General features: G+C 37.7%; 9 protein-coding genes across 18 annotated transcripts in view; 3 read left to right on the top strand and 6 right to left on the bottom strand.

The window, feature by feature from the left end:
- LOC119778368 (dystrobrevin beta-like) overlaps positions 1 to 36,377 on the bottom strand; it is a 55,368-nt gene extending 18,991 nt beyond the window's left edge. For 3 of the 5 annotated variants that reach the window (XM_038277557.1, XM_038277559.1, XM_038277560.1), the window contains exons 1-11: positions 36,151 to 36,376; positions 21,574 to 21,629; positions 13,941 to 14,023; positions 13,711 to 13,791; positions 13,408 to 13,621; positions 13,255 to 13,340; positions 10,878 to 11,032; positions 10,615 to 10,714; positions 9,503 to 9,669; positions 8,688 to 8,812; positions 350 to 421 (exon numbers count right to left, since the gene is read on the bottom strand). In XM_038277557.1, the coding sequence (XP_038133485.1) occupies positions 350 to 421; positions 8,688 to 8,812; positions 9,503 to 9,669; positions 10,615 to 10,714; positions 10,878 to 11,032; positions 13,255 to 13,340; positions 13,408 to 13,621; positions 13,711 to 13,791; positions 13,941 to 14,022 (1,082 nt within the window). In that variant the 5' untranslated portion in view covers position 14,023; positions 21,574 to 21,629; positions 36,151 to 36,376. Of the gene's footprint in view, positions 1 to 349; positions 422 to 8,687; positions 8,813 to 9,502; positions 9,670 to 10,614; positions 10,715 to 10,877; positions 11,033 to 13,254; positions 13,341 to 13,407; positions 13,622 to 13,710; positions 13,792 to 13,940; positions 14,024 to 21,573; positions 21,630 to 36,150 lie in introns of all 5 variants that reach the window. The other 2 variants (XM_038277561.1, XM_038277558.1) reach the window with 2 other exon arrangements.
- A 3,050-nt stretch (positions 36,378 to 39,427) lies between these two features.
- On the top strand, positions 39,428 to 43,804 carry LOC119778367 (toll-like receptor 5). The gene is made up of 2 exons (XM_038277556.1): positions 39,428 to 39,671; positions 41,909 to 43,804. Exons 1-2 carry the CDS (start codon positions 39,591 to 39,593, stop codon positions 43,796 to 43,798), a joined length of 1,971 nt encoding a protein of 656 aa, XP_038133484.1. The 5' UTR covers positions 39,428 to 39,590; the 3' UTR covers positions 43,799 to 43,804.
- An 8,029-nt stretch (positions 43,805 to 51,833) lies between these two features.
- On the bottom strand, positions 51,834 to 77,116 carry LOC119778366 (kinesin-like protein KIF3C). Its single transcript, XM_038277555.1, has 8 exons — positions 75,198 to 77,116; positions 61,304 to 61,405; positions 61,055 to 61,177; positions 58,528 to 58,646; positions 57,226 to 57,342; positions 56,979 to 57,087; positions 55,700 to 55,836; positions 51,834 to 52,583 (listed from the first exon to the last, which is right to left on the bottom strand). The coding sequence occupies exons 1-8, from the start codon at positions 76,602 to 76,604 to the stop codon at positions 52,496 to 52,498; spliced, it is 2,202 nt and encodes a 733-aa protein (XP_038133483.1). The 5' UTR covers positions 76,605 to 77,116; the 3' UTR covers positions 51,834 to 52,495.
- An 8,296-nt stretch (positions 77,117 to 85,412) lies between these two features.
- Positions 85,413 to 105,148, top strand: rab10 (RAB10, member RAS oncogene family). The gene is made up of 6 exons (XM_038277554.1): positions 85,413 to 86,140; positions 94,021 to 94,081; positions 98,378 to 98,516; positions 99,783 to 99,872; positions 100,533 to 100,634; positions 104,055 to 105,148. The coding sequence occupies exons 1-6, from the start codon at positions 86,014 to 86,016 to the stop codon at positions 104,139 to 104,141; spliced, it is 606 nt and encodes a 201-aa protein (XP_038133482.1). The 5' UTR covers positions 85,413 to 86,013; the 3' UTR covers positions 104,142 to 105,148.
- A 4,131-nt stretch (positions 105,149 to 109,279) lies between these two features.
- On the bottom strand, positions 109,280 to 120,623 carry lats1 (large tumor suppressor kinase 1). Of its 2 annotated transcripts, none has more exons than XM_038277548.1 (8): positions 120,432 to 120,623; positions 119,403 to 119,870; positions 118,759 to 118,870; positions 115,695 to 117,100; positions 114,077 to 114,659; positions 110,342 to 110,524; positions 110,098 to 110,204; positions 109,280 to 110,016 (listed from the first exon to the last, which is right to left on the bottom strand). In XM_038277548.1, the coding sequence occupies exons 2-8, from the start codon at positions 119,760 to 119,762 to the stop codon at positions 109,534 to 109,536; spliced, it is 3,234 nt and encodes a 1,077-aa protein (XP_038133476.1). In that variant the 5' UTR covers positions 119,763 to 119,870; positions 120,432 to 120,623; the 3' UTR covers positions 109,280 to 109,533. The 2 variants fall into 2 exon arrangements, with proteins under 2 accessions (XP_038133476.1, XP_038133478.1); XM_038277550.1 differs by having other exon boundaries at positions 109,534 to 110,016; positions 119,403 to 119,864.
- A 1,191-nt stretch (positions 120,624 to 121,814) lies between these two features.
- On the bottom strand, positions 121,815 to 127,283 carry nup43 (nucleoporin 43). The gene is made up of 8 exons (XM_038277551.1): positions 127,056 to 127,283; positions 126,616 to 126,738; positions 125,542 to 125,619; positions 124,900 to 125,062; positions 124,657 to 124,792; positions 124,404 to 124,555; positions 124,198 to 124,314; positions 121,815 to 122,329 (listed from the first exon to the last, which is right to left on the bottom strand). The coding sequence occupies exons 1-8, from the start codon at positions 127,167 to 127,169 to the stop codon at positions 122,100 to 122,102; spliced, it is 1,113 nt and encodes a 370-aa protein (XP_038133479.1). The 5' UTR covers positions 127,170 to 127,283; the 3' UTR covers positions 121,815 to 122,099.
- Positions 127,284 to 127,487: 204 nt separating this feature from the next.
- Positions 127,488 to 135,053, top strand: pcmt (protein-L-isoaspartate (D-aspartate) O-methyltransferase). 2 transcript variants are annotated; one of them, XM_038277552.1, is made up of 8 exons: positions 127,488 to 127,780; positions 130,602 to 130,706; positions 130,790 to 130,821; positions 130,941 to 131,045; positions 131,228 to 131,348; positions 133,076 to 133,161; positions 133,531 to 133,700; positions 134,212 to 135,053. In XM_038277552.1, exons 1-8 carry the CDS (start codon positions 127,600 to 127,602, stop codon positions 134,222 to 134,224), a joined length of 813 nt encoding a protein of 270 aa, XP_038133480.1. In that variant the 5' UTR covers positions 127,488 to 127,599; the 3' UTR covers positions 134,225 to 135,053. The 2 variants fall into 2 exon arrangements, 1 of the variants encoding a protein (XP_038133480.1); XR_005280051.1 differs by having other exon boundaries at positions 127,622 to 127,780; positions 133,531 to 133,760.
- A 2,112-nt stretch (positions 135,054 to 137,165) lies between these two features.
- lrp11 (low density lipoprotein receptor-related protein 11) lies at positions 137,166 to 146,715 on the bottom strand. Of its 4 annotated transcripts, none has more exons than XM_038277543.1 (9): positions 145,946 to 146,715; positions 143,770 to 143,927; positions 142,483 to 142,624; positions 142,272 to 142,397; positions 141,995 to 142,186; positions 137,914 to 138,084; positions 137,778 to 137,834; positions 137,578 to 137,667; positions 137,166 to 137,499 (listed from the first exon to the last, which is right to left on the bottom strand). In XM_038277543.1, the coding sequence occupies exons 1-9, from the start codon at positions 146,499 to 146,501 to the stop codon at positions 137,345 to 137,347; spliced, it is 1,647 nt and encodes a 548-aa protein (XP_038133471.1). In that variant the 5' UTR covers positions 146,502 to 146,715; the 3' UTR covers positions 137,166 to 137,344. The 4 variants fall into 4 exon arrangements, with proteins under 4 accessions (XP_038133471.1, XP_038133473.1, XP_038133474.1 ...); XM_038277545.1 differs by having other exon boundaries at positions 137,914 to 138,081; XM_038277546.1 differs by having other exon boundaries at positions 142,019 to 142,186.
- Positions 146,716 to 150,193: 3,478 nt separating this feature from the next.
- On the bottom strand, positions 150,194 to 241,837 carry map3k5 (mitogen-activated protein kinase kinase kinase 5). The gene is made up of 30 exons (XM_038277542.1): positions 240,902 to 241,837; positions 209,587 to 209,726; positions 208,929 to 208,952; positions 202,676 to 202,869; positions 200,932 to 201,100; positions 199,303 to 199,409; positions 191,126 to 191,296; positions 188,470 to 188,582; positions 184,215 to 184,374; positions 182,250 to 182,403; positions 182,052 to 182,159; positions 180,354 to 180,406; positions 176,655 to 176,750; positions 173,828 to 173,909; positions 171,917 to 172,050; positions 169,820 to 169,947; positions 168,839 to 168,975; positions 167,829 to 167,934; positions 166,008 to 166,165; positions 162,630 to 162,807; positions 161,330 to 161,347; positions 160,720 to 160,897; positions 159,170 to 159,338; positions 158,889 to 159,074; positions 157,977 to 158,082; positions 154,664 to 154,907; positions 154,439 to 154,551; positions 153,026 to 153,147; positions 152,850 to 152,926; positions 150,194 to 150,500 (listed from the first exon to the last, which is right to left on the bottom strand). The coding sequence occupies exons 1-30, from the start codon at positions 241,323 to 241,325 to the stop codon at positions 150,440 to 150,442; spliced, it is 4,110 nt and encodes a 1,369-aa protein (XP_038133470.1). The 5' UTR covers positions 241,326 to 241,837; the 3' UTR covers positions 150,194 to 150,439.
- Positions 241,838 to 288,358: the final 46,521 nt, after the last annotated feature.

The following is a 288,358-nucleotide window of genomic DNA, read 5'->3' as shown; positions in this document are numbered from 1 at the left end:
GGTTTGGTGAATATTAAAAGAGAATACAAAACAGTGAATTCATTGGATTAGCTCTGTCCTGAATATTTACAACTAAGAATTATTACATCTCACATTTAAAACAAGAAATAAAAACTATATTCAGTTTGCCATTTAGTTAAAATAAAAATAAAAATCATTAAAACTTTTAGAGTATAAAAAAAAAAATTTGTGTTGATTAAATGAGAAAAACAAAACAAAAACGGGGTATAAAAATGATTGATTTCGTCAATGAAAGCCTAACTGAGTGTTTTAACTGTAACATTAACAAACGAAAACAGAAACTAAGCAGTAAAGTTAATATTTCTCTACTCTTTGTGTCAATCTTTACCTCTTTGAGGACTCTGGCACCGACGAAGACAGCAACATGGCCTCGTTGGTGTTCCCAATTGGTCTGGAGGGGCTAAAAACAAACATCTGTTAAAACCTTAGTGTGGTTAGTTTAAGCAGAGCAAGGATAAAAATCACTGAAACTTCGAAGAACAGAGAGCTCGCTTTCAGAAAACACACATTCTCACACTCTCATATCCACACAAGCTGTCATGTGATTCTGAGTGCATTCATGCAACAGTGAATTGTTATATAGTCTGAGCAAACACTGACCGGTCAAAGATCGACAGAGCGAAAGAAAAAAAAAAGAGGGAGGGAGAGAAAAGGCACAAGTTGGAAAAGAATGAATGTCACTTTAAAAAATAATTCTCCCCCAAAAGCAATAGTTTGTGGTTTTACTGAAACAAAGGGTGAATATGAATTCTGCCACCATTAGTCTCCTGCTTAAGCCAGGCAAAGATCCTATGTTTCCGACCAGCTATCGTCCCATATCCTTAATTAATGTGGATATTAAAATAATCTGTAAAGCTTTAGCAAAACGGTTAGATAAAGTCACTCCTCTCATAATCCACCCAGATCAAACTGGTTTCATTAAAGGGAGGCAGTCAGCTACTAACACACGCAGACTGCTGAATTTAATAGATTATTCCTACAGCAAAAATCTTAAATCCTATATATTGTCCTTAGATGCAGAAAAAGCATTCGATAGAGTAAACTGGAAATTTTTATTTGCTACTCTACATAAATTTGGCTTTGGCAATTCCTTTATAAATTGGTTAAAAATATTATACAGCTTCCCAACAGCCTGTGTCAGGACAAACAATCAAACATCTTCCAGTTTTTGTCTCCAGAGGGGCACCAGACAGGGATGCCCACTCTCCCCCTCACTTTTTGCTATTTTTAATCGAGCCTCTGGCTGCTACAATCAGACAAACAAATATGATTAAAGGTATAAAAGGAATGAAAATGGAGCATAAAATTAGTCTTTACGCAGATGATGTATTACTTTATCTCCAGCACTCAAACACTTGCCTCTCTCAAGTGATTAGTTTACTAGAATCTTTCTCAAAAGTCTCAGAATACTCTATAAATTGGTCTAAATCTGTAATACTACCAATTAATTGCTCTCTACAGAATCCCTCAGGTCTACAATTGCAATCAGGAAATATCAAATATTTGGGAATTACTGTGTCATCTAAACTAGCTGAGTTACCAAAACTCAACCACACCCCTCTTTTAATGAAAATAGAAGAGGACCTAGAAAGATGGAAATCGCTTCCGATCTCCCTTTTGGGTCGGGTAGCCTCAATTAAAATGATGGTCTTACCCAGAATTAACTACCTATTTTCAATGATCCCAAATAAACCATCAACCGAATGGTTTAAATCTCTAGATTCTTCCATCTCTAAATTTCTTTGGAAGGACAAACCCCCTCGTATCAGCTTAAAAACACTTCAGAAAACTAAAGACAGAGGGGGACTAGATTTACCTAACTTCCAACACTACTATTTAGCAAATAGATTACAATACATCTCTAAATGGATAAAACATAATCCCTTAGATGAGCCCTGGATAGACACAGAACAGGATATATGCAGTAATATAATAATCTCAGATTTGCCGTTTATTAGCTCTAAGATCAAACGGCACCCATGTTTCAAAAATATTAACATCAGCTCTTCCCTGACAGCATGGTGGGAATTTCTAAAAATAATGAACTCATCACTTATCCCGTGCAGTCGTACACCCATCTGGAATAACCCTGACATTCTACAAAACAATAATGTGATAAACTTTCCGTACTGGAAAAATAAAGGTATTACATATCTGGATCATTTGTTTGAAGGTACGGAGTTTATCACATTCGCTAGATTAAACTTGCAATATGGCATTAACAAAAATAAATTCTTAGAATATGAGCAAATCAAAGCTATAATTAGAAATAAATTTAAGCATATTGATGGAGGTTTAATAATTCCAACTAAAATATCAGAGTTTCTAGAGTTAACCCCCCCCAAACTACTGTCTAAGTTATACAGGACACTGACTAAACTGGATGATACAATATCTCTTCCTATTACTAAATGGGAGGAGGATTTATCAGTCAGCTTTGAACAAAACATCTGGGCTCAGATATGTCTAAGAACTTTTAACATGACCAGAAACCCCAATTTACAATTAATACAATACAAAATCCTCCACAGAGTGCACTATACAGGTCAAAGATTATTCAAGATGGGTTTTGCGCAATCTAACATCTGTCCACAGTGCACAGGCAATCAACTTGATAATTATTTTCACGCGTTATGGTTATGCACGCCGGTTCAGAGATTCTGGGTACAGGTATGTAAGGATCTATCACTGTGCCTGGGTTGTAAAATCCCAATTTCCCCTTCAGGTTGCTTGCTGGGTGACTTTGAGGGAAGCTCTATGGGAAAAAAATCGGTTTGCTTGGCATTCACTGCATTATGTATCGCAAAGAAAACTATCCTCATGAATTGGAAAAGTAAGGATAAACTCAACATCAATCAGTACAGAGATCTGTTGTTGGATCATATTAATCTTGAGACAGCATCTGCATCCCCATCAGACCGATCTCTCTGGGCTCCCTTGATCGGCTCCATCACTTAGTGTAGTGGGGGGCTATGGGGTGCGTCTTGTGGGGCGCGGGGGCTAGTTCGGGGGTCCTTGGGTCCTGGGGGCTCGGGGGGGGTGCTCGGAGCGGGGTGCCTGGCGGGTCTGGCCCGGGGGACTGTTGCCCCCGTCGGGGCGGGGTCTGGGGCGCCGCGGGGGGGGTCCTGCGGCGGCCGCGTGCGGTGCTCTTGGGGGGTTCCGTGGTGGCGGACGTGGGCTACTGGCCTGGTGGCTGTGCTGCTGCTGGGTGGGGCTGGGCGCCGGGCATCGGTTCTTTTGTGGTGCTGGCCGGGGTGCTTCTGCTTTGCGGGGCGTCGGGGCGTGCCTCGTCTTCCGGTGCCGGGTTTCGGTGGTTGGCCGTGGCGCTTGCAGTGGTTGCGTCATCCGGGGGGGGCGTGGGTGGTCGCGCCTGTGGCCTGGGTTCGTGTGTGTCTGTTGTGGGCTGGTTGCGGGCGTCGGGGGTCCCTTTGGAGTGCCCCTGGGTCGGGGTGTGGCTTCGCTCTGTTGGGGCGGGTGCCGGTGGCGCGTGGTGCGGTGCATCGTGCGCGGTTTGGGAGTGGAGGGTTGCTCGGTGTTTGGCGGCGGGGGGGGGGACGGGCCGTGGCCGGCGTGGCCGTCATCCTCTCGGCGGCCTGTGGGCGGTGCGGGGCCGGAGCGGGGTGGGTCGTGCTGCTTTCGCACCGGGCACGGCTGGAGTGGTGGGGTCGCGTCTGCTGCTTTCTTTTTGCTGCTTGTGCCGGCTTCTGGCGGCTGGGGCGGCCTTGCTGCTCTGGCTCTCTGGCGTGCGCCGGGTGGGGCTGCTCTGTCCTTTGCTTTGCCTTGCGGCTGTGTTTGCTGTGGTCGGTGGGGGCGGGGTGGTTTCGTTGTGTTTTTGGGTGGGGGAGTCCGCCTGGGGGCTAGGTTGGTGCCGTCGGTGCGTCCGTGTCGGCCTTCCGGTGTTGTTTCTGTTGGGGCTGCTCGGGCCCCCGTATCCCGGCGGTGCGCTGCCGGGGGGATTCCTGTTCGGCGGGCTTGCCTGTCTCCTGGGAGGGCATGCATGTTGACTTTTCTGGGGAGGAGCATCTGGGTGGAGGGGTCCTCGTGGTGTGGCGGTGGATGTTGGGCACTGGCTTGTTTGCGGCCGTTCTTCTCCAGTGAGGGGGAGAATATTATAATTTTTTTTTTTTTTGTGTGTGGGAGGGGGTGTGTGGGCGGGGGGATCGGGGCTTGGAGTGGGGCTCGGGATTTGCACTTTGCTGTGTTGTGTGGCTTTCTTCTTCTTCGGATTGGTGCTGTGGGACCGGTGTCGGGGGGGAGTCGTTCGGGGGCCGGGGTCGGGGTGGGGGCGCCGGGGGTTTTTGGGCATTGCCCGGCCCTACTGCGGGGTGGGTCTGGGGTGGGTCCTGGGGTCTGGGATCCCTGGGGCGCATTGCCCTTGGGCGGGGGCCCCGGTGGGGGTTCGGGGGTTCGGGTTCTGTGGGGAGTGCTGCTTGGGTTCTGGGCCGGTGTACGCCCGGCTGTCTGCCCCTGCTGCCACGGCCTCTGGTGTGCCGGGGTGCCTCGGGGCCTGCTGGGCTGGGGGGGCATGGACATTAACACCTATGGCAAGTGCTTACCCCCTCACGGGTTTGCACTCTGTAAGTGGGGGAAGGGGAGGGAGGGGGAGTAGGTATGATCTCGGCCTGGATGTCTTCTGTCGCTTGTGTGGTGAGTAGCTTGATTGTTATTGTAGGGGAGGGATTACATCTCCGGAGGGGGGGTGGGGGGTGGTGATAGAGGGAAGAAGATCTTGGAAGGGCTTCGGGTCTGGCTCCCTGTCTTGGTCCTGGTCCGTGCTGCCCCCTGGTGGGGCTTCGTCCGGGGTGGGGGCTCTGCGTGTTGCGCGTGGGCTGGCCGGCTGGGGTTGTCCCCCCCCTTATTAATTTATTTATTTATTATTATTATTTTTTTCTTTTCTCCCTTTTATATATATATATTTTTTTATTTATTTAATTTATTTATTTATTATTTATTTTTTTTTTCTCTTATTTATTTTCATTTTTTATTTATTTTTTATTTTTTTTGGATGGACAGGACGGGGGCAGGGTGGTGGTGTCGGCTCCGTGCCCGGCTGGCTGGTGGGTCCTGCTGCCGGTCCCGTGCCCCCGGGCTATGGTGGTGAAACTGGTGGGGCCCCCTTCTCTGGGGGGGCTCTCGGGGAACGGGGGTGCCTATTGGAGTCAGCGGGGGAGCTGGCTCCCTGGGAGTGCAGCAAGCTTCCCAGTCCTTTGCTCCCCATCCCCGAAATCCTCCCTCTGCCTGCTCCATCACTCTGCCACACATGTAGGTTTTTGGGGAGGGGGTCGTTACTGGAGGGCCACACCTTCTGATGACGTCCCCCACACCAATTTTATTTTGCATTTTAGACACTTCCATCTACATCATTTTCACAACACACATCTATGTAGGGCATTTTCGGGGGGTGGGGGTCAGGGCCACCGGGGGGGGGCTTATTTTATGGGCCTCACCACGGTCGGCCTCCTCCATCCCCTCTCGCATCTAGACATTGAGGGTTGAGGGTTGTCGAAGGGGGGGGGTGTGCTGGCGCCGTCTATCTCCTGGAGGGGGGGTGGAGTGTGCCGGACACCCCCTCTTGGTACTCCCAGTTTTAATTGCATCTGAGAGCAACACGCAACAACACCGCATTCGAGCGGGCGCAGTGAGGATCGGGGTCTTCTCACACCCCTGTTCTCCGGCTGCCGCCTGGAGTCTGGGGCCTGGAGGAAGGGCGGGCCACCTGGTCCGTGGTTTTGGCTGGGGCTGGCTGCGGGGCCTAGGTGGCCTGCCGGTGGCGGGGCTGTCACCTCTGCTCTCCCCAAAGAAGGTTGGATGGAGGGGCATGTGCCTGGTTGAAGTTTTTTTTCTTTTTTTTTTTTTTTTTCTTTCTTTCCTTGGGGGGGCGGTTCTGGTTGGGTGGCCGGCGTGGGATGGGTGGGCCCCAGTCCCGGGGGGGGCTCTTGCTGGGGGCGGTCCGGTCCGTGTGCGGGGTGGGGGGCCGGGCTTGAAGCAGGAAAGAGATGGGTTGGTGTGGCGGTGTCGCCGCTCCCCTCCCCTCACATCCGGATTTTAGGTTCACTTATGGGGTCATCCGATAGTCCCGGGACCAACCACCGGTGTCGCCGGGTTTTTGGTCCTGGTATTATTGGATGTGAGTGTTATGTGTGAATGTGTGTCCGCGTTGTGATTTTCTTTATTTATTATTATTATTATTTTATTCAATTATTTATTTATTTTTTTTTATTTATTTTTTTTTTTCCTTGTGGTACGAGTGGGGGCACTAGGGAGGGAAGGCATGATTGAGATGGTGTGTTTTTTTTTTTTTTTCCCAGGTTGGGGTCTCAACTGCACCCTCTCCCAAATACATCTCAAGTCTCCGCTAAGTGCGGAGCCCATTCCCCCCGTCCTGCTCTCCCTCCTCTGCTGGCGTCGGGGCTCACCGGTGCACTGGTGGAGCTGGGGGTGGATGCCCGGGGGACTGCTGGCTCATTCCCGGCGGCCTCTCCGCTGGCCCCGGCCGGCCGGGGCTTTGCTGGGGCTCCTGTCTGGGGATCGGGTGCCCTTGGGGCCTCGGATCCCTGGGGCCTGGGACTGGATCCGCTTCGGGGTGGGGCTGGGTGTTGTTCGGGGATTTTCGGGGTCGGTGCCGGTGCCTTCGCTACGATGCCGGTTCCTGGGCGGTGTTTCTTTCCTATGCCGGTTCTGTGGTACCGGTTCGGGGGGGGGGGGGGGGGGGGGGGGGGGGGGGGTAGCTGCACGGCATGGTGGGCTGCGGGTCTTGGGTCCTGTTTTGGGCTCCGGTTTTTCCGCTCGCACTTCTCCTCTTGCCTATTTATTTTAATTGTAATTATTAATTAATTTACCTATTTATTTATGTTTTTTTTTCTCTTCCTCGGTGGGGGGGAGCGGTTGCGGGCGGGTCGGTGTCTGGTGTCCGCTGTCGCATTGTGTTTTTTTTTTTTTTTTTCTTCTTCCTTTGGGGGGTTTGGCATGTCTGTTTTCTCGGGGGGCGGGCGGGCCTGCTGGGTGGGGGTCCTTCTGGCGGCGCGCCGCTGGTGTGTGGGGGTCCGGGCGGCGGGGGTAGTGTTGGGGGGCCGGTCTGGGCGGGCTGGCTGCGCTGGCTAGGTATTCGGGTGGGTTTTCCCTCCTGGAGGCATGGCGGGGCTGCTCTGTTCCCGCTGATCGCGGCGGGTGGGGCTGCGGGGCGGGTGGGGGCCTGGAGTGGCTATGGCCGGCGCGTGGTGGGGGGCCGGGGCGGCGGAGCTGCTCTGGCCGCGTGTCAGGGCCTGGTGCGGGCGGCGGGGGGGGGGGCGGCGGACGTGGCTGGGCTGCTTTGGCTTCGTCCGGTGGGGGGGCGGCGCGGTTCGCTCCGCTCTGGCTTTGTGCTGCCCCTCGGGCTGCTGGGGGGGGTGGTTGCGCCGGCTGCGGTCTGCTCTTCTTGCGGTTTTGCGCCGGGCGGCTTTTCTGCTCTCGGGCTGATTCTGTGCGCGGTGTGTTTCGTTGCGCGCTGTTGGCATCGGTCTTGGTGGGGTGAGGCTGCGCTTTTGGCCGGGGGGGCGTATTGGGGCCGGGGGCGGGGCCCATAGTTTCAAGGTGTTTGCTTTATTGTATATCTCGTACCATGTTTTTTGGTTGTGCTGTTCTTTTTTTTTTTTTTTTTTTTTTTTTTTTTCCATCTCATTACAGGTGTTGAAGCAGACTGAAAATGTTTTGTCATTGTCTCCTTCCTATCTCCTCTTTCTTTCATCTTTTGTCCTGTTTTTTTCTTTTTCTTTTTCCTTCTTCTTCTTCTGTTTTTCTGCTCTACTTACATTGCAGTGTCCATATGAACTGTAAAACTCCCTGCATAATTATAATAAAGCAATTTATATACATGAAACAAGTGGAGCAGTATGGCAATTGCCATACCGCTACACTTGTGAAAGTAAAATCTGTTGGGCTCCTTTTGGCATCAAGACAATTATTCTTATTGCCACCTTGCCAGACAGGACACTGTAAAAAAAAAAAAAAAAAGCAATAGTGACATACTCACATCTGTGCTTAGCTCTGTGCTTCCCTGAGTGTAATGCCTGCAGCTATGTAATGACCCAGTCTGCAACAGTTTGAACAATCGAACAGCTCTGATCCACCAGGAGGGGCGGAGCGACCAGAGTGTGTGTCTATTATTTAATAAAGCTTATCAGAATTTTCCAATAGCATTTGAATCAGTTTTAAAGTGCCAGCAGGTTACATGCTGAGACTAAACAGAAAGCAAAACGTCTTATTTAACGATGAAGACGCTGCAATATTTATTTGTTAGTCATGTCATTTCCCTACTATCTTGACTTCTGTAAAAAGCAATACTAATATTAAATATTTATTTCCAAAAGTTACTTTTAGTAAAATTACTGAAAAACATCAGAAGTGAATCAGATGTGAATCATTTGTTTAATACAAGTGTTTAACAGGAAATGTCCAAACTGAATAAAAATGGAATTAAATTAGAATATATTATGGTGAAGCTAGTTTTTTCAGTATTTAATCAAATATATTATTGAAGTTTAACCAAAATTTACTAATTTGCTTTTTGCAATAACCCTTCTGTTATTAAACAGTGATGATCATCTCCTGTTTATTCTTGAGGAAAAAAAAAAATAACAGTCTTTCATTTCAATCATTGTCATTTGTGTGTCGTTTTTGTGATGTCATACACTATGTTGGTGAGGTTAAGCGTCCGCTCAGGCTCCTCGGGGTAAATCGGGTGAGGCGGTTCCCTTGAAGATACACAGCCAAGAGTCCTGCTAAGGGCTCGACCAAGCTTCTTCGCTGGTGACTTCTGCAAACATAAATGTTGTACATGTACACATCATACAGTTTCATTCAATAATTATTAAGTAAGGGGAAAAAAAAACGTGTTTTTGAAGGTGTTTGTGCTTTTTAAAATTCACTGGTGGATGGGATAATCTAAATCAGATTCCTCTCACTCTTGAAAAACAAATTATTTTACATCAAGTAACAAAAGACAGACAAACAACACAAGGATAAAATCATTAAGAAGATTAAAACTCTACAAACTAAAACCTCATATTGGCTGGAAGCTATATGCTGCTGTTGGTCATTAAAATGAGTTTCTGGTGATAAGAATGTTTTGGAAAGACTTGAAGCTGCACTGGTGAAGGTTCCTTCAAGTAACTTGAGCACAAATCTGATCTTTCATAATGAATAATTAACAACCATGTCAGCATCTAATAATTTATTATTTCTCTGTTGAAATCATTTTACCCTCCAAGCTTCTAAAATGTGGTATTCTTCTGATAGAGATTTTAAAACATATTTATACCCATCAGGATAAACTGGAAATAAAAGCACCAGTTAATACCTTCCATTTTGAGATTTAAACAATTTTTTTGAGCTTCTTTTTTTTTTCTTAATATGATGGTCTTTGTTTTGCTGAAAGATCATCAACTCATAAAGGTCCAGAGAGTGCCCCCTGGTGTGATAGATAAGTAAGCACACAGGGACCCACCCAGGAGGAGTGCTCCTTCATTTGGTGCTGGTTGCTGTGGGAGCCGCTGGTGTTCCCACGCCAGAAGCAGTTCTGGCAGAGCTGATAACCCCGGCAGCGGAGGCAGCGATAGCGGAAACCAGTGATCCCATTACTGCGGCAGTAGGAGCAGGAAACTGGATGATAGACTGAAAAAAAACAAAACAGGAGATAATTAAGAACCATTTAAGTTGAGGCTCTAATCTAAATGCACACCTAAGACAATAAAACACAGCTAAAATAATGAAAAGAAACATAAAAATTTAATAAATATAATAATTCACATTTCCCACTGCTGTTTATATACACAAGACTGTTTAAATGTTTAAAAATTTGGTAATATAGAATTTTTTTTTGCTTTTTATCAAATAGTAAACTAATTAAAAAAAACTGTGTGGCTTGGGTGTAAAAAGAAAAGATTAAGATGTGAGGTTGAAGAGAAATGAAGACTTAAAATGCCCATTATTTGTGTTGAGCCAAAGACAATTGAGGTGATGCTTATAACATCAGGAATATTTCAAATTAAACCCTTCTGCTGCATTTTCATCCAACTAGTTGCTTGCTGCAACACAAAAAACTGAAATTTTTTTTTTTTAATCTTATTACTATTTTAAGGAGCTTAACAATCATTTCAGGCTATTTTTATATGAGCCAGTAACCACTAGGATGCTGGTTTGTACTTTTTTTTTAAACACCATCAAAAAAAAGCTACCATCCTTTAAACAAAATCAATATAGATGCTCTGTATCTTATTACAATCATTCGCTCTGGCCTGGGCCTTCTTCGTTTGAGTTAGAGTTAGACCAAGGCATCAGCCGGAGAAGATTTTCAGCCAATATGTATCGGCCGACATGTGCATCTGTTGGCCGATGCATTAGTGCATTCAGCAGCCATGCCTAGAGTCACATGATTGCAACTTCGCTCCCGCCATCATAAATGAGAAAAGCATGTTTTAACATTTAACCTCAGAAAAAATTAGTAAAACACTGGGTCAGGTCCAAATTGCGGAAGGATTCCCTGGATCTAACGTGGGTAAGTTTGCATGTGCATGAGTGCATACAGAGAAGTGTGTGGGACATTCTGCGTGTGCTTACCGTGCTCCACATTGGCCATGCGGTGCATCAGAGGAAGCCAGACGAGACATTCGGGAGGCTCAGCTACAATGTCTAAGAACATGTTGAGCATCACACGTTTCTACACATAAAAATAAAAAAATTATAAAAAAATTGCAAAGAAACATCACAACCAACATAATCAATAGCTATTTCTTCCATTGTTTTTATTTTTTATTTTTTACAAGGAAGATTTAAAGAGAAGCAGCAGGTGTGTTCAGATCAGATGAATAAAGCATACGTACCTGTTGTGGGAAACAGGAGCGTGCCACAGTGTGGGTGTATCCAAACGATGGTCCTTCATGTAGAGCAGTGGGCAACTGAAGAGCCTCTCTTAAAAAACTGTCAAACTTAGACAGAACTAAGACCCCCTTGGAGTCAGACACCTGAGAAAACACATCTATAAACAGAAATACTATTTTAATCAGAATCAGATCAGAATCAGAAATACTTTAATAATCCCAGAGGGAAATTACTTGACCATATTATACTTAATTATATAACCATGTATCTAAATATCTGAACAGAGAGCTTACACAGAGTAATATATACCTCTCTAAAGGTTTCTACTGCTGTAAGTTTTTCTTTTTTCACCCTTTTAATGTTTCAGATCAGAAAAAACTGGAATTAAAGCAAGAAGCACTTTTCCCCACGATGATTTCACTTACTAAGAGATAACAAAATCAATACGAACGCATGTGAAAACATTATCAATTTAATGCAGTTAGCCATTCCCTGTACCTCTGCCTAATTACTGGTAGATTTGTTGGATAAAAAAAGCAATCATTGAAATAGAACCAGACAGTACGAAGTAGGATAAACGTAACAATTTATATCACAATCTAATCTTAGAAAAGACTTGACTGATGCCTATTGGTCTGAAAGTGTTACAAAGCCGTTTCTAAAGCTTTGGGTCTCTGGCAAATTACAGTGAGAAACATTATCCACATATGGGGAAAACAGGAACATGTAATCCTTCCCAGGAGCTATCAACATAAAAAAAGAAAACATCCTGAGTGAATAAGTGGCTTGTCTAAAGGGTCACAACTGAACCAAGAACAGCATCTAAAGCCCTGCAGGTCTCATTTGCCGTATTTTCACGACTATAAGGCGCATATAAATGTCTTTTTTCCCTCAAAATGTGCGGTGCGCCCTATAGTGCGGTGCGTCCTATGTGTAATGTTACTGCGGACGTTGTTGAGACCACCATGAGAACGTTAAAGGGGGAAGTGTGGGTGTGGATTGTGTATAAAAGAACAGGTAGGTGCTATATGCAGAACATTGTTGTCTTAACAACCCTGAAAATGGCAAAGAGACACGCCTATAAAGCACAGTTTAAACTGAAGGCTACCAGCTACGCAGAGGAACATGGAAATCGAGCAGCCGCGAGAGAATTAAAGATTAATGAATCGATGGGTCGCAAGTGGAGGAAGATGGAAAACGTACTCCGACAGGTGAAGAAGACGCAGCTGAGTTTCCGCGGTGGCCCAAGTTGGAGGAAAGACTCCAGCGGTGGATCATCAAGCAAAGAACGAGTGGGGCCAGCGTTTCGACGGTCACTATTCGACTAAAAGCAGTAACGCTAGCGGAAGAAATGAAAATTGAACATTTTCAAGGAGGTCTGTCGTGGTGCTTTCGTTTTATGAAACAGTGCCGGAAAGTGACTCTGACAGCGAAGAAGGGGAAATTGGCATGTCTGATTTAGCGCAGCTGTTTAATTCAGAAACAGCGGATTATGATGACTTCAGTGGGTTTTAATAATACTTTATAATAAATACTTGAATAAAGCACAGACATACTCAGTTTTGCTCTTGCTCTATTTTTAAATACGCAGTAGAGGTATTTAAACGTAGTAGAGGACATGTACCGGTATATAAAACCCGCGCCCTATAATCAGTTGCGCCTTTTGTGTGTGTTAAAAAATACAGTAATGGCACACATAACTGAGACTGCACCTTTTAGTATGGTCGTGAAAATACGGTAACTAAATCTGTGGTTATGGTCAAACAACTGGGCAAGAAATGGCTTTGCTGGGATGTTTGAAAGACAAAACCTCTGATGATTAGAAAATGACACAAAGCAACACCCAAATAAAAAAAAATTAAATATTGAAGCTCTTTAAAACTTTTGTGAAATTCATTTGTGGACTTAAGAGACTTAAGAGTACATACATTTTTTTTAAATGTATGTAAATCTGGAACACACAACTTTTCCCCCTCACACTCAATGGTGCAGCTGGACAACAATAATAATAAAAGCACTTTCAAAAGACCAAAGGAAGGATTTTGGAGTGGCCTAGTCAAAGTCTGGTCTCAAATCCAACAGAGCGTATGAGGTATGGTAGGAAACCAGCTGTAATCTCAAAATCCAAGGCCTTCAGCTTCAGTTAAACTAATCTGGAAGATTTGCTTTGTGGTTGATTACTTTTTAACATAGAGCCATGTTGGTTTGATTGCTTTTATTTAATAAACTACTTTTTGTATATCTTTGTCAAATTTACTACCTTCAGACTTCTGTTACTGGAAGCTAATTTATTTATTCCTTTATATAAAAACATATTTCAGTGTTTTTAAAGTAATGTTTAAAGTATCTGAGCAAGCTAAAACAATGACTGTTACTCACAGCGCAGTTTATCTATCAGCTTCCCTCCGCAAAGTATAGAGAGCATCGCCTTCACAGAGAGAACCGTCAGACGGCTTTCTGGATCACTAGAAGAAGAGAAACAATTAATTTCCATGTCACTAAATAAATGTTCACTCTTTTTAAAAAGGTTACCAATCAACGGCGGCCAGAATAAATTCGACCAGGAGGACGGTGCACTCTTGCGGGTTGATGATGTGTGTGGTGGGAAGGCGTTTGCTGAGCTGGTTGAACAGGGAGGAAACCAGGTTCTCCAGTCGGGTAACTGAGATACCTGCGTTGAGCTCTACTGCGTTCAGCCCGGCGTCCCGAACCGCCTCGATCACGTTGTAAATGTCGATCAAATGCACTGGAAGGAGGACGACAGGAGATTAATCAGCTACCTCTCCCCTTCTATTTGATGGTATACCAGTTTAAACATGCAATGATGATACCCACAGTTGCATCTCTTCTGTATAAATCTGAGCTTGCAGGCAGTTCGATATGTGGAGAGACAAATAGAATCAAAGTCCTTTTCCCCTGTGGAAAAAGGAGACATCAACTAAAGTTTGGAAAATCATGATAGTCTTCTCCAAGTTATTTTCTTATAAACTCCTAAATCATATGAACCATGGTGGGAATGTTGGCTACGCGAGAGAAAAATATATACTGAAGGTTATTCATCTCACCGAGCTCAATGAAGATCTGTCTCCCCTCTGCTCTCGCAGGAACCCTCCCTCTTTCTCTCTGGGCTCCTTCCGCCATCACCATCCTACATAAAATGCACAATCATATGGAAAAATTTCAAACAACAATTCCCAATTAAACAATTGATTTTAACAGAGGACATTTTGAAAGCTAAACTCAAACCTTCAGTTTATTGTAACAAAGATGCGCTATTGCACAAAACTTAAAACAACTAATAACACTTTAAGAAGTTTCTCAGTTCCAGAAGAGACTATATTATCTCATTCAAACACTGTTTTGTTGTTTTTAGAAGACAAGCAGTAATGACTCTAAAAGTCCGGATTTGTCGTTTTATAATTTTTTTTTAGTTTTAGAAGTAGGTTTAGATTATTTAAGTCATTTGATCAAAGTAGTTTGTAACAGTTTGTCAATTTTTTTTTCTGAAATCTTGCAACATTTTTAAATCCACCAAGATCTTTCTCAAGAAGTGCCTCCCTCCCTGTCAAAAGTTCATACTGTACTTCTGTTTCTTTACTTGCACAGTTCTAACTGATTATAATCTGGCTGCTGAATAAATAAATGAACAAATGTAAAAAGGAAATAGAAAGATTAATGAATGCAGCAATGAACAAATAAATGAACTGAGGAATACATACATACATGGATAGATAAATAAATGAACAACTAAAAGGATAAAATAATAATAGAAAAGGAAAAATGAGTGAATGAATGGAGAAATAATACATTCAGATAGGGCTGAAACAATTAATGGTGATTAATCGATTATTGAAATAATAGTCAACTAATTTAGTAATCGATTTATACTTAATTGGAATATAGAGATGTGAAAACATGCCTTTAGTTGACAGAGTGACCCACTTAGAGCAGTAATTATATCAAAATTTTAAATTAAAAATATGTAAAAAATGTTGCATTTAAAATAAAAAAAAAAACGTTTTTTTTTGTGTCGTCATGCTCTATCCAATCTCCTAAAGTGGAAGAGTTTTTGTTTCACCTGGTTTATTTCTGCAAAAAAAATCTTCTTTAAGGAATCTTTGGCTATCGGATTATTAATCGAGTAATCGTAAAAATATTCTATAGATTAATTGATTTGCAAAATAATTGTTAGTTGCAGCCCTACATGGAATTTTTGAATGCACACAAGAATGAACACATATTTAAATGAATAAAATGATGATTTAATTGATAAATAAATATATTTATCAATATATGAATATACATTCATAGGATATATGAATGAATGCACAGATAAAGAAATGGACAGATGAAAAACGCAGAGAAGTTAAATAAATAAACAAAGGAACAAATTAATAAGATAATAAATGAAAGGATGAATAAATGTGTGCAGCTCAGAGAATGAATAGACAGACTGATTACATACAGACAGAATGTTCTTACCATGTAAAGCAAGTTCAATACCTTTCTAAACTTTTGCAGATTAAGCAGAAACACTGATAGGAGCTACTGGCAGATCCATCCTAGTCTTCGCTTGCTTACTGAGGCAGACTGGTCTGTGGATTGAATCAACATGATCTTTTTTCTCAAACTAAAGCCGATTACACAAAGAGGGTAAGTATATCTAAATATTACTATCCAACGAGTCACAACCTAAACAAGCCAAATTAATAGTACGCAAGAAAATAAAAAAAGACTCTAAGTACTTATCTACTTTCTATTTTTAGACACTGACTCGTGCTAATGTAATCAAAAACGGGCAGAGTTCTCATTAAACAGGCATAGTAGCAAGGGCAGCTGAGGAAATGTACTATGCAGGGTGTTAGTGTGACAATCTGACAGACAGAAGGGGGGGGGAAGGAATAGATAGAGGGAGAAAAAAGGAAAATGTGAGAAAAAGATACAAAAATATATAAAGATAAGCTGAACAAAGAAAATGAAAGTTAGTTACTCGAAGCATGTTACAGAAAAGACAAAGTTAGGCAGAAATATTCTTTGTACAAACGTGGTGACAAGTCAACCCCCCAGCTCACTGACGCACATTCCAGAGGATTTGAAGGCTTTCAAGGAGACTCTGTGCTTCATCCAGACAAAATGAGGATCCCTCATTTAACTTTCTCAGGATTAAACTTATTCCCATGCATTCAAACTGTTTCATTCTCTTTTAACAGAAGCGAGTAATGTGAATAAGCAATTTAAGAGAGACACTAAACGACCACAATCTACCGATTTACAGATTTTGTTCATTATTTCAACCTTTGCAGGGTGAAGTTGAAGTACCAGATCTGCAGTTATCCTCAGGAAAAGAGCAGGTTTTGTTATCTAGAGTGGTTCAATAAGATCTAGATCAATCTATGACACCAGTCCTGCCAATAAGAACAGCAAGCAATTTATTTCAACTCGTCAGAGTGCGTAACATTAAAAGCATTTTAATTTTAGAAACTAAATCTCTCAAAATGATTAAAGTTTAAATCATTATCTAGAGAGCCTAAAAATGGACCAACTACATTTCAAAACTTTTAGAAAGTTAAAGCAGAGGGATGTAATCACCCCTTTTTATGGTCGATTATAAACTGCCTTAAAAGTTTTACTCATGAAAACTAAACAGAACCATTCGATCGTTGACAGTGTATTAGCACTAGTTTGAGTTTTGAATGCAACTAAATTGATTTGGTTTGGCTTTCCTGCTAAAAAAAATTATTTTGTTTTTTTCATAAGACAGTCCTATAATTCGATTTATGTGAAGTGAAAATGAAATGACTGTCATTTGGGCTAAAAGATTTTGCTAAAACAAAAAAAAGAAAATTGAAGAAAAAAGTTGCATTTGTTTCATGGCCTTGAAACCTTTCTTATCCAGTTTAAAAGTCAATCAACTGAAGGACTGAGGTTTTGAGCACAACCAAATTTGTTGCCCTTACATGTAGTTCTGGCAGACTACATGTGGGTAATCCATCTCTCCTTGTTTCATGATGATAAACATGCATGCAGTTGACTTTTTGTATAAAATATTGTATAAAAATAAAACCTGTCACTTTAGTTAAGCTAACAGATCTAAAAGTTACTCTTAAAATAAGTTAGACGGGTAATAAGGATGCTGTTTGGGACATTAAGTGTCACATTGCAGTTTCTGAGGATTAGGAATAACTTGTAATGGCTGAAAATTAACCAGGGAGGAGCATAAATACTTGGAGAAACCAAAAACTATTTTCTCTGAGCATGTTTCTTGGGATTTTTTCCCCATCAAATACCAGTGGTTTGGTGCTATTAACAATAACTAAGCTTATCCCTCTAACTTATTTCAGTACATGGAGACAAAAAACAAATGTACCTACTGCTGTTATTGTAACTGTATTTTCCACTTTCCCCTGTTCAAGTAGAAATTAAACTATGACACATATCAAGCATATTTGTAGATTATGGAATGCCAAAGAAGCATCAGTGGCTTTGGAAAGCTTTTTGGAAAATAAACCTTCAGCTTCCGAGGCACTAAAGCAGCTAATTTACATAGAGTAAGCTGTTCTGACCAGAAGGCAGTTTGCTTTGTAAAAGAAAAATACAATTTCTAATTAGATTATTTAAAATTCAATGGTTTCAAGCTAAAAAAAAATGGGAAATAACAGTTTAACAATGCCTGAAATGTTGTATACGAGGAACCTTTTCAGGCTGGCTCTACACATCAACCAATACTTCCTACACCAGAGGCTCACTCTGCTCAGAGTGCCACTCTCCACCTGCCAGTGGACTGCAAGCTTCCTGACGTTGTTTGGAAGAAAGACGAGAAGAAACTGCATTTCCTACGGCAACTCAAGAAGAACATCCTTTGACAGGAGTTACCAGTTATCTTCTATTCTACCATTATTCAATCTGTTCTTTGTTCGTCCATTTCAATGTGTTTTGGCTTATCCAATAAACAGGACAGGTCCAAACTGCCATGAAAAAAACAGGTATGCAAAGTAGATCTTCAGGACATTCCTGAAAGGACTCTATCAAGGACAGATCTAAGGTCAACTAAACAACCAACCTGAGAGGCTCCTTCTGCGTGATATTTCTACAAGCATGTGGCTCAGACAATACATATATTGAAATTAAAATATGTGTAAAATAATTCAGCTATAGAATCAATCTACACGTATAATGTTTTATAACTGAAAGGTTGGTTAAACGGGTGGATGAATAACAAGCTTTATGACCTCTAATGGTCACATAGATGAGCCAGAAATAGCACTGTGACTGCTCCCAATAGCATTCTTACCAGTTACCACACTGGTTCCCCACAGTGAGCTTATTTCTATCCCAGCCTTGGTGATACCTACTCCCAGTCTGCCTGTCCATGTCTGTGAGGATGAGTAAAGCTGACATGGGAGAACATTTGGCCGGTGAGTCTGTTTCCTATTTTAGCTGTAAAAGCTTTCAATCCTTAAAGATACAATTACTCTCTCACAACTCTGTCAGAGGACTGGAAAGGGCTTGGCTGTCATTTTCCCATTCACTGAGTAGATCCTGGTTACAACTACTCAGAGATTTCAACAAACTTTACCTGATATAGAATAGTGCTACAATACAATCGTTGTTCACTGTTGGGTTTAGTGTTGCTACGATACCAATATCAGGCGGGGGCTCCGATCTAGCACTAAAATGTTGGTATCGGTATCGGCGAGTACCAACAAATAGGGCACCAATACCATTTTGAGAGACAAAAGTTTATTCAACTATTGTCATCCATTCCAGGTAGGCAATTAGCCATTTTAGTTGTTTTCCTGCTTCACAAAGGTATGCAGCAGCTTGACAAAGCCATAATGGCAATTATATTACATCCAAGTAGTATACAGTTCTTCATATATTTGTATATATATATTAGGGATGGGACGATTTATGAAAACTGTCCGAACCGTTTGGTTTGATTGTCTCGGTTCGATTCGCGTGTGTTTCGTTCGGTTCATGCGCTGCTCCTTTTTCTCACAGGCGAAGCGTTAACACTCCAGAGCAGAAGGTGGCGGTAATGAGACCAAAGCCAACCACCAGTAGTAAACAAGAAGAAGAAGAAGCGAAGCAGCGTAGCCGGGTGTAGCAGGGAAAAAAATCAGTTGTTGTGGAGAATTGTGTGGCTATGGCGAGTGGGAAAGAACAGGAGTTGGAAGACGCGCCAGCAGCACTTTATAGGTCTGCTGTATGGGAGCGCTTTGCATTTAGAGTGACCAACGATGACGGCGGAAAGAAAGTTGTGGATAAAAGTGCAACAGTGTGCAAGAATTGTGCAACACGTTTTGTTTATGCTAACAGCAACATGACCAACATGTCATGCTAACCCCGAAATCCCATATACTCCATCAGCGCTCCACTCCGCCCCGCTGCGCTCCAGACCGCCTACAGTCTCCACTGTGGCTCCCGTCCGCTCCCCTCTGAGTCCCTTGGAGATGGTAGAGGGCATGCGCGAGATGATTAAATTCAAAGCAGCATAACATACGGAAATGATCCAGGGTTTCCGCGCCTCATTTAAAATAATTACAATCCATTATTTTTTGGGGAATTTTTTCATTAATTTCATAAATTTTTATGGGATTTCGGTGTAACAATCAACATATACCGAATTGAACCGAACCGAAAACCGTGAATCGAACCGAACCGTAGATTTTGTGAACCGTTCCACCCCTAATATATATATATATATTAGGGACAAACAACCATTCACATACACATTCAGACCTAACGGGGAATCTAGAGAAGCCAATTAACCTAACAGTCATGTTTTTGGACTGTGAGAGGAAGCCGGAGTACCCGGGAAGAACCCACACATGCTCAGGGAGAACATGCAAACTCCATGCAGAAAGACCCTGGGCCGAGAATCGAACCCAGAACCTTCTTGCTGCAAGGTGGCAGTGCAACCCACTGCGCCACTGTTACAGGGTTACTGTAAAACTATGAGCTTTTTCTGAATTATTTTAACAATTAAAACATAAACCTTTAACATTGAAAGACTATTTCAGATCTTTCCATACAGAATTTTCTCTAAACCAGCTCTTAACAACTGCAGCATCATAATTGATAAAAATATATCCAGATATATTCACAGTTGCCATAACGCATTCGAAATCACTCAGATTATTTTACACAATAAAACCAGCAAAAACTAAACCATGCTCTATTAGGCTGCACTACAGCTGAGTTTGGGCACCAAGAACCAATTACAGCCGATTCTAACCTTTAAATTTTCTCAGAATTGTTTAAATTCTTAATTTGCCATTCCTTGTTTCGATGCCCAGTAGGTTGACCGGAGGAAGAAGCCATTGGATAGCAATGAAGAAGTATCTGCAGAAGTGCAGGGCCCTATCTTTGAAACACTGCACCCGTGTTGCGCGTCTGCAGGTTCCCAGAGGGAATTTGTTCCCCATGTATTCTGAGCACACCTTGTGCAGGGAGAGCAGATTCTTTGTTGTACTCGTCTCTTACATCATAGTCTAACACATACCCACTTCATTTCCAACAAGATCTTAATAGAATGAAAGTCAGTGTAGCTTTATTCTTTGTGTATTTTATCTGGGATCTGTTTCATAAAAAGTCCACTAACTGAAGACCAAAGTACAAATTAACGTAAAGTAAGTAAAATATCCCTACTTCCAGGCATAGTGTAGGTAGTGTGAACTATGCAGGGGTAATCAATTCTCTGGAGAAACTTTCTTTGGCAAAACATCTGTTGCACTATTTTTTCTTCTAAGCCTCCAGCCATCAGCATTGCATTGCGCCGCTGTCAGACTGGGTTAGAATACTAAAACTTAGCCTTATTCGGTATAAGAACCTGCAGCATCAGACACAGGATATACCTAAATTTGTTTTATCCATCTATCCATTTTCTGTCACACCTATCCCAAGTGGAGTCGCGTGGGGTGCTGGTGTCTACAGCTACAGTCGAGAGGCGGGGTACACCAGGTCGCCAGTCCATCGCAGGGCCACACATAGACACACAAAGACAAACAACCATTCACACACACACCCACACCTAAGGACAATTTAGAGAAATCAATTAACCTAACAGTCATGTTTTTGGACTGTGGAAGGAAGTCAGAGAAGCCGGGGTACCCGGAGAGAACCCACGCATGCTCAGGGAGAACATGCAAGCTCTATGCAGAAAGACCCCGGGCTGGGAATCGAACCCGGAACCTTCTTGCTGCAAGGTGGCAGTGCATTAAAAGGCTCAATAGCAGCCTTTTGATGGTGCTATTGAGCAGCATTAGAAAAACTAAATTCTTGATTAGCATTTTGGTATTTTTTTTAACCTGACTGGAGCCAAGAAGTGGCCTTATAAAAGAGTAGCACTGTGTTTGGCTTTAACATAGACCGCATAAATGCAGGGCATGATGCGGAGAGGGCAAGTGTTTACAGCACTGCAGACTGCATGTTTCCACTCGGTGCCTGTGTGGGAGCTGATTCACACCTGCGTTGCACCATGGTGTTTTATTATGGCTGACATTTGCTGAGCTTACAAAAAAAATAAAAATAACAGAGGTTCTAAGCAAACACATTAAACACAAGGTTTGCAGCTCAACAATGAACACATATGAGCTAAATCTGGACACAAAAAGAGAGCAGCATAATTCAGTTCTCCTAATTAACACTGTTTTCTGCATGCCTGTGTAGTTATTGTGCATAAGAGTGTGGTCATACCTCTCAGAGTCAGGAGGTCACGTAGGACTGGGGGGGGGGGGTTCAATAAAGGACAGCTATATAGGGCCACAGGGAGAGAGTGAAAAAAAAAATTGTTAGGATGTAGAAAATAATGTAAAAGGTTATATTGGGAAACAAACATAACTTATGTTTGTTTCTTTACACCAAAAAATCTAAATCAGGGATAAATCAGTCATTGACTTCAAAATAAAGACCTTCTGCTACATGTTGAAAGAAACAAAAATAGGAAAGTGTTTTTTCCCATTATCTAACGTGATGCTCTATAGGAAATAAGAAGAGGAAGTTAATACAGCACCAACAAAAACAAAGTCGACATAATCCATCTTACAGTGCGAACTACGACTACCCAAACAATCTAATTTTAACATCTTTATAATCAGTTATATTTCTATCACAGTTGATTTAGTGTTTGAGTTTTAACAGATTGGATATTTCATACATTTTAATCAAAAAAGGCTTGTTTAACCCATTTAGGCCGGGAAAGCATTACCGCATTTCTACCATTCAAGCCGGGGGTGCTGTTGCGTCATTCTACCATTGACGCCGGGAGAGCATATAAGTCAAGCAAGAAGAAAGAAGTTTTTTTCAAGCAAACATGGAGGAGTTTGACAGAGAAGAGTTGTCGGAAGGCAGTGATTTTGAGGAGTGTGTCGGCTTTGATGACGGTATAGATGAAATGATGACTTTGAACGCGCTGAACCAATCGAACCACCACCGCAATGCACGGAGTGTTTTCAACCGCACACCTGGAGTGAAAGTTGATTTGCCTGCAGACGCCACACCGCTGCAGGCATTTGAGCATATTTTTAATGAAGAACTTTGGATGCATCTAGTTACCGAGACGAATAGGTACAGTGACCAAACAAACCAAACTCCAACAAGAGCAAAGATGGCAAAGTGGTCACCCGTGACTGTGACGGAGATGAAGACATTTATTGGGCTGTGTATGTAAACCTCTCTTCAGGACGCAGTTCCCCCAAAATATGTCCCGGGACAGATTTGTGGCCATCTGGAGGTAGGTTGTATGCAATTTATAACACAGACATATGCATTATTATGCATAATAATACTGTTAATAAGTAATCATCAGATAGTTATTTATGTAATGTTTGTTCTTTATTTTGAAAACGTTTTATATTGCACATTCTCAATGAAGACATGATCACATATGGAAAAAATAAAAGGTTGAATTTTTTTTTTTTTTGATTACTGCTTTTCACATTTTTTTTTTGGAAGAATTTCAAAGATAAAATATATTTTGAGTTCTATCTGCTACAGAAGCTGAGATATCAATAATTAAGGCGTTGACACAGTTGCTGAATTTACAGAAAAACTTCAGGTTTTAGGGGTATTTTTTAAAATCGGCCATAGGTTTTTAAGGTGTTTTTTCCAGGCGTTTTAGGCCTAAATGGGTTAAAGAGATATAAAAAAACGTACCCTAATTAACCTGGCCCTGCGTGAAAAACCAAAAGCCACCTAGATCTAAAGATCTATTGTCCAGTTCATGTAACAACTCCATTTAAACATCTGTTTTAGCTGGTAATGAGTTTTCTGTAGTGTTGTTAATCATTTCTGGTACGCTCTTTGCTCTATAATTGCTTAATTGGAGCCTCACAGAACAGCTTTTAAGAACTATTAGTGGGTTTAAAGTCCCAGCATCTCCACTGGATACGGGCAGGGCCCTCTAAAACCTTGTTTTTCATATGTTTTGCTGTTCCATTTAAGGACAAAGATGTTGTTTAGATGCTGTTTAAAGCTAGCTTGTACATACGATCACAGACTTGTAGCTGGACATTTTTCTTCATCTAGTACCTGAAAAAGCAAACCATTTCCATCATGCTACCACTGTGTTAGACTGTGGGTATTATGTTCTCTTTCTAAATTGGTGTTAGCTTATGCCAGATGTGATGGAAGGCAAACCTCTTAAAATATAGTATTTGTCTTGGTATACCGAACATTTTTCCAGGAGTGTTACTTGAATGTCAAGTTAACAGACGGCTCAGAGGAAACCTAAGTTTAAACTTGTTGTGCATTGGTGGTCCGTGTAAATGACAGGCAAACTGCTCTCCTTTTGATAAAAAAATAAACTAAAGTGGGAAATAAGCAGTTTCCCAATAACCAATAAAAAACGAGAAACAGAAAAGGGAAATGTGTAGGAACTCCACCAATGAAGGTTAATTACAAATCAAACTTTGCCCTCGTTTTTCAATTCCAAGTTTTCATAAAATACTCTCAGAAGGTATAAGTTTTTTATTTAGATTCAGGAGAAAAATAAAACAAAACAAAAAATTGTTGTTGTCTTGTTTTCTTATTATTTATTGGAAAACTTGTTTACCTAGCAGACAATCATGTGTGCAGTACAGGTTTATAAATATATATTTTGTTTCACATATTTATTTAATTTCTTCTTTTTTTAGTTCATATTTGAATAATTTGGGCATGACGAGTAGCCTTTGGCTTTTTCTTTATGCCTACTTTATGTTGTCAGACATTTTGATTACAATTAAGTTGTCATTTACAATTTCCTTTTTGTATTTACTCAAGTTGTATTTGGCTAGAGGAAATAACATCTGTTCACAAAATAGTGCAAATAACTTAATAACTCAGAGTCCTTAAAGTTAACTTATGTTAATTATTAGTTCTGCTAACCTTTCAGCTCAGTTTGCTGTTACAAACTTTACTCATTAACAACCCCCACAACACTAATCAAGCTCTGAGTACTGCACTGATTAGCAACCTAAAAATAAGCTGCAATATTTTGTGATTAAATCCCAAACTAGGGGAAAAAAACAATTGAACCTGAAAATGTTGCAAACTCTTTTTATAACAGCCTCAATTATCATAATTTACCATTTCAAATCTGTCTAAATGCCCCAGCTGTGAGCTACTGAATCCAACTGTGTTTATCTCCCTGCCTAATCATCCTCAAATAGATCATTTGTGCTGAAATCTGTTTTAGTGTATCAACTAAAAGAATTATGCAACAATAAAAACATGCAACTGTAGTAGCTTTGAGGATATAAAAAGCGAGCATTACGTCAGAATGGACCACCCAACCAGTACACCTGTTTGATAACAGCCACCCCACAGACTCTCCTCAGTACTAATAGACCTGCATCGAAGCAAGACAAATGGATCTGAAAACAAACACAAACCCTGCTTACCGGAGGTTTCCTCTTTTTTTCCAAATAGTGAAGGTAATCCAAGCTACTTTTTGGTTCAAACACCCTGAAGCCTTGACTATTATCAAAAAGCCAGCCTCACTAGACTCACCTTGCTCCGAAGGTGAACCAAGTAGTTCAAATTGTCTTTTGTCAAAGTGAAGAAGCACCACAAAGCACAGAAAGGGTCGTCTATCAGACGAAGGGGTACTAAAGAGGGTGTGTACTTGACAACTTCAGAACCATGTGACCAAATTACAGCTAGCAGCTGTCCGTCGTTGTCAACCTCTACACCGACAGGGCCCTGACCACCGGTAGAGTGCGTGTTAAATTTACATTAACATGTGCAGCAACTTTAGACGGCAGCATAACTGAAGAGCCTCTGAGCGCCATCTATCCTCTAAATGTTTACTGTATCACACAAGCTATCATGTGCACCTTCACTGCAAAAATCTCTGGAAACCTTGATTAAATCCACCAAATTAGCTTGGAAGTACAGGAGAGTGAGGTTTGTGGGGCTGACGGCAAAACCAAGCACTAAACTCACTGACATATACAGTGTCACAAGTATTCACAGTGCTGCACTTATGCAGCATTTAGTTATGCGACAGTCATTTTTTTTCCGAATAGGATGAAATATATATGTTTCCTTAAAATTCTTAACATTGTGCCCCACTATGACAGTAAATTATTATTTTTTGAATAGCTGAAGAATGTTTTTATCATGTGTATAATAGGGCAGTGTATCAAGATTTGTAGTTTATTACCACTTTCTCTAAGCTTACTATAAGGAAACAATGTAAATATGACAAATAAGCAGTCACTCCCATATATAGCTGTTGTGTTGAGCTATTTATGCAGTTGGTCGTGAGCTTTTGTTAATCTCTAACATTTTCCCGGACTTATTTTTGGTTTAAGAAACATAATTAACTGTTCTAAGTGTTCCATCCTATAATACTTTGAGTCAGTTGCTGACGAGCATCTAGGATTGATTGATCAATTGTCTATAGACATACGTGATAGGACTGTTTCAACATGTAAACTAGCTATCTACCATCTACTGAAGGTCCTTATAAGCACAGTGGGCTCCTTTCTTAATAAATGGAAGATGTTTGCTATCTAAACTCAGCAACTCAATGGAGAAGGGCCTTAGTAAAGAAGGTGACCGAGAACCTCATGGTCAGAGTTCTAGTGTTCCTCTAGGAAGGGAGAATCTTTGCACCAATAAGGCCTGTAGGATAGATTGACCAGAGTTACTTTTATAAAAAGACAGCTCATCTAAAGTTATCCAAAAAGACACTAAAGAATTCTGCAACCATGAGAAACAAAAGCTTCTGCTCTGATGAGACACAGATTGAACACCGGTGTAAATAAAAGTTGTCATGTAGGAAGAAAGCCAGGCACCACTCGTTACCAGGCCCAATACCTTCCCTACGGTGAGGAATGGTGGTAGCAGCATCATGCTAAGGGTTTATCGGCAGCAAGAACTGGCGCTATAGTCCGGATAGAGGGAAAGTGTAATGCAGCAATGTAGATAGACGCTCAAAATGAAAAACTCCAGAATGCTCTAGACCTCAGGCTGGAGGGACCGTTCATGTTTAAAGACAACAACCCAAAGCACCAGGGATGGGAATCGAAAACCGGTTCCTGTTCAGAACCGGTTCAGTGTGTTACAGTTCCATGGCACCGTTTGGCAGCTCACTTAACGATTCTCTTAACGGTTCCGTACGACATGACCATGCAGAAACACCTGCGTACACAACATGGCATACATTTTAACGAATGCTGTGTTTTTGATGCTTCTGGACGGAAGAAAAAGTTACGATCAGCATGGAAGGCAACTCTGGTGGTAAGTAGCTAGTTTTCTATCACTGGCTGTGCTTAATGTGATTCCTAGTAAATCATATGTCATTTCTGGACATAAACCAATTTCCTTCCTCTCTTTGGGGTTATTAAACATGCTACAAAGTTGCTCTGCAGTTTAGGGAGAGAAAGGTGACGCTCGTTTATTTAAATCAGGGGGAGATGAGTTTATTTCGCGAAATTGTACAGTGATGCTTTTTCATTCAAAGGATGCGTTCTCAATTGGATTTAGATGACTGTGACAAGACGGGTAGCCTGGCTGGCTCAGAGGCTGGCAGCTCCCGTTCAATGCCTTCTGTTTTCGCCGAGGCAGGCAGAAATAGAATGTCCCAGGCGAAGGTAGATGAATGTCACCGTGCACTTACCAAGTTAACTGTTTCACAGAATCGATAATAGAATCAATAAGGAATCGAATAGTTTCACAGAATCGTTAAGGGAATCAGAATCGTGAAAATCTTATCAATTCCTTACCCTACAAAGCACACAGCCAAGATCTCAAAGTGGTGGCTTCAAAACCATACTGTTAATGTCCTGGAGTCCCCAAGCCAGAGTCAAGACTGAACATCAATGGAGAAATCTGGAAATGGCTAACCACAGCAGACTCCGATTAAACCTGATGAAGTTTAAATGACCAAATGATAGGTTGTGCTTAGCTTGTGGCATATTAAAAAACACTGAAGTTGCAATAGCAAGAAAAGGGGGTCAGTAGTGTATTAAGCAAAGGCTGTGAATAATAAAATTAAAGTTGTTTTTTTTATATTTAAATTTAAAAGGATATCAAAAACACTAACATTTTCACATTTTCAGAAAAAGGCACTGTCTGCAGTATCTCAAGTAAAGATATTTAAATTTCTTCTTTTGCCCCAAATTGTGACTTACACCTATACCTGAAACTAAAACATGAGCTGCTCCATTACCAAATGTAAATTAATTGTTCCTTAGCTTGAGGTGCACCTCTGGTAAAAAAAAAAAAAAAAATCCATAAAATCTGTATTACAGTTTTCAGTGATCCTGCTAACAAACCAGCAATGTTGCCTTTTCTTATATTTTGTGTCTTCTCTAAAATACTGCCGTTCATTTTGAGTGCAATGCTGAGGCTGCCAATACTCACTGCTGCTACCCTCTGGTTTAGTGGGGAACTGCTTGTTCTGCCAAATATCCCTCTCACAATCTTTTAAAATAATCCTGTATCCAATAATGATCTGCAGCAACGCCAAAATATAATGCATTGTTCCTTAGCATGAGGGACCACATTGTAATTAAAATCCATCCATAACTTTTCAAGTTTTCCTGTGCATAGAAGGGCAGGCAAACATACAAAGTATCCTAAAAACATAACCTCCTTGACGTAGGTAATAAGGCTGTACAGCTTCATGGGGGAAAAGAGCAGCACTGTGAATACAATTTGGATATTTATATTCTTTTATTGAAGCCTACTGCAAGAATGTGTTCGGATTTTTTTATTAGAGTAAGGTCAAAACTAATTTTATAAATGACAAGGACAAGGTAAAGTATAATGAATTTAGCGGCAGGGGTAAACATTTTATGCCAAGTTCACACCGCATACGATTTGAGCAGCAAAAAAGCGCCTGTTGCTTCAATTAAGGCATGCAAACATTATAGTTAGATGCACCTCAAGAGCTCCTTTGATGCCTCTGAAATGCATCTGTTGCTCAGACGACTTTGCGACACAAATGCAAACAAAGGTTCACATTTGCCTGCGACAAGATGATGGGTAGGGCTGGGCGATAAGACGATACATATCGTACGGACGATAGAAAAGTGTCTATCGTGCTAATTCTTTTCTATCGTTTCTAACACAATTGTATCTCGTATTCATGCAAATATTTTCCATGGTAGACTACGACAATCTTATTAGTGTAGCCACGTAGCCTACACACAGCTTATAAGTGATAAACAAGATTTATTTTTTTTTATCCACAAAGAAGCGGCGTCCTGTGGTTTTTGCAACATGACGCTTCTTTACGGGTTTTTGACTCACACGCGGGTTTGCGACATGCTTTACGTTACTTAACTCATGAGAGTTGGAGACGCAGGAGGCTGAAGTATTAAACCTGTGGTCGCAACAAACAGAGACAGCTACGCAGGCAACCCAAGATAAAGAAATTTTACCAAAAAGAGGGGGCACATCTGTGATTTGGTTACATTTTGGATTTAACAAGTCCAACAAGGAGCAGACAACATTTGCAAACTATGCTACAAGACTGTTCCCTTACCCGATGGCAACACGACAAACCTCTTCTAATACCTAAAGAACCACAGTAATTTAATTTAAATACCCGTAGGATTTGAAAAAATGTGAAGGATACTGTAGCCATACTTCTACCTCATCTTATATTGTTGCACCACAATTTATTTTTCTAATTTGTGACAGTTCTATAAATGTCACTTCAAAATAAAGTTGAAAAAGTAAGCAATTATATTATTTTGTCATATTTTTCAGAGATTTGCTGAAAATGTACTCAATTGGAGCATATTGCGATATATATAATTATTGTGATATAAAATAGTCCATATCATGATATATGATTTTTTCCATATCGCCCAGCACTAATGATGGGAATAACATTTAAAGCAAAATCGGAAAAGCATTGGTATTGGCAGATAGCAAAATGCTTCGATCGGAATTGGAAATGTAAACATATGCATCAGTGCATCTCTAATGCTAGGTGGGTTGTGTGCACGAGTTGCAGAATTATTAACAAAGATTAAATGAGTTCACTCTACACAGTTAAATGATTTAAATGTTTGATCTTTAGGTTTCTAGAAACGATCTGTGCTTATGATGGACGACCACACAGTGAATGAAGGGGGCATGGTCTGAATTCTCCAGAAGTAAATAGTATAAAATATGCATCAGATTGAGGAAAAGCATACACACTTGCATTTATATATACACCGCATATCTATATCTATATATATCTATATAGATATACCGTAAATTCTCTAATATAGGCCCGGGCCTTTATTTCACTCAAGTGCATCGCGGTCCAGGCCTTTATTGGATAGAGGCCAGAATTAGAGACAGGCCTCTATTGCTATTTGAGCAAAACAGACTACCAGTGGAATGAATAAAAATGAGATTTTGTGTCTATTTGAACCTATAAAACACTAGGTTCATTTATTGAAAAAGTACAGTTACCATGTCTCGCTTGGTTTGAAGTAAAAAAAAATAAAAAATCCTCCAATTCTGTTTAATTCTCCTCCTCAGTTTTTCTCCTCCTCTTCATCTCTCCCTTTAATCTCCTCATCACTCGCGCTCCTCCTGTTCTGCTGCGTGTCTGTTCTCTTCCTCGCGCAGACGGGCAGCAGTCAGGGCCTGTCGTCCAGCTGCGCAGGGCTGTGTTACTTGTATGTTACTTACTACCACAAGTATAATGTTGAGGTATGCCCATAAAAAACGTTTATAGCCCTGGCCTGTATTAGAGACCGGCCATTATTTACCTCCTCTGACAGCGAGACCGGCCAATGTTAGAGTCCCGGCCGCTATTGGAATACAGGCCAATATTAGAGAATTTACGGTATATATATATATCGTATATATATATCGTATATATCTATATTGTATATATCTATATATATATATCTATCTCTATCTATGTATATATATGTATATATATATATATATATATATGTATATATATATATATATATATAGATATATATATATATATATATTAGTGCTGTCAAAATTATCGCGTTATTAACGCGAGGCCATTTTAACGGCGATAATTTTTTTAACGTGAGATTAACGCTATGTGGTTTTATGGTACAATTTTCCAAGTACATCCCGCTGCAGCCTGCGAGAAGGCGGGGCTATTTTCCCCCAGTGTATGCATTTCTCATAGGCTTCGAGAGCGGAGCTCCTCAAGGGAAAAAGACGCTCATACACTGGGTGACGCTAGTGCCTTTTCTTTAAGCCCCACCACCAACAAACAAGTTGAGTGTCTGGTAACTAGTAGCAACCTGAAATACGCTGAGAACACAGATTACTGAGGTGAAATGGAATCTGCTACGGCACTCTTGCCGTCTGTGTACGCCACAGGTCAGTATCACGTATGTGGGTGTGTGTGTGTGTGTGTGGGTGGGTGGGTGTGTGTGTGTGTGTGTTCTCATTTTTGTTAAGAGGCTGAAAAGTAACTTTCTAGAGCATAGACTACCTCCATCTAGTAATGTCGGTCTATTGATTTTGATGTATTGATTGAAAATTGTTCATTATTATCTTGGTTAATTAACATCTAATGTTAACTCTACTGCATTTTATAGCAGTAGGGTAAAATGCTTGTCTTTGTTCAAAAGACTGTATTAACTGTAAAGACTGTCTTTTACATCAGCCTGTTTTCAGGGCCTTTTTTTGCCTACATATTTGTTATTTTTTGCTACATGCCTCCCCATCTTCTTGCCATATGTTTCTATGGCATAAATCAGCATCTGTGACCTGTTCTAATTTAAAAAAAAGAACATTGGCACAAACCTAGCCTGTATGTATTTTTTTGTATGTCATCGAGAGTATTTAAATGATTTTCAATCAGGAAAAAAATGTGCGATTAAAATGCGATTAATCGCGAGTTAACTTAGGCATTGATGCGATTAATCGCGATTAACAGCACTAATATATATATCTATATATCGTATATAAAGATATATACCATATATATATAAAGATATATACCGTATATATACCATATATATATATATATATATATATACCGTATATATACCATATATATATATATATATATATATATATATATATATATACACCGTATATATACCATATACCATATATATATACCATATACCATATATATATATATATATATATATATATATACCATATATATATATATATATATATATATACCATATATATATATATATATACCATATACCATATACCATATATATATACCATATACCATATACCATATATATATACCATATACCATATATATATATATACCATATACCATATATATATATATATATATATATATATATATATATATACATATATACATACACTCTGAACAAGACTATGCAAAATCTAACCGAAAAATTTTAACAAGCACAAAGGAAGTTATTTATAAAAAAACAAATTAATGATGAGGTTAATCTGCCTCCTCTAAAATAACTGGGAACCCTTCAGACTCTGCCACAGATCATATTTCATTGTCTCACTTGCACTAGAACTAACTTGCCCCACCAACATAGGCGCCTGCATTGTTTAAGCCAGAACATTCAATGCTTTATAACGGCAGCATCAAATTACAGCATGCATATCCTATTATTAGGCTCCACTCTTGCAAATTCACCTTTGCAGAGATCCAGATCAGATTTGATTCAAACCAGCTCTTCTATTTCCTTTATTCATGTATTTACAGAGGAAATCAAAGCAAGAATGATTTAAATGAAAAAGCAATAGAGAGAAAGAAATGGAGCAGGATGACGATGTAACAGAAAATGAGTTGATTTAAAGAAACCGGAAGGAAGCATGAAAGAGTAAAAAACCGAGTTGGTGAAAGGAAGAGGGTGAGCGTGCAAGACGTGCAGATAGGAAGTGAAAGTTGTGTCTTATGTTGTGTGGAGAGCAGACTGAATAGTGGTGCGAGGATGATGATGTGAACAAGATATAAAGCCTGAATTACTTGCATTCTTCAATTTCATTCCAAAAAAAGTAGCACAGGGAACATTTCCAAATTCACCTGACTTTTTGTGCAAACACACATCAGTTTCAATGACCTCAGAATAACCTGAACAGGAATTCAAACAAGCTCTTACGCAAATATACTCTCAAGCATCGCTGAAAGAAATGTCAATTCTATCATAGGAACAAGTCTGCTGTGACATTTTTCTTCCTCGTGGCAACGCTACAAGCTACGTTGTGCTCCAGCTCAGAGGATTCACTCATGTAAAACAGTAATTGGCTGAAGAGCTGTGAGGCTGCTGTGAACTTTGCAGCAATTACTCCAACATGCAAAACGAAGAGCGCTTTAATTTCACTATAATCTGATTCCTGTGGAATTATTTAAACCAGACTAATCATAGGTTTTATCCTCACTGCTATTATCTCCCCACACACAGAGAAGATAGTTGCAATGTTCGGCTGTGCAGCAAAACCAACAACTTCAGTCTTTCCATATGCATGGAAAGATAAAAGCTTTTGTAAAGATAGAACAGATTCTTTTGCAGATCTACTTCCTTTTTTTCGCTATAGGCTGGTGGATCCCAGAAAAAGAAAAAAAAAGCAGATGGCTAATTCTTGTTTGCCGTTTCATTTCGCCCTGTTTTAAGTGTAAACAAACCCTCCCTTGCCAGAAGCACACAGTACGTACCTAGCAGGCTGAAAAGTTGTCCGCACATGACCCAACTTATCAGATCTTTTTATCTGTTCTTTTCATGGTCAACTTTTTAGCTACTTTCTTTGGAAAGGAACATGAGATGAATAAATCTGCGTAAAGGTTTCAGTTGCAAGTTAAAGGAATGTGATTAACTAACAAAAAGATTGTGTGCTGTAAAAAGAGTCATTTATTAACAAATGGCTTTTTTATAAAATCTATTTGTTGGACAGAATGTTCATCTGTTTGATTCAATTTTCCTTTTTCATTTTATAAACAGGGTGCGTTTATATTATAAACTGTATTGCTGTATAATTAACAACAATTTTGATGCATTTATAAAAAAAAGAATAAAGTTTAGTAAAAATTAGATCGACTACGATCAGCGACCGGAAGATCATTATGAAGACCACAGATTTTTTTATGCTAGTTGTTGGTCGATGTTTTTTTTGGTCAGAGGGCCCAAAATAGGGGGACAAATCATCCAACAACAGGGGGAAGAGGAGAGAGCATTCTGAGCACAGATAGAAGCAGAGGGGAATCAGTGTAAGACCACAGAAAGAGTAATGAGATAAGGCGGCTCAAGAGGAGAGTGGAGGAGCAGAGTTGCAGATCAGGGACGCGCAACAAAAAGCTTGTCTCCGCCACCTCCTTGAATAAAACACTGGTCAATTCATGATACTTTCTCATCTCATGTAACTTTGATACCTAATAACACAATGTCAATGTACATTGAACAGGAGTTGAAGAATTTATGGATTTCATGCTGGTGCTTGTGTAGTGAAAATTACCAAAATCATTCTGATTCTTCAACCGGGAAGCACGTAACATTCCCTATAAAGCGTAGGTCCTCTCCATCAATAATTTTCTGTTTGCAATCCTAGAGGTAAGCTGTGGAACTACTTTGGTGCATCATTTAGCCCATGATTACTTCCTGGTTCCTAAGCCAATCATATAAGAGTTGACAAAGTTGCCAAAACCAAGCTCAGCGTTTGGCATTTCATGTGGACAAAATGAGCAGCAGCCTGCAAACATGGAAGTCAATAAGAGAAACTGACCAGGGATAGTCCAAAAAAGACCAAATGGGGGTTAAAAAAGGTTTAATACTGGTGACTTGTTTATAGATGGAGAAGTCTTAAAGATATTTAATAAAAAAAAAAAAAAGATGTAGAGATGATTAAGTTTCTCCAAGAAAGGCAAGCACCAGTTGTTGCTTTTTTTGCTTATTTCCTGAACAAATATGTTACCTAATTTTTGAAAGCAATGCAGTCTGATGTCATGTCCAACAGTAATGATCAAATGACTCTGCATCACTCTTTGCATGTCTATATCAGTTGAGCACATTGGAATTTTACCGTAAATATCTGACAACAGCATATACCATATAAACCTTGAATTCAGCTGCTTATTCCTCCTTTAAAGTTGGTCAGGAGGTGCCAGTGGTTTGATAACTGGGTCAAATAATGGTAAACTAACACTGTATTGTGCCTAGTTTAAGACTAACAGTGTATAGATTTTTTAAATGTATTATAAGTGAAAACAAAGGCAAAAAGGGATGGTTGAATTTTACAATAGGGGTATAGTATATCATTTAGAGTTCACCAACCAGGATTTTCTAGATATTTTATCATAAACAGACCCATCCTCAGCTATTTCATCAAGTTCTGAAAAAAACCTGCTAATGCGCTTTCACTGAAATATAGCTGTGCTGAAGCAAATTAAGAGGATAAAAGCCCCAGAAGACTTTGCTACCCTTGATTTACACTAAAATATGAAAGGTGTATCTATGACCATGAGAAAATAAATACACATTATTAATAATGCAATATTTCAGTAAGCTTCCAGCAAACTGTAGATGCAACAGTGCTTTGTTTTGGTATCAAAATAAGACCAAGTTTGAAAAGCACTTGTTTTTTATTTGTTTGTTTTTTTAAGAAAACATAAAAACACAATGATTAATTTCAGTATTTGGTTTAAAACAAACTCCACTAGTCCTAGAAAACAAAAACAATAAAAACTGCCATTGTAATTATTTAGATTAATAATATAAGGGTAATTAAGAACATGAATCTAAATGTTTATGATAAGAAAGTGTCAATCCTTCCTGCTTTGCAAGATCCAACCCAAAAACACTTTTTTTTTTAGAATGGGGGTTATTTCCTGAACAGTTTTTCTGGTATTTTTTTCTACTCATGCATTAAGCCCACATTGTTACTGTCTTCTGTAAAATAATATAAGTTGTCACATAACTGTTGCTTTTTTATTCTTTTAAATCAAAATTCCTCATCAAAAATCAGATTTTTATCCAAAAACACATATAATGAAAAGCGACAAAAGGGCATTTGATTACAGATAAATGTGCAGCAAATGTGGAAATTAAAATGTATTTTTGAATATATATCATATATAAATAAGGCAGTTGTGTATGGCTTGTACAACTAAGTTATCTACTGTTAATTTTCTTGCTTTTTTTTCTGAATAAGAGCTTATTTTTAAACACGATTGTAAGCGCGTCTGGACAGAGAAGATTCATCAACTTAAACATTGAGAATGAAATATAAATATACAAGTACTTATAATATACAAGGTACTTGCCCTTAGATAAGCAAGCCGAATTTATTTTTGAGCACTGTTATTTTCAATAAATGTTTTAAATGAAACTGCAGAGGTGGTATTTTGGACATAACGGAAGAGAATTTAACAATTGCCAGATTTTCGAATGGAATAACGTTCCTCCCTCTGAGGAGGACGTGAAAACCAATAGCCGTTTTGATTTAAAAAGTGGGCATGACTGTTCACAGCAGGGGAAGCCAGCCCTTTCGATTAAAGAAAAAAAAACTCTACTCCTCTAACGGTTTTTTGAGAACACCATCACTTCCAACGATTAACACCTGTAATTGAGAAGAAGAAGAAAGATGCGTACAGAATTTCTCTCAAGATGTGCCAGCTTTGGGGGAAGCTGAGTGACATCTGAGCGGCCATGTTGCTGGAAAGTTTAACTCCCTGTTCACCTTGTTCCCCCCGAATGAATGCGCTTTTTAGAGCCTCTCCCTCCCAAACTAAACTTTTAAGCAATAAAAAGTCAGGTTTAGTGTAATTAAAACGTCGAATTACGCTTGTTTAACCACACAGTGTTTAAATCCAACATGCTACACGAGACGAGCTTTACTCACCGGGACTATTTTCGGCAGGTATTATCGTACAAATACATGAACTCAGAAACCTTCTTGCGGTCAAATTTCTTCAGTCCCCCCTTCACTTTTTTTCTGTCTGAGTTAGGATGTTGTCTTTCACCAGTCCCGTTATTTATTTCCGCAAAGAGCCATGTCTGTCACCCTCCTCAGCCGCCCGCAGCAGCTACTGCACCGGTTGCTGCTGCGATGAAGTGAACTATTTTTGAAAGAAAGTCACTCCTCTGCTTGTTTCTGCTTCCACCCCTTTTACAGATCTGTTCATTCAGTATCAGACTACACGCCACTATAGGAGAAAGCTTTTATTGAAAATGAGAACAAAAACCGCATTGTCCTTTTTTTTTATTTTAACATTGTAAATAATAAAAAAAAAAAAAAAAGAAGAAGAAGAAACACAGGGCTGACCCAAAGTTTTCTAGGGCCCAAAAGGCAGGGGCGGAGCAAGATGGGGGGCCACTAGCAAAAAGGGTTCATATTATCAAAAAATAAAAATAAAAAAATTGCTGCTTTCAAGTGACAACAATTTTATAATTTCTCTGCATCTAACTTTGTTTTTTGGGGAAAACTTTTCATATTTGTTGTGTGGGATCCATTAATGTATTTGTTTCCTAAAATTAAGGGACAATGAGTTTAGACATCATTTAAACATCTGGTTTGATAATTTCTTAATAAAGATCATAACATAAAATGAGGTGTGCTTTGCAGGGGTGGAGCTAGATGGGGGGGCCAGGGTTGGCCATGGCCACCCTTAGCCAATCAATGGCCACCCCTGTGGCCACCCCTACCATTTTTCCCCTCTCATACAGATGGTGGCAGCAGTAATACTCTCAAGTGGAATATTCAAAACATTTATATTTTTTGGGGTGAATTATGCACATCAATATACTAACATCAAACATGATAATACATCTTTCATGCTCTTTTCAGAATTGGATTTTGTGTTATATGCGGTAAAGAGAAAATGTGTCTCTGCAAGTCATCTCTTCAGTGAAATCATAGATAAATACAAATTTTAATAAGAACTGATCAAATAATCAAATTATTTATTAGTGCTTGTAAATATCAGTTTTATGCAGAATGTTTATTGATACAAGAAGGTAAGTAATGACGATGGAAAAGATTTACGCCCCAGATATCAAAACTGAAAATTGTATCCACCATACCTTTTATTTAGAAAGCACGGATGTTTAAATATATGCATCTATTTGTTAGCAAAGGCTGTAAGAAAGTAAAGTTTGTCTTTATTTAGAAAATATGGATGTTTTGCACGTTAATTTTGGCTGAAAGTAGATAGGCACCAAAACCTCACGGTTAATCTACAATGTTCCAACAGGAAAATTAACGAGCAAAACATCAATATCTTCTTAATAAAGACAAATTATACTTTCCTACAGCCTTTGCTAACAAATAGACAACAATACTCAAACATCCGTGCTTTTTAAATAAAAGGTATAGTGGATACAATTCTTTCAGGTTTGAGTTTTGGGTGAACATCTTTTCAATTGGCATCAATTACCTACTTTTATCAGTAATCATTCTGCATAAAATTGATATTTAGAAGTACTTATATCTACATAAACAAATTATTTAATACATTTTTATTAAAATAGTTATTTATCGATGATTTCAGTAAAGACTCCTAGATGACTCCTAGAGACACATTTTCTTTTTACCCCATTTAACACAAACTCTATTTCTGCTTGAATTCTGTACTCATCAACTTTAATGTTAGTATATTGATGTGCATAATTAACCACTGTGTTTTTTTTTTGTCAAGTAGTTGTTAATATATGAAGAATTAAAATGTTTTGAATATTCCATTTGAGAGTATTACTGTTGCCACCATCTGTATTAGAGGGAAATAAATGTGAGGGTGACCAATGATTGGCTAAGGGTGGCCATGGCCAACCCTGGCCCCCCATCTAGCTCTGCCCCTGCAAAGCACACCTCATTTTATGTTATGATCTTTATTAAGAAATGATCAAACCAGATGTTTAAATGATGTCTAAACTCATTGTCCCTTAATTTTAGGAAAAAAATTAATTAATGGTTGCCAAACAACAAATATGAAAAGTTTTCCCCATAAAACAAAGTTAGATGTAGAGAAATTATGACATTAGTGTCACTTGAAAGCAGCATTTTTTATTTTATTTTTTTTAGAATATGAACCCTTTGTTTTGCTAGTATTAGCTTTAAAAACAAACAAAAAACTTTCTTAGCTATTTTCTTGTCACAATTTGTCATAATATTTCTAAAGTTAAAGAAGGTAATATGCAAAATTGTGTTGGTTCTCTGTAGACCCAGTAGAGGTGGAAAGCAAGAACCAGGATTAATTTTGTTGCAAAGTCCAACAGTATTTCTCCTTTTTCCCCCCCTCTATGTTTGAATAACCTTTATATGCAGTTGGTTGTGAAATTCAACAGGCCTGTGGTACAAACTTCACATAAACATGCATTCACACCACAAGACATTCAGTATTCCTTGACTATTGTACAAAACAATTATTTCCCCTAATCACTTTGATGTTTCCACTCTTTTGTAAAAGCTTAAAGTACATTTATTGTATTTCTAATGTCCTCTAACATATGGATGAATTAAAAAAAATCACAAAATTTGGTGTTACAGTACATAAAACAGGAAACTCCCCTCTGAATGAGAATCAGCCTGTTGGATAGAAATATAAATATGTGTCATAATGTATAAAATGCAAGGTGTGTGCCTAAATAGAGGTCACCAAAACAACAGATTTTGAGAATGTTTGTGCTCATAGGTTAGCATTTCGGAGCCCAGCAAATAAAAACATGAATGGACATCCAGAAAACAAGAATAACTTGTTATAATGACTATTTTAAGATTCAAATCATGTGGGTTTCTTTAGTTAAAAAAAAAGAAAAAGAAAAGAGATGACTGAAGATAGCTGAACAGCATTGCATGTCCAAACATATCCAGTATATTTCCAGATTCCCACTGGGAATCTGTTAAGAAAAAATAGACATCTGATAGAGCTTCTATACAGTTATTATTCAAATGTTTTAGATTGTTGCATAGAGCTACAAAATATAGAAAGTTAGTATTTCATCAAGGAACACATTTAAGTTCCCCTTCGGTCAAATACAGATGTTTTCCTCCATTTATTTATTTTTTTATCATCAAAATGTTTTCCGTTGAATTTCCCCATGATTTAGCAAGCTGAAAACTTTTTTTCAAGCCAGTTGTGCAATGCAGCATGTTACCCTAACCCTTACAGTGCAAACTATCATCAGAGGGCTGTAAACACGCAGATGTACTTCCCTGCCTCTTGTAAACCTGGGTAACAGGGGAAATACTGCATAACAGGAACAATGACATGAAACAACCACAAATAAAAAGCTTGAAACCATGAGCCTCTGCAGCAGATAGAGGGTTGCCTGGTTGAAGACAGGATGGTTGTTCAATTTAGAAGAAGCAGCAGAAAGATGTGGACCTTTGGCCTTCAGATGGTTGTGCTTGGTGTTTTCATACAGGTATGGAGAGTTACGTTGAATAATTTGAGTTTTTTGAGAACACGCTTACTGTTTGGTCCATCTAAAATATTTGGGATCAACTGTATATCGTTTTTTAACATTTTTTTGTTTATTCTTATTATGATTACGTATATAAACCTGTGTTATGTCTTTTGTTCATATATATTATTTTTACAGTGGTTTGAAAAAAATTGTATACAACAAAATATATGACAAAGATAACTAATCAGTTCAAATATTTGCTAAATGAAACAAAGTTAGAGCAGAATTACAGTACGGTATGTACCATGCATACTCATCGCAAAAGACTAAAAAGAGCATCCCAAATGTGCTGTGAAAGCAGCACATATAGAATACGTTAAATTGTATATTCTCTCACCTTTCCCATTTTGTGCTGCAGTTAAAAAAATACTTCTATTATTGCATCAAGGGGAAAGGAAGTTGTGGAGTTTAAAAGAATAAAAACAAAAGCAAACAGTAATATTTATTTACCAAAATAGAATTATGTAAAAATTGATAAAGGTGCCAAAAATGTGTTACAGTTGATTTGTTTTGAAATACTTTTGCTTAAGATGGACGGGTTTTTTTTTCACAATGGATTAACCTTCCAGAAGTAAAGTTGTCCCGCCTGTGATTAAGCTTTAATAGAAAAATGTGTTTATTTTAAGGCTTTTTTTTTTTTTTTTTTGTACATCCGAGTCAGTTTTAGCAGTAAAGATTGGATGCTTTTTAAAGCAAAGGAACTCTTTAATTAAGCACAAAAAAATTTCAAAATAGTGTATCTACAATTTTCTTTACAAAAGGAAAATGTATACATATTATGCATTCCTGGAACCTTATTGCGTTGCTTTTAACCTTTTCCTGTCTAATAAATAAAATTAATGAATGAGTAATGACTGCTGTACAAGACAGAGTGAAAGTTGTCATCAGGTTACATCATGTCAAACCAGATTCAATTGTTTTAGAAGCAGTGTTAATTTGAGACACAACATAAACCACAAATTAGGACAGATTTTTTTTAACCTCATGACTTACAAGAGTTAAGATGTATGATTGGAAAATTAGGTGGTGTCATGATTTAGTTAAAGATCTGACACAAATTCAGAAGACCAAACAGAGAGACCAGGGAAAAGTATAACAGGTTTATTTAGTATAATGAGATGAGTCCAGTGCTGCTGTGAACACTGTTAAACCGAAACTGGAAAGTGAGTGGAAGACACTGCGGTTAGTTCAGGCTCAGTTGGAAATTAGATTCTTTAACTTTAAGAGGAGGAATAGGTTGCAGACTTGCGTTTCCAGAAAAAGGTGTCTTTAATTGAATCCAGTCTGTGTTGGATGTTCCATGTCCCAGACTGCCGTTGTTCCTTGGTGAACGGAGAAGCTGACTGCCACTTAGATTTCCTGCGGTACTTGAACGGGTAATTGCGGAGATGAACCCCCTGCTCAGAGAGAAGCCCCAGACAATCCTCGGGGGAAAAGGTTGATCCAAACCACAAACTTGAATCCTCAGCTCAGTTTGGTTCTCAGAAGATCCTTCCAGGGTAGAGAAGGTCCGAAGCATCCAGTTTGCGGGATGACGTCCTGCCGAGAGGCGAAGAAAAAAACAGCGAGGTTAAAACTCAGGTAGACAACAACTCAGTTTGACTCAGCAAAACTCAGCTCGGCTAGAGTACCCAAAACTGGCTAAACAAAAACTCAGGTTAGACTCTGCTAAACTAAGCATGGCTAGAGTACCTCAAACTGGCGAACACGTCGAGGTAGTGGCAGTCAGCAGCTTAAGAGCACTCCACAGGTAATGAGGCAACGAGCTGCAGGTGTGCATGGAGGCCCAATGAGGACAGGGCTCCACCTGGTGGAGGAAAAAAGGAAACACAAAAACAGACCACACAAACTGGATTCCTGACAGGTGGAAGGAAAAACTGTGGTTAAAAAAACCTATTGGCCGTTTTTTAAAGTTAAAACACAGAAAACATCCCTGAGCTAAATTATTTAGATAATCAATCATTATTATCAAGATAAACTCTTCATTAAAAACTTGCTTTTAAAGATTTTATGTAATTTTCACATTTTCTAGAACAACTGAATCATTTTTTTTCACTGAGAGTGATGAACCTATATGAGTTTTACTGAAATCTTTTCAATGATACTCTAATTAATTTAGATGCACATGTCTGAATGATACCAGAAAATTTCAATAAAATCATCATTTCATATTTTTTCTCAACCTTTACTTACAGATGGAAGGTTGCTTCCCATCATGCCTCATTGCAGGCTCCATCGCCCTGTGTGCGTTTAAAAATCTCAACTCGGTTCCTCCTCTTCCCCCCCACATCACCCATTTGTTCCTGGGGAATAATAAGATCAGTGAGATCAACACCACCTCGCTGTCCGGTCTGGAGGAGCTGCAGGAGCTGGACCTCGGGCAGCAGACAGTGCAGCTCGTGATCCGGAATAATGCCTTCAGCAGACAGAGACGCCTCCGGAGGCTGGTCCTCGACTCCAACCCTGGTCTTCAGCTGGAACCGCTTGCCTTCGCTGGATTGTCCAGCATCCAGAGTCTACACTTGAATTACTGTTCACTTAATGAGTCCATCCTGTCAGGAAAATATCTGGAACCGCTTTTATCTTTGCAGACTTTGGATCTAAACTGGAACCAGGTAAAGAGACTCCAACCGTCTGGGTTCTTTGTAAACATGACCGATTTGGCTAACTTGAATCTGGAGCTTAACCAAATTAATGAAATCTGTGAGTCGGACCTTGTTGGTTTCAAAGGAAAACACTTCACACGTTTGAGCCTTAAGGGTATCTACCTGAGGAACATGTCAAAGGAGAGCTTTGATTGGATGAAATGTGGGAATCCTTTCAGGGGAATGTCTTTCCAGACTCTTGACTTGTCCAACAGTGGACTTAGTGTGGATCAATTAAGAATGTTTTTCAGAGCCATTAGTGGCACGAACATATCTCACCTTAAAATCTCTGGACACATAGGGAAAGGATTCTCATTCAGTAATCTCCCAGATCCAGACCTCCACACTTTTGAAGGCTTGAAAAACAGTTCAGTTCTCTCTCTGGATCTGTCCAAAAGCAGAATATTTGCATTAAGTCAGAGAGTTTTCAGTCCCCTGAAAGAAATCACTCAAATTAATCTTTCTCAAAACAAAGTTAATCAGATACACAGAAAAGCATTTGAAGGACTTCAGAACAATTTGAAAATACTCAACCTGTCACACAATCTGCTCGGAGAAATCTATGCTTACACCTTTTCCTCTCTCACAAACCTGGAAATTTTAGATTTATCTCACAATCATGTGGGTGTTTTGGGTTATGGCTCATTTACTGGACATCCAAACCTTAAATTCCTGGATCTTTCTGATAACTCTTTGAAGGAATTAGGTTTTCCTGCATCTTTACCAAATTTAGACATCCTTAATCTGAAAAACAATAGGCTCATATCCTCATCAGTGAATACTATCACTCAGTTTGCCCGTAACATCTCCTATCTGAGTGTTCAGAACAACAGATTAACTGACCTGGGGGGTGTTTACATATTCTTGAATCAGATGAAACGCCTGAAGCAGCTCTTTTACGGAGGTAACACTATCAAGTGGTGCACACTCAGTAGGCCCATTGCTCCATCTAATGTTGAAGTTCTGGATCTTCAGGACAGCTCTTTGCAGACCATCTGGGCTCAAGGTAAATGCCTGGAGCTGTTCCAGAACTTGGGAAATGTGACCAGTCTTAACTTAAGCTCTAACGGTCTGCAAGATCTTCCTCAAGGCATCTTTAAGGTTCTCACCTCAGTGCTAAAGATGGACCTCTCTTCCAATGCCCTGGTATATCTCCAGCCTGGTGTGTTACCAAAAAGTCTGGAAACCCTCTACCTCTCTGATAATTTCATAGCTTCCCCAAACCCAGCTGCTTTCCACGCTCTAAGCTTCCTAGATCTGTCCAGGAACAGATTTTATTGTAATGCTGGTCTGAAGAGCTTCCTGACGTGGATGAAACAGACCAAGGTGAAGTTTTTGACTCCTATTGAGGAGTTCAGGTGTGAATTCCCTGCTGGTTTCTATAAGATGCCGCTGTTAGATTATTCTGCTCGGCTAAAAGCAGATAGAAGCAATACCTGAGTGATTAAATGTTGACTTTATCTATTTTCATAAGTTTCTCAAGGTTTGCATTTGAACTCTTTTGTTATTATTTTTATTTTTCTTGAAACAAATCAAACAAACTTGATATAGAAAATGCTTCATAATCAGAACTTTTAGTAGTTCTGAAACTCCTCCACCATTTCATATTTATCTCCGCTGGCTGAATAAGTCTCTCACCTGCTTTTACATTTTTTGATATCTGATCATGAAATGACATTTTTTTCTGAAATGTTTAACCCTATTTTGTGTTGTCATTTAAATCCCATCGACAAGGTTTCATATAGTAATTTAATTATCCTTCCCCTAATAAATAATTTCTCTTTGATAAATGTGTTTGATGTAATAAGTGTAATTTTTAGAAGAGCTGTACTCTTTTTAATCCCATCTATGTTTAGATCCTATTCTTCTTTCACTGTTTGTATGGTTTTCAAGGTCCACCGGGTACAAACCAGTATACACTTTGGATAACTATAAAATATGCAGTGCAGATGGTTGGAACTCTACACTGCTCTGAATGCTTCTGAAAATAAACATTTGGAGCAACAAAGGTGTATTTAATTAAACGCCTGCTGCAACAGTTGCCATCATGCATGAAATCTATTAGCGTCACAATAAGGAACAATAGACTGAAAAACAACTTTGTTCCTGTAGCTGCCTGTGTCATAAATGCCAGCCTATTAAACACATTTTTTCCACACATCTAAGACCTTTTTATTTTTTTAAATTTTCACTGTACCTTTTTGGTTCTTTTCTAAATTATTTAAACGTGACAAAGAAAATTATTAACACAAACAAATGTTTTAGGAGGTGAATATTTGTCCAGCTTGAGAGGGTCTGTTTTACTTATGTGTGGATTCCCTCTGCGTGAAAGCCCCTTTAGGAGCACAGTGTTTGTACCCTCTACTGTAGTTAAATAGAAATTTGATAAAATAATATAGCAAAAAATACTGTGTTAAATGTGTTAATAATGATTTTATAAATGTATGCACGTTTTTGCCTCAAAAATATACACTCAAAGAAATAATACTGCACAGTACTTAATTAAATCAGTGCAGCATTTTTACACTTAAAAACATTGAGTAAATTTAAAAGCTGTAAAATTAAGTAAAATAACTTATGAATTTAGTTAATGCAAGTTAAAAAAAATTAAATAACATAAATTGAGTAAATCTAATAAAAATCTTCAGTCAATATAATAGTAACCCTTGGTGAAAACCAATAATAAAATTGTGTCGATATGACCAAAAATGTTAAGTAGATATAACTGGAAGAAAAAGTATAATTTAACAAAGAAAGGTGTTACATTTACTTAATGTTTTACCTGAATTTAATTTATATTTAACTATCAATTAGCAAAATTAATTGAGCAAAATGTTTAACATGCATGCACAATTTAATATTATTTAATTAAATCTACCCGGGTCTTTAGCAATACCAGTCCAGTACAGATAATTATAAATCTAAAGGTAAATAAAGTTTTAGTTTTCAGTTTTAGAATTGATTGACATTTGAAGTATGAGTAAATGTTGCATCTAGAGCAGAAACAGTAAAATGTATAAGAGGAAAATTACTATACACTTAACTATATATCCCACTTTAAACAAAATAAAATATCAATCAAATAAATAATATTCAAGACATCAAAATACTGAGTGAAGTTTAGAAATTATGCTACTTACTTAGTTAAAAGTGTTAGTATATAGAAATTGTTATTATGCAAGTACACCTTACCAAGACAGATAGCTTTTAACAGGGAACCAGCCTTTACAGCTCGTCTAATTTCAGGGAGCTTCCTGATTGAATCCCAAAATGCTCTTCAGAATTAGTTTTGACTGAATTATGGGTATTTTAATTTTAATAATTAAAAGCTATTTGTTTGAAAGTTTAAGAACCCAGTTGACTGGGATTCTTGATCTGTGATATTTGACATATCAACCACTCAGAAGAGAACAACTTACTTGGGATGCACGATATTGGGATTTTGGCCGATATCCGATATGCCGATATTTTAAAACTCATGTAGCCGATAACTGATATCGATACCGATGTTAAAGCTGGACAAAAATACATAGTCATTGAAAATAGCAGTTTTGTTATCCATTTCTGACACTTGGAAAAATAATATACTCATATATATTTTCATATGCTGATATCAAATTGATTTTTAAAAATGCGGTACTTTCAAAATCTTGTGAAATTTCATCGTTCTGTTACAAACTCTCATGATATTTTGCTAATTCTTGTGAGATTTTGTTAGTAAAACAGATCGATACCGCGTCAATATATCAACATATAAAAATATGGCAAAATTTCGTGAATTTTCGGGGGATTTCGTAGCATAACGATGACATATAGCAATATTTCATTAGTAAAAGAGATTGATATGGTGTTTTTGAATGGCAATATATCAGCATATGAAGATAGAAGTTTTTAAGTCTGTAAAAAAGAAGTTTTTGACGAAGAAGAAGAAGAAGCAGTATTTTTTTTATTTTTTTTTTAGACTTTAGAAACTCAGAAGCTGATCAAATATCGGGTTAAATATCAGTGGGGTGGCCGATGTCCAATATTCAGTTTTAAGGCCGATACAGGCCGATACCGATAGGGGGCCGATTATATCGTGCATACCTAAACTTACCCCCACCAAATCAGCCACATACACAGAACCATTGCAAAGATGCAACAACAGCATTACTCACGGTGTTGTCTGGCCACCTGGAGAGATCAAGTTGATCTACAAAAGTCCCAAGTACTTTAAACTACTTAATCTACTGTATTTGAGTTCTATTTAAAATATTTTAACAGCATTCTTTTATTCGACAGTTCACAGCACTAATTTAGTGTGAACATATCCGAGTTAGTGAGAACTGAGTTCTGATTACTTAACATATTTTAGTAAAACTGGGTGTTTTATTTTATAGTATACAGGATCATTTGTATATTTCTAAGATTTCCACTGTAGCTATTCTCTCTAGATTCTCTCTTTGGTTTGGTCTGTAGATGTTAGATATATTAGGTTTATGACTGTTATTTTCCTAAAGGGTGTCTAAAATGAAACCTAGGTATAATAAAATTAAATAGAGCTAATGTTTGAATGAACTTTAATACCATTTTTAGATCAGCAGAGGGAGCTCCAGGGACAGTTATTTATTGAGCATGGCTTGAATTAGTGAACCTTACTAAGATGCAGACAATTATGAGGTTTAAAAGGATTCTTCACATAGGTTTAATAAGTCTTTAAAGAACAAAATGTCACAATAGAAGAAAAAATACAAGGGAAAACTATTTAGAAAAGAAGGTCTGAAGGTCATCAGACCCTCAAGATGACAAATTGTTTGCAGTTTTTTTTATTTATTTATGTATTTATTAATTATTTTTTTACTTAATCAGTAGTCTATAAATAAACAAAGTCTAGGACACCTTATATTTAAGTTTCAGGTCTTGAATACATTTGAGCTTATGAAGCCATTTTAAAATATAATTTATCTAATATTGGTATTTTCCTTTTTTTGATTATAAAGAGCAAAATGAAAAAAGACACCTAAAAAGCAGGCAACATTTTTTTTTTTTAACAGAAACGGTTTTACACTAATAACATTAAATAATCGACTCTCAGCTTTCCTCAGCTCTTCCACAGTTTCATACAGAGTCATGCAGCATCTTTCTCACCTATTTTGGTCACAAGTGGAGATGTTTTAGCATAGACATTATTATGTTTACACAAGCTTGTTGGATGCTGCTTTTGGCTGTGTTCATGACACATTCGGACCTGAATTAATACATTTTGCATCAGTATTGGGGATGTTTTTAACTTGTGCCATTACAGGTTGCCTCATCTTACTAAAAGCAAACAAACAAAAAACAGTAATCTTTTTTACTGTGTATGTTACACCTCAGCCTTTTGGTTATTTAGAAAATATGCTTTAGGCCCCAATATCAGTACATCTTACAATATCACATCCATATAAAAGTATTTCACTCTTCCTGATTTGGTTTTATAGCAAAAAGTGACCTTTTTAAAATGAGTGAACCATTCAGTTTGTGGAAAACAAAAAAAAGGCTTTTGTTCCCTACAGCAACAAGATCTTATTAAAAAAAAGAGATTCTTCTGGCCAACATTTTGCTATTTCTTTTAACGGCTTGACAGACTCAGCATTTTGATTTATGCATGATACTGTACCTAACTAATTGTCCAACTTTGTTTACAATGCAGGCAGTTCTTTGTTATATGCTTTTTGTGTGCTGTGATGAAGATCAATTTGTATTATCCTGATTAACATATATTAAGATCATTCAAATGTCTATACCCTGAGTGATGAAAGGGATTAAATATGTAGAAATACTTCCAATAAGACATTTTTTGTTTTCTTCTCCTCTTGCAAGACAGGGCAGTTTTGGAAAACTTAACTAGTAAGTAATAAAAACACTGGATCCAATGATTTTTTTATTTTTGAAAATCTGAATATTTCTCAGTTTCTGGCTGTAATTATCGTAACTTGAAGGAAAACCACTAAACCTTTTTAAAGCATGAAATGCAAACCAGTTCTTGAAAAATACTTATAGAATGAACACAAGTTTATTCTAAGAACAAAAAGAAAACCAATAAAGAAATTAGAAAATGAATTCCCACCATTCTCAGATCTTTAGACTTCAAAAAAAACAGATACCCTAGAACGTCTGAAGAGGCACCTTTTGATTCCTTTTCTGCAGGAGTACTATAGAAGATGTAAATATTGTTATTTTTTTGGGATTGATTCCCTGAATGTTACCAGAAATATTTTATTTTTTTCCATCCTGGATACACCTCAAGTCTTCATATCAGTATCCAAGATGGGCTGAAAAATGTTTGCTTTCAAATGGTTGAAAAAAAGGACACAAAATGAGAGGAAGTCTATACAGAGGCAGCTGAAGGTTTTTATATTTGCGTCTCCATAAAAACACGAGCACCGGCGAACCACAAAACCCCCCATCAACCCTATCCACGTTCCAGCACCAGGTTGCCATGGAAACAAGCTCAGTATCCACCTCCTCTGCTTTTATTTCCCTCACTTCCTGATTGTCTTCGAATCCAAACATCTGTCAACCACCCCCTCCATCTTCCACCTCCACCCTCCCCCACCCTCACAACCAAAACAAATCACGTTTATATATTTTTCAACTGTCACCTTTTAAATGGACAAAGTGCTGTTTGTGTGGGAATAGATGGTCTTTTCATACATTTCATTTCTTACCAGCCTCAGTCCTCCTGGCGCTGTAGGCTACCCTAAAATGTGGATCATAATTTATGATTTACATTATGCTGAGGGAATACAAATGAGTAACGTTGCTGCATCACGCAGCACGTTCAACCTGCAAACAATCTTTCAGACAGCTTCTCCTTCAATGTTTTGTTTACTCTTTTTTCTTCCTTATTTGCACAAATCATGAATTCTTCTACTGGTGTAAAAAATATGTCAATTATCTCATTTTCAGCTAAATAGCTTTTGCTAATGTGCTTATGTTAAAACAAATGGGGTCAGCTTTGTACACATATTGATAAAATTCCAGATAGATGCAAAATTAGGTTAACAGATTTGAAGCTCCCTAGAAATGGCATGTGATGGAAAAGTACATTTTAAATTATTGTTTTAAAATCAATGTTTCCCATAGGACTGGTTTCCTTATTAGTGCAACTTCTAGTGCAAAAAACATCCAAATCTGCATTCTTCCCAATAATTATCAACATTTGGATCTCAGGTTTGGATCATGTGTCTGAGAATAGAAACAAAACTGCTCTTTCACTACGGCTACAGACTGATCAACTCATCCTGGGGGGTTAAGCTGCAACTAAACCTGCTGCATTAATAAAACAGAGGCATTTAGTCATCCTGATTCCCCTCGGTTTACCCCTTTAAGGGACGAACCTGGTGACCCTGTACACTGTAGACACCTGACTCCTGTCAGAACAGATTGCTTAATCTGGACCATATCAACGTCAGACTCAGAAGACAGATATTCACACTGTTAAAACTACTCTGAAATTAGGTCAATTTAACAGAAACCCTTTGATTTACTGCATGATTTGCAGGAGCTGAGAAGCTTACACAGTCACGTTTGAACTACAGCTGCGACTCCTTGCAGGTTTTTCCTCATGGAGAAAATTTCTGCCTCATGTCGAGATTATTGGTTTGGACATGGTTGGGCTGCATGTTGCCAGATGAGAAACATTCACCGAGGAAGCTGTCTGGTACTTGAAGGATAAAAATAAACCCTAATTTGATTCTTTTTCCTCATTTTAGAGGAATTCCTTTAATTTTTCACTGATTTGTTTTCGAATATTTGATTCTCTGATCCACAAAGAACAAAAAATTGGCAAATAAATGAAGGAAAAACTACTTTATTACAAAATTCAAAATCTGGAAAAAGTGTTTGTTTTTCTAATTGTTTAATTCAAAAAGAACATTTTAAACTATTTTTGTCAAAACATTACTTATATTAAACCAGTAGTTTGGTTGGATCTTGAAAAATGTGTTAAATTTAGTTTTTTTTTTTTTTTTTATATTATCTGTACATGATGAATAACTTATGTTTTGTGGAAATTAACAATAGAAAAACAGCCATAACATTTTTATCGTAAACAACATAGATCATAGGGATAGAGTGTTTTAATGCTCAGAGAATTGGTTTCTAAACATGTGTTAAGTTTTAATCTTCATTAAATATTTAAATCAAATCACAGCCTGATACCTTAAATTAGCTCTTTTCTTGTCAGAAGTAAAACCAGTATAACTGCACTTTAAAAGGACAACTTCATATACAAGGTCAATTAAATTTAAAAAGTAAACACTTAAAATATTTTAAAACAGATAAGTAAATTTAGAAAAAAGGTACTTGTTACTCTTGACAACTACTATACTTAGTTTTCTTATTGTAAAAGCCAAATGAAGAAGAGAGTATTTGCAGCTTGAATTTACTTAAATGCCCTAAATGACTTCCTGATGTGGATAAAGTGTAGGACTTAAATTTTGAGTAATTTTTTACAAACTGTGTCCTTGAAATGCCTTTCTGTTAGTAACCTGAGACTTGGATCTGCTTCCATTTTCTGCTGGGTTGATTGCAAACCAGTACATGCCCAAGGCAATATGGTGGCATGCTTGTGGTAACAATAGGAGTAATTAACACTCTTTGTAAAACAGAAGTTCAAAACTGGAACACCTGATTTAATTGTTCAAGAATGTAAAATTTGTAGAGTTCAATTTGTTTTACTTCCCACTGTGCAAAGTTACATGCAGTTTTAAATCTTTTGGTAATGTGCCAGTTTGTTAGGTCTCCAAGATACCAATCTCAGACATTAGTGTTGACTTAAATCATGCAAATTAATTTCAGTTGCATAATTGGTTGTCTGTTCCCATGGGTTTGGTTTTCTTTCTTTATTACTTTGGTTGTTGCTCAAGTTCATGTGGAATTTGAGTTTTGTAAGTTGAAAAAGAATATAGATGTATTTGTAGGTAAGTAGGGTGTTAATGTTTTGAGACTAAGCATCTTTGGTTTTCAGCTTCTGATGTTCATTATTTGTCTTCCTTCCTTCCTTCCTTCCTTCCTTCCTTCCTTCCTTCCTTCCTTCCTTCCTTCCTTCCTTCCTTCCTTCCTTCCTTCCTTCCTTCCTTCCTTCCTTCCTTCCTTCCTTCCTTCCTTCCTTCCTTCCTTCATGGATGGATGGATATTGAAACAAATCTTACACTCTAGCATCTTTTTCAAATGACTTCTCTGATCCGTCTAAAACAGGTAAATAAATGGTCACTTCTTGGCCACAAAACATAAAATTACGATTATTTGTCTGATCTTATACTATTTGATCCAGGCAATATCTTCAACCAGATCTATAAAAATAAGCAACTTCTGTTAACAGAAATTCTGGTTTTCGTTAACAATGAAATATTATCGTTTTTTTCTCACCATTGACACAATCGCAACACTGTTGTTACATGATCTCGGGATTTCATTTCTTATTTTAAAATAAATAATTACTGAGATCCGACAAGCATCACATTCTTTGTTTTATTGACAGTTTTTCAAGACATCCGAGTTGAATAAGACACAGAAAGACAGAGGAATGAACACGGATAAAGGTCATCATTCAGGTTTCGGTACCACATCTGACCAATAAGCAAATTTTTTTTTTTTTACTAATCTCATTTCCAAAAGCTAACACAGACAAAACTTTTCTAAATGTTTAAGTCTTTCTTTTACATAAAAATGGATCAAATCTACCCTGAAAAAACAAAAAAACAATAGATTGAATATATACAGATATCTTTTGATTTATTGAGATTTGAACTGGTCTCTATTGGAACCTATTTCTCTGTTAGACACTTACCACATTTAGCTCAGTGCAATAGCCTTTCTTTCAAAAACAATGACCCAAAGCATCTTTGATTCAAACATGCAAAAAAAAAGAGGAACGGTTTAATCCAAAAACACTCAGGGGGGGGAAGTTTCACAAAGTCTCTGAGGTTCGTCTGGTCTGTTAGCTTCCTGTTTTCTATGGTTATGCCTTCTTTAGAGGCAGCAGAGGTGATGATGTATGTTTGTGATGCGGCTGTACAGTAGGCCTTGCTTAAATATCTTTAATACGGCAAACAGACCAAAAGTGAAGCAATAAAATAAATAAAAATGTAAAAAACTATTTGTAATAAAGCTTTACATTGCCACTGCAGTCGTGGCAGTCTGACAACCTGCCAAGGAATTGTTAGAAGAAGAGGAAGCCATGGACTTTTGGCTCGGACACCTGTAAAAAAAAAAGCACAGAAAGATTAATAGATAAGGATAATAATAATCTGTTTTTATTTTCACTCAAAATTTACTGACAGGTTACAAAGATTATCCAGCAATAGTGAGATTAAATGGTAAATGACAGATAAAACCAAGAGATTAGGATGTCTGAGGGAGTGTGTGGTTAATCCTGAATAATCCCATTTAGAAATGTATTAACTCTAAACCGCTTAGGGCTCAGTTATCATACTGATGCAGGTTTCAAATTCAAAGCATAATTTTGAAGTAATAAAGTAAATACAAATCTTTGTAGCAAAAGGTGGATTTAAAACCCCAAGACAATTTTTCACATTTAGAAAAACTAATACAATTCAGCGTAATCTGTGAAAATGTATCCCGATACTTAATGTATTAAAGTTTAAAGGTAACCAATACATGCTACAAGGATCATGCTCATTTTATGGGATAAAATTTTTTGCGATTTAATTTTTTTTTATAAAGCTAAACGCCTCAAAGATTTCGAGAGATCTTGGTGATAAAAAGTCTTCTCTAAAGGTTGCATTAAAATACTAACCCTCTGCAAACCTGCTTCAGTTATTTCTCCTTAATCCTAAAAATCTAAAGATTCAGCTTGATCAACTGGTAAGTATTTAAATAAAAGCAAATGTGGGAGATATTTTGGGCAATTAAACCAGAAATTGAGGCCTGCATAAAGCCTCCTTTGTTGCTCTTTAGCCTTGTTGGATACTAACAGTTTTCTGCTTTCTATTTTAGGTTGTATGAATACATTGTTTTTTCTTTTAATGGAAACACTGATATTTGGAATCTCATTGCCAGGGAAAGCAGATATAATACAGTCATGATTTTTTAAATTCTTGTTAAACAGACATATTTTAGTATTTTTTTCGTTCTGTTTAAAAAAAACAAAAACACAAAAACAGAAATAAATGTTTTTAAGCACTAATAAATGCATCAAACATGATAAGCTCACATTAAAGAAAGCCTCATGTGGTTTATGTGCGAAAGGATACAGTATCAAACATTGGGTCATTGTTAGTTAATTTTCTAGATAAATCTTAACCTTCATATCCATCATACCGTAAATCCTCTAATATAGGACGGGGCCTTTATTTCACTCAGGTGCATCTTAGTCCAGGCCATTATTGGGAGGAGGCCAGAATTAGAGGTAGGCCTCTCTTTCTATTTCTATATCAAAACACACTACCAGTGGAATGAATAAAAACGTGATTTTGTGTCTCTTTGAACCTATAAAATACTAGGTTCATTTATTGAAAAAGTACAGTTATCATAACGGTATATAGAACATTATTCAGACATCTTCCAGCAGCTGCAATTTTTCTGCACGGCAATACGAAAAAATAAAAGAAACAGAATGGAATCTTGGCCAAAATGACTTGCGAAACAAAGTTAAAAAAAAAATGAATAGAAACTGTTCTGCCATCACAGCGAAATTTTATTTGAGGCAAGCTAAGTGGAAGTAGACTACCAGTATCATATATTTCAAGGGAAATTCAGAACAACGAAGGCCAACGAATTTCTGTCATTTTAACGCTGCCTAGTTACAACCAGACCTACCGGTAATCACATTTGTCTTACAGATCAGAACAATTGTGTAAGGCCACTGCGATCTCTGTGTGAGGATGGGACTTCCCATGCTAAAGGCTTGGATTCCTTAGCAAACATTGCCCCCTGTGGTACTTGTATGTTGCTATCACAAGTTGTTGAGGACTGCCCAGGAACATCATTGGTTCTAATTATAGCCCCGGCCTGTATAAGAGTCCGGCCTCTATTTACCTCCACCGACAGCGAGACAGGCCATTATTAGAGACCCGGCCGCTAATGGAATACGGGCCAATATTAGAGGATTTACGGTATTTATTTTTTAACAATATACAATTTAGATAAGTGTCAAATGCTGTTAATGGTTTATTTGGCCAGCACTAAACAGGAAGCAGTTTCACAGCTGTAACTAGGAGTTCAGATTTGTTGTATTTCACTTTTATACAGATGACTGTCAGATCTACATTCCTCTAAAGAAAACAGGCACACATGGTGTGCAGCCTTAACTTCAATGTCTTGATGACATTAAAGCTTGGATGGCACTTCACCTTCTAGCTTCTGTTGGCCCAGTATAAACCCATTTGTCGCAAACCTGAGGTTCAAAATGGACGCTGGTCTCACATTTTAAGTTAGATGAAGGGAGTTGTTAAATCTGGCTTTGTCAATCAGAGACAGCTGGCTGAAATGAAGTCAGGAGGCGCCTGGCTCTGGTCCGCCTCCTCACACACCTTCTGATGGTTTCCTTGTTAACGGAGAGTTCTTAAGCTGCTGACTGCCACTACCTCCAAGCCAGAGTGTTTGCAAGTTTGGGGTACTCTAGCCAAGCTGAGTTTTGCTGAGTCAAACTGAGTTTTGTCTACCTGAGTTTTAACATTGTTTTGTCTTTCGGACCTTCTCCCCCTGGAAGGATCAACTGAGCTACAAACTGAGCTGGGGTTCAAGCAGGAGATTTGGATCCACTTTCCCCAAGAGATCGTTTGAGCTTCGCACTGAGAAAGGGATTCATCTCCTCTACGACCGGTTCAAGTACCGCAGGAAATCTTACTGGAATTCAGTTTCTCTGTTGATCTACAAACAACCGCATACTGGGTAACCCTGTTCCACCCTCCACCGAATCAGACAAACACGGGAACTACAGCATACAGACTGGAGTCAAGGATTCAACAACTTCTCTGGAAACGTGAGTCGGCAACCAAATCGTCTTCTCCAAGTTCACGAGTCCAATTTCCCACTGAGCCTGAACTAACCGCTGTGTCTTCCCCTCAGTGTTCAGAGCAACACTTCTCTCTGAATTATCTCTTCAATAAAACTTGTTAAACCTTTTCCCTGGTCTCTCTGTTCGGTCTTCTGCATTTGGGTCTGAACCTTAGTTAAATCATGACAAATATATGGTTCCTTTTTTTCTATTGTGTTGATTAATTTTCATTTTATTCTTATTTCATGGAAAACTGACGTGTTTTAAAATGGATTTTAACTGTGAAGATTTAGTCACTTTAAAAAGAAAAAAAAAAGTATTGTTAACCTGTGATAAAAGGGAATATTAAGGCTCACCAGGACTGGGACTTGGAGACTCCTTTGTCCTTAGTGGGCGAGCTGTTCAGAGAGGGACTTTGGTTCTGCTCCCCGTCCGTCAGAGCTGAGGGGTTCGGAGGGGTCACATCCAGCTCTAGAAACATGATATTCTCAGCCTACACAAAAAAGGCCAGAGGGAGATCAACATAAGTGATGCTGCATTAGGATTTCACTTCATTCACGAAAAACGCTGCATTACATACATGGAAACTTCAGGTTTGGTTTAAGCAGAAAAAAATCTGCATAGATGTTCGCCTAACAGAATGAATCTAGTGGTAGAAGAACTAATCTTATATTTGCTGATTTTCTTATTACATTATTTTTAATGCAAAGTTTTATTTATTCATTCACTGTTTCAATACTTGAAATCAGAACTATGGGCCTTTGAGGTAACCTGTTTTAATGCTTTTAGACAGCTTTTGCAATGCAATCAAAGGAAAATAACCCTTACCATGATTCGCCATCACCATGCTTAAAAAGTCAGTTTATTTCACATTAAAGAGGCTGAACCTGACTTAGCTGAAGATAGCGCTTGTCCACTAATTCCACTAATTCAGAAGTTAGGGAGATTTAAGTCCCTGCTTTTATCTGTCTTCATGTGTGCAGCTGAGAACTTTTGGAACAGGGACATTTTAGGTCAGTACAAAAAAATGGATAGATCTTATTTTTGGTGGCTCCCCAGATTAATACATGGACACATCTCTATGTTTATTACGGCAATGATCCCAAACATGCATCAAAAATGGTTTTGGAGGTAATATAACAGGAAATGATAAACATTCTTACTACCAAGAAAAAATTCTGATATTTAGCCACAATAATGCCAATGAAGTGTTAATGGTAAAAAAAAAAAAAAAAAAAAAAAATTATGCCACATCTTTTGACAAACTATGAGTCTCTATGAATAACTTTAGGAAATAGTTTTGGGTGTTTATCTATACCAACATAATAAAATGATAATTAAAAATAATTTGACGGCCTGAAATTCATACAACTTTAATGCTCATGACTGTATGAAAAAAAACTTAACAAGGTGGTATCCCTGATTTCACTTCTTTAGCTTTTAGCAGACTGTCCCATGGGTTAAATATGATTATAAATGTGGGTTATTCTATTTTTATTTTATTTTTATCATTTATCTTTACATTTATTCCCCAAAAGTTAGATAAAAAGGAACCCCTCCCTCACAAGATGACTGTTTAAACAGCTTTTTGTCTTCAAAGCATAAGTAAAACAGGCCAAAAACACCCTCCTGTACCCTGTATCTGGAATGAGCTCCCATCGACAGGGCTACTCGCGCGTAATGACTGATGGGTCGTTTGTATCCAACTGCTGATGCCGGTCGTTTCTTCATCTGTGAAGATTTACTGTGAAAATGCATTATGACAATTAATGATACAAAAAAGCAACAATTGGAAATAAAAAAAACAGAATATTTAATCCTGAATTGTTGATTGAAATGATCAATTCCAGATTTAGAAGTGTTAAGGGTGAGAAGAACCAACCTGTCATCTGGAACAAGAGGCTTGAACTTCCATTGATCCTCCTCAGGGTCAAACATCAGCCTGTTCATGATCTTATTCTTTTCTTCTGGAGGGATGAAGTTTTCTATGATCAGATACCTGCGTGTTCATGACACATATCAGAGCAGGAGTCTAATTATACATCACAGAGTCTCTTAAAATCTGATATAATTATCCTGAAGCTGGAAATTTCATCTCACATTTTAGATTTTTTTTGTTTCGGCAAAGCTATTATTACAGATGTTGAAGTGACAGCAGTATAAATTGTAAAAATCATAAAGATGCTGGTGAAGATTCTCAGTCATCCAGGTCATAGTCATTCCAAAAAATAAAAATTAGAAAACAATTCTCTGGACTTTGTTTCCAAGTTTGAAGACATTTTGCTCCAATCCAGGAAGCGAAATGTCTTTAAAATTGAAAAACAAAGTCCAGTGGATTGTTTTTTTTTTTTTTACTTTTTTGGAAATCCAAAAGATAATTGAACATTTATAAAAAAACATAAGGATGCTTTCATCCTTATGTTTTTTATTTGCAGTTTTTGTTTGAGATGTTCTTATTCTCCCTCTGAGATCTAGATTCATAAAAATGAAATAAATTTAAAACTAATCAAGCTATTCGTTGTCCTGTTGTTCTAATAGTTGGAAAATGAAAATTCCAGTGTTTTAATTTAAGAAATATTTATGAGCTTTAATTTGAAAGAAACACAAAAAAAAAATCACTTCCAGAATACATTCAGAGTTAAAAAAAAAAACCTTACATATTACGTATTAGGGTTTTTCATAAAAATCCTAATACATTATATGTAAGGGTTATTAGGAGTAATCCTTTTTATTTTGAAAAGTTCCTGTAAGCCTTAATTTTAAAACTCCAAATTGTTTCATTTTACATTGTTCAGGAACATTAGGCATTTAAACAAATTGTATTGAGCTCTTATTTTGAACAGTGCTTTTTTTTTTAAAATGTATCTTCTAACTTTATGTTTAAATGTACCAAAACAATCTGAATCCTTATTTGTGGTAAACTCACCATAATAAGTGGGAGACTCTCTCTTTAAAAATGATATTTGAGCTTTACTTAGAAATTCCATTGATTGCACATTTCTTTAGCTATAAAATATAATGCTTTCATAGAATTATATCTTGCTTTATAAGCTTTAAGTCGTAGTAACTACGCATACATCTGAATTGTTGTACTTAAAAAAAGCCAATTTTGTTTATAAAATCTTATAAAATCCCAGATTTATTAAATAATTTAACTCCATTTTGTGGTGCTTGCTGGACTCACTTGAACTTGAGCTCTCTGGTGAGCTCGTTCTGCGTTTGCTCCAGCTCCTGTCGGCTCCTAACGTGTTCATCATTCACGTCCTTGATCTCTGCCTTGATGCACTGGAGCTTGGCGTACAGCTGGAAGGAAAAGGGCACAAATAACAACATGGAGGATGAGCAGGGCTAAGGAGTCCCATTACAGAAGAGTCACAGATGAGCTGGTTCCCAGTTTGCAGAAGCTTGGTTGCCATTAGCAACAGCACTGGGAGCACTGGCGTGTACAGAGATGGCCAACCAATGGGAGCCGACGGACTCTCAGCAGACTATTCTTTCCTCCTTCACTGCAGAGCTTTCATGCTGTTCACCATTTGACTACAGGTTCTGAGCTTGATGACTGATTTATAATGCTGCTGCACTTTAGCAGAGTGTTCCATTTGAGAAAAAATCCAATGAGACCGTATTTACAAAACACTAAAATATATGAAAAAGAAAAGTGTTAAAATCTATTCTTTCGATCAATCTATTGAATCAGTATAATAAGATATATAGTTTTTCTTTTCATTATTAACTTTGTTCTTATTTTCTGTCACCTCTGGTGTGACCCCTCCCCCAATTAGATTCTAGCTGTATCTATTGAAGCTGAATCACAATTTTTTCTGTTTTACACACAGTTTCTCCTGTTTTTCTACTTGATCTCCATCTTTATATGAGTCACCTTTTAAACCGAGACTCCTCTGGATCATTCGAATGGTCGTTGGCAAACTTAATAAGTTGACATGTGCTGGTTTAAGTAGGGGAAGCTTCCGTGCCATGCAGAATTTCAAACCACTGTTTTACTGTATTACCTACATTAACCTTGGAAACTGTGGTCCCAGCTCTTTTCAAGTCATTGAGCAACTCATCATGTGTAGTTCTGGGCTGATTTCTCACCTTTCTAAGGATCATTGAGACCCCATGAGGTGAGACCTTGCATGGAGCCCCAGTCTGATGGGGATGGAAAGTAATGTTAAGCTTCTTCCATTTTCTAATAATTGCTCCAACAGTGGACATTTTTCCCCGTCGCCCTTTCCAGCCTTATGGAGGTGTTCAATTTTGTCTGTAGAGTCTCTGGACAGCTCTTTGGTCTTGGCCATGTTAGTGGTTGGATTCTTACTGATTGTATGGCGTGGACAGGTGTCGTTATGCAGCTAACGACCTCTTCTTCTACTTGTAAGGTTTTATGGCGGTTGGTAAACTAGTTAAAGTGCATTACTGCCACTAACTGATAAGTAGTTAATCGAGGAAACAGGAAACAAGACTAACCCCAGAAAAAAATAATAGTTTTCCAAGCTGTATGTTTTAACCCAACATAATAAAATACATAATCTTTATGCTTAAGTCACTCTGCGTGTTTCTCATGGCCCTACTCATTTTCCCATTATACTTTCAACCATTTCCCAGTTTAAATCTTTCACTTAAAGAACTTTTCTGCAGCTTTCACTATTATTTTGATTTTTTTCAGTTTTCTTTGTCATCTGAGTGGAGCAATTGATTACTTCTACCATAAAAAGTACAAAATCCTTCTTCTTAAGAATCAATGAGTCTTTTGCAATGTCCAGAGGTTTTAAGCTTTTCATTTCTCTGTTGGTTTGGGTCTTTCTGACTGGAATGGGATTCTTTTTGCAGCTTCAGCATAACTTATTCCAAACTCTTAATTTGACTTTTCTGATCTCTTCACATTGTTTTCACTATTTCCTTCTCCCATCCCAAAAGAATCTCTTCATGTATCCTCGCTACTCACGACCCAGGACATTTCTCCACAAGTGAGTTAGAAACAAGTCCCATGCACATCCGATTCACCGTAGAACCGGTTTTCATGTCCATGAGTTAACGACCTTAAACAGGTGCATCTAATTTAGGATAATAAATGGTCTGTCTGTCTGTCTGTCTGTCTGTCTGTCTGTCTGTCTGTCTGTCTGTCTGTCTGTCTATCTATCTATCTATCTATCTATCTATCCATCCATCCATCCATCCATCCATCCTTTTCAACTATGATTCAACGTATTAATCAAGAACTTTAAGTAGACATATACTAAATGTAAATTTGTCTTAGAGTAAACGTGGCTGCTGCAATGAATATTATACCTTTTTATCAATCTGTGAGAATCTAATGAGGCGATAATAGACTACTTCCACCTTTTTAGCTAGTGTCAAACTTGTGAAGATCAGTTGTTTGGCCTCAGGTCTCTGACTTTGCTAAACCTTTGAAAGTCGCTTGATATGGCGACTTCAGTGAATCTGTGGTACTAAAGTGGTGGGAGGCGGCTTCGCTTTGAAGGCAAGTGTTGGAGGGAAAAAAATTATATCACTCATGACAAATGAATACCATAATAGTCTAAAGGAGTTATTTCATCATTTACTGCCTATAAGTGACTGAAAGCTTGAAAAAGTATGATAATAAATTTAAGACAAGAGAAAAAGAAGAAGCAGGATGGCAGCAACCATAACATCATTTTACATCAGGCCTTGGTCATTTTGAATAAAACGTGGGTTGCATTGATGATTACCTTCTTGAGTTTCTTTGTCTTAACCTCGACCTCTTGTTGAAGAGACGTGAATGTTTCCCTCAGCTCCACTGTCTCCTCATCCTGTATCAACATCTGCTGCTGCATCTCTCTCTCTCTGCGTGTCTGAAAGCAGAAAAGCAATCTTTGACTTGAATGTTTAAGCTGTATTTACAAGTAAATACATTTCTTAAATATGCAGCATGAAACAAACTATCTGAAAATAAAATAAAACAACAAATAGCGGCATACCTGCTCAGCAATCTCCTGCCTTTTCATCTCTAGAATCTTCTGCTGCTCATTGGTGTGATCTATTATGTTCTTTCCTCCAACAAGCAGCTTGCTTTCCATTGCCTGAAAAGTTAAACAATATGTAAAACAATTTAGGGTAAACTTTATGTATAAATTTACTTTTTTTAACTGGGTCCAATATAAAGTGTTAAAGTAAAGCGAAGAGTTTTAATATTCATATGGTGAAATAAAGATAAATGGCTATTTGCAGGTATTTTACTATAAAATAAATTTAAAAAGTATTATATTTATCTAACACAGAATACAAGATGTTACAAGATAAACTGTATGTACATATTAATAAAATTAATAGCTTTAAGATAGTCTAGAAGTTGGAAAAAAACTAGGTATTATAGATTACGAAACATTTTTATTTATTTTTGGTGATTAATTGATTACAAAATTCATTATAGTCCTCTGAGTATATTCATTATAGTCCTCAGAGTAGCTTTGCCTCGTCTGTTCCTGTTTGGCTGTGACGTCATCCTGGAAAGAAACATCAGCTGTGCTGCTTCTATCAACACCCTTGTTTATAGATGTTGGAGATCGGCCTGTTTTCCAGTGTGGTCCTGTTTCTCTGACCGTGACTGAGCGGATGTGCTCTCTTCGTCCTCTGGCATGGGAGCTGCCTTGGAGCTCGTCTGCCTGGCTGCGTGTTTCCTGGACGGGGCCGCCTTTTACAGCTGCTTTTTGTATCTCTGCTTCTGTCTCCTTGAACCCCAGTCGGCCTCGGCAGATGGCCACTCACACTGAGCCTGGTTCTGCTGGAGGTTTCTTCCTGTTAAAAGGGAGTTTTTCCTCTCCACTGTCGCTACAAGAATGCTTAGTGTGGGGGATTGTATTTGAGTCAATGAGTCAATGCAATCAACTGGTTTTCCTTAGATAGAAAACTTTGTATCAATTTGACTGTATGATCTGGTTGAACTGTAAAGTGCCTTGAGATGACATGTGTTGTGAATTTGGCGCTATATAAATAAACTGAATTGAATTGAATTGAATTATAGTCCAAATTTGAAAAAGAAATCCCAAATATTTATTTTTGCATATTATAATAGAGTGCTAATTATTGCTTATAGAAACACCAATAGAACTACTATACTTAAACCATTACAAATAAAAAAGCAATAAGATAAACTACCCATTAAAAGAAATTATACAAACAAATGAAATCCAGTTAAAGGCTGATAATGGGCTGTGTTAAAAAAATCAGGAATTAATGAGAAAAGAAAGAAATCTTATCTCTAAAATCGATTATTTGCTTTTGTTTTAATCATTAATGTTTAACTAAATCCAAACTCTAGCAGTGATTTAAACAACAATACAATTATAAAAGAGCCTGAAAAGGCCTTTCAGTCTCTTTGAGGTCAAACTGAGTTCATGTAGATGTTTAACATTTGCGTCCTTGTGAGAGTTTGAAGCTGCCATCAGCAAAACCGCTCTGCTGATGGATCTGCGACCTGTCAGCTCAACATCATTACGACGACAAAACAGAACAAGCTGAGCTCTGCTCAAGCTAAGAGCTTCAGGCGGTAGACGTGCTTTAGAAGTGGGTCTGAATAAGCAACAGTAAAATATGCCGTGCAAAATGATTCATACCTCTTGAACATTTATTAGCTTTTTGTCACAACCTAAATGCATTCTCTGGTATTTTTATTTTATAAACCAACAGTGGGGTTTTGTATGATTTTTAAAGAAGAGGCAGAATGTGCATTGTTTAGTCTCCGTTTCTGCAGCCTCTTACAGTTTTTCTACTTTTACTCTGTAATTATCTTCACCTGTTCATTAACTCAGCCAACTTTCCTGCACCTGCTGAACTGAATTCCTTCAAGAATGATAATACGTTGGTGGTTCTATTTTATTTACTTGAGCTTGTTTTTGTCATCACCTCCCCATGGGATACTTTGTGCATTTTTTCTCTTTTGTTTTTTTCTTGCTTTTATTCCCTGTGTATTCTATTTTTTCCTGTAAGATCAGAATGTACTGCTTTTCCTTCGTCTAAGTGTTTGTTAGACTGTTTCTTTAATCTTTTTCTATTTTAGCCACTGAAATCGAAATTGAGATCTGTGAATCACGCCAATTAAAACTCTGTTTTCGCTTTGATGCAGCACAACCCCCCCTACAAATTCTGATTATTATGGAAGCTCTCTTGCAGGTCTTTTTCATGCAGATCAGATTTCCAGTATGTTAAACTAAGAGCTGTTGTTCTACTTTCCCCTGCCAAAGTTAATGGATCTCTGCATACCCTCCTCCAGAGTTACTATAGACATCTTTGCTGCCTCTTTGATTTAACCTCTTTCTTGGCTTGTCAGTTTAAATAAACAGTCATATGTTAGCATGTTAATAGCTGTGCCTTGGGCTTTTATGTTTAGATGATGGATTGAACTGAGTTTCACGAGGTGTTAAAAGCCTAGAATATTGTGTTTTTTAACCAAAACCTGCTTTAAACTTCTCAATAACTTCATTTCTGATCTTACTCTATGTTCGTTAGTCTTTAAAATAGGACTGAAACAATTATTCAGATCACTTGTTATTAATCAGATATTGAGATACTCGTCAACTAATTTAATAATAGATCAATTGTTGAGTATAGAGCCTCTAAAGGATGCTTAGCTGAAAGAGAAACACACTTAAAGCTAGTATTGTACCAAAAGTGTGAAAAATTGATAAACATTTTGTGTTTAAGAAGAAAAACTGTTTTTTTTTCCATTATATACTCTATCCAGAAATTCACAAAGGGCATCGTTTTAGTTTCACATGGTTTAAATTCTGTGTAAAATCTTCTTTGAGCAAAGTTTTGCCATCCGATTATCCATAGATTGATAAATTAAAGAATTGGAAGATTAATCAATTAGCAAAATAGTTGCAGCCCTACTTTTAATGCTGTTTGTTCACTAACGTACTATAAAAAGAAACCTCACAGAACAGAAGAGATTATATCACTTATTGGATGAGCAGATAGATTATTAAACCATTGGATAAAGACAGTCAGTAAGATGTTAAATTGGTGTTTTAGAATAAATGAGGTGGATAACAAATACATGCTGCAGATTTCTATTTGAAAACATCCATCCTAGCCAGTTTGGATGTAACTCATCAAAAGGTAAATACCTTCAAGTGGCCTGCATATTTATATAGGATGCTGTATCGCTGGGGGGAAAAAACAGTTTTACTTTGAATTTGTGAAAATAAAAAAAAAAGGATTCAAGCTTCTGATTAAATCATCTCCACAGCAATTAAACACCTGCTGAGCTCAAACCCTGCAGCTAATTCTCCCCAAATTAGATATAGTTACATGTTGTTTCTGAAGGGTGAAATTGGGAAGAGTAAGAACTCAGAAATTGGATACTCAATAAGTTGAAAATAGAATAGAAAGAAAATTAAGACCCAAATATGGCAAAGGCCACGGACATTTGGTCCCTGCTTCTTCCAGAACTAAACACAGAAAGACACAGAGTCCTGATGTTTGCTGCTCATACTTTCCTCTTAACTTACACATACATACATTGTCCTTTTAAAATCAAAACAGAAAAGCACAAATAAACTGCAGCTGAGTACAGTGATGTCATTCAGGAAGGAGGCAACACAGAAAGCCTCTTTGTTTCAAGCTGTCTTTGGGTTCAGTGTGTGTGACACTCTTTGTGTTCCTTCATATTCTTTAAGCGTCATTAGAGGCCTGAATTATGGCAGGGATTTCCCCCAGTTTTTGCTTCCTATGTTCCTTTAATGTCCATAACAACCCAACCACATTCCTCATATGCAGGCGGGGAATATTCAGTAAGTCAGCACTTGAGAAGGTGCATAGTTTCAGATTTGAGCTTCATTCATGGAAGAAAAGATCCACTGTGTGATCTTCACTGGGGTCATGCAACACTGTCATAATGCAAATCACATTTTTGCACTGTAGAAAGCTTTGTTTGCAGTAACATCCAATTAAAATAGAACAATGAGGGTGCAAGCATTGAATGTGAGAAGGAAGAATCCAGCAGAGGGGAAAGGCTTCAAAAACAAGGATCAACAAAGACAGAAGAGTCGATAACAATTACAAAAAATAGTTTAAGGCTATATTGACAAAAAAAAAGCCACAAAAACAGTTAATATACTAAAATCCTCTTATAAAGAAAGGTGACAAAACCTATAATAGCCTATCAGGACTTCTAATTAAAATTCTGTTCACCTTCATTTTGCTGTTTTTATGCTTTAAATTTGTTCCTTTTCTTTTATTAGGACTGATGGATTGATAGCTTTAGAAATCATAAAATATTCTTTATTTGATTAGTCCCATTAATTTGATCAACTCTTAAAACTGTAGGAAATTTTAATTCCAGGACGAAGAACTGATAACGAAGTCTGTGCATGCAGAAGCTTGTTTGTGGACACATAATCTGCGCCTAAGTCCACAATGAAAAACCTTTCAGCTGTAACTGATCCGTTTCCTGACAGGGGAAAGTAAAGAGAATGGGAAGTGATGCATACAGAACTGGCTCATCCGCATCAAGCCAGCCAATCCCAAGGATGTTGGATCCCGCCTGGAGTGGTCAGGCTATAAATATCATGTGACGACAACAGGTCTCTTATACAGATGGCAGAAAGGAAAAAAGGAACAGAGAAGGAGCAGGTATGAAAGGAGAGAGAAAAAAGCAAATATGGATGTCTCCCAGAATCTCGTATTCATCCTGATCGATGCAGAACCACTTAAGCAGCTGCAGCTTAAAGCCTCAAATCTCATTTATGTTGCTCAGGGTAAGACAACTGCTCACAAACAGATCCAAGAGATCTGGTGAAAAATGCAATCTGCTGAAGATACTCAACCACTTCCTCTTAGTTTCCCTAACATGCAAACATGGAAATATGTGGAAACCGTGTGATAATTCATGAAAAAATAAAAAAAAATATTGAGTCTAACATTGTATAACTAACTGTCTATGTGTGCATGCTTTGTAAATCTTAATAATTCATATCAACATGCAGTGATTCCAGCAGTTCTGCTTTTTGCTACAATGAAAAATGCCCCACGCTGACTTCATCTGTACTCATACACGGACACACAGTGGGCCGATTCATCAATATTTCAGACTATGCAGGCCTGTATGCTGAGAAAATGAGAGCAGAGATGAGCTCTGTTTTCAACCTCCCCCACACTGTAACCTTCAGTTTCAGGCCTCTCTGTCTCCATCCTTCTTCCCACTCTCATTTCACAGGATGGCGGCCATATAAACAGGAAACACCATTCCTCTATCCAGCTGAGTATGATAGTGTATGTTTGCACTGTAGAGTTGCTGTAAAAACGATTAAACTGTTTAGAAGCGGATTTTTTCATTGCAAAAATATAAATATATAAAATAATCCTGCAAATATCTTGTGCTATCTGTCTTCACTTTTTATTTTTTTAAATGGATTTTAAAGTGTTTCTTGCTGTGCTTTTTACTTATTCCTAATCTAGCTGGCAATTTTAAGTGGCATCTTTGTTTCCTCCCTTTTTTTGCCGCACACTCCACAAGATATTATGATATATTATGATTATTACCGTAAGTACAAAACAAGGACAGTTGGTTTACAGAAGCTAAAATCAAAGGAAAACCTGTAAAACATTACATTAAATAGGAAAAAGAATTCTAAAAGTTTACAATGATTTGTTTGGGCCATGGTAACACATGAATGTGCTTTGACCTAAGAATTTTTTTATTGTAAATCTGTTTGATGAGGGTCATTGTCCTGCTGGAACATGAACCTCCACCCAAGTTGTTTTCCTTCAGGATTTCCCTGTATTTAGCTCCATCCACATTATCACAAACATTAAACAGTCTCTAATGCAGTCAAGTTTTTCTACAGCCTTCAATAACTTCCTTGATATTTTTTCTGGAAATGCCAAATTTGCAGAAAACAAAACTAGCAGATTTCACATAGAGACATCCTAGGCGCTCATAGTCATTGTTGGTGCAGGAATTACCTAATATGGGCAGAACACTGATTTCTTTCATCAGCCATCCTATGTTTTAAACCTCTGAGAGCAAATGTTTTCATCTTAGCAGTTAGCCAAAAATATTTTAATTTCATTTTTTTCTTTTTATTAGATTAGATTAGGTACAGATAGATTTTTATTAGACTTTTTTTGTATGAAAAGTTAATTCCCTGAATTTTTCAACTGACTTAGACCTTTGCCTCCTGCACTAATGGTAAAAGTGAACTTTTGGCAAATCAACTTCATAAAGCTTGAAAGTTTCGTCAGGCTACTTTTCAGAATATTACAAGAGCCAGTTTGAGTCGTAAAAGGTATTTTTACAGTATATGAATATATATCATTTAGAAAAATTAGGGATGCACGATATAATCGGCCCCTTATCGGTATCGGCCTGTATCGGCCTTAAAACTGAATATCGGACATCGGCCACCCCACCGATATTTAACCCGATATTTGATCAGCTTCTGAGTTTCTAAAGTCTAAAAAAAAAATACTACTACTTCTTCCTCAAAAACTTCTTTTTTACAGACTTAAAAACTTCTAAAGACGAGGGAAAAAAATATTGATACATTAAAATATTACAATATCTTCATATGCTGATATATTGCCATTTAAAAACACCATATCAATCTCTTTTACTAATCAAATATTGCTATATGTCATCATTATGCTACGAAATCCCCCGAAAATTCACAAAATTTTGCCATATTTTTATATGTTGATATATTGACGCGGTATCGATCTATTTTACTAACAAAATCTAACAATAACTTGCAAAATATCACAAGAGTTTGTAACAGAACGATTAAATTTCATGAGATTTTGAAAGTAAAATACAGAGTTTTTTCGATACCGTGTTTTTAAAAATCAATTTGATATCAGCATATGAAAATATATTTGAGTATATTATTTTTCAAAGTGTCAGAAATGGATAACAAAACTGCTATTTTCAATGACTACTTATTTTTGTCCAGCTTTAACATCGATATCGGTTATCGGCTACATGAGTTTTAAAATATCGGCATATCGGATATCGGCCAAAATCCCAATATCGTGCATCCCTAAGAAAAACCTTTCTCATCACCATTTAATAGTATAACCTATCAGGTTGCAATGAGAGAACTTTGTCAGCTAAATTTCAATACCTCCATAGTTCATTGGAACATTAGAAAGAAAAAACATTTTCTACTATTGATTAAAGAAGTAGGAAAAAAAAGTCTCTAATGAGAGGTACAGAGAAAAAGCAAAGACATGCCTGCCATTTTGACCCAGAAATTGGATCTAAGAATAGTCCAGTTGAGGAGTCAGTGAGAGAAGCTTCCTGATAAGAAGCTGCTGCTCAGCATGAAGCTCTGAGAAGGAGCTGCAGTGACACACAAATGTTTTACAGCAACAATGATACAGTAATAGGCCAATTAAATGCTGATTTAACTGTTTAGTTCGGAGGGAAAAAGTAGGATTATAAATCATAAGACATATAGACAGAAATGCATCCGTAAAACTTCATCTAACATCAAGAAGACCCAACAAATCTTAAACAAGAGACGCAATTGTGTAAAAAGATTTGATTATTGGTGAGACAATGTGTAAATTAATGATTCCGTCAATAAATCTGTGCATTTTTGCTTCTACTGGAAGTTTAAACAACTTCTCATCTCCTTTGTTGAACAACATTAAATATGACAGCAAGGAAGGTTAATATGACGAGGACAAGAATGATCCACTAAAATACAAAAAAAGATAGAAATGTTGCTGTCTGGGTAAAGATCATACTGAAAAAAACATGAAGTCTGGAATGAAAATTCTTATTTACACTCTCTTTCATATTATCCTTTGGACTTTGATGTTTCTCCTTTTAAATTTTGGCTTTAACCACCACAGTCCTAGTGCTATACGACTATGTAATAAACCTGACGGAGCAAAAAGCACCCGGTCAAAAGAAGAACGTTTGTAATAAATACAATTAAATAAAAAAGATATCACAGATGACTCAAAAATGTAGGAAATGTCAATAACAACAGAGATTTTTAAAAAATGCAGTGGTTCTCTTTTCAGGACCACTTAAAAGAAATCAAAAATCATGAAAGTAAAAAACTAAGTACAGTCAAAGACATGTTTAACACAGTTGTAATGTGATATTTATAAATTGTACATGTGTCACAATTTTTTTTCAAAGTCATTATTAATCAAGGATGGTTTATTTGCCAGATTAAATTGCTATCAGCCCATAAAACAGTTGTGATTGTTTAACCTGCCGTCCCTGTCTCTAGGCTAATTATCGATAACTGGAGCATTATAATCCATATTTAGAGGACACTGCAATCATTGCTGTCCTTTGGTGATTCCAGTAAAAAGATTTGATGATTTTCCAGCTAATAGTTAATATTTATTGCTTTCTAGTTTTCTTGTGCAAGGTTATGTTTGGTCAGTATAAAATATAAAACTATTCTAGAGTTAACCTTTAACTAACTGACTTTTGTTGGAAGGATTTACTGATTTTCTGCATTGAAGCAGATAGAGATTGTTTATCTGAATAAACAGTGTATAAATGCTTTGTACATACATCAACTAGTGATGCAACCTGGACACATCATCAGTGATATTACCTGGTATCATAGAGTGTTTCGGGTCTTTCAAACATCATACACTCTCCTCCAGGCGACCCAGCCAGGGTTGATCAGACCCCAGCTTGTGTCCAGGTAGCGCTACCCTACCCACGGATCTCCTCTCCTGATCCACAACCACCGCGAGGCAACCTCTGCTGCCTCTGTGGCTTCCTTGATGGCCCTTCGCTTGCTGGCCCCTGTGATGCCCAGGCTCTTCACCGGCTTCTTGGTGATGGATGGTATCTGGGTGCCGCCAAGTGTAAAGACGAACTTGTTGGTGACTTTTCCTCTCTTTAGCACAAGGGATCTCGATTTAGCGGGCTTAAAGGTCATGCGGGCCCAGGTGGACAGTTCTTCCAGCCCCTTCAAGATCCACCTGCTCCCTGGGACTTTAGACGTTGTCACGGTCAGGTCGTCCATGAAGGCCATGAACAATATTGAATCATCAGGTCTAAACCTGTGATGCTTTATGTTGTCCTGCTTGTGGGATGACCTCAGAGCGTTAATTGGGTTTCACAGCAGTTGGACCAACAGCACACCGTACTGTAACACGCAGATGGAAGGACCAGCTGAGCCAACAGAGATTCAGTTTCTGACCTACTTTTGTTTGCTGAGAGTCTAAAGGAAAGCAGAGGGAGTGAATGGTGCTGCATTACATCTGATCTTAACACTAATTGGTTATTTGAGCTTCGTATGACCTAAAGTCTCTCTCCGCCCAGCAACTCCTGTCTCATTGGTTAAAAATTACAAAAAAAAAAAATAAAAACCTCTAGAGAATGATCAGTGATTGGTGGTTTATTTAAACCTCATCAAACTCAATTAAAACCAGCCTTAGAAGGTGAACCTAGTAATAAATAAGGCATGAAGATTATAAATGGAGACCTAATTGCGGCTTTAATGTACAGTACATCTGGAAAATGTCTATTTTTTCATAATTTTGTTTTTGTTTGCTTTAGTGGTACATTAAATAACTGATTAATCGCTCTAATTAGTCTATTTACCTTTAAAGATGGAACACATTAGGAAAAAAAGCACGATATGAAACATTATTTCTTGGTTCTTTTAGCTCAATCACTTTATGGCTAAAAGCACTGATATACTTTATATATTTGTTTAATCACGCAGGTCTAAAATAAGTGACTAAAAGAAAGGATGCATGCATCAAAGGCAGGAAATACTTCTTCCCTTAATCAGCTTCCACCACTGGGTAGATCTCTGATTGTCATCGCTTAGGAGCTGCCCAGTGAATCATGTCGTCTGAGCCTCTAAACATTTTTAACAAAGTATCTCTAAACCTATAAAAGTTTTCCTCTGAGGAATAACATGACAGGTTGAAATATGAGTATTGCAGAGTAAATAATTTAAATCAGTTAAGGTATCAAACCAATCAGTTAGATTATTTTACTTATATCAGCTGTTTTGCTCAAATATAAAATGCAGAAAGCAAGAAAAAGATAACCTCAGTCCAGTTTGAATAACTCTGGGTCCGATTTAGTCAACGCATGTTGTCTTTTGGGTCTTTGGGGCAACTGTAATCTTTTTTAAAGCAATAAAAATAACTCTGTGAGGGTTTTTGGGTTCTCCTGAAGCAACCGCACTCTACATCCACACTCAGTGGTACACTATATTGCCAAAAGTATTTGCTCACCCATCCAAATTATTGGAATCAGGTGTTCCAATCACTTCCATGGCCACAGGTGTATAAATTCAAGCACCTAGGCATGCAGACTGTTTTTACAAACATTTGTGAAAGAATGGGTCGCTCTCAGGAGCTCAGTGAATTCCAGCGTGGAACTGTGATAGGATGCCACCTGTGCAACAAATCCAGTCGTGAAATTTCCTCGCTCCTAAATATTCCACAGTCAACTGTCAGCTGTATTATAAGAAAATGGAAGTGTTTGGGAACGACAGCAACTCAGCCACGAAGTGGTAGGCCACGTAAACTGACGGAGCGGGGTCAGCGGATGCTGACGCGCATAGTGCGAAGAGGTCGCCAACTTTCTGCAGAGTCAATCACTACAGACCTCCAAACTTCATGTGGCCTTCAGATTAGCTCAAGAACAGTGCGCAGAGAGCTTCATGGAATGGGTTTCCATGGTCGAGCAGCTGCATCCAAGCCATACATCACCAAGTGCAATGCAAAGCGTCGGATGCGGTGGTGTAAAGCACGCCGCCACTGGACTCTAGAGCAGTGGAGACGCGTTCTCTGGAGTGACGAATCGCGCTTCTCCATCTGGCAATCTGATGGACGGGTCTGGGTTTGGCGGTTGCCAGGAGAACGGTACTTGTCTGACTGCATTGTGCCAAGTGTAAAGTTTGGTGGAGGGGGGATTATGGTGTGGGGTTGTTTTTCAGGAGCTGGGCTTGGCCCCTTAGTTCCAGTGAAAGGAACTCTGAATGCTTCAGCATACCAAGACATTTTGGACAATTCCATGCTCCCAACTTTGTGGGAACAGTTTGGAGCTGGCCCCTTCCTCTTCCAACATGACTGTGCACCAGTGCACAAAGCAAGGTCCATAAAGACATGGATGACAGAGTCTGGTGTGGATGAACTTGACTGGCCTGCACAGAGTCCTGACCTCAACCCGATAGAACACCTTTGGGATGAATTAGAGCGGAGACTGAGAGCCAGGCCTTCTCGTCCAACATCAGTGTGCGACCTCACAAATGCGCTTCTGGAAGAATGGTCAAAAATTCCCATAAACACACTCCTAAACCTTGTGGACAGCCTTCCCAGAAGAGTTGAAGCTGTTCTAGCTGCAAAGGGTGGACCGATGTCATATTGAACCCTATGGATTAGGAACGGGATGTCACTTAAGCTCATATGTGAGTCAAGGCAGGTGAGCAAATACTTTTGGCAATATAGTGTATCTCTCAAAGCAAAATAGGTTGAGTCAGTTCTGGTAATAGCTGAAAGCTCTTTTGTACAGATAGCAAATTGCAAACAGCAAATAATCTTAAATCATTTCTCATTTGATAAAGAATACACAAGGTAGCAATGGGGTAGAGGAAACGTGGAACCCACATCATTAAAACTCTTGAAAGTAAAACTGTCTTCCCTCCTCTCATCACCTCAGGCAACTCAGTAAGATGATCCTGCAGTGTTTCATGTTGGTCGGTTGAGGCTGCAGCGACAGGATTATAGAGCTCAGTGACTCGGTCTTCCTGCACGAGTGACTTATTTATTGGATATGCCCTATGAGTCAGAACGAGTGATTAATACAGCTCTGGCTCAGTCTTTGCTGTGTGTGATTGTGGCATGCATCTGAATGGCAAAGTGAACTGCTTTCTTAAGAATCGAGGATTTAACAGCTTCAGACTGAAAAAAATGACCAATTATAGTCTCCATAGTAAATAAGAGGCCTAGTTAGCTAGTTTTTTTTTTGGCTGCATGTTGGAGTTGTTGCCTCGTAGCCATAATTTCTCCATCCCAGCCAGGGGTCTTTCCACCTGTTCTCCCGATTCCTGCCTCATTTTCTCTGTTTCCTTCCTAAATTCCACAAACTTGACCGTGACATTCGGTTTTAAATTGCCCTTTAGGGACGAGTCTGTGTGTGCATGATAATTTAACCTGTGTGACGCCTTGTGATGGACATGACATGTCTGTGATGTACCCTGCTTCTCACTAAGAACTGCTTTTATATGGTGGCCAGGGGGTGCAAAAGTGATGCAAATACACAAATCTACAGCACATACAAAAAGTACTGCAAAGACTAAAATTAAAGTAGTAAAAACAAAAACAAAATCACACAAAAACATTTCTAGGAGAGCAGCAATGTGTTGCAAAAATTTAATTGATGCTTATAAAAGCAGATGCAATGGAAAAATGCTGAAAAGGAAAAAAAACAGACCATCATCAACTCAAATGAGACCAGCCCATACTGTCATCATTCTATCCTTTCTGGAGTTTTTGGTTCTGTTTAAGTTTTATTTTTGAGTTTGTAGTTACACTTTGATTTATGCAATTCTGTGTTTTCTGGGTCATTGGTTTAATTTCCATTTTGCTTCATTCTAGTTGTTTTCTGCTTTTATTTGAGCACTTATGTAATTCTAGTTTACTCTCGGTTTTCCCCTTGTGTCAGTTTCCTTTCCTCTAGCTCCCTTCTAGTTCCTCCTGTTCCCACTCCATTCATTGTTCTTTTTTAACGTATATACTCTTCCTCTGCAGTTAGTGTTTTGCTGGATTCTTATCATTCCTCTGGATTATTCCTCCCTCACGTCTCCTTATTTTTGTTTCCTGCGTTTCCTGTTGGTTCCAGATTATAGCTCCTGTATTTTTACATCTACATTAAAATTTTCAATGAATTATTTCTGCCTTTTCATCTCTCCATTCGGGTCCTCAACAAGTATCTACTAATCCAGACACGTAGAAATTACAAGGAACTTATATGTATAGACCAGAAAAACAAAAAAAAAGCATAAATGGTATGCTGTTTAAGGACAAAAAAATAAAAGTTTAGTTTCCTTTGTATATTTAAAAAAAAAATCTCTCTTTGCGTCATGTTTATGGATTTACTAAGGGTGTGGACCCATATGAGTAGGTGATCGTGTCTCCCGAATGACCTGGAGCATTTCGATTATGCAACACTATTTTGCAGCTTTTCTTTACTTGCTGTTGCTTTGCTTCTTACATTGTTTACGTGTTTCCAACGGGCTTCACATCTGCAGCTTTTTGCAGTTTGCTCCTCTTAATTTTCTGATTTCAGCATCTCTCTTTTACATTGCATTTACTTTGCCTGTGTTTCCTGTGTTTGTGTGATTTGTTGGGTATGTATGTATTTGCAGGGTAGCTGTATCCCCTGGCCACCTTGCTTTAACCCTAAAAAAAGTAACCTAACTATTCAAGTGCATTACATTCAAGTCGCAAAACTATAATTTTTTTTTGTGAAAGTAGTTGCTGAATGTAACTTTAAAGGTTTTAGATTTTAAAAACAGCAGGTAAGTTGGTCTTTGTTGTTTTAATATGGGGGTTTAACCAGAGCAAATGTGGTCCACCAGCAATCTTTTGAGTAAAAAATCTCATTTGGAGATGGACATAATGTATTTTATCTTTTTTTTCTTAGCAGAAATACATTGCTAACTACACATTTATGTCATAACATTATCATGTTTTCCCCATGTCCTAAATGCTTGAGAATGGGAAGAGTTAAATTGTTACCCTAAAACTAGAAGAAAAATGGCTTGTATGAAGATAACGCTCAATATCCAACTAATTTTTATGAAAAAGAATGCTTTAATTTTGGATGAAAGGCAAGAGTGAAAAAGAGCCAATTTTCATGGTTAGACTCACCTTGTATCTGGCAGTAAGCTGTTCAGTGGCTTCCTGTCTCTTCCTCAGATCCCCCATCATCTTCTCGTTTTCCCCCAGGAGCTTCTGCTTTTCCCCTGCCAACAGGAATCGATCATCTCTGATGGCCTCATTCTCTTTCTCTAACCTCTGTTCCTCTAGCTTTGCAAACTGTTCTTCTTCCTCTTCCTCAACCTCCTCCTCCTCTTCCTCCTCTTCATTCCCATCTCTGTCCCAAGCTTCATCGTCCATCTGCTCCTTTTTCTGTTTGCTCCTCCACCTCCTGTGGTTGAGCTGGGCCCTGAGACGAGCGATCTCCTTCTGGAACTCACGGAGCAGAGCATCTTTGGGGTCCTCGTTGACTCTGGGCTGGTTCTGGATGTTCTTTGCACGGTTGGCATAACGAAGGGTGGTCAGAGTCTCTTCGTAATGCTGGGGGGCAGGACCAAGAGTTGCAACCATGACAGTCTTTGCATTACCACCCAAAGAGTCCTGCAACAGTCGGGTCAGCTTGGAGTCCCTATACGGCACATGGCCACTACGTCCATCTGCCAAAGCTGAGATCACGTTCCCTAGAGCTGATAGAGACAGGTTGATCTTAGCAGCTTCTTTAAGACGGTCTCCCTGGACCCCAGTCTTGGCTTGCCTCTCACTGCCAGCCAGGTCGACCAGGTTTAGGCGTCCAACTCGGATATGCTTCCTCCCATCTGGTCCCGGCTGGCTGCATTCCACTGTGATCAGAAACAAGGCGTGGGACCTGGACGAATGTTCATTCATGTCTGTTGCCCCAACTGCTCGCGCCTGATTACCAACATTCATTACCTCCTCTATCTCCTTGATGCTTTTGCACACGCATGACGTGAGATCTTGAACATACACTCCTGTCTCTGGACTTTCTCTGAGCTCCAGTCCTCTGGTGTTGCCATGGTTGGGGTCAAGGAGATCACGGATCTCTTCTCTGTAAATCTCTAGGTAGGAGGCTCGCACCAGGTACTGCTTGTCAGATTGTGAGCGGGAGATGTGCGTGAATATGTGATCAAAAGCATTAGGGATCACACCTTGCTTCTCCGGGTCCAGCCACACCCCCTGCATGGTGTATGTTTTCCCAGTTCCGGTCTGCCCGTAGGCAAAGATGGTGCCATTGAACCCTGCAAGAACCGAATCTATCAGTGGCCGGACGCTTTCATCATAGAGGTCTCGCTGTTTAGAGCTTGAGTCGTACACCGCATCAAATGTGAATGTTTTTTGGGGCTCGCTTGGTGGAGCCCGGGGGTTTCTGAGGATCACCTGTCCAAGCCGCAGATCCATTTGCACAATCCCCCCAGCAGGACCAATGGATTCCTCTTTGCGGTTCAACGGACGGCATCGAACTACCACCTTCACTGACTCACTGCTCTTGTTCTTGGACATGACTTCTTTGAAATTAGACAATTTGAAATGAATAAGGCTTTAATATTTTATCCAGATTCTATGACAGCTCTCTTTGAATTGTAGCCTATATCATAAAAAAATAATGAATAACATATTCAGCATGGCTTCTTGGTCATGTCACCACACAGAGAAGAAATTGTAGCTAAAAATAGAGATGAAAAAAATTACCATTGCAAATGATGCGACCCCCCCTCGGTCTGATTTCATTTGCTTATTGTCCACGAACTGTCGGTCAATGATTCTCAAGCTTTGCATTGAAGCTCCATTATACGTTCAGATTCACACGGCGGAAAGAAAGAAATGTCCAATAACGCCAGGAATGACACAAATCAATTCATACATCTTCCTCCGGTCGTCATGAATCCAGAAATCCTGCAGGAGCGCCACATACCGATATCTGCATCTTCCAGTCCCCCCGCTGAAAGATGCTCTGAAGCGGATCTGAGAGGTACGGAGCTTCATTCCTGTGTGAAAAACACACACACACACACACACACACCCAGAGACACACTCATTCAACCACCACACCCCACATCACTGCGGAGTCCAGCAGAGGATCATGGGAAATGGAGTTTGCTGCTCAATGAAGAAATGATTGTTGTCCAAGGCTGCCACCAAATAGAGCAACACAAAAAGGTATTACAGTCAAAAAAGTAAATTTACTATTTAGCGTATTTATTCCTAGATGTCATTAATGTAAAAGAAATAATGAAAAAAGACAACTTAAAATGATAAATGAACAAACAGGGAGAAACAAGTGGGTTGTAACTAGTTAGATATACTTAGTTACATTTATATGAGTAACTTTTTGAAAACAAAGTACTTTACCCCACCATACTTTCTAACTTTACTGGGGTAGCCTAATATTCTAATGTACGGAAGGGGATTAGTGCCACTAAAATAAAATAAAAAGTGAACTGATTTTTAAATCATATCTCAGTATAATTTCTGACTTTTTTCTCAGAATTCTCACTTTAATCTCAGAATTAAAAGAAGAAGAAGAAAAAAAACCTTAGAACTGTAAATTTACAGTCATATGTTTATATTACAGTATTTAAATATATATATATTTAACTGTTTTTCAAGGCTGCACTTTTAAAAAAGATTAAATTGTCCAGAGAACTGTTTTCAAATTAAATTTCTTTTTTTTTTACACTTGTGTACATAAAATGACAAATAAAATCTGTCTAAGTCTAAGAATTCTGACGTTTTTCCCATATTAAACTGAAATAATATTTAAAATCAGTTAACTTTTTTTATTCTTTCAGTGGCCCTAATCCTCTTCCATACCAATGAGATATCAGTATTCTTACTTAAATTAAATGTATGGCTATTCTACCCACCACAGGTTGGCTACTTCACTACATGAAAAAAAACACATTTTAAGTAAAACTGCAACAAGAACTCCATTTATTTCCTTCTACTCGACTACAAATATAAGTTAAATCCATGTTAATATTCCAAACTGGTTTCAAGAGATTATACAGAAATGTAAAGGGCTGTGAATTTGTTCAGAAGCATCCAATTAAGTGGTGCTGCCATTTGTGGCCCAATAACGTTGATAAAATTATATTTGAACTTTATTGATCTTTTGACAATAATCAAACTTCGGGGTTTTTCCAATGAACTTAATCATCTGAAAGTCTGGGGGATTTTTCAATGGAAAAAAATTATGATGTTAGGGACTCAAGCTTCCCTTTAAATGCTTAAAATCTCCCAGAATATAATTCATATTTGATATAATTTAGACTAAAGTGATTTAAAGGTCGGTTTTGTTTACAGTTTAAAATATTTTGAATAATTGCAAAATTTTAGCAATGTTTGAAAGAAGAGAGTTTTTGTTTCTTATGACAAGTGCACCAGCACATTTTAGGACACCTCCTGATTGATATGAAAGCTAAAGAAGCTACAATAACAAAATCTAGTGATACTATACCCTAGCCTCAAGATCTTCAAACCAACAGGTACCATTCTACAACAGCGTCTTTGACTCCACATGTGTACATCACCACTAGAATAAGGCTTACTACATTTCTGTAAATAAAAACATATAGCCTATAAAAATTAGTTCTTTTTAATGAGAAAAAAAGCTCATAAACATCAAGAGGTTTTATACAGAGCACCCATATTTTGACATGAGGACTGAAAGTGGACAGAACCTGGAAATCTGAATTTCAGGTTAAGGTTTTATTTAAATAATGTTTAACTAAAGAATCCAATGAGCACCGAGAATATAAACTAAATTTAGGGATTCTGAATTTAAATCAATGATACCATGTCCGTTTTGTGCTTAAAAAGATAGCAGTTAATTTTTTACCTTGACCAAAGACAAACTGAGTTCAGCAAATCATCAAACCTAAAAAAAAAGGAATTTTTTGATACTAGTTTATAAAGTGGTTACCTTTGATAAAACAGGTAAATATGCTCATAATTGGATTGATCTGAAAAGGAAAGTCCCTGAAATTTTCTGGTTCACAGTAAAAACTCCACCAGAGGAGGGACATTTTAGCCTCACCACACCTTTACTGGTGGTTTCTGCTGATGAGTATTTTTCAACAACATACTATTACATATTACAACAATATTTTATATCAACTTGTCTTAAATAAGAACACATAAAAACATAATTAGAGAATGAAAATCATCATAAAGGTGTTGAATTTAGCACAACAGCCCCCCCTGGTGAAAGAAATCCAAAATACAGTAGTTGACCTACAAATGTTCAAAGTCACCTTTAGAAGGGTATACAAATGAAGGAGAAATAAATAACTAATTCATCAGCTGATACTTGAGAATTTTTTAGGGATTCCCTGTAATTCATAATCTATTTGTTTGAAATGAATGATGCTTTAGGGGTCTGCACTGACGGGGGTTTTTACTAATTAGGGAAGACAACTTCTACCACAGAGAATTAATCACAGCTCACAACTGTTTTGATATGAGGTAAGCAAAAGTTTGAATTACTGTTCCTTTTCATCACTAATGTTGGCTTCATTTACAAACTGGTGCTTTTGGGGAAGTTCAGCCACAAACAATGGAATAAAACCTGTGTTGTTTATAATACAGATACATGTTGTTCAGAATTATTTGGATGTGAAAAAGTTTATATAATGTCCTCATAAACATCTATTTTTGAAATAATATTTAAAGTGAATAATTTTACTTTTTGTTTAATCTAAACTTAAAACCACATATGCTGCAATTGGAAAGTGTAATCATACAACAAGCTGTGTTTTCTGGCCTATGATAAAAATTTTTCCAAAGTCATCAGAGTCAAAGTCATCTTTATTGGCAGGGTTACAGAAATATGCAGCACTTTGTGTTCATTCATTGGCTCCAACAGGAAAAAGGTGTCCGAAAGCCTTTTCTTTAAACAATATAGAGTTTAAAGGAAGATAATTGATATGCATAGCACATACTGCTGCTTGGTTACACCCCCATAACCCCAATATTCTTCCAGCTTCTTCACCCACTGAGCTGCTAAAATAAAGACCAAACTCAGTCCAATAATCTTACAAATACTTAATGCTTGCTTGAAAAATAGCTGCATGGAAAGACAGACTTCTTGCTTATTTTGTCCAGAACATGAAGAAAAGTGAGAAGTAGTCACTGACCCACTGTGGGAGTGAGAGATGAAACCTAGGGGCCCCTTGCAGCAAAGAATCCAGGAATGCATCTCGGTCTAAAAAAACAGAAACAAAACATGATTCATTTCTAAGACAAGGTTGTGCAGTTGTGGAGGAAGAGTGATGTGATATGCAAGGATTTAGGTAAAACAGGTCTTTCTTTTGCTAAACTAACAACAACAACAAAAAATCATCTAAGCTTCTTCAATGCTCTTAATGTATCAGTAGGGATCTATAAAATGTTGCCTCATTAGTCAAACAGTCAGTGCATGTTTGGTCCTTATTTCAAATTTAAAAATTTACACATTTACACAACATTTAAGAATAAAAGCATCAGTAATAGGAGCTTTGTGAAAACAAATAAAAAAAAAATCAACTAATGTAAATGTCTGTGTCAGTGTCAGGGTTAGAACTCTTATGCAGCATTTTGAATAGCTTGTGGATAGGAAAGTTATTATTTAAGTACAATACATTTCTTTGGTTTGTTAAAGGAGACAAAATGCCCCCAAACAATATGCACCTTTAATTAAAAGAAGGTGAACAAGTGACATATTTGTTCTTTCTTTATGTGTTCAAAACCGACTGAGTAATTAAATGTTAAACCAGGTTTATGAACTCTGGACTCCTAAGTCTTAAAATAGACATAGAGCTGAATGTCATTGGTGTAAAAGTGATAGGAAATGTGAGAAAAGCCTGATGCAAGCTAATAAAAAGAACAAAAGAAATACTAAGGGACCAAGGAATGAACCAGGGGGAACCCCACAGGTTTGAAGAAGCTATTTAGGAAGTAAATAATTTGCCCAAAAAGAGAATTTCTTGTCAAATTTACAGAGGAAAAAAAGTTAATTAACCCCTAAGGGAGAATAAACACACACATAGAAAATAGGCAGTAGAATCCAATCAAAGTGAGAAAGAAATAATATTTTGGATGTTTAACAAAAAAGCAAGAGACAGATTGACTCTACAGGTTCAACTGTGTGTGATTAAAAAGTATTGTCTTTCTCTTACATTTTAGCATTTCCGCACATTATTTGTGTTAAATATAGCATCTAAAGCCTTTTTGGCTCAATTTAAAATATCTAAAACTTACCACCTTTCAGTTTCTTTAGCACTAGAATACATTTTGGCGAATGATCCTTACTTTTATGTGATTATGGGGGTTTTCACCATACATAATATTTACTTCCTGTTGCTGCTTGCCTTTGCTTGGGAAACATTTGCTTGGTTCAATGCCAATACAAAGAAAGATAGCTAATATCTCCCACAGGATAAAATCAAAATGTCCCTAGATTTTACTTTCCTAAATACCCCAACACATCATGTTTTCTTTTATAGATCTGTTTATTATCTAGCTTTTAAATCAGCTACACGATACAGCTAGATTTCACCAGCTTACCAACTTTAATTCCCTCTTTAGTTTTCTTTTCATTTTCTTCTACAACACGGAGCTTTCTGGATGAACAATAATGTACTTAATCTTGTTTTAATGTTTCATTTTGCTCTTTTTTATGTGCTTCTTCCTTCCTCCATTTGCGTCAAGTCTGTACTTGGGAGTTAGAATCTGGGCATACTAAGCATTCCTAAGAGTGCCTGAGCCAAACTACTCTGACAGGCGGAAGAACAGTCTCTCACCGCCGGACAAATTTAACTCTAAAAACACTTGCAGCAGTGGTGTGTAAGTAGGAATCACATCTTTGCCTTCCAGGTTATCAGTGCACCTTGAAATTTGTCATATTTTATATAGTAAGAACTACAAATAAAATGCATTTTATATAAATGCTATGCAGTGATTAAACTCAAAATATAAAATCATGGTGAAAGAAAGAATACAGGATGTTCCCTCTTTACTATACCGTTAAATAAAACCCAGCATTACTTACTGACTTCAGAGGCCGCAAACCTACTGAGACATGGCTATCAACCTAAGCTGACAACCCTTCTTTTTTTTTTTTTAGCAGGGGACATGGAAAATATCGAATCAGCATTGTCAGTTAGTTGGGGGGGGACAGAGATACAGGTTAATCCACAGGGACAAATTGTTAAAAACTGCAAAACAAAACCTAAAGCCAGAGTTGGTCCAGACAAAGTCTAAACCTAAATCCAAGTAAGAACCTGACAAGGATGGAAACCTTACTGTATCTTTCAACTTTAGAATAATACGCTTTTTGTGTTGGAATATCATAGAATCCTAACAAAAGAGTAAAGTTGAAAACAAGCACAGTCATTCTGAAGAGTTTGTGATTGTTTACATTTTTTTAAATTCCGAACACAAACTGTTTAAACTTTTACCTTTAAGAGAACTATTTGCCAAAATGGGCCACCAGAGACAGTTTAATCCCCTAGACCAGAGGTCTTCAATATTTTCCAGGCCAAGGACCCCCAAATTGATGGCAAGATGGAGCGGTGACACCCTAACTATATATATTGTATGAAATTGTGTTATATCAAACTAGTCCTATAGTCACTCTATTACATATGGAGTAATAGAGTGACTATGGAGTAATTTCTCCCTGGCGTTACTGTTTCTGATTCTGATTCCTGGTTGATGGGACAGGTGTTGTGAATGAAACGGTGCCCAGCTTGAAAGAGCTCCTGTGTGTCACTGAATGTGCATTGATGACTGAAAGACATCTTCTGCCTCCATTTATCTGTGTACTACAGTGTTATGAATTCATGTTAATGTGAATTAAAAGACATTTCAATTAGTCAAAAAAATTGCAGGGGGGGAACCAAAACTTTCGCGACCCCCATCCAGTACATCCGTGGACCCCCTAGGGGTCCCTGTTGAAGACCTCTGCCCTAGACTATCTTTTTAATAAACAAGCACCAATTTAACAATTAATTTTAAATTAGACTGTAAATTTAATGATTAGTTGCAAAATTCTGGTGCGTACGAGAAATAATTATTTTTTTATTTCTCTTCAGTGTCCCTTTAGGGGCTCCGTATATTTCTATTAAGAAGAGAGTAAACTAAAAGCAAAGTTGAACCCAGTTAAAATTTTATACGCACACACTTGGCTAAGATGTTTGTTATAAACAAGTTAGACACATTTTATTAACTGTACTTTAACTTTTAACACAACTTTGTCCTAATTTGCGACAGTCTGAAGTAAAGATCTTAACTGCAACCATGATATTTTAACTATAAAAGAAAGAAAAATTCTTCCAACTGCAATGTTTTTTTTATTATTATTATTTATTTTTTTACTTTATTTATTTATTTGAGTTACCCCAAATCTTCTTCGTAGGGAAACGCCCGTAAAAAAGCACCGAAGTTATATGACATCACTTTTGACTGACTCACAGCTGGGATGTTCACTGGACCAAGTGCCAACTTGCAATGAACATTTCAACACACCCCGGCGGCCAGAAAACCTGATGAAACTGGCGTCCATGTTGGTTCAACAGGACGCTCATCACTGTGTTAATCAAAGGGACTTCTGCGCCCTAATGTCCTAACGGCTCACGCAGTAACATTTGGCCTATCGGTCATTTTAAGCGACACCCCTGACAGTTTGGCATTTACAGTTTTATCCAATCATACAGGGCCATTGTTTTGAGTGACAGATTAAACAACCAATGAAAATTGTATATTTTGACAGAAAGAGTGGGAGAGGGCGTGTCCGGCTCGGAAGGTTGGTGGGTCGTCCTGTCGGTTGGGCCACGGAAGGACAGAGAGAGGAGGATTGCATGTGGATGGTCGTTTGGTGCATGGCGCGTGTTTTGAAGCTGCTTATGGAGAAATGTCTTGGGCCGTGAGTAGTGAGGAAACAGGAAGCGATTCTTGTGGGATGGAAGAGGGAAATAGTGACAATGAAGGTTGGAAGATAGCAACATCAAAAAATGAGAAAAAGCGGAAAAAACAGAGATCAGTTCAAGGGGAATCTAGTTCAGAACAATCCAGTGATGATCATTCCATACATTCCACAGCACAACAAAATGAATTCAAAGTCATATTCAAAGTCGTTAATCAGGCAGACTCTTTTACAAATTGGAATCCGGTTCACTTAACAAAAACCATCAATAAACTTGTCGGAGAAGTCAGAGGTGCCAGAATTCTGTACAGTGGAGACCTGCTAATTAACTGCAGAGACAGCGCCCAGCAAGGCAAAGCAATACGGATCAACAAAATTGACGGGATAAGAGTTCAGTGCAGCCTAATGGAGAACAAAAAGATCAGCAGGGGAGTCATTGGAGGAGTTCCTCTAAAAATTTCTGAAAAAGAGATTCTGGAAAACATAAGCGGTGCAAAAGTAAAAGAAGTAAAACGGTTAAAAACAACAAGAAACGGAGAAAGATCTGACAGTTTATCAGTGCTAATTAAATTTGAGGAAGAGCAATTACCAAGCAAAGTATTCATCGGTTACATAAGCTATAATGTCAAAATCTACAATCCTCCACCATTGAGATGTTTCAAATGCCAAAAATTCGGTCACATTGCAGCAGTTTGTAAAGGGAAACAGAGGTGTGGAAGGTGTGCAGGAGAACATGAGTACGGAAAATGTGGAAAAGAAGCTATAATAAAATGCTGTAATTGTGGTGGAGAACATACTGCTGCCTATCGCGGCTGTGAAGCAAGCAAAAGGTCTGAGGAAATTAAAAAAATGAAATTTGAGCTCGGAATAACCTACGCTGAAGCTGCAAAAAGGATCCCATCTCAGTCAGAAAAACCCAAACCTACAGTTCAACACACGGCAAATTCCAAACCTCTAGAGAATCAAAAAATTGATGAAGACTCACTTATTGTTAAAAAGACAAATTTTGTTCTTTTCATGGTAGAAGTAATTAATTGTACTGCACAGACAACAAAAAAAACGGAAAAAATCAAAATAATAGTGAAGGCTGCAGAAAAATACCTGGACATTAAAGATTTGAACTGGGAGATGGTTGGAAGTATGATGGGAGGACCGATGGGACCATCAGAAACTGGCAGAGTTAAGATGACCTAGAGTAAATTAAAATTATATGGGCAAATGTGATTTAGTATTATGTTGGTTTAAGTTACACAGGTTTTTTTTTTTTTTTTTTTTTTTTTTGGGTGAATCGTTTTCTGTTTTCTTGCTTTACTCCATATCAGTTGGTGGCGGTAATGCACAATTCACAAGCCTGCCAACCGCCATAAAACCCCATAAGAAGAAGAAGAAGAAGGGCGTGTCCATCGGTCCAGGGAGTCGCCGTTGTGGCTCCTATTCGAAGGCGACGGCGGTCGTCTGTGTTTCTGCTCTAATCTTATCTGTAACCCTAAATTCCGCCAAGCAGAGTCAGGGAATTAGATCCACTTTCATGTTCTGTTTATTCCAAGTTCTTCTTATTCGTGCGCTCGGTGGGGCTCTGGAATGAAGGCGTGTGCGGAGAATTTGAATTAGCTCGCAGATAGTTTGAAGAAAGAGTGAGTTGGGGTAGAGACGTAGAGAGGAGCCATTTTGTCCCGACTGTGTGGGAGAAAAGAAAGAGTGGAAAAGGGGAATCGAACGAGAGGAGATACAATTTTTTTTTGCTTTTTGTTCCTCATGTTGTAATTGAAGATATATTTCGGGACATTTCAACTTCTTGGACACATTTTTTAGTCCTTTATTTGGGTGGTTATTTTAGCCTGCTACTAGCTCTCCAAAGCTAATCAACAAATCCCAGATTGTTAACAGCCAGGAGGGCTGGAGCAGTTTGGTCAAGTTGGCCACGGAGCTGGATTTAGACTTTACGTAGCCGTGCTAGTGTTTCGTTTGTTTATTTTTGTATCCGAGTGAACACATACTGTTTTCTCAATGGCGAAAAAGACGTACGACTTGCTGTTCAAGCTGCTGCTGATCGGCGACTCGGGTGTGGGGAAGACCTGTGTGCTATTCCGCTTCTCTGACGACGCCTTTAACACAACCTTCATCTCTACCATAGGTAAGAATTTCAAAAGAGGGACACTTTTTTCTTCTTTTTTTGTTAGAGGTGTTTGCGACAGTTTCCAGACCTTTGTCGGTTTTTTTATGACACCTGGGAAAGTCGCTTGGCCCCCACCATGTAGCTGGAAATGGTAGGCAGGACATATTTGGTTAGCTGCTATGCTAGCATGCATCGTTTTTCCAGGCCTCGTCATACTCGGCAAATAGAAGGGGATACATGGTATATATTTGAGTACTACGAATTAAAATGATAAAAAAAATCAGGATAGTTTAAAATCATACTGGCGCTGAGTGAACGTTAACGTAGAGTCATATCTGTCATGTCTGGCTAAAAACGACGTGTTGGTAGCACTGCTAGGCGGCCATACTGTGACTCCCAACTCTGAAAAGTATCCCTCAAAGCAGGTGACAGACGTTAACTTCTGTACTACATCCAGTTAATAGCAATTTATTAATGGCGAATACAGATTAGAAAGCATTTGTAGCAAGTTTTTGTTTAGAAAAGTTGTTATTTTGGTGTACTCATCCGCTGACACTAATAATCTAAAATCTTACAACAAACTGGTATCTCAAAACTGCCGTTGGAAGAATAACAAAGTTAATAATTTTATAAGAGACTGTCAATGCATTGCAAGAATGGAGTGTGTCACTTTTGACATGCAAACATCTTCTGGCTCATACAGAATTGACAAAATATTTTCTTTTTGTTAAATATGACAAGATATCACAGACTAAAAACTATTTTTTGCAAATTAAAAGCACTTCAACTCCTGGCTTTGTTGGGTCAACTGTTCTGCCATAATGTTTACATGAAATAGAGAAATTGATAAATTGCATTCTAAGTCAGTTTACTTCATATTCTAGGAGACTATAAGTATTCATATTCTGGGGATATATCCTCACAATTGAAAGTAAAAAGAAGTTTGTGATTGTTCTGTGAAGAATTGACAGTAACATTACTCTTTTCTTCTCAGACAGTTGGGGAAAAATACCATTCTGTTACTTTCTCTTGCAGCTTTATACCTGCTCCATGCCGGCTGGTTGGACACGATTACCCAATATATCATGTCAGCAGATATTCAGTGTCAAATAATGAATTTTGGCATTTTCACTGCCTAATTATTGGTTGATTATAAAAGTCAAAGTGGCATTTATATTATTTAGTATAAATGTGGTCCTACAATCGCAGAGTAAACCAATTCTGTCTCCGACAGCTTTACCTAATAGAAGAAAACAATACTAACAGTTTATACTTTGTATGGGTATTCAATAGAAGTTTGTTTACATAAAAAAAGCCAGATTTTTTTTATTGGCAGGCAGATACTTTTGTAAAATATTGGAATCAAATAACAGTTTGATTTTATAGCTCTAGCCAAATTATGAAAAAAAACAACAACAAATGGAGCACACCTGGGCGCAGAAAAGAACCAGGTTTGTTAAAATATTTTGCCTTCAGACTGAGTGACGTTAACCATAAACAGGTTATCTTTCTTTAGGACTTTGTAGCTGTTGCCACAACACAATGACTTAATGACTTGATTGTATAAACAATGACATTAAAGCTTTGTATGACAGTCGCAGGGTAAGATCAGAGTGTTTTCATAGAGAGGAATCAATTTCTGTTGCATGTATTTAAGCAGTTCATGTAGCATAACACGTTTAACGTAATTTGTATGTAGGCAAAACCCTTTTGTTTTGTTCGTTGTAATTATCCTCTAGTCTTGCACCTTGTTAGTGAAGGAGCTAACAAGGTGCATGATTTCATGCCTTAGATGCTCAAGTGGGAGCCATAAACGAGCCTCAAGGGTGGCGTCATCAGCCGCTTTTTCTTTTTACATTGCTCTATACATGCGTCTAAAATTTAGCTGGCATTAGTTAAGTGTCAAAGTATCTCTAAGCCCAGCTCAGCCAAATTGAGGCTTCTAATTACTTTTATTGCCTAAGACCTGCTTTGAGTGATAATGAAACATTACTCTATCTTTGCAGTGCACTGGCAATATTGTCCCTGATCTTTGGACTCTACTTTCATTCAAGCCTTTTTTGTCTAAGTAACTTGCACCTGGTTAAGTTTTTCTGACTGTAGATTGTAAAGCCATTGTGAGTAATGCTTTTTCCAGTTCTGTCCAATTGGTTGTGGTTCAGACAAGAGCTGCTTTGCTGTTGCGGAGCTTGTTCTTACATGAAGACTTCTGCTTTTTATTCTGTACCTTTGCTCTGACTTGTGCTAGCGCTTTATTACAGTCAGTCCTTGTTGCTTGATTTAATTTTAAATCAGGCAGAGCTGACTAATACTAACCCTATCAAATCTTTCTTGTCTTAAAGAAAATATGTCACGGTGCTTTAAAACACCCGGCAATGCAGGCCAACAGGTTTTTTAGTAAAGAAAAGAGCAGAACTGACCTCGGCTCCTGGCCCACTATAGCCTTGGCAGCAGCCGCAGGTTTTTCTGTTTTCATTTATAGAAATGTGGAAATGAATCCAAGAGACTAGGCTCAGCAGAACAGTTTTTGGTGTTCATTTTTTAAAAAGTTGAATATAGTTTTTATTTTGTTAAAGTAGATGGTGAGGTGAACCCTTGCAGATGGCTAATTCGGTCCAAGAGCAGCGCTCCCCATCTTTAGATGTGGATGACGTTTATAGAGACTGTGCAGTGGAACACACCTGTCTGAATGACACAAATAAACTGAAAACACATGACATAACCCATTACTTAAATTATTTTATTATAATCACACAGCCTAGGATTTTAAACTAGAAACATCTGGTCAGTGATGACTATTTTCTCTGTCGAGCGACAAACTCTGTTAGAAACGTTTATTTACTGTTAAATTTGTTGCTATAATCAATGAAAAGTCAGCACTGTTTTATTACACAATCTGTTAGTCCAGCTGTTTTGTGTAATTACAGATAAGGTTGTTGGTAACCCACATTTTAAAAAAATGTTTTAATTATTAGGTTTATACATGTCAAACTTTACTTAAACATGAAAAGGAGTCTTTTAAGAAATTGAGTTTGAAAGTGCAGCCCGATAAGCACAATCATATAGCTTTTCAATCGCAATTGATTTGTGTAAAGTGTTTCAGCATTGCTGCCTTTCATCATTGGCATTCATAAAAATCACTATCTGCAGTCTGAGAACGCTGCCTATGTTTTCCTGCTGATCTTTTTATCCACAAATGGTGCATTTCACTGGTTGGTAACTAAAGTTTCAATATGACGACTGTAATTTAATAGAAATGGTTTACAGACTGTGCTAATTTTAGCTTTAAGGTTTTGCTTTAAGTATGATCTCTTTTTTTTTCATCCTTAAAATACAACTAGATACAAAACAAATATAATGTTCAGCTGTAAAATAACTGGAATCTTTTGAATGCATCTTCTGTGTCTGAGGTTTTTAAGCTCAGCTGTATTATTTTGTCATGAGAAAACCATGTGTGGTAATGTTGAGTGGTGAGAATGGGATTTTAGTTGCTAAGTTTAATGAAAAGCATGCTAATTTGAAAGGCATTCTTCAGTGAGGCCTTAAGGTTATCATTTTCACACTTGCTATTTCACTGATTACCGTATTTTCACGACTATAAGGCGCACTTAAACGTCTTTTTTTCCCCTAAAAAATGTGCGGTGCGCCCTTTGGTGCGGTGCGCCTTATGTGTGTTGTAACTGCGACTTTTGAGACCACCCCATTGAGGAGATGATGAAAGAGTGGCTGAATGTAAGGAGACCAGGTGTTTTTTTTCCACTCATCACCATCGCTGTTAATATGTGACTCCATGCGTGCCCATCTCACAGCTGATGTGAAAAACATGGGGAAACAAATTAACGCTGTGCTCGCTGTTCAACCGCTCGACATTCGGACCCAGCAGGTGCAGCAGAAGCAGCGAGTTTACATGCAAAGTCAATGGTTGACGCGCGTATAGGTGCAGCAAAAGGTCCCGCAGCGCGTTTTGAGCAGCAGCCGCAGTGCCTCGGGAGCGTTAGTATCTGACGCACCGCCAACCCGCTGCTGCTGCTCGAGATGGAAAAATTGAAGTTTTGCTGCTGGACGCGCCGCATCAACCAATCAGAGAAGCTGATCTGGGAGCTGACAGCGAGACAGACACAGCGCTCTGATGACATTAACGCAAATGAAAAAGGCTGGATGAATGAGGAGATGATGAAAGGCAGGTGTATGTGAGGAGACCAGGTGCTTTTTTCCATGCATCACCATCACTGCGTGCCCATCTCACAGCCGATGTGAAAAAAAAAAGGTGAATCAAATGAACGCTGTGCTCGCCGTTATCCTGGGGGTCTGACAAAGGAACTTCAACCGCTCGACATCGGTGTGAAGCGGCCGTTCAAAGTAAGGCTGCGAGCGGCGTGGGAGCGGTGGATGACAGACGGAGACCACAGTTTCAGGATAAGTGGAAGGCAGCGCCGGGCAAGTTACGCCACCGTTTGCGGATGGATTGTAGATGGACTAACGTGTCTGCTGGCTCTGTTGTTCAAGCTTTCGCAAAAGCCGGCATTATTTCTGAGGAGCCGCGCTGCACGGAAAGTGACTCTGACAGCGAAGATGGGAAACTGGCATGTCTGATTTAGCGCAGCTGTTTAATTCAGAAACAGAGGATGATGACTTTGATGGGTTTGATTAATACTTTGTAATAAATACATGAATAAAGCACAAACATACTCAGTTTTGCTCCCGCTCTATTTTTCTACCTGAAAACTTAATTCAACAGCAGCCTCTGGGCGGGTCTCCTCCTCTTCACCGCGGTGGCTGGCAGGTGTTTTTTCATCTAAATAATCTAAATCTTGCAGCTATATTTGCTGTGATCAGTGGGAATAAAGTAGTTTTAATATGTTTTTAAGTGAGAAAGGCCACCTGAAAACTTAATTGCAGTCAGTTCATCCAGATTATCTATTTCTGTCGGAGGCGCTCAGACCCCCACATACCAGCGGTGCACCGACAGTAGAAATCCTTTCATCAGCAGCCTCACCGCGGCGGCTGGCAGGTGTTTTTCATCTAAATAATTTAAACTGCAGGCACCAGGATACCGGCAATAAAAGCGAACATATTCCGTCGGCAGGTTTCAGGATTTTAAGTTAATTTAGGAGTGATCACAGCGCTGTGTCATCTGCGATGTGTCTGTCTCATGGCCAGCTCGCAGGTTTGATTAATACTTTGTAATAAATACATGAATAAAGCACAGTCATACTCAGTTTTGGGCCCGCTGTATTTTTAAAATACGCAGTAGAGCTATTTAAAGGTAGTAGAGGACATGTACCTGTATATAAAAAATGCGCCCTATAGTCCGGTGCGCCTTGTGTGTGTTAAATACAGAAATGGCACACATAACTGAGACTGCGCCTTTTAGTACGGTGCGCCTTATGGTCGTGAAAATACGGTACATTTCTATCTTCTAGATCAGAAAATAACCTTCACAAATATGTTCTGCACAATAAAATCTTAGCTTAAAATAAATAATTATGGACACTGTTAAAATCTGATGTAATTCCACTAGAGCTTGTGGCTATGCTAATTAAATTACCCTTAAACAGGACTACAAGTGTCACCCCAGATTATTGATTTAAGATGACCTATTCATTTTTCATCTTCAAAATGTGTTTACCAAAGTCTGTTGAGGATAACTGTCTGGAAAACAATTTATTATTAGATCTATTGAGAGTTTTAGATAAACAAAATTGTGTAATTGTTGGAACTGAAAACCTGAACCAGGAGATTGTCTTCCTCTGGTCCAGGTCTCATACCTTTTTTAGAGACAGCTGCTTCTCAAAATACCCCCATTGGAAACCCCCCTCATCTGTCATTATCCTTTCCAGCCTTGTTCCTTCTGTCCAGCTTTTCCTCCATGACCATTGGAGGACATGGATATTTCTTAACTTCTATGTATAGTGCAGCCTAATAGCTGTTATTAGAAAAGTCATTTCTTTTTTGTTTAACCGAAGCAAAGGACTTCTTTGGTATTTAGGATGGAGGAAAGAATTTATCCTGTCCAACTTAGAAACTTATGTAACATCTGGTGAGGATTTTAATATTATGTTGCCTTAGAAGTCCTCCCTCATCCATTTTCCATTTAATGGTTAAATAACCTTTAGTTAGGAAAAAAAAAAGTATTATAAGAAACTTGAAGGAAAAAGCTGTTACTAATAAAACTCTTTCACTATACATGAATTCTGATCCTGTTTATGTTTTTTTATCCCTCTAAAACTTTCTTTCTTTCCCCCCCCTCCTTCCTCTCCCTGGGGTATCTATAATATTTGATGAGTCACACTTTGGCACTCATTCCCCTCATTATTCTACAGCTCCACCCCTCCTAAAAAAACCCAGCTGTTTCTTCTACGTTTTGACCGTGCAGGCGTTCAGACTAAAGAAGAACTGACAGCTCAGAGTTAAACAGAGAAATGATGTTTATCCAACTCATAATAAAAACTTTTCTAACTGCCCAGTGTTTTCATACTTTTAAGACACGATGTTAATGTGCTATCCCAAAGTGTTTAAAGGCTTCAAATACTTCGTTTCACAGCATTTGATTCAAATACGTTTTGAAACTAAATTTTGGGGTCAGAGATTTTAAATGCCAAAGTAGCCATCATTAGTATGCTTTTCCTGTTATATATATTTTAGTATCAAGAAACTACTAAAGAAAAACAAAATCTTAAGTATCCTTAAAACAAAAAAAAACTTTGGTTTAAGGTGTTCTATAGACGGCATAACTGTTCCTCTGTTGACTATAGAAATGTAATAATACTTGTTGATGCTTTGCTCTGTTTTATGTTTATCTGATTAGCTTACATTGCTAAATATTATAAATTTGTTATGTATTGATACTTAAGTGACATGCATATTTTTATCTAGCTTCTAACTAAAGTTGAACACTTGGTTTCCCTTTTCATATTTATTTGTAAGAGTAAGTAAAACTAAGAAAAAAAAAATGGGCTAAATTATTGGGGAGAAAGATGACTTGATTGCTAATGTGGCTCATAATTGCTAGCAAACATCAACAGAGGACTCAGAGTAAAGCTGATACTTGGAATATAAACCAGTAGATACAACTTGGCTATCTGGTTACCAAAGAAAGTATCATTCAAATGTAACAGTTTTAATTGGGAAAATCTGTGCCTCAATTGCCATAAAAAGGCAAATCAAAGTACTAATGCATAGTGCAGATTGTCAAAAGTTAAAGTAACGCCATGCATTAGGAGAAAAAGTGTTGCAGTTAGTATCCCTATGGTGTTTAACCCTATCATTCTTTTTCTATAAATGTATTTAAGTAAATCTGATTAAAAATTTTAAGATTTTTTGTCTTTATTCCCAAATTCATGCTTAATACAAAAAAAAAAATCTGTTTTCAACAATATACTGCTACATCAAAGAAGTATATCTGATTTTAATACATTTGAAAGTATCCTAATAAGTAATATTGTTACTATCCCCTTTTTATGTATTTATTCTTTTAGGCCTTTATATTTATTTTTGAAAGAATGGGAACAGAGTATGCACTGGATAGCCTCATCCAGGGTTAAGGCCACTGTACATGCTGTTTCCTATATTCTAATGATATTTTCAGATTGATGGCTGCCTGTACTGGGATTGCTGTGTGTTAATTGTTTGGGATGCTGACCTCATGGGTTAAATGACCGGACATGAGTCTGCAGAGTCAGGGGAGGATGGCAATTTCTCTGGTGGAAATTATTTCTTCCATTTTTCTACTCCTTAATGTCGTATGTTGGCTGGAATCGTGACATATTTTTGTTGTTGTTTTTCATTGTTACAAAATATTTTTGTCAAATGATCGCTTCAATCTGTAATCAGTTGTGTCTTTCTTTTATTCTTTTTTTCATAGAATATGTCTGACAAGTACGTGTTTTTCCTTCCAGGAATAGACTTCAAGATTAAAACTGTTGAATTACAAGGAAAGAAGATCAAACTACAGATTTGGTAAGTCCCCCAAGATGTTTGTTTTTAGATTGTCAACCTTTCTGATACAGAATTAAGTTTAACCTTTTGAGTTTCTAAATGGTATCATAGCAAAACATCTGTTTGACATAACTCCCTAAAGCGTCGAAGAATGCAAGAACAGGAAATAGTCGCCAATAGTCCGTCAGGACATGTGCTGCATCATTGTAGTCCATAGCAGCTAATTCCCACCAGCTGGAGCTGAGTTTAACTGTCTGCTAACCAAATGTAGAAAAGTAAATGTTTTAAAAGTTGAATATTGTTGCTTTACTTGCTATTTTTTGTTACTAAGATGTTTTAATATCTATATTTACAGATGTAATAAGTACTTGAAGTATTTAGTTTTAAGATTTACATCCAGCAAATAGAAACCTGCACATCAACACCCAGTGGTGCAGTGAAATGGCTAAAAAACAGAATTTGAATGCTACAAAATATATCAGATTTTACTTGGGTACTATATATTATGGTTTGGACTAATTCAAACCAGTAGCTGATTTATTACAAACACATTTCTGGTCTAACGTCTCTGTGTGTGCTGTAAAGTTGTTGACTGAATAGTCTCCAATGTCGCTCTTGGCTGCTCTGCTAGCAGGACCATGCAGACCCATCAAGCTTAAACTAAGTTTTATCCATAGATTGGAGCGGCTAGCAGGCGAGCATTGAACACAACACTGTGGCTAACCAACCTAATCATAATCCTGTCTGCTTTGTGGAAAGTTTTTACACTAGAAACACAGCAAAGCAAGCCCTTAAAGTCATTCTACAGAGAGGCGGACGGGCCGCTCCATTACAATAAACCTAGATAAACTTTTAAAAAGCAGATTTTTTTTTTATTCTTGTTGGTGACATTTTCTATTTAATTCAATATAATGGCATATTTTTTTCCAGGATAGAATTTTGCTAACCACCATTTCCTGCTTCTTGGTAGGGAAATATGAGGACTGTTGGCCTTAATGGAGTTTTAACTTGAATGACTAACAGAATATTTGCATTTTAACTATTAATCCAACAATAAATAACTTTTTAACGTTCATAAAATATGGAGGCGGTGACGTCAGTGCAGGATTACTTTGCAAAACCAAAGTTAATTGTTTGATTGGTTGGTTATAGGGCTGCAACTAACGATTATTTTAAAAATCGATGAATCGGACGATTATTTTTTCGATTAATCGATGAATCGGACAAAAAATATTTTTTATATTAACCTCTTTATTCCAAAATAAACATTATAGACAGAACAAACAAGCACACAAGTACAGGTTGCTCATTAACTGTACTGGTGCAATATGAAAAATAAATGTTTGTGTTAAAACTACGCAAACTTACATGAGAAATGTAGCTGTACATCCACAAAATATAGGGTACTTTGTTTCATAAAGCGCAAAAAAATACATTTTTGTTTTTAAAAGCCTCTAAGGGGTTCAAACAATAGGCCCCCCCATTTCAACAAATGAGTTTTTTTTAGACTAGAAGAGGGCTGCCTTTTAAGACAGGAAAGTATAGCAGTTAAAGTTGCTACTTGAGAAAATACTGAACCATAGAGATAAAAATAGCCCTGTGATTCAAATTATAAATTGTATTTGGAATAAAAATGAGAGAACTAGGGGTGCTAAAAAACACATCCTCCAAAGACAGATATTTACATGGGAATGTGGCAAATATAATTAATTGACATATTACTGATCTTGCTGGATTTTATTCTGCTTTACTTCCATAAATTGCAGGATCTTCTTTACTTTATCTTTGCCAGAAGATTTAAACTTTAAAAGTCTTGCCCTCATAATTTGCAAGTTAATTTATTTATAAAGTAAATATAAACGCTGCTTAAGCTAATTCAAATGAAATTAAAAGTAAAATAAGTAGCCAACCTTATCACTGTCTGTAACCTACCAACACGGTAAGGAAAGCATCAGATGAGCTACCTGAGAAACTAACGTTACGTTTCCCCACTTTAAAACCAAACAAACATGGTGGTTCCGTGCCATGTTAATTTCTTTTGAAAAAAGTTGCATGTTATCACTTTTTTCGCTTTACAAAGCGCAGGCTATTTTAATTATTGTGATCAATTTGCGCCGTCAATCCCGGTGCATGCGCGCTTCATTTGCAGTCTGGACGCTGAGGCTCTGACTGAGAGGGACTCCTGCGGGAAAACGCGGTTGGGAGGCGCCCCACGGCAGAGTAGGAACGATGCATGCTTTCACGTAAGAGTCTCCAAAAGCCGCCAGTGACACCGAAAAAAGTCGCCAGATTTGTCGCTAGTCGCTTTTTTGAAAAATAGTCGCTGGAGAGGTCTGAAAAGTCGCGGAGTTGGCAACACTGCACCTGCGGCGCTGACTCGCTCTGCCGTATTTTTTTTTCTTCCTCTTTCAGTCAAGAGGCAGTGATGACGGCGCGGCAGATGACGCAATAATCGCGCGACACAACTAATCGATGATGAAATTCGTTGCCAACGCTTTTAAAAGTCGATTTTTATCGATTTTATCGATTCGTTGTTGCAGCCCTAGTTGGCTAGTAAATGGTTCTCTTTCAACAGAATTAAACCAGGTTGAAACTTAAACTTTTTTACTTGTGGAGTTCTTGGCAGAGATCATTAACAGACAAAGTCTATATATATAAATATATTAGGGGTGTGCAAAATAATCGTCATGACGATGCATCGCGATTCTAATTTTTGTGACCTGCTGCATCGATTCTTGATGCCAAGTATCCATTCTTAATTAACAAAAAGGAATAAATAAAATACATTGGTACACATCAGCCAAAAACAAGTGGAATACAACTTTCAGTCCAGTAGATGTCGCTGTGGATACTGCGACGAGTCATTTATAAACAAAACATGGAGACTGAGAAAATTTGCCCAGCTCCATTACATTCGAAGTCAGATGTTTGAATGCTTTTTGGCTTTGAAAACAAAGAATGTAAAAACTGAATTGATAAAACGCACGTAATTTGCAAAAGGGGAAATGTCAAACATTTGAATGTTTCCATTTCATTGGTTTAAAGGACCACTGAGGCCATGTAAACGGCACTGTTATTTTAAGTTTTATAAATCCTAAGCACTTTTTGTCAGTGTGTCCACTCCAGTAATGGTAATATTTGTGTCCAGTATTTGTTTTTATTTCAGTACCTTCGATAGTTGTTTCAATAAATAAAGCTATGTATGAATTCAGTTGCTTTCAGTTATGTGTCAATTGAAGACACTATCCAGATCACACACAGCCAGTCAGCCACTGGTAATAGCTGTATTTTTTTCTTACAGTGTTCAGTGAAAATATCGCAATGCATCGTGATAAAATCGAATCGTGACTTCTTTGGCAATACCCACCCCTGATATATATATAATTTACAATTTTGGTATAGTTACTGCTCCATATGCAGCTGTTAGCCAAAGGCAGGTTTTAGAGTCTCTATAGTCCAGTTAACGATTAATTGATTACTAAATCAGCTGATGTTTATGTTAATAATCGATTAATCACAAATCCAATCTTTTCAGCCCTAGTTACATATAAGGAAAAAAGGGTAAATTCGGTTGTCTGAAATGTCACTGAGTTTTGGATAAAGCATATTTGCATCAAATTAATAATTTCACCTCTATTGCTAATTGCATATTTTGTTCATACAGTTTTTGGTTGGGTACGGCTCTACTTAGGTCGTTCTTTTGCCAAAAGGTGTGTTTTCCAGTGCGGAGAGTTTACTCCATTTAAAAATTATTTAATTAGTGATTACCGTGGTAAGGTTTACAGTACTGGTTTAATCGTTTCAGCCCTGGGTTCTGGTTTCTTTTAAAACCTGGCCATAGCCTGGTGCATCTTTAGAAAATGACAAGAGACTGGAGAATAACACTGCTTTTCATTCAGTAGAACTAAAATAGCACCAGTTTAAAACAGACCTTCGCTAACTGAAAGAAAAGTAATTTATTTTACATCTAAACCATCCCGTTCAGTCCAAACTTATCAGTCTGTTTTAAGCTATTCAAACACAATCCACTCTGATAAAGTTGTACTTTTTATTGGAGTATAAATGCTTGGATAAATTATTCCAAATGTCAAAACTGTATTAAAAAAAAACCTGTTATCTTTATTTTGAATGAGAATATTTTTTGTCTGTTTACATGGCATGATTTTGAACAGGCATCTTATAGAAGAATCCCTCCAAATATTTGGTTTTTCTTCATAGAGAGAAAAAATATTTTGAGGAAGTTGAAAAGTGTTCACTAAATTATGAGCATTAGCCTATGAATTCATTGTAGAAAAAAAATCAATCTTTTGTTTGCAGGGACACAGCAGGGCAGGAACGGTTCCACACCATCACCACCTCCTACTACAGAGGAGCTATGGGCATCATGCTGGTGTACGACATCACTAACGCCAAGAGCTTTGAAAACATCAGCAAATGGCTGCGCAACATTGATGAGGTGAGAGCCACAGAAACTGTGCTTAACTATTTATTCCCTTCTGTTTGTTATTCTTGCTTTTACATAAAGGTAGGCTAATTTAGGTCAAATGTGTTTTGTAATAAGGGATTTCTACTGAAATTTATGTCATTATAATCAAGTTTGAAAGTGTTGGGTGAAACATTGGGAGATTTCTGACTTTTTCGTAATTTGTGTCACTATTTTTTATTTTTTTTCAAACCACTTTAATCATGCATTATTAAACTAAAAAGGTGTGACATTGGTTATTTAAGTGAAAGGGGAATCTCTTGGAAGTCTGCATGCTGGTATGTCCTTTTGAAGCATTATGCACAGTGAAAAACTTGTGAATTTTGTTTTCTTACACTCCTTATTAACGCCTTAACCAGAAAACAATAATTACACATATTTAAATAGACTCTGGATAGATATCAACAAATCCTTTCAATAAAAAATTCAATAATTTCAAAGAATTCGTAGAGTAACACAGCATTCTGGGGTATGTAAGCAAGTGAAAGGAATGGATTTTGCTTCTTGACCCTTGATGATCAAACAACCTGACCTTTTTTTTAAGATTAAAGGGTACTATTTTAATTATCTCTTATTCCCTTCTTCCTCGTTGCAAATACATTGAGAGATGTTTTTCAGACATATCCCACAGCCCTATTCCTTATATTTAGATCTTATATTTAACTTCATTATAAAGTGCTTCAGTGCTACAGTTGATGCGTAAATCTAATGACTTCAACATGTAAAGTTCTAAAGATATTTTTTTGATTTAATCTCTATAATGGTCAATCTAAAACAATAATTTCAGAGAAGAGTGGGTGGTGCTTTACTTATGGGAATCTATCATAGTTTTCATTTTTGTACGATATCTTATCTATAGTAGTAGTATCAGTATTTTATTACCGAATAGACCTGATAAAAATCAGATTTTTTTTCAGTATTTTCTTTAAAAGTTTGTTTATCTTTAACAAAATTTTATTCAGAGTAAACGGGTCTTGTTAACAGTTTTGGAAACAGAAACGGTCCAGGCAAGTTGGCATGCCAGAAGTAGCAATGAAATGGCCCTCACCACACCTGTACCTCTTAAAGATGCTCAAACTTCTCTAGGGTTATGTATTGATTTGTTTGGATATTCACTAATGAAGTTTGAGGTTTAATTGTATTTTTTTTTTATGCCATCCAAAATAAATCTTAAAGTTGCTCCTATCAGACATAATCCTCAGAAATGACTTGAACAAACTAATCTTGCTCTCTTTTCAGCATGCAAATGAAGATGTTGAGAGAATGCTGCTAGGCAACAAGTGCGACATGGAGGACAAGAGGATTGTACCAAAAGCCAAGGGAGAGCAGGTGAGAGGAACTGTCCCCCATTCCCCCCATGATAAAGGCACGTTTGTGATCAATGTTCAATCAACTGATTTGCTGCTGCTTCTCCTTAAGTTCAGATCACTCTAGTTACACTTAAGGTTTTTGCTACATACTGTACAGCTTGTTGTTAGTTTTACACCATAAAGATTTGTGCAATATATTTTTACTTTTTTTTGCATAAAAAACAAATGGTTTCTATTATAAATGTGATGGAGAAACTGTCCTTTAATGTTGATCCTTAGTAATTGAGGCAGTTGGTCACAAAAGCTCTTGAGCAATCTGAACATACATGGTAATTATCATTGAAGAATTACTTGCTTATATTTTTGTATTACAATGGATCAATAAATGTGAACAATGAAACTATACTTCTTGATCTGGATAGTGAAACCTGGATCCTTTTAGGTTTTTTCCATAGGATATTGTCAGCGTCACTGATTACTGTGCCCTTTGTTTTTACATGAGGCTTTATTAATATTCAGGTTGACTTTTGGACTACTTACTCATACCATCTTATCAGTTGTGCAATGCACCAGCGTTACATGATCTAGGCCCTGCAGGGAAGATCAGCGATTTTTATTTTTAGACTGAACCTTCTTCAAACAACGTCCATGGTTACTAAGTCTGTTTTTGTGTCCATAGATCGCAAGGGAGCATGGCATTAGGTTTTTTGAGACGAGTGCTAAGGCCAACATCAACATCGAGAAGGCTTTCCTCACGTTAGCAGAAGACATCCTCAGAAAGGTTTGTATGGCTCATCAGATCAAGATAAACGTGTGCTTTGTGTGTTTGTCACATTGTTAAGTAGGAATAAAGTAGGAATCATTTCCAACACTCCAACTTTTTTATTCTTCAAAATAAATGATCACGCAGTTCTCTGAGGTTTTGGTCACCAGGACGACACGTTTTCCTGGACTTTCTAAACTTCGCTTAACCATGGCCTGGGAAGTGGTTTTGTTTTAAGAGTTTGCAACCTTTTTTTGAAAGTAACTAGACAGGAAAGGGAGTGGAGAAAAATGCAAAATGTTGAATTTGTGCAGAAACTGCTGCCTTTTGTAGTATTTTCTGTAATCATCAAGATTTCTAACCTGACAACAGCCAGATGCATGTCTCGCTCCGCCCAGCTCCACTCACATACATCTGGGAACCCGCTCATTGAAAGTGATTTCCCCAACCGAATTTATGGTCTGTCCAATCAGGATGCAGGGCGGGTGTGTCCTGGAGTGGAGAAGCGACCGTGAGATTCCAACAACAATGGCGGCTCGCATTGAGGAAGCAAGCGTTAGCATTGATGCTGCTATTTATTCTGTGTTGTCCAATCTATCTGATATTGTTTCATTAAAAGAACATCAGAGAACGGCTTTGAAGGCTTTTGTTGGTGGAAACGATGTTTTCGCCCTTCTCCCGACCGGATTTGGCAAGAGCTTGATCTACCAAATGGCTCCTCCTCTCACAGCGTCACGGGTTAGCTTCGGTGTGAGTGGTTGAAATAGCACGTCAATAAAGATGACAGACAAGTGGCTTATCCAATCATATGCAAGGAGTTTTGATAAGGCCCAGCCTTCAGTAAAGGCAATTCCTATGGCGGGTTCCCAGATGTATGTGAGTGGAGCTAGGCGGGGCGAGACATGCATCTGGCTGTTGTCAGGTTACAAGATTTCAGCCTCTGCAATCAAAATTAGCTGTTTTATACCTGCAATGGGTAACATGGCATTGCATTGTTGAATCAAACCAGAGCAGCTTTCTGTGTTAAATTTTTACTTCCAGTGGTTTTGGCGTAAAGCGGCAGCTTAATATCACTTTAAATATTTTTATTTTTATTTTGAATGGATAGTAAATCTAGAAAAAAACATGACTAGTCATACTTTGAGCTAAGTAAGCTAAACAGATGATATATATGCTTGAAATTCTTGAGCCACTTTCTGACTGAAAAGGCACAGAGGGGAGATTTTTAAATACAGATTTTTGTAAAGCCATATGCTTTCTGTTCAATTTACCTTTAAAGGTATATTTCTTATTCATACAAAGCAGGTGTAACCAATTAAATATCAGTAGGGTCTGAATAAAGAAAATTAACAACCAGTAAAGGTCCGGATAAATTTTACTTTAAACAGCATTTAACACTGAAATAAAATGCAGGTGTTTATGCATTTATGTTATGCATTGACTTTCAAATATATATATATATATATATATATATATATATATATATATATATATATATATATATATATAAACAGAATGTTTTTCCATTTTAGAATCTGAAATTGTTTTTGAAGTAGAGAACAACAATCGTTCAGTTTGGTATATAGACGATTTCCTGACTCATTTTTTTTTATAACGCCTTTTTTCTTTCTTTTTTTTTATGGCTTAATGAGAGAAGTGGGCTTTAGGCTGAATTGGCGACAAAGCTATTCTCAGGCACATATTAAGGTGCTCATTTTGAGCCTGGATCCATATTTATTTCTGATTTTCATGGTTTCACAGCAGCAGGTTAAGCCAAACATACTCAGAATGTGCAGGGTCAACTTTGAGCATGCCATTTCTATTTTCTTTTACTAGTTCACCACGCTTCTTTCAGCTGTCCACACTTTCTCTGCTCTCTCTTTCTCGTTGTCTCCTTCTTTCCCATCGCCCGACTTGCCATAGGTTTGCCTGCTGTGTCTAAAAGTAGCTAGCAGCAGCAACCCAGACTGACAGCAGCTCATTGGCTAATTTGTATCACAAGAAGCCTGATGCTGGACGCTCCGGGTGGCTTTACCATACAAACAGGAGAAGCGGAGCTTCAGTGACCTTTAGACACTGTCGTCGGACAACGTGCAGTAATTTATAAATGTTTTAAATCAGGTTTGGTCCAGATTAGTCAACGGGTGGGTCCAGATCCGGACCCTGCTCCCCTAATCCGTGACTTTTGATATAAAGAAATTTTTTTTCAATTTCAATAAATTCCATTAAACCTTTCAAATAAATGGGTGAAAAAAGGGTTTTGGTGTAAGTTTTATAAATCCTTTATTTTTACCACAAAAGAGCAATAAAAAAAAGGTGTTTGTTAGAGATGGCATCACAATGTGGAAAAAGAATAATCTTTGCTGCAGAACTTTGGTAAAGAAGATTAGAAATTCTCTCTTGAACATGTCTTCCTCATTTAGCATCATTAATAAACTAACATGATAAACTGTAAATGTCAAGCTTTATGTGTAATACTCATAGTTTAAAAAGATTCTTATTAATCTATAAAATGTCCAAAGTCTCTCTGGCTTTCCTTTATTAAGCATGATGCATGTATAATAGAATTGCACCCTTCAAAGGGTAATACAGGGCAGGTTTACTGTTTTCCAGCTTCCAGTATTTGCAGAAGTGGTTTGCTTTTTAAAGTAGCAGCCTTTAGGAAAAGCTACTGAACTATAATCACTTTTTTGTAAAAGTTCCTTTGACAAAATTTTCACGCATCCAGAAAACGAAAGAAGTTTGTCTCTTTACTCCTGTAACAACTTCAGCACTAAATAGCGGTTAGCGCATCCCGTGGTTTTCTTTTTTATTTTATTTTTCTTTTTTTTGACAAAGTGATCCCTCATGGGAGCAAATTACAAGTTGCATCTCTGCTGTATCCCCCTGTAATGTAGATGTATTATAGAATAACTTTACAACTAAATAAACACCATGTGGTTTAAATTTCTAAATGACCACGTCTATCTATATCCATCTATCCATCCATTTTTTTTTATCACTATAAATTAAGTCCATGCCTCTAAAAAAAACAAGATAAAAATTAATGTTTTGGGTTTTTTTCATTAGAAAATGCTAAAATGAGTAATTTAGGAACAGATGCAGTTGATAGTTTATTTATTCCTAAACTTCAGTGTGTCACCAGAGACGGGTATAACATACAATTAAAAGTTTATAATCCGATATAACCAGGAAAATTGTGTTTAGTGTTTAGGCCTTAGATTACAGATCCAGGTAATTATGTGGCCGTGAAGGAAAAATAAATCCCCACCCATGAAGTAGCGGATGGTTGCAAAACTCCAGTGATAAATGAAAGGGAGGTAGTTATTGCTTTATCTTGGATACAATCAGCAATGCTAACAAAATACCTGTCCAAATTCTAGAGTGATTTAATGTCATTTTTCTTAACGGTTGTTTTGTCTGCATTTTGTTCTGCAGACGCCTGTAAAAGAGCCCAACAGTGAAAATGTGGACATCACCAATGGAGGTGGAGTCACAGGCTGGAAGAGCAAGTGCTGCAGCTGAACAACTCCTCAGTTTTCACCCACACTAACGCACACAGTCTCACACACACACAGACACGCATACAATCTCTTTAACTGCTAACTCTAACTGTCTCGCCCTCTAACCTGTCTCATGAGTTTTTCTCTTACACTGACATTTTGTCTCTTTATCAGAATAAAACAATAAACCACTTCAGTTGTCTAACCACCCTCTCCTTCTCCACATCATATTCCTCCACCATGCATCTGATTATCATTTTTATTTCTGATAAAAGGAGAAATCCAGTCACGTTTCTTGTCATTTGTTTTAACGGTTGTTTAAAAAGAAAAGACAAACCTATGAAAAGACAATATTTTTAATATTTCCTTTTGCTTGAGCTCACTTGGTTGGACTCACTACCCCCCCTCCCGCCCTTCTAAACACCGCCCACCCACAGCTCTCACTTTCAGAGAAACTAAACAAAAAATAAAATCAGACCAAAAAAAGAAACTACTATAGTAGTAACATTTTGTACACTTAGTGGGCTTTCTGTCATCTTACTGTGTTTGTTTATTTACACTTTGTTACTGAGTGACAGAGGCGTGGCTAGCTCCTTTTGTATGTGGGGGTTTATTTTGTCCTGTGCCTTATATGGAAGACAGGGGTGTGGCTGTGTGGTGGGTGGAGCCACATCTACCCAATGAGATTACAGTTCAATAATCTGTCAGTTTTTGAAGAAGTGGAACTGAAGCTAAAACGTTTGAATTTCTTCTTCAGCCAAGAGAACGGTATTATACAGTATGTCCTGTTTATTGATGTTTTATTTTTATCTGTATGGATTATTTTACTTTATATGTTTGAGTTCTTTTTTTTTTTTTTCCTATTTTTTTTTTCTTTTTTTGCATGCAGGTTTCTTTGGGTTGGAGACGTTTCTGTAACATTGTGTAACGTTTGCCACTGGGTAACTGTGGGCTGGGAGGTACACAAGTTCTCTTTGGAAATTCAGACAGTTTTGCAGATCCATTAAAAAGTAAGCTTGTTTAAGTTAACTTGTTGTCCTCAATCATGTACAGAACGAAGACTGAAGTCTGTTTCAGCCATGGTGAAATCCATCAGCCTTATCACTGGCTTTAAAATCGCTAATAGTCCTTACATTGCTGATAATGTAAACCTAATGTATTAAAATCAAATGTTAAAACTATTCCAGCTGATACTGTGAATAGTTTGTTGCTCAGAAATGCTGTTTGAACCTTTTAAATACTGGCAGCAAATATAAATTAGACATATTTTAATCAAGAAATTAAAATGTTACTACCGTATTATATTTAATGGTTAATCAGCTGTGTTTGAAAATGGGAATAAAAATCTGGTTATTTTAATGAGTTCAATTAAACAAATTATTCATCCCAAAGGGAAATTACCTAAATTAAAGCCTCTTCTCAATATAGTTGCGCACTACAAAAAAAATGTATTAATAAAATTAAAAGTATAAATTAATATAACACAAATCATTGTCATCTGGCTCCCCCTGGTGGCATTAGCTTTTTTGATTTTTAGATTTAAATTGTAGAATTAACTTCTGCACTGATAGATTTATTCTAAAGATTTATGTTTGTAAGGCTAACTCTTAACTATATTAAATCTTATAAAAGCCATAATATGTGAGTCAATCTATAATAAAAAAAATAGGGGTTTGTGTTTTAGTGCTAAGGAATGTTCTTAATTATGATTGGGTTTTATTAAAACCTGAAGGCCAACTGTAATATTTTGGAGACATTTTGAAATAAAGATGACATTTGCCTGAGGGGTTTGCCAATACTTTTATGTCATGCTTTGAAAGTATTTTTAAGTTGGCATATTTTAATAAGAGGGGATCTAAGTTGATCTGGTCCTTTCAGCTCGTGTACTGTATGAGACGCCATTGCTTTTACACCTAGTTATCTGATTAGGTGACCCTCCTGGTAAATTATCTACCTCATTGCTAATGATCCCTAACACCTTTTGAATATGCACCTTTCCACAGGCAAATACAATCAAGTGACGATTTCGGATTTCAAATATTTTTACCATGCAATAAGACAGTTTGCGAGGCATAAACCTGATGAGGGTTTAAAAGAAAAAGAAAAAAAGGGTTCAACATCAAGATGATGAATTTAGATGTGCATCTCAAGCCCTGCGATGCCTTGGCGACCTGTCCAGGGTGTACCCCACCTATCCCCTGTAGACAGCTGCACCAGCACGCCTTGCGACTCCACTTGGTATAACGTGATGGATGTGCATCTCAAATCAGATTAACAAGAATTAATTTTAGTAATTTGAAAAGAAAATGACAGATCCAGTACACAGATTTACAGCATGCCAATGCTTTTCCTTTGAAACAGTTTTTGAATTGCACAATCGCTGTAAAGCCTGTTTTTATAATCGCCCAGCAATACCTTTCAGCTTCCATTGAAAAAGCATGCTGTTCAGTGCTTTATACAGAAGAAATCTAAAAAGTTGAGTGGAAGGAAAAAGTGTCAGAAGTGCACTAGTAGGACGGACAAGCAGAGTTTACAGGTTTGAAAAGGATTCACGAGACATGGACCATGAACAAGTACCTGAAATCTGAGCTCCCAACTATCCTACTCATTAAGTTACTCTTTATCCATTAACACCATCTTCCAGTCCTCATTTTAAAATTTAGTGCCCTCTTCATGCATTTAACAAAAATGTTCCAAACCCTGGTCCTCAACCACTTTTATAATTTAGACGTCTGAATCATCACAATTGACTGCGTTGAATAAGGTGAATGTGTATTTTTTAATTACATCATTACTTTTAACAGCAGCAGAAAGATTGACCTTTTATCTACTCCTTGAAAAGTATATTCACAGAACAACATTGGTAGATCTTTCACTATGGGAGCATTTTATTTAACCATTTATTTTAAGTCTGGGTGCAGAACAAATGCTTTACAGTAAATTTACTTTATTGTTGGTACGTTTCTGTATTAAAAACAAATTGGTCGAAGTGAAGCAACAACTTTATGACCTGAATTTGTAAGAATACTAATAGAAGTATTTAAAGTTAAAAGGTCCAAAGCTTTGGAATGATTAAAAGACTTAAGAGTACTAAGGCTAAACTGACTTATCCTTAATTTATGAAATATTAAAAACTTTTTAAACCATCTAAATAAATCCCTTTATGGTCTCATGCAGTCTTTGCACTGGGCTAAATGAAGAAAATAAAACCCATCAGCTCTAAAGTTCTTTTTATTATTACCCTCTTCCCAAAAATTTCCACAACAAAAAATGTACACAAAAATAAATTTCTCTCAACAATTACAAAACAACCAGTGCATAATGACAGTGGTCATTATTAAATCAACCAGAACTACATTTAGAGATTCCTACACAGTAAAAGTACAGCAAGGAAGTAATATTTATGATCAAGAATACAGTTTTGTATTTAAAAAAAAAATTTAAGTTTAGTGTTTTATTTTACGAAAGTCACAGTGAGGAGCCCAAAGGATGTAGTTGTTAGGTACCTAGAAACAGCATTAAAAAAAATGAGGAAAACCTTGTTTAGTGCTTTGGTTTGCAGAATAACTAAACCTAGTCGATGTAAAATAGTGTCGGAAATAAAAAGTACATAATGACTAAAGACAGCAGCGGTACACAGACCAGGGTCTGTCCAGAAGGAGGGGAGGAAAAATGAGTTCAAAGGGAACAGAAAATATTTACATCCATGGTGTACAACTTAATTTATAAATACATTTAAGTATAAATTAGAAAAATAAAAAACAAAACTAATGTAGTACAATCAACTACTGCTACGTTTTAAAATGCCAGACTGATTATTAACCCTTGTAATATTTGGTGAAAAAAAAAAAAAGGCACAGCAATGAAAACTGATTAGAACAATTTATCCCTGTGAATAATACGAGCCATGATTCTAAGCACCCCCATTGCAACAACTGAAAATATAAATTAAGACAAATAATAGACTCAAGCAGCATCGACTCTAGTGTCAATAAATTAAAGCGCTATGGGGCGGTTGCGATAAGTTGTCAATAAAAAAAATGGCACCCTGATCATTTTAATCCTGTTTTCTTGTCGAAGGGTTAGTCAACACTCACAGTGCACATTATTTACATCAAAAACTGGGAAGATGTATGATTGTGATTAGTTTCGCCTGAAGACAGACAGCATATCTGATCCTGTTATGAGAACAAAATCATTCAATTAAAATTAACAAACCATTAAGCAACTATTTTCATTTGCACGCAAAACTGGGTTTGGAAGAGAGAGAAAAAAAAAATCTATTAACTGCTGTTTTAGCGAAGGACTAATTTCATACAGAACTGGAGGGGGAAAAAAAAAAAACTGAGAAATGATGCTGACAAGACTAAGAATAAGAGCTGTTATAGTCAAAAATCCATCTTTTAAAATTTTACAATTACTTCTTACTGATGTAAATTTCTCAGGATTTGAAACCCAATCAGAATTTTTGGCTAATCTTTCACCTTCTAACATTGATTAATGCCCAATGGATTCCACTTTAAGAGGATTTAGGACCTGCATTCTGTTCAAGCCTTCCTGCTGGATGATAGAAACAGATTGAAAGCTGCAAGTATCTACATCCTGGGAAATTAATTTTAATAAATGTTTGCAAACATTCAGTATGGTTGAAAATATGACTTTTACCATGTCTGCTAATGTTGGGCCACAAGAATGTCAATACAGATTGAATATGATTTAATGCAGTTTATCAATACTTCAAGTGACACTATTGCCAAACAATAACTGAGATTCATTTAATACTTGGTAGTATCGTTTACCTTTATCTCAATAACAGAATGCCAAAATATTCAAAGTCCTGTCGCTTTTCACTAGCCGATGTTTAAAAGATCAAACAGAGAAACACTGCAATAACTTAACCTTCCTGTTATTTGCTTAAAGCCTCTCACTCTCACTTTTATGAAACATGCGTCAACACCTTATAGAAAATGCAGCCTAGCAGTTGTATTGAAAATAGCTTTTTGAATTACTGTGCTCCCTCTCATTTATTTTTAAACACCTCTCTGATAGTGAAGTATAACCGCGAGCTGCCGTAATAGTCCCACACTGAGGAGGGTCCTGGTTTCCATGCCAACAAACTGTATCTTTATAAGGTTTGGAGGCTCTTTTAATAATCTGTTAATAATTGGGCATTTCAAAGCTTTTCAGACATCTTTCCTCCTGTCATCATGCTTTTTAGTTTTTCTGACTCCAGGTCAGTTCCATTTCTAGATATCAAGTTCTGCTAGCTCTTCGTTTGTACATTTCAATGTAGTTTAATGCTACTGTGCTGCTTTGTTCGAATTCTCCGACATATTCTTCCTATTTTCACAGGTTTTAAATGCTTTATCTTGCAACCTCCCTTCACTCACGTTAAAAGATCTGTTTATAAGGAACTACACATAAACCAGGTCTCTGCCCTGTTTCTCCTGATCCGTGCCGTCCGCCTCGTCCTCGTCGCAGCCCTCGTACTCGATGGGTTTGGGGCAGCTGTAGGGGTGTCCGTTGTCGTCGAAGAAGCGCCGGAAGGTGAATTCATAAAAGGCGTGCTCGGGGTGCTTCCCGTTGCGGAACCAACCGCTCAGAGTGTCGTTGTGGTTGCTCTCATCGTCGCTTCTGCGCAGCTTTTCTGGCTCCACGGGGTCAAAGTTGGAGGTGTCCGTGGGGTGAGCGATGGTGGGGATGTAGGGAGCCGCCTGCTGTCGTAGGTCGCTGGAGAAGTTGACGCTCTTGAAGAAAGGATGAGCTTTGATCTCGTCTGCGCCGTTCTTCCCAAGGCGGTCCTCTGGGCCACGACACAGTTTAACTATGAGATCCGAGGCTTCTGGGCTGAGCTTGCACTGAGGGGGGATGTGCAGCGTGCTCTTCCAGTTAATCACCTGGTTTCAATGACACAGACACAACACTGAAGCAACAGGAAGTCTGCGACTGCGTAACAATGCAGGGCAAGCCTTTCATACCTTCATCTGCGTCTCCAGGGGTGTGTTTGCCAGGAATGGAGGCTGTCCAACAACCATTTCATACAGGATGACACCAACACTCCACCAGTCACACAGCTGGGTGTATCCTGCAGCGGATAAAATCAACTTTCTATCAAGCAGATCTTATCTGAGGATAATTCATAGATGGCTGCCAAACTACAGCTATTAAAAATGGCAGAGTTTTATATCATAATTAGAAATCTCTGTGTCTCACCCACAGTACCTGTTCTGAGAAGAACCTCTGGGGCAATATAGTTAGGCGTTCCCACCAGGGAGTGGGCCAGGCAACGCTGGTGCTGCCGGGCCTTCCTCCTCTCCAGGGGTTTCAGGCGATTGGAACAGCGACAGTTGGCCGGATCTTCCCATTCCTTACTGAAGTCCATGCTGTCCTGCCTCACATGATCCCCTACCAAGAGATCAGTTTGTAAATAAACTTTTTCTTTTCTTCAAATAACTATAGTCCAGGTTTACATGATAAAGATGCATTAAAAGTCAGCAACTATGAGGACAGTTTATTCTAATATTTTAAAGGAAGAAAGGATTTTTCCAACAGTTAAGGGATTCAATTTGTCAAATATTTCTAAAGAGAAAGAAGAAAACTGTCATTAGCAATAGTGACAGATTTTATGGAAAGGTTTTCAGGTGTTAGCCTCTTTATCTTTATTTTTTAATAAATTGAATACTATAACTTTTTATTATAATTATGTGCCGTTTTTAATCCAACAACATTAAGAATTGTTCAGAGCTAAAAAAAACTAAAAATATTCCCCTAAGACACAATTATGGGAAAAAGGTTTTTGGATTTGTTTAGACAATATTTCAATTAGGAGACCGTTTTTTTCCTCCTGTAATGGTAAGCTATATTCGGATTTTCTTACAGCACGTTGTGTAAAACTAATTTAAATTTGAATTAATCGAGTTAATGGAGCCGAAGGAGGAGGTTGGGGTTTGTAGCCGTTTGGGCAGCTGCTCCGTTATCATTTCCTGTTAGAAGTAGGGTTGTCACGATACTAAACTTTTCAACTCGATACCGATACTAAGGAAAATATTCTATAATCGATACCATTTTCGATACCACAAGGATTAAAAACAAAGACTCAAATTCAACAAAAATTTTCATTAATAATAAAATACAATAGATAAATACAATAAACAATAAGAACAACATTTTGAGGTTGTTTGCTGTGCAGAGTATTAAGCAAGCTTGATAAAAAAAAATTACAAAATTAAAATTAAGTTTTCCTTACTTGGCTATGCTTTGCACACATAACAATGACGCTAGCCAAACTGGTTAAGAAACAAAAATAATTCTCAGCAGCTGCACCTCTTACAAAAAAAGTCTGAAACTGAAAAGTGCACAGAATTAATCACACAGTGTTCATTAAGTGCATTTTCCTCTATTCTGCACTTTAGGTGAATGACTGTTTAGGTGCCACTGGTGGAGAATGAGTATTGTATCCGGATACAACGTTTCAGTATCGATACTTTTTTGAGTATCGATACTTTTGACAACCCTAGTTAGAAGTGAGACTGCCTTCCAATCTGCTCCACTGTCTAACAGTTGCAAAGCTGCTGTGGCCACAACCTAACTCAGCACCATCAGCGTGTGAAAGTATGTCACTGCTTGAACGTAGTGCAACTTGCTAAACAGTGCAGCTTACCCAAATACTCATCAGACATACAGGTGCTGGTCATAAAATTAGAATATCATGAAAAAGTAGATTGATTTCAGTAATTCCATTTAAAAAGTGAAACTTGTATATTATATTCATACATTACATACAAACTCATATATTTCAGATGTTTATTTTGTTTAATTTTGATGATTACAAATGACAACAAATGAAAATCTCAAATTCATCATATCAGAAAATTAGAATATTGTGAAAAGGTTCAAAATTGATGGCCCCTGGTGCCACACTCTAATCAGCTAATTAACTCAAACCACCTGCAAAAGCCTTTAAATGGTCTTTCAGTCTAGTTCTATAGGCTACACAATCATGGGGAAGACTGCTGACTTGACAGTTGTCCAAAAGACGACCATCGACACCTTGCACAAGGAGGGCAAGACACAAAAGGTCATCGCTAAAGAGGCTGGCTGTTCACAGAGCTCAGTGTCCAAGCACATTAATAGAGAGGCGAAGGGAAGGAAAAGATGTGGTCGAAAAAAGTGTACAAGCAAGAGAGATAACCGCACCCTGGAGAGGATTGTGAAACAAAACCCATTCAAAAATGTGGGGGAGATTCACAAAGAGTGGACTGCAGCTGGAGTGAGTGCTTCAAGAACCACCACACACAGACGTATGAAAGACATGGGTTTCTGCTGTCGCATTCCTTGTGTCAAGCCACTCTTGAACCACAGACAGCGTCAGAACCGTCTTGCCTGGGCTAAAGAGAAACAGGACTGGACTGCTGGTGAGTGGTCCAAAGTCATGTTCTCTGATGAAAGTAAATTTTGCATTTCCTTTGGAAATCAAGGTCCCAGAGTCTGGAGGAAAAGAAGAGAGGCACTTCATCCACGTTGCTTGAAGTCCAGTGTAAAGTTTCCACAGTCAGTGATGGTTTGGGGTGCCATGTCATCTGCTGGTGTTGGTCCATTGTGTTTTCTGAGGTCCAGGGTCAACGCAGCCACATACCAGGAAGTTTTAGAGCACTTCATGCTTCCTGCAGCTGACCAACTTTTTGGAGATGCAGATTTCATTTTCCAACAGGACTTGGCACCTGCACACAGTGCCAAAGCTACCAGTACCTGGTTGAAGGACCATGGTATCCCTGTTCTTAATTGGCCAGCAAACTCTCCTGACCTTAACCCCATAGAAAATCTATGGGGTATTGTGAAGAAGAAGATGCAATACACCAGACCCAACAATTCAGAAGAGCTAAAAGCCACTATTAGAGCAACCTGGGCTATCATAACACCTGAGCAGTGCCACAGACTGATCGACTCCATGCCACGCCGCATTGCTGCAGTAATACAGGCCAAAGGAGGCCCAACTAAATACTGAGTGCTGTACATGCTCATACTTTTCATGTTCATACTTTTCAGTTGGCCAACATTTCTATAAATCCTTTGTTTTTATTGGTCTTCAGTAATATTCTAATTTTCTGATATGATGAATTTGAGATTTTCATTTGTTGTCATTTGTAATCATCAAAATTAAACAAAATAAACATCTGAAATATATGAGTTTGTATGTAATGTATGAATATAATATACAAGTTTCACTTTTTAAATGGAATTACTGAAATCAATCAACTTTTTCATGATATTCTAATTTTATGACCAGCACCTGTATTTTATATACTTCAACTGCTCTGAGGAGTGTTTTGATCTTATTTTCTTTTTCGCATTAAATATTTTTCACAAAAAATATTTTTTTGATAAACAAAGATCTTCTAAAACAACCGGACAGATCCTGTGATTGGTGGCTAGGACTGATTGCTCAAAATAGAAACATTTTACAATTCAATTAATCCATCCGACAATTAAAAAAAACTCACAATTTCTTTGCATTTATGGGGGGGGGGCACATTTGTGTTATTTTATGCATTCTAAAATATGTCATCACAGATGAACTCTAAATTGTGGCCGGAAAAGCCTGATCTGATCCAATACGACAAAGGTGCAAAATAATCAGTCTAGGGCTGCAAAAAATGATTATTTTGATCATCGATTAATAATAATCGGATAGCGAAAAGTTCCTTAAAGAAGAATTTATACAGATTTAAACCAGGTGAAACTGAAGCTTTTCCACTCGTGGAGTTCTGGATAGAGCATATTAACGGGAGAATGTTTTCCTTTATCTTAAATGCTAAATATTTCTATATTTTTTTCACTATCTTGGTATATTTACTGGTATAAGTGGAACAGTCTCAGCTAAAGGCATATTTTAGAGTCTCTACACTCCAGTTAACGATTTATCGATTACTGAATCAGTTGTGGAAGAATATTACTCACCGCTCTGGTAATACTTGGAGTCGTGGGTCCAGCGGAAACCAGTGCAGAGGCCAAAGTCCGTCAGCTTTATGTGTCCGTCTCTGTCTATCAGGATGTTGTCAGGCTTGATGTCTCTGTGGATGAAGCCCATCTTGTGCACGCTTTCCAAAGCGCAGGTGAGCTCTGCGATGTAGAACTGAGCCAGCTCTTCCTGGAAGATGCCGAGCCTAATGAGGAGGCTCATCATGTCACCGCCTGGAATGTACTCCATGACGAAGTACAAGTTGTCCTTATCCTGGAAGGAGTAGTAAAGACGCACCACCCACTCGTTGTCAGCCTCGGCCAGGATGTCCCTCTCAGCCTTTACGTGAGCCACTTGGTTCCTCAGCAACACGTCCTTCTTGCGAAGCGTCTTCATAGCGTACAGCGCCCCTGTGTCCTCTTTCCTCGCCAGGGAAACCTCCCCAAAAGCTCCGATGCCGAGCGTCTTGATCCGTTTGAACATAGACTTGTCCATTTTGGCACGCTTAAGACGGATGTAGTTGGATTCCTTCTGACAGAGCATCATTCGCATCTGCTCCTGAGCTTCTGAGGTCAAACCCACCTGAGAAAAGAAAGTTAAAATTAGATCAGACAAATTAAAATGAAAAATACCTTTGAAGGTGTTATTTTGTTAGATTCAAACAGAATCAAAGCGATAAAATGTACAACAGATGCATTGATTAGACAACTGTCCCCTGATCAGTGGATCAGATATCTACAAATACCATTTATTTTTACCCGGTTATCCAAACCAATAACCAAATAACTTTTGTTTTAAATATGTCCAAAAACATCATGCACATTCCTTTGAGTTTAGTATTACTCAAGATAAAGTTCAAAACTATTAGTCTGGAAAAATAAATGAAAGAGGTGGTCTTCAAGAGAAAAGTTACTTTACTGGGAAATATCTTTACATCTTTTTTATTTCCCTCTTAAGACTAGAGAGCTGCAGTTCTGTATTTTGGCCAAAGGTGGCAGTATCATCAGAAAATTCTGTAATGCCTCAAAAATCAATTTCCTGTTGCATTTCAAAGCTGCAACAATTTTTTTTCCATCTTTTTGTGATGTAGTGGCAATATTAATTAAAAATATCACTCAGCAGGCCAAACCTTAAAGAAAACAGATCATTATCAAACAGGAAAAGCCTGATATATGCATTTATCACCCATAAATGACTAAATAATAAAAACACTCCTGAAACTATTTAAATCTAATGATTGATTTATTTTTCATTTATTAGTTACTCATTCTGCCCCAAGACGAGAAAAAGCAAGCAGAGTCACAGCTGATGAAATGAAAGTTGAGGGATGTCATGCATTCTCTTCATACAGAGGACATAATGCTAGAGTGATGATTTAAACCTTGGTTAAACACTGAGGCGTGTGAATACAGGAGAGAATAAAATACTTTTACCTTTCAGGTCAGCTGTTAAAGACAGCGAGGAGAGAAAAGGAAAGAAAGAACAGCTAAGAAAAATACAAAAGAGCATAAAAAGGTTGAACATATCAAAGCATGGAAGGCAAAAAATATGTCTGAAGATCTCTCAAAGTAAGAAAACAAATTATTTACAGCTGGTGTTTTTTTTTTTTTTTCTTACCCTCTGCATCTCACTTTCTAGCTGCTTCCTCCTCCGGATCCTCATCTGATGATTCTTCAGGATGTTCTCCACATGCTGCTCCATGAAGAATTTGAAGGCCTGAGGAGAGTACAGATTAATTCTTCCCGACTCCCCTCTGGGCTCCTCGTCCTTCTTGTTGCGACGCACTGGGACGGGGGACGTAGTGATCTGCTTCCTCTCCTTCTCAGTTGCTGCAGAGCTGTCGGCGCTTTCCACCGCCTTGTCCCCATTGCTGATCTCCTCCGCAGCCTCCTCTCTGCCTGTGCCATGCTTTGTGGCTGCAGAGTCATATGCCGGTGGGGAGGACGTGGGGAGAAGGTGCTTAGGATACGGTGGAGGTGGGCCTTGATAGCTGGGCACTTCAATCTGAGGTACAGCAGGTGAGGGATCGGGGTAGGCGGGTGCAGGCGGGGATGGGGTAACCTGCTGTATCCATGGTGGGTGTGTAGGAGCGACAGCAGTGTGTAGTTCAGGTTTCTGGACACGCATGCTTTTCACTGGCTGCAGGATGGGAGCCTGCGTGATAGCAGTGACAGTGGTGGCAGAAGGCTGGGAGCCGGATGAATGAGCAGGGCTACCGTTGATCTGGTGCTTGTTGAAAGATTTGGAGCGACCCGGCATGTTGTGTTGCCACGACGGGGACAGGTCCTGGTTGCTACTGTTACCGGTTGCAGACTGTGGCTGATTGGAGGACAGAGGGGCCTGGGACCACAGCTGTGGAGGACCCAGGTTGTACATATCAAGGTTGTGACTGTTTCGGTCTGAAACCAACATTGACGAAGGGATGTTTCCACCATTTAGATAAGAGGGAGAGGATGTGGGTCCCGCAGCCTGCTCCTGCTCCGTTGGGCTATGCCGGCTGTTTACAGGGTAAGGGGGAGGCAGTTGTCTGCTGCCGCCTTGTATGTACTCTGGCTGAGTGGGACCATTTTGAGTCCAAGTGGAAGGGAAGGTGAACTTGTTTCCACCAGAGCTTTGCATGATGATGGGCTGGTGGCCTGAAGCGCTGATCCCACGCTGGTTCTGGGGGGACGGATTCTGATAACCATCAGGCCAGCCGGGCTGCGGAACTGGAGAAATCCGCTGAGCAACGTACTCCATGTTCCCAGAGTAGCGCTTGGATGGATTGTTTTCCCGAGAGGATGTTGGCGGCATGCCGCCACGGTTTGGTGGAGGTGTGACACTGCGCATCTGAGGATGCAGTGGAGGGTTTACTCTCTGGCTGTTGGCAGAGGGGCCCTGTGGGTAAACGGGAGGTGGTCCAGGGCTGTCCGAACGGTACATTATTCCTTCTACCTTGAGAGGACCCAATCGAGGAGCCAGAGACTCCTTCGATCCCTTCCAACTTAGCTTCCTCAGCACAGCCTGCTGCTTGTGAGAAGGTCCTGCACAAAAACATGCAGAGTAATGATACCATTAAAATGATATAAGAAACTCATTAAAAAAACAACTTAATCTTCTTAAATGGGAACTAAAGCTGTTATAAGTAATAACCTCTTTCACGATAGAAAAATTAGCTTTAAGGAATTAGCTTTTGAAAGTAGCCATCATGGAAATACATAAAAAAAAAAAAAATAAATCCCTTTATTGTCCCAGAATGGGGAAATTCTGGAAACATGTTATTTATTTTGATTGTTCAAAGCTGCTCTTTTTCAGTGGAATAACTATTCAACTTCAGTCGGTTATAAAACAAAGAATCACATAATGGACTAAATGACTGGAGGCATCTGTAGCTTCATTTCCAATAGAAATATGCTCAAAACTATCTTGATATTCTTCTCATTGCAAAAGGATCTCAATAGGGGTATTTCCATTAAATAAAAATACAATCAAATTTGAAAATCAAGCATGGCTGTAGTGGGTGCCATCATCCTCCAAGTACCTCCACTCCTCTTTATCTTTTAACAAGTAAGGTCCAGCTACAGATCACGGGACAGGATCAATCATGTGATGCAAACAAGTGTTTTCATTGCAGCTTTGAGAAATAAGAATTACGATACAACCGCCTCATCACAGCATAAAAAGCTTTCATCAAAAAACATCTTTTTTGTTTAATTGCACTTTTTTTTTTTTACTCAAATTTGTGCAAACTGATGGCGAATGGAAACAGAATTTGTGTTGGACTTAAGAACCTCAAAACACAGAATCGCTAGCCAAGCCTGAAGGTGGTAGGATCATTCCTGACCATCACACTTAGGGTCAACACATGCGAGTGCTATTACTTCATTCTATAACAGGTGAGAATAAGTAAAGTGATCTACTTCCAAGTTTGTCAACTACGACACAGCTGGGTATTTAAACGACCAACTCCTGAAATAGTTCTGACCTGAACCCACTGAAGGATTTTGAACTGTGCTACCAGGAAACCAATCAATTTCTATCAACTCTCCCATTGCTAGCAAACAAGAGGGTTCAAACGTCCACGAGGAATCATCGCAGAAGCTTGGTGATGTTTACAAAAACAATATCTTTTGGCTGAATTGACCGATTTAAGTCTCAATGAATCACTAAGAAGCTGTGGGGGAAAAAGAGAATCTGTAATAAATAAGCAAAAAACTGAACTCATTAAAAGTCCAACATTTGTTTTATAGGAGGAAATATCGACTGGAGCTGTATATGTGTGGAAAATCCATAATGTTTACACAACAGTTTAAATCAAAACATGTTTGCCTTACATCCAGATGTTAGCGTTACACTTTTTATATTTAAGTAACAAAAGTTCATTTGTTAAGAGACTTTCAATAACAAAAATTAAGGAAATAAATGTAACGCAAACTATATACTGAAATGATGGGCTGTAATAGCCAACAATAGGAAAAAAAATAACAATAAAGAAAAGCTGCTTCTCAAAGGATTCATCAATGATTTAAAACCAAAGATGTTTTGTCAAATTCTTGCATTAGTCATACTCTTTGGAAGCATGTGCTGCAGTTGTCCTAAATCCAACGTATTGTCACCAAATGTAAACGATATGGAGCCTAGATGAAAAGGTAGAAGGAAGAAATGAAAACCAGCCCTGATCCCAGTGGATACGATCTAATACCTGGTGCTTTTAGGCCTGTAGAGTTGTTAGCCGCAGCCTTCTGCTCCCTGGAGTCCTGGTAATTCATCTTGACCATTTGGTCTGAGGCAACGTGGCGGCTGCTGCTGCTGGGCTAGAAAGGCAGAAATAAAGCTTAGTTTAGATACCAAATTCCCATTTGCTTTAGCCGCATACAGCTAAAAAGAGATTTGAATCTGTGGTTGTAGCTTTTTTAACTTTTATTTTTTGTTTGATCAAAAAAGGCTTAATTATGGAAATGTGAAACTGATTTTAGTAATTGAATCAATAACTTAAACTTTGACACATTTTTATTTATTTTTTTAAACACATTACTAATGCACACTATCTCTCTTCATACTTGGATATCGAACATGCATGCAAACAAAAGTTGACTGACAGATGTAAAACTTGTTTTGTACTGATAACTGTACAAACTTGTCACTTCACATTGCATACCTGACATTTTCCAAATAATTCCCCTCCAAACAAAGTGTACTAAGTTGTTCTTCTCAATTACATAAGAATTAAAAGAATGATGATGAAGAAAGATTGATCAAAATTCTTCATCAAAAGTGCCATTTGTGAGAAAGTGGGGGCAAAAACCCCCCACAAAAAACCAAAACAAAAATTAAGGCCAATCTTACCTCCTCAAACCCAGCACTTGGTTCCAGCGATATTTGCTTAAAATCAGAGCCTGAAGTGGTAGAATCACTACTAGATGAAACATTCACTTCAAAAGGCGCCAGGGTCTTCCGAATCTCCTGTAATGCCTTATGGTAGGAGTGTTTTGGGTTGCTGGTGCGCCCCTGATGCCTGGGGTCCTCTGGGAGCATATTTGCTTGTCCTACGGGCTCCGCTTTAGGAGGGTCGGAGGGTTTGGACAAATTCCGCAGGCTGTTCCGGATTTCCTGCAGCATCTGCTGGCTGTTACCGCTGTAGTTGCTGGTGGGGAAAGTTTTGGGTCTCATCTGCCTGTGTCCTTCGGGTTTCTCTCCTCTCCTCATGTACAAGCATTTATATGGACGTTAAAAAAAGGATGAAGATGTCACCTGTCCAGAACCGAGCTGATGATCAGTGCCTCTGATGTCTGGCTTCACATCTGCATGCTGCTCCTTAAACAACCAAAAAAACATTCAATATAAAATGCATGCGAGATAAAGAGGAATGGGAGTAATGCTACCAGACAGGTTGGGCAAAAATGAGATTGAGCAGCAGGAATCAACACAGATAAACATTTACCAGGAGATAACTATTATGTCAGAAGGGCATGCGAGACCAGTTGTATGACTTCTTCATTGTTAGGTGCATTTTAAGAAATATTAGCTACAGACTTCATTAAAAACACCGAATTGAAAAAAAAAAGTCTACTATAACAGCCAAGACCAATTCCAATTGATTAGCTTTGTTAGCATTCCACGCTAACATAGCAATACTGTTACGTTAATTCTCCGTCGACGGGGAACAATAATGCTAAAAACGTTTAACAAAAATATATTAATAGCTCGCGTAGGTTAATTAACAACAATTGGTGACTAAAATAAAGTAAATCTCTGAGGAAATCAAAGAGAACGGCCTGACTGGTGAGGCGTCCATTAGCTGGTATTCAACAACAGGTTAGGAATTAGCCTGCTAGCTCGGAACTGGGAACAGTTAGCTCCTGTCGGTTAACTTACCGCAGTCTGTAGCTTCTGCTTTTTCCAGAACCTCCCCTGTTTCAATAACCAGCAAATGTTACGGCAGCTCCTCTGTTTGGAAGCCGTGTTTCTAACTCAAAAGGTGCTTGTTGTGTCGCGCTAGCAGGTTCCTTGTGTTAAATTCCTGGGATATCTGAATGGCAAGTAGGACCTGTGAACACTGCTACAGACTTTCAAAATAAAAGTGTTCAAATAGCGTTAGGATAGATAAAACCTAAATAAAACTGATTCGTTTAAAATTAAAAAAATATTAATATGAGGTGAACAAAAACCAACACAAAATAAAAAAAAATAATCAACTAATAGCGCATAAATAAATACAACAAAAAAGTAGAACAAATTGAGATAAAACAAACCGAAAATAGAAATATTAAACCTAATTGGATTAAACTGTGAATTTAATTAAAATGAGTGAACTGAAACACAAAATAAAGCAAACCTCTCCCTCTGATAAAAATGGCTGAAATCATATATTAACAAATTAGTTAACATCTAAATATATATATATATATATATATATATATATATATATATATATATATATATATATATAAATGAAAATAAACTTAGACTAAAAAAAATCTGTACATTTGAAGTGTGGAAATTAATAATTACTAATTGATTTATTCAACATGGCAAAATATGTAAGCCAGAGAGGGAAAAAAAATGGAAAGGGAAACATTACATAACAGTATATTCATAGTGCATATATCCATCCATCCATCCATTTTCTATACACGCTTAATCTCAAGTGGGGTCGCTAGGGGTGCTGGTGCCTATCTCCAGCTGTCTATGGGCGAGAGGTGGGGTTCATCCTGGACAGGTTGCCAGTCCATCGCAGGGCAACACAGAGACAAACAACCATTCACGCACACTCACACCTAAGGACAATTTAGAGAAGTCCATTATCCTAACAGCCATGTTTTTGGACTGTGGGAGGAAGCCAGAGTACCTGGAGAGAACCCACGCATGCTCAGGGAGAACATGCAAACTCCATGCAGAAGAGACCCTTGGCCGGTAATCGAACCTTCTTGCTGCAAGGCAGCAGTGCTACCCACTGCGCAGCCCCATAGTGCATATAGTCTGTTGTAATGATCAATTAACATTTTTAATGCCTAACTGGGAAGACAAACTGTGCCAAAAGGACCACAAAAAGGTGAAACTTATCTGGATTCTGCCTGATACTGTAATCTTTTCTTTATCCTTCTTTCACCATCATATCCCTGCATTTCATGACAACTAATTGCAACAATATACATGGAGATGTGTCACCTTTACTAACATAAGGTAAACTGCTCGCAATAATGTGATCTCAAAATTATGTGAAAATAATCTCAGAAGTTACGATGAAAAAGCAGTCAATAATTTGAAAATGTTTAGTTTTATTCATTTCTTTTTAAGAAATCTGTACAAAATGTATTTGTAAACTGAAACATATTGTGTGAAACCGTCTACAAGTCTTTAATTTCTAATAATATATCACTGCAAATCCGAGTCAGGCATGCATGACAGACAGATTCATTAAGAAAAAGATAATCGGCGTTCTTGAAAATTGTTGAAAATGCAATAACAGAGTGAAAAAGTCCATACCAGGCTCTGCTGTGCATGAAACGAGGAAAATCACATTTGCATTTGCAAACAGCGCTATTAAACTGGGACTTGTCTGTTGATAAAAATTGCTTCTCCATCAGTCCCACAGACCAAACACTGCCCAAGCACGTCCAAGCTGTTGACTGACAGCGTCTGGGTGGGCAGCATGTGAGTCGTCTCCAGGCGGGATTTACTGGAGTCTCCACGGAGCCAGGCGCTGACGATTGACTGATTACCTCCAGCCGGGGCCATCGCGCTACGTGAGGTCATGCTGCTGTTTCTACCTCCTAGTGGCAAAAAAAAAAAAAAAAAAAAACACAGCTAAGTGACAGCATGTTTTAGCTATTTGGTGATAAAACCTGGCAACTAAGATATTTGGGTAAACCCAGAGAATGCAGGTACAAATTCAGTTCATTTACTTTTTCTTAATTGATCCAATAAGGAATATAAATATCATTTTCAGCAGATAAAATTTGTTGAAGAAAACTTGAAGACTGAGGAGTCAATCCTTATTTCTATATATTGTACAAACTCAAAGGATAGACACAACAAAATTGTATTACAAATACAACCCATTAAGTTAATCCATCATTCAAAAAAATAATAATATAGATTTGTTTTTTCTGAATCATCTCGTTTTTTGTTTTGTTTTGTTCTTTAACAAAGCAAAGTTACAACACGTTTCCCATCACGATTTTTACAAAGTTCAAAACTTTAAATTGAAAATTGACAAGGAATTCACTTCGTACAGTTGTCAGGGCTTAAAAAAGGGATCCTTCAAAACTACAGGCTGTTAGGATGGATGTTTGATAGATCAAATGAGACGGCAATAAGAAACGGAAAGAAGTACAGACATGCTAAGAATTCCCCTCATACTTCTCCAGACCGCAGACACCTACGAATAGATCAAAATTTAAGTTTTTTTTTTAATGTTTAAAAATTAGTGTAAACCATCTGACATAGGGTATTTAATGAGAGCCTTCCTATTCAAAATATGGAAGACAACGATGTATATTAGGCTATAATTAATCTCAATGCAGCAGCTGTGCAACTAAATCGGTTTCAAGCTGACAAACGCTATATTTTAAGTCAGGTTTGTGTCGCTGTGATCACTAACGGTCACTAATTTTGTGAAATCGGATTCTTTAGCGTGGTCGTTCATATTTCCAAATATATAAGACCGGTCGGTACTCTGTCGAGTATTAATGTTGTAAAGGTTGAATGTTTGCAACCTGGCCATTCAGACACAAGTCGCATTTGAGAAGATCAAATACGCATCGTATTGAGGACCACATAGCCAAGTGGCCTGAATTGCAATGGAAAATAAAAAATATATCTGTGTTGTTCAGATCATCATGAAAAGATCAGATACAGGTCGCATATGGGAAAAAAAAATAAACATCAGATTTTGGTCACTTCTAGCTGCTGTGTGAACGCAGCCAAAGTCTCTGTCTGACTACAGCGCCGTTGCCATAGTTATTTGGACATACGGTCGGTGCCCGCTATTTTGCATGATTTAGCTTGGACGACTTGGACTGGGTGTTCAGCTGCACTGAATTCTTCACAAATAGGGATATATGAAGGAAATGAGCAGTAATGTGTGAACAGTTTTACACACCTGAAGTCTACTGATGCTCCTCACTTTCTTAGATTTATCTCTACTGCCAACTTTTACTGTAAAAGCTTTACAAGTGTGAGTGAGGCCCAGAGAAAAATACCTTAATTCTCCAGACGGTGTGGAAATGCAGAATGTATCCTAATCCATTAATTTGAGCAGGTAAAACAATTTGCCAATGGAAAAAGATGATTTACTTTTGAATTTTAAATGTACAATATCTTATTGTCTTAGTTTAAGGGCAAACATGCTAATTTAATTGGCTTATTCATTATTAAATGGCTTATTCATCTTATTAACCTGCTCAAATGAAAGGTAAATAAACTTATTTTAAGAATTTTTTGCTTAAATATTTTCATCAGTTTTTGCTGTGTACTGGTTTAAAAGTCGGGCAGCACAATTCTATGAAATGTTTTAAAGTTTTTTAAGAAATTTTGAAAGTTTGTAATCTGGTTGAAAAATGTGACGACTGTTTAAACTGCTTAAAAGAAATGCCACTAATCCTATATATGATTTAAACCAATCTCCAATTAGACTCACCTTGTAAGAAGGAGGGCATTTCCGATGGGGAGGAGGTCTCCCAGTGCAGCAGAGAGCCGTCCTCTGAACACGTAAACAGATGATCTGGGTTTGTAGGATGGAAGTGAACCTCCCACACTGCCCATGAAAAACAGGTTCCAATTATCTATATGTACCAAGAGTTTGAAATTTGGAAAAGAGCTAAATTATTTTGGAATAAATCATACTTTCAGCTGAGTGCGCCTCCATGAGAGAGAAGGGCATGTTGCCTTGCCTCACATCCCAGACGCAGAGCATTCCATCCTGGCCTCCTGTGGCCACGATGTGCTGTTGGTTGGGATGTCTGGCAACACAGTATAAAGGTACTCTATCTCCTGACCTGGTAAAGGAGGAAAACAAACATGGATGAAGCAAATACAATCAACAGAAAGATACCGACTAAACGGAGAGAAGTTCTAATTACCATGTAAAGTTTCTTACAATGATAGAATCTGTGATGGTGAGCTGCTCTGCTGCCTCAAATCCCACAATTTGAGCTGGCCGATGGAGTTCACGGTCAAAACCTCTGTTGTCCTCAGGTAAGTCACAGCATGAAGCGTGCTGCTGTCTGCATTCTCTAACAAAAGGTTAAGCAGCATGATGATTAGCTGCTTCCTCTTCACTCCACATTTAGTCTGAAAATGGAAAACTCATCTGGATGGAGGAGTTTAATGTTTATCTCACCTATGACTCGCACCACTCCTTCCTGGTCGACTCTGAAGACAATTATCCTGCCGTCCTCCCCCACTGTTACAACTTCAGGAGTGCTGCAGGCGACTCCTGTGCTGGGGGCATTATTACAGGGGAAACGGTGTGCTTTCGCCCATTGCTGGGTTACTGAGAGTGTCTGCAGTTAAAAAGGGGGAGGAAATATGGAAAATAATAAGAGAAATGTTTATGTTCAGCATGTTCATAGAAGCAAAACATATGTGTCTGAAGATGGTCCAGCCATTGGAGATTTTCCTGATTATTCCTAATAAAACCGTATTTTAGTGCTCAAATAACCATCTGATAAAAGGGATAAATTTGTCCTAAATTAGATGTATATCTTTTATTCTGTGAAAAAAGGGATTAAATCTGGGATAAGGTCTGATACATTGCCTGTGTTGTATTTGATTTCAACATTAGGCTCTTCAGTCATTGCTGCCTTATCGCTGAAAAATCTAAATAAAACTTATCTGTTAATCAGGTGTTCTTCCAACATGATTCAAATTCAGATTAAAGAATATTTCATTGATTTACGTGTGGGTCTGTTATAGTGTGAATCACTTAAAAGACATCCAACATTACGTTTAGTCAGGAAAACTGGAGTTAATCTGAGTGTACCTGACTGTTTTGATGGTGGCGGAAGATGGTGACGGCTCCTGTGGATGAGACTGTGACAAATCTTTCCTGGTCCAAAAACTGGAAGAAAAAAAAAGTTAGTGTTTTAGTAGATGTCTTACTTTGTAAAACATTGTTCTGAGCTAACAAATGATTTAATGATATGAAGTGAAAACACACCGATCACATTTTACCTGCCAACATGGGATTTTTGCTTTTCACTAAAGCTTGATTTGCCAGCGAGCTTTTTTTTTTAAACATATAAACCTGTTTGCATGAAGAGATTTTTTGTACCAATACTAGCTTCCACTTGAGAGCAGGAAGACACACCTAAGATATGCATATAGTAAATATATGCATATCATTTTCAATATATATCATTTTCAATTCTGTCTTAAAGATTGATTGACTTTATTGATCTCAAAGTGGAGAAATATACTCGTTACATCAGCTAAAATAGTAAAAGGAGAAGAAAAAGGTGCCAAAGGAAGAAAAATGTGAGTTATACAGGGTTAATGCACAGGGTGTTTACATGGCTATATATATATATATATATATATATATATATATATATATATATATATATATATATATATATATATATATATATATATATATAGTTAATGCTCTGGGTGTCAAATATAAAGAGACAGGTTGCTGCACAGTGTATCAAAACTGTAATTGCACAAGTTATTGCCGTTTTGGTCTCGCATTGTAGAGTTTGGTTGCAGCAGGGATGAATGACCTGCGGTAGCGCTCCTTTTTACAAACTGGGTGTAAAAGTCTTTCACTAAAGGAGCTGCTCAGCTCCTCTACAGTCAGGTGCAGAGGGTGGAAGGTGTTGTCCATGATGGATATAAGCTTGAACAGCACAGATGTCTTAAAGTTTAAAAAACCAAAGATGATCATTAGCTGAAATAAGGATTTATTGAAAACCTGATTCTGTTGTTGGTCTTGTTAGCTTCTCTTTAACCTTTTTAAACTTTTAAACCCCTTTTACAACCTTGATTTTAAGAAAGGTGTGAGATGCAAACCTATCAGTATATACTTCATGGAATGTTTTTTTTTTCTCTTTACCTGAAGGTCAAGAACATCCCCATCGTGGTTATATTCACAGAGGAGCTGTGGGTCTCCTTCAAATCCATCTTCCAGATCAGATCTGCCTTGATCCCCAATCGACCAAACAGAAACCTTGTTTTCCTGCAAGAAAACAGAGACTAAAGTAAAAACAATATTCAAAGCAAGGCTACTGTAATATAATTACAACTTGAACAAAAAAAAAATCTCATTGTATTTTCCTTAAATATAAACACACAACTAGCAGTTAGACAAGAAATAGACATTTAGCAGAGAAAAAAAAGATTTTACAGGGTAAAAAAGCACGCCGAAAAATAAATTCCTAGTTAGAGAATATAATTTTTATACACTGTTATTTTTCCATTTTTTGTATTTCGTCTATAACAAAAAACGCATATAGCTAAAGTTGATTTTTTTTTTTCTCTCGTATGACTGCTAACCTCGTTGTCCCATGATCCGGTGGCAAATATATCAGGCTGCTGTAAAGCCGAATAAGAGACAGGTCGCCATCTCGTCTTGCTGATTTTTTGAGACACGTATGTAGCACTTTCCATTGAAAGTCACTCTTTATATCAATTAAAAAACAAGTCAAGTCTAAAGTTAGCTTAGCATTCTACGCACACAACCGCCACTTTATACGTCGCTACGGTGGCGCGTAAGGTTCAAGCAGAAAACTACCCGTTCTTCTTTTTTATTGTGGTTGGCAAGCGACGTATTATTGATGTTCATTACCGCCATCTACTGGAATAGAGTGTGAATCGGGATATTTTTTCCCCCCCGGTTACTGCAAATTATTGCTTTACGCCATCTAGTGGTCATACCATTACATTACTGCTGTAAATCGGACTGTGGAGGAGCAATGTGGCTTTAATGTCTCTCAGCCAACATTGCGTTTGATGCATATCCACATAAATTAATCATAAACTAAAATGACTCCCATTTCGATTCGCTTGTGTCTCTGAAAAGGCGCTAAAAGCCATTTTGATGTCCGGTGACGTATCCGCTACTCCACCGTCTCCTTTGGAGGTTGTCAGCTTTATCGGTAAAACCGTTGGCGCAGGCGCGGCACTTACAGCTGCTGTCTACTTACTCCGCAAAGTCTGCTTAATAATGGCGTGGAAATCCGGAGGAGCCAGCCATGCAGAGCTCGTTAACAATCTCCGCAGTAAGTCTGAGTGCATGTTGGAGCTTTAGCATCGTTACCTCCTTCTCGACTCGTCGCCGTAAATCGGTGCACTTTGGAGACTAGCGGGTTAGCATGGGGATCATGCTAGCTAAACTAGCTGGTTGCTAAGCTGTTTGTTGACCTAGCGTCTCCCCACCCCTTTTTTGCACTCCACATTCACGCGTGGAACAGATGCATATATATTAAACCAAAGATTAAAAAAAAACCAAAGTAACAAAAAAATAAAACTTTTACGTTTTCAAGTAATGTCAAACTGCAACTGTTTTTTGCAACGTTAGCTTAGCCTGTTAGCTGTATGTGCGTCATTTGGCATTGTGTTGCCCTGCCCACCCTCATGAGTCTGTATCTTTGGCTGCACATCTATGTGAATGACAGTAGCAGCTGAAAATATCAAACTAGATTCTGGTGCAGGAGTTAAGGAAATGTAGCTTGATTTGTCTTTAGCGGACAGTTGGTTAGCACTTAACATAGACAAAGTCTCATCAGTTTCTTACATCTTCAATGAAGGTGTTATTAGTTTTATATATATATATATATATATATATATATATATATATATATATATATATATATTTTAAATAAAGCTCTGCCTGGAGCACAAAAACGTGTCTTCATTGTAGCAATTTCACCATCAAATATACATAAAGAATTGACCTAATTAAAGCTGTTCTGCTCAAAAGGTAAGCATCATCAGCTAGAAATAGCTGTAGAAATTAAACCCTGAAATTGTGGGAAAATGTATATTCATCAGTTTAGAGTGAAAGTTGTGAAAAAATTCAAATGCTGACCCTTTCTTACTCAAACATACAACAATAGTTCTTGCTTTAGAATATTTAATTTTTATGGTTAGAACATATATTTTTCAAGTTAATCTTCATAGTTATTTCAAGAAATAAACATAAAGATAATTTTCCAATTCCTGGAAGAATTTATACATTATATTGGTTTAGAAAGGCACATGTAATATATATGTAATATATATATAAAATTAGATGATTTTATTCTTTGTGCATATATAATTGAACACTACAATAATGTCATTAAAAGTTCTATTTGACTTGTAATTAAATGTTGGATGAACAATTCAGTTTCCTTTTGTCATAACTTTAATGTCTATACTTTTGTTTGACAGGAAATAGTTACAATAATTAAGTGATCAAAGGGTGATAACTGTATTTATTTTGCAGTATGCAACAACAGATATGGGTCAGGCAGCACTTCATGTACTCTGCTCCATACAGCAGGGGAAACATCTTGTGGCGTTGGTCCCTTTCTGAAATTTCCCTGACCGTAAACACTGGGAGCATTTTTTGTGTCAAACATTTACATAGGTAATATCCCCTGTTGGACTTTGCTCAAAAATACTGTAATATACATCCCAAACCAAGTCTTCTGGTTCTTTTTATTCTTTACATTAAGTGGCTCAAAAACTTTTCTGATACAAAAGTAAGAGAACAAACTTTTCTAGTTGACAATTGTATTTTTTTAGGCTTGCTTTCATTATCTTTACCATTGTAAAATAGACGACGTTCAAAGAAAACATTCAAGCTCAAGTCCATTCGTTTTCACAGTACTTCTTGTCAGCTGCAATAAAAGTAAAATGCCCTAAGTGTGGCACCTTTATAGACCAATGTTGTACTAAGTCCATCCTAATTAATGTCATTTGAATCTGTCACAAACTGATAAAACCCTGACATGGTTTTTCTACATGCATATTGCAGATAGCATTAGGATATACTCAGACTTGGGTTTGCAAATCTACTTTCACTATTAAGTATGTAACCAGGTCTATTTATATTCCAGTCAGTCCAGTATATCATTGCAGGCTTCATGCTGTTTGCCAATAGCTGCAAGATTTGAAAGGAAGAGAAGCGATTAATGTGATCGTCTGTCTGTCTGAAATTTACAGTAGCTTGAATTTTGACTTTAAAGCAGCTTAACATAGCTGATTGGTGTCGATACTATAATCTAATGTTTAACAATAGGAAATGCAGAAAGAATCCCCTTAAAGCTTTAGAGAAAAAAACATTCTTTCATCTGTTAAAGATTTCTAGTGTTTCATTCAAATGAGGCTGTGTAACGTTTTTTTTTTCTCCTATATGTTTGCTTATTTCTGCATCCATCGTAGCTGCCACTGACCCATTTAGACACAAATGGGGGAAATTGAACCCAGAATTAGCATAAGGTGCTTTAAAACAGGTCACTCGTAGAGTGCATACTAATTTACGGCCGTTTCCCTTTTCTCTGTGTTCCCAGGTCAGTCCAAGCTGGAATGAATGTTTTCAAAGTGTTTTGTTCTATTAGGTCCATTTACTATAGCAAATTATGCATAACCTAAAAATTGTAAAATATTTTTTATTCATGTCTTTAGGTGTGCTTTTTATTTGAGATGAATAAATTGAGTAATGATTCACGGGCTGTTGGCTTTTACCCGCTTTTGGCACAAGATGCTGCAGGAACAAGTGATCCTTTTCAATTGTTCATTTTGAAAATGCACAATAAATCTCTTCAGTGATTCAATAATATCAAATCACAAATTCTAATCAGTAACCATGGCTTTTAAGTAAAAGAAAAATGCCTATGATGACAAACTGTGTTGAGGTTTATGCTCAGCTTTGTTAAAGGCAATGTATGCTACTATAAATGGAGTCCCATTTTTGTGAGGATTTTTTTTCTCTAAAGTGGATAATGTCTCTTTGTTTGACTACTGATTTTTATTTTCGCTGCAGGATTATGTAATGCTTCTTTGCCCATGCATCTACGGTCATATGCAGTGACACAACCTCTTTCTCGTCTTCAGAAAACGGCATTATTAAATCCGACAAGGTGTATGAAGTCATGCTGTCCACAGACCGAGCACATTACTCTAGGTGTAATCCATACATGGACTCGCCACAGTCAATAGGTACGTCCTCTGTCATCATTTATCTCCTACAGTCTTAAGATCTAAAGGACGAACTAAGTAACATATGCTTCTTTTTTAAAAAGGCTATCAAGCTACCATCAGCGCCCCACATATGGTATGAACTGTAAATGTTTCTACATCCTGGAACTTGGCGTCTTGTCAGCCAGTGTTGGATGCAATTCTCTCTTAAATTACGTTTTTCTTTTTTCTTTTTTTTTGGGGCAATCCTTCCAGCATGCCTATGCACTAGAGCTTCTACACGATCAGCTGTATGAGGGAGCCAAAGCTCTGGATGTCGGCTCAGGCAGCGGAATCCTCTCCGTTTGCTTTGCACGAATGGTGAGCCACACACATGCCGGGTAAACACATATGTTTTTTTTTTTTTTCCCCTGATGTAGCACACAAATCTATCCAGAACCTAAATGATATACGAACCAATAACTGTAGAAAATCAGAAGAAATCGTTCAATAGTTTGGGGTTTCTGTTGGAACTGAATGCCACCTTGTTTTGTCTTCTCCAGGTAGGCCCAAAAGGGAAAGTTATAGGAATTGATCATATCAAAGAGCTGGTAGATGATTCTGTAAACAATGTGAAGAAAGATGACCCCAGCTTGATAACTTCAGGCCGAGTCAAGCTAATAGGTAAGATGTTCTTGATTAAACATTGACACTGAATGACTATAAGCTGCTTCAACTGCTTCTGCATCTTTAAAAACAAGTGCTTTCTTTACTTATTGAGAAGGAATTTGCTCAATAGGCCGTCTGCATCACTAAATGATTAAGCAGGTGAGTATTTTTACCACCTCTACTGGAAGTTGAAAGTGCAGCTTCAACCTACCCGTTAGAATTTGGTGGTTAGACATCTTTTTTTCGATTGTTTGTTCAAATTCCAGCAGAAATGGTTTATACCTGATATTAGGGATGGAACGGTTTATGAAAACTGTCCGAACCGTTCGGTTTGATTCACGTGTGTTGTGTTCGGTTCATGCGCTGCGCCTTTCTCTCATAGGCGAAGCGTTTACACTCCAGAGCAGAAGGTGGCGGTACTGCGACCAAAGCCAACCACCAGTAGTAAACAAGAAGAAGAAGAAGCGAAGCAGGGTAGCCGGGTGTAGCAGAAAAAAATCAGTTGTTGTGGAGAACTGTGTGTGTATGGCGAGTGGGAAAGAACAGGAGTTGGAAGACGCGCCAGCAGCACTTTATAGGTCTGATGTATGGGACCACTTTGCATTTAGAGTGACCTACCATGACGGCGGAAAGAAAGTTGTGGATAAAAGTGCAACAGTGTGCAAGCATTTTTTTTATTTTATTTTATTTTATTTTTTTATTTCCTGTAAGGAATGATTTCTTTTTTTTTTATACAACTTTGTTTCTGCAAAGAACAATACAGAGCAACCATATTGCACTATAGGTATTCACAATAACCATTATTTACAGACATTTTCAACAAGTGTAAATTCACATTTTTACCAGTCAAACAAATGACCTCATTTTGTGCAAAACAAGAAACAAGAAGGAAGAAAGACAAGAAAAAAAAAAATTAAGATTGTACATCTATTAAACAAAAGTTAACGCTAGTTGGAAACGGCGCTCTAAATAATATTAAAAAGGACAAAGGCTTCTCGAGTTATGATTGCTTTCTTATTTTCTGATAATTGTATGGTGTCAATATATTGTTTAAGTTCGTGCTTAAAAGCTATAATGCATAGTTTGGAGCCTCTATAATTACATTTATGTATAAAGAACGTGGCCATAATAATAAAAAAGTCAATGTGTGCAAGCATTGTGCAACACGTTTTGTTTATGCTAACAGCAACACGACCAACATGTCAGGCTAATAATCAACATATACCGAACCGAACCAAAAACCGTGACCACGAAACCGTGAACTGAACCGAACCGTGGATTTTGTGAACCGTTACACCCCTACCTGATATAGAAATATACTTTAATAATAATAAGACCAATTAAAATATATAAAAGATATAATATATACCTTAAATATGGTAAGAAAAAAACTTTATTTCCTCATTAAAGCTCTATGCAAACAATGTTTCTGTACCTACAGGCTACAACAAGAAGACTTCTTGACAGGATAGTTGTAGCGGAATCAAAGAGTGCATTTTTTTTTTAATTGTTTTGTGAATAAATTCACTTTTAAAATATGATTACTTCAGGAGTTCAGCTTGCACATTTCTGCCAATTTATACAATGCTTTTTCTTTTAATGTTTTGATTACTAGCTGATAATGAACCATATTTTTTGCTAATGACAAATACATTTTCATTGGGTAAATCTGTTATTTGGGTCCATCAGTGTTGTGCAGAGTCTGGTAGCCTGTCAGTGATACCCTGCTGTGTGTCTTTCAGTGGGCGATGGGAGAATGGGGCACCCAGAGGAAGCACCGTATGACGCCATCCATGTTGGTGCAGCAGCTGCCAATGTCCCCCAAGCTGTGAGTCATTCTGAGGACTCTTTATTCTGCTTAACATCGGCCGTTCGTTTTATTCCAAACCAGTGAAACCCAGTTTAAAATATATTGATTTGTTTTGTTTTTATTCAAAAGCAGTCTTACTTTATTATAAATTAATAGATACTTATTATTAAAGAATAATTTTGTTTTGTTTTTTGGAGGTTAAATGCTAAGTTCATGTTATTTTCTGTTTGTCAGAATTTTTTACCTCATGGTAGGAAATATAAACTGAAACGCCCTTAAAGTCCAAAGCATACTGTATTTTGTATAACATGAAATTTCAAAATGCATGAGTACTTTTCCTCTCTTCTTTTAGAATAACCTCGGCGTTAACATGTTTTCCATGTACAGCTTTTGGACCAGTTGAAGCCGGGCGGCCGTCTGATTCTCCCAGTCGGTCCGGCTGGAGGGAACCAAATGCTGGAGCAATATGACAAGCTGGAGGATGGCAGCACCAAAATGAAGCCCTTGATGGGGGTGATTTATGTGCCTTTAACAGACAAAGACAAGCAGTGGTCCAGGTGGAAGTGACTTCCTTCTCCTCCTCCTCCCTCTCTCTCTTCTTCTCACAGTTGGCAAAGGTGAAATGGTTTGGCTTGGAGCAAGCAATGGAGCACAAGAGGCTGCATTTTGCTGCTTGTTGACATTTTTTGCTTCTTCCATACCATACCAACTAGCTGCACGTTTCCGTTTACATTTTTCTTTAACACCTAATTAAAAATGAAGTCATTAAAACCACCCTCTAATCCGGTTTGATCTTTTAGGAACCAAAATGTTATTTGAAGCTGTGCTTAACATGCTGGGTTTCAAAAAGCATGATGATTCAGTCGATTTTGGTGCCTACCACACATAAAAACACAAACATTCTGCTTAGTTTTCCCTGAGAGACGTGAACACAAACCGGCTACTGTTTGACTTTTAGCATGACATTTTGCATGCGGTTCTTCACTATTTGCATGACAGGTTGATGTCTTCTCTCACGTCTCTTTTCTAACATTTACTCTTTTTTTTTTTTTCTTTTTTTTCCAACAGGGATGAACTCTGAATAAAAGACGGAATACTCGGATGACACCTGACAGGCCCTGAATTTTGTTTCAAGCATTATAAAACATGCTAATTTTTGTTTGAGTCAAATGAGGGACTTTGAGAATAACACTGATGACAGCTGTGAAGGGCTGCAAGAAGAGACTGCTTGAAGCTTCATGCAGAAATATTCAAAAGGGTTTTTTTTTTCAGCTGGGTGATATTTTCTTCCATGTTTTGCCCCATTTAAAATGCAGTTAAACATTTTTTTTATTATTATTTTTACATGACATTTCAGCGGGGTCAAAGCTGGATGTACAAGCAGAACATGAAATAAAAATACCCAACACTTTTAGATAATTCACCTAGCTACAGCTTGTGTGTGTGAGTGTGTGTGTCATCTAACTGTAGGGTTTTCTGCAAGAATATAAGCTCCCCCCCCTTTGCCAGCAGTATTAAAATACTTAAACACATACAGCATCATGGCTAAAAGGTTGATGTGCAGAACATTTCTGCACAAATTAAACACACAACACACTGGATATACTTTAAAATAACAAGAAAAAACAGCTGGGCACCGATCTCACCAAAATGCATGAAGGTACAGGGCTGCGCTTTCCACCTGGTGATGTGTTGTTTGCTGCCGCTGGTTTCCCCTTTCCAACGTGTACAGGCTACATTGGGAGAGTCGCTGCTTTGCCAAAATAAACATCGATACAAAGCAAATGACTGTTTTTCTGATGACAAAATAACAGTTAAATAAGCACATTCGGTTTGGGTGGATCTGATCGACTGACCGGTATTTGGATTTCACAGTATCTGAAATGGCATATGAAAATAAAGAGTCGCTTCTATTTTGTTTGTTGTAGCTTTTTTCTGTCCTTGCAAACCGCTACTTTGCAGAGAAAATTGAGAAAATGTGACTTTATCACAAAAATGTTATTAAGTTTTTAGGTTTAAATTAGCAAAAATTCTAAGTTCATTTTGGGAGATCCCAAGTAAAACAAAAATTCAAGATCCTGAAAAAAATGGATGCTTCAACTAGTGTAATTTTGCCAGGATAACATTAAATCCTTTTGAGTTTTTGCAGAATCGTAAGTGTCTTAGTTTTGCAAAACCGAAATCTTTGTGAGATCTTGATTTTCTTGTGATGAATGTAAGTCTTGTGAGATACAGAAGCTCCTCAGCAAATCCAAAAATTCAAAGTTATTTTAGCTGTATGACTTCAGGATGCGCTCAGCCAATCATTACACAGCATCTGTTCCTTAATGAGACCTGCTCCCGAGAAGGTAACAAAAAGGTCTAAGTGGACTGGGACAGGTCATGGAAAAGGGACGTGAATTTAGATTTCATAAAATAAAGTTATTGTTTTTGTTCTTGGCACTTGTTAAGATTTTCCTTAGCTTTCAAGCAACATAAAAATTAACTTGTATAAAGATTGTGTTTGTTTTTTTTAAATTCCTTCATTCAATCCTCTGATTTTCGGCTAAACCAAACTTAAGGTATTACATGATTAACAAATGTACCTGGATTACAGATATAATTCAACCTTTTTGAAGATATAATTAATTTAATGCACCTGCACAATCCACAGTCCTAAATGAAAAGGTATTAATATTTTAGTGATCAGCTCTGAGCAAAATGTCAAGTAAATTTTGTATGTGATTATATGGTTTCATGCACCAGGGTTTAAGCACCTCAGAAGTTTTGGGATGTTCCAGTCTGAGGTCTTCTTGTAGGGAGGTTGGAAGATTCCCAGTATTTCCTCCTGCAGTCCAAACACGACATTTTCATTGATTGGGTTACTCTAAATTGACTCTGGCTTTCGCCCGGTGACTTAGACGAGGGATGGATATAAAATAATAAAAGAATACATTAAAACATTTTCCTCCTTTCAGCAGTAAGGATCAATAACCACACTATTATTATTCCCTTAAAACACTTTTATTTATTTTTTTCTATTAAACTGAACTAAGAGTCAATGATGGCTTATATCTTTACACTAAAGACAAAACATGCTTTAAAGACAGATGGATAAAGGAATTTACAGGACATAATTGAAACAGAATTTGCTAATTATAACCGTGGTTACCAGGCACTCCAGTATGCATCAGTCAAGCTAACTGGGGTAACAAATGTAGCACAAATATGTCACATTAGTGACACCCAGTGATTAAAAAAAAAAATTGCCATTTTGTGAAAAACTTGCAAAAAGAATTTGGGCAAAATTATGCCAGATTTGAAATACTCAGAATGAATCTATATGTAATTTGAAAGTAAAATCATAGGTTTGAAACTGAATTTAATGGCTTATACTTTAGACAATTTTTTAAACAGCTATTTTTGAATTAATGATTGATTTTGTACATTTTCTCTTTCTTTGCAATAATTCAATTTCAGTTTGAACATTCAGTCTTTTACTGTGTCAGACATTTAGGTCCTCTAAGAAAAAAAGTAATCCATTACAGATTTACATTTCTTATCGTCAGAGGCTTCACTCAATATATGGGGACAAATAAAATGGCATTACAACCGTGGCACATTATGCTTGTTTAGATAGTTTAGCTAAAAAGTAATCAAAATAAAAATGCTGCTTCTTATACATGGTCATTTGATATTGCTTTTACCAATTTAATGTAAAAACTCCACTGCTTCAGCTTGAAATGCGTTAAAACACCTTTAACCTGATCAGTGAATCTGTCTTTGATTGCTTAATGGCTTTAAGAGAAGAAATACATGCAAATTTATTTAATTCAGGTTCAAATTAGTAAAATTCATATTCAAACCAATGCATTTACTTTGAAATTACACAAATGCTGATTTATTATGAGCAATCTAAATATATTTTTTGCCCACGGAGGAATAGCCATACATGGGGGGTTTAACTGAGCATTTATACAATGACAAAATATAAATCTTCATTGGTTTATAATAAGTTTTTTTACACAACATGAATGCACTTATTGAAGCTTGAATACGTTTTAATGATTCCAAAGGGAGCAGCATTACAGTGTTAGTCAGACGGGTTCAGTGTGCGGGTGTTGCTTTCAGGGCAGCATAGCGTACAGATGTTCTGATTTGAGATGTAGGGCTGAAAGTAAGACAAGTTGCAAACTCTTACATCTCTGCCCAGCTTCTTCAGCTACAGATACATGCCGTTGATGAGGTAATCAGACTCCTCTGTGGTGAGGGGCCGTGCTTTCTTTAGCTTATGACGAACGAGTCTAAGGCGACAGCCGATCATGAGAAGCAGCAGAGTGGTGATGAGGATGCCAAGCACCAGCGGTAGAATTGCACCTGGAGGGAAAAAAAATTTTTTTTACCCAAAGAGCAGAATTCAAACTACAAAATATTAGCACAGAAAATATGGCTAACCGGACTCTGGGCCTAGGTGTCCTCCTTTAACTGGAAATGGTTTAGAGATCAAGTCACTATTTCCTTGGCTTTGTGAGATTGTAGCAGCAACTTAAGAAAAAAAAATATAAATATAAATACATACATATATAAGAAACTGCCGCTATTAAACTCTGTAATTCTGATATGTAAAGCAGGTCATATTTAATACATGGATTTACCTGTCTCAGTCTGCTTGGTGACAGAAGGAGTTGCATTTGTTGGCATGAAGGCTGAGCCTAAAAGACAATAACGTAAAAAAATGATTAAAGCTTTAGCTTTTTCTAATCAAAACACGATCCTAAAACATCCTCTTACTTTTCTGTAAGCATTCGCCGACACAGTCAGACTCCTGGAGGAAGTTGTTATAGTTACCCTGGCAACCCCCATACAGAAAGTGTTTGCATTCTCCCACCTTTTGGTCGAAGTACCAACGAGGGAAGGTGCCTTTGCAGGGCCCAACGACTGGAGCTGCAGCACATGGATCTGCCGGAACAGATACACTTATTATACAATTGAAATATCATTTTGCAAAAGTATTCACACCTTTTAAACTCTTATTTTATCGTAATATGACAAAAACAAAACAAAAAAAAGCTGGAAGATGTAGAAATCAGATTTAAATTACATTGTAATTTGTAAAGTATGTTTGAATTAAATATAAAATGTATTCACTCCTGAACTCGCAATAAGAAACCAGCTTTCACTTCAGTCCCAGCTGTTCTTTGGAATAACCCCCTGCCAATTTTGCACATCAAGGCTCTGAATCCCAATCCATAGCAGAGGTGCTTGCAGTAAGAAAGGAAGTAAAAAAAGGAAGCAGGATGCATCCTATCGATAGCTCATTTAGCATAAGAACTTCCTGACGTTCCTATCTGCCGTATAGGAGCAATACAGATTCCCACAATCCTTTGTATGACGGAACATTACAGTTCAAACAAAACTTTATTTCTTCATTTGTAATCTGGGCGACACGTTCTAATGTGCACACCTTATGTTGGGGGTTTTCAAATGGAGAGATTTAGCCATCAGCTACATTTAATTAACTTTTTGTAGTTCTTTTTTTAGAAGGCTGTAGTCCCAGTTTGACAGGTATCATGTATGTGTGTGTCCGTCGTGTGATAAAGTCTGTAAGGTTAATGCCTGTCGGGGTTTAGCACAGCAGTCTGCAGCTCCCCTTCCACCCTGGATAGAGTTCTTACTGTTTGCCCTGCAAAAGGTGAAGGGATAGAGGAGCTAGCAGGTAGGAGCTACAATATGTGTGATTTGAGAGGAGCCCGAGACTAAAATTTGTGCTGATCTTTGTTCTCCAAACAACTTGACCTCGAAGTGCTGATGCACATTTTACATGAACTTATGTCTGGACTTAAAGTAGGACTTGAAACCAGTACTTCTGTTAAATCTTTGACCCAGTCTCAAATCTGTTACGGCCCCTAAAAGTTCTTCTTCTGTTATCTATCATCCGATCAGGTGCCCAACCATTCTGTTAAAAATACCCCACAGAAAACTGCTTCCAATACAATGTTTGATGGTTATAATGATGTGTTCTGGGTCAGGTACTGTGTTGGTTTTCTGCTGCACATAGTGTATTTCTTATAATGGCTTCCTCTAAAGAGTCAATAAAAGCCAACATGTGTGCAGTGCACAAGACCCTTTGTCTGCTCCTCTGATTGCTGCTCTCTCTGTTCTGTCTGTCTGTTTCCATTTTAATGGTGGATTAAAAAGAAAGGTGTAAGAACATGGCCTCTATTCACTAATAAGTTGATTCTGAGGGGGGCTGGTGGTATGCTCAGTGGAAAAACGACCTACAAATAAATAAAAGGTTCTTAAATTAAGTATATTTACCCTTAATTTGAGTAGGTAAAAGAGATGATTTGCCAATGGAATGAGTATTTTTACTCTTAAAATTTGATATTTAGATAAAAGGCGCTTGAAATAAGACAATGCAATTGTGTTTTCCTATTTTAAGTTTAAATTGTCTTGTTCCATTGGCAAAATGTCTCTTTTACCTCCTTAATTCAAGAACAAATTCACTTATTTTAAGAAAAAATTACTTATTTAGATTTTTTCCAGTGGGGTAAAGAAAGTACACAACAAACTTGACAGATTTTTAGTTTTTTCGGCAAATAAAGTTTAGTGGCTCAATAAATGTTACCACATACTTAGCTATTATGACTTGTTACGTTGGAAACATACAGAGGTTGGCCTAGTGGGTTAGAGCAGTGCGCTTGTGCTCTGAGAAGGTTGCAAGTACCCGTTTTGATTCCCACAGCCTGCACTCTGGGTTCCTGAGCAAAACCTGTAACCTCACACTGCTCCCCGGGCACCACACAATGGCAGCCCACTGCTCCGCAAGGGTATAGGACAAATGCAGAGAGTGAAATCCACATTGTGGGACAATATAGGGATTTACATTACATTTGAATAATTTAAAGAAAAATAAAAACAGCTTTTGAATGGATATCAATTGTATATTGTATGTATAGTAATCCATATTTATCCTTGGATTTATGTTTACTCAGTTACTAATATATTATGACTGAGTTATTTTATTTTCCTCCAATATAAATTAGAGCTAACTGACAAAGAGCAGGAGAATGGCTGCTTTTATAGGGGATTAAGGTTTTGAACCAGGTAATGGTCAAACCGATTAGTAACATGAGAGCATTTGATCTTTTTTGTACACTTTTGTACACACACAGAAAAAAAAAACAAGTGACTAATATTGACATCTTTTAACAATCATTTTTGAAGTGTTATTCCCAGCAATCCGGAAGAACACATTTAGTGTATATGGTGTAGTGCTTAAAGGAATAGTACACCCAAAACATGATTAGCCTTCATTTTCTACTCACCCCCATGCTGAACAACACTCTGGAGTACTTTTTTGATATCTCAAATGCATCTGGAGATCTGGGAGGCTTCTTGCTGTCTGCTGACATTCAAATAATGGAGGTCTATGGCGCCCGAGACAGAAAGGTCCATAAAAGTCCACAAAAAACGTGTCAATATTCCTCCATACTGCTCGTCCAATGTATTCCAAGTGTCCTGAGTGGGTAGCATCCAGAATTTACTCGAAACGAAGTCATTTAGAATGTTTTTAGAGCATAAACAGTAGTGTATAGGATTTCCTGAAAGCGCGCACATGCGCGCTCACGACGCTACGGAAGCCGGCAGACCAAACCAGATGAAAGTGCGCATTCAGCATCTGCTCCGCCAATAATGCAAGCGTAGAAGAAGAAATGTGCTGTTTACCTGTGCAAAGAAAGAAACAACGAAAGAAAAATGTCTGAGGACTTCAGTGTTGAGGAAGAGCATGAGTTCTTTGCCGAGCTGAATGCGCTGGTTTGGTCTGCCGGCTTCCGTAGCGTCGTGAGCGCGCATGTGCGCGCTTTCAGGAAATCCTATACACTACTGTTTAGGCTCTAAAAACATTCTAAATGACTTCGTTTCGAGTAAATTCTGGATGCTACCCACTCAGGACACTTGGAATACATTGGACGAGCAGTATGGAGGAATATTGACATGTTTTTTGTGGACTTTTATGGACCTTTCTGCCTCGGGCACCATAGACCTCCATTATTTGAATGTCAGCAGACAGCAAGAAGCCTCCCAGATCTCCAGATGCATTTGAGATATCAAAAAAGTACTCCAGAGTGTTGTTCAGCATGGGGGTGAGTAGAAAATGAAGGCTAATCATGTTTTGGGTGTACTATTCCTTTAAAGTCTGTTTAACAGCGATGGGTAAAGGTGGCCTTTTGGCCAGTCTCAGTCTAATTCAGGGATCAGATGGCATCAGATACAGAGGAGCTTTGTTCCTGCACTCAGAGGGGATGCAAGCTAAGAGCTGCTTTTCCAGGGAATGCAGAGTGCTTCTTTGGCTCTGCCAGCATTTAATGCTCACTGCCATGACTCAGTGGCTGCCTGCAGGCTCCATCTGCTCTTATGTCCATACACATGCTGCTTTACAAAAAGGAAAGACACTAAGGACTCAGAAAAAATGTATTGTTTAGCAAACCGTTTACCCAGGATAAACTGAAGCAAGATAAACGCCTGAATACTCTTTATATAATCTACGTTTACATGTACAAAGTGTCACAACTGGATTTAAATGAATTGGCAAGTGAAAAACAAAAACTAATTATAAGTAATTTGAATAAAACATGTGATCACACTGAACATGCTGGTTGGAATATTATAGCATCCAGCTGCTGTGAAATGCGTCACACAGATGTAGAGTAAACATACAAATCAGCTAGTGTCATTCAGAATAACTTGATCCTTAAAACTGTTTACATGCATATTGATCGGATTCCCAACCACCCCTCTCAGTGCCAATTGCGACTATATATGAATCAAGCTCTACTACAAAGCATTTTGAGTTGGAACACCTTCCTACCATGATCAACAGAAGCCTGCTCACCCAGGCTCTGAGGATAAGCAATCTTGCTTCTGTCCACTGCTGATACAACTGTTCTTCTGGACCCATCTGGAATCATGGGGGTATCCTCTCCCTGCTCTGTCTGTGCAACAGGCCTCTGAGGGATGGGACGATCTGCAGGGTGGGTCACTGACTTCCGGCCACCATCAACTAAAAAACAAAGTACACTGATGAGCTTTCATCATTGAATTGTAGATGTATATATTTTTGTATTTTACATAGTAAGAATTGGTACAGTTTGTGCAGAAGTCCTCATCAGAGCGGTCCGGACAGTGCTGTCTCCCATCGCAGGCGTAGGAGATGTCAATGCAGCAGCCATCGTCACATTTGAACTGGTAGTTGGAGCAGTCACCGGTGCAGACTGGGAACACAGAATTGAATAACTACATAACCAACTTTAAAAAACCCAGAAGCAAAGGTGCGAACAGTTTTGGTGAAGCTCTCACCTTCTGCCTGGTGTTTTGGTGCCAGCACAGTGACAGAGACGTTGTCTGAGCTCTTCTGTCCCGCCGTGTCTGTAACTGTCACCTGGAATGTATAGACTCCCTCCTGGAGACCACTGACCTTCAGCAGGCCTGGATGGGTCACCTGCAGTGTGCATAAATAAAACATGGCAGCCACAACAGATCTGACATGAAATTCTATTTTTTTTAGATTAAATCAACCTGATTCTTTTAGTGACATCCTGCTATACTGTATGTGGGAGCTTCCACAGGTCATTCATCCATGCTGCAACCAGACTCTACAATGCGACACTACAAGGGCAACAAGTTGTGCAATGTATAATGTGCAATTAACCTGTGCAACAACTGTTTCTCTATTTGACAGCTAGTGCAATATCTATATATATATAAATCCATCTATATAAATACCATTGTAAACAACCTGTGCAATAACCCTGTATAATAACCCTACTATAAAAAAAAAAAAAGTTGTCATACATGTATCCAGTGTGTATACTGTATATATCCCACGCACCTTTTTCTTCCTTTGGCACCTTCTTATTTCCCTTTACTTTTTGAGCTGATGTAACGAGTAAATTTATCCACTGTGAGATCAATAAAGTCAATCAATCAATATCATATTGAAAAAATACTAATCTATTATCCGATTAAAGCTGAAATGTGTTTCTTCTACTGTTTTTCTACATAAATGTCCACTTTATCCACTTTAAATATGTGGTTATAGCATTTCCTCTCATCCTTACTATTAAATGTACAGAAACCTGAACTGTTCTAAAAGAGAAAATCTATTTATAAGAGCAGGAAATCATTCCTAAGGTTCTGGTTATTCAGGTTTTCTTTGAGCACTGGGATAGAAAACAAACCCTAATATCTGTTGATAAAGCGTACAAATATGGAGCAGTTCATTCAGGTCCACCTGTTTACAAACGGTGAAAATACACGCATATTATTCACCTTTGTTCATGACAACAATGAGCGACTATTCACAGTGGAAGTTCAAATATTTGCAGCATCTGACTGTGAGCACATATCAATGGAGCTGTGCACCAGCCTTTTTTAGTGCAGCTCTATGCTACAGCAATTTCTACTAAAACTTCACAGCCACCTGGATCATCAAAACAAAAAGTATACTTATTTGTAAAAGTTTGCTTTTTCAAAAAACAATTTACATGTAGAGTTGTTTTTGTAGCTTGGATAGTTAATGGAGGAATTTCACAATCTTCTGTACTTCCTTGTAGTTTTTGTGTTGAAATAAAGTTTAAAACAAACCTTCATATTTATGGCTGTATCGCCTTTAACGAGAGTCCACTCATAGTCGGTGATCCTGTGGTCGTCCACGCTATCCCTGCCGTCCAGGATGGCCCAGTCCGTGGGCAGCTGGATCACTACGTCCTGTCCAGCGTCGCAGCGAGGAGGCTCGTCCACCTCTGCAAATTTGATCAGTTGTTAAATCCTGTAACTTTCATTTACTGTTAATGTCCAGTTTGAGCTTATTTATTTTAACTCAGCATTGATTTTAGATCATTTTCTACCAACGAAGCATAGCATAACATGAATATTTTAAAATAAAAAAACTAAGCAGTTCATTTAATCGTGATACAGTGAAATAAAAACTTCTAAGTTATGAAAAAAAGATAATTTTCTGACTACATTTGCTAAAAAATCCACCCCAAAGAACAGTGAACATGTCTTATTTTTAGGAAGCTGAAAACTAAATGGATCCACTTTAAAACATAATCATGCAGCAACCATAGAGCTCAAATAAGACAAACAACTTGTTCTATATTTACTTTTATCACTGGTGTGACAGCTAAAACTACACAGCAGCTGCTCCTGCTCTCAACATCCTGATCACGTTTTACAAAACAATCATTAATCCAGCCGTGCTCCCTTATCAGGGAAACAAGCAAATCATGATATTTAGAAGTCTTCACTTTAATGCTACCATTTTTTCTCCCTAAACAACCTTTAATCCTTAAATACAAAAATGTTTTTAAGTGCAAACATTTGCTAAAATTTTATTTTCGGTAATGTTTTGTGAATTGCTTTTAATAGATGTTACAGAAAAAATATATTCCATATATTTTTATATGAAACAATGGCATCTATTTTTTAAATTAATTTTAAATTTAATTTCTATTAAAGTTTTATTTTTTCTCCTATTTCCTAAACATATCCTTATTTCTTTTTTAAACAGACCATCCATGATTCTTTAAACTTCACCACTAATTGACCAGACTGAAACTAGAGCTGAGTAAAACTTAAAGTTTATACATTTGCAAACATATTCAGAGTATTGGAGTATTAGATTAAATCTAATTTCAGGCCTCAACCTTAATATACTTGATTTGACAGATCAATGCAAAGAAACTAATGATTGTTTCTTTAGTATTCCACCACACCTAACATATGAGGCTAAAGCTGACTTCCCGATGTAGTTTCTGCTTTGAAAAGAGTGCTGAAAAGTATTTCTGTTTCATGTTTCTCTCTCTGCCATTTTTAACTTGGTCTAGTTTAAAAAAATAACAACAATACTGATCAAACCTGGATTCCAGCATCAGAATCTTCAGTTAAAGATTTGTTAAACCTTTGAGTTAATTTTACCTCACTCATAAGCTTCTCTATAAAAATAAGTTTAAAAAAAAATTACCATTCTAGTGGTCCTGCTAAAAAACTACTTTATTTAGTATCTTCAGGCCCGGACTAGATCATTCTACTATAAAAGCAGATTTTCTCAAACTCAATTCATTTTTAATTATATATTTTAAATAAAAAAATAGTTTTTCTTTTGCCACTGGAGATTAAAACGATCTAGATCAGAAACTAAAATACAGACTCATTAAACACGGGCTAGATTGCTCTGACAACAGAATACTTTTAAACATAGATGGATTTAGGGGGGCCAACAGGAGGCCAGTGCCCGTTATGGTCCCTGTACAAAAACAAAAGTTTTTTCTTCAATGAAGTGTATTTTATCTTGATTTAAGCCAGTGGGTAAGACAATTTGTCAATAGAATAAGATGATTTAAGTTTGAAATATATATATATATATATATATATATATATATATATATATATATATATATATATATATATATATATATATATATATATATATAACAACATTGTATCTAACTGTCTTCTTACAATGAAAAAATGTTAATTCCTTTGACAGATTTTTTAAATTCACCTGCTTGAATTAAGGGAAAAATAAACTTATTTTAAGAAAGTTTTAAGTAGTAGGTCTAGTTTTTGCAAAGTAATATAAAATCTAATTATCATGTTTATTATTATTGTTTTATTTCTTCTCTGATTTGAATTGACATACTTTCTCTATTTAATATTAAGATGTTGGCCGACTTATCATAATGGAAACCTCATGCAGATGTTTTAGTAAAGGAATAACATTACAGTTCAGTGTCATTTGTTTCTGTTTTGCTCCCACCTTGTGTTTCCTCCCCCTGAGCGTGCCCTGGCCTCCCGGTGCCCTCACTGTGAGAACCAGGCAGGCGTCCCTGCGATTGGTTGGCAGTCCGGCTGTAGGTGGTGAAGCCTTCCTGCGCTGCGAAGGAGCAGATGTTTTTATTCCTATAGGTACAGTTAAACATGTAACAGTTGAGGCTTTCTCCAGGCCGCCTCAGATCCTCCTGAACCACCGCCACCGTGCAGTGAGGCAGAGAGCAGCAGGCGTGCAGACAGTCCCTCCAGGTGAACACCGACTTCGGAGCCAACAGGAAGGCGGCTCCCTGCTCGATGGAGGCCTGCGTCCGGATGATGCGCTCCTCCGCGGCGCTGAAGTCGCCCACGCAGGAGTCGCTTACGTCGGCCGCTCTGTAAGCCTGGTCCTGCTGGAGCTGCTTTCGGAATTCCTCCAAAAGCTCTTCCACTCCGGATATTTTAGATTTCAGGTCTGATATTTGCGAGGACCGCGCGTGTAAGCGGCTGGTAAAGAGGAGGAGAAGGCAGGGAAGCAGGAGCCGGGGATGCTGAGGCAGAGCCATGTTGTTGTTCACTCAGTGAAACAGCGGCTCCCTCTGCCTCCTGAGGGACTCAATCAGCTGCAGGGGGTCTGCCAACATCAAACACACACCAGCTGGGGGGATTTAAACAAAAAAACAAAAACAAAACAAACGAAATAAGAAAAGACCTCTGCATCTACAGCAAAGCAGGTAAACGTCTGTCTCCCAACGATGCTAAAAAAAATCTGCCGTTGTCATGGTAAGGGAGGGACTATAAACCCTGACGTCACACTGATAATTGATAAACCAATATGGCGATCGCCTACGGAAGAGAATTAGGGCCACTGAAAAAACAAGAGAAAGTTAACTGATTTTTTAATTTTATTTCAATTTAATATGGGAAAAAAGTCAGAATTCTGACTTTAATCTCAGAATTCTGACTTTTTTTTTCAGAATTCTGACTTTAATCTCAGAATTCTGAGTTTTTTTTTTAAAGAATTCTGATTTTAATCTCAGAATTCTGACTTTTTTCTCAGAATTCTGACAGCTAACAAAAATGTTAGCATCAAGCCATAGCCATGTTAATTTTAGAGACTACCTCTCTTGTTTTAATGACCTTCTGCTCCTCCATTAATGAGGGGATCCCTCAGGCACGTAAAAGTTGCCTAATTCCGTCATTTTCCACCAATGTGTCACTGGCCCTCCCAAAAAACTCACATCTTTGTCAGTGAAGCTGACCATCTACTGATCTTCATGGTGCCCATCTACATTAAGATCCAAAATTCTGAGATTAAAGTCAGAATTCTGACTTTTTTCCCTTATAAAACTGAAATAAAATGTAAAAATCAGTTAACTTTTTTCCCCAGTGGCCCTAATCCTCTTCCGTAATCACCCCTAACTCCAATACACCAATTAAATTACAAGCCAAAGATATTATCTTACACTATACTAATAATGATAGGAAAATGCAACTCTTGGTTAACTTGGTTATTCTAATTGCAAAATTCCACATACACAAAACCAAATATTCCAAAGGTCGACCTTTCTTCCCTGTGTTTGAAAATGATAAAAAAAAAATTACTTCAATTATACCCAAAGAATAAGCAATAAAAAATGTATACACACTGTTAACGTAATTCGGGAAATATTTGGAGAAATGTAATATATCATGCCTCCCTTTTTTTTAAATTTATTTTTATTTATGTTGTTGTTGTTTAAATCTCTTCTGTTATTTATTTAAGCTATAGTATGTCATATCTTAATTCTAATTGTACTCCATCATCAAACACTTATTTTGGAGATGCCATCCTATATCTTGTGATATTTTTTGTCAATGTTTTGTAATGTGCAACTTTTCAATAAAGTTTTGGGGGAAAAAATGGCGATCACCAGTTAGAGCAACTACCTAGCAAATAAATGTTCATCTGATGGTTTACAAAATAAATATAACCTATGTATCACGTATAAAATGTCTTTATAAATGCATAGCAGATCTATCAATAGCCATAATTACATGCAATATTGCCGATAAGTGTAGTTAAAACTCCAGTTTGTTGTGTCTTAAATTCATATATTATTTCAGCATCATTTGCCAAGTTTTTCCATGTTTTCTTTTAGGGCCCATAACATAATACAAACTGAAAATTGCCCACTAGAAATTTGATTTTGGTCAACAGACAATATATATATTTAACCTTCTGTTGATAAGTGGAATGTTAAATAAATGTACAATGTGCTTAAATACATGACTTAAATGATTGAATATGGGTAGATATATTTAAATAATTTTGTTAAAAAATCTGTATTTATTAAAATATTTAAGAGGGTATTATGAATATTTGTCTATATCTTTCATGGGTTTCCAATTTTATTGGAATATTCACCATTTATAATGGTAAATTGTCAAAATAACAGCTTCAGAGAACACACGCTTCCCCATATATGGTCCCTCAGCCTGTAGCTCTTTAACAACTTAAGGGATCATACCTTGCCTTTTATGAAAACTGTTAGAGTAAACATCTGGTGAAGGAAGGAGCTGTTATCCAAAAGTAAAGCTTTGATTATAATCAGATGTATCACTTGACTGCTGTTGTAGAGAAAAGGATGTTTCCATCCAAAGATCCTTTATGCAATAACTTGATTAAATAAAGAAAAAAATATTTTTTGGGGGCTGTTTTGGATCAGTAGTACTGCAGAAGAACATGTATATAGCCCTCGTCAGACGGACATATTTTTTGCCTATTCCACTTTTGGCACAATTGTTAAAGATGTCGATATCAAGAGTTGCTGCTGATATCTCTGTTGAATTTTGGTCTGGACTTCAACTAGGCCATAATAACCCGTGCTTTAATCAATACATTCCATCAAGCTCTGAATGAATGTATAGGATTGTTATACTGCGGGAAAAAGAAACTCGTCTGCATTCTGATTTGTTACCAGCTTCTATGTTTCTGCTGATGGATTATCACAGGATCATGCTGCCACCATGGTGTGTTCAGGGGAATGCAGATTAAACTCAATGTCACAAATAGCACTGTAAATCTGTTGACATTTATTTTGATCTATTCTGACCTTGGCCAAGTGTTTACTATGCCAGTGGATTAAAAAAGAAATAATTTGTGCCATTATACATGGCAAAAAATGTTACAAAGTATTCCACCTGAGCTGTAGATTATTTAAGTTAGACCTCATTCCTGCTGTCCTTTTCCCGTCTGTCATTTTAGGTAGAAAACCATGTCTTAATATTTTTTTCCATAATGTGCATTTTGTCTCTCTCTGCATTTTACTAACATTATTTTAGCAGTTTTAAATTTTGAAATCTCTTGCTAGTTCATTCAGAGGTAAAATACTAAAAGAATAAACACCATAATTTCTAAAAGTCTGGCTAAATAGTGGATTGCATAAATTTTCCCTCAAGAAAACAGAATAATAGATAGGAAAATAAAACTGTAAAAATCTTACACATTTTTTCACAGCTTCAACATGAACGTTTTTATTTTAACAATAACACAAATATCTTGAATCATCTTGGATATAAAATGAAACATACAAACTGCTCATGATTATTTCCCCCATTTCAGAGAAAAGACCCACAAATGAGAAATTTGCATTTTAAAATTTTCACCAAAAGGTACATCTGACTCAGGGATTACAAGCAAGGTATTAATTCAACTGTGCCAGCATACAACAACAAAAGCCGATGATAAAAATCATGTTAAATTAATTAATTATGAACTGAATGATACTTCCTATGAGATCTGAGGCTAGAAAATACATAATTTACAATTCTTAATTCCCATGTCTTCATCATGTAGACTTGGTCCATTTCACATGGAGGTTTGGCTATGCTGAGCAACATCTTCTATAAATTACATAAAAGTCATTCAGAGAGGATGTATAACATATTTACATGAAGAGTCCGTTTTGCAATAAACTAAAGATGTGAAGCTCAACAAGAAATTTAAAAGAAAATATTTAAATAAAAAGAAAATTAAAACAAATGCAATGAGCATGGACTGATGTGTCCCACAGTACAATTAAATAAAATCTGCTTAAATAAAGTAGTGATAAGGGTTTCTTGATAATAATAAAAAATGTTAGTAAAGATGATGGATGTAGTATTTTGTATCTCAGGCTTTTTTAAATAATGAAATAAAAAAATCATTCAGTCACTGTTGCTGTAAACGTAACAAAAAAATCGAGAAAATGTTTTGTTCCAGACAAACTTACTACTATTTTTTTTTATTTCAGACCTGTATCAACAACAAAGTATTTTATCCTACGGTCCTTTTAAAAACCAATGGCACTTTTTAAAGAGTTAGTCCTCCAAAAGTTCAGAATCTTTATTTCCCCAAAAGGTTTCTTGTGTGGTTGGAAAGCTGTCATGCCCTCACAGCGAAGGAAGGTTTTTTTCCTCCTAAACGACTGCGTGTTCCTATAAATACTGAGGTAAAAGATGAAGGATGCTGAGCTGGTAGACGTCAGGCTGGCTTCTGCCTGAAGTCTGTGATGGCCTTCCATAGTTTACACAAAACTCCACCTCTGTTGCAATGACAAAAGAGAAAAGGCAGTTAGCTCAAAGGTAAATATGGTCAGTTTTCCACTATCATATGTTTATTTAGAGCGAAACCGTTTTGATAATGCACTTGATGAACATCTATTTTAATCATTCATTTGAGATTCAAAGAGTATGAAACATCTTTAAGATTGAGTACAAACGTAATTCATAGTCTGATTTGAAATCTTGTGTGAATGGGGGCGAAATCGGACAATAGACACCTGGATGGACACTTGGTCAAGTACCAGGACATGTTGCTAAATTGCTTACCGATATGTTTGTATGACTACACAATCCAACAGTACTATTAAAATTCAGCAAATGCTGATTAGTAATAATAAACCCAATCAGTGCAAAAAATTAAAATGAGGAAGCTATTATAATTAATATACATAAATTATTTAGAAGTTTAACTCATTACTATATTACGGAAGAGGATTAGGGCCACTGAAAAAAAAAACAAAGTTAACAATTTTTTTTTATTTTATTTCAGTATAGTATGGGAAAAAAGTCAGAATTCTGACTTTAATCTCAGAATTCTGACTTTTTTCTCAGAATTCTGACTTTTTTCCCAGAATTCTGACTTTTTTTATTGTCAGAATTCAGAATTCTGAGATTAAAGTCAGAATTCTGAGATTAAAGTCAGAATTCTGAGAAAAAAGTCAGAATTCTGAGATTAAAGTCAGAATTCTGAGAAAAAAGTCAGAATTCTGAGAAAAAAGTCAGAATTCTGACTTTTTTCCCCATGTTAAACTGAAATAAAATTTAAAAATCTGTTAACTTTTTTTTTTTCAGCGGCCCTCTTCCGTACTAAATTAATCAATAACTTCCATGCATAAGATGGTGAGAATTGGGGGGAAAGTATATGGCAGACAAGGCAGTTTCTTTTTATGCCAAACTGCTGCTTCCAATCTGTCCATTATATTATTCTGAAGAACATTCCAGCAAAACTAAAAGGCACATCATAAAACAATGAAAATATTTATTTGTAACTGAAATATAAATTCCACCAGAGGGCGTTACTCACTTTGCAAACAACAGCCTTAAAGGAAAGTTCCCCTATGGATTGTTTAAAAAAGCGATCAAGTAATATTGAAACATTTTTTAAGCCTGCTAATCAGTATATGGAAATGAAAGGTTAATACCCAAGATTTTGTCATGTCTCAACTACAAACTTCTATGCAATTATTTGGGATTTTATACAACATTCCTTCACCAAGTAGGTTATGCCTTTAAAGTAAAGGAAAAAGAAGCATTAGTTTTAAAATATTTTAGAAATACATATCTGAATGTGGGTTTGCAAACCTCCTTTTACTATAAAACCCCTAAATTAAGGCTTATGCAACAAGTTGCTTTCAGAAGTCCCCTATTTATTAGACTCAACTAGCATGTAAATCATTTTAAGTAGCGTTGGAGACCTCATGGTGCACCAGTCAACCAATCAACTAAATTATGGGAAGAGTGGAAGTATAATTGACAGGCCATAAAAGAAGGACATTAACCATTAAGCCATCTAATAGATGCATAGTAACTCTGGAGGAGCAACAGAGATATGCTGCTCAGCTTGGAAATTCTGTTGGAAAGATGACTATTAGTTATGCACTCCACAAATAGGCCCCCTTTTGAAAGAGTGGTTTATATTTGTGAACTATACCTATGTAGGGGACTATCAGAAGAAGCCTGCATACAAAATTGCAGCTGCAAACAAGCACAGTTTATCACCTGAACAGCCCCAGGGACAGAGAAACATAGTGATGGCAGCGTAATGCTGTGGGGTTTTTGTTCTTCAGCTATTGACAACAGGTATGTGTTTTCTTTTTCTCTTCCCTTAGGTACTGCATATGTTTAAACACTGAAGTTTGCTTTTGTAATATGATAACATCTGGTACAACTTTTGTGGGATGGAAAGTTTTTTAATTGCAGAAAAATAAAACCCGTTTATTTGATCTTTGACAGCCATCAGATTTAGAGTCCTTTTCACAGCAAAACACCAGGGGTTCTAGGGCATTTCCTGACCCAGTTAGAGCCGATAAGCTAAATTCACAAAAAATACTGTGTAGTTCTTCCATAATAATAAATAAAAATCATGGACTGTTAGTCTTCTAGTGCTCATGATGGCCTACTAAAGTACAAAGTTATGCTGTGCAAACAGTTAAACAGCCCAATATAGGGTGGCAGCAAGCAGCTGTCACAGCTTTACTTCTGTATTCCTGTACAGAGTGGAACAGATGTAACTGTTAGCCTGCATTTCTGTGACTTAAAACGGAACACAGAAGTGAAACTGTGAAGCAGATGTTAGTACATATGTTAATGAGTGAATTTTCTTTTACAACCTCAGTCTTAAACTCTTCAGGTCGTCTCTTGTCACATAATGAAGGATGTCATTTAAAGTATACTCCTCGTTCAGTATCTACAGAGAAAAGCAAAGAAATAACAGTTTATTTCCCTTCTGTTCCTGTGGACATGTAATAAAAAAAGTCTTTGATCTGAATATGGAAACACAACCCACCCTGTCGACAGCGTCTTGGTCAGCACCAGACAGCCTCAGCCAGCTGGTAAGCTTGGGGTCTTCATGTCTCTCAGAAGTTTCCCTTCTCTGCCCCTGAAGGTCCTCTGAAGCTGGAGAGGGTTCTAAAGCAGAAAATTATTGTTTTTTTAATTTAATCCAATATTAATAATATTTTTGAAATCAGATCTCCCAATCAGAGAACCTGTAGCATGTTTGAGTCTTACAAATCTCAAACCATTTCAGTTTCCTAAATCATTCAGAAATACTTTATTGATTCCAAAGTGAAATTAAAAGTTGTAGGAACTATTAATTTCAAACGATTTGTTGTATATGTTGACAGCTGTGTGCAGGAAGGATCCTCTGTAGGGTCTATCGTGCAGACATTTTCTGATTTGACGTAGAAAACAAATCCTGCGAAGTTTTTCATTGAACTTTTAAAAGTCATGCTAACTTTAGAAATAGTTTCAGATCCAAGGCCTGGGATCAGGCTGAGTTAGCCTGATAAACCAGATAAAATGTGAGATTAAATATGTAATTTAGTCTGGCCCTGATAAATGAGACATCGGAAGATTGTTGATGAGAACAACCCGTTGTTTTCCACACTGCTGTCTGTGCCTATTGGTCAACGCTCTGACCAATGAGCGCAACTGACTGTGACGTAGTGAGCGCGACAGAAAGCTGGTGGGGGAGTGTAAACATAGAGCCTGTCGGTAAAACGGTGAATACATCCTTCTTAAAAATGAAGAGAGCCTCTTCCTGCTCAAGTTTCAAGGAAAACCCCAAGTCTAATCCTTCCAAAACTGATTCCAAAGCTGAGTCAAACGAGAACTGATCAATAGTTGTTGCCATCTTCCCTCTTTGTGCTTTCTCCAGCGTCGCGCAGCTTTGTTGTCACGCCCTCAAAACCCCGCCCACTTTGCATCCAAAAATTCAAAACACATCTCTGGGTTGTGATTGGCCCCCCAGTTCTAGGGCCTGCGGCATTGATCGACACTAGACCACTCACATGCAAAAATGATTTTGGCGGGTGGGGCTAGTTTCCTAGGCTAAGGCTGAGTGTCTCTTTGCAACAAAATTGAATATGGGTAAAGAATCTGAAAATAGTTGGCGTGAATGAGGCACACGGATTAACACACTGAAAATACACAGAAAAAAATTTGAAATATGGCTTATTTCCTGTTGGAATCTGAAGTCTCCCAATTTGCACCAGCAGAAGGTGATAAAGAAGACATCATAGTGTGTGCTGCTCATGTATTGATGTGCACAAAGTGTCTGGTGTGATACTTCACACCTATTTATTCACACATTTCTGTTTTTATGGAACATTTGAATTTTATCCCATTGGTGACCAAAGTCCTACTTTAAGTTTGCATTCATGGAGATTAAGTATGTAAGTTTAATCAAAATGCAGACCTGCTGACTCAGATCGCATCCTCAACAGCTTGATCTCCTGCTCCCTTTCCTCCAGTACTTGTTGCAGGATAGCCTGATACTCCCTCTCCTTGTGCAACAGCTCCTCGAGCAACCTGCAATCAACCCAGGAAATAAAAACACTGGAGCTTTATTTTGCAACACAAAGAAGCTGGACAGATCAAATGCTCATGGCTAGAACCCTGCTGTAGGGATGTCTGCTCCAACCTGTTGGTCTCCAGCTTCATCCTGCCCAGCTCCATGCTCACAGAGCGCTGTGCGTTGTGGGACTCGTGGGAGACGGTGGAGCTGAGCGTGCTGACTCCTGATGTGGCCACGGTGTCGTCGTGGATGACGGCGGCGGGTGGGCGGCTCTGTTGGGTGGAGTTCCTGCCCGGGTCCACATCGTCGTCGAAGTCGTCCTGATCGGCCGGGTCGCTTTCTGAGGCCAGGCTGAAGTGAGGCCGTAGCTCTGTGACACAAAATTCATTGTTTGTAACACATGGTGGTTTGATGGGCTTAACCGGCTTCGTTTAACTAAAATGACCAGGCGTGAATATGAAACTACAAATTTTAACACAAAAGTATTCAGCCCCCCCTGCCCTGGATTTTACTTAAGGATTAACAAATTAAAGAATTTAAAAATGCAAATGTGACCCACACATTTTAGCATTATATTTGTAAAGAAAACTTGATTTTCATAGACTTGATGTCTTTAAGTCTAGGAACTAAATGTTTCAGTCAGTTTCAGCATATTTTATAATGCTGATTATTTTAGAAGATTAAGATATTTTAGAAACGTTTAACTGGTAAAAAAAAACAACCCAGATAAATAAGCCTTAATAGAGCAGCTTAGAAACATGATTAAGAATTTATCCTGGTATGCTAAAAAGGCAGAGGCTTTGAGTAGCAGAGATAAGAAAAAGTTCACCGCAAAGTGAAACTAAAAAATGATGCTGTCAAAAAGGTAATTGGCAATGTCTTAACTTTATATATGAGAAAAGATCCAGAATATCTGCACAAAATGTTCAGGTTTTAAAGAATCGCTGCTTGAAAAATAAAACCTTAACTTCAGAAAAAACCTACATGTAATTCACCAGAAGCAGAAATGATGTCTCTAAAGTCAAACTTATTTACAGCGGCTTTTTCCTCTAACAGTTCTTAGTAGTTTTGGACATAGTACCTGAGTTTTTCAGGAACAAAATGAAGCTGTTTGTGTCTTTATTTTTTATAGCCCCTTTAACAACAGAGAAGTAATTTGGTTTCCAGTAAGTATATTCGGTTATGTGACTTTAAATCATATCTACCAACACAACCTCACTATGAGATGTTGGAGTTAGATCAGATGAAATTCCTAAATTCAATAAACATTCACATTTCAATCTTAACAAGTCATTTTATAACAATTTTTCTACTTAATTAATGCAAATAAAAGGAATAAAAAACTGATATGCAGTGTTCCCCAGCCTTTTTTAACTTGGGTACATTTTACCATGAGTTCCCCTCTCAGTCAAAAGCATTGATGATTGTACAATAACTGAAATAAATATTGAATTTTAGCATTTAATCTTTATAATTCTATTCTTTCCATCTCAAATTAAAAAAACAACATGAAGAAGTTAGTAAGGTATATAAATATATACAAAATAAAATCCTAATATAAACCTGTATTTATAAAACAGTAGTTCCTCTAAATAACTGCCCTATAATCACATTTAAACTTGATGAATAGGGCACAAAATCCATAGCAAAAATTAAAGTCAGAATGACGTAATTATTTTTACTTTGTTTACATTAAAACACCAAAGCTTGCTCTGATGAGCTCTGATAGGTCAGGTGAGGGAAAACAGCTGATACCAGGCTGTTCTCTACATTCAGGCTGTTCCTCAGCTTGGCTTTGATTTTTGTCTTAACTGAAGGTGAACTCAAACATATAAGAAAAATGTACTTTTTAATTGATAAAAGTTTTTTTGTTTTTTTTTCAATTGTGTCCTCAGAAAGCAAAACAGATCCCAGCCCTATTTTATTACCTGATAAATAAAATACTTCCATGTACCACTTGCAATGCACTCGTGGACCACTAGGGGTACACATACCCCCGGTTTGGCATCAAGTATGAAATTATTACATACATTTTAGTAAATGATAAGAGTTTTTAATTAAGATCATTTTCATTTGAATGTGCTTTACTGGAGACATCCCTGTTTGTCAAAGAACACTACTGCCACCTACAGGTTTGTGACGTCACTGTGTGGTATCGGCTGTTGAACAAGTCCCAGGGCTGTATCTGGTGTTTGTCATAATGCGCTATTATCCATGATGATGACGACCAGTGCACTATGCGAAGCAGAGAGTAACGGATTAATTGCGTGTTTTTTCTCTATCCTGCAGTTCGAATCCTCCCTCTTTAAATTCGCAATCCTACGATGAACCCCTCCGTGGAGGATCCTGAATCGGAAAGGTGAAATAACTTTTTTTTTTTTTTTTCACTTTTACCCAGTGCATTACAACATCCAACTGCCATGTATGTGGGCATTGTCAGTTTAACTACATATCGTGAATTTCAATGTTGAAGTCCTCTGGATATCTTAAATAATTGTTGTTGATTGAAGATGTGTCAAGTGGTTCCCATTGATTTTGCGGGGAGAATGGCGTTAGGCTTACCGCACAGTGACGTCACTACCGGAAGATGTCAGGAGTAAGGTGTTACTATATTTGGGCAAAAATGGCCGCTCCCATATTCAGCGATCGCGGCAAAACATAAAGTGATACTGATTAACGCTAAATCCATTAAATCACCACAAGCGTATTAGTTTTAGAAATAAATAACCCAGTGGTTATTCCTTGCTGACCGGACTTTTTCTTTACGCCACGCTTCGTTTAGAATGAAAAGTGGGAGCAGAAATTAGCAAAAACTGACCGGAGCCCTTTACGATGGTCTTATTGAATGCCGTTAACAACATATTTACTTCTTTTCATATCACACTGAATGAGTTAATTCTGTAAATTACATTTAAGCACAGCCTTTAAATTTTTTTCCAGCCACTTATAACGGGTTAATTCAAGTATTACTGAATTGTAAAATACTATAACTGTTGAAATTGCTGAAAAGTATTTCTGATGTTTGACAAATGTTTTTTTTTTTTTTTTACTTTTAGAACACAGGCTCATTTACAGCAGATGGATCTTTACACAGGTTTACAAAATAGAAAAAGATGATTCAAACCAAATATAGGGCTGGGTATCAATGAGGCATCTTATTTGACTTATTTAAGCTGTGGATGTATCACTCCTAACTTTTAACAAATTATTTATCAAGGTAAAAAGCTATTTCAAAAAGAAAATCATCTCTCCTTACAGTTTTTTTACCTAAATATATTGTCTGAACACAGAGCATTTTATCTTACCCCTTTTTTCTATTTCTACTCCAAGCTCAGCTCTGGGATCACACAGCTCATATCCTGATCACTAAGTTGTGCCCAGGAGCAGCTCGGCTCTAATTGCATTATGGGGGCTCTGTTCGGCACACCAAGGATGTTACCTGGAACCAGGATGGTGATGGCAGTCTGCACAGCCTTTCGGATGATGTTGTCCAGAGCAAACATCCAGTGAGGCTTGATGTTGTGGTTTCGTAGCACTTTGTTCACCTGGGAATTATTTGCACAGTTAGACCACCACCAAAATACATTTGATTTCAAATATACTGTCACCAGTTTTTTATATATCTTCTAATATATTTTGCTCTGATTTTTCATTCAAACTTGAGTCAGCGATGACCAACAGGAGGCGCTACAGCTCCAATGTCGGTCTTTGGTTATGCAATACTCCAGATCAATATGAAAAATACTATTTGCTCATGTTTCGTTTCATCTGCATTTCTAAAAAAGGGGGGGGGGGGTGTATATGAGCCTATTTGCAAAAGATTCAATTACCTCTGGCAGATCCCCTCTTTCACTGAAGCCTTTTTTAAGTGTTCATCTGGTCTCATTGCAGGAGGAAGAGAAAAGAAATAGCTGGCTCTCGAATGCCGCAGGTGTAGAATGCGTGCAATAACACCAACAGGTTGGCAGAAAGGTGAGAGGCACCTCTGCCTTCAAAACGGGGATGGATAATAGGCAGGAAGTCACATAATGAGGCTCAAAATACTGGAGAATACTAGTTTTTAACCCTTAACATTTTGGACTGTAGTGCATATTTTTAAAATGAAAAAATAAGAGATCTGAAGTGTGGCTTTGTTTTTATTAGATAAATATATCCAGAAGAACCAAGTCTCTTCAAAATTCCCCCCGCTACAAAAAAATAAAATAATAAAATCCACCTGTCTGACATATTTGGCTACTATAGCATCCGTTAATCAATGTTACCAAAGATATATCATTGTATTCATTTTCCTTTTTGCATTAAAATAAATTGTGATGTTAGTGCGAGCAGAATCATTTCTGAGGAGACTTACAGCATCCTGGAAGCTGAACAGCACGACCTGCAGCTGACTGATGGCGGTGCTGTCAAAGTCCAGCTCCAGTTTGAGCTGTGACAGCGTGCTGGCGATGATTTTCCTGTCGGCCACGCGGACAAAGTCGGCTAAACTCACAACCAGGGTGGAGATGTGCTGAGGCTTCAGCTTCATTTCCTCAGAGCCCTGGAGGTAAATGCGGGTCATAAAACAGACATTTGTAATTATTTGGGAACTATTGACCCGTCCTTAGCCCTCCGAGGCTTTTGTCCACCACCCACCTGTGTGAGAGCCTCCATTAGGTTGCCTACAACCTTGTCCTGGTCCTCGGTCAGGATGCGGTTCAGCGTAGCTCGCCTCTCGCTGTCCTTCCGCAGCATAAAGAAGCCGGTATCCTTCTCATCAGGAGATGGAGGTGCGCTGTGGTCCTCAAAGTTTTCCACAGGGATGCTGAGAATAAGTTCACATATTATTTACACTCAGATTTCTTATTCTAACAAAATTGCAGGTTGATGATTATCAAGAAAACCGACATTTAAAAAATACCTAAATCTGAGAACCGGCTGTGAGGCTGTTCACTGTAAAAACAGGCCCATTTGTCCAACTGGATTTATTTCCAGACTTTGACTATGGCTGACTAGGCTTTTTTTTTAGTTGCTTACTTTAAACATTTAATGGTGGAGTTGTAATTGTGCCCGACATTATTTTCTACCTTCGTTACCCCAAGTGTGCTGGAGCTTAAACTAACAAACCTTTTGATTCTTAGGAACATTTGTAGTTCCCCATTTTATGGCAAGTCATATAGGTCCTAAAGCAACAAATAAGCCGCAGATAATCAATCTACATCCTCCATGAATTCGCTTTAGGTCACATGACACAGCATGCAAGATTTCCAAAAGGTTCCAGAAAAGAATAAAGCCTTGGGTGTAGAGCTGGGAATATACACTTCAAAACCTATCAGGATATTAGCCGATATTATTATGACAACAATAAAATTGACAGTTAAAAAATACCCATATCTCTTAGCACGTTTTCCCAGGTAACCCTTTTTGGCTGCGACTGCTTATGACAGCAATCAAAGCCCCACAACCACAAATAATACTCTTGAAGAATTTATACTCTAAATATCGTCCTTTTCAGGACACCGGTTGCATAAAGAAAAATGATATATATCACTAAACACCTGGTAGTAACCGCATTTACATCACATTCCTCATATGTGTCAATGCCCCTATGGAAAAAAACATGCAAGTAGTGAAAAAAGTGCAAATAATAGTATTGAAAATTCAGTTTTTAATCATCATTGATTCTAATTTATTGTTTAGATGATAAATCAAAATTCTTAGAATGACTAGAATCTTATTACGATAATGATAAATGACACGTTAAATGTATATTATGAATATTGACCAACTCTCGGGCATCTTTCCAGCCTGTTTCACATTGATAGATGTCAGCAATTTTGTTCCTCATTTGTCCTTGAATTTGTTTGAATCAGAGCAAGTTTATCTTTTGTCTTTTTTTAACAGACCTTTTAGCTACATTTATGCTATCAGGCAGGTTCCATTCAAGTCTTTTGGTTTAGTTTCAGAATGTTTCACGTAGTAAGTGGAACTTGTTTTGTACGAAGGAAACCACATATTCATTTGCTTGAACTAGAAATCTTACGCAACATTTTTTAAGATAAATTATGCCTATAGAACTGATAAGTCCTATTTCTATCAATCTATTTACAGACTTTTGAAGAGTGCTATTATAATTTAAATATATTGTAAAACCAATTTTTTGCTCTAACCCCAGAGACCCTGACAACAGTTTCTATTGAATCTACCTGAGGAAAAGAGGCCTCTGCCCCTTGATGTCTCTCTCACTGTAGCACTTGACGCTAGGCTTGAAGCTGAATGGGTTCGTATTGAGGTCATTGTCTGGAGAGACGGAGCCGTACTCGCTGCTGCTGCTGGTGTCCTCCACCACCACCGGAACCGGCAGGGAGATGCTGCGCAGGTACTCTGAAGAAAAGCAAATCCACGATAATAAAGAGCCTCTGTAATGCTTCCAGAACTACTCACAAAAAAAAATACAAAATCACAAATTCTAATAAAGTCTGTAATACCAGCTGGTATCCTGGATTAAATTGCCACGAAAAGGATACATTTATAGTTGAAGAATAGGGATGAATGAAAGCATTTTGACTTTGCTTAAAGCATCTTGCAGCAGATTAAAACAGTTGTGTTTAACTTATAAGCAGGTTCTAAACGGCACGTGGAAAAAGTTGTTTAAAGTTTATTTTGAGTTCTTGGAAAGAGGGGGTAGTGGAAGAGAGAGCAGGAAAAGAAATGTAAACTGTGGTTAAGGCACTAGGTTTGCTAAGCAGGCAGATGTTCCATGCAGCTGAAGTTCAGGCGACAAAAGTAGACTACTTAGCAGTAATTAGGTCTCACCTGATCCTGTAGATGGAGCTGTGAAGGAAGATGAGAGAAATTAGAGTTTCTGCAGTTTCATGAGAGCGAAACAGAAGTTTATATAAATGATGAACAAGGAACCGTAACATTGACAAACAAGCAGCCTGCAGGGCAGCTTTAAATCAGTTTCCTAATCTCCTACCCTGTTAATTAGGCAAGTTTTTATGTTTGGTTAACTCAATGTTCTTGTATTTAGAAAAGGGTGACCAGATTTTGATTTGCAAAAAAAGAGACACTAGACCATGCAGTGGAACATTTTAATGATACAAATTAAAATGATCCCTTCTCTGAGTCGTTAGAAAGAAAAATAAGTAATTACTCTTACACTTTTACAAGTCAACGAGTACAAAATTAACTGAAAGGATACACAAAATGATAAAAAAAAAATGTACATTAAAGATAAAAAAAATCTAAAGTATTGTTTTTTTTATGTTTGATTCATTTATTAACTGCCTCTGAAGCATTTATAAAAGGTTATTATGAAGGTTATTATAAAATGTTACCAAAATAAGTAATCTTTTTCTTGATTTATAATTGGCTATTCATTTTTCCAGGGAAGATATAAGTAACCTTTCCTTTGCTGCACATCTGTAAAGCTTTCACTTGTACTTTAAAGATCTTGTACACAGCAGGAGCAGAACTACCAGTGCCACCCTGATGTCTAAGAGGAAAGCCACCCATATAGCTGCAGCTCAGGGACAGAAGAAAAACAGCAGAGCGGCTCTCGTGTTCCAGTCAACTTAAGCACAAGCCCACTGGTGCAGTGAAAAATGGAGAAAATCAAACTTTCTCTTTAATAATCTATAAACCATCCCCAGATGCCACAGACAGAGTGTGAAAATGGATGTCTGGGGAAGAGGACATTCAGTCATCCTAATTTTAAGTTGTCTTTGGTTTCAGCTTCCTGTTTTATTTTACATAATCTGCTCTGCTTGATTCACTTCCTTTTTGTCGGCGTTTTCTAGTCTCCAATTGGTTTTGGGTCACTTATATTTATGTTATACCTTGGTATTCTTTATTGTGTTATTTATATGATAATCATTACAATTACTTTTTTCAGAAACTGGAATCTGATCAAATTTGAGGGTGAAAGTCAGCTACATAATTCTGATTGGTTGGTGCAACATTAGTTCTAGACACATTTCCTACTATGTAATCTTATAACTAACTGCCTGCAGGACCTTAATATAAACCACTTTATTAATATGCCAACAAACTGCATCCAAAAAAATCTATTTTAAACGCTTTAGCTAGACAGAATTTGGATGGGTGCATCTACCTGCAAGGCCAGTCCTGCTCTTTTTCCTTCGGCTGGTGACGGTGAGGAACTCGTCGGTGAGCAGGTCGACGGCAGTGGAGCGGCGATCAGGGTCAGGCTCGAAGCAACGCAGGATGAAAGCTTTGGCCTCCGGTGACATTGTGTCTGGGATTTCTGGGTGGATCTTAAACATGCCGACCTGCAAAACAAGGTCACAAAATCTGATCCTGTATGTGAATGATTAGGAAATTGGACGTGCTATCTTATGGTAGTAAATTATTTCAAAAACGCTTCAGGCAAGACCAAGACCTTATAGACAAGTCCAAGACTTTACAAGGTCTTGTCTCGGTACTCCTTGGTTTCAGTTGGTGTGGTCTTGAATACGATACTATAATTTAGGATAAGACAAAGATTTCTCTCCCTTGTTGCATTCACAAGAATGACCTGAAAGCAGATCAGAGCTCTTTTGTTGTTTATGTTCTTTTACAAAAAAAAAAAACATAAGGCACCGCTGCTGAGAAACCAGTGTTTTGAACATGTGTCTAAATACAACGGCTTTTTTTCTCCTTATTAGGTACAGTAATCATACAGCATGCCTCTATTACAGATCCACACTCCTTTAATAGAGTCCCATCAGATGGAAAATTCCACAGTGGGAGCTTTTACATGACCACTATAATGTTTTCCAGACATCCAGCTACTCTTTTAAAGTCCTTAATGGGCCTCTCTTGGTTAGAAAAAAAAAAATGCTGGAGAGGTTTAACTTTCCAACCACAGCATATAGTATAGAGAGAGATAAATCAAACAAAAGAAAAGTGCATGTCAGCTTGTCAGAGCTGCTCCCACCAGGCCACACGTCTGTTTGTGTTCAAACAAACGATCCTGCGAGGACGTTGCTGTTGAAGTTCCTGCTGAGCTCGATCATGTTGCAGCCCTACAGGTGGTGACGCAGCGCAGGTGCAAAATACACAACTCTCCAGTTGGTTTTCATTAAAACAGTGTGTGAGATGCAAGAGTCTTTGGTTACTAATTAATTCACTTTCCTATCAGCTCCAACAATATTCTTTAGAAGGCTTTTCTTATTTGTCTGGGGTTTAAACACAAACTTTCGCAAAAAAACACGCCTCAAAGACCAAACCTGCCTTTCCTAGACAACATGAAGCCTCAACATTTCCATGGTATTTGTATGTGTTAATAAAACATTTAACAGATTGGCAGTGATGGGACTAACGGCGTTGAAAGTAACGGCGTCACTAACGTCGTTACCTTGTTTTAGTAGCGAGTAATCTAACTAATTACTTTGACTGTAACTATAACGCAGTTACCATTGCAGACACTCCGTTACTGCGCGTTACTCAGGTCGCACAATGAACCTTTTTTCATGATAGGACTCGTGCGCGTCTTGTCACTAGAGAGGGGAGGAGGAGAATGGCTGATGTATAGTGAGATTCCGTCTGTCAGTTGGATAGGTGGGAGTTTCTGCTGGCGGGTGTTAACGTACAGCACACACAGAGAGATGGAGGGTGAGGAGGACTCCAGCAGCAAAACAGCGTTTTCCAGAAGTAAATACCGGTGTTACGTCGAGCTGCGTTTCCCCATCACATACGGTTTCCCCTGCATCTCCGCACAGCGCAGGCGGCACGATTCACCGCGCAAGCGACAGGAAATGCGCATGCTCGCTAAAGGCGCGCAACAGTCGCCCTGTGCTCGCGCCACAGGGGAACTATGGAGAGCGTGAACGATCAAATGATCGCCTATATGGAGAAAGGGAGAAATCTGGATGGATGGATGGATGGATGGATGGATGGATGGATGAATGGATGGATACTCTGCCTTTTCAACCTACTGTATTTTTTATTTTAAACATTATTTGATGGCCTTTGTGGCAGGGATGGAGAGCCATATTTTATGTCACATACAGAGTATACATCTAGATAGATAGATGGATAGATAGATGTTGCAGTATCTATAACAACCCAAACACACAGGATTTCAGAATTAGACATCCCCAGTTATTAATTTCATATACTCACCAGATCTGAATGTCCTGTTATAAAACTTCACATCGCGTTCCCCCCTGATGTCATTTACGTTGAGTTGCAATAAATGCTAAACTGTCTGCAGGTTCTTGTCTTTGTCGTCCGCTCTATTCAGCTGGCTTTGGAAACACACAGCGAGAAGGTGGGGGCTGGGTGGTGAGGGTTACAGGGGGCGAGAAACGCAAAAGTAACGCAATAGTTACTTTTACTAGTAACTAGTTACTTTTATTGTGGAGTAACTCAGTTAGTAACTCGGTTACTTTTTGGGAGAAGTAACTAGTAACTATAACTAATTACTTTTTCAAAGTAACGTGCCGAACACTGCAGATTGGCACTTGCATGCATCTGGATACTGAACAGAAAGAGAGATCTGACCCAACATGATTCTCTTCCTGGTATCTCAGTGGATTTCTGGTCTTTTGCAGTGGTGTCAAACAAAGAAGGAGAGTGTTTGAGGTTTTGCTTTAAAAAATTATTTATCTTTATTCAGATATATGTTAAAAAATGTCCTAGTAAAAATTGTAAATAGAAATTAGGAATAAGAGATTTTATAAGAACAGACTAAGTAGGATAAATTAGGAAATTTTTTAAACATATCTGTCAATAAATGTACATTTACTGTATTTATCTGTATGCATCAGCTTGCATTTCTCTTTGTGGCAGAAACGCCAAGATACAACAAAAACCTCTATTCTATTCTATTTTATTTGCATATGATTCCTTCTATTTTAATCCACATTCACAACATATCCAATCAAGAGCTCAAAAAGCAATGACATCATACCCTGTGCTTTCTAGCAAATTTCAGAAAAAGATCATATTAACTATATCTAGTATTTAGCAAATAGAAATATTAACTGTAATTCCATCTGACATTAAGTTTAATCTAGTTAAGTTGTGTCTTGTCATGAAGTGTAAGTTAATACCGGGTATCAACTGTATAATATTTTAATTCATCTTTTTATCTTAACTTTTACCGCTAGATTTACACTTTTCAGATTTGCTGTCTGATGGGCTCTTTTCAGCTTTACACGCCGAGAGCCGGTCATAATCATCTGGCTTCCTCTCGGTTTATGTCAACCCTTCTCAGGTGGCGCAGTGTGTGATTTTCCTTGGACGTGAAACAATAGGAGCTTTTAGCCTGCTCTGACAGGCTGGAAACCTAGTATTTCAATTTTATTGTGGATGATTTATAAATCAGGACAGACAGGTTGAACTGGTTTCAGGAGCTGCTGTATTAAATCAAGTATAACAACATAAAGACGCTGATGCAATCTTGGCAAAATGCAACAAAGAAGAAAAGGGATTGCATGAAGTAGACACATAAAAACTAGAGGGAACAGTGCTGCTAAGATCTCACCTTGAACATGGCAGCTTGTGGTTCTCCAAGTTCATAGAATGGTGGTTTACCAGTTGCCATCTCTATGATGGTGCAGCCTAAGGACCAGATGTCCGCTGGTTTGCCGTATCCTCTGGGACCTTTGTCTATAATTTCAGGAGCCATGTACTGCAATGTACCTAAAGAATAAAACAATACACAAAGGATAAAGTCTTTCTCTGTTTTGTTGTTTTTGGCTCACATTGCAAAGCACTATATGTAACAGGAAACTAAAGCTCACATGGGCCTAAACACACCAACCCCATTGTGAAACATGGTGGTGGCAGCATCAACCTGATGATATCTGATCATAGATTATTGTAACTGGATGCGAAAAAAATAATCCCTTAACATTTAGCCAGAGCTACACTAGCATGGTAAAGAAATAACAATTCTGTCTCAGAAGCCTCCACTAAGTCAAGCACTTAATTCAATAAAACAAAATGCCTGTAACAAGACTTGAAAATCAAGAATTAAATTTGGAGATGTTACACCTCTAATTTGTAATAAGAACAACAAGAACAAAAAAAAAAAAAAAAGCAATTTTGCAAAAAAAAAAAAAAATGGACAAAATGTGTATATTTTCTATAGAGAAAAGCTGGCAGACATATATCCTAGAAGGCTGGTAGTTGTATTCTAGTCTAACATCACACTTTTAACTTTTTTGTAAAAAGATTTTTAAGTAGCAGGTAAATATTTCCTTCTGCTTTACTATTCTGAAATACATATTAGTAGAGATCAATAGATAGAGGATTTTTTAAGGTTGATGCCGATCATATTGCCATCAGTCTAATTGATTCCTGATGGATTCTGCTGATTTCTGGGGGGTGATTTTGGAAGTAGTTATTACTTTTTTTATTCTTCATTTAGATTACAAATATGACACAATGATAACCCATGTTACACTAGAGTCAATTTTAACAAAAAATTAAATCCATACTTACTAATTAAACCAAAAAAAATTACGAATGGATAGCAAAATAAAGTAGGGGCAATGCATACACTTCCCATGATCTTAAAGGAATCAAAAGACAAACAGAGTACAAAGTGTTTCTGACTCTGTGAGAAAAGTCATCATCACTGCATGAAAGTGCTGATGTTAAAGCCCAAAATAACTTGCATTAGAGATAATTACAAGTGAACTCAAATGTAAAGTATTAACAATACCTGAAAGTCTCCATTCAGGCTACAGAGGGGTTAGGTTAGGGCCTTAAGTAACAGCTAAGAGTCTCAGTGTTGCTCTTTAATCCTGAATCTAAAGACAGACTCCCTCTTCTTAACTGAAAAAGACTCCTTTGTTCTATAAATAACCTGCGAGGTGATTATTTGCTCTATTTAGAAGCTTGTGCATTCAGCTAAAAAAAGAAGCTGACGCATTTCTAGAAGGCGTGGGCTGCAACATCAAGGAGAAGCCCAGTTTACTAAAAGAGCCGCACCTTTCAGGGCGAGTCTGTCTGCTCCAGCCAGCAGTCAGATGGCCTAATTCATGAGGTCAAACTGAGCCACACTTGGCAGCTTTTGTGTTGACACAATCCTACTGGATCTGACCACAGACTCTTGCCCAGTGTCTTCAAATAGAAACAGACAACTATTTTAAGGACATCCTTTGCTGTTCAATTAAGGCAAACAGGATTAACTCTTTGAAAGAGGGACAGACAGAGGAGCTGTTTTTAAAGGGATACATGATGCTTGGTTATATTTATTGCAACAGATTAACACAGTTTTTCTATTTTGGGAGACAGGGAGGAATCTCAGCTTGGGAGGATGCTTGTTTAAACAGGCAGAAGGGAAGTGGGTCAGTACCTGTGAATGTTTCAGTGCAGGGGTTGATTCCAGCTAGCCTTTTGGATGTGCCAAAATCTGATATCTTCAGTACGCCACTGTAGGTGTTAATTAGGACATTATCCCCCTAAGAACAAAAGAAAAACATCAGTAAATAAAACAAGCTCATCTACAAAAAAAAAAAAAAAAAGAATCCTTTTTTTTTGGAGGGAAGACCACCCTGGTATTCATTCTTCTACATTCTAATTTGTCACAGTTCCACTTATTTTAAATGTTTAAATTATTGCTTTGATTGAAAAGTTTAGGAAATAGCTACTTTCTTTTAGCCATTTTTATTTAAAGATCAACACACCACTGCCTTCCTCATATAGCATTTTCTGGTCTTTCCATTTTGAACAGCAGGCAAGAGAGGCAGGGTTCCGTGTCACATGATATTAATATCCCTGGTTCAGAGGGAGTTATTGAATAAATAATAAATAAATTAGATAGATCTTATAGTCGCCTTAAAAAAGTTTAAAAAGCCACATATGCAGTATGACTCTTATAGGAACTGTTTGGGGCATTCTAATAAAAAAATAATGACTCATTAATGTGGGACTTTTTTTCTCTTTAAATACCAAGAGGAAAAATAAAGTTGAAATAACACACATGCACTTTGTATTTTTTCTCCTCAGCTTTATTCTCTTAAACCATTTCTTGAAGATATAACCTTTAACAACTTATACAGTTGCTCATTTTATCCCAAATACTTAACAAAGGTTAAAAGAAAGAGGCACATAAAGATTTTTGCTCCTTTTAAGACAACAGAAAATATTTCTTGCTACACCTGTTAATCTTTCTTGTTACACCTGTTACATTTCTTTACCAGCAGATTTAAAATATTTTTAAATAAATGATGGCTTTATATATTTATATATTACATAATTTGAAAGTTGATGCTTAAAGAACAACAACTTTGCCGCTTATAATGCATTTAATATAACCTCAGTGGAGTTAGCATAGAGTTAAGAGTAGATTACAGTAACTTCTACCTTAATGTCTCTGTGAGCGATCTGGTTGTCATGCAGGTATTTGAGGCCCTCCAGGATCTGCCTGGTGTAAAAGCCGATGGTGGGCTCGTTGTTTTTCAAAGGGCCCCATTTGGACCTCAGCAGTGCCGACAGGCTCCCTGGACACAAAAGGACAAAACAGAACAAGGATAAATATAAATTTTACTCAAGATCAACAGCAGAGGGTTGATAAGTCTGAACACTCAGTGTCCACCGACTCAGCTGGTAGATTTTTTTTTAATCTTCTCCTAATTTGAACCATTGACACTATTTTCATTTTTAGTTCTTAAACTGAAGAGGAATAAAGTAATAGCATAAAGACCACTTGAACCCATCAATAAAAATGCATTAAAGAAATAACATTACTTCTAACAATTATATACAGCTGTGCAGATATACATACCCTTCCATTACAGACAGAAGGAAATCAGCTGCCAGTAAAAATACGTAGAAATTGACAAAACTAATAATAAACAATCAGAGAAATCCGGTGATTTCAGTCATGTTCAGGAAATGTTAGTCAGGTTTCTGCTTTATAATAGTATTTTTAAACAAACAATCAAAATCAATATTTTTCTTTTATGGGTGGGTATTAAAAACTTTCAAGCACAACTGCATATAAATAGTGTTTTTATATAATTCATAAGGTTAAGGAAAAAGTACTGAATGATTTCAGACATGTTAACAAGGCAGATTTTTTATCTGTGGTATGGGCATTGTCAGGAATCTGTATGCATATATATATATATATATATATATATATATATATATATATATATATATATATATATATATATATATATATATATATATATATATATATATATATATATATATATATATATATATATTAATAAATACACACATTTCATAGTGTCAATATTTTGCTATTTTGGGATAATGGGTTTTCTATGGGTTTGACATGTTTGGAATGAATCAATAAATAATAAAACACAGTCTCACCTCCAGGCACCTGCTCCATGAAGATCTTGATGAAGCCGTTCTCACTAATAGAGCCCAGGTACTGGACAATGTTCTTGTGCTTTAAGTGTTTGTGGAGAGCGATTTCCTCGTGGAGGGGCTGAGAGTACCTTTATAATTGGAAAAAAAAACAAAAAAACATTTAATTTTCACTTCAAAAAATGCAGTTCAGTGCATTGTATAGTTTATCATATTCGGTGTGTACAGTCAAGGCAGATGTTTGCATGTCTTGCAAGAGTAAACAAATGTGTGAACAAAGTGCACTGTACTAGTCTTGGTTCCCTGATTTTATGCAGTTTATTCTTCATTATGGGATGAAATTTTCTTATGGGGTTTAAGAAAAATATGAGGCTGATGTGCTGCAGCTGTGAAGAAATGTGAAGACTTCCTAGGAGTTCGTCATATGGGTTTTGTCCAGAAAGAAACAATTGTTCTTTCATCCTCAGGTGAATAAATGTATCTGCTCCTAAAATTAAATAAAAATAAAACACTTCTTTGTTTGTGTCTTTGTACTTTTTTTTCTCCATTGTTATTTGTGGTGCATTTTATTTGTATTCGAAGGTAAAAGTTTTCCTGCCAACTAGCAGGAACATGAAAACCGGAATGTCCCATCCCTACCAGGATGGCTGAGTGGTTGTTGGAATTAAGATCCAATGGACATATGTCTGTGTACGTTTGAACCCCACTACTGGTATAATTTATGTGGAGTGGTGGCCTAGTGGTCAGGGCATAGAGTTTGAAATCCTGAGGTTCTGAGTTCGAGCCCCACTCCCAGAGACTGCCACTCTGGTTCTCTGAGCAAGACCCTTAACCCCACACTGCTCCCAGGGTGCCCCACTGCAGCTCACTGCTCCCCAAGGGGATGAGCTAAATGCAGAGATACATTTCTCCAATGTGAGATCAATAAAGTTTAATTATTATTACCCAAGTTCCACGTCAGAAGGTTTGAGGCATACCTGACCTACAATATTCTGCCCAACAATGTTGAACAAATGTAAATATATTTGAAGTTTTCTTATTTGAAGGAAATTCCAAAGTCACTTTTTTATTTGGATCACTGACCTAATCTTGAAAAAAAAAAAAAGAGACAAACAAACAAAACATTACTAAACAGAGTTCAATAAATAACTTAACTTTGAGCTGAATACAACTATAAAATCTATAAAATAGATTCAAACTGTCATTGAAAAATTGAAAAAAACAAAACAAATAGAATATTTTTAAGTAACGTAGTCTAATGAAGTTAATAAAATACAAATTATACTTTCCTACTGACTTGTTAAAGTTGTGATCCCTTTACAATAATAAAAACAATAACATTTTGAGGCAGAAAGTTAAGGAAATAAAAAGAATTTAAAGTCTGTTGCACTAAATATGAATCATTTTCCTAAAACAAATCTAAATTGAAAAGACAAAGAAAGACAAGCAGGAAAGAAGGTTTTCTCTAAAGTTGTTTATTGCTTTGCCTGAAAGGTATCTGGTTTTGGGCTTGATATGAAAATTAGCTCTAGCAGCCTTCTATTCTGCACAGCAAGTACATTTTGCAGCCATGTCATACCAGTGGATATTCTCTTTAAGGTGAAAGAAGGAGAAAAAGAAGCTAAAGACATCCAAAACCCAGCTAACCCAGTCTGAGAGTGACTCCTGGTATCTGAGCAGAACAAAAAGATCCCTGTAGGTTGAAGAAATGCCTGCCAGCTATTTCTCCTAACACTCAGCCCCCTGCATGAATCACTCCCACTATCTGTCTTGAGATTTCTGCCCTCCTATAAATTATTCACACAGAATTCTCCTCATTTGCTACAGCCGAGCGGCCTGCTGACTTTCTGATGTGATTAGTGGAACAAAGTGTGGCACCAGAATCGTCTCGTCTGGGAGACGAGTCTCGCGGTCTGGGATGAGTGGGTGGAGACAAGCATTTAGAGTGGAGACAGTGACGGGAATAAAAGGCAGTGGGGTTGTGATGTTTTGCTTTCCTGTCTCTTAAGTCAGCCAGAAAACAACACATGCTGTTTGTAAAGAGATGAGATCAACAGCAATAAAAGTAAAAGAAACTACCGGTACAAAAAAACATCTGACCTGCTGTCTCTCTCTGGTATTTCCTTGATGGCTATTCGGACCTGGTTGCTGAGATCTCTGCCCGCATAAACGACCCCAAATGTGCCCTTTCCCAGGATCACCCTCTCTCCGTGTTCGTCGTACTCATAGTCGTACTGCAAAACCAAAACAGAAAGAGACCAAGAGATTTAAAAGGGATGGAAAATACAGTGCAAAACTGTGAAGAATAGATTTTTACACACTTTGTAAATAATAAATTTTCATCACTAACTGACATTAAATCAAACATTTCTGTTTTAGATCTGTTGACATTTCCTAAATCCATCTGATAAATGCTTTTAAATAACTTGCTGGTGGTCTGTTAAACACAGGGACAGGCTCCCAATCCTGTTGTTTAATCTAAGTAGTTTCAGCCACCCAGAGATTCATCCATATCTGAAGGAGTTTTGATACAAATGTCAATTTAATCACAGGTCAACTGGAAACATTTGTTTGCACTTCGTGCTCCCTCATTCTTCTCAATTCATTAAATATTGTTCCACAAAAGAGCAATGGCATATCTGTAGAAACTTTCTAAATCCTCATACAAACTATATTCATTTATTTATTCTTGTAAATAATGTGCAGCTAAATTAATTTTTCTATGGCAACAAAAAAATCTACAGTATCTGGTTTGGACTTGGTCAAAACACATAAACAGCCCTCTGCAACATATAAAATCTACATTATTATTCTAATGCTTTGGAGCTCCCTGCAGGGTCTGGCTCAGCTGATCGACAGGCTGTCCTCCCTTTTCCTTGGTGTACATGCATGAAAAGCACTCATCCTAAATGCTTCCAAACTTAAACCGTGCACGGTACCCTAATTCCACTGTGGCGTCACTCAGGGCTCTCATCTAGGCTCCTTGTTTGTTCTTCCTTATGCTGACTTTGGGATTAATCTAGATTAAGTTCAATAATCCTTGATCTTATTTTTGGTTGGGTGTGGTTTGCAGGTGAACTATAACTTGTATTAATGGGAAATCTGGAAAGCTTAATGGATTCTGATGTTAAACTCGTTGAAATCGTACAGCTTTTATTTGTTAAAGTTTATAATTATGGTTAATTAAAAAAAAAAACGTATTGTATACACCCAAGAAATCCTAAATAAAAGCTTTTAAGTTTAAACTTAGAAGTTTCTTTTAAGTTTGTGCTTAAACAGCTTAACAAAGCAGTTGATTTTGTTTCCAGCCCCACCGCATCAAAACATACATACAGAAACCAATTTGTGAGAAACCTATTAGAAATGCAATCTGTGCCACGCCGAGTCGAAGAGGTTACTGCAGTTTGTTGTTTTCTCTTTGTGTAATGAGCTTCTCTTTTCCATCGCCTTGGCTCAGAATACAGGTGAGAGTTAGCAGCAGGTGATAAAACCCCACAAACAGCAGGAGCAGAAATCCAGGCCTCATAGCAGCAGGTCCCTGCTCATTACTAACTGTTTGCATCTGTGCCTCAGCTCAGACGTTATGATGTAAACCAACAGGATTCTAATTTGAACGTCTGATGAACAAAAAAAATGTAACTCTGTTAAAGAGACGCGTCAGGCGTCTGTGAAGATGAAGCTTTGTCCTTGTGAAATAGAGTGACTTTTATGCTTTTTTGAACAATATCACACTTCCTGTGACATTTTAAAAACAGACAAACGGTACTTCTGAAGCAAAACAGGATGTAGCAAAACAAGGATGTTTTACCACATTTCTACCGTCTTAAAGGTGTGGAAACTTAGAAGGTTTGCGGTTTCCAAGTAAAGAGATAAAATTTAAACAAACACTTAAAATAGGCGTATTACATCCGGTCGTTGGGGTTTACAACATCAGACTACAATGAAAAAGTTTGACTCTCAAAAGTAAAAAAAAAATATAAAGGTAATAAAGCATTATTGAATTATTTTCACCTCTAAGGCGTCAGTGTCACAGTCTCCTTCTTCAGGGTACTTCCAGGCCTCCTCTGTTATACTGTTGACCAGTTCACAAAACCTACAAAAGACAAGTCAGGTCAGCCAGGGGTACATATAAATCAACTCATATCTTTTTGAAAGGTTTTTGATTATTGTTCCTCTCAAGGCTGCAACAATCCCCGTTTCTTGTGCACTTTTTTTAAAACCACATATTCTCCTTCCACTTAACTTTACCTGATTGAATACAGCATTCTTTAGAAATTACCTTTCTTACCGTCAAGTCAACATTTCTATCTTTACATTTCTGTATGAAAGCTTTTTTATGGTCTTATAAAATTATCTCATTGTCTAAGAAAGAAGAAGCTTTTAAAGCAATCAACATGAAGCAGACCTGAGTCCCTTTTGGCAGCAGAAGAGGGAGCACAAAACGTATGGTCATAATTTAAGTCTCTATCAGTGTATGTTCACTTCAATAATAAATGCAACCTGATGTTAGGATCTCCATGCAAATGGTTTTATGGTTATATGGGAATTACCTAAAAAGTCTATATAAGATGAGCACCCTTGTGTTTATACATAAAGACATAGGTTGTTTATTTGGAACATTAAAAAAGCTCTTTTGCAGAACAGGTTAGACAAATACTGAAAATCATATTTCTGACTAAAGGGTGTTATACTGCTGCTGAATTTATCCTGGAGGGGTTACAGTTTGTTTACTTGTACACTTCCCACAGCATGCGTACAATGACCTTTACCGGTCGTACTGCACACAAGCTGTGAGTTAACACATTGAATCATCATGCTGTCATGCATGGCATGCCAGCAGGTGTTCAGTGGCACATTTTTTTTTATTATATGTGCATAAATGCCAGCAATACTGTTAATGTGCCCAAACACACACTTTGCTTCTGATGCTATGCTTCTGTCTTCCTCCTACTTTCTATTCCCCCTCTTTTTACCTGTTTTTCTTGCTGTCACTCCTGAAAAAAGACAAAAAAACAGGAGCAGCATAATAGCAGCAGCAGGCATGACTCACTTACTCTCACACTCCAGATAATGGCACAGGAAGCCTCAGATGTGAGAGTCACAAGTCGAACGCACTGCTTCAAAGCGCAGCTGGCAGGGAACATGACGGTGTGGAAATTAAAGAAGGTGAGCTCGTGTTGATGAGAGAGAGACATATTTCCCACCAGACTATTGAGCTGACAGGCCTAAATAGATCCATCCTAAAAAATGAATTCATACCTAAACTGCAGACAATGTCCAGAGAATCAAGTTGACTGTTTACATGCACTAAAAATCAAGAAATTAGGAGATGAACTGATGCAGAACCTTTATAAAAATCAATGGATTAAAATGATGCAATGTGGGAATCTCAAAGATTGCAGAACAACATGCAGGTGAACATATTGCTTATTTGTGATCAGATTGTATCACAGCGAGTAGAGAGTTAAAGAGGTAGCTTGGAGCCTTAATGAGCAATTTCATTCAAATGATCTTTATTCTATATGAACAATAAATAAAACAGGTGCTAAATGTTTGTTTTGTTTTAATCCAATTCCAACAACCACGTCCCGATGAAACATGACATCTATATCTGTTTAACCGCGTCATGTGATCTGCTCTTTTGCTCCAGAAAGCCGTTAAACCAACATCTCTTCTAATGTACCATGTCAACAGTTATGTTGAAGAAGCAGGACAAGAGCTTTATTATTTTGAAGGTTTTTCAACAAAACCTTGCTGACAATATCATGACGCAATTGGTCGTTGAGTCAGATATTAGTGATGCATGTTAGCATTAGGTTAGCACTTAGGAAAACTGTTCTGCATGAAAAGATCATCAGCAGGAATGAGTCATATGCATGAAAGCATTGTCAGGAAGAGCCAGACATGAAGAATGCAGCTTTATGTGTTGACAAAACATCTACTATGAGAGATTATTAGAGTTAAAGACACAGCCATGATACTAAGATCTACAGTGCATTACTGGTAGATGTAGTGTGGTTGTGTGACTGGTCTGTATAGCTGACACATCGGGTATAGGTCACGACTAATAAGGGTTGTTAGAGCTTAATTTACTGATTAAGCTCTAACTCCAAAATATATCTCTAAGGGTTTTTATATTTTTATATTTTATATATATATATATATATATATATATATAAGGGTTTGATATTTTAATGGGAACTAATCTTCTAAAATGACTAAAAAACAAACAGCGTATTCGTCTGACGGTAATTAAAAGCTATAATCGTTTTTGCTTATTCAGTCCTTTAAAAAGAAACCTTTTGATTCTATTGAATTCTAAGAGGTGTGAAAGCATTTGAGCTTTCTGAGGTGATATAAGCCCGTTACTGATCCGAAGGGAAAAAAACAGCTGAGTTTTTTATTTACATTTAACAGCATTATGTTAAACAAAGCAGCAACACTAGAAAAAGGCCTTCAATTTTAAAAAGATTAACTTCAGCAAATTCTCAAATCCAACCTTTATATTTTCTATTTTCTATGCTGAGTGTTGAATAATCATGTAAAAAGAAAACGCCTACATCGATCATTCAATGTATAGAGCTGCTTTATATGATTTCATTTGTTATTATTATTCAATATAACTAACAAGATTACCGTATTTCAAAAATGAGGGAAAAAATAATAATGGATTAAAAAAAATGTAATTTCAGGGGAATAGCACAGCATTGTTATGCAGCTTCAATCATGTTCAGTAAAGGTTATTGTATTTGTTAAGTAATAAAAATAAGCTGCATTAACCCAAGTAATGACAATGAGCTTATTTGATGCAGCTGAGAAGAGGAACAGGCAGACATACCTTTTACAGTGCATCTCTGTGCAGAAATAGATCTGGAAATCCTCTGCATTGTGCAGGACGTAGAGAAAGGCACTACGTTCGTCAAACTTGGAGATACTGGAGAGGAACAAATCACAATTAGAAGAAATCTTTTAATTAGAAGATATGACTCAAATCAAACAAACAATATAGCCATCAAATATTTGGTTCTCATTTATATTGAATTAATCCTCATTATCCTCATGCAAAATGTGCATGTCTGATAAATCTTTTAACCCAAGCGTATTGAAAATACACTGCGTAGTTATGAGCTGCAGGACAATGCTTGTTTTTGAACAAGCATTTCTGCACAAAGAACAGTAAATAGAAACTTTTATCCCTAGAGTGCTTGTTCATTTCTGAGTATGCCAAGGCTGGATCTGCTGAGCCACACAACCGAGTGTCTGTATGTTGGGTTGTATCGTAGCTTGTAGAGCTGTTATTGTGTCCTGCTGCTGTCTGCAGGCAGAGTAGGCACGAAGAATGAGTCGTTCCCTAGCAACATGTGAGCACAGCCCTCCACTTCTTGCTGATCTGAAACTGAACTCCCTTGAGGACCGTGGAAAAATGGGGGCAGAGCAAGCCATTATAAAATGGTCTATGCTGATTGGAACACTGATGGGTCTGCAGCGATCCTGGATTTAAAAAAAAAAAAACAATGAAAACCTGAAAGCTTAAATATTTAGTAGAGTTCATGCTTCCAATGTCATCATATATAAAGAATCTGCAGCTTGAATCTGAGTTCATTAAAAAAACTAGCAGGAAGCAATGCATTTATTTAAAATATTTGTTTAGTCATGCATGCATTCTGGAAAAAAAACTTTTTTATAAATAATCTTTCAATAAATACATTCTATTTAAAATCAATACTTGTGCATTTGGATTTAATGAGAATTCGGCATGTGCAAAATTGTAAGAGGAAAATGCATAATAGATAAAAAACATGCTGGAACTGATTTGAGAAATCTTCCCGCAAAACAGGGAACGGGTTAATTTTTGTAAACCCAACCAAAGCAGCTCAGCGTTTTGGGGAGAAAACTTTCTTGCAAAACTTTGAAGAGGTGCAAGGACTCTCAAGGGACCACTGATTGATGGGTAAATCCATGGAAAAAAGCATTTACAAATCAGGTTTCTTAATGTCAATAATGCTAGTAATTCAAGACATGCTGCTCTTTTTATTCACAGCTAAATATAGAACAATATAACATAGACCTAACAAATAAATGAAAATGAATATATATATATATATATATATATATATATATATATATATATATATATATATATATATATATATATATATATATATATATATATATAAATAAGATTGGAAGAGATAAATCTCCAAACTTGGAAAACAAAGTCCAATGGTTTGTTTTAAAACTTTTTTGGAATACATCCACATACATGATGTAAATATAAAAATGCAGACCTACACAAACACATCAGGCTAAATTTCCACATTTACACACTTTTACATTGGGAATTAGAGTACTGCGACCCCCCAAAACCCCCAATTATCAGTACCACAGCCCAATGCCACAGTCTCTCCAACCGCTCCCCCAACCTCACACCCCACAGCAACATTCACCACCTCTCCTCATCACAGGACATATTGAAAAACATCAGCCTTTGAGCCTTTTTTTTTTTTTTAAGAGACATTGCTTCAACTCTTTTTCTTCACCACTGACTGAAATGCACATTCTCTTTATTGTGGTTCGAACCTAGCCTCGTGAGACCATCCTGATCTCGCGAGCTTTCAAGGTTTCACTCGCAGATCAGTCTGGAGACTCTCTGTTAAAGAAAATTTGGAGCCGTTCACCAAACGAACGTCCAATCAGCGTTGGCTTTGAGTCGGGTTGAGGTGTGATGCAACGAGAAGTGCGACAGTTCAGTCTAAAGAACATGGCGGCTTCAGCCGATGAAACTAGCGTGGCTATCGAGCAAGTTTTATCGGAATTACAGAGTATTTCTTCACTGAAAGAAGAGCAAAACACTGCTCTGGAGGCTTTTCTCAGAGGAAAAGATGCTTTTGCTCTTCTCCCGACTGGTTTCGGCAAGAGTAGCCTGGCTTGTGGTTGTGTTTTCATCGTCGCTCTGTTAGTACGTCATATGCTTTGTTGATCTGATTGGTTTTTTTAGCCCGTCTATCACCAACATAGGCCAATCAGCTAACCAGTATTTCCGCCCCTTCCCAAAATTACTTCAACGGAAGGTTTCCAGATGGATATGCGGAGCAAAACCATCTGGCAGAGTCAGGTTAGTTCGAACCCTCAAGGTTCTGAAGTTAAGGCTTTTCCTGTAGTCATAGCCCCCCCACTCTATCAGAAAAAAAGCTTTTGAATATTTCCCGGTAGTTGTTTATTTCAAGCTTTATAAATAAACTGAGCTGTTTAAAATTCTACCAGATCTGGGAGTTTGAGGAAGCAGGTCTATAAATAGTACGTTAGTATGGTTGTGGAATCCTGCCTTATGAACCATTCTGATGGCATTTTTTTTTGCCCCATATTTCTACACAGTAACTCAAGTAAGGTAATATAAGTGTGGAATACAGAACATGAAGTGCAGCAAAATTTAGGAAATGTTTAGCTTTTCTGAGAATGGCAATTTGAATGTATTTTATACGAGGCCTCCAGGTAATCTTATGGTCTATCATTAGTCGCAAGAACTTATTTTCCTTATCTCTCTCTACTGTCACATTATCTATCAGGATAAAGGATTTCAAGAATGAGATTTTCCCCATTTGAACCAACATTCTGTGGATTTTCCACTTGTCCCTGCTGTAAAATGGAACCACAGAAACAAACTAAAAAACAATGACAGTAACTGTTCTCCACTTTGGTCTTCTATTTGCTGAGAGAGATAAGAAAACCCATCTAATCACTCACATAAACAGAATGCTAGTTTTTTCAAAACACAAATCTCAAAATATGATGAATTTTGGTTTATTTTAAAACAACAGATATTCGAAATTTAACTCCAATTTTATTCAGTGTCCAATATTTTAGGGCATAATTTGTCCGTCCGTCCGTCCATCCATCCATCCATCCATCCATTCATCCATCTTCTGTCACGCTTCTGTCATGAGGGGTGCTGATGCCTATCTCCTGCTGTCTACGAGAGGCGGGGTACACCCTGGACAGGTCGCCAGTTCATCGCAGGGCCCATTGCCCTTTGCGTGCAAATTATGCTAAAATCATACTGGCGTCATAATACATGAAAATCAATGGAAAAGAATCTAGAAACAAATTTCTATACTTAATATTTAGCGGAATTCAGGAAAATCTACTTTCAGGAAACGCTAAGTGGCTAAGCAGATTTAGCACTACTGGTATCCTGTGATGAGCCCATTCTAACCTCAGAACTTAAACATTTAATTTATATTGTAATATACAGAGAAAAGCTGCTAATTTTGCTCTGTAAGCCCAAAAATAAGGCTCAGACAAAACAGTCATGTCTTGCTTTTCTTTAAGGCGACTTTACATTGAGTTCCTTTCATTTCCATCTATTTCTATGGCCTAACACAGTTTCTGCTTGAAAACTATTAGGGAGACTTTGAACCATTTTAAAACACTCCAGAGCAGAAGAAAAAAAAAAAAAAAAACATGATCAATGACACGGCCTTGGTCTGACATAGCTGAGACTAAAAGAGAAACTTGAAACTAAGCAGCAAACACGTACCTGACACCTCGAACAGATGTGGCAACAAAGTTCCACTCATGTATCCCCTTGTTCTGTGAAACAAAAACCAAAACAGAAAACATAATTACTGTTTGACACCCATGGGAAATAGATGATTTTTTTCTACTGTTGCAGACTGAACCTTTTAATATAATTGGTCTGGGGGCATAATTCAAACTTAATAGAAAAAAAAATTGAAATTGCTTGAGCTTCAGAGTGACGAGCAAACATGTCTTGCAATGAAAAGCTATAAAATATAGCAAGTTTTAAAAAATATCTTTTTTGTACTTGCTTCATTGGTATCTAGTGTTATTTTTTTCTTTATTTGCATTCTATTAATCATAATTTTCATTTACTGAAATTAAAACTGTACCAATTTTTGGGTATGTTAATGACATTCTTATGTAAACATATTTCCTGTTCTTTAGGCTCTTAGCAAAGTTCTTGCAAACACATTTTGTAAACTTATTTAGCCTTAAAGCGGAAGTTAATTAAAATGTGAAACAATCTGGATTGATCTAAGAGGAAATGTCAGTCATTAAAGGCCCCAACAAAAAAAAAAAAAGTCAATTTAAATAGGTGAGGCCATGTCGGCATGAAAAGTTTGTCTTTCTGGAAATTATTTCAAATGAGAAGCCTCATCCCCAACACATTCTCCATGGAGGCTATAAAATAAAATGCTAACACATAAACTGGCCTTAGACATTACATCCACCTTCATGAAGCAGGAAACTCATCCTTCTTGCATCTCAGACGTCTGTATAAGACTTAAACCTCTTTCTTCTAGGCATAACTTGAAATAAGTAATCCATGTCTATCCATTTCTTCACACAGGAAATAAACCTAGCGTGAGATTGTTTGGTTTTAGGCTTTTAATTGTTTTTATCACTGCCATGTTTTTTACCAGTTATGGAAAACATTGGTTAAATATTTTTTATTTTTAAATGTTTATATGAATGAATAATTATGGTAAAACAGTAATTAAACTAAGTTTTTGGACTAAATCGAAACAGGAAACTAGACAATGTGACTTATAATTCAACACCTTTTAAAATATAACATTAGTCCTGATTTTTTCCATTAGCATCAGCTAATTTGAGGCCAAAGTGGAGCAATGCAGCAGTTTTTCTGCATAATTTACTTTAATGGCCAAACATGCCTATTAAGGTTATTATATTATCATTGGTGTCAAAAATGCACACGTGTTACTTAAGTAGAAGTATAGATACTGCAGTTTAAAAACACTCTGGTAAAAGTTGAATATCAACTTGACCTCTTTACTCAAGTAAAAGTGAAAAAGTATGTGCTCCAAAAACTACTTAAAGTATAAAAGTATAAAGTAACCTTTAAAAAAAACAGCCAGATGCCACCATATGAATTGAAAGCTCAATTTTTTGACTTTTTTGAAAATTCTTTGAGATAGGACCAAGGATTCGGGAGGTCTTGTTGGTCTCCGTCTCCCGATACGCTCTCGCCTGTGTCCGACCTTTCAGACATTTCGACATCTTATTCTGAATCCAACATTGCAGCATGGTATATAGATACCTAAAAAGTGTACTTAAGTATTTTTACTTTGTTACTTGACTCCTCTGAATATTGTTATATATATTTAAATAAAACTCTCTCTCTTTAGAAAATTAGAAAAAAAATGAATAGAAAATTACATTTTTGTACATAATAGCCTAGTTGGATACTCACCTTGTCATCGGGAGCAACGTGCCAGATGGACACAGTGTTGTCTTCCACGTCTTTGTTTATGGACAAATATGAAGGCTGGTATACTTTTGTAGGCTCCAATATCAACACCTTGAGGAGAAGAAAATAATTCTTTCGTTTTTTTATGAATCCCACCAGTTGTTTAACTTTTTTCTTTTTTTTTTTGATCTTGTAACTTACCGGAAATCGAACAGAGGAGACATCTTTTTTGGTCGACTCCACTAAGAAGTCCATCCAAAAGTCTACCAGCTCCTGCTTAGGTGCCGGCGGCTCGCTGCCAGGCTTCTTAAAGTGCTGATAGATTAAGATGGTCTCTACAAGAGAGCGCAGATACCTAAACGCAAACATGCAAAACCAGCAAAAAGATAAATATGAAAATAGGATTTGGTTTCTTTCTGTCATACTTTACAGAACATTTGAGAAAAAGACTAACAAAAAGAATTCTTTTGTATTATTTAAAGTCAGGCTTTTGAAGCATGTCTTTGTTTTGACATTCTGTCCAAAAATGCATAATAATGCAAGAACAAGCTCTGGAAGTGAAAGGATGAACCACTGCTGTCTGTCTGCCATTAGCTGATGGTTTACAGTAATTTTCCATGATCTGTAATCTACTGTATTAACTGTATGAACTTCTAAAAAACATATCAGTCAACAAAAATCCATCAGCTCTTCTTGGTTTCATCAATTTCTTTCTACTAAGAATAAACTAATTCAAACAGGAATCAAAACCACAATGCAAGCAAGGTAAAGTATAAATGATCTAGAACAATATGCAACTGAAACCTTTGAAACATTACGTATTTTCAAAGTGATTATAATAATTTAAGACAAATGGTTGAATGTGTCCATACCAAATAGCTAAAAGGCTTTTAAATTGAAAAAACAAAGATCTGAATAAAGCTGCAATAACTACAGAAATCCAATTCTAATTTGGATCTTTGTTGACTTTAAAAGCATAATTTGTGAACTAAATGGATTACAGGAAAAACACCAAAAGTTAGACAGCTCCAAAAAGGTTATTCCCAAAGAGATGTTAGCTGAGCTAAATGCATCTTTATGATTAATGAATCTCTCATGTTCTGTTATATCTATGCCGCCAGGGACAAACTTCTCCCCATTTCCCTGCCACCCCCTCCTGAAAGAAACAACTTCCAAACACTATTTTCGCTACACCTTGTTTACAGGCCTGCCATATTTTTATTTTGTCCACATGTGTTATTTCCTGGACATGATAGTTGCCTGCTACATTTTCCTACAACTTTTTAAATGAAATGCTTTCCAATAACAAAAATAAAAGATCTTTCAGGTTATGTGGCCTAAAAAACAAACAAAAGAGAAATGTCAAAATACTAGATTGTACTAGGTGATAAATCATGAAAAGGTGATAATCATTCCTTTTTGTTTAATATTTGGTTCATGGTGTGAGGAGGAGAGGAGAGGGAATACTACTTCAGAAGCTTGAACTATAAAATGGAACCTGGCTGCCGTCTGAGACACTTATTGCCCTGCAGGATATGTCTGGCTAGAGATTTTAGTGGCCAAGAGTGTAAGCTCACAGAGATTGGTGGGGAAATTGTGAGAGTTTAAAGAAAAGAGGATGTGGGTTTATTTTAAACATTATTGCTGAAGTAATTGCAGCGCTTGTTGCAATAATTGACTAAATAAAGATAGAAATGAAAATCCTACCTCACAGATTCTGGAATCGTTTTTATTTTAACACGTAATAAATGTCATGAGGACATTTCCAGTTCTTCTCTATTTTATGTTCTAATTTTGAGGTCAAAAAAGCAGCTTGAACATTAACAAAGCCTAAAAGTTTTCAAATTAATACAAAGAAATGTGTGAATGACACAGATATGTAAATGTAAGCAATTTGTTAGTTTTTCTATTTTCAGATGCATTTCTTTCATATCTCTTTGAAAGCCAGTGCAGCCTAAAAGAGCAAACATTCTCATCTCATCTTTTTTTTCCTCTTAATACAAAACCCGCCAAATGTTTTCACAATAGCCACAGATGGCTGCAGCACTTTGAAGGGAAAGTCGAGCGCACTCCAGATCAAACGACCCTGGGAGCAGTTGGTGAAGACATTTTTCTAAAATGTGTTTTTTAGTATTTTGATCTGAAAAGGCTTGTCCATATTCTCACCAGATGGGAGCCTTGAGCTTGAAGAGTTTCTCAGAGGCCTGGATGACCCTGGTGTTGTCACAGGCCAGTATGCTGGCGCCCAAGAAGAAGCCCACATCCCAGTAGCTCTGCAGCTTGTCCAGGCTGCCCTTTTTGCCCAGCAGGCTGCTCAGTTTAACCCCTGCAAAAACAAAATTGAGTCATGGATAAGTATTTTAGCCAAAAGAGAAAACATTGTCTTTGGTTTTGTCTTAGGCTGAAGGCAAGTTAGACCAAAGATAAACAAAAACCTCTGAGAGCTGAAGTACTTTATTGCTCTACGTCAGGGGCCCTGGAGCTAAAAGAGAATCTTATTTTTCTATTTCTTGTAATTCTTCACGAATTTGAGCAACGCATTCAAAATGTATTTATTCTCTTTTCTGCAGTTTTTTTTCCATCATTCTAAAACCTAAAATCTGAAATGGTGTGGTGGTTATTTAAAAAAAAAATACAAATCTCCAATTTTGTCCTTTAAAAAAACAAAAAGTAATGTAATGTTTGAATCTCAGAATGTTTTATTAGCTGGACTGAAGTAAAAAAAAATCTCTTTGGATAGTAAAGGTTGCAGAAACCTGCTCTACCTAAAGTTACAGCAACACACACACAATTTTTGTTTTGCAAGATCAGTTTGATGGAAATCTTTAGGGAAGTTTCTCCATATCCTTGATCTATGATCCTTTCACTGCTTTTAAAGTATTCACCTGTAGATAAACGGATTTGTATTTACTAAAGCTCTAATGCATCTGTTAATAAATAAATAAAAATGTTACGACTTTATGTAACATTGAGCAAATTTCAGCCATTAAGGGCACCAGATCTGATCCCCTGAAAGCAGCAAGAAGGTTCTGGGTTTGATTCCCGGCTCGGGGTGTTTCTGCAATGAGTCTGCATGTTCTCCCTGAGCTTGCGTGGGTTCTCTCTGGGTACTCTGGCTTCCTCCCACAGACCAAAAACATGACTGTTAGGTTAATTGGCTTCCCTAAATTCTCCTTAGGTGTGAGTGTGTGCGTGAATGGTTGTTTGTCCTGTTTGTCTCTGTGTTGCCCTGCTATGGACTGGTGACCTGTCCAGGGTGTATATACACACATATACATATATATTTAAATATATACACTCACCGGCCACTTTATTAGGTACACCTGTCCAACTGCTCGTTAACACTTAATTTCTAAGCAGCCAATCACATGGCGGCAACTCAGTGCATTTAGGCATGTAGACATGGTTAAGACAATCTCCTGCAGTTCAAACTGAGCATCAGTATGGGGAAGAAAGGTGATTTGAGTGACTTTGAACGTGGCATGATTGTTGGTGCCAGAAGGGCTGGTCTGAGTATTTCAGAAACTGCTGATCTACTGGGATCTTCACGCACAACCATCTCTAGGGTTTACAGAGAATGGTCCGAAAAAGAAAAAAACATCCAGTGAGCGGCAGTTCTGTGGACGGAAATGCCTTGTTGATGCCAGAGGTCAGAGGAGAATGGCCAGACTGGTTGGAGCTGATATAAGGGCAACAGTGACTCAAATAACCACCCGTTACAACCAAGGTGGGGAGAAGAGCATCTCTGAACGCACAGTACGTCGAACTTTGAGGCAGATGGGCTACAGCAGCAGAAGACCACACCGGGTGCCACTCCTTTCAGCTAAGAACAGGAAACTCAGGCTACAATTTGCACAAGCTCAACGAAATTGGACAATAGAAGATTGGAAAAACGTTGCCTGGTCTGATGAGTCTCGATTTCTGCTGCGACATTCGGATGGTAGGGTCAGAATTTGGCGTCTACAACATGAAAGCATGGATCCATCCTGCCTTGTATGAACGGTTCAGGCTGGTGGTGGTGGTGTCATGGTGTGGGGAATATTTTCTTGGCACTCTTTGGGCCCCTTGGTACCAAATGAGCATCGTTGCAACGCCACAGCCTACCTGAGTATTGTTGCTGACCATGTCCGTCCCTTTATGACCACAATGTACCCAACTTCTGATGGCTACTTTCAGCAGGATAATGCGACCTGTCATAAAGCTGGAATCATCTCAGACTGGTTTCTTGAACATGGCAATGAGTTCACTGTACTCAAATGGCCTCCACAGTCACCAGATCGCAATCCAATAGAGCATCTTTGGGATGTGGTGGAACGGGAGATTCGCATCATGGATGTGCAGCCGACAAATCTGCGGCAACTGTGTGATGCCATCATGTCAATATGGACCAAACTCCCTGAGGAATGCTTCCAGCACCTTGTTGAATCTATGCCACGAAGAATTGAGGCAGTTCTGAAGGCAAAAGGGGTTCCAACCCGTTGCTAGCATGAGGTTCCTAATAAAGTGGCCGGTGAGTGTATATATATATACACACTATATTGCCAAAAGTATTTGCTCACCCATCCAAATTATTGGAATCAGGTGTTCCAATCACTTCCATGGCCACAGGTGTATAAATTCAAGCACCTAGGCATGCAGACTGTTTTTACAAACATTTGTGAAAGAATGGGTCGCTCTCAGGAGCTCAGTGAATTCCAGCGTGGAACTGTGATAGGATGCCACCTGTGCAACAAATCCAGTCGTGAAATTTCCTCGCTCCTAAATATTCCACAGTCAACTGTCAGCTGTATTATAAGAAAATGGAAGTGTTTGGGAACGACAGCAACTCAGCCACGAAGTGGTAGGCCACGTAAACTGACGGAGCGGGGTCAGCGGATGCTGAAGCGCATAGTGCGAAGAGGTCGCCAACTTTCTGCAGAGTCAATCACTACAGACCTCCAAACTTCATGTGGCCTTCAGATTAGCTCAAGAACAGTGCGCAGAGAGCTTCATGGAATGGGTTTCCATGGTCGAGCAGCTGCATCCAAGCCATACATCACCAAGTGCAATGCAAAGCGTCGGATGCGGTGGTGTAAAGCACGCCGCCACTGGACTCTAGAGCAGTGGAGACGCGTTCTCTGGAGTGACGAATCGCGCTTCTCCATCTGGCAATCTGATGGACGGGTCTGGGTTTGGCGGTTGCCAGGAGAACGGTACTTGTCTGACTGCATTGTGCCAAGTGTAAAGTTTGGTGGAGGGGGGATTATGGTGTGAGGTTGTTTTTCAGGAGCTGGGCTTGGCCCCTTAGTTCCAGTGAAAGGAACTCTGAATGCTTCAGCATACCAAGACATTTTGGACAATTCCATGCTCCCAACTTTGTGGGAACAGTTTGGAGCTGGCCCCTTCCTCTTCCAACATGACTGTGCACCAGTGCACAAAGCAAGGTCCATAAAGACATGGATGACAGAGTCTGGTGTGGATGAACTTGACTGGCCTGCACAGAGTCCTGACCTCAACCCGATAGAACACCTTTGGGATGAATTAGAGCGGAGACTGAGAGCCAGGCCTTCTCGTCCAACATCAGTGTGCGACCTCACAAATGCGCTTCTGGAAGAATGGTCAAAAATTCCCATAAACACACTCCTAAACCTTGTGGACAGCCTTCCCAGAAGAGTTGAAGCTGTTCTAGCTGCAAAGGGTGGACCGACGTCATATTGAACCCTATGGATTAGGAACGGGATGTCACTTAAGCTCATATGTGAGTCAAGGTAGGTGAGCAAATACTTTTGGCAATATAGTGTATGTGTATATACACACACACACATATATATATATATATATATATATATATATATATATATATATATATATATATATATATATATATATATATATATATATATATATATATATATATATATATCTATATATATATATATATATATATATATATATATCTATATATATATATATATAGATATATATAAAATATATAAAAAAAATGTCTTCATCTTTTATATAAAAAAGATTAGTATCATCCTCGAATTGCACTTATAACACCATCATATTAGATTCGAGTGCAGTTGTTCTATTTGAGTGTGTTTAAAGATTTCAAGTTAACCAGGAAAACCCAGTTCATGCTGATAAACAAGCCTTGGCCTACTGGGCCTATTAGACTTTATTAGACACATAATGAGTATATACCCATGGGAGGGGGCAAGCCATCAACATTTTTGTTGTTATTAAAAACAATCAATCAGTGCTTAAGAACTATTTATAAACAGCCATTTACAGAATTATCTTAACAAAAATATTTATTCTCTTTAAATTACAAAATAATTGCTATAGTGATAAAAATATATATATAAAAAACTTTTCTGCATAAACACAGAGAAAATTTTAATTAGTCCCCAGTTAATTAACAGCTATTCTGTCTACTCACCAACTTTGCGGAGCTCGAAGGACGTGTCAAACTGGTGTCCAGCTGCCAGCAGTAGAACAGCATAGTTGATACCAGAGTGTAGTGTTGGCTCAGACTCGAACCCCTTTTTAAACCTGAGAGGAGAACAAAAAGACCAATAAACACTGTTCTTCCAAGAAATGCGTCATCCATCAAAACCCACAGACTTCTCTATGGTATCAGGGAAGAAAAAACGTCACAGGGCTTTCTGAGATACTAAAAGACAGTGAAAAGACAATTAGACTTATTGAGTTGGGGCCACAAAACGCCAACCTGCAATCGTGAGTGCTCCCAGATAACGAGAGATTTCATTCATTTAATGACCAATCTGTTCTTCTGCAGAATGAGTTGTGAATGTTATTAGAGCCCCGCACCAGTTTGTTTTATTTATTTTTTTGATTTTAGATGGAAGCTGAAAACATCAGCCAGATGGGAGGTTGATTATCTCTGCACCTCATTCAGTGAACCAATATATGAGGTCCTAATTGCAATTTCCGGATGAGGATAATCAGACGGCTCATGTTATTGGACAAATTTCAGTTTGCGCTGATGGGTCCCGAGTGCTCTACTCTTCTCTAAAGCAAAGATAAACCATTTACAAAAAAAAGTGGATTACATAAAAACACAGTGATATAGCCCAAACTTCACCACTGACAGTGGTGTTAAAGGAATAGTACACCCAAAACATGATTAGCCTTCATTTTCTACTCACCTCCATGCTGAACAACACTCTGGAGTACTTTTTTGATATCTCAAATGCATCTGGAGATCTGGGAGGCTTCTTGCTGTCTGCTGACATTCAAATAATGGAGGTCCATGGCGCCCGAGACAGAAAGGTCCATAAAAGTCCACAAAAAACGTGTCAATATTCCTCCATACTGCTCGTCCAATGTAATCCAAGTGTCCTGAGTGGGTAGCATCCAGAATTTACTCGAAACGAAGTCATTTAGAATGTTTTTTAGAGCATAAACAGTAGTGTATAGGATTTCCTAATAGCGCCCCCATGCGCGCTCACGATTCTACGGAAGCCGGCAGACCAAACCGGAAGGAAGTGCGCATTCAGCGTCTGGTCTGCCGATAATGCAAGCGTAGAAGAAGAAATGTGCTGTTTACCTGTGCAAAGAAAGAAACAACGAAAGAAAAATGTCTGAGGACTTCAGTGTTGAGGAAGAGCATGAGTTCTTTGCCGAGCTGAATGCGCTGGTTTGGTCTGCCGGCTTCCGTAGAATCGTGAGCGCGCATGGGGGCGCTATTAGGAAATCCTATACACTACTGTTTAGGCTCTAAAACGTTCTAAATGACTTCGTTTCGAGTAAATTCTGGATGCTACCCACTCAGGACACTTGGATTACATTGGACGAGCAGTATGGAGGAATATTGACAAGTTTTTGTGGACTTTTGTGGACCTTTCTGTCTCGGGCGCCATAGACCTCCATTATTTGAATGTCAGCAGACAGCAAGAAGTCTCCCAGATCTCCAGATGCATTTGAGATATCAAAAAAGTACTCCAGAGTGTTGTTCAGCATGGGGGTGAGTAGAAAATGAAGGCTAATCATGTTTTGGGTGTACTATTCCTTTAACACTAAAAAGCCCAGAGATACGAGAATTTTCGTCATTCTCCAGCTCCAGTCCCCCCAACAGTACTTCACAACTCATGAATCCCTTTTCAGATGTAAATGCCGCATTAGCGCTATGGCTGAGGAGCCATTCCACCCCCTTCAGTTTTGGTTTTAGCTAAAGTCTCTCTGTTGGAGAGTGTTTTACCTGAGAGCAGGGGGGGGGGATCATATTTGTAATTAAATATAACTAGGTCTACGTCATCAGTGTCACCAACACCGCAATGATTTCAGCGCAGCCACCAGCGCAGCGATCAGACGATAACTGATCTCTACAATAAAAATAGCTGCATGAGCTGAAACGCCGTAGAGAGGGAAAGCAAGAATATTTATACAATAATTATCATCTGCCCTATTTACTAGGTGGAAAATATAACTCAAGCGATCAACTTTACTGCAGTCTCATCCAGTAAAGTTGGCAATATATTCACTGATTCAGCTTTTCCGGATTAATAACTCGTCGGCGGATGATTTATTCTACAAAACAGACACCTCTTCGATAAAACTTGCTCGATAGCCACGCTAACGCTAGTTTCATCGGCTGAAGCCGCCATGTTCTTTAGACTGAACTGTTGCGCTTCTCGCTGCATCACACCTCAACCCGCCTCAAAGCCAACGCTGATTGGACGTTCGTTTGGTGAACGGCTCCAAATTTTCTTTAACGGAGAGTCTCCAGACTGATTAGCGAGTGAAACCTTGAAAGCTTGCGAGATCAGGATGGTCTCACGAGGCTAGTAATGAGATGCAATCTGCAGTATTTTCTACAACCAGTTCCATTGAATAAAAACTACAAATCTTATTACCAATGAAAAGTTCAGCTTTCTTAATAATGGCTATTTGGAAATTTTGCATTAAAGTAACTTGTCATGGTAAACTCCAGTGAGTCACCAGTTATTCTGCATCTTTTCCTTTAAAAAAAGCTCATTCTGAACATATTTATTGGTGACTCAGTGTCTGGAGAAGCCAAGTGAGCAGAGATATAATAGAATAACACACACAGTCATCCCGCCTGATTTTCTCACCAGAGGGTCCCTCTGTCTCTGCTCTGTGTGTCCGTGAAGTGAGACTCCAGGAACATGTCCTTATAGATCCGTCCCACCATACAGTAGATGTCTGATGCTACCTGCTCCTCCCCCTCCACCAGGGGCAGCATGATGTCCAGAGCTTTTTGTCTGTCTCCAGGCAGGTTCCTCCTGCAGTCACACACAGTGTAAAAACAGATTAAGCAGTGAGTCAGACAGAAATGTAATTTCTCACACTTTTCAACTTGTGTAAAACATTTGGCAATAACAAAGATGCTAATTAATCAGCCTAGAGCACAGATCCAACTTGTTAGTTGGAATTTAGGAATATTTCTTTATTAGATTGTCTAAATGTTGAAGTGTTATTGCATCTTTCTTAAACGGTGACATATTAGTGTAATATTGAACCGCTTTATGAGAAATTAATAACTATGTTCTGAGCATTTTCTTGAAAATCAGGCCATCTCTTCAGTTTCCATAGTTTTCTACCAACTGCTAACATACCTACTAAAAACTTCTACATACCAACTTAGAGGGATTTTTTTTTTACTTTAAAATACTTAGAGTTTGTCTTAATTGTGTAAAAAAAATAACCAAAAGTTTAAAATATAAAGAGCGATCAACAACAAAAAGTTACTAATTTACAAGGAAGAGTGGTTGCTTGGAAATATATAATATAATACATATAAAGAGATGTGATACTAGTTGAAAACAAAGTGCTGTTATGTAGCATTTCTTTTTAAAGTCACATTAGATAAAACACCTTAGATCAACACAAGAGTGAGGATAGTAAAGGTTCTAAAAATAGGAAGTTTGCATCATATTAAGCCCCATTTACTTTGCATTTCTAAATAAACTCCAGTGAAATCAATTGCCTTCATTACTCTGGTTGGATGTGTTTAAATCTGACTGTAAATACAGCTGTTCTCTGAAGACCTTAGTGGTTTGGTAGAGAATATTAGTTCACAAAGAGCATCATGAAGACTATGGAAAACAGCAGACAGGTCCGGGAGGAAGTCTTGAAAAGATTGAATGTCTGGAAGATAACTTTTCAATCCATCCCCCATAAACACAAAGTGTATGTTACAACTACAAACCAAACGAGACATGATTGATCTAAACTGATAGCTGTGGCAATTTAACTAATTTCTATTCCAACATAATTTACTGATCCTAAAGAGAAATTACATAATATAAGAAGAGCATTGATCAGAAAATCAGCCAGCAGGTTCCCACTGTAAATCTGCAGGAGCTGCGTGCTTTATATATATCTTTTCCTAATTAAAGAGTAGCAATACAAGTGGGAAAATGTTCTAAGAACAGCTCCGTAGAATGGTTCACATAAAACCAAACTAATGTTTTAGAATGGCACAGTTATAGCACAGACCTAACTACAATAGAGAATCCACTGCAATAAATCCTAACATATGTTCCTTTTTCAACCTAACTGAGCTTATAAAAACATCAGTCTCCATGTGTGCAAAGTTTGTAGAAGTTCAACCTAAAGACATGAAGCTGTAAGGACCTGAAAAGGTGGTTTTAAAAAAAATAAACCCAACGGACTGGATACTAATGCATACCAGATCTTTCCGATTTTTACTGGCCGAAGATGATGAAAACCATTCATCCTAACACCTAACAATTACACACTACATCGGGTTGGTCTGTAAAATACATTAAATAATGTGGGTGTAACCTGACAAAAATGTTAAGAAGTTAATGGGTGTTGATTTTTCTCAAAGACACTATATGTATATAAAGCCTTTCTTTACTTTTTTGCAACAACCAATCTTTTCCTTTAAATAAGGAGGGACCATTGCGGATACGCTTTTAGAATTAACAAAAACAAAAACCTGATAAACATGACGTGGCCGTTCTCCAGGGTGTGAAGGTTAAATACAACACATAAGCTGACAGCTATTACCATGGCGACTGTCCACACAGGGCTGAAAGACCTGCACTTTCCTCATACTGTTCCCTGCTTCCTGCCTCTCTACTCTCCACAGTGCTGATGTGTATTTGCATAGAGGGTATTCTTCCCTGCTCCTGTCAGGCCATGAGCAATAGGCTCATGGTTCAAAACCAACATACCTGCAGCCACTCTAAACTGGACAAATTGGGAGAAAAGCATAGCAACAGCTTCAGATCATTCGTTGGCTTATATTTAGGACAGATATTGGTAATTTAGGGGCTTTGAGTGGGCTGCATGCTGCTGAGTCAGAACACAGTGAAATATCCAAGGTAAAGATAATTATATAACACCACTTTAAGGAAATAATTCAGCTAGTCTCTTATTGATTAGTTCAAACATTTTACTTAACTGTATTATATAAATCTACTGGTTAAATAAAGCACTCACATAGACTAACCCAGAAGCTTGCATACACTGCATAAAACATAAAATCTTATATGATCCCCTTCTGATATAAAATACAATAACCACTTACAGTTTTTTAGTTTGTTGAGATAGCAAAACATTTTTTATCTTGCTAAATGTAATAATGATACCAAAAGTTCCAATAATGAGTTCAGATTTTTTTTTTTTACTTTACTTTTTACAAATTCTAATTCTAGTTTCCATACATTTCCATATTTCATATGCTTAGGATCATTGCAACCCTCTAACTGCTATTTGTGCTCCAGCTTTAACATCTAAGCTAATACCTGGAGATTCTGCTTCATATTTGTATATAATGCCATTTAGTTACACTCATGCAAAAACATTTGTGAGGCTGTTCTCACCATCAGATTAAATTTTAGCATCGTCTTAACAGAGAACACGTATCTAAAAAAATTAAAAGTGCATTCGCAAACTGTAATCCAGTCATTGTGTAGTTTTTTTTTAGGTATTGCCTTCTTCCTTGCTGAGTGGCCTTGTCAGTATATTAAGTCTTTCACTTCAGAAAATTATATATTTTTTCATAAGATAAGGCAGCATGTTTACATTATATTTTTCTCCTCTGTGTGTGTATTTTTTACTGTCATAGCACAAATTCGTAACCAATAATGAAAAAGAAAAAATATCCTGGCACTAGGGCTGCAACTAACGATTATTTTAAAAATCGATGAATCGGACGATTATTTTTTCGATTAATCGATGAATCGGACAAAAAATATTTTTATATTAACCTCTTTATTCCAAAATAAACATTTTAGACAGAACAAACAAGCACACAAGTACAGGTTGCTCATTAACTGTACTGGTGCAATATGAAAAATAAATGTTTGTGTTAAAACTACGCAAACTTACATGAGAAATGTAGCTGTACATCCACAAAATATAGGCTACTTTGTTTCATAAAGCGCAAAAAAAGACATTTTTGTTTTTAAAAGCCTCTAAGGGGTTCAAACAATAGGCCCCCCCATTTCAACAAATGAGTTTTTTTAGACTAGAAGAGTTCTGCCTTTTAAGACAGGAAAGTATAGCAGTTAAAGTTGCTACTTGAGAAAATACTGAACCATAGAGATAAAAATAGCCCTGTGATTCAAATTATAAATTGTATTTGGAATAAAAATGAGAGAACTAGGGGTGTTAAAGAACACATCCTCCAAAGACTCCAATTTACATGGGAATGTGGCATATAATTAATTGACATATTACTGATCTTGCTGGATTTTATTCTGCTTTACTTCCATAAATTGCAGGATCTTCTTTACTTTATCTTTGCCAGAAGATTTAAACTTTACAAGCCTTGCCCTCATAATTTGCAAGTTAATTTATTTATAAAGTAAATGTAAACGCTGCTTAAGCTAATTCAAATGAAATTAAAAGTAAAATAAGTAGCCTTATCACTGTCTGTAACCTACTAACAAGGTAAGGAAAGCATCAGATGAGCTACCTGAGAAACTAACGTTACGTTTCCCCGCTTTAAAACCAAACAAACATGGTGGTTCCGTGCCATGTTAATTTCTTTTGAAAAAAGTTGCATGTTATCACTTTTTTCACTTTACAAAGCGCAGGCTATTTTAATTATTGTGATCAATTTGCGCCGTCAATCCCGGTGCATGCGCGCTTCATTTGCAGTCTGGACGCTGAGGCTCTGACTGCAGCGCTGAGAGGGACTCCTGCGGGAAAACGCGGTTGGGGTGGGGGAGGCGCCCCACGGCAGAGTAGGAACGATACATGCTTTCACGTAAGAGTCTCCAAAAGCCGCCAGTGACACCGAAAAAAGTCGCCAGATTCGTCACTAGTCGCTTTTTCGAAAAATAGTCGCTGGAGGGGTCTGAAAAGTCGCTGAGTTGGCAACACTGCACCTGCGGCGCTGACTCGCTCTGCCATATTTTTTTTCTTCCTCTTTCAGTCAAGAGGCAGTGATGACGGCGCGGCGGATGACGCAATAATCGCGCGACACAACTAATCGATGATGAAATTCGTTGCCAACGCTTTTAAAAGTCGATTTTTATCGATTTTATCGATTCGTTGTTGCAGCCCTACCTGGCACCTTACAAATATGAGTGGTTTTACTAATCTGACCCCAGATCGTAAAGGTTTAGTCTGCTTTAATGTTAGACATGGAGGAAAATACAAATGTATTTTTACACACTGTATGTTAATGTCTGGTTTCAACTTTACTTGGAAGGAAACATCTATGTTTTTGTGATAGAAAAAGGGTTCTAGAGTAGGTTGAAGAAAACTATTGATACTCTGAAAAGGATTGATACTCAAGCAATGTATCCAGATACAATACTATATTTCCACGGTATCAATACTAAAGACAAAAATTGTTTATATATTTTTAGAAGTGTAAAAAAATGTCTTCCGACAACTAAAGCAACATTTCATTAAGAATTTCTTTAATTTAAAATATAGAAATTGTGATCATTTATGATTAATCAACATGTCAATTTTAAATTTACATATATATAAATATATATAGGCAAACATCCATTACATTTTCTTATTTCTATATAACCTAATATTCAACTGCTCTGCACCAGCCACAGCAGAGCAACCAGATCTCATGAGGTTTTACACATCAATATTATTATCAAAATATGAATATATCATCTTTCTTAATGTATCGGGATATATTGGGATGAATCATATCATGACAAATGTATTTTAAAAAGTATTGTATCACCAAATTCTTGCAAATATAGACCCATAACATTCGTGCTGTTGTTCATTTTAGATTTCTGGATTATTTGAAATGTTAAACAGTAACATGTTTGGTTAATTATTTTGTATTCAATTGCAAATTTGTTTAACTAGCACCTGTGATTCTGTTGAGAAAGCACATTCAATGTAGATACTGGAAAAGGGGAGTTTTTTTATTCTAGAGTTCAGTTCCACAATCTCCAACAGAATCCACTCGGACCACAGAAAAGGCATCTTAGGCTTCCTGAAAAAGACAGAATCACCTGTATTTGCGTCGGGGTTTATCTACATGACGTTTTGTTGCATCATTACTCTGTCAATAGTAGTTACTCAGACTTTGTTCATTGTGTACTGTGCTGTTAAAATGCCCCCTTCATCAATAGAAATTGTGGAATTACCACAAATATACTCCATTAAAAAAATGCACATCCTTGTTAATGATTAAATGATTCAAACCAGGCATGCTGACGCAGCATAACATGCAAAACATCCAGGATACAGGACACTACTGCTGCAGCTGACTGGTTGTATTATGCTAAAAAGGCATAAAGCTGATAGAAATGTCGGTTTACGGGAAAAAAAAGGGTGAAAATTTCCATTACTGTCAAATGGATGACGCCTCGAAGCATCAAGATCTTTTTGTGTCTGTCCTTACCTTTAGAATTTAAGACCACTTATTCTTACAATTTGAATTTGAATGTAGATGATTATCTCCATTTCTATCTCAGTTGCAGATGGTGCTCAAACCACAGAGTTACACTTACTGTAGATATTATTCAAATTAAGATGCACATATGAACTAAAACACATTAGGATTTTTTTAAGGGTTTCTAAAACATAAAAAAAAATTATTTCTTGTTGGGTCAGACCTTCAAAGTTACATAACTATTATCTCTTTAGGTCTTAGCAAATCCACTGCCTTATACTAAACAACCTAAATAAATGTTAAATCCTCTATCCATTTGATTTGATACAATTTTCACCATAAATAATTTGAGATTGTTATCTTGTTATCATTGGATTAATTTTTGTTATATTTTTGGTGTTTTCTTACTGCATTGCTGCGTTTTTAAGTCCCCACAGTGGCTTACCAACATAGTGTGTTTTTGTTAGTGCTGTTTGTCTGTTTTAACCTCCTCCTATAGCAGGTTTTGCATCAGTGTTTAATTTGGCTTTATTTTTGATATACTTTTTACATTTATTTTGTCATTTAGACTTTTTTTTACCATCTTTTTTATCTTTTTTTTAATTAAAATATTCATTTCACCTTCAACCTCAAAAAAGCAAAGCTTTAAAACAAGTTTTCCTCATTTAGTTTCCATGTGACCATAATACTCGTAGTACAGAGCTTTGTGTTAAAACTTTGTTTATGAAAATTGAACAAAATATGTTAAAAACCATAACTAACTGACTGGTTGAATTTCAGTTTAGCTTCTCAAAGTAACTTTTCTATACACCCAATATTTTAAAACATAACTTGAAAATATATTCTAAAACATTTACAGATTCCAATTGCAGATTATACTATTCTCTGACTTATAAAGTTGCAGTCTTCCATCTACAACAAGAAACCTTTTAAATCACATCTGAGCAGGTGATAGAAAATATATATGCATTTATTATTATTTTTTTTAATTTTAGAAGATGCATGTCATTGCTTGAGCTCTGCATGTAAGAAATTGCTGGAATGCAACATTTATAAATCTGTTGCTATATTTTCTACTTATAAAGTTTTTTTTCTCAGCAAAAATAAATCATACCACGCATCTCCTTCTCTTAAACACTAGGTAGAGTGACTCATCTCTGCTTTTGTGTGGTGAACTGGAAAAGAAAAAATATCTACACCGCATTCTGCTTAAGGACACATTTTCTGTCTTTAGTATTTATTCCGTGTGACTGTGTAACCAGTGGGACTTGTGAATGGTCCAAGTTGAGATTGTAGACTTAAAAGTCCCTCACATTTGGAGTTAACAAGTGCTCCCAGATTAATGAGCCTCATTCCTTATATGCTGATTGAGGCAGATGCACCATAAAAACTGCAGGAAGGTTTAACAAGAGAAGCAGCTGGTGTGAAAGAAACAGCCTGCATCCAACTGTGTGGAAAATCTGTGCTCTGCTGAGTAGCTCAAGTAGAAGCATATTGATGATAACTACTTAAAAAGAAGAATTTGGAAGTTGTTAAATTTGGAAGTCACATACTAAATTAAACTAGATATTTGTAAAAACATTAAGAGTTCTTTGCAATGGAAGTAAAACTGTGAACCACCCTAAAAACAGTCCATACCACACCATCTGCACTAAACTTCACACTTGACACTATTGCTGCCAAAAACAGCGATCCACTGTATTGTCAGACAGAGAGACACATTTAATCCCTCCAGAGAACACGTCTCCAATGCATTAAAAGCAATGATGTTTAAAGACCAACGAGGTAGCATCCTATCAAGGTGGATAAACACATTCTTTTACAAATGTTTCCACAAGGAGTTTGCATATCAAGGTGTTGGATTTTATACAATGGAAGTGATTGGACCAAATAATTGAAATAATATTAATTCCCATAGCTGGTTTATTGTTTGTTACTTGGGCAGAGATTCCTGGTTGGCAGCTATAACGTGATGTAACCATTAGGCATTATTTAGAAACAAAAACTACTGTGTTTTTGAAGTAAGGAAATTTGTTTCTTAGAGGATTTTTTTAAAACTACATTATTTTTTTCTTATGTTTATCTAACAAACAAAATTAATGTAATTTAAGTCACTTTTACAGCTGTTTCATTTCTGTCACTACATAGACTTGCATTAACAAGTTTGTGCTCACCTATTCAGCTATTGTGCTCACTGATGCACACACACACACACACACACACACAGATACACACTCCCACCAGCAGACACAGACAGCACTGCAAAATATGTTGCAACCTGCAAAACGAGCTAAAATATCAGTGCATAGAATAAATAAACCAAAACCTTCTTCTGAAAGTTTTTTATGTGTAACTCTGCTGGTGAGATCCTACATGGTCTTGTAGATGGTATACGCTAAAGCATGAATGATGTATCCCTTTCTATAATCTTACCGGTTCAGTGCAAAAGCATAGTGGAACTTCACATGTGGATGGGCCATGGGGTCAAAGGTCGGCAGCTTCTCAAGAGTTTCAACCAGCTTCACAATGGACTCATAATCCTAGAAAGCAAATAAAGAATATGGAGATATGCACCAGACTCTTTCAAAACATAGATTCTAACAGTATATTCATTTTCTTGTGTCGCCTCGTTCATTCACTGCTTCATCTCTCCCGAACACTGAAAGCATTTCACTAATTGAGTGGGCTCTTCATCGTATTCTTGTTCCTTATACTTGCCTACATATTGAGTATAACTACGGCCTGCTGAATAATTCAGAACATCCTCTATATTTGTTGTTGTAATGAAAGATTCATGAGTCAGTGGAGTGCTTTTGGTAAGCAGCAGGATGTGGACAATGAATACATCACAAAGCAGAGATGAAAGTTTGGGAAGATTAAAATTTTTAAAATGAGCAGTAAAAGGGATTGGCCACTGGCTCTCTGTAGGTGGTCCAGGACTGTTTGAGGAAAAACGACCCTCTGAAGGGATGATGACAGCTGAGGTGACCTCTACCAAGCTTTTACATTTAATCCTTACATTGGCTGTCAAGCATGTCTGAGTTGATTTTCTCTTCAAAATTAGCTAATTTTAGACACTTTATTGTATTTTTTGCCAATCTTTCAATGCAGTGTTCATTTTTACAGAAAAGTGGAATTATATAAATCAAATATTAAAAGCATTACGCGCAAGGAAATTACACTACAAGGTCAGAATGTGGAAATATCAAATAGTTGGTTAATCGTTTGAGAGAAAACTAAGTTTATGAAATCCTTTTGATAATTATTCTCTGGCAATAAACAGGGTCTATGTTTCCTCTTCTTTACTGATCTTTTTATAGATAACCATCTTTGATCCTGATGGTACCACAATTTAAAACTTAAACTGATTAGATCCTAATGATACTTCTGATTAAGTAAATCAAAAAAAAAAATGAATTGGCCTTTGAAAGTAACCACATACTGTATGTATAGGGTTTATTATTGTCCTTTTTATTAATGTAATCATAGGAATCCCTATAGACTTTTTACAAAAATACAATGCAGTCAAATGATCAAACAAAAATATTTTTCACTATGTGCAGCAAATAAATCTTTCACTTTTACATGTTCTAGCCCCACTCCCAATACATATACTGGACTGCCACTCTGGGTCGCTTTGCAAGACCCTTAACCTCCACACTGCTCCACGGGCGCCGCACAATGGCAGCCCACTGCTCCCCAAAGGGATAGGTTAAATGCAGAGAGTGAATTTCATTGCTTTGTACTTGTGACAATGTCATGACAATAAAGGTCAATTCTATTCTATTCTATTTTCTTTTAGTACTTCTGGCCAAATAAATTAACTTTAAGCATCATTTTAGTCACCTACTGAATGATTTACACAGGCACACCTCAGCTGTCACAGTGATAAGGGTAAACATGGAAACTGTACATTCTGAAGACAAGTATGACAGAGAGAACTACACTTTTCTTATCTTAGTGTTGTATTTGTCCTGAGCAAAGAGGAAAAAAAAACCCTGTCTGTCTGTTATTTGCTCCCTGTGTGTTTTCCTTTCATAAGTTAGTGCTCAGCAGACATACCTGGATGTCCCTGTATGTCAGCAGCAGGTTAATGACCACGTCGACTGAAAGACACTCCACGTTGTCCAGCCTCTGCTGAATTCGGCTCAGTTCGGCTGACAGCTCCATACCGGTGTAAAGTTCCCGAGCTTTACGGATCTCATTCAGAATCGTCTCTCTGAAGTACTGGCTGCAGGACAGAAATGGAGCAGATACATACTATAACTGACATAACTGACATAGTAACATACTATAACTGACATAACTGATTGGTTTCTAATGTCTTAGAAACCAATCAGTCCCTTATTGGTTTATTTTGAAGGTGCTTTTTCAAATCATAGTAAAAATGTTTTTCACCATCTGAGTAAATGATTATCTCATTAAGAAAATAAACTGAACTTAGCTGAATTTCAAACTAAAACTGAGCCGCTTTCCTAGGGCTGACCTGGTCTATTACCCAAGCAACCAAGGCGACACAAATCCCTTCAGAAAAGTTCAGGTCCATATATGCCAAAGGAAAAAGATGCACTCAAAAAGTCAACTGTAATATATAACAGAAGGCTTGGGCTTATCAGATTTTAACAGAAAAAAATACATTTGGGAGAAGATTCAGTTTGCATTCCTGCAGCTAAAACACTTTTTACATTTTTCCTTGAAATCTTCACATATTTATTCTTCTTATATATCATATTTAAAACAGTCAAACAACATGGTGTACATCACTGTTTGATATACAGTACTTTACCTAAACGCATGAGGAAACCTTTCCAATTGTTATAACTCTGCATTTCCCTTTTCTTATTTACAATTACGCTGAATAACTTTTAGTGGACTGGAATTCACGACTATTAGAGAACTATTTATCTTCCTCCTATTCTAAAAACGGTAAATGTTTCCCAAAATATCTGAAGATAAATATATTAAAGGGACGGCTGCAGGACATACATTTAAAAGACAGTATATCTACAGTCATTTCTTGGCCACAGTTAAATCTTCTTAGCAACATGCTAATCGGTTTCAGAATGCATTCTGGAGTGCTAAATGTGTTGGTTTCTGCAGAATATGAAGAGGTAATGGAGCAGCTAAGGTTAAGCAGAGACTGTTCTAAAGCATGTAAGACACCAGGCCTCCAGCACCAGAGCTGGATACCTTTTAAAGTCAAAACTAAAAGATGAACTCAGATGAACAAAGCTCTATCTAATATATCTAAAGCCAAAAGAAAACTCAAAACACTTGCAACTTTAACGGCAGCAAAATGTGGTTCAACAAAGTGCTGACAGAAAACAAGTGCATGCCACACTTTTCAGATTTATGTTAATTATCTTGAAAATTAAATATAATCTCCCTTCAACCAGACAGTGATGTGACAAATTTCATCCCAGTAACACACAATCAAGATTGTGGTTGAAAAAAAATGTACTGAGTCGCCAGATTATAAATACTTCTGCCGATCATTGCATACACTGAATATTAAACAGGCTGATAAGACAAAAAAGTCACATTTAGGACCTGCAGGCATCTAAATTTCTATTTAAAATGAATATATTTCCATCTTTGTGTTAAGGAATGATCAACTTTGGGTAATTTTGCAGCTTTGTCCTTTCTGCTTAGAACCTTAACTGTGCCATTAAAGAAATGCCAGAGAAGAACAACTAAAACCAGGATGTTTGTGCATTTAACATCCCTACATAGGTGCTGAAGTAATCCAGATTACAGTCTGTGATTACACAGATACACCCACGGTATGCAGAGTTTACACACTCACTGAGAGTTGCCCTGTGACACTTTGAGCAGCTGAATGAAGCGGTCCAGCAGGGGCATGCAGATTGGTCCCAGCAACATCTCAAAGCTTGGCTGCATCAGCTCCGTCAGACCCTTCATGAGGCTACCCTCGCAGCAGTACACCTTGTTGTGTGGAGTAGCCATGTACGGGATGAAGGTGTAGTTGGCTGAGCATGTCTGCGAAGCAAACATACACACATTACCAATAATACCAACAGCAAAATGATCACATGTTTTTTATTTCTTCTCACTTCAGCTTAGGGCTGACATTTTATGACACGGGCTGACGTTTTGGCCTCTTTGTTCAGTTTCAGTGATGAAATATTCTTCAGAAGTATTTTTAGATTTTTACAGACTTTTACAAACGACATTCAGATTTGTTATGATACATAGTATGTTTACTAATGGGAATATTTAAGGAATTTTACAACATTTCGATTTCATTTATATTTAGTCTTGTATCAAATAATAGTTGTACTAAAGACACTTGAAAGTACCCAACAATTAATGATTTTACATAAGAAACACCAAACTCGGCATTTAAAAAAGTTGTAATCCAGGAGAAAAAAGGTATTGAAAGCACAGTCTTCAGAGAAAAGAATTTATACAGTGAGGAGAAAAATGTAAGGAAAGCTAACATTAGTTTTGGGACTAATTAAAAAAAATGTCCCAAAGCTGTTACCCCACCACAGGACTTGAAAGCACCAGTCTAAAAAATAACAAAATTACCATAACAATGTAATCAATACATATGTATTACACGTACATCATTAATTCAGAGCTTTTGGTACATCTTTACTATTGTGCTCCATTGACATATTAATTTTATTGTGATGGATTTGTATAAAATGTTATATTGACTTATTAAGAGACTATCTTTGACTTCATAATGACTATGCAATGTGATGTATTTTTTTGATTATAAGTTAAAGTAATCTACTTATGATGTGAAAAAGCAACTGTGTGTCAAAGTGATGAATTTATCTTTATTTCAAAAGTCTTAAGTCCCCCTTAAAATGAGAACATCATCGTTGTTTGATGCTGTAGCGCACGTATTGTTTCTAACTAGGAAGTAACAAGTTGGCTGCTGGTGGCTTTATTTCAACCCCATACTACCAATGGGCAATCAGCAATCCAGTGAATAAATACAGATCAGTGATTACCCCTTGAGTGGGGACGAATAAGATGGCTAACTCCTGTGAGCTTATAGGTTCTTGACTGTTGCCACTGGCACCGTCTTTACCTGATCCGTCCCGGAAGCACAATCCGTACCATCAGCTCATTCGCTCGTTTGCAACCAGTTAAACGTCCAGGTTTCCATAAATAATTTAATTAATGAATGTCTTTAATTAATTTAATATAATTAATTATTTCTATCCTTAAGTCACTAAAGAATGTTAATACATATTTTAAAAATGTTTTATGACTCTTCTAAGACAATTTTGATTCTTTTTACATTTTCTCCATTAAACTGCTTGTCGTCATCATACATGCTCAGAGCAGTCCGGAAAAATAGGATTAAACCATGTTTATCTGCATTTTAGTTATTTCTTCCTTTAGGTTATGCACCATGTACCATAATGTTAACATGAAAGGAAAACATTAAACTCAAAAAGACAAGATTTAGGTTTAAATCCAAAGCTCCCGCGAATAGCGAAGGATTCCATTTCCGGTACAGATCCAGCACAGGTGATTGATAAAACAGAAAGGATTTTAAGGCATTTCTTTTCTCAGGAAATACATTATTAACCTTTAACATGTTATAGTTTAGTAAGCTTACTATTTTTAGGGAGTGAAAAACTTAATTTAGGTCCTTTTTTATAAAATAAAATCAGGGCGACCCGGATGTATATCTGATTGCGCATGCGCAAATGAGCTGATGCTACGGATTGTGCTTTTAAAGATGTGTATCAGCTTTTTTTTAGTCAGTCAAGGATAGAAATAAGTAATTTTTGTACCATAATTACATTATTTATGGAAACGCGGATTTACCGTATATCTGGTTGCGCATATAGATAATGCTTCCGGGACAGATCGGGTAGTGAGAGAGCTTCTAATGAAAAATGGAGCTTCGTCAGATCTTTATAGCCGCTCTGCAGGAGTTGCACACATTCTCTTCATTGGTTCGACAGCTGTAATGCGGATAATAAATTACAAAAATGTGTCAACTGGGATGTTTGCTCACTGTCGTACCTGCAGCTAGCAGTTCTTGTGCTAAATAAAAAGTTAGCACCTTCTTTTTCGATTTTCACCTTTGACTTCGGCCTCTGGCGGTTAGGAACAATCCACTAAATATCGCACCTTCATATGGCCACATGGTTCAAAGCATGCGAAACATTAGCGGCTTATAGTCCAGAAAAGAAAATTTTTTTTCTTTTATTTTATCCCCCAAATCATGCTGAGCATATAGAACTGACTTGATAGAAAACAAGCAGCAAAGCTTTTTTTTTTTTATTCATGTACTATTTTCTTTACTGTAAATCCGAGTGCAGCAGACCGCCCAGAGGAAGTCTAAGCTGCTTCCTCTGCTTCAAACATTTAAGTCTACCTTACAAAGCATTATTGTTAATAATAACCACACCAACCCACAGCAAATATAAAAGCTTAGGGTTAACAACCCCATTAAGAAATGCTTTCTTAAGATATACACAACTGCACTTAGATGAATTTAGCATTCTAATCCTGTTCACTGAACATGAAAATTAAGAGGAAAGAACCATGTATCTGCTCATGCTGTAACTTTCCTCCAGCTGTGGCATTTGTTACACTTTCCATCATTACCCATGTCAAGTGATCTTTAACATGTTATTTTAGACATCTGTGATTCAGCTGTTGGTCTTTTGCTGCTAATTAAAGAAAGAGGAAATGTGTGGTGTGTGCAGACAGCTGAAACACAAAAAGAAACCTTGCAATGTTTTCAAAGAGACACACACTTGAACCCAGCTGCATCTTTGCTTTAACAATCTATCAGGCTTTCAGCTCTGCAGGAACCTTTTCAGAAGGACTAACACCACGGCTGATGCCTTGACTGCCAACTGAAAAACGAAAGGTGTGGTGTTGAAGCAATGAAAGCCATTGAATGATAACAACTTCCTTCTATGCAACAGTGGTTAGTGACATCACTGCTGCAGTGGCTGACGAAGAAAAAGGGGTAGGGTATTTTTCTTTTTCGTTAAAGTAAAGGGAGGTTGCAAAACACCGCTGCTATATTTGTCTCTATTATCTGTGTATGATTTACACAGTAACAGGAACCATATAGCAGGCTTGTGTCCAAGAGCTCCTGGGTTTTGCACGGAAGCTGCATGTGATCTGATGGCAAATTATAGAAATCCTTTACAGCTCAAACTTCAAAGAGGAGGAGTGGACCATGAGTTTAGCTCAACAAGAATTTGGGGATGAGAGCTGAGGATGATTTTTCTATTTATTAGCTGGTCCGTGATCCGTTCTATTCATCTATATTTACAGTAGCAGCATTTATCCTTACGAGCCGGACTGAAACTTTCTTTTACAACTTAATTATACATAACTGTTTGTGTATTTAACCCACCAACAATTACTACAGACGCTCCACAAAAACATTTTGGTAATTTGAAAACTACTGAGAAATCTCTGTGAGGTTACTTGGAAACGAATGTGTTAAAAAAAAACACTGTAATTGGATCTGCAAATTTAGAGTCCAATTTTCTTGATTTTAATTATGATGGCAGGCTGTTAAAAACATTACAACATTATAACATATTTCAAGCAATTTGCAACTCAAGCTTAGTAGACAGAAATACAGAGGAGCTGAATCAGTGGAGCACGTTTTGTGCACTCAAACAGAGAATACAGATGTATTTCTACATTACATTATTTATGTTTTCATTCCTCTTAGTTACTTCAAAAGGTGCAGTGAAAAAAGTAACCCTGAACTCACTCTAGTAATCATTCTGATCAAGCAGGCTGATTAAAGTTCTTCTTCTGTTAGCTTTTACAAACTCTGGAGACACCATTGCTTTGTATCAAAATGTCACTAAAACCTCACTAGCAACAAAACAAGCAATTCTAAAGGTCATCAAAAATTTCAAGCTTGACTTTTGGATAATATGGCTACAGGATGCAGCAAGCAACACCTACCTTTGAAAAAGTACCACATAATCTATTGCCACCAGTGCAGAGCTTGCTTAACATTCACAGCAATGGCTATATGAGGATCTGTACTGAAAGTGATCCGCAGACCTGGCATAAAATCAAATACAAAACAACAAGCCGGTCCCATCTAGGTGTAATCGGAGAAAATTTACAGACAGTGTGCTACTGATGTCCAGTCTGCTCCGTAGCTTTGTTCTGGTTGCTGTAACCGCAGAAAATCCCGCTTCACAAAGATAGGATGTTATAGATAGGAGGAGTCTTGAACTGAATTAACCTGTGTCAAGAGGCACAGATGCACCGACTGATGTAATTGGGAGAGAATACCACAATTTTTTATATTTTTCAAAATAAACCATCACTCAGATTCTGATCGTCGATAAATTATCTATCTATCTATCTATCTATCTATCTATTTTTTTTTTTTAATTTTTTTTTTCTGTGCGGCCCGGTACCAAATGACCCACGGACCGGTACCGGTCCGCGGCCCGGTGGTTGGGGACCGCTGCTCTAAATGAATGGGCAAAGCCTGGAAACTAGTAGGATGGATGGAGAGCAGAATATTCCAACTTGTTTATTCTAATTCATTTTCCAATCTTGTTTGATTTGGGTTCCCTATGTAATTACAAATCAAGATGAAAAAAATAAATTTGAACAAAAATTCTGTCAAAAGACTAAAAGCAAAGCACCCTGATGTAGTTGTCTCTCTTTCACTTTAATTAATAAAAAGTGAGATCAAAATGTACATAGAAAGTTAAAAAAACAAAAAAAAAAACAGGCCAAAAGAAAATTCACTTATAATCTGAAAGAGCAGTGACAAAGCAGTAATAACATGCTTTGAAGATACGAACAAGGACTTTTTTGGCGCTGTGGCCCAGACCATAACCTAAATGAAACTTGACAAGAATGGCTCACAAGTCATGGTTTGGCCCAGATACCGATATTCACTATGCAAGAGTGAACTGAAGAAGAGAAACAATAAGGTAACTGTCCTGCTAGATTTAATATTTCTGCTTAAAAAAATCCTATCAAACCTATTCAATATTTTATCCTATATACAAATGTTAAAAACTAACGTAAAGGTGATAATTAGAAAACCAGCAATATCTGTCATGACTGCACAGAATTTTATTTAAAATAAGGCACTAAATAGATGAGACTATCAAAATGAAATCTTAAGTGGGAAACTGATTACTGACAAAATGGGATAGAAAAATGAAACTTATATGTCTGTGATTAGAGAATTGATTTTTAAGTAGATTTTTTAATGAGCATGCAGGGTTAGTTAATAGGCTATTGTCTTTCAGAAGAAGTGACAACAAATGACAGAGAGTGTATAGGAGTGGCACGTCTGCGTTTACACTCTTCGTCTCTGAGTGATAATCAGCACTCTTCACTTGGCAGGAGTCAGAGGACAAAGTGCTACATGCAGCGTGGGGCCAACTCTGTCCACTGTGAAAAGCCACTTAGGATAGATAAGCCTATCATCTCACTCCTGGGCATCAGCCTCCTCCCACTTCAAAATATTCTATTACCACAGAGCCAAACTGCAAATCTAATAAACATTTTTTATGTCTCTATTAGGCCAAATGTGTTCATTTCAGTTTTTTTTATTTTAGCAATATGAAATTTTGTGATCATTTCTATTGTTTTATGCATAAAACAATAGGGCAGTCAATTGAACTGAAAGACTACAGTCCAATTTGTCAGTTAAGGACAGGATTTCCTCAGCTGTCAGATGCCACCTTATTTGAATGCTGCAGTTTTTGCAAGTCAAATTCTCAAACTGCCTGCGCTTTTTCATGCAGCATGTGCGGTGAATCACACGCAGCAGCTGTTATCTGGGGAACCGCATCTTGAAGGTGAAAGAAATTACATTTTTATATTTAACCAAACAATTATCAAAGCTCTCTTTACAACAGTTTGCTGCACGAGTGTAAACCTTTTATAACACTGAGAACAGAAGCATAAGGCATTAGACGCCCGGGTCCTCGTGTTCGTAAACCAACATATTCTTTCACACAATATAATATGTGTGATGTGTGAGCAATGGGTGAGTAACGTGCAAAAGGCAAAAAAGAAAAATAAATAAAGCTTTGTGTACTTACAGTGTTCTTCTGGCAAATTATCTCCTGAAATGAGAGAGAATAAAAGCACGTTTAGAGACTAGAAAGGAACATTTTCTGCCAGGGATAGTTTTCTGCTATAAAAGCTTGAAAAACAAAATGAAACCTATTAGTTTAGGAAAGAAAAGCAATACAGCACACAGTATTATTAAACCTAAATTGATGTGAGCAATATTGTCCCTTTAAATACGATTAGAGCTAAATTGATCATTTATCTAGTATAGAACATTAAATGTACCCCTGCAGCTTTATAGTTAATTCTTCCTATTGCAAGATAAACCTTTTTTAATTAAGGATTTCATTTTACTCAGTCTGTCAGTGATTTTAATGACATCATGCTAAATAATGAGGCACACATGCATCTTACCACACATCAATTAGCTGTAATTTATTATTGTTTTGTTTTTATTTTTAGAGGGTTATAGAACAATAACTACTGCAGATAAGACAAAGTTTTGTCAGTGAGCCAAAATCAGCCTAAAGCAGTACCAGAGTGAAACTATTTACTATTCTTTCTAAATGAGATCCTAAATAGTGTAAAACATTTTAATCTTCAATTTAAGCTCAAATACAACAGATCTTCCAACACCTTTTTAATCACCGGTGGAGTGATGTCGACCTTGTTCATAGGACGGCTTACCTGCAGAGACTGGAGAGACTCGGAGTTAGTGTCGCAGTACAGGATGATGTTGTTGGCCATGCTGAAGCTTTCTCTGACTCCCAGATGGTAGAAGAGTGAGGGCTGACGGAAAGCATCCGTCATCTCCACAACAGCTATGTCTGATGGTGAAAAACAGGACCAATAAACTCCAGTACCAATGTTAATCAGCTTGATTCGAGGTTTAATCATAATATAGCTGATCTTACATTACATAAGTTGTACTAATCATTTGTTGATGGCCAATATAACATGATAAAAGATGCAGTTACACATTTTTGCAGCCATTATCCTCACAGAAAGAAAGTTTACTACAGATGATCCTTTGCTCTCTACAACCATCAAACATAGTCACTGCATCTGGGTTTTAAAGAAAACTATAACCTCATCATTTCATGTAGTATTTTTGATTTCTTTTCATCAAAGAAATACACTTTAACACTGCAGCCAAACATCTTAACTGATATAAAACCTACTTTAGATTTCAAATTAGCTTTTATTTCCTGATAAAAGTGAAGAATACATTTTGCTCAGCCTACTTTGCACAGTTTCTCTTTGACACACTTCTTCTGATTAATTTTATTATTCTGTTTATGGTTGCTCTCCGATTTCTATTGGACTTTTCTACAATCCAATTTAGCACCAAAGCTGTAAGGAAACAGGATAGAAACCGTAAGAATGCTAAGACCCATTTATTTCCTCGGTTAAACTAACTAAAATGTAACAAAAAACAATTTGGCTCATTTTTACCATATCAAACAAAATAAGTTTTTTTTTAAGCAAAATTTTTATTTTTGTGTTTAAAACTTTTAAATACACACAATACATAAGTGCTCTTCAACAGAATTGCAAAAGTTCAAGTATAGGATGTAAAAAAAAAAAAAGTACAGTTTGGAAAAATAGAAAAAAATTACTATGGTATTTCTTGCATAAAATGCCGAGTATATTGCAGTTGGGAACTGTCACTGAGAGGTGCTGCCCCCTTCATCCCATCCTGGAAGGAAAACAGCAGCCAACAGCTCCTCTCTTCAGCTGCAGGACAGAGTGCTGCATGAGCTCATTTAGCCCCGCAGCCATTAGAATACACAACTATATCAGTGGTTTATTAATGGCCTGCTTCATTGCAAATTTGCACGCAACACACTTTAGCTAACTGTATGCTCAGATACTGTTTCCGTCACTGATTTATCCACAGTTTATTATATATTAATACGACCTTTACAGTTTCTGCATAATACACACTCTCCTACTTTATTTTGAAAGTATTTACTTGTATTTTCTATATCTTGTTCATCTATTTTTATTACCTTATGATTACTTGATCAAAGTTATCTTCCTCAGAGATGAATACAAATATTTAAAATCTTAAAAAGCCATAGAAAAAACACAGAAAGCTGCTCCTGTTTCTAAATTTTGTATTACGTACAGAGCTTTTATTTCATTTACATTGTAAAATATTGATAATTTTTTTTGCATTCTGGTAGAAGTAATTAAAAGCCACAATAGAAGGCTCGAGCCACATGTGGCTCTTGAGCCGGGATGAACAACTCTTTCAACTGCCTCTGGTTAAATGTATCCCGCTCTAAAGGCGGATAAGTGCTTTACTTTGTTGAAAGTAAAGTGGCTCACAGATGGTCAACTGAGAACTCGACTAGTTTTGGAAAAAAACAACCAAGGATAAGATGAGAGGACTGCTGAAAAGATTAGATATATATTTACACATCTGTGTGGATTTTCTTTATTTTATTTTAATTTTTAGCAATATCAATTTGTCTGAGGAAAAATATATTTTATATTTAACAAAATATGAGAAGAAGAAACACAACTACAGCATTATGGTAAAGATAAAAACAAAACCTCCCACTTTTAGGTTCCCATTTTTCATTTTGGCAGGATAAGTTACCTTTTTTGTCCTGACTGACCTTAAAGGCAATGTGTTCGGAACATCCAGGCGACTAAATGAAAAGTACTTTGTGATCTCTCAGACAAAACGGGGAACTCACATCAAATCTAAAATGAAAAATGTGCGAATGTCGAAAACTGACAAGAAGAAATGCAATCAAATTCAAGTCTTTAAAACTATCATGGCTTCCTTTCTATCATCATCATCATGAATGATCATTGCCTGAGCTTTAAGAACTGCCCAGCTGCAATCAACCCACTGATTTAGGGTTGAAAGATTAAGCAAAAAATTCAAATTGCAATTTTTTTTCAACCAATTTAGTAACTGCAATTTTTTTTATTTGCACTAACCAAAAGCCTGTTGAAACTTTAGTTCAGGTTTTCATTATTTTTATGACCTTGAAACTTGATTGAAAAGAGACCACTGTTGCAGGACTTCAGCATTACAATTGAGTGAAAAACTGTTTACTCCTACTAGCCTGTATGCATCTTTTTGTCAGCTACAACTTTCTCTCTCTTGCTGTGAGTAGGCAAACCCACTTAAAGTGTTTGATCCTCACCTAAAGGTCTGGAGTAAGAGAGTCAGAGTCGTATGTGATGTAAAAGTTGCATTTTTTGAAAATTGAGATTATATTGCAAAAGCAATTAATTACCCAACCCTAATCTGATTCTGAAAACTCCTTGTCGGGGAAGTGGCGGCCTCGTGGTTAGGGCATTGCGCTTGGAATCCTGAGTTTCTGAGTTGAAGCCCAACTCCCAGTAACTGCCACTCTGGCTTCCTGCGCAAGACCCTTAATCCCACACTTCTTCCCGGGAGTCGCACAATGGCAGCCCACTGCTCCCCAACGGGATGGGTTAAATGCAGAGAGTTCATTTCATTGCTCTGTGACAGTGTAATGACAATAAATCTGTAAAAAATAGGAAACACTGAGTTTGGCAAGACTTTTCTTTTGATACTTGAAAATATTGCAACAATTAATACAAGCTGGACCATGGGAGCAGGTTCAATGGTTCAAAGGATGTAATTATTGCCACATTTAAATCGAACCAGCAAAATTCTGGTAAAATGATGGAGAGTTGCCATTCTGATGAGCATGCATGAATCAAAAGCAGCAAAACACTGGATCAGTATCAGGGAGTCTGATCAATGTTTAAATGAAAAACAAATAGTTCCTTTCTTTAATTAAAACAATGCCTGTATTAGCTATTAAACACATAATACCAAAGGAAAGGCATCTTAAAGGTCTTTAGTTGCATAAAAAAGTAGAGGCTGGTGGCACCAGCAAGTTTGACAAAATTAAGAAATACAAAACAGGCACAACATTTGTGCTGCTGGAAAGTTGGAGGAGCCAGTTTCTATATCTGTGCCTCATTCTGTCTACAAACTTTCTCACATTGAGCTGCAGATATTAGAATTTCAGACGCTGCAAACTTTCTATCTGGTATCTCATAGGTCTTTGATTGCAGTTAAGTTTTATCTCACATTCTGGAAATATTTATTTTAACTACTTTAATTTGCAGAGATGGGAAGTAACGAAGTACAAATACTCCGTTACTGTACTCAAGTAGATTTTTCTGATATTTTTACTTTACTACTTATTTTTATGCCGACTTTTTACTTCTACTCCTTACATTTTTACACAAATGTCTGTACTTTCTACTCCTTACATTTAAAAAAAATTGTCTTGTTACTTTAGTTTTGAATCGTTTCAATGGAGTTACCGTTATTATTTTTCACGTCATCAATACCAAATTCAATCTAATTGGATGGGAATCTACGTTGCATTTGACGCACCACTACAAGATGAATCGACAGATTCGGCGGTATTCATTCGCGGCAAATCATTGCAGCTTGGAGGCGGTGGAGTTAGCATAGTAGTATGGACGACGAGATGATTGAAAATGAACACAATGGAGATCTAGACCTATTGGCAGACATCCATTTAAAATGTAGGCAACGGCATGAAAAAAGTGGTTTCTACTTTTACTTTTATACTTTTGTTACTTTTACTTGAGTAAAGAAGTTTAATCAGTACTTCCACTTTTACCAGAGTATTTTTTTAACACAAGTATCTGTACTTTTACTCAAGTACGGAAAGTGAGTACTTTTGCCATCTCTGTTAATTTGTTATACGAGTCATGGCAGTAAAAAGAACTACAACCCAAAGCTAACTGTGTATTTTATCATCCACCTCATCTTTCTGTCCATGTTAAATAATCTGCCTCTATTTCCATTTTCATTAGCAGCTAAGTGGGTTGAGGACTGAATTAAAATGACTTTAAAAAGGTCTGCAGTTTAGTGCATTGATTTGGAATATCAAGAGGATTGCTTTTTCTCTGAATGATCAGCCCATATCTCAGAATCAGGAACCACACTCTCTGATTAAACCCAAGTTAGGTAGAACCTTAATCCTCCCTGGAAGCATTTGATGATTAACAACTTACTTTTAATTGTAGATGTGTGCTACAAAGCGATCACCATGTCTCAAATCAGAGCTGGAGACGGGGTTACATCAAAATGCTGGATGTTAAATCCGGTCCTTTGCATATCACGCCTTATCTTCCCACATAGCTCGACAATCCTATGTATACACCTGAAAGGTTTGTTTATCTTCTTTTCCAAACTACCTTATGCAAAGGTGTCTCAATACCAACAGACAGCACGGGTTAGCTGTTGAATAAAAAATAAGCTTGCCTCACTTCTCTGCTGGCAGCTAAGCCCATCAATATTACATCAGGAGTTTCTTTTATCTGGATTTTCACACAGATAAAGGAAAATGCAACAAGGACTAAGAGAGATACTTTAATTAGGAGTATTGTTATGGGAAATGTTTTCTCTCAAGTCAGGGGGAATTAAATTAATGAAAAAAGCAATGTAACTATTTATACTTGGAGGAGAAAGAAAGGGTGTAATTCAAGGACATTCATCGTTTAAATATAAGATCTATGTGGATTGCAAAATCACTTTTTTGGCAAGTAAAAAACTGTAAGAAACGATAGGTTTGTTTCAAACTCAGTGAAGAATAACATTAAAATTCTTCACTACAAATGTTGCACACGTGACGCATTGATCATCTGCCATCAAGGTTTAAAAATTAAGATTTTTAAATCTAAGACTTTGATGAGATTTCAGTACCCAGAAAAGGCCTGAGTTACTTTGTGTTAAAAAGAAAAATCATTCCACAAGCATTCAGTGTTTGACACCTACAGGCTGAATGCACTTGACAAGGGGGCCCTCCACAGCATTTTGTCCTATTGTGCAAAGAAAGCAACATTTTGCATTTATTCAATGACCTGTCAGTGAAATCCCCTTTCATCAAATCCAATATGATGAGTAAAAATCAATTATTTGTATCCAAAGAAAAACCCCCAATCCCTTTTAATATAAAGTTGATGTTTAAGCCTACACAATTACCCATACCTGCATCATTTACGCAACTTTGTCCATGATCTCAAATTTAAACTGATCAACATCTTGTGTCTCCATAACTGAGCAACAGGATTTGCCAGTGTTGTGCCTGAACGCGTTCATTGAACGTAAGTTCATGATTTCGTTCATATTTTGGGCGAACGTGAACTGAACGTACTGTATTACTGCCTGATGAACGTTATTGTGAAGTCGTTCATTCTGGTGTCTGTGAACGGCACGCTCTCTCAGTTCAACTTTGTTCAATAGGTTGCCAGATTTCTATAGAGTCCTCCAGGCGAAACCCCGGCTAAATCACACCGTAAACAAGCCTTAATATGTAGCGGGAAAAACACCCAATCTGGCAACACCAGCTACCAGTGTCGTAGCCTACAGCCACGTGCGTCATCAAAACAAAATGCAGCGTGGAAGCAACAGCAGCATGGAGGCGACAAAGCAGCAGTATGATCACTTAAAACAGTTTTATGACCAGGTGGTCGGTGAGGATGATGGCAACAATCATATATTTCTCTGCAAACTTTGCCCGCCGGCTTTCAGTAAAAAAATTCGCACTTCAGTAACATCCAAAGCAAATCTGAAACGGCATATAGAACTAAAGCACCCGGCTAGCCTCTCAGGGTATGTGCAAACAACTAAAAAAACAAAAGACAGTCAGGACAGATCCTCGAGCCAAATTCCAATAACTGCGTACAGTAGCGGCTCCGTTGTCATCTCCCAGCCGCAGGTGAACAACCTGGTGGTGCAGTTTATTGTTGGAGCCCTGCAGCCTTTGAGCAAAGTGGAAAGCCCAGCGTTCATAAAGTTAGTTAAGGGGTTGCAGCCATCCAGACAGGTGCCATCAAGAAAACAAGTACAAACACTGTTAAATAAAAAATTTAAAGAAAACATATCTGAACTTAAAAGTGAACTGTCTGAGATCGATGCTGTAGTTGAGCAATATATGAAAAAAAAAGAACTATGAACTAGTTAATTTTTTGGAACTGTGAACTTAGTTCAAAATTTTGAATTATGAACTATGAACTGAACTAGTTCATTTTAAAATGTGTGAACTGAACTTTGAACTAGTTCATGTAGAAAGAGAACTTTCCCAACACTGGGATTTGGATTTTAAAATAAAAGTTCCAGCCCAAAGATATATCCTGGTTATTGCAAATGAGGCTTTGATCCCTTTATCCTTTGCTTTCTCCTGAACTCCTGCCTCAGCCCTGACTGAGAGGCAATATTCTGCCTTTTTCCCATGATGACCCAATACTTAGACAAGATTTATACTTAGCAACATATGTATAGTATGCTTATTATCTATGATGCACTGCTGTTCTCTAAACCCTGTGTCTATTTGGGGAAAGGATATAAAGTTTAAAGTGTCATATTGCCAAAGGACAGAGCTCCTGCTGCAGTCATAGCACTGTCTTATTCTTTTCTTTTCCAAGTTTATTAATTCTCTTACAATCTAGAGTAAGATTTTTTTTTATTTTTATTTTTTATTTTTTATTTTTTATTGAAGTTTTTATTTGGAAAGGCAGGTTACAATTACTTTGTACATTCAAACTTCCACCACAGTGGAAATATGGGAAAGAATAACATAAGCCGATCCGGAGTTTTTGTATAATAACCAAACATCTATAACTTAAAAAAAAAAAAAAAAAAAAAAAAAAAAAAACGAGCGGGTGGGAACATGAGGTCTAATTCAAATTTTCCTTATTTTTGGGGAAAAGCACAATTCAGGACATAAGCCTGCCAAAAGGGAACAGTACACAGCACAACAGTATTTGCATGTGATAAGACAAGTTTAGATCACAGGGATTACTGGTTTTATATAGTTTGTCCACTTAGACCAAATCCTGAAAAAAGATTCCCTACGTCCTTGGACAGAGAAAGTTAGCTTCTCCAGCATGTAAATGTCCTGCACTATGCCAAACCAGTCCTCTACTGTAGGTGCTTGAGGTTTGAACCATTTTCTGGTGATTGTCTTTTTACTTGCAGCCAGCAGCATTAACAGCAGTTTTTTATCTTCCAGAGTCCAGTTGTCAGATGGAATGTTTCCTAAGTACAGAATTTCACATTTACACGGGAGATTTTTAGTGAAGATGTTGTTTATGTGGGAACACGTTTGCTCCCAAAAATCTTTAATCACCGGACATCCCCAAAAGATGTGGTGGTGATTTGCTCCGTTTTTTCCACAGAGTCTCCAACAGGCGTCTCCGCTGCCATGATGTTTTTTCTGAGCTGGAGTTACAAAATATCGAACAGAGTTTTTCCAACAGAACAGTCTCCATGTGTTGGAGCTTGAAGTCATCCAGTGTAGTTTATTAATCTGTTCCCAGACTTCAGTTGAGATAGTTACGTTTCCTTCTTTTTCCCACCTGTTCCTTATATAATTCGTATCGCCTTGTTTAGAAGATAGAATAGCATTGTAAAGTATGGAAACAAGTTTCTTGCATGAACCTGACTTCAACAAAGACAAAAACACATCAACCAATTTTGATTTGGCTGTTTCCCAATCATTACGTATGTTTTGATTGAAATAGGCCCTCACTTGTAAATATCTGAAGAAGTCGTCCCTCTCTAACCCATTAGATCTCTGAAGCTCCTCAAAACTCTGAAATACCCCCTTTTTGGTAAATGTATAGTAGGTGGTTATTCCTTTTTGGATCCATCCTCTAAATCTCCCATCCATCTTATTCGGTTTAAAAGCAGAGTCAAAGGCACACCATCTGAGTATTTTTATCTGGTTGCCCAATTTACAGATTTGAATCACCTTTCTCCAGGAATCCAGCATTGTGTGTAACATTGAACCTTGTGGTATATTCAGCCCATCTTGTAATTCCGTATCCATTAATACTGAAATTAGGGGTATTCCCTCCACTGTTCTACCTTCCATATCTTTCCACCTTGCATCGTATGATGGAGAGCATAGACAGAACACTGGTCTTAACTGAGCTGCAAGGTAATAAACTTGCAAATTGGGAAGACCCAGTCCACCTTTCTCTTTCTTTAATTGCAGTGTCCTATACCTCACCCTTGCCTTTTTTCCCTGCCAAATATACTGAGATATCATTCTTTCCCATTCTATAAAACGTCTTTCTGATATCAGGATAGGTAAACATTGAAATAGATAAAGGAAGCGTGGGAGAATGTTCATTCTGACCGATTCCACTCTGGAGTATAGATTTGAGAAAGGGGTCAGGTTCCATCTCTGTATGTCTGACTTCAGGTTTGAGATTAGGGGCCCATAGTTGACATCAAAAATCTTAGAAAAATCCTTGGGCAATGTGACCCCTAAATATTTTATGGAATCTGCCTCCCAGTTCCAACTGTACAGTTTTCTAATATTGTTCTGTGGGTTATAATTTATTGTTAGAGCCTGAGTCTTGGTAACATTTATCTTGTAACCCGAGAGCAAGCCATATTCCTCGACTGCTCCCATAAGTACAGGTAGAGTTTGAGATGGATTTGTAATGGTTAGCAACAAATCGTCTGCAAACAATGAAAGCTTCTGTTCCCCAGATGCCATGCGAACCCCAGCTATGTCTGTTCTCTGTCTTATCCATTGACTTAACGGCTCTATGAAGAGGGCGAAGAGAAGCGGCGAAACGCAGCATCCCTGCCTCGTACCCCTTTCTAAAACAAAGGGGTCAGATAGGTCTCCATTAATTTTTATCCTAGCCGATGGTTTATTGTATAGGGCTGAAATGACATCAATTATGTTCTGGTGAAACCCAAATCTGGACATAACTTTGTAGAGAAAGGACCATCTTACCGAGTCAAAAGCCTTCTCTGCGTCCAGACTCAGTACAAGGGTCTCTATTTTTTGTTGAACTACATGGTTTAAGATGTGCAAAGTTTTTCTGATGTTGTCCTGTGTCTGTCTCTGTTTGATAAAGCCTGTTTGGTCCTTATGAATTATCACTGGTAAGATGTTTTCTAATCTCTGTGCAATTATGGCAGTAAATAATTTGTAATCAATATTAAGCAGGCTTATCGGGCGGTAGTTTCTGCAGTCCAACTTATCCTTTCCCTCCTTGGGGATTAATGAAATAATTGCATCTCTCCATGAAGGAGGAATTATTTTCTTCTCCAGAACATTGTTGAAGACTCTTAATAAAACAGGGACTAATAGATCTTGCATTTCTCTGTACCACTCAGAGGTAAACCCATCCGTTCCTGGAGATTTCCCTCCTTTTAACTTTTTAATCACCGATCTTAGTTCTGCCTCAGTTATCTCTGATATTAATTGTTCGTTTTGCTCGGCTGTAATGTTGTGCAGAGTGAGTTGAGAAAGGAATGTATCTATTTGCTGTTCATTATTCAATTTGGGTTGGGAATATAGGATTTGGTAATACTCTCCAAAGCATTTATGAATCTTTGCCAGGCTTGTTTCAACCCTATTTGTATGGATATTCTGTATTTTGTGAATAGTTCTATCAGCTTGTTGTTTTCGTAGTTTAAATGCTAGGAGCTTCAGGGATTTTCCCCCAGCCTCATAGTTTTTCTGTTTAGTAAAGAGAAGTTTCTTTTGTATTTCTTGCAGGTTTAAATCATTCAGCTCTTTTTTCACTATCTCAATTTTATTTTTTGTTGCCCTCTTGAAGGTTTTGGAATGTTCTTTCTGTAGTTTTTTTAGTTCCACTTCCAATTGGGTTTGTTTTAATTGTCTAATTTTCTTTTCGTAGGAGGAGATGGCTATGATTCTTCCCCTGATTACCGCCTTTAATGCATCCCAAAGTATTGCTGGACCCACCTCTATATTGTCATTCTCTTCCAGATATCGTTTGATTTCAGTTTTCATATTCTCCTTAAAGGATGTACTATTTAATAAGTTCGTATTCAGTCTCCAGAGCGTGGATCTGTTTTTTTCAGCCAGCAGGAGAGAAATATAGATTGGGCTATGATCTGAAATTGGACTAGATCCGATTGCCCAACTTTCTAATCTATGAACATCCTTTTTAAACATGAAGAAATAATCTATTCGTGAGTATACATTATAAGAAGAGGAATAATGAGTGTAGTCACGACTTGTTGGGTTCTTATCCCTCCATATATCCACTATTCCCAGTTCGTCCATCATACTTTTCATTCTTTTACTGGTATTTCTTAAACTTGTTTTCCCATTTGATGAGTCCAGATTTGGATTTAGCCTAATATTAAAGTCCCCTGCGCAAATCATTATACCTTGACTTTCTGTTGCTGCTAATTCAAGTATTTTTTTATGAAAAGACCAATCACTACCAGGTGGAGCATAAACATTAATCAGACTTATCGGGATGCCATCTATTTTTCCTGTGATTAAAATATAACGACCCTCCCTATCTTTATGTTCTGTAACATGTTCATAGTACAAGGAGCTAGATATTAAAATGGCTAACCCTCTTCGTTTCCCAGAGCCGTGGGAAGAAAAATAGACAGATTTAAACCCCATCTTGTTCAGTTTGGCGTGTTCAGAATCACCTAGGTGGGTTTCCTGCAGCATTGCTATTTGAACTTTTTCTTTCCTGAGCTTAGACAGGACTCTCCATCTCTTACTCGGATTATTTAAGCCATTTACATTGAAAGAAACCACCTTTAACTGTGTCTTACCCATTCAGGAAATTGTTCCTCCCATTTCACTGAAAACCCTGAAAATCCCCCACCGCTTGCTAGAACTAATAAAAACAAAAAAAAAACAACAACAGGTGAACCAGAAACAAACATGTGAACAGGAACCATGAAAGAAACAGAACATGTTCAGCATCCAAGGCAGGGGTCTGTTGACTAGACCCTGTAGAGCCTCTCGGAAGAAGCTCAGGAGGGAAAATTCTCCCTTATTGTTGAGGAGGGCCCTTACAAGTGGCGACCGCCCAAATAAGAGTAGAGCCCAAACAATCCTTTCAAAAGTCCCGTCTTAATTAAATCAGCCCTCTATATACTTATCTCCAAGAGGAAAAAACAAGGAGGTAAAGAGGATAATTCCTTCAGGTCTCAGGTCTCGGGAGGAGATGTTCTTCTGAAAGCCCGGAGCCGCTCTTTGTAATTTTCTCCCCTTGCTGAGCTGGAAGAGCCTTTCTGTTTTCTCCTCTCCTTTCTGCTCCAGGACAGCCGATCGATCTGCTCCTTCAGGGAAGTTGGAGATCTGATGACTTTGACTTTGTATCCCCTTTTTGCCAGGTCCTCTGTGGTTTCCTCTATGGTGTCGTAGGTTCTGGTTCCTTCTTTATGTTTCACTCGCAGCCTCGCAGGAAAGAGTGTCTGAAACGGAACCCCGTTTTCTTTCAGGACTCTCCGAACCTCGGTGTATTCTCTGCGCTTTCCAAGGATGGCTGGTGGGTAATCGTGATCCAGATTTATTTGTCTTTCACGCCAGGTAAATCCCTTACGCTGCCAAGCCTTACGAAGCAACATCTCTTTGTATTTAAAACTCTGAAATTTCACTACAAACGACCGTGGCGGCGCTCCCTCCGGCGGCTGCGGGCCCGGCGCCCGATGTGCTCGCTCAATCTGCATGTCCGGCCCGCTGCTCTCCAGATCGAGCCCCTCTTTAAGTAAAGATTCCACAAATGCAACCATGGATTCACAGTCCTTTTCAGCTCCCTCTGGAATACCGTAGATCCTGATATTCTCTCTCCTGGATCGGCTCTCCAAGTCTATCAACTTATTTTCCATATTCATGTGTAGCTTTAGCAGCTCAGCTACCACTTCCTCCATGTTTTGAGTTCGCTCCTCCGTCTTCTCCAACCGTTCCTCTACTTCACTAATCCTTGCGTTTGTTTTTCTCATTTCCTCTTTAATAGTCGAGAGATGTTCCCTGGTTTCCTCGCGGAACCCTCTTAGTTCTTCTAATAGAATGTCCAGGCTAGCCATTTCGACTTGTTAGCTTACGGCTACGATACGTTAGCTGTACCTTTTCACAGGATTTCTCGTCCTTCCTCTTCAAGTTTTATTGACTTTGGGGCTTCGTTATCGTCTTACCCCCTCTATCCGACTTTCGTGAGGCAATATTGCTCAGCTGAATTGGGGTAATTCAGTAATATCTCCGATTGTTTGGGGAGTCTCTCTACCGAGCAGCCATCTTTACGGTGTTCCGGCCGGAAGCCATTCTAGAGTAAGATTTTTAATGTTCAATACCGAGATTATCTTTTAATTCTCCAAACCAAGATTAATAAGATCTACATTGGGGCAGATAACATACCTGTTTAACTTAGCATTAGAATAAATATCTTTATCATTTGTCACTACAACAGTAGTTCAGCAGATTTTGTGTGTAAACTGTGGCAGCATGTGCCATTTGTAAGCGGCGGTGCTGATGCCTCAAAATCTTTTAAACATATCAAGAAAACATATATACAGCAACAGCTTGACTTATCTGAGGATCAGATTTCGTACATGGCAATACCAGATGGGTAGAAATGCAATATTGAATGGGTATTTGCTGGATATATTTCAATCCCACCTAAAAGGGTTCTTAAACAGATATTTAAGATATAAAATCCAAATTTAATTTATACATGTTTCTTTTAGTCTAAGCTAATTCAATTCGATGGTGTTGTAGGTTTCAAGCTCCTGCAATATGGCAAGTGCACAGAAGAGCATTTGCAAACCTATTTAGACAACATGGCAAATACAAAATAAAAGCCTTATTTGGTAGAATTGGGCCTATGAAGAAGGAAAAGCTGAGAGATATCGATAAGCTCTTATGCAGAAACCAAACACGATAAAGCATTTTAAAGTCAGACACTGAAAAGTTTATGGGAAGTATCTAAAAAGGTCAGTGAAGATCTACTAAATACAGCAGAGAAGTATTAAACAGGCCAGATGGCATGAGATAAAGTTAGCTGCTTAAATATTAACAACCTAATTGCAATTTAATAGGAGAACTGTATGAAACGGTCATTCTGGTCACAGATTAGATCTGAAGGGTATGAACCATTTAGACATGAAACTGCATCAGGTGCATAAAAGGGGAGGGAATCCTCAGGAGTCGGCCATAACTCCTTTGTTTCAGACTAAAGGATTTAGCAGCAAAGGCAAATAATAAAACAAATGATTCTGAAGAAATATAGGCAACAGGTTTTAAATCCCGGTTAAACTTCACTAAACTTGACCAGAAAGTCAGACCAGAAATTTTGGCAGTCTACCAACAACCTAAGCTCTTACCTATCTGCTTAGAGTTTAAATAGAGATGTTGTTTAACCCATTTGCATGGACCAAATCATTGTTTACAGCATTAGGAAACCTACTTTAAGTACTTGCATTTAAAATATCACTTAAAGGAAGTATTATCATGTCTACCGTTGTTTTAAATTGGAGAGCAGAACTTTTGATGTTTTATTTTAATGAAAAGGACCAGTGCACTGGCTGCAAGTTGGTTTTACGCTAATAAACCCATTTGACAAACATGCTTTCAAATTGTAAACAAATTTGTTTTTTTGATCTTTAGCAGAAAAAAAAAACATATTTAATACTGCTACAAAAACAGTAATTTAAAATTCAACATCTGAAGTCCCTGCCTCAAATGGAGGAGTTCAAGTATCTTGGGGTCCTGTTCACGAGTGACGGAAGAATGGAGCGGGAGATCGATAGACGGATCGGTGCGGCTGCTGCAATAATGCAGACGGTGCACTGGTCAGTCGTGGTGAAGAGAGAGCTGAGCGAAAAGGCAAAGCTCTCAATTTACCCTTCGGTCTACGTTCCTACCCTCACCTATGGTCATGAAATCTGGATCATGACTGAAAGAACGAGATCCCAGATACAAGCGGCTGAAATGAGCTTTCTACGCAGGGTGGCTGGGCTCTCCCATAGAGATAGGGTGAGGAGCTTGATCATTCGGGAGAGGCCAGTTGAGGTTTGGACATCTTCTTCGGATGCCCCCTGGACGCCTCCCTCGGGAGGTGTTCCAGGCATGTCCCACCGGGAGGAGGCCCAGGGGACGACCCAGGACACGCTGGAGAGACTATGTCTCTCGGCTGGCCTGGGAGCGCCTAGGGCTTCTCCCAACAGAGCTGGAGGAGGTGTCAGCGGAGTGGGAAGTCTGGGAGTCTCTGCTTAGTCTGCTGCCCCCCGCGACCCGGTTCCGGATAAAGCGGGATACTATTGTTGAAGATTTTAGAGGCTTTATTTGTACATTTTAAATTGAATTGTTAAAGAGGGATTTTAAATCTAATCTATTAATCCATTATTTCAAATCCTATCCTAACCTATAAATATATTATCATATAATAATATTTAGAAATGTTGTGGTCATGGTCAGGGTCTGGTTGCCTCAGAGTTTCTGTTTTCTGGTGATATTAACCAATATCCTGAGCCGTATTCTATTAATATGCTTTATTTAAAGGTCCCTCTCACTAGTGAGGGAGATTGAGTGAGCATCTCACTGTTTCCTTTAGAAGAGGGTGACACAAAGAGGCCTTTAAAATCAGAATCAGCGGTGATTATTCATATTCTGCTAATATTATTTTTTTTTCTGAAATCTCATCAAATCTGGGCTTTATCACCTTCTGCAATTCATTATAATGAGGATTGATAAATGACAAATAGAAAACACATGGAACATTAACATCATTCAATCTGGTGTTTACTGAGGAATTCCAATTTTTTTCTAAAGCGATTAAGTTTGATATTCAGTAAAATGATCAATATATACAGTAGTATTAGTTTTGTCATTCTGATTTCAATATGTTGATACAATATTTTTTAGGTTATTGCATTTAAAACACTAGAATGCTGGGCTAACACCTGATATAGATCTTTGCTACAGAGATGCTGAAGCTCACAGAACAAAGTGCAAACATTGGGCTGATGAAACAAAGAAGAATGAGGAAAATGGAGGTTAATTGTAATCAATATAATTAACACAGCATTATTCAATAATGTCACACAGCTCCTATTAAGAAGGAAACTGAATCTACTTTTTCACTCCTTCTGCTTAATTGGTAGGAATACAGATTCTTACAACCTTTTTTTTTTTTTAAATAGCCTAGATGGCCACTCCAGAAAATTGGACAATTGTACTCTTGTGCTTTTAAGCAGAGATAAAGCGTTCAGAGATCCGTCTGGTTTTCTGCCATCAGATGACAGCATGTGCTGCTTTAGCTTTCCAAAGGTTGCTTCAGAATCCTGCCAATGTGTCATGCACCATCAGACCACGTGTCCTTTCTGATCTAGGCTATGTGATCCAACATGTGATATAGACTAAGGGGGTCATCTGTTAGTAAAGCTAATTTTCCAGGCGCTCTTCTGGAGCAGTAAACTTATTCCACTTCACTTTTAACACACACTTAAAACCTTATAATTTCTGAGAAGTGTGATTCTTTGCTATGAAGAACAAGATTTACCATTGTATTATTTATCCGAAGAGGAAATAAGTCATACTTCCTTTTCCCTACTTTGCCAACGAGTTTCTCAGTTTCACAGTCAACGAAATGTAAAACTCCATCTGCTTCCTCTATGGACTTTCAAGCAAGGGTTTTTCTATATGAGGGCAGTTAGGGGCCAGTGCCCCTGTAGAACAGCCCCTGGCCATTGTCACAGCCCCTTGTAATGAAAACAAGCACAGCAAAAAAGCATAATATTAGTGGGTTACATTTTCTTGAATCAAGTTTATTTTCCCTTGGTTTGAGCAAACAGTAAGACAGTTTACCTATAAAATAAGATAATCTATGTCTTTCTGCATGGAGTTTGCATGTTCTCCCTGAGCTTGCATGGGTTCTCTCCGGGTACTCCAGCTTCCTCCCACAGTCCAAAAAGATGACTGTTAGGTTAATTGACTTGTCTAAATTCTCCTTAGGTTTGAGTGTGTGTGTGAATGGCTGTTTGTCTCTGTGTTGCCCTGCGATGGACTGGCGACCTGTCCAGGGTGTACCCCACCTCTCGCCCATTGACCCCTCGCGACCCCACTCGGGACAAGTGTGTCAGATAGGGTTGTCACGATACTAAACTTTTCAACTCGATACCAATACTAAGTAAAATATTCGATACTCAATACCATTTTCGGTACCACAGAAATAAAAACAAAGACTCTAAAATTCAACAGAAATATTTTCATTACTAAAAAAATACAAGAAATAAGTAAAAAAACAATAAGAATAATATTTTGAGGTTGTATAATGTGCACAATATTAAGCAAGCTTGATAAAAAACTTACAAAATTAAAATTAATTGTTACTTCCTTGACTTTGTTTTGCAGACATAACAATGACACTAGCCAAAAATAATTCTCAGCAGCTGCACCTGTTACAAAAAAAGTCTGGAACTGAAAAATGCACAGAATTATTCAATCACACAGTGTTCAGAAAATGCATTTTCCACTATTCTGCACTTTGGATGGCTGTATCAATACTTTTGAAAATGAGTATTGTATCCGGATACAACGTTTGAGTATCTATACTTTTTTGAGTATCGATACTTTTGACAACCCTAGTGTCAGATAATGGATGGATGGATGGATGTTTAAAATAAGAACAAAATATTTTTATCTTGTTTCAAATGAATCATATCTAAGAATCCTAGTATAATGGGCAGAAGTACACTTTCCTTTGGCAAATCATCTTATTTACCTACTTGATTTAAAGACAAATGCCCTTTTTAAATACATTTTTACTTATATAGATCAGTTTTTACATTGTAACTCTAAAACAACTTTACATGTGTTGAGAGAGGATACCATAACGTATTTGTCTGTTGGACCAGTTCAATATTTCAGCTTTACAATTTACTTTAACAATTATTTAGAAATTACAGTCACCTTCAAATGTTTTTCTTTAATCATTGCAGGTATTACCTATAAATGTATACAGCTAAATGGGCAGGGAACTGGACTCAGAAGGTAGAATAGGAACTTTCTCTTCACTGGTATACACCAATGTTTACAGGAATGGTGGTGGTACTTGGAAAAAATTAAACTCACAAACCTGTCACTTGTTATTGTTTGAAAATATTTGTTTTTCAAATTAGGAGAAATCTTTGGTCAAGCCAGTATTTTCTCTGTCATCGTATTAGAATGACTTTGAACTATAGGAACAGCGTCACACACACACGTCTTTTTCAGCAGTTTTAGTATTTTAAAAACTGTAGCTTTGTTGGTGACTAATATCTGGCCACAAATGCTCATAGCTCCTCCCAAAATCGGCTCACGTAGATCATGAACATGAGAAGAGACAAAGTGCGTTGAGTTGCAGTAAGATGCTCACAATGAACATTCATCTCATATAACCAATGCACCCCTAAAAAATAAAAATAATTTAGGTTAAAAACAAGTAAGACTGAAACCCAGGTCAGAGATCTTCAACATCTACAAAATATTTATGCAGATTTCATTGCCTCCTTCACCAGATGCAAACTGGAGTAGGTTAAGCCAAGTTCTGTCTGTTCAATTTGCCAAGCAGGGAGCTAATATGCATAACTCTCCTCTCAATCATTACTTTAGTAATAATCTATGAAATCTCTGGAAAGCATAACAGCTCTCATTGCGAATACGATTTTTCATCACTCCTGCATCAATTGGCGGAGAAGGGAGGTGTGAAACCATTTCATGTGTTGCTATGTGTCCTTATCGCACCCTAATAACCTTTTATGTTTATCAAAATGTCAATAAGTTGAGCTAAAAGCCCTTGCAATTACATTAGCCTCTACAGTGTTTACATTACTCTCTCAAGAGACAGATGTATAGCCCTGATTTTTTTTGGAAGGAAGGACCTCGATTTGATTGGAGTATGAGAGGTACAGTAGGTAAATAAAGCCCTCCTTACAATCAATTACATAACAAGATGTAACCATGGAGACCCAGTATGGGAACTGCTGTAAATGATGTGAGTTAGGCCATCAGTGTGTGATTTTTCCCTTATCGCTAATCGAGAGGGAGTGAACAAGGCTTGTGTAAGCGGAGCCGGAAGTAGTGCTAGTTTTTCCCTGAAGCTCAGCCCACACAGAGACCAGATGAAAGAGAGGGAGAGAGAAAAAGAAGAATTACTGTCCCTTGGCTCCACTTGAAATCATTTCCCACAATAGTGAAGTGTTTGTTTCCCAAAAAAGGAACCACTGAGGGTATAACATTCCAAAATCTTTGTCAGACTTCCAGGACTAGGATCCACATTAACAATCCCGAGGAGAGTTTCTGCTGAACTGGATTGTAAAGAAAAGTTTCACATAAAAAATAATAAAAGAAAAAACATTAAAAGTCTCCTTCTCTTCAAAAAATGAAACATGTCCATTATTTTTTCACAATTAATATGCTACATAAAAGTCTTCAAATTGGGGTCTAAGGAGTTTTCAGTGTTACTGAATTGTACCGTTGTGCATCTCTTTAATGTTCTCCTTGTCAAGCGTAGGAGGACCATAATTGTTCTGTCAAACTCATTTCATTTTCAGATGATGAATTAAGCAGTGATTGATCTCATGTTAAAACACTTGACATTTAATAGTCTGTCACTGCTTCAGGCTTCCCTGCATCTATAACTGACCCATCTGCTGGGCTACCTGTTGTGCTAATTGCTTGTATCCTAATGCAACTTACAAACTACTGAGGTCTTTCACCGCATACAGATACACTGACTTTGTGTCAGTCTATTACACACAAACACAACAAAGCATTTATTTGCACCACACATTCAGTAGGTGCATTTTTAACGGATTCAGCAATGACAGCATACTTCTAACCTGCTGAGACACGCAGAACAATTCCTGCCATAACTGTTCCTGTGGCCACTGTTCCTGGAAATTGGGAGCAGAACTGGTACCTTATGCTCTCGAAGGTTCCTTTTTGAGACGGAGACACTTTTGCAAAGCATGGCAAGCCCCTTATTTGCAGGCAATATTAACATGTAGCATTTATATAATGCAATATTTACGTAACATTTTAGCTGTTCTGTTAATTTTAAGCTTTGAAAACAGAGTATTTTTGGTAAAAACAAGTGGATGCTAACTCAGGTGGATTAGAATGTGTTGCTTCTTTTTACTTACTTAAGCTTCTGTTAGAACAACACTACATGTAAGCAATTTGTGGAAATGTTGGAAGACTAGAGGAACTGGAATTTTTTACACAGAAAACTCGGGGGAAAAAAACACTGTCCTTCAATAAAAAACAACTCCCAGAAAGGAAAACAGACCTCTCACAGATCTTCTAGTAAAGCATTCCGCTTTGCAGATTCATCTCTTCCCCCCCGGAGGACTATATGGAAGGAATTCAAGACAACCGTGGTTCAATAGATTCAATGTTCTGCTCTGCAGAGAGCTAAATGAAACCTTTATTTTTAGATATACCATGTTGGAAAGAACTGACCCAGAAAACAAATAAAACATGTTGCAGGAAATGAAAGCAGCTGATCAGCTGCAGTCCACTCCTGCCAGAATGGTTCCCTTTTACCTCTGCTCCGCTCTGTAAAAACCTGATAATTTAAGAGGCAACAAACAGTAGTACCATGCCATTGCTATGGGAAAAATAGCTCACAACAGAACGTGAATTCATCCATGGCTGATGAACACGCAAGGAAAAATCAGCATTGCTATTTAAGTCACTCTGACATGCCATGTTTGTGTACTGCCTGTATGTTTTTCAGGGGAACAGAATTCATCGTTGTTGCAGTGTCTAATAAACATTGCTTCTCTGTGTCTCACTTACTTCACCTGAAAGGCTTTTACAAGGGAATAGATGCAAAAGGGAACAAGTAGCAAAAACATAATTGAACACTTTGGAAAAGTAGTGCCTGTCTTCAATGGACAACACAGAGACACTGAAAAAAGCTTTATTCATCCGTCTAATCTACAATTTAGAGAGAAAGATTAACCTTACAGCCATGTTTAATGACAGCAGGAAGTAGGAAATCATGTAGAGAACATGAAAGAGCCCAGTCAAATGAATCACAAATGGACTGGAGCCAGTTTTTTAAGCTTCCAGGTCTCCCTTGCAAAAGAGATTTTTAATCTCAATGGGTATTACCTGGTTAAATAAAGGATAAATAAATAAATAAAAATAAGCTATACTTTTAAAATAAGCTTTATCCAGGAAAATCAGGATTTTAAAATATTTTTTCAGAACAGATATCATTAAAAACAAGGGATTAAATTCTGAAAAAAGGAATATTCTTTCTGGATACATCTTTTCACCTTTTTTATGTCATTTTATGTATATAAGAGACTGACAACATGTTACTTTGTTACTAAATAATAACACAATAATAATAATAATAATAATAATAATAATAAGTTTTGTCATATATATATATATATGTATATTAGACTGTCATATATTAGAATTTCCACAACAAAAGCTCAGTTTTTATTTTTTTAAATTGTAAGACACAAATTAACTTTTTGATCATGATAATTGAACAGCCAGGTCACAAAATAAACGTATATTTTTAATGACCTGCAACAGGTAACAGCTTCTTAGACGGTCTGCGATGGACTGGTGACCTGTGGGTGTACCCCCAGAGTGTTCCCCGCCTCTCGCCCGTAGACAGCTGGAGATAGGTACCAGTACCCCTTGCAACCCCAGCAGGGATAAGCGTAAATAATAAGAAAATGGATGGATGGATGCAACAGGTAACGGCCTCAGGTAACGGACTTTTCCTTTAACAGAACTGTCTGCCCCTAGTTGCTTTGATTTTCTGTTGAATCGAAAGCAAAATCGTATTCAGTGTGTGCAGGGCTTTACATTTAGCTTCTGGATCCAAGCATCAGCAAAGTCTTGCACCAGTGGACTTTGGAGAAGAGACCAGAGTCCTATAATGGAATCCTGGAACCAAATATATTTTTGCTTGCAGAGGGACAATAGTCAGTTTGGTCAAAACTTAATTCATATTCACTCGGTTTGGTGTGACTAGTTGAAATTACAGCTTTCAGTAGAAATTACAGCTTTCAGTATATTTCAATGTAGGTTTAGTTATTTGTTTTAGGAGAAAACTTATAGAAATAGCTGTTCTCCTGATCCACTGACTTAACACTTCAGCTACTTGCTTTTCTCACAAAACAGTAATAGTGCAGAGGCGCTATATTACAAACAGGAAGATGCAGCAGCCAATATAATCTCTTGTTTATAGAGATTGCCATTGCAGAAGGTTAGTCACACTAGTGTTGGGGAAAAAAAATCCACATTCATTAGATCTAATGGCCTATAATGCAGTTTTGCAAACAATGAAAAAATGTAGGTTGTGTTTTTTTTTTGTTTTTTTTTACTGGACACATTAAATGACTCACTGTGATTGTGGCTGATATAATTTCACTTCAGCAACAACAGGAATCAAAGGTTAAGTTTAACCAGGGACATTAATCCTGATCTTTAGAAATGTCTTGGGTGTTACCAAGAAACAATACTTGGGTTCAGATCAGAACATCCCTTTTAGTATAATTCTGTGTAAAATGATAAGATAGTTATAAAGCTTAAGATACAAAATATATTTAACAGTAATGGTGCCTTTTTACAATGAGAGATGCTCCAGTTTTCCTACTGTTGGAGGGAAGAAAAGAAGGGAAGCCTCTTCTGTAACTTTCCAAAAATTTAAAGAATTTAGACTATTATAATGGCTGCCACTGAGATTCTTCTGGGTCATTTCAACCATGTAGGAATGTTTTAGATCAAATAAAAAAACAATTTGAACTACAATAAAGAGAAAAAAAATCTCAGTAGACTGAATAAGTAACTTTCACTGACTAATCAGAGCAGAAACATACATCAAGCTACAGCCCACTAAGCAAGCACATATTTGCTTTTAACACAAAGGACTTTTGTGGGTTCCAGTCAACAATTCATTCCCATTCAGCAATGGTATGCTATGCATTCCTGGTGGTAACCAGGCAAATACTCTAATCTTAAGTAAAAAAAAAACAAAAAAAACTTGATACGGTTTCATTGTATTTTTGGAATAATCGTGATTAATCAATTATTTAAATAATCTTCAACTAATTTAGTAATTGATTAACCGTTAAAGCTGCAGTCTGTAACATTGAGAAGAGAGCAGACTTCGACTGAAAATTTGAAGAAAAACAGGTTTCACGCCACTCCCCCACCCTCTCTGCTTCACTCATGCCCCACCTCCAAGCTCCACCCCTCTCACAGCATCTGCGCGGCTACCGCATGCGACCAGAAGGGGGGGGGGATTCAGCGTGTGTGAGCTGTGATTGACACTCCATCAGACGCTCCTCTGGCTGTGATTGGTTGTTTTGACTCGTCCCGAATTATTCTTTCCAGAGTGAAATACAGGCAGTAGGCGGGTACCAATTGAAGCAGTTTTTTTCACAGGTTACATATCACATGTACTGCTGTCTGGGCATAGGGACAGTTTTAGCCAATATGACAAAAAAGTGATTTTTAAAAACTTACAGACTTCAGCTTTAATGGAAAAGTCCGGTCAGTGAGGAATAATCAAAGGATCATTATCTATACCTAAAACAAATACGTTCGTGGTGATTTAATGAATTTAATAACAATTTTCATTGCGATCATTGAGTTTGGGAATGGCCACTTTTGCGTAAGTACAGTAACACCTCACTCCTGACATTTTCCTGCCGTGACGTCACTGTGCGGTAAGCCTAGCGCATTTCTCACCTGATTTACAAGCAAAATCAATGGGAACTACTAGACAACCCTGCAATCAGCAACAGTTTTTTAAGATTTCCAGAGGACTTCACCATTGAAATTCACAAGAGCTATAGTTAAACTGGAAATGCCCACGAGCATGGCAGTTGGATGTTGTAATACAGACGCATTCATTGTTGGATTATCAAATTGAAAAGGGAGGATTTTCCATCGAACATCTGGCTAGAGAAAAAACACATAATATGTAGCTAGCATTTCGAAGAGAAATGTTTTGAAGATGACTTGGATAATAGCGCGTTGTGACAAACACCAGATACATCACTGGGACTTGATCAACAGCCGATACCGTACAGTGACATCACAAACCGGTAGGTGGCAGTAGTGTTCTTTGACAAACATGGATGTCTCTGATAAACCACATTCAAATGAAATAACTCTTAATTAAAAACACATATAATTTATTGAACAGTAGGTAATAATTTCATATTTAAAGTACTTTCAGAAGGTTGAATTCGGAAAATGGCGGGACTTTTACTTTAATTCGAGTATAGAGACTGTAAAAAATGCTTTTAGCTATCAGAGCAACCCACCTTAAGCAGCAATTATACCAAAATTGTAATAAAAAAAAAAAAAAATATATATATATATATATAAACAGTTTACATTTAAGATGCAAAAAGCTTTATCTTCTGTTAATATGCTCCATCTGAAGCTCTCAGGTGAAAAAGTTTTAGTTTCACCTGGTTTAATTTCGTAAAAGATCTTCTTCAGGGAACCTTCTGTTATCCGCTTATTAATCGATTAATAGATAAATAATTGACAGATAAATTAATTTGCAAAATAATTATTATTTGGAGCCCTAGATGTGTATCTGACACCACTTCAGACAGAATTATGTTTATATTGTCACTTTTAGGTTTCACACGAGTAAATATTTAACAGAATAAAATAAAATATTAAATATTTAATGGCAAAAAAAATGTATCACCCTGGTTTAAAGCTTATTTTCCTGTTTATCACGACTTCGATCTATGACCTTTGCGGTGTTTAAACAGACTACCAACACAGGAACAAACCAGACAAAATCTGCATGCTGTGTGTGAAATGAGACAACCCAGCCTGCTGGAGACTGAACGCGCTGTTATAGCAGGAAACTTTCATGTTGCCTTATGAACCTGATGCATGCAGCTAAGCATCTGTCAAGCTCAAAACTGAAAATGCAGTGAAAGTTGTTCAGGCTGCGAAAAAGCAAAGCATACTTTACAAATGTAGGCTGGCAGCAGTACCCACAACAAATCAAACATCTTTAAAGAGTAATCCACCTTAACAGCCTAACCCACCCTCCCCCAACCCAGGGGCTGGGGGAGGGTGGGTTAGGGTGGGTGGCCGATTTACAGTATCTACTGTAGATCTTAAGCCTGATAAATTCTTGTTCACACTCCACTTGTTTTTTCTTTCTAAAGAAGCTGACAGCCAACCTCTTCTGCTGCTCACTTCACAGGAAGCCGGAGTCCTGAGAGCTTTAATGTACTGCTTCACCAACTAGAGTAATTTTTTCTTTAGGATGGGAGGAGTGTTTTGTAATATGGGAAAAGCTATCCTATCCTTACACATGAAAATAATGCTGCTGGTCTACAGTAGCACTTATACAACATTATAGAAGGAGTTTATTCACAGACATATTGTGTTTCTGTTAACAGAGCCAGTGATCTGGTCGGTTCTGAACTTGGACTACACTTCACCAATTCTGTTGGGAATCAGCATGAATACAATGAACATGCATTCCTGCGAATCCTGTCTGCACTCGGCCCCTCCCACTGAGGTGGATGCACTTTTCGTTAGATCTCTTGGAGCCAATTCCTTCTGACCCTTGACTCTCCTAACCCCTGAAAGGCAGCAAAGCACGGCCAACAAACAGAGGGGAGGATAAACAACTTAGCAGGGATTTCAGAGCAATGTTGCTGTCTGGAAGATGAGTGTGCAAACATTTGCATGCGCTTCCAGAGACATTCCAGCAACATGAGCCATCTACTGACATGGTATTATCCTGACAGGGAATCTCAGCTACTGTAAGAGCTTTAGATTTGATCTCTTCACTGCAACTGTATCAACCAGATGCAGGAAATGGGTTAAAGATGCATTGATCAATCCTTTTAAGGAGGACATTGGTTTCTGATGTTCTTTGGTTTGTTTTAAGGCCCAACCTTCTAATTACATGTTTTATAATTCTTAAAATTATTATATAAAATTAAAAATTTTTATTAAAATTTAAAGTAGCACGTAAAAGTAGGACAATGTACAAGCTACTGACTGGGGTTTAAGAAATGAAATAGCCTTTTGATTCTAATGCATTTAATAAATATCAAGGAAAATCCTTTTTTTTTTTTTTCAAATCAGTGGCAAAACTTTTAGCCCTATTCTGACTTTTATCCAATTTGTTTTAGATTCTTTAGTATCCAGTCAAGAAATTCTTCCCATAAAATTACTGAGCAATAATATCCTTTAAGTCTTATTCCAAATTTTGAAAAACATTGGCACTAACCGAAATGGGAAGGAAGTGGAAGGAGGAAGTGGTTTACGTGGATTTACACATTTTTTCACAGCATTTAAAGGTGTTTATTGGCTTTACAGCCAAAAGAAATGTAACAGCTTCACAAAAACAAACAAAAATGTATTTAATATCAAATAATCCACCTCACCAAATCGGTTACATAAAGTACTGCTTCTACACTGCTTAAAAGCCTCTTGTCAAAATGCAACGAGGTTGATTATGGATGCATAGACCGTTATCCCAACTAGTGATCAGAGAGTGAAGGATTTCTGGTTGTGATTTTACAACCAGAAATACTTTGATGATGGACCAGCATGAACTGCAGAAACCTTTGAAGTAATTCAGTTAGAAAGATCTGTTTAAAATAGAGTTTCATTCTCTTATTGTAGCTAAGACAGTAAGACTTAAGTTGCTAATATACACATAAAGTTGGTAATTAACAGAATACCTAAAATAATATGTGCTGATATGCTGTTGTATTCAAAGAAACAATATAAAACAAATTTTCTTTTATTCTAAGGTATAAGATTTAAGGTACAAGAAGGCCTAAAATCCATAAGATTTGATTATTTGTCTAAATAGTTATCTGCAGTTATCTAAAGAATAGTTATCTTAAGATAATAAACCATTATTCAACAGGTAATTGCACCAATATTTGCAAATAGATGTAGGGAGAGCAGTAGACAGCACAGGCTTCAGATGAATGTTTGAATATGGCAAAGGGCTAAACTGACTCAGACGATATCAGTGAGACCAGCTCTCTCAGCCCGCACAACATCCTGAGGAAAGATGCTACGTTTTTAGCATTCATGCTACAAAATAAATAGTCAGAATAGCCTTTAATTTGAAACTTCTTGCAGTTCAGGTTAATTATTAACGTAATCATTATCCATTCTCTCCTCTGATGATCAATAGGACTGATAAAAACAAAGCATTCCAAAGCTATGTCTCAAGCCTGATAAAATGAGTGATGTAACACGGGTGTGCACAGGCTGTCTTTGGGAAAAAAGAAAATCTATAACAGCTGCTTAGCTAAGAACAGGAATAGAGGTAAAGTAAGGTGACACATGTCAGCTTCCCATTTGTGATTAATCTCGTTATAAAAAGCATGGCGATTTGAGGCAATTACACTTTGAAGAAAAAAGTTATTTCTCATATTTTAAGCAATTTAATCCTGCAGCTCTGCTGTCTCAGCAGCTTTTCTCTTTCACAGAATCATCCATCGGGGGGATTAATTAAAAACAGCAGGAAACCAAGGAGTCCCAAGTAAGGAAAAAAAAAAAGCACACAGGCATACAAAGCTTAAGCTGTCTATTTGACAACAGGTATACTGCAAATACAACCACCAAACATGCAAATCAATACCCGCGCTTCCAAAGGTCACATTAAATATAAATACAGGTGCTACCAACTCAACCACACCTTATAACTCACAATTGTAGATAAAGGAAATGCTGTACTGAAACAGCTTTTTCAGGGAAAATACAGATACCAACTGCTTGTTTAAAGGAATAGTACACCCAAAACATCATTAGCCTTCATTTTCTACTCACCCCCATGCTGAACAACACTCTGGAGTACTTTTTTGATATCTCAAATGCATCTGGAGATCTGGGAGGCTTCTTGCTGTCTGCTGACATTCAAACAATGGAGGTCTATGGCGCCCGAGGCAGAAAGGTCCATAAAAGTCCACAAAAAACGTGTCAGTATTCCTCCATACTGCTCGTCCAATGTATTCCAAGTGTCCTGAGTGGGTAGCGTCCATAATTTACTCGAAACGAAGTCATTTAGAATGTTTTTAGAGCATAAACAGTAGTGTATAGGATTTCCTAAAAGCGCGTTCACGAGTCTACGGAAACCGCGGCAGACCAAACCAGATGAAAGTGCGCATTCAGTTCGGCAAAGAACTCATGCTCTTCCTCAACACTGAAGTCCTCAGACATTTTTATTTTGTTGTTTCTTTCTTTGCACAGGTAAACAGCAAATTTCTTCTTCTACGCTTGCATTATCAAGAGCAGACGCTAAATGCGCGCTTTCATCTGGTTTGGTCTGCCGCGGTTTCCGTAGGCTCGTGAACTCGCAGGCGTGCGCTTTTAGGAAATCCTATACACTACTGTTTATGCTCTAAAAACATTCTAAATTACTTTGTTTCGAGTAAATTATGGACGCTACCCACTCAGGACACTTGGAATACATTGGACGAGCAGTATTGAGGAATATTGACACGTTTTTTGTGGACTTTTATGGACCTTTCTGCCTCGGGCGCCATAGACCTTCATTATTTGAATATCAGCAGACAGCAAGAAGCCTCCCAGATCTCCAGATGCATTTGAGATATCAAAAAAGTACTCCAGAGTGTTGTTCAGCATGGGGGTGAGTAGAAAATGAAGGCTAATCATGTTTTGGGTGTACTATTCCTTTAAAGTTTAGCAAAAAAAATGACCAGTGACCGTTCGTTCGTTCGTTCCTTCGTTCCTTCCTTCCTTCCTTCCTTCCTTCCTTCCTTCCTTCCTTCCTTCCTTCCTTCCTTCCTTCCTTCCTTCCTTCCTAATACAAATGGCTTCACACTCCATCTGATTAAAACTAAACTACAGACACTATATTTCTCTAAATGAGGAAAGGGCATGCTGAGTCCTCCAGATCAGGCGCAGTGGTTTTAACCAAACCCCCTCTGTTATTTGTTTCCCTGCCAAATCTGACAGGAAACACACTCCATTATTAGCAGCATTTGCATCATATTCACTAAAAGGACTGGATTCAAATAAAATCAAACACTAAATAATGTGACTACAGTAGTGAAATAAAAACACTTTTTAGATCTGAATGTTCAAGAAATAAACAGCAGCACTGAACCAAATACATTGAACCACACAAATGTGATTCAAACAAAAAGTTGTATGTTAGTAGCAACCATAATGTAACTATATTTGTCCTGATTTAAGCATACACCCAGCAAAACAAATAGCTACATGTTAATCATACTGAGGAATTTATAGCTGATGAATAAGCCCTGAATGCCGACTGTAATGAGAACCAATGTTCTTCTGTAGGATTATGGGTAATTTGATAAGATTTGGACAACTATTAATGTTGTTGTCTAATTTTTGCTTACCTGTTTTCTTTGTATGTTTAAGCCTAAAGCGTTGGTAGGCATCATTCACCCAAATGCCCCAACTACACCCTTCGTCGAAAGGCATCATGTGAGGAGGCCTTTCATAGACTGATTCCTAAGAACCATTCTGGTTCAGTCTGAGTTTCTTGATCTCTGCCTCTTAGGCTGTTTAACCTTCTTTTGTTTTGTTTTAATCTCCTGCACACTCCTAAACTAGTAGAAGGAGGGTGAAGAAGTATGTGCAAGCACAAAAGAGTTTTTCTGGGAAAACACCAGTGACTTCATTGTTTTTTATCATGAGAATTTCCTGTTTTTCTAGAAGTGAGACACAAAAAGAAACAGGGAACCTAATGCATTGGTACCATTGATAACACAAGAAGCAACAAGCCTGTTAATTGGAACAAAAGCAAAACCTCTGTTTCACTATAATCTTTTACTAAGGCGACAAGAATTACTTAACCTGCCTAGCAGGATCAAGAGGCAAACCGGGGACATTTTAAAGATTCATCCCAATAAAAATGGTTTTATTTGGATTTAAACAGAGAGCAAAGTAAAGGAGTTTCGTTTTAAAGTAGGTAGGTCACGTATGACTCATTCAAAGCCTGCTTGATATTTTGCCACATAAATCGGCTTCCATTTTTTTAATATTCCAACAAGTTATATAGATATATATGATGGTGGTAGAACCAATATGCAACTGTTGGTTTTATTAAAGCCCTTTTGGTCAATATTGTTTAATGAAACAAAAGTGTTAAAGTAACTAAATATTCTTCAATAGATTCAACAGTCGCATGAATTCCTTTTCTAAGTGTAAGAAATACATGATTAAATGAAAAAATGTTGGTTTATCACCATATACTTATAATATTGTGCAGCCTATTTATTGATAATCTTCTTTCCTCCCAATATATGCAAACAGTTTGATAAAATTAGTATCCTTTCCTCTATTTTCTATTCCCTGCAGAGCAACAGAGCAATTTACTTGACAGGAAAGTTTTTGAATGACAGGAGTAAACTAGGGTACCCAGAGAGAACTCATGCATGCACAAGGAGAACTGGATATATCATACAGAAAGGACCTGACTGGGATTTGACCTCAAGGCCTCTTTGCTGTGAGGCAACAATCCTAAAAATCCCTAAAATATAGACTAAAAAAAAAAAAGTCTAAAAAGGTAAAGCAAATAGTTTTATGATAATATTTTAATATTAGGTTATTAAGTTGCAGAAATGCTATAAAAAACACCAATCAGGTGAAACGGTTAGAAGGAGGGATATACTTTTTTTCTTCTCCAACACATAACAACTTTGAGGTGAAAAAGAGGTAAGGAATGTTTCGTGTTTATGATGATTTTCATGATAAGAACTAAGCTGTAGTCTTAGGTCGTTTCTGTATACGAAAAAACATGTCGTGAATCTTTGTTATGTCTGCAGAGAAAGTCCTGGAACTACAGCCTAAAACATGAAAACATTGGGGGTGTGCGCCTGCCAATGCAGGCCACAAGTGATTTCCTAAAAAGATATCTGTTTTAATTTTTTGCAATACATCATTGGAGAAGCAGTGAAAACAATGCAAAAATATACAAAAACTCTGTTCAGTTTGGAAACAACTATGGCATCTATGTTCTACCATCAAGCCCTGACATGCAGAGCTCTGCTTTAGTCGGGTTTGAGAAGCACTGAGAAATGTTTCCTAATGCTAAAAACACTTTCTTAGAACAGAGCTTTGCAGAAATATGTCACTCTCATTGTGTATTCACACTTCAAGAGGGGATTAACTCTCTTTACAGGAATGTAATCATAGTAATGGAGGACCGACATAAATGTGATCAAATCATTTTAGAGGATTGACCTGAAAGGCTTCAACAAGAAGATAAAAACTAATGAACTGTACATGAGTAATTATATGCAAAAAAAATTATTAAACAGGCATATTAGATTTTCTCTGTGGTTTTCAAAAATTATTTAATTCTAACATCAATAGAATTGCTTTGGTGACAAACCCTATAACATTTTAATTATGTCTTCATCTATAGTGTTAGGTTATACATTAATTAACCATCTTAGAAATAGTTAAGAATTGTCATTAGACCTCTGGTGGAAAAAGAGAAATTCTGAGTTTGCATTCTACCCCATTAGAAACCTTTGAAAGAACTGTTTATCACTTGAGACATGTTTGAGACATTATTTACTTTATTTATATGTAATTTTATCATGGCAAGTCAAATCAAATTAGCAAGAATTAAATTGGTTTGAGTTAAACCAGTTTAAATATATTATAATAGTTAGATCTATGGCATGCCATGTTTATTATATTTGTTGTGTTTATGTTATATTTGTATATGTTTATTATTTCCTTAGGTGATTCCACTAATTGATGCACTACCACCTCAGTTTGATGGTGCAAGTTGCAATTTAATCAAGTAAACCTAAACAGAGCATAGATTCTTTTGAGCATTCCAACACTTGTACACTACTTTTTGGTAGAATTTTAACCCCAATTAAGTCCAATCTGGTTCAAAAAATCCAGAAAAATATTTTAAATTTGCTTTAAATACTTGTTCAAAGTTGTCGCTCTTGTAGTTTCCACTTACAAAATGTATGCAAAAAGCTACACAGTAATAATAATGTAATAAGATTATAATTAATATTTGACATTGTGATATTATTGTCTAACTCTTTGTGTTGAGAGTGAAACTGGTTTCATGTTTCTCTGGTGATTGTAGCTACTTGTTGAAGGAAGTTGGAGGAGTTTTAAAGGGACAGGCTGCAGAACCAGTAGGATCTCTGTTAAACTGGACTAACCTGCATTGTAAAAGCGATCCAGCACTGTTGTCTCTCCAAAGTCCAGTTTGCTAAAGTTCACCGTGTCCAGCTTGCTGCCCACCCTGTCGCAGGCATCCTTCAGGCACTGTAGGGCCATGTTTTCCGCGTTGTTATTCTGCTGGCTCGCCTCGCCGTTCACCACATAAGCCACCGTCACCGGCCTGCTTTTAGTCGACTTGCAGGATGACAGCGAGCCTCCGGCTTCCATCGGACCATCCCCGGTGGTCGGGCTGAGTCCGCTGCTTCCAACCAGGGGATCCTGCCAGAAAGTCCCCGCTGCTGGAATTCCTCCACCACCTCCACCGGTGTTGCTGGTGGAATGTTCCCCATTGACAGTTTCTCTGTTTGGACCAGTACCGAAAGGAGGCACCGCGAAGGAAATCCCTTCTGTATCTTGATTCATAATTGTTTCAAGTGTTTCTTAAAGTGTTGATTGCAAAGAGCGGCTGATCCAGCGGTCCTCCATGGAGAGCCTGCGTTACGCACGGCCGCCGCTCATGAAGCTTCTGCACCGACACGATGTGCGACCTTGCCCCGTTTCCACGCAGGTAAACAGCCTGTTAGAGGCACAAGTGCAACTCCACGTCATGCTGCATGCTTGTCGCCAGTGACGCTCACTCCCGCTGTAGACTGACCGGAGTCACGACGATGTTCCGCTGGGAAAATAAGACAGGAATCTGCACATTCCGTCTCAGCTCGAGGAAAAAAAAAAAAAACACCCACTGAAGGGTACTTCTCAAAGTTGAGCAACAATGCCCGGTGCCAGTGCAGCAACAGCAACGCCCACAGGAATTAGAAATGTCACACAGGCTGGAAGTCAGGCGCTGCACGGCTTCGCTTCTGCTCAGCTGATCGGCATCTTTTAAAAGAGAAAATGCGCCGCGCAGATGGCGAGAGGGGGACTTCATGTGCAGACAGACACACCCTGAACTCTTATCTCCAACTACAGCTGCACAGACTGGGCGGAGAGAAAACTAGGGGAGTTTGGAGTTTCTGGGTGGAGACAAAATATTGTGTACTTTAATACAGGAGAAGCAGTGCCTCCATAGAAACCCCCCTGTTCCTCATACCAATCATTCAAAATAAGAAAAAAAGTGTGTTTGTTGTTTATTTTTTGTTTGTTTCTTTTCTTTAAATCATCCGCTTTTAATTTCAAAGAATTACCTATTTCAGCAACGGTGTTGTAAATTCGGCTTAGACAATGTTAAACCTAACTTTCTTTATGTTTGCTCTATAGAAATCACTTTCACTTTCTAAGGGCGACCTCTGGTGGTCAAACATAAATACTACAGAAGGAAACATATTTGTTTTTACTGCTCATACAAAGCCTTTATTTTAAAATGTCTACAATGAAAAAATAGTTAATAGAAAAAAACAATTCCTTAAAAATATTCCTAATTTTTTTTTACAGTTTGAATTTCTATCACCTGAAGAACATTTCCAGGATTAAAGGACTAATGTCTCAGCATGATCTGGAAAAACTAATCCATGCGTTTATTTTTAGTCGAACTGATTACTGCAACGGTGTTTTCACAGGTCTGCCTAAAAAGTGGATCAGACAGCTGCAGCTGATCCAGAACGCTGCTGCCCGTGTCCTCACTAAGACTAAGAAAGTAGAGCACATCACCCCAGTTCTAAAGTCCTTACACTGGCTCCCTGTATCTCAGAGAATAGACTTTAAAATACTTCTGTTAGTTTATAAATCTCTGAATGGCTTAGCACCTAAATACATCACAGACTTGCTATCAGTGTATCAACCCTCCAGACCACTCAGGTCTTCTAGCTCCAGCCTGCTCTGCATACCTAGAACCAGAACTAAACATGGAGAAGCAGCATTTAGTTCCTATGCTCCACTTATCCGGAACAAACTTCCAGAAAACTGTAAAAGTGTGGAAAGCCTGAGTTCCTTTAAATCAAGACTAAAAACACATTTGTTTTATTATTGCCTTCGACTGCTCTAGTTAAACAGTTCAACTAAAACATATTTTCTGTAGTCCAACTGTTTTTAATATTCTTTTTTGTTTCTGCTTTGATTCTGTTTTATCTTCCTGTATTTTAATCATGTAAAGCACTTAGCATTGTCTTTGTACTGAATTGTGCTATACATATAAATTTGCCTTTCCTTTCCTTGAAGCTGAAGTGTAATGAACATGATAACTTCACTCAGGATTGTTATTTTCAGTCCCTACTTTATCCTATCAACTCTAACCTGTATCAAACAATGGTAATATCAATGCTCCTGTAATTTCCAGGTTTCAATTTAAATCGGTTAAAATCTGTTTGTTTAGTCTGTGTTGCGGTAGTTCAGATCACATGTCATCTTAATGCACTCAGATAAGATAATTCAATCAATCACAAACAGATTGTATAAAGGTTTTCTGCACAAGGAAACCCAGCTGATTGCATCGAGTCATTGATTGTGTAGAAGTTAGATTGGAATTGTACTTTTTATAGCTTCATTTTAACTACTGGTTTATCCCTACAGCCACTGTTGCATAATTCCCAGGTGTTTGGAGTGCAAAACTAATACTATCTTCTGAAAGAAAAAGTATCAATATTAAGCTTTGCCATATGGATTTTGCCTGGATGTTCTTGGTGGAAAAAAAATATCTTTCTGTGGAGCAGCAGCCTTCTACAACATGCAGAACAACTGACTATTTTTGTCTTCTTCCAAATGTTGTGACTTGGGAGAAGCTGTATGTCTTGAAACTTGTTTTATATGTTTTTGATGTCTTTCTGTTTCAGTGCAAGAGACTGAAACTGCCAGATCGGGCATCTGCAGAACTAGATGAGCTGGTAATGAGTTTTAGTAGAGAACCATCTAAAACCTGCAGGCAAGTATTGCTGTGAAACACCATATGACTCAAAACAAAAGCTGCCGGGCTCACAAATAAATTCATCTGCAGGAAAGAAATGGTACTTGCAGAGGGACAGATTGTCAAAATCAACACGGTGAAACCAAACTTCTTGGACAAAAAGACGCAGAGCTGAGGCATGTCATCTGTGAATGGTGAAAAACAGCATTTCTCCCCAAAATGTATGTGGTTTAAACAACTATAACATATACCTTTAATCATAAAGGGAATTTTGTAATTATTGAGAGTAATAGAGCACTGTGAAAAAGTATTTGCCACCATACAGATGACTATATGATCATGGTATGGTCAACTTAATGGTTTGATTCCACTAGCCACACCCAGCTTCAAATAATGTCTGAGCTTTTGTGTCCTTTCAGCTCCTCCCTGTCGAGGTCACCACAGCAAGAATCTACGACATGCTCATAGACCTGGTCATTTTCACAGCAGACGGCCTTGCTTCTACTGTACAACCACAGTTTAAACCCATATAAAACTTGTGGCTTGAGCTTTAAAGTCAAGAAATCAATAATTTTGAGCCGTTATGACTAAACATCATGCCCTGGTAGGATGGATTTAAGAATAGATAAGAAAAGGATCCATTGATATGTATCAATCAGGGAAGGGTCTAGGCCATTGTCCAAATATAAGAAAGAAGGTGGGAAAATGGCATCAATGGAGAGTGGAAACCATGGGTGAACAAAAGAAAGCAGCAAATATTCTACTCAAGTAGAGCTTTATGGAGGTTATGTGTTCCATTACCTCTGGTATACAGTAGAATGACAACATTTCATGAGAACATCATATAAATTAGCCAAACATATTGGTGGGGATGGGATGTGATGCCCTGGGTTTGCTGGGTTTGCTGCTTGAAAACACACAAGTTGCAGTAACTGAAGCAAACATTAATTCCGAATTCTGGCAGAAAACCTGAAGGAAAATATTTGACCCTCAGTTTGACTTAGACAACTTTTACTGTTATTTTCTATACACAGAGCGTATACAAAATGAAATTTAGTTTAGTAGAGCTTTTCAGACAGTAAATGAACATTTCCAGTCCCTTTAGTGCAGCAGTGTTCAAATGTAAACAGTGTGGGAGAAAAAAAAAACCTATATATAAAAAAATATATATGGTGCAAAAATTTTGTATTTTTGGTTTGGTGTTAAGAGTATGATGCAGAGCCTGTGACATGATTCAGAGATTGTCTTTAACAGTTCAGCAGTCGGATGGCAGTGGGGAAGAAATTGTTGCAGAATCTGCTGGACCTGCATTGAATGCTGCAAAGCCTCTTCCCATAAGGAGGCAGGGAGAACAGTCCATGGTGGGGGGTGTGAGGGGTCATTGATGATGTTATGGGCTCAGGACATGCAGCGCTGGGATGAAAAGTCTTTTATGTAGGGAAGAGGAGCTCCGATGATCTTTTCTGCCGTTCTCACTTCTCTTCTCACTTTCTTCCACTCTGAGGCGCTGCAGCCTCCACACCACACAGCAGGGCCGTGCAGAGACCACTAAAGGGGCAGGTGCTCAAAAAAAAAAGGGCACATTTTATCGCATTTTAGGACAGAATATTAACAAAGTCTCATAGCTTTCAGAGTTTAATGAACAATGATAAATTACAAAATTGTGAGACATACAATCAAAGCTAAGAGAAACTCTACATAGAACATAGAACTATGTATATGTAAAATAGGCTATTTTATTAGTAATTTCTTTCTGCAGGTCTATTTTCTTATAGGAAAGTATTACAATATTCAAACCTGCAGTTTAGCCAAAGATGTAAATCAGAGCTGGACCACCAGACATATTTTGTCTTTACAGAATTAAACTGTTAAAAATGCATACAAGGGCACAATGCAACCTTTTAGTGTACTGTAATCTATAAAAAGAATGTCTGCCTGGTTTGCTGTACTGACAGTGGAGATGGAGACGGTCCATTCAGAAAAGCAGAGCTGCTGCATCAAACTTTAACGTGGAACTGCAGAAAAAAAAAGAACAAAACAAACATTTTATTAATGCATGTCACCATGAGAAAAGCCTACTCTGTTTGTGTCTTAGTGTAGTTTGTAAGTACCTATATACATTTTCTTCAATCTTTCCTCTTCGTTTTTTCTTGTCAGTTTCTTTTTTCTTTTTTTCCTCATTGTCTCATCTTTTCTGTGTTGAGTGAAGGTCAATGTCTTATTTATTTCAGTCTCTTGCCTTTCTTTTTCCCCCAAACTAAATCCAAGATTATGATCTAAAAACTTATTTTCCGTCATGGTGATTTAACTGTTTAAAAACAAATTTCCAACTTTTAAGCATTTTTGCTATTTTTGTTCTCTTTTGTTCACAGCAGCAGTTTTCTGTTAGCCATGTCTTTAAAAATGTTAATAACCTCACTGTGAATGATTGGCACATCCTTCTCGATTGCCAACAAAAGAAGGTCTGACAACCGATCCTCCTTGCATAAGCTGCGCAGTTTTGTTTTCACCAGCTTCATACATTATATCTATCATATATCTATCATGGTAGTTCTGGATGAGTTGTCCTTCAAGATACATTTACCTAACGCTAGAATAAATGAAATGTACATCATGCAGCAAAGGAAATTAGAAAATCAGACATATATCCATTATGGAGATGATAGGTTTTTGACGGGCGATGTGCCCCTACTGCATAAGTAATACTGAAGAATGTCCTACTATCATTAACGACACAGGGAAGCTTTTTAGTTATCTTGCTTTGCTAGCAAAGTCATTAGCTAGCAGCTAGCTCATAGCACAAGAACAACAGCCTAATGTCTGTATGATAAAAATACTGAATCGATAGATAAGAACAGCTTTTCCTCACCTGGCTGTCTCCTCCCGCTCAGTAGTTCTTCAGAGAAAGGCGCGCCGCGTCCTATACTTTCCTCCGTTTAAACCGCTACTCTTTGCTAAAGTAGAGAAATTATACAACGTTTAAAGTTTTCCATTGTCTGACAAGTAGGAAGCCTACTCCAGTATTTTCACCAAAAATTATGTTTTTTAATTCACAAAAAAACTGTTCTGTAATCATTACAGAACAGGTTTTTGTGAATTAAAAAACATAATTTTCAATGTAAAATACTAAAAGCACAGAGTAAACAGTGTTTTAGATCAAACAATACTGCATCATCCATGGGGCTCATTTGGTTTCACTTACATGTCTATTCAGGTTGACATTGGAGAGGCGGTGCAGACTGAAGACATAGCCATCCGTCCGATCATGGTTGATCTTGCTTAGGGCCAAATGAGCAGCGGCCACAGTGTAATGTGGAATATTCGCTACCTTTAGCTCCGCAGTTAGCCGCCTTATCTGACTGTGCGAGAGGCAAGTGCGTCGTCACCGGCAAAAGGTCAAAGGTAACAATGTGACCGGAGGGCTTATTGTATTGTTTTTCTTGCCAAAAAAAAAGATTTAAAAAAAAAAGAAAAAAGAAAAAAAAAAGGGCACATTGGGATCATGGAGCAAAAGGGGCAGGTGCTCAAGCCCCCTTAGCCCCCCCCTCTGCACGTGCCTGCCACACAGTGAGACAGCTGCTCAGAATGTTGTCTATGGTGCTTCTGTAGAAGGTTGTTAGGATGGGTAGGGGCAGGTACGCTCTCTTCATCCTGCACAAGAAGTACAAATGCTTTTGTGCCCCAAATCCTTAAGTTCAACAAATTACTATTCTTACACAGGGTCAGGATGATATGGAAAGATTATTTTCCCCTTAAACATGAAATCCGTTAGAAATATTTTTTTGTATCTACACTGATTAAGTTTTTTATTTTCTTTTTCCAAGCATCCTTGCATTTTCTTGCCATTTCAAACATACCATATAGAAGGGGTCGTCAAGATCAACTGCCTTGCAGACTTTAGATACATGCTTCCATGCAGCTAATTCAAAGGACTAAATTACAGTACCTCTTTAGCATTCCATCCAGTTTAGTAAGGACCTGGTAACGAGCCATTAATGTCATTCAGCTGCGGTGGAGAAGGCACACATCTAAAACCTGCAGGACAGTAGATATTGAGACCAGGGTTGGAGACTTCTGTCATAGAGAGAAGGTAGTTGCCTACATCTGGCAGGTCAGTGCAGGTTACTAATTATGAGATCGAGTTAATTAACAAGATGCTGAGAAAGCAGTCCATGCATTTGTTATTTCAAGGCTGGACTATAGTCATTCTTTACTATCAGGAAGTCAACAAACTGTTGTTAAAAGCCTTCAGCTGATCCATAATGCTGCAGCTAGGGTTCTGATGAAAATTAAAAAGAGAGATCATATCTCTCCTATCTTGGCTTCCTGTTAAATCTAGAATAGAATTTAAAATCCTCCTTCTCACATATAAAGCCTTAAATGGCCAAGCTCCATCTGATATCAGAGATCTGATTGTTCCTTATGTTCCTAACAGAGCACTTCATTCTCAATCTGCAGGTTTATTAGTGGTTCGTAGAATTTCTAAAAGTAGAATAGGAGGCAGATCTTTTAGTTATCAGGTTCTTCTCCTGTGGAACTAACTACCAGTTTGAGTCCGTGAGGCAGACACCCTGTCTGCTTTTAAGGGTAACTTTTCTTTTTGATAAAGCTTATAGACGCTCAGGATATCCTGAACTATCTTTATCGTTATGCTGCTATAGGCTAATGCTATGTTCAGACCGCATGCGCTAGGGGCAGCAGAAGCAGCTAGTTTACATTCAAAGGTCAATGGTTGATGTGGATCAAGGTGCAGCAAAGGGTCCTGTAGGACGTTTTGAGCAGCAGGAGCAGCGTGTCTGAGCAACTGAAGCAGCACCTCAGGAGTTTATGGCATTGCAAATGCATCAGATGCTGGGGTTGGAAAAATGTAACTTTTGTTGCTTGTAGCGCAACATCAACCAATCACAGAAGCTGATATGGGAGCTAGCAGGGAGACAGAAACAGCGCTGCTTGTGCAGATTGAAATGATCACTCCTCTGAAACAGTTTATTAATGCCTAAATTAAGTTAAAAAGTCGAAACCTGCCAGCAAATTATGTTCGATTGTATTATTCTGGGGCCTGCAGTTTGGTTTACATACATGAAAAATGCCTTTCAGCCACTGCGAACAGTAGTGGAACACCGCAAAGAGGCGACCGGGCCAGAATACCCCAGGTGTACCGGGATCTGAGCTGCTCCAACAGCGAAATAATATTTTGAGGCAGGAAAGAAAATTGTAGACTTGCACCAACCTGGGAAGAGTTAATCTAGAATAGGAAAGCAGCTTGGTGTGAAAAAAAACAGTGGAAGCAACTGTAAGAAAATGGAAGACATACAATGTCATGCAATGTGTCATCATTGGGGTCAAAATGATCATGAAAACGGTGAGCAAAAATCCCAGAGCTACATGGAGGGTCCTGATGAATAAACTGCAGAGAGCTGGGAACAAAGTAACAATACCATAAATAAAACACTATACCAAGAGGGACTCAAATCCTCAGTCAGACCTGTCCCCCTGCTCAAGCCAGTACATGTCCAGGCCTGCATAAAGTTTGCCAGAGAGCATACTGTATGGATGATCTAGATGAGGATTGGGAGAATATGGTCAGATGAAACCAAAATAGAACTTTTAGGTAAAAACCCAACTAGTCGTGTTTTAAAGAGGAAGAATGCAGAGTTTCATCCCAAGATCATCAAACTTACTGTGAAAAATCGGGGAGGAAGCATCAAGCTTTGGGGCTGTTTTTCTGCAAAGGGGACAGGGAAACTGATCTGTGTTGAGGGAAGAATGAACAGGGCCATGTATCCATCAGTGAGAGCCTTGAAGATTAAATGTGTCTGGATCTTCCAGCATGACAATGATCACCCACGGTATCAATGAAGGAGTGGCTCCGTAAAAAGCATTTCAAGGTCCTGGAGTGGCCTAGCCAGTCTCAAGACCTCAACTCCATAGAATATTTGTGGAGGGAGTTGAAAGTCCGTGTTGCCCAGCGACAGCCCTGAAACATCACTGCTCTAGAGGAGATCTGGATGGAGGAATGGGACAAAATACCAGCTACGGTGTGTGCAAACGTGGTGAAGACTTACAGGAAACGTTTGACCTCTGTCATTGCCAGTAAAGGTCATGTTACACAGTGCTGAGTAGAACTTTAGTACATGATTAAATACTTATTTTCCACCACAATTTACAAATAAATTCTTTAGAATTTAATTTCCTGGATTTTTCTCATTTCGCCTCTCATAGTTGAAGTGTACCTATAATGAAAATAACACAGCAAGAAGGTTCTGGGTCAGATTCCCGGCCCAGGGTCTTTCTGCATGGAGTTTGCATGTTCTCCCTAAGCATGCGTGGGTTCTCTCCGGGTATATATATATATATATATATATATATATATATATATATATATATATATATATATATATATATATATATATATATATATATATATATATATATATATATATATATATTTTTTTTTTTTGAATAGACCATTCAATAAAAAAAATATATATTTTCCTTAAATCAAAAGAATAGAAAAAAAAAAAAACCCAATGGGCTCTATGCACAGCTCCACTACTTCCTGAATTTAAAGCAGCTCCTTTGTTTCCTGTGTTTCATTACTGGACGAACTGATTAATCCAGGTGTGTCTGGCCAGTTACTTAGGTCATTGCCACCTGGATTAATCAGTGCATCCAATCATGAAAGGAGCTGCTTTAAATTCAGGAAGTAGTGGAGCTGTGCATAGAGCCCTTTGGGTGTGTTTCTGTTGTTTTGTCACTAGGTGTCCCACATTAACCATTGTTGAATTTTCACTTGCAGGACTTAAGCACAGCTAAAACACACACAACCTCATTGGATCATAATTTCCTAAAATAAATCTGTTATTTGATTTATCACTTAAGCACAACTTAGGCAGAGAATGTATGTTGAAGTTTAAAACCAGTCAATCGGGCACGGAAATCATGGAAATGTATGTTTTGTTATTCATGGAGCCCTTTTTATTCATAAATTATTTATAGAAACCAGTTTTTGCTTAAGTTTAGTGGACCTTAACATAATAAAGGCATTACATTGCAGTAAAAACTATCAATAGTGCATTTAATTTAAAGGTAAATGTAAACTAAACTTGACAACAGAAAATCAGATAAAACTCATGCTACATGTAAATGTTTGCCTGCTGGATAGTTTCCTCTTGGATACTGCATCCTGGCTGATGGCACATATAGTGTCCCATAGTTGTAAAAATCAAAGTCTTTACATGTAAGGTGACACCATTTATTACAGACCACGGCAAGCCTGTGGGGAATATTCTTCTTTGGTTATCCCTCTTGAATATCTATTGGCTTTGAAAACTGGATGAAGCTGACTTTTTATTGGAAAAAATGGTATTTAATTTAAGGGTGGGTGCATCTGCTCCTAGTAACTTTTCTGAAAAAGGCTGACATCACTGGACTCAACTTGGATTGGATGGTAAAACCAACAGGAGGAAAGTATTGGAAACAGAGCTGCTCTTAGAACTTTAGGAGTGGGCACAAACTTTGATCAGCTGGATCAAAAAATCTTAAATGAAGGTAACATAAAAAAAATTACATTTACCAGCCTTTTTTTTTTAATTGTCATTACAAAATTCACTCTCTGCATTGAAACCATCCCCTTGTGGGCTGCCATTTGTGACACCTGCGGAGCAGTGTGGGGTTAAGGATCTTTGCTCAAGGACCCAAGGTGTCAGTCTGTGAGAAGGGGTTTTGAACCAACAACTTCAAGATTCCAAGCCCTATGCCCAGACCACTGGACCGCCACTCCCCGACAGTCACATTTAGAATTTATGAAAGCTATTAGATATGCTCCTTTGGTATAAAGTTTCTAAAGAAACAAAAATGTATTTGCATTGTTATTTTCCGGCTTCATCTTTCAGTATTTTCTGCAGGAGGAAGGAATTTATCATTTCAATTCAATTTCAGGTCAGTTTATGTATATAGCGCCAATTCACAACACCTCATCTCAAGGCACTATACAGTTCACCAGATCATAGAGTCAAATTGCTTCAAAGTTTTGTAAGCAAAACCAGTTAATTGCATCGACTCATTGACTTGAATGTAATCCCTCACACTAAGCATGCTTGTAGTGACAGTAGAGAGGAAAAACTCCCAGGAAGAAACCTCCAGCAGAACCAGGCTCTGTGTGAGCGGCCATCTGCCGAGGCCGACTGGGGTTCAAGGAGACACAAGCAGAAATACAAAAGACAACTGTAAGGCAGCCCTGTCTAGGAAACACACAGCCAGGCAGACGAGCTCCAAGCCAGCTCCCATGTCAAAGGATTAGGAGAGCACATCCAGCCAGTCACAGTCAGAGAAACAGGACTACACTGAAAAACAAGCCAATCTCGAACATCTATAAACAAAGGTGTTGTTGGCAGCAGCACAGCTGATATTTCTCTCCAGGATGGAGTCACAGCCAAACAGGAACAGTTAAAAGTTTTAAGCTTAGCCTTAAAAGTAGACAGGGTGTCTGCCTCACGGACTAAAACTGGTAGTTGGTTCCACAGGAGAGGAGCCTGATAACTAAAAGATCTGTCTCCCATTCTACTTTTAGAAATTCTAGGAACCACTAGTAAACCTGCAGATTGAGAGCGAAGTGCTCTGTTAGGAACATGAGGAACAATCAGATCTCTGATATCAGATGGAGCTTGGCCATTTAAGGCTTTATATGCGAGAAGGAGGATTTTAAATTCTATTCTGGATTTAACAGGAAGCCAATGAAGATAAGCCATGATAGGAGAGATGTGATCTCTCTGTTTAATTTTCATCACAACTCTGGCTGCAGCATTTTGGATCAGCTGAAGGGTTTTACCAAATTTGAATTAACAAATGCATGGACTAGTTCCTCAGCATCACCCCTGGACAGGATATTTCTAATTTTTGTAACATTCTGCATATGAAAGAAGGAAATTCTACAAACCTCTTTGATATGAGATTTAAATGACAGGTTCTGATCAAAAATAACAACAAGATTTTTTACTTTATGATCTGAAATCAGTTTAATCCCATCCAAATGAAGTTACTGACTAATCAGCTTCTTTTTGAAAGACTCTTGTCCAAAGACAATAACTTCTGTTTTTCATTAACAGAAATTGAAGAGTCATTTATGGTTTTATGTCTTCAAGACATGCCTGTAATCTTTTGAATGGGTTACCTTTATCTGGATTTATAGACAGATAAAGCTGAGTATCATCAGCATAACAGTGGAAATTAATCCCATGCTCTCTATTAATTGTACGGATTGGGAGCATATATTTCTTCAGTCATGATAAGTTGTCCAGATCCCGTTGAAGCAAAGAAGCCTCAAATCAACTTACTTTGATTGTAGGCATGAATCATGTACAACAGCTGTTTGGTTATTGCCATATAGGACTAACACCTTGTCTCATCTGTACACAGAACATTTTCAAAGTTGTGGAAATCATAAAGAAGTCTACTTTTTAGGAAATGTGAGCTGGTTTAGTGCTTCTTTTGTTCAGCAGTGGATTTTATCAACGCATTATTCCATGGGTACCATTCTTGCTTAGCATTTTTCTTATTAAGTCAGCAAAATTCATCTTAAACAGGAGAAAATAGAAGAGACTCTCTGTTGATATTGTTTTTTGTGACCGCAGTAAGTTTTTTGATGCGCTGGTGGAGTAATTTTGTTAGGCTAGTCTCTCCCCTCATACTGGTCCTATGCTCATTTGTTAATGACAAATTATATTTAATAATGCCACACTTTACTCCTGATTTCTGTTGTGGTGTCAATGATACATACACAGTCAGTGTAAAATCAATTAATTTCAGTTCAATTTATGTTATTTATATAGTGCCCATTCACAACACATCATGTTAATGAACTTTACAGAGAAAATCCAATCAAGTCATACAGATCGATTAGTTAAATGTTTTTAATCTAAAGAAACCTAGTTGAGTGGATGAAGTCTCTGTTTTGATGCATTCCCCCTCAATGAGTATGTAGCGAGAGTAGGCAGTCAATTAAATTGTTTTGTTAACTCTGCAGTAAATCCCTTATACCCAGCATGCACGCAGCGAGAGTGGAGAAGAATAACTTCTTTTTTAGAGAAAGAATTTCCAACTGAACCAGGCTTAATGGGATTGGCCATCTGCAGAAGCCAGGTGGGGAGTCAATGAGACAGAAGCAGGTATAAAAAAGCATAATGGAAACACTAAGTTATAAACACTTTCTATGTTAGGAAAGGAAATGGTAAACCAGCTCCATATCTGGCTATGTTTAAAAAAAGAAAGAGTCAAACAGATGAACTCTGACCCTGTTTTTATTTCAAAGAGGATGAAATAGAGCACATAGATAGAAACAATTAATTTCCTTTGGAATTAAAATAGTATTTTTTACTTGAATTAAATGTAATTAAATACAGTTAGTCAAAGTCAAAGGACAGAAACAGGAATAAGTACTGACAAATGGGCAGAAATTTTTGTCCTATACATAGCGCCAGGCCAAAAAGCTACTGTGATGAGAAAACGCAGAGAGAACAGTTATTTAGAAGTTGGACAAATAATGTAAATTGTAAATGTAAATCCCTTTATTGTCCCACAATGGGGAAATTAACTCTCTGCATTTAACCCATCCCATTGGGGAGCAGTGGTCGCCCGGGGAGCAGTGTGGGGTTTTGCTCAGGGACCCAGAGTGCAGACTGTGGGGATCGAACCAGGTACTTGCCACTTTCTCAAAGCACAACATACTGTTCTAACCACTAGGCCAACACTCCCCTAAACATACTTATATTGAAGTGAAAAAAGACAAACTCAGGCATAAGAAGCACTTGTCTTAACCTGTTATGTTTCAACATAATTTAGATTGCATTTCTTATTCAACATAATCGTTCCTTGTCCTCTGTTTGACCAAACCCTAAGGGAACAGTCTGCAACTCTTTTGGAATGCCTGGTAAGCATTCTAGAAGTCCCCAAAATCTTACTTTGATAAATTCAGCTGAGTAAATATAGCTACTTATGACATTCCACTGATATTGATTATATCAAAATATTGATTATTTTCACAACAATACATCACACCTTGAGAAGCAAAATGCTGTGTTATAACACTAAGGCTACGGCTATGTTTGTTTCAGTAATTCATATTCATCCATGATGTGTTATTTTCTCTTTAAACTGTTGAGTAATTAGTTAACTTCCAACTGACATTAACAGAGATCCTCGTTTGTGACAGGGGTCTTAAACTCCAGGCGACCAATGCAGGGCGAAAACCAGTAGAGGGGATCAATTGGGAGAACGATTGTTAGAAATTTGGAAATAGTGGAGCAAACGTTCAGCTTCTATATATATAAATATCTCTGTCTGTTTTACATTTGACCTGTGTAAACCTAGAGCCTTTAATTAATGAAAAAGATGACGATAGCAAATGCTACCTAAAATCCAACTAGACCAAACCCTTATGTTGATAAATCAGGGATACGATTTTCTAGAAGTTTACCTTAATAGATTCTCAGTAAATTTCAACATTAAGCCTAGAAAATATATTAAATCCCCCTCAGGTTCGAATCCCAGGTTATTCAGCTATTAGATCTGATCTATAGTGAGGCATCAGTGAAAGACTTTGGATAGATGACTTTGAGTTTGTTACAGAGGCTAATACTGATATATAAGATTACACAATATCAGAAAAAAGTTTGTTCTTTCCAACTGAGCAATTATTAAAAAAATAGTCAATCTATATGGACGAGCTTGTTACTGATGTGCAGATAATCTGTACAAATAAGATTGCAGGACATAATCTAATATTGTAAAGTCCCATTTTGTAGGATAACTGGAGACTTCCATTTTTTTTTTTTTCCATTTTTGGCATTTTATGTGCTCCCTGTTGTTTAGGAAGATTTTGACCGGTGTAATGAAAATTAAATTCAGTCATTCTTTGGATTTATCCACTCTTAAATTTTTTATCTTTCATGACCTTATTCTAAAAATGTACAAAATGTCCTTTCTAATAAAATCACCCGCTAAATGGCAAGGCCATGTTGTACTGTGTTAACTTTTATAAGCATGTGTAGAAGTAAACTGAATACATGCGCATTTTACAGCAGAAGTAGAGCCCACCAAGTTGCAGTATCAAGTAATGTATGGACTAACAAAGTTAAGCATCTAAAAGGTTTTATATGGTGCACTCTCCAAATAAAGCTTTCCATTCTGCTCTACCACAGACCATAAAATAGCCACTCGTGTTTATAATAGAGAGAATCACTCACAGAGGGAAACAGCGAGAAGTTCAGTTAGTTCTGCAGTGCAGGTAGGCGATAGATACTTGGAGGCACAGACTTATTGCAGCCCTCCATAGATATCTGCCAAAGTCTACACAAACATTAGAGGGGAAATGGAGAAACAAAATTACAGAAATCTGCTAAGTTTGACAAATGGCGGGCCCAGCTTTGCCACCAGCTATTAGCCAGCAATGATTAATAAGTGAGAAAATAATTGCACTTCATTGAGATTGATGACGCTCCATTTAACCTCCCCACTCATCCTGACTGCGCCACAGAGCACCGAGATGAGCCTCGGACACACTGCTGCTCTGCCGGCCTCATTGGCATCAAACACACAATCCCAGAAAAACACACCGGGTCTGTAATGATCCTGTGGGGCATTTTTTAAGAGCCTTGCGGTGCTCCGATCATAAGTTCATTGTTAGTAAGTGAAAAACAATGATCTCAGCACCAGGAGGCCTCTGGGAAGATCTCACTCCACCAATATAGAAGCATTTAAGTCAACCACCGTGGGGAATTAATGACAGTGAAGTCACCATTAAATCCTATGCTAACGAGTTTGTGAGCTTGATCATCTGAGTGCTTTTTGCTCTTTTTAATTTGAGCTGCACGCCACAAATGCGCTCAAATGCGATTTTTCATGGGCAAAATGCAAACAAAACAGGGTCGAACAAGCTCTGTGCCGCCTTATCCTCTCAGTCTGCAAAGAGACATGGCCAAGGTTATTAAAGAAGGATGTAGCAGAGCAAGATGGCCGCTGTTGTGACCAGAGGCGGTGTAGAGAGATAAATGGTTGACCCAGCCTGGTGTCAGGTTAGGATTGATGCCACTATCAGCCCCACTGCTTTCCCAATGATTTTCTCAAATCTCTGATAGAGTGTGTTATCTAGTTACTGGCATGAGGGCAACGGCCTGCAGGCACAGAGAAGGTCAATCTATGAGGACAATCTTTGTTGGACTAAATGAGAAAAAAGACCTCACAAAAAAAAGAATAAAAAGCAGCTGCTAGGTCTCTGGAATAAGATAAGCCAAATTACTTCTCTTTAGTAGAATACGCCTTGGGCAAAACATCAAAAAAACGAGAGAGGGGGAAAAAATTAAGTGTGACTGGTGTGCTCTCTAACTTCACTGTTGCGGATTTCACCTGGAACCTCGGCTTCCTTGAACTAATGTTGATTCAGTGTCAGCAGCACGTTGAGGAATGGACCGGGCAAGTTTGTTTTCGGCGGCTGTTTAATCTGCATCTTAATAATAAATCTCAGAGTCAGACATTTAAAGAAGAATTTTCACAACATTCTTTTGAAAACCAATCCACTCTATAAATCCTTTTACAGACCGTCAAACTTATCCATAATCTCTCTCTATCATCCTGCTACTATTTCCAAATCTGAGGGAAAGGGTTTGACTAATAGGCTGTAATTTGCAGGCTGAAGTTTTGATCAATAACTCTGTGTCAATAATGATGGAAAGGTCTGCACAAGGAGAAATGATTCCACTCATTGTCTGAGTAAAAAATGAAGGCGTGGACATCACCTCCGGCAGCAGGAGGATGTCCACAGGTGCTTGGCTGGTAAGATGGTCGAGTCAATGAGTGGAAAGACAAATAACACACACACTCAAACACACACAGACAAATGCAATTTCGCCATTTGTTTTCCCATGGCGTGGGACACACACGTGCATGTCCCTAATGGATGTGTTTTTCACCCGCCTTTTTTGACATTCAGTCAACAGGCCATTCTCATGACAATCAGACTCTGACAGAAATATTGACTAAACTGCAATAAATGAAGGGAGAGATGATTTAGTGATAGAGAAAATGGTTTCAAGGAAATAAACAGCTCATCTTGTTACTTTGTTGTTCCCGTGTGGGAATGAAGAAGTCTTCTGTGTCAAAACCTCTTTTTCTAAGTATCGCTAGCTTCTAGTTTGATTCATTAAAATCAGTTTTTAAACTTTTATCAATTAAGATATAAACGGTTTACTGTAAAAACTGCAGGGAACAATCTAGGAATGGGTTGATTTGACAATTTGTTTTGCTTTTCCATCAAAAAAGGTTTAACTATCCAATATTTTAAAAGAGAGATGCTAGACAGTGGGTTGAATAGAAAACAACTTAACTGATTGTTTAATATTGGCATATGTAATTGCTAGAGTGTAGGAGATGGGGACCCTCAACAGCCATGCCTCTCCATCATAGGGTAACACAGAGTCACAAAACTATTCACACTCCTTTGATTGGTCTGAGAGTGTCCCAATGTGCAAGTTTTTGAATTGCAAACAGGAGCCAAAGGAAACCAGAAAAAACTCAACACTCTATAGGGAAATTAGTTTTAACACAAAAAGGACTCCAACAAGTTGCACCGCTGTGTAGCTCTGAATGATTATTTGGTTTAGTTTGTCATGGTCTTGGTTCTGTTGTTCTTTACTTAGCACCTTGTTTTCTAGTTGTATTGGTTTAATTCCAGTTTTGTTGTAATTTCTAGATTTATGTTAGTGCTCATGTTGTCCTCTTTTGCCCTCTTGTGTGTGTGTGTATGTTCCTTTCCCCTTGGCTCCCTCGTTGTCTCCTCTCACACCTGCTCCTTGTCATCTCGTTAGCCCTGCCTTTGTCTGACTCAGCTATATATGCTCTCCCTCTGCTCTCACTCTTTGTTGGTTCCTTCTCTTTGCTGTCCTCCCATGCTGTTGTCCACCTACCTCGTCTCTCCCTGGCTCCTTGTGTTTGGTTTCCCCAAATGTCTCCATAGTTCTGGTTTGCTTTTTATTATTAGTTGGATTTTTGCATTCCTGCCTTTGTTTACGGTTTTTGCCCCATTAAACTCCAAGAAATCTCCTCAGCCTCTCTGCCTCTGCATTTGGGTCCTCCAAACCACAACCAAACCCTGACATAGTTAGATTCTGTTTCAGAACTCAGCATTGTAAAAAGATAAAGACAATGACCTGATAATCTCTGATATTATAGAAAAAATATAAATAACCTGAATAATCAAATTACTGATCAGTATATAACACTGTAGAAACTTTTAAATATCAGTGATGACATTCTTACCATAGCATGGACAGAACTATGTGAGGCAAGAACAGATTTCTTCTTGCATTCTAACTGAAGAGGTGAAATTTACACTGAGCTCAAGTTTTAAAAGTGCTGCAGCTCACAATTTAAAACTAGTTGTTCTCTATTTTTGCCTATTTACAATGTTCCTAGAAAGTTTACACACCTGCGGTGAAATGCCATTTCTAAAAATGTCTATATTCAACATTTTGATTTTTTCACTAGCTTTATGTATACAGTAAGTGTGTACTTAATTGGAAAACAACTTTAACAGAGGTGTCATGATCTTTGAATGTTTGGTATTTTTTGTGATCAGATTTAGCTAATTTTTCATGTTAGACAGTTGTAGAAAGTTGTTGCCATGTCAGTTTATTCCTCTGTATATAGCTTCTTATTTTATTTGGATCTTTTTTGGATGTTGGCGCCACCGTTCTTACTTTTGGTCTCAGCCTTTGGATTTATGGGCCATGTATGTAGAATACTTTAGCAAAAGCTGAATTTGTCTATTTCTGCTGTCTTTAACTTTAATCCAGAGAAGAATTCAGACAGATGTTCATTGTAGACCAGAAACATTGCTGAAGAAAATGTGTTACCAGTTAATTTTTGGTAGCCCTTATGATGTCTCAATACTTTCCATTAGTTATGGAAAAATGTCCAGTTTTGGGAAAGTCACTGTCCCATTTTTTTTCTCCAGTTACTGATTCATTTTTTTAAAGTGCCAATTATGTATCTTTTACAACCTCTCAGCAAACTGTGCCTTTGCCTTAGGGATTCAATTGTTCCTAGTAGGACATCCAAAGTTCATTCCAGGCTAATAAAGGTTGCTATAATTGTTAATATGTGAGTAGACGTATCAAGAACACTTATAATTTTCATCAGGCTTCCTTGCTGCTGATGAGCTAAGGGATAGATATCTTTCAGACATACATCTATGATTCTAAAGAATGAAAAATGTCTTCCTCTATGAATCCATTGTTTTCTGTGCTTTTAAATGAGCTTTTAAGATGGCCATATCCTGACATAGATTGAGAATAAGATGGGGGATAAAATCAGTATGATTTCGACACACTTGATTGAACTGATCTTGATGTTTTTTATTTTACATTGCAAACTATGTTAATAAAAAATATACATATTATTATTGCCTTTCATAAAGGGGTGTAATGTAACAACTATGATAACCAAAAGTCAGAGCTGATCTGCTGTAAGGAGGGCTGTTAACACTTTCCAGAGGCAGATGTTTCCTCTCCTGTCTTTCGTCGTTGCTAAAACTCAACATCAAGTGATTTTTATTTGTAGGCCTCCTGTTGGCAACTAAAATTAGCAAAGATACAGGACTTTTGGTTTACTTTCAGTTTATGTTATTTAGCTCCATTTGTCTGGATTCCTTATCTGTTTATGACATGGGCGTAGGTTTGCATAGGGACCATAGGGACATGTCCCTACCAAAATTTTGAACCGACCTAATTGTCCCTACCAATAATTTGATGTGAACAACATGTTTATAATTTACAGCAGTAGTTGTTGCAGCAGTGGCTTCTTTTCCTCTCGCAGCTCCTCTGCCTGCTCTCTCCTGTCCCTTTCATGTAGCAGCGCATGGAACTGCGTTGCGCTGTTTAACTCCACTCTTATTGGTTGTTCTGCCTTAAGTTCCGCCTTCTCTCTCTCTGATTGGCTGTTTTCTAGTCCGCGTGTGCTTGGAGCACAACATTGAAAATTTATTCACACTAGAATGCTGCGGTTACTAAAATTAATATTAGGCTACAAAACTAGTCCCAATAAAAAAAATGAATATCATGTACACTAAAAAACAAAAACCTTTTTTTTTCTTTTATAAAACGAAATATTCTGAGTCAGCCAGGAGTTCTGAAGACTGCTGGAAAAATGGGCAAATAAAGGCTGTAAGCCATCAACATTTCTGATTCTTAGCCACAGCCAACTAAAAAAGAAAATGTGAGGGTTTCCTTTTTACCGATATTTAGTTGCTATTACTGTTTTCATTTTTTTGTTTTTATTTTTACAATTTTGATATAATAACTGATCTAAGTGGGTTGGTCTGTGGGGAAAGGCACATTTTACATTTATATTACTGTATGTTTTAAAGTCTCTATACTCCAGTTAATGATGAATCACTCACTAAATTAGTTGATGATTATTGAAATAATCAATTAATACGATTCATTTTTTTCAGCCCCAGATTAAATACATGAAATGGGCGACACAGAGTAACAACATCCCAGATGTTCAACTTTTATAGTGAAGTTAATATTTTAATGAATGTATTATTTTGCTTGCTAGAGAATAGTAGGTACAAATATTAGAGTGGGTTTAACTCTGCACAATTCTATATCTTCAGAAGAAAATACTGTATTTACCTTCTCTCTTAGTCGTTCAAATGAAACCGTTTTCAAAGTGGAAAACAGTCCTAATTCCACATTCATCAGAGCCGGTGATACTTCAAACATTGATAAACAGCATCTAATGAGTGTAGAGCTTATAACATTTTTATTAATGGAGCAAAATGTTGCTTTTCTCTTTTAACAATGAATTCCTCTTATCAGTACGGATGCTCACATCGATCATAAAAAAGGGCATGCAAATTGCATAGCACCAATGACACCAGACCAATAGTGTCCCTACCTAAGATCAAATCAAACCTACGCCCTTGGTTTATGACACGTGTGAAATGAAACAATCCAACTTCAGTTTGGATATATCCTCAATTTACCTTTGGAAGCCACAAGTTAAGTTTCTATTTAAAGGTACAGCTGCACAATAGTTGTGTAAAAGTTTTGTCTACAGATTTGCAGTATTGTTTTTTAGTGTTTCATCAGTTTGTGCTGTTTTTCATTCAGAAGTCAACCAACAGAATCCAGAATTTGTAAAACCTCAGAGGGAAAAGTAAATCTAAAGACATTCAAAAAAATCAGGAACTATTCATAAAATCATTTTGTTTTCTGTAATCAGAAAGAAAGTAAAAGTGTTCAATACAAAATAATTTTTGAAGAGAAAACAACAGCAGTAACAACAGTTGGATGTCCTACTGTATAACCAGAATATGTGTTTTCTTTAGTTTGAAGCAGCAGCCAACATACATCCCCAAAGTTAAATCTCAATTTAGCAACAACATAAACTTGAGGGAAAATGAAGCCGTTATAGAAAAACGACGTCTGTTTCTCTGTTATGGCATGACCTTTATGACTTATCGGCTGGTTTTTATCCCAGCTTGATGTTCCTCTACTGAAATGGGTTTTCGAAGCGAACCCAAACTGTTTGAACATTGAGCTCTAAGTGGATTGGGTTCCTGTCAGAGCCGAGCTGCTGGACATTGATAAATTTCCTTCTCTGTGCGATCAATAACTCTCACCTTTCAGCCGAGGGCCCCTATGGTGCAGGACGTCATAATTACTCTGTCAAAGAGAACGCCTGTCTGCGTTAAGACTGACGACTGAGTGTGTGTTTGTGCTTTAATGATATACCGCAGAGTCAGTGGGCATGCATGCAAAGCCATGCAAAATTATGTTTATGGTAATGTGCACTTATGTGTTTGGGGTCATAGGCATGGAGATTTATGGATTATATCAGAATGTAGGCGTGTGTTTTGTTTGTGTGTCCAGGTGATGCTTAGGACTTGCGAACGGCAGTGACTGACAGCAAGCCAGCCTGCATTCTCCTTTCACCTCCCACGGCGCTTTTTGATGCCTGTCACATTGACCAATCAGTGATGTGATCTGACAGGTGTACTGATGCACACATGCCCACAAATTCACAGATTTGTTGGGTCACACAGAGACCAAATTTTATTCCTAAATCAGCTATAAACACTAGAATTTTTTTTAGATGTATTTAACCTCTGATGCTGATTATAGCAGCTCTTTTTCGCAGAGCTGGGAGAATGGAAATTTAAAAACAAATTCATAGCAATAATATTCTTTAAGTTAGATATTTGCATTAATAATCTATCCTGATGCAAAAAATATTTATTTATTTTGTTCCAAGAAATAGCAGCCATCTGTTCCACCAGACAGCAATTCCTCCATGTGACTGCAGGTTTACATCCCTGCACAAATCAGAGTCTTTTGCAGCATTTGCATTTATGCACTGTATCTTGTCAGTATGATTTTGTATTACCTGTCTGCTGTTGATTTGAACTCCTTTGAATAAATGTCTTTATATGATTTTACATGCACCACTGTTGTGTAAATGTTTGATAAGATTAGCGGAAATGAATAATTGTGTGTGTGTGGGTGGTTATGTGCACGGATGTCACAGCTGCAATGCCGTGTTAGTTAAAGAGGCAGCCTGTGGAATTAAAAGTGAATGAAGCAAAAATGAGCAAGGCCACTCATAACACCGCCACAATAATAATAATAATAACACTAATAATCGTGGCAATAATAACCTCAGTGCTCATTTAGACATCAATACTAATCACTCTCATTTGGAGGACAATAATAATAATCAGGCTCATTTAGAGTGTCGTTTCTCCACAGAGGCTTCTTCTGCCTTTGGGGTTGGTTGGTGCTTAACCTAATGATAATAGTCATGATTCATGGCTCACCTCTCCCTCCCTGCGTGTTGCTTTTGCGCCACGTGAACACTGGATTTGAGTGTCTGAATGTAAGAAAGAGAAACCAAAAAAGGCTTTGAGTAAGTTATTTTTTGCATCAACACTTTTATATCAGAGATTTCATTTTTTGTAGTCGTACAGATTATGGTGGGTTTCTCGCTTATTTTTTTTAAGAGGGTTAACTATTAAAGAAAGTAAGGTGGATTCATATTTTCTTCGTTTTTAAACATAATAAACTAATATTAAAAATTAAGAGTTGTCAAAAAATGTTCATAGAGGTAAAAGTTTTTTTTGAAAAGTATTTAAAATGTTATATTTTGTGCTTTTTCACCTATTTTGTTAAAGGTGTCCTCTAAGGATGCTTATTTTTCTTTTATAAGTGATTTTAATTCTTGTCTTTGTCCTACATGATGCCCTAATCAGATGTCTCAACTAATTTTGATTTTGGTCTCATAATTACATTGAAAACTCTTGATTACTGCTTCTTCTTCCCTGTCCCTCCTGGAGAATATCCTCCCCAAAACATGATGCATTTACAACTATGGTATAAATTTTCCTCCACACATAATATTTTGCATGCTGGCTATCAAATGTAATTTTGTGCTAAGCTAAAACTAGATAAATAGTTGTTCCTAAAGCGCTTCAGGAGATTTTTTAATATAATGGCAAAAGTTGATTATAAATAGATCAAAGCAGATGCAAGGAAAGGAAAAATTGACATGTAATGATATTTTTAATGGTATTTTTTACATAATAAGGGTAGACTGATTCATTTATTTAGATCATAAGTAGTTAAGAAGTTGCAGCCACCTGATTGACTTAGAAAATAAATTGATTGAGGCTCTTTGAAGGGGTTTACTTCCAGAGAACCTGACCAGAGAGGTTTTGATATGTCACTTTCTATGGAAGAATTACTAGAATGTTTGGTACCTTTTCTATCTGTTTTCCTGCTGCTCCACAGAAATCTCATGCTAGCTGAGCTGGATGCAGGTCTATACCACAGGGATTTACAGTCTGCAGTAGCAGTGTTGCAGGCCCATCTCAACAATATGAGGCCGTCTTCAAATCATGAAATTATTTCCTGCTCTTTCTGATGTTTTACATGCCAACACATGGGGAAGCCTAGCACTAATGTGATTCCTCCCAAGTGGTTCTCATCTCATCATTGCCCTACGCTTTGAACTCTCAGCTCGACAGCTTTTCGGTACAAGACAGGAAAATGGGTGCAGAGGGAGAGAATTGTCCGGCACTGATTTGCTGTAAAAAACTCGGACAGAAGATCATTTCAGTGCCGCTCGGGAAGATCAAAAGCCCGGCTGGCATAGAGTCAGCGCAAAGGGAGATGCTATCGATGGGTTCTCATTTCATTCACAGACAAGTGTGAAATGACTTCATCTGTTGCATGGACTCACACTAGACACCATTATAAACTACTGTACAGTGACCCTCCTTTCCTTCCTCACTTTCTCCTGCTTGTAGCACCCACAGGTCAAAATCTAATGCAGTTTACTCCTAATGTAACATCTCCAAGGTATTGCTTTGTGTATCGATCAGCCATATTGGTAGCTCTTACCTGCCTAAGTGAAATATTTATCAGTAATTGCATTGTGAGAATCTCTTGATTATGGGCCAAAGAATTCAATCTTAAAAGCACAAACAGGGGCTTCGCTAATAAGTAAAGATAAAACCTAAAGTCCAGGCCAGTAGTGAAGAAGATTCATGCCCAGAGGTGCACATCATTAACACGACTGTTAAAAAGAGAGAAAAAAAATCTGCAATTTGCCCCAACTTCTGAGGCTCAAACACTTGAATAATTTAACAGCAACTATTACAAATCTGCCCAACATTTTTAAAGCTGTTGAACAGAATAGTTTTAAAACTCTCTAAGCATTACTGCTTATAAAGATTGCAGCGTGTTTTGTGGGCATACATATGCCCAGAGTGTGAGAGAGCAAAAGAGAGAGAAGCAAGATGAGATAAAAAAGAATTTTCCTCCTCCTTTTTCTTCATCCCTCGCCTTCCATCTTCATTTCCTCCTTCATTAAAGGAAGTTCGGCGCAGAGCCAGGTTGTAATGCCGCGTGAGAGCTTTACTTCCTATATCTGTCTACTTTCTGCCTCTTCATCCAGCCCCCCTTTTCCTGTCCTCTTACTTCTCCTTCCCCTCCTGAACAATCTGTTTAGCCGCTTAAGCTGGTGACACAGAGAATATTGCAAGTTGAAAGGCCATTTCACCACACTCAAACACACACAGGCTCACTGCGTATAACACACACTAACACACAATCTTGCCCAAAGCGAAAGGCCCCAGGCAGTCTCTTTCCTGCTAGCCAGAGGCAATCACTCTGCCTCTATGATACTTTAACTGTGGGATGTCAGGAAACATTAGGCTTCCAAAAAACATAGCAACGTTAGAAAGTAAAGCAGGCACAGGCAACACACACACACACACACACACACACACACACACACACACACACACACACACACACACACACACACACACACACACACACACACACACACACACACACTTTATTAAAGGTAGTCCAATCTGCTTTCCTCCAAGGCCAAAATAGTTTTGATCCTTTTTCTTTAAACTACTTTGATTTCTCAATTTCCTGCCCATTTATTTCTCACTCAACCACGCCTTTAAAATTAAGAAGAAATCAGCTTACTTAACTGAGACATTGGGCATATTTTACACATGAAATACCTATCATCTTGTTTGCTTTTTAAAGAGTTTGTAGAGAGAATGCTTAGAATTATGCCACTTTGCTCCTTGCTCCCTCGCTGAAAAGTTGTCTATGGGTCACGGTATTTGACCCAAACCAAATATTCAGTGAACCTTGCAAAAAACTTTTGCCCTTTTCAGAGAAATGTATAACATTTTCACACATGTTTTGCGCTAAAGTACATAACTACTGACTACTTCTAAAATGACAAATTCTAAACAACCAGAACTGACAAAAAAAAAAGGTAAAAAGGAGATGAATTAGAAGAGTTAGAAATATGATGATAATAAGTCATCACAACATATAATGGGAAGGTTTCAGTAAACTTGGACAAGAAACTTTTAGAAATCTTTTGTTCACATTCAGAAATCTTTTGTTAAGTCTGGTGAAATTTAACTATAAAAAAAATGGTTAACTGAAATGAGATACATAGGTTAAAGTATTGGCCTGTGCTATGACTATTTTAACTCCAAAAAAACTTAAAGGTATTGTGGAGGATTTTTGCAAACTTTTTAAAAGACTCCCCCTTTTACTTAAAAAAAAAAAATGCATGTGCACAACCCTGTACCCGCTCCCGTGAGGGGGCGCCTATTAAAAGCGTGCAAGTGCATGCACGAGCCAATTTCTCCTTGTGCATGCTGTGTTTAAAAGTTGCTGTTCTCATAGATTATGGAAGTTTACTGTGTCCCGAAAGTCTGCTCTAACCCTTGAATCTCTCAATCACTATATAGAGCGGGTACTATATATTGAACTCAGTTACCTAACCGTTTGCACAGATGATCACTGCTTTTTGCTCCCCGTTGGTCACGTAACTCCTCCTCCACTGCGCAAGGCAAGGCAAATTTATTTGTATAGCACAATTCAGTACAAAGACAATGCAAAGTGCTTTACATGATTAAAATATAGGAAAATAAAAAAGAATCAAAGCAATTAGGAAATGAATAAATAAATAAACAAAAAATGCAAAAACAAAAAAGAATATTAAAAACAGTTGGACTAAAGAAAATAAAAAAGTTGAACTAATGATGTTTCAGTTGAACTGTTTAACTAGAACAGTCGAAGGCAATCCTAAACAAATGTGTTTTTAGTCTTGATTTAAAGGAACTCAGGCTTTCCGCACTTTTACAGTTTTCTGGAAGTTTGTTCCAGATAAGTGGAGCATAGGAACTAAATGCTGCTTCTCCATGTTTAGTTCTGGTTCTAGGTATGCAGAGCAGGCTGGAGCCAGAAGACCTGAGTGGTCTGGAGGGTTGATACACTGATAGCAAGTCTGTGATGTATTTAGGTGCTAAGCCATTCAGAGATTTATAGACTAACAGAAGTATTTTAAAGTCTATTCTCTGAGATACAGGGAGCCAGTGTAAGGACTTTAGAACGGGGGTGATGTGCTCTACTTTCTTAGTTTTAGTGAGGACACGGGCAGCAGCGTTCTGGATCAGCTGCAGCTGTCTGATCCACTTTTTTAGGCAGACCTGTGAAAACACTGTTGCAGTAATCATGCATTGATTAGTTTTTCTAGATCCTGCTGAGACATTAGTCCTGAGCGGTGCCTGCATCATCTTTGTTATTATTCGCTGCTGTCTGGTAGCGACAGCCTATTGCGGCAGCGGGCTGCTGTGATAGCAAAACCCATAATCCTTTGCGAGGAGAGCTCTCCGTGAAAAGCATTCCTGGATGTATCTGCCTCTTCTGAGGCCTTTCATTTCTTCTCATACACTTTCTAGGCACTTTTTCTGTTACGAACCTTGGCCATTTTCAAAGAACTGCGATTAGAAAGGTGAGTTTCACATGACTGTCTGAAACCGTAGCTCACCACACATATATATGCCTGAAACTGCGCAGAAAACAGAGTTAACTAGACGAGCACGTAGGATGAACTTATGTAAACAAATCACCAGAAAGATTGGTGATCCACCCGGAAGAGAAATAAAAGATTGTCCTCTATACCTTTAATAAGTTGTTTAAATGTCTTTCATATTTACAGAGTTTGTCAATGTATTCGCTGGTGTTGAATTGTACATTTTTCTCCCCTATATTTAGTCCATTAATGTTTTTGTGCGTTGATAGTACATGCATGTTTTGCCACATTTTTCATTTTTTTCCTTCTCAGTTGCATATTTTATTTAATCTGAGTATGCAATTCTTAAAAATACTATAGTATTCTTTCTTCTATCATAAATGTTTCCCTTTGTGTGCTGCTAAAACACCCGAATTTTCCCACTACTGGGCAATACAAAATTATTTTGTTCCATAAGAAGAATCTTCTTTTTTGTAGCCTTAATGGATTAAAATTACAAAGTGCTTCACAAAAGACATCAGAGAGATTACAAATTATTATAAATCAATAAATAATTTAAATAATAAAAAGCAATCAAAATCCATTTAACCAAAATTTAAATATTTCAAGTGTTTCTGAAGTCCTTACTTCGCTGTCCAACCATATTACTCCTTATAAAGACCCTTAATGGACGTGAGATTGACAGTATCAGTGTAAGAGCAAATTCCAACATGTGTAAAACGTTGATGCTGCTCTTTTTCTTACCTATCTCTCTTATCTTCTTCATTCTCCTTTACACATATTTACATATGGAACCTATACTAATAGGAAATTGATGAAAATGGTCCTCTGACAGCTCTGTACATGGACTTCAGGAAGAACTGGTCAAACCACACTACACTGCTCATAAAAAACTCAGCTGTTGAGGTGGTCAGCAGCACCAAATTCCTGGGGGTGCACAACACAGACCACCTCACCTGGACTATAAACACCACCCCACTGGTGAAAGGGGCACAGAAGCGCTTGTACTTCCTACGGAGAATGAGGAGAGCCCACCTGCCCCCATCCTCACCACCTTCTACAGAAGCACCATAGAGAGCGTTCTGACCAGCTGCCTCACTGTGTGGTGTGGAGGCTGCAGCACCTCAGACTGGAAGAATATGAGAAGAGTGGTGAGAACAGCAGAGAGGATCATCGGGGCTCCTCTTCCCTCCAATAAAGACATTTTCCTGTATCAGTGACCTCTCACACCCCCACCATGGACTGTTTTCCCTGCTGAACTCTGCAAAGAGGCTTCTCAGCATTCGATGCAGAACCAGCAGGTTCTGCAGCAGCTTCTTCCCCGCTGCCATTAGACCGTTGAACTCTTAAACTCTAAACTGGTCTCTTCATCTCACTTTGCCTTGCCAACATGCTGAACTTTTATAATTCTTTTAAATCCGACACAACTCAGTTCTACTATATTTTGCACCATATTTATTTTGCACTGGACTGAACTCTTTCATATTAATGCCCTTTTGCACCTTTTTTAAAACTGGTTTCCTTTTCTTCTACACTGTTTGCATTCTGATCACTGCTGCACTTAAAATTGGTAATGTTTATCTACTCCAACTGCAATATCATTACACTGTTTAAGCTGTATCCAACACAATTTCGTTTTGTATACACTCTGTGCATAGAAAATGACAATAAAGTTTGTCTAAGTGTAAGCCTGTATAATGGCCCCATGTTACCTGCCTGCAGAATAACTTTGGGTAAAAAGTGGGACCCATATTGGTTCAAGTTTTGTTGCTTCAATTTGAAACCCAAATTAGGGCTGCATCAGATACCCAAGTGGGTTTGTTAACATGGGTTGTTTTTAGTCAACAGAAGTAGGTTCCAAGTAATAAGCTCATTGGGCTCCCTTAGTGCCCATCTAGAACAACAGTATTATAAGCTTACTTGTTTAGACAGAAATAAGTGGAAGTAAAATTGGTAGTTTTCTTCTTTAAATGTTTATTACTTTAAGAGATTGTTGGCGTTTAAAAATGTGCAAAGACTGTATGGAAGAAAGATGACAAATTACAGACCCCTTGAATGTCTGCTGCATTATATTTCCCAATCTTATGGTCACATTTTGGAAAAAAAGCATTTTTTCTAGTTGTCCTCTTTACTCCATGTACAAGCATAAACATAAAGATTTACAATAAACTTCAGGAGAAAACAGTAATTGAATGGGGTTAAATTTTAGATTTTATGGTTTTTTTTTTCAGCTTTAGTGATGTTATTATAGTTTCTTGTATGTGGTTTATGAAAGACTCCAGCCTGTCCCATTTCTTCCTCTCAGGCTTTGAGACTCTGAGAACTGCAAAGAGTGTAGGGAGTTTAATAATAAAACTTCTAACATCAGGATTTAGTGGGATCTGTGCTGGAATACTTCCCTATCCTAGTAATAACTCCTGTTTTTTCCTCTAAATTCAGAAAAAGATCCCTTTGTGAGCAGTGATATAATAGTAAAGGAAGTCTGGAGCTCCACTCAGATATTAACGTTTAATCAGATGCACATTGTTTTTATTTGGTTTGCTATGTTTCAAAATCTCACAAAATAGAGAAATGGAAGATATTATACTATATTCTTTATTAGCTTGCTTTGTTTTCAAACATTCCCCTTACCCCACTCATGGTTTCAATTTGTCTACTTTAAGCTCTGCGTGCCAAGAAAATTCAGAACAGTCTGTAAAAGCATTTTGGCTGACTTTAGCTTTTTCTGAGTCATTTATGCAGAAACACATCTCTTTGGACTTTTTGGAGCCTTCGATCAATAAATATTTAATAAAACAATTATGAAAATAAATCAGTTTTAACAAGGAAAAATAAAAACCTCTAATTAGAACACAATAAGCAACATGACAAGTATTTCATTTGTTGATTTTGATATTTATGAGAAATATTTACTGGAGCATTTTTTGCTTTTTTTTGAGGATTGTGAATTTTTTGTGTTGTTAGGACATCATAAGAGGAGCACTTTACTTGAAACTCAAGCAGCAGGGGGTGCTGCCTAGCAAGTCTTTGGTCAGCAATCTGACCAGAGACTCTAAAGCTGTTATACTGGCCAACTGAGTTTTCTTCAGTTTAATTTCTGGCTTTGGATTTCAAATTTGAGCTAGATATCTGCTTTCTCAGAACCCCCAGTCTCGTTTAGGTAACAGAAAATGGGTGTCCACCACAAATAGGCCCAGCTGAATTCAATGTTCGTAATGGAGACAGTAACACGGCAGTCACATGGCAATCCATCCATCCATTTTCCATCCTGCTTATGTCAGCTGGGGTCACAAGTCTATCACAAGGTCACCAGTCTATCACACGGCAACACAGAGCAAAACGGGACAAATAACCAGTCACACACACACACTCACACCTAAGGAGAATTTAGAGAAGCCATTTAACAGTCATGTTTTTGGACTGTGGGAGGAAGTACCCAGAGAGAACCCACGCATGCACAGGGAAAACATGCAAACTTCATGCAAAAAGACCCTGGGCCGGGAAACAAACCTAGAACGCCACCAGTGCGCCACTGTGCAGCACAGTCACATGACAAGTTTTATTTTATTGTGCTGTGTTTCATTTATATACTTTACGACAAAACAACAGAGCAAGGTTTAAAATAGGGGAGCAATCAGGGGTTAAGGGTTTTGCACAGGAACCCAGAGTGGAGGGTACTTGCAACCTTCTCAGAGCACCAGTGCACTGCTCTAACCCACTAGGCCAACACTCCCACATATGCTTTTACTGAGACAAATATTAATAATGGATGGTGAACTATCCTTAAAGCTACAATGTGTAATAATTACAGGGATATACAGTCAGAAATGTAATATATTATACATAACTATGTTATTTATCATCATCTACGAGCTCAGCCTCTTAACCTTAATATTTGCGTTGCCTTAGAATTCGTTATTTATAATTACATAGGAGCGGGTCTCGCAGCCATGGAGGCAGACATCTTTGCGCTACGGCAGCGCAGAGCCAACAAACTAGCGATTGCGAGATCGCCCATTACGCTCGAAAGTAACTACGGCAAGTTGAGAGAGATGAACTGAGACGGTACTGAACACACAGACTAATGAAATACTATCTGTAAAATTATCTATGTAAACAAACCTCATCACTTGAGAAGGTAGGTGACGTCGTGGAAGACATTTTGTCCCGTAACGCTCGCCGTACTGTTGGGGGGGAGAAGCGGTGGGGGGGAGACGTTCATGTTGCTGCGGTCTGCAGTCTGGACGTTAGATGTCGCTGAAAATACACACTGTAGCTTTAAAATAAACTAACAGTTAAAGTGACTTGTAAGTATTCTTAAATTAATATTTAGATTTCTGAAACTTAAACAAATAAAATTCACTAACTTAACTCTTTAACTGAGTTGTCAACCATTTGACCAGGCAATTTTTATATGGACTCCTGTCTTTGTCAATGCATGTTTCACTTTTACTAAAAGCCTTGAATTTTTGCTCAATTATATACTATATTTAAAGTATTTTAGTTGTCAGAATGTGTCAGTTTGCCTTTGGCTCTAGACGGCTTTCCTCTAGTCACAAATGATCTTCCTCTGTGATTTCAGGTCACCACTTTCCCTGTACGTACTTACTTTGTTAATCCCAAGTAGTTGATCCTAATGGTTGTACACAGGAAGAATCCCAGGTAGGGCTCTGTGTTAAGGTAAATCCAGAAAAACCTTTGAAGGAAGACACTCAGTTGTAGTACAGTAAGATGAAGAAGATGCTGAGGGTTGTCCATTATGTTCTTTGTGAAATCATCTAAAGAGATTTTTAGAGGAGCACTTAGATCAGAGCTGGCCTACTTCATTGGTGTATTGAAAGTCAATACTCTGATGATGCTTCCCAAAAGATAATGGTGGAAGAGATCACACTCCCCACTGTAGACTTAAAGAAGATGTGCAACAACTTCTTGGAAACACTGAAGGACTTATTAGGCTTCCTTAGTAAGTACAGCCTGACCCCTCTTGTAGATGGCTTTCCTTATTTCCTCCATCAACTCCACTTCTTCTCCTATGATAGTAAAACTAACCTGTTTGTGTTTTTCCTAAAACCCCATTCACCTTTTTTAATTAGCATTGAGCAGATCATTGTCTCCTCATCATGCCTGTGCATATGTTATTGTCCCCATGACAATGTTTATCTAAGAAGTTTTGCCGATGACATCAATCAGTTTTATCATGGAAGTCTTTGTAAAGAGGAAAAAAAGTAAACGGGTATGCCTTAAGTGTCATGATCTTGGTATTGATGACTGGCTTAATGGTTCATTCCATTCACCTGCCTATCTCATCAATGTTCATCTTATCCACTTGCTCTGGCCTCTATTTAAGCTGCTTGCTCCCAGTCATCAGTGCCAGATTATTCAAGCCTTTGATGAAAATTCTCTAGCATAAATGTTGTTCTGATTGCCTGATCCTGACAAATTCTGCCCTTGGACCTTTGAGCCTGCATGTTCCTGTTTGTCATATGTTTGCCTGACCTGTCTTTGGACTCCTGCTGGTTTCTGTCTGTGCGCTGAACCTGGATCTGCCTCCTGACTTGGACTTGGATTTCCCCTGGTGCCTCATCGGATCTCTGATCTTCTGGTCTGGACTACTGTTAAACTCTTTGACACTAGCTTGGGCTCCATCTTTAGGAAACTCCTGCCTTCCCATGTCTGCTTGGATCTGCCTGTTCAGCAGCCTTCAGGCTCTGGCTCCTGGAATTCTCTGGGTAACGTTTGCCACCTGCTGTTGGAAGCCATCCGGCTAGATTCTACTGCATTCTACTTTGAACTCTAAAATCAGGATAGTGACTCACACGCCCGTAATCGCCCTCCATCAGATTTACATGGTCACTGACCAGAGTTTTTCCTCAACAGAGATTCCGGCCTTTGACGTCCTTGCTGCTGAGTTGCATATCCAACATACATTAATAAACGCTTTTGTCGATCACACTTATCTGCTCCGAATTCTGGGTCATCATTCTGAGGCACGACAATAGGAGTTTTGTTCAACCCTAAATCTTTCTACTCACTTTGACTAAATCTGACAAGAATATTTCTTGGTGCAGCGGATGATAAGTAAGCCCAAACCATGAACCCTCTGTCAAAGTTCTTGGCAATCAAGATAAGGGTCTAACTTTTGTGAATGAGATGTAGCATTTTATATCCTCCATTTTGCATGAATTGTTCAACAAATAATAATTTTTGCATGTTTTACTTTAAACCTGCTGTTTAAACTTTTGAACATGGTTGTACTGCACTTACCAAGTGGTCTGAGAACAGAATATATTTATTTATTATATACTGTAAACCTCTATATGCTTTGCCTTCCAGTCTTTGATAAGACCACCATTCATGTATGTTGGCAGTGCAAATACGCTGAAGTTTGCTACAGTGTTTCCTGTTTCAACTTTATTGAAGCCTAGACATGATACCACAGACTGTGTTTGTTTTCATGTGTGAAGGCGTGTGTATGCTTGGCTGCAGGACCACATGGTGTTAATTGGATAATGAGGTACAATGACAAATCCCTGTTGCTGCAACAATAAGGTGGTGCTGTCCAGGTTTAATATCACTGGCGTGGATGTAATGTTGTTTGTGTGCACGCTCACAAACATAGCTCAGGTGTCTGAAGCACCACTTTGGAAACTAATCTTGTGTTTTCTCTTGGCAGCCAATCAGTGGAAGCCACAGCTGCCCCACCATCCAATCAATTATCTCTAATTCTTCAAAAGGTTTCCTCTTCCCTCTATTGTCACCCTGTGTATTGGCTCTCCCTGTTCCTGATCCTGTTATTTTCTTTCCTTTTCTTATTTTTTGCTCCTGATCTTACCCTTTTAATATCTTTTCTTATATCTCACCAGTCCTCTTTTTACTGTAACCTATATTACCTCATCTGTAAGAATGACTTCTTTTTACTCTGTTTCCACTTATTTTGGTTTATTTATTGATTCTTTAAACAATTACCTTTACCTTTTCCATCAGTTGTTCATTTTCTTTCCATCTCAAATCCACCCTCTGTTTCTGTCTTTGTCTCCTAGTGTCCTCTCCTTTTTCCCACAACTCTCCTGCCGAGCCATAACTGGGGGGATGATGGGCCATAATTCACAGGGATCTGGGCCGCCCCAGACATGCTCACATTAATTGGATGTCTATATTAAATGGGAAATGAGAGCTACGCGGAGGGAAAAAGTGAATGACTGACTCTCTTGGCTGCTATTGACCTATGAGGAGGAGACGCTGCCCTTTTCCTTAGCGCTCTCCCTCGCCCAGTTTTCTCTGCTCCCATCAGCGTGATGGATCTCAAAGCATTCATTTTCTGACCCCTCACCTGGAAGCAGATTAAGCGCTCTGATTCAATAGGGCTGTTAATGGGGGCGCCAAAAGTTTATGAGGATTTCTGGAAAAGGCCAGGGAAATTAGATTGTAAGCTAACAGATTTATTGCTGTGTTTCAACACATTGTAAAAAGATTATAGGACCTGCAGGCAGGTTGGAGGGACAGAGGTGCAGCAGTATGTCTCTCGGTGTGAAGGAGAGAGGAAAAAGAGTCCTTGCACTCACATTTAGCAGCTATTCTACTCTGACACGGCAAAGACAAGCATGTCAGTCAGCAGAGGATAAGCTTGTGCCTGACCGTCACCCGGAGGACGGATGTTTAGACAGCCTGCCATGACGAAACTCAGCTAGAGGTGAAGTGATGTGGACTGATGTTGTTGTTGGTAATGCAATTCACCTGTCTTAAGGTGTGATGTCACAGATTTTTACAAGCTCTGATGTACAATAGTGGGGCCATTAATAAAAGAAACAACCTGTTGATACTGGTTGGCCAACTGGAACCGAATTATGTAATCTCTGGAAAATGTATCCGTAGGGCATTGAAATTACAGTACAAACATGCTATATACAAACAGAATTTAGACACCTGATGATGCATTATTATGCTAAACAACTGATAGTAAATAATGATTTGAAATGCAGTGTAGTTTAGTACAGTTTTCTCACTAATGTATATTTTTCATTGCCAAATTTGCTTCAGTTGTCATCATTCAGAAGGCCTTTTCAGCTATAATTTAAAGAAATGTTTCATTATAGGATAATATTTTTTCAGATGTTTTAATGAAAGATTTCAGCCATTAGTGACCTTAATTTAATAGTTGACAGACAGAAAATGGGATGGCAGAAATGGAAAAAGACATGCAGCAAAGCATTTGAACCTGGGACTGCTACGATGAGCACAACTGTTTTTATTCCCTGAGCCACCTAAATCTGGCCTATGAATCATTCATTCATGAATAACTTCTAAAATGAAGGGATGAACACATAAAGCACTAATTTCTGAAGAATCTATTTAAAGCAGCACCTTAAGGTACAAATGAACTTACCGTCTGTCACAAAGATATGATTAGTAAGTTTTATAGCACAAGCCTGCCAGTTTTGCACCCCTTTCTGCAGGACGTCTCCCTGATAATTCACTCCGTTCATCCCTGAAAAAGTAGCAGCAATGGGGACATCTCTCCACTTCCTTCTAGTGCTGAATGTATATCCCCCTGCTTGCCATGAAAGTTTTCCAAATCCAGAAACTAGAAATCCCTTCTCTGTCAGATCATGGATGGCTATTTCTGTATGACAGTTACAGTTTAGCTTCTGCGGCAACCCGTATTTTCAGAGATTCAGTGAGCCTTTTTAAGGCTAGATAGTAGGGATGCACGATATAATCGGCCCCCTATCGGTATCGGCCTGTATCGGCCTTAAAACTGAACATCGGACATCGGCCACGCCACCGATATTTAACCCGATATTTGATTAGCTTCTGAGTTTCTAAAGTCTAAAAAAAAAAAAAAATTCTACTTCTTCTTCTTCAAAAACGTATTTTTTACAGACTTAAAAACTTCTAAAGACGAGGGAAAAAATATTGATATATTAAAATATCACAATATCTTCATATGCTGATATATTGCCATTTAAAAACACCATATCAATCTCTTTTACTAATGAAATATTGCTATATGTCATCGTTATGCTACGAAATCCCCCGAAAATTCACGACATTTTGCCATATTTTTATATGTTGATATATTGACGCGGTATCGATCTATTTTACTAACAAAATCTCACAAGAATTTGCAAAATATCACAAGATGTTTGTAACAAAACGATGACATTTCACGAGATTTTGAAAGTTAAATAGATCGATACCGCGTGTTTAAAAATCAATTTGATATCAGCATATGAAAATATATTTGAGTATATTATTTTTCAAAGTGTCAGAAATGGATAACAAAACAGCTATTTTCAATGACTACTTATTTTTGTCCAGCTTTAACATCAGTATCGATATCGGATATCGGCTACATGAGTTTTAAAATATCGGCATATCGGCCAAAATCCCAACATCGTGCATCCCTACTATAGCATGAAATACAATACATAACACCCAAATGGAACATACTAGGAGAAAAAATTTACATCATGAATCTCCATAAATCCATCATCATCATCATCATCATCATCATCATCATCATCATCATCATCATCATCATCATCATCATCATCATCATCATCATCATCATCATCATCATCATCATCATCATCATCAAGTATTTAAAAAAAAAAGTTTAAATGAGTTTATAATAGCAACTGGTTAGAGATAATGCTTGTTACGGAGCCAAATTAGTTACAAAGAGTAATACATATTACTGTAAACATTACTCTAAGTTATTTTCTTTAACCATACATAGTACAACTCTTACATTGTTTACATTTATCACTATAGGTTTCTGCTGAAATGTTCTTAATTAATCTTTTCCACATTTTGGTGTTTTCCCTTATTAATTCTAAATCTGACGAGATATAATTAAAATACAGATTTGTAAGACTGTGATTAAAGAGAACTACAGTATACTTACCATAGGTGGCAGTAAACTCATTTAGTCTATCAAGCAGATAGCATGCAGTAATTTGTTTCTGGTTGCACTCTGGCAACTTTTTTCTTAGCTCATCTTCAATTTGGCATGAAATATAGCATCATATGAGAGAGGGAAGTCTTAATCTTCAGGGGCAAGTGAAATGCCTGCAAGAAAGTCCTCTGTTAGATTGTGAGGTTCAGATTTCTTATCCAACATTCAGTAATCTGGAAGGCCTCAGCTGGAAAGAGATTGTGAAAAAAGATGCTCTGATTATGACTGATGTCACTAGTGATGCTAACACAAACATAATATCTGTGTGTTTGGCAGTTGACACCAGAGTAATGTAAAACAGTCATGCGTGTTAGTTTGGCTGTTGGTGAAGACCCAATGCATAGCTGATGGTTAAAAGGCATTCAGTAGGCATAAGGAGTCTCTGTGGGCTGAGCTCTGGAGTTTGGGTTTAACCCTCAGATGCACCAGAGCCTCAGGATCTTTTTCTGTAGTAAATTAATTTACATTTGGAGGATTTTCTAAAGATGCTGGCTTCCTGTGGAGTCAGGGAGATCAAAGTGTTTCATTCTGTGTGTTTGATGATGTTTGATGTTTGCTTTGAGTCTGAATGTTGCTGACTTTTTTTTTACTGTCTTTTTCTTGGCGCAGTGGGAGGTGCTCGTTCTTGCCTTTCACTTTATACCCTTCCTTACCTAGATATGGTAAGCTGCATCTGACTTCTTACCAACACTTATTCAGAATCTCTTTGCTGACATGTTCCTAATCACCTCCTGATGCCTATTCAACATCAACAGCATCTGATGGTGGATGTTTATGTGGGGGGAGGCCAGTTCAATTCTAGCCCAGGGTAGAAATATGGAATCTTTGAAAATTGGGGTTGTTGGTCGTTTAGAATCCTGCTTCAGAAGCTTCTGAAGAAGCATCAGTTAGATTGCTGGATCTGTATTCTGTTTTTCTCATATGTGATTGTCTTGACATTAAAATTTCTTATGAAAGTCTGTTAGTGCCAATTAATTAGGTAAAACAACCGGATCTCTTATCCAAAGCTGATCATAAATGTAATAGCATGTAAAATGACTCTTAAGATGTATTTGTATCACTTTTTTAGAAAACCTTTTTTATTAGTTTGATTAATGAGCTGAACTTGGCTGCATTGTTTAACAGCTATCACCAATCTGGGATGTATTTAACTGTCCCAGAATCAGCGTGCATGATTGAACAATTGATTTCTGTTTTAATTTGATTTTTTTTTTTTTTACATGTCTTGATGGGAAACTTGTTGTGAATTGGTGCTATATTAATAAAATGGTTTAAATAGCTGAATTTTATTTAATTGATTGATTGACTTTATTGACGTCACATTGGAGAAATGTACTTGTTACACCAACTAAAATAGTCAAAGAAGAAGAGTGTGCTTTTATTCTTTCCTTCTATCTTTCCCTTTTTTTATATTTATATATCTATATTTTTTATGGTATGATCATTATATAGGGTTATTGCACAGGGTGTTTTACATGAGTATTTATATAGATGGAATTTCTATTTATATATATATTTATTGCACTGAGTGTCAGATATAGAAAAACAGGTTATTGCACAGGGTATCAAATAGTAAATGCCCATTAAACATTGCACAAGTCATTGCCGTTGTAGTGTCGCATTGATACTTAAAGGAATAGTACACCCAAAACATGATTAGCCTTCATTTTCTACTCACCCCCATGCTGAACAACACTCTGGAGTACTTTTTTGATATCTCAAATGCATCTGGAGATCTGGGAGGCTTCTTGCTGTCTGCTGACATTCAAATCATGGAGGTCTATGGTGACCGAGACAGAAAGGTCCATAAAAGTCCACAAAAAACGTGTCAATATTCCTCCATACTGCTCGTCCAATGTATTCCAAGTGTCCTGAGTGGGTAGCATCCAGAATTTACTCGAAACGAAGTCATGTAGAATGTTTTTAGAGCATAAACAGTAGTGTATAGGATTTCCTGAAAGTGCGCACATGCGCGCTCACGACGCTACGGAAGCCGGCAGACCAAACCAGCGCATTCAGCTCGGCAAAGAACTCATGCTCTTCCTCAACACTGAAGTCCTCAGAAATTTTTCTTTCGTTGTTTCTTTCTTTGCACAGGTAAACAGCACATTTCTTCTTCTACGCTTGCATTATCGGCAGACCAGACGCTGAATGCGCACTTTCATCTGGTTTGGTCTACCGGCTTCCGTAGCGTCATGAACGCGCATGTGCGCGCTTTCAGGAAATCCTATACACTACTGTTTATGCTCTAAAAACATTCTAAATTACTTCGTTTCGAGTAAATTCTGGATGCTACCCACTCAGGACACTTGGAATACATTGGACGAGCGGTATGGAGGAATATTGACACGTTTTTTGTGGACTTTTATGGACCTTTCTGTCTCGGTCACCATAGACCTCCATTATTTGAATGTCAGCAGACAGCAAGAAGCCTCCCAGATCTCCAGATGCATTTGAGATATCAAAAAAGTACTCCAGGGTGTTGTTCAGCATGGGGGTGAGTAGAAAATGAGGGCTAATCATGTTTTGGGTGTACTATTCCTTTAATATTTGAAAGAGTAACGGATGTTGTAGCTGGAAATTTTCACACTTTTTATCAGTTGTCAAAAATTTGGGAATGGTGGTTTGTCCATTTTATGTACACATCTGCAGACATTTGCAGTTTACATCGGCAGAATTGAACGCTGAAGTTTAGCTCCCCTGCAGGTTTACCACTGTATATTTTGGGGGGTAAACACTTGTATATACAGACATTCTGCTGTGTTAATCATCAGAATCTTCTATCTCGCTCTGCAAATACGGCTCCCTCAGGCTACAACATAGGCCTCTGGGCACTTTTTTAGGCCCCACACCCACCCTTTCATATATCTTTTATCTACTGCGCTAGGGGTGTGCAAAAAGGGTACAATCACTCTATTGTTAATGTGATTTAGCTAAATGCCCCCAGGGTGCAAAAAAAGCAGAACCTTCTCACCTCTAACCCTTGTCCTATTTAGATGCTCTCTCTCAACAGAGAATAATCCTCAACTCCTCCGTTAATGTGACGAGGATAATCACTTTAAAAACTTTTGATATAGATAGAAATCTGGATTACCATAATGTCAGGATTGCCTTTTTTCTGCTGTTAAAAGAGTCAGTCAAAGGACTGAGGGGAGATTAGTATCCTTTGTTATTAATTTTGCATTTAAAGATAAACACTTTTGATATTAGAATCATACATTTATGTAGTAAATTGCAAAGTTTTTATTTATTTATTTATTTTTTTTACAAAATCTGAATGTCCAAAATTTTTAAAAGTTATAATCTATTTATAACATTCTAATATTTCCATTGTTCTTGTTCTTGGTAGGCTCAGCAGAACTCAGAAAATCTCCATTGCATTTTGGCATGTTTTAATCTTTCTTCATTTATTTCAGGGTTCCCAGTATATATATATGTATATATATATATATATATATATATATATATATATATATATATATATATATATATATATATATATATATATATATATATATATATATATATATATATATATATATACTGCATTTGTTGGGTCCACCACAGGCAGTACAGTTTCCCTTACCTTCCAGGCTCTTCCTTGAGCCCTTGGTATTTCTCTAAGAGGTGAATGTGGAGTTCAATATGCTTGTCAAGTCCAACAAAGTAGTTTACCACTATTTATGGCTATGGGACAAGCTTTTATTATGACAGTATTGAGTTTTTACTTTGGTAACTACCAAATTAACCGGGCATATTCTAACGAGAAAAAGAGAAAAAGTTAATCAATTTAAAAGACAATTTAAACTGATAACAATTAAATCTTATACACAGCTAAGAAATATTTATAACCTAGATTTTTTTTTTTTTTTTTTGTCAAAACATGACAAATTATTTAATGATCAGTTCTGGCTTTTCAAATATTCACTGGACGCTACAATGGTATACAGGAATAATTTAACTCTGTCTGTGATCCCGTATAATGACAAACAAGTGTTGAGGAGGTCAATATGGTATACAGTGATAATTCAACTCTGCCACCCTTACTCAAAAGATCACAGGGGCAGTAGGTACATTTAAATTAAGTCTAGTACCAAAGTTATTAACAACTAGAACTGATTTTGACAAGATTTCCCATTTTGAGTAAAAAAAGTACAAAAATCTAGGAGAAATCTTACAGTAGCTAATCGCTTCATTCTGCTTTCCTCGATATTTTATCAACAGCTTTCCTTAAATAAGCTCTGCCTGTAATAGCAAATGATTTGACTCAAATAATAAATACATCCCTCCTGTCATGTGTTTCCCTCTGGCCCTGAAAACAGCAAATATCAAACAGCTGTTGAAAACAAGCAACTTGGAAAAGCTGCTGCTTCAGTCCTACAGGGCAACTCAAACCTTCTCCTATATTTTATCTTTTTAAGAAAAGTAATTTACTTTTCCTAAACAGTATAATGATTGAAATTGCTCCCATTCAAAACTGAGGTCTTTATATTTTTACACCATTTATTGAAATGCACATCCTTTTCATGTTTGTTTGAGAACATAAAATTATGAAACTTAAATTATTTCTGGTAGCTTTTGTATTATAAAAATTGGTTAAGCAATTATAATCCTCCAGAAATCTCCAGAGTCTTCCTTTAATATGTAAAATTGATTCTCCAGTGATAAGAAAAATGGATTCCTCCTTCTGACAGCTTTTCTTTAAAGCAATTATGAGCGTGAAGAAACTGACTCATAGTCCCTTCACTTCTTGTAGCAGGTGTCTCAGATCTACTGAGCTGATGCAGATGTATTAGCAATCTCTGTCCTCTATTTAACAGTCGGGTATCAGCAGCAGTTGCAGACATGAACTTTCAGACGTGTTTGACAGCAGCTCTGTAGACATTTCTCTAAGCAGTTGGGATGTCACTATTGTTGATTTAGCCTCATTATATCAAATCCAACATTATTTTTCCTGCAGTGTTTATTTACTTTTTACTGCCTTTCTTTCTCTCTGTTCTCTCCTATCTGAACTGTGACGTTCATCTGACCTCGAAGCTAACAGTCACCTATTTCGTCTATATCCCCCCGCCCGACTCCCCCATCCTTTCTACCTGGGGCAAAGTCTTATGTAAAACACATTTATTTTTAATGGATTTTTTAATGAATTTTTTAGTTGCCTATTAATAATGCCATTAGTGGTGGCAGAGCGGCTTCAGACAGCAGCCGGGCCTGCTAATCCTGCCCCGCAGCCCTGGCAGACGCAACTAATCCAGGCCCCTGCTTGGGCTCCATGTAGGCCTCACACACAAGCACACATGTATGAATAAATACACACTGAATGAAAACGCACTGCCACACACACAAGAGCATTAGTTAATCCTCAGAGTGTGGATTCTTAGTTCATTTGCTTATTTTTTCCTGCTCTCAGTTCACATGCTCCTCCTCCACCTACTTTTCCTCACTCAATCAAAATCCTCCTACTCCTTTTTTCATTCTGTCACTTCTTCTCTTTATCATTCTAGTCTCTCTTTTGCCTCCCACTTTATTTTTCCCCTCGTCCACCTTTCAAGTGCTTCCCTCACCTTCATTCTTGACCTCCCTCTTTTTTTCTCTTCTTCTTTGCCTCCCTCCTCGACTGCCTTTCTTCTTCTTCTCCCTTGGGCACCCAGCAGGCCTGGCCTTGGTGCTTGAGTCTCATAGAGGCTCCTTTACCTGAGGCCCTGAGTGTGTGCATACAAAATCCCCACATGTGTGAATGATACAGAAAATCGGTGGAGAGCACAGAAATGGTGAGCTGCTTAAAGCCCTAATAGAATTTGAGCCGTAGCTTGGAGAGCTCTGGAGAAAAGGCGTTAATTATTGCTGGTTTTAATGCTAATTAAATGTTTCAATTAATGGTGTTTGTTGCCAAAATTCTTGTCGGTAATTGACAAACGGCTGTAAGGTGTGTTAAGACATTAAAGGGATAGACAAAGGGAAAAAGAGAGAGAGAGCGCAGTGCCAAGATGTGCCAGACCCTGGAGCAGTGCAGCACGGAAATTCCATTCATGAGGTAGAGGAAAAAAGAAGCTGGAGCCAAATCACTGCAGCTGTTCTCCATAAAAATCTTTCATGGCCCAAATCAAAAGTGGAAAGTTTGTGCTACCAGACTACTGATGAATTCAGTCAAATTACTGTAAAAAATATATACCACAAGAGGAAACATAACAAAAACAGTTTGTTTACTAGCAAAAAAAATTAAATATTTATTTGAAGAAGAAAAATTGTCAAAATTACCCCTGGAGCAAGTTTATACATTTATTTCAAGCTTTTGCAAATTGAATTAAAAAATAACAAACAGTCTGAGATCTAAACAAGACTCCCTGAAGATAAGTACATCGAACATTTTTTCAACTATGTGAAGGTACCTGCAGGAGCTTATGAACTCCAGTGTTTCAATATTGATTATGTGAAAAAATTAGGACATCCTGCTACAGGCTTTACCTTAAAACCTCGGAGATACTTATAGATATCAGTTAAATACAGAGATGGGAAGTAACGAAGTACAAATACTTCGTTACTGTACTCAAGTAGATTTTTCTGATATTTTTACTTTACTTTACTACTTATTTTTATGGCGACTTTTTACTACTCCTTACATTTTTACACAAATATCTGTACTTTCTACTCCTTACATTTTAAAAAATTGGCTCGTTACTTTAGTTTTGAATCATTTCAATGGAGTTACCGTTATTATTTTTCACGTCATCAATACCAAATTCAATCTAATTGGATGGGAATCTACGTTGCATTTGACGCACCACTACAAGATGAATCGACAGATTCGGCGGTATTCATTCGCGGCAAATCATTGCAGCTTGGTGGCGGTGGCGTTAGCATAGTAGCATGGACGACGAGATGATTGAAAATGAACACAACGGAGATCTAGTCCTATTGGCAGACATCCATTTAAAATGTAGGCAACGGCATGAAAAAAGTGGTTTCTACTTTTACTTTTATACTTTAAGTAAATTTACAAGCCTGTACTTTGTTACTTTTACTTGAGTAAAGAAGTTTAATCAGTACTTCCACTTTTACCAGAGTATTTGACTCAAGTACGGAAAATGAGTACTTTTGCCATCTCTGGTTAAATATTTATATAACTTAAAAATATATATATATTTTTATTTTAAACCATTTAGTTGAATAATAATTTTCTGTAGATGAATAAATAGATACACCCCCTTGCATTTTTACATGTATCCTAACCAATGGTGCAGATGCTTTGCTGCAGCAGGACCTTCAAATCTCCCCATCATAAACTCCACCATTAATTCTACCATAAATAAGAGGATGATGCCATATGTAAAAAGAAAATTGAGACAGAACCAGCACTATAAACAAATTAACAGTGGTCCTAATAAAAATCCTTACCAATTCATTTCTGGAAATGGGAACTCCAGGGCTGAGCCCATATATCCCTTGAAACAAGATACACACTGAGAACAAGTGTTTGGTGTTAAGCCATTCAGTGATTTATTGACAAACCCAAATATTTAAATTTCTATTGCCTAAGATAGGGGGAGCCATTGTAACGATTTTAGCACTGGGTGATGTGCTCAATCTGCTTAGTTCTGGTGATCTGGGACACATTGAAAGTGGGATGGATCCAGCAGCTTCGGGATCTGCTGCAACTTTCTGATTTGCCTCTTAAGGATTAGGTCTGAGTCCATCACTTTCCCCAAATGTCAAGCCTGACTGGTGGTTTCTAGCTGTATAAGTGAAGCTGTGTGACAACTTTTGAATGCCATTTTTTGGTCTAAAAACTATTACTTCAGTTTATTCTTGATACAGCAAAAATATTTTGGACATGCATACAATAATTTCTACTATGCATTTACCCAGCTCTTGAATGGGTTTATAGTCACTTGGTGACTGAAACTGAGCTTGTTATGTACAGCTCTGTGTAGTCTGCATAGTTATGGTAACTTATGTTGTTTCTACTTATTGATACAAAGTAGTAACTCTTCTTTAAGTAGGATTTAAACCAGTCCAGTTCTGCAGTAATTGTTAAATCAACATCTAATGTTCTGCTCTCTCTGCTTTTTCTCATAGTAGCTTCATCTGGTCTCTTCTTGTTTGGCTGTGACACCCATCCCAGAGAGAAATATCAGCTGTGCTGCTGCCATCTACACCTTAGTTTATAGCTGTTGGAGCTTGGCCTGTTTTTTAGTGTAGTCCTGTTTCACTGACTGTATCTCTGCAACTCTATGTTTTCTCTTTCATCCTCTGACATGGGAGCTGGATTGAAGCTTGTCTGCCTGGCTGTTTCTTTCCTGGATTTGACCGCCTGTGGAATTGGCTGACAGTTACCATTTGTAACTCTGCTTCTTTCTGTATCTCTGCTTCTGTCTCTTTGAACCCCAGTCAGCCTCAGCAGATGACCACTCCCACTGAGCCTGGTTCTGCTGGAGGCTTTTTTTGGTTAAAAGGGAGTTTTTCCTCTCCACTGTCTCTACAAGCATGCTTGTGTGAAGGTTTGCTGTTGAGTCATTTAGTTGATGCAATCAGCTGGTTTTCTTTAGTTAAAGAACTTCAAACCAAGTTGACTGAATGATCTGTCTCTGTAAAGTGCCTTGAGATGACATGGGTGGTATATATAAATAAAGTGAATTGAATTGAAATAGAGGATGAACAAAAAGGAAACAAAGTCTCCCAGAACCCGATGTCATTCCCCACTCAAAGCCTGCCGCCTGCAGCCTAGAGGAAGCGGATGGAATTGAAGAATATTTGTGATAATTGAATGAGTGATTGCAGATAAAATAACGGGGCACCCAAGAGCAGTCCTCAGGACTGTAACTCTTTTAGTCGATGAGGTACAGTACTGCCAGCTATGACCCAAATGTTGGGATTCCACGATCCTTTGGACCTTGTAAACAGGATGCCACTAAAAGTCTTTGGTGATTGGGGGGGTATACTGTACTGGTCTGGACAGACTTGATCTGGGACACATGGAATGTGAAATGGATGCAAAGATTGGAGGGAAGAAAAAGACAGACCCCTGTGGGACTGATTAGTGATTCAATCTCATAAGGGCCAAAATTTAAGGAGCAAATTTCATACAGGGTAATGTGAAAACAGGGACACTTGGGTATGGAGATTGCAGAAAACCAGTGGGGGGCTTATGGGAAGACTTGTTATGAGCACAAATAGTGCATGGGAGTAAATATTCTTTAACATTTTTGAATAAAGGGCAACCAGAGGCATCTTAAAATGAGAGAAATGATACAATTCATGCTAGAATGAGCAGTGAACTTTGCAGAATGATTCAATGAATACTGAGTAGGGAATGTAAGTCTTATTCTATGGAACAGTGCATAGATCTGGTTCATCTCGTTGAGCTAAGATGACTAGTTCTTAATTGCTTATATGATGAATCTTGTGGTGCAACTGGCCAGATGTGGCTGCCAAAGTAAGAAATTCAGTAGAGAACTTGGAATCTGGCTGTTTCTCTGCTTAAGTCACAACAACTCATAAGACAAACCTGTTATATAAGTTTCTGTTGCAAAAGTCTGTTTAAATTCAAATTCAACAAACAAACTCCTAAAAAGTACAAGCAAAACTGTTGCAATCTGGAAGGTGGGCTGACGCATTTCTGGAAAGAAGTCCCAATATAAAGGAGATCTTGCCAGTATCGTGACAGAATAATTGTGGTGAATAAGTGAAAACTCGGCAACACTGAAAAAGAAAACCCCCATAGCTACTGTACGCAACTCACCAGAGAATTCTTTCAAGTTAGGAGATTTTATGTCATAAGGTTGAGCAAGCTGTAGTGAGAATTATGAATTTGTAGTGCCATAGGGGGGAGTAATACGTCGTTGGACTTGTTTTCTCTGTAAAAGGTTTGAAATCTGATCAAGTTGTTATTGGGTTTTCCGTTGCTGATGCAGGACTGCTCAGAGAGTGTACTCATGGGTTTTAATTTCTGTTGATGGTTGGAAAGTACTTCCCTGCGTGCATCTGCTGAGTTGGATTAGCCTGAATGTTATGTCATTGTTTACCAATAGCTCTGACCTGCATAAAGAATACTTTCAGGAGTCAGAAGATATTTTAAAAGGTTCATTGAAAAATTAGTGAAGATGTAAATTAAGCATTGGGGACCGGAAAGATACAACAGGAGGTCAGATGCATATTTCAAAAGGATAGAATGGTTCGAAATTAATAGTTGATCATGTAATGATCATAGGTGATTGGACATATTCTGGTGAAGACTCTCAGTCATCCAGG

Source organism: Cyprinodon tularosa, unplaced genomic scaffold, assembly GCF_016077235.1.
Source record: "Cyprinodon tularosa strain WSP-4 unplaced genomic scaffold, ASM1607723v1 ctg132, whole genome shotgun sequence".
Taxonomy (NCBI): Eukaryota; Metazoa; Chordata; class Actinopteri; order Cyprinodontiformes; family Cyprinodontidae; genus Cyprinodon; species Cyprinodon tularosa.
The sequence above is the reverse complement of the archived record's forward strand: the minus strand, read 5'-3'. Positions and strand labels throughout refer to the sequence as shown.

What these genes read in the sequence shown, in the direction of transcription:
- lats1 (XM_038277548.1), bottom strand. Translation starts at nt 119,762, where the DNA reads ATGAGGAGAGGAGAGAAACCCGAAGGACACAGGCAGATGAGACCCAAA. An exon ending in TACAGGCCTAAAAGCACCAG is followed by an intron (nt 117,101 to 118,758) that starts GTATTAGATCGT and finishes GTTTTTGTGCAG; the next exon opens with GACCTTCTCACAAGCAGCAG. An exon ending in AGAGGTTCTTCTCAGAACAG is followed by an intron (nt 110,205 to 110,341) that starts GTACTGTGGGTG and finishes TATCCGCTGCAG; the next exon opens with GATACACCCAGCTGTGTGAC.
- lrp11 (XM_038277543.1), bottom strand. Translation starts at nt 146,501, where the DNA reads ATGGCTCTGCCTCAGCATCCCCGGCTCCTGCTTCCCTGCCTTCTCCTC. An exon ending in ATACAGCCATAAATATGAAG is followed by an intron (nt 142,625 to 143,769) that starts GTTTGTTTTAAA and finishes TGCACACTGCAG; the next exon opens with GTGACCCATCCAGGCCTGCT. An exon ending in TGAGGACTTCTGCACAAACT is followed by an intron (nt 142,187 to 142,271) that starts GTACCAATTCTT and finishes TTTGTTTTTTAG; the next exon opens with TTGATGGTGGCCGGAAGTCA.
- LOC119778366 (XM_038277555.1), bottom strand. Translation starts at nt 76,604, where the DNA reads ATGTCCAAGAACAAGAGCAGTGAGTCAGTGAAGGTGGTAGTTCGATGC. An exon ending in AGACAAAGAAACTCAAGAAG is followed by an intron (nt 58,647 to 61,054) that starts GTAATCATCAAT and finishes TTTTCCTTCCAG; the next exon opens with CTGTACGCCAAGCTCCAGTG. An exon ending in ACCAGAGAGCTCAAGTTCAA is followed by an intron (nt 57,343 to 58,527) that starts GTGAGTCCAGCA and finishes ATGAACACGCAG; the next exon opens with GTATCTGATCATAGAAAACT.
- pcmt (XM_038277552.1), top strand. Translation starts at nt 127,600, where the DNA reads ATGTCCGGTGACGTATCCGCTACTCCACCGTCTCCTTTGGAGGTTGTC. An exon ending in CCGTTTGCTTTGCACGAATG is followed by an intron (nt 131,046 to 131,227) that starts GTGAGCCACACA and finishes TGTCTTCTCCAG; the next exon opens with GTAGGCCCAAAAGGGAAAGT. An exon ending in AGGCCGAGTCAAGCTAATAG is followed by an intron (nt 131,349 to 133,075) that starts GTAAGATGTTCT and finishes TGTGTCTTTCAG; the next exon opens with TGGGCGATGGGAGAATGGGG.
- rab10 (XM_038277554.1), top strand. Translation starts at nt 86,014, where the DNA reads ATGGCGAAAAAGACGTACGACTTGCTGTTCAAGCTGCTGCTGATCGGC. An exon ending in CAAAAGCCAAGGGAGAGCAG is followed by an intron (nt 99,873 to 100,532) that starts GTGAGAGGAACT and finishes TTGTGTCCATAG; the next exon opens with ATCGCAAGGGAGCATGGCAT. An exon ending in CAGAAGACATCCTCAGAAAG is followed by an intron (nt 100,635 to 104,054) that starts GTTTGTATGGCT and finishes TTTGTTCTGCAG; the next exon opens with ACGCCTGTAAAAGAGCCCAA.
- nup43 (XM_038277551.1), bottom strand. Translation starts at nt 127,169, where the DNA reads ATGGAAAGTGCTACATACGTGTCTCAAAAAATCAGCAAGACGAGATGG. An exon ending in CCGGATCATGGGACAACGAG is followed by an intron (nt 126,739 to 127,055) that starts GTTAGCAGTCAT and finishes GTTTTCTTGCAG; the next exon opens with GAAAACAAGGTTTCTGTTTG. An exon ending in AATGCCCTCCTTCTTACAAG is followed by an intron (nt 122,330 to 124,197) that starts GTGAGTCTAATT and finishes TTTTGCCACTAG; the next exon opens with GAGGTAGAAACAGCAGCATG.
- LOC119778367 (XM_038277556.1), top strand. Translation starts at nt 39,591, where the DNA reads ATGGTTGTTCAATTTAGAAGAAGCAGCAGAAAGATGTGGACCTTTGGC. An exon ending in TGCTTGGTGTTTTCATACAG is followed by an intron (nt 39,672 to 41,908) that starts GTATGGAGAGTT and finishes CTTTACTTACAG; the next exon opens with ATGGAAGGTTGCTTCCCATC.
- map3k5 (XM_038277542.1), bottom strand. Translation starts at nt 241,325, where the DNA reads ATGAATCAAGATACAGAAGGGATTTCCTTCGCGGTGCCTCCTTTCGGT. An exon ending in AGAGACAGAGGGACCCTCTG is followed by an intron (nt 188,583 to 191,125) that starts GTGAGAAAATCA and finishes TTCTCCTCTCAG; the next exon opens with GTTTAAAAAGGGGTTCGAGT. An exon ending in TCTCCTCTGTTCGATTTCCG is followed by an intron (nt 182,160 to 182,249) that starts GTAAGTTACAAG and finishes CTTCTCCTCAAG; the next exon opens with GTGTTGATATTGGAGCCTAC.